At 34.7% G+C, this 267,500-nt stretch overlaps 3 protein-coding genes and 1 long non-coding RNA gene across 4 annotated transcripts; 3 read left to right on the plus strand and 1 right to left on the minus strand.

Moving 5' to 3' along the window:
* Positions 1-9,443: 9,443 nt before the first annotated feature.
* LOC111046958 (mitogen-activated protein kinase-binding protein 1) lies at positions 9,444-151,761 on the plus strand (the record flags this gene model as incomplete). Its single annotated transcript, XM_039443242.1, is given in 25 exon segments — positions 9,444-9,657; positions 12,172-12,387; positions 28,105-28,287; positions 39,736-39,896; positions 41,586-41,721; positions 42,454-42,651; positions 43,243-43,418; positions 48,907-49,084; positions 49,767-49,901; positions 54,776-54,961; positions 56,243-56,502; positions 58,223-58,330; positions 78,560-78,753; positions 79,980-80,095; positions 84,367-84,480; positions 86,263-86,384; positions 87,059-87,256; positions 89,611-89,711; positions 108,798-108,958; positions 109,143-109,299; positions 112,139-112,252; positions 116,374-116,474; positions 121,309-121,477; positions 138,020-138,125; positions 148,355-151,761. Coding segments are annotated over 25 exon segments (3,835 nt in total), but the record flags the coding sequence as incomplete, so codon positions are not given.
* Positions 151,762-161,320: 9,559 nt separating this feature from the next.
* On the plus strand, positions 161,321-165,902 carry LOC120355011. Its single transcript, XM_039443243.1, has 2 exons — positions 161,321-164,104; positions 165,230-165,902. Exons 1-2 carry the CDS (start codon positions 163,766-163,768, stop codon positions 165,608-165,610), a joined length of 720 nt encoding a protein of 239 aa, XP_039299177.1. The 5' UTR covers positions 161,321-163,765; the 3' UTR covers positions 165,611-165,902.
* Positions 165,903-176,798: 10,896 nt separating this feature from the next.
* On the plus strand, positions 176,799-187,257 carry LOC120355015. The gene is made up of 3 exons (XR_005573368.1): positions 176,799-177,224; positions 185,224-185,394; positions 186,929-187,257. It is a non-coding gene; the product is annotated as an uncharacterized LOC120355015 (long non-coding RNA).
* A 15,597-nt stretch (positions 187,258-202,854) lies between these two features.
* Positions 202,855-222,980, minus strand: LOC120354571. Its single transcript, XM_039441918.1, has 3 exons — positions 222,588-222,980; positions 221,600-221,828; positions 202,855-203,057 (listed from the first exon to the last, which is right to left on the minus strand). Exons 1-3 carry the CDS (start codon positions 222,978-222,980, stop codon positions 202,855-202,857), a joined length of 825 nt encoding a protein of 274 aa, XP_039297852.1.
* Between the last annotated feature and the right edge of the window lie 44,520 nt (positions 222,981-267,500).

Here is a 267,500-nt window from a genome sequence, read left to right on the forward strand (position 1 = left end):
AGAAAAATCATCCTAATTTGCAATGGATGAAAATCGCAAACTATGTGAACATAAGATACACAAATCAATATTTAAAATACCTTTATACAATCGAAACTGATAGTTCACATTTTGCAAACAGAAAGAATAGAAAAATCATCCTAATTTGCAATGGATGAAAATCGCTAACTATGTGAACATAAGATACACAAATCAATATTTAAAATACCTTTATACAATCGAAACTGATAGTTCACATTTTGCAAATGAAAGAATAGAAAAATCATCCTTATTTGCAATGGATGAAAATTGCAAACTATCTGAACATATGATACACAAATTAATATCTGATTACCTTTATACAATCGAAACTAATCGTTCATATTTTGCAAACAGAAAGAATAGAAAAATCATCCTAATTTGCAATGGATGAAAATCGCAAACTATCTGAACATATGATACACAAATTAATATCTGATTACCTTTATACAATCGAAACTAATAGTTCACATTTTGCAAACAGAAAGAATAGAAAAATCATCCTAATTTGCAATGGATGAAAATCGCAAACTATCTGAACATATGATACACAAATTAATATTTAAAATACCTTTATACAATCGAAACTGATAGTTCACATTTTGCAAACAGAAAGAATAGAAAAATCATCCTTATTTGCAATGGATGAAAATCGCAAACTATCTGAACATATGATACACAAATTAATATTTAAAATACCTTCATACAATCGAAACTGATAGTTCACATTTTGCAAACAGAAAGAATAGAAAAATCATCCTAATTTGCAATGGATGAAAATTTCAAACTATCTGATCATTGGAGCGTTTTGTGTTTCTACTTTGATTGTAGCACCGAAATTCCACTTCAGAGGTAGAATTATTTGATACTTTTATTTTCCAAGAAGGATTTTGCCTCTTGTCTAAAAAAAATATTCATCATTCTACTCTGGATCCTAAACTAACAAATTTACTATTTTCATTAAGTTGATAATGCGTTAGTTATAAATAAAATACATTGCATCTGATTACATTTATTGAAAACTGTTCAAGGTTACAAAATAAAAGAATGTTACACAATAAAATAGAAACTTATTTCTACCAAACCTATTTTCTGAATTATGTTTTTCTCTCAACAAGACCTTATTTCTAAAATAATAATCAAATTTTACTGATCCTCTCAAATAGATGAAATTAACTAAAATTTCTACTCATGTGAATTTACCCAAGATTCCACATTCAATTTTCATCATCTCAAAAATTTAAATTGACACTTTCAATACTTACATTTCAATAAACAAATTTTCTACTTTACATTTAATCAAACAAATAAATGAAATAAATAAATAAATAAATAAATGTTTATTTCCCAAAAAAAAAAACTAAAACTACAACATCAATTACACAAAATATTAGATAAATTACAATATTACATACAATAGTTAGTTACAAAAAATTCTTATAATGTGTCCTCTACTTGTTTAGTTTTTTCTGTGTGGAAATTGACCTACTCCACTATGGCGTACCATGTTCTAGAGTAGGTATTGTTTTTTTTTTGTGCGTATTATTAATTAGTTTGTGTTTAGTAAGTCATTAGGTGGTTAGTTGTTGTTTGAAATAATGTTTTCTATGTTCTGTCTTCCTTTGCTCATCAACCAATTGTGTGCTATTGTTTTGAACTTTCTAGGATGATTAATCTGTTTAAAGTTTGCAGGAAGTAGATTATATAATTTTGGTGCTAAATGATTGAAATGTCTCTGGTATAGTGCCTTCCTTGCAACACTAGTGATGAGAAGATTCCTGTATCTGGTGTTGTGGTTGTGGTTTCTGGTTTGAAATGTTGTTGGGTTCCTGTGTAATCTGCATAGTATCTCCTTGGAGTAAAGCTGTCTTGGATCCATCACGTCAAACTCATTGAATAGCTGGTCTGATGAATAGCGTGGAGGCTTCTGGTTGATGACCCTCATGATCAGCTTCTGTACCCTGAGGAGCGGTTCGATGTGCAAGAAGCTTGCACCTCCCCATCCCACAATCCCATACAGCATGAGGGACTGAGCTAGAGAGAAGTAGATAACTCTTAGACATCCCTTGTCGACCAGTGTCCTCAGAATCCTGAATCTGCAGATAGTCTTCCTCAGTCTCCCGCATAATTCATTGAGATGATGATCCCAGCGCAGAAAAATAACAAGTTATTAATTAAAATTTTACAAATAAATGTAGAGCAACCAAATTTTTGTTCTTTATCGTGGATCTCTTGGGTGAAAAGGGTACCAGATCAAACAGGATATTTCATGAACTTCCTCTACCTAGAGCAACTAAATCTCAATGCTACCGAAATCTGAGTTATATAATTCAATGTATCAATCAAATAAAAGTTAAATTTTAAGTTATAATCTGGTTATTTAATTTGTACAATGTCAAAACTTTATAAAAAATTAAATAAACTACAGTTACAATTCAATCGAGTTCATCTAGTCAACCTGATTTATCAACATTAATAGGAGGCAAGTTTAAAATTTTGTTTTGGCGGTACAAGATCGACAAGTTTGAATTACAAAATCAATTCTCTCTCAAGTTAACTTGATAATATTTATCGTAACATTTTTCATTATTTTTCCTAACATTACAAATGCCCGCCTTCAACAACAAAAAAAAAATTTATTTTTTAATTTTGAAAAAATTTAAAATTAAATTTTTTTTATATAAAGCAATTACATTAAATTCTCATAGCAAAATTTTAAGTATGTCAAAAAATATTCAAATGATTATTAATTCATATAAGAAAATTACAAAATTATTTCCGTTACATTATTATGCATAACAATCTAGAATGTATCTTGTCGAAATTTTCATCAAAATGAATACCTTATAGATATAAACAGATTTGTCAAATTGTAAGAATAAAATTCCATAAGTTGATAATAAATGAATATAGATTATTAGAATACAAAACAAATATAGAATAGAAACAGATATAAACAGATTTGTCAAATTGTAAGAATAAAATTCCATAAGTTGATAATAAATGAATATAGATTATTAGAATACAAAACAAATATGGAATAAATCAATGATGTATAGTGGATATATTCATGTTATAAAAAACATTCTCAAATACTCATACTCAATTATAGTCTATTTACGAAGAATAGTTCAATATATGTAGACACTTTCAATATTTACGTCGATGAATGTTTTTTGCGATGAAATGTTTTATGTGGTGATGAATGATGATGAAGAATGTTTTCATTCCAATGAATGCGAAGATGGTAGCAGTATAGAACTCTAGAAGTTCTTGTAGACCAACTCGTTCTTGAAGTACCATGGAATTGTAGTCATCAGTATCATTGAAGAATTATAGTCACAAATTGTAGACATCACAAACATCTTGTTTCATTTTTCTCTTAGTGCTTCTAAAATTTTTTAAGAGTGATTTTTTCTTTTTTTTTTATTCCTTTTTTTATTCTCAAAGATAACATAACATCATACAGATTTCATACACATCTTATGCAGTAATAACTTGTAGATACATCGTGAATAGCTTGAAGATATTATTGCCACATCAGCATAAGAAAAGTGAGGGAAAATCAATGTTTTCACCAGCATGAGCTTTATATTCAGTGGGATACCGTCGTCAACCCTCTTCAGAGTATGAACGCCAGCAAAAACCTTCCTACAAACTGACTGCACCTGCTCATTCCACTTTAATGATCTATCAATGATGAGACCCAAATTACGCACAGAGCTACTGTATGGAAGCTGGTGATGATTCACAAGGACTTTAGGGATAGCAGAAACATCAAGTTGTCGCCAAATCTGTGGATGACAAATCAATATTGATTTTGTCTTAGCCACATTCAGACACAATCCATGCTTCCTGATGTGATCACTGACCGCAGCCACATCCCTGTTGATATTCTCCACAGCCACATCAATATTATTTGGCTTAAAGCTGTAATATACCTGAAGATCATCCGCAAACAGGTGGAAGCTACAATGAGTGAATACTTTACTGAGATCGTTAAATAATGAGAACAGAAGAGGACCTAAGATAGATCCTTGTGGTACTCCTCTAGAAATAGGTTTCCAGGCAGAAAAACTGTTATTGTATCTGATACATTGCTGTCTAGAGACCAAGTAAGATTTAAGCCAGGACACATAATGATCAGAGAAGCCTATTTCCTTTAGTTTAAGCAGCAGTTGTGGATGATGAACACAATCAAAGGCTTTGGAGAGGTCAAACATAACTAATATGGTTGCCTTGGAATCATTCATAGCCAGACGGATGGAGTCGGTGACGTGAACCAGAGCAGTAGTAGTGCTGTGATTTGAGCGGAAGCCAGATTGGAACCTATTTAAAATATTGTTAGAACTCAAATATTGATTGATTTGTTCCAGTGCCAAACGCTCCTGGCCCTTAGATGATGCAGAAACTATTGAGATTGGTCTAAAGTCAGAGGCAGATGTGGGACGAGGAGATCTCCTAAGAGGTGTAATCAGAGAAGATTTCCATGGTGAAGGAAAAGAAGAATTGATGAAAGATTGATTGTAAATATAGGTTATAACAGGAAGAGTAACAAACAATGTATCCTTGATAAAACGGATTGGTATGAAATCAGACCCAGTGGCATTAGAAGTGACACAACGGAGAACCTTCAATACCTGCAAATAATCAACTGGTGAAAAATTAAATTGATGTGCTGGAGGAGTACCTTGAAGTGTATTATTGAGTGCATCAGTATATTGAGCTGCAAGATCAACATCACCAGGAGGTGATACAAAGAAATCATTTAAATCATTCAAGTCGAAAGCAATAGGCTCATAAGTTCTAGTCTTGCCAATACCCAACGATTTGACCATTCTCCACCTTTCCCGTGGTGTGTTTTGTTGCAGTAAGGTGTTATAAGTAAAGCGATTTCGAGAGTTCCGCAGGTCCTGTTTAACTTTGTTCCTCAACCTCCTGAAGAGGTTGAAATCGTTGGGATCATTAGATCTTCTAAACTTGCGTTTGGCTGCATCCCGCCTAGACATCAATTGATGAATTGCAGGAGTAAGCCATGGTGATGGCTTCCTCCTTACTCTCTGAGTGATAAACATGCTTATCAGGAGCATGCTTATTGTATAGAGCCAAAATCAATTCATCGAACCTCTCCACAATGTCGTCGACATGAATCAGATTGTAGACGCTATACCAAGGGAGATTACGTGCATCAGCAATAAATTCCAACAGATTAATTCTATTAAGATCCCTGTAATGCATTGTTCTAGCATCAGGTCTTGGAGACTGAAGAGAAAGCACAGAGAAAATCAAGTCGTGTGAAGAGAGTCCTGAGGCTGGTAACTGACCATAATGAACAACAAATGACTCATCATTAACTATTATCAAATCAAGAGTTGTGTGTGATGAATTGGTGTGATGAGTGGGATCATGACATGAAATGAAAATGTTTGTGAGCTGTGAATATTCGAAAGAATCAGTTTTCTGTAGATCTGTGTTAAAATCTGCCATTATTACAACATGCTTGTAGGATGGCAACAGGTTAATTAGAGCATTTTCGAATTCATTTATGAATCCGGTTCTTGGTGGTCTATAACAAACACACAACAGCAATTTGGCGTTATTTATTTTGACTTCAATAAAAAGATACTCTGGTTTTCTAGAATACTGGGATGGTGTAGAGGAAAGAACTCTATATTGGAAATGTGATTTAAGGTAGATGGCAACTCCTCCTCCCCTCTTGCCTGTTCGATCGTTCCGAATCAAATTGTATCCAGTTACCTTCACCTCAGAATCCAAAATATTCGGTGTCAGCCATGATTCACTAACAAGGATTGCGTCAAAAAGAAGGGAAGAGAACAGTTCACGAAAATCGCAGATATGTGCACACAGGGATTGAGCGTTCACATGTGAGACCTTGAAAAATCCGTCATAGCCAGAAACTGCATCTGTCAGCAATTAAGGAGTATTAAGGAGTGATAAGGAGTATTGAAGACTGATGTCATCCTTTCTATCGGCTTTATCTCCCGCTCGTTGGTGTTTTCTTCGAAGGAGTGAATTGGCTGCTTGGTGACTAGTTGGCCTAATCTGCACTTTTAGTGCTTGATACTGAGATCTGAGATGATAATGATTACCTATTGAGCTTGACGACTGTTATCATGTTTTTCTCATTTCTCACTTTCTTTTAATGCTGATAGCAGGTTTACCTTATTCTTCATTTGTTTACTTAACTCTCATCCTGATAATAGCATAGTTTTCTGGTTGAACAGTTGTAAATACATAACAGTGCTCTTTTAATTCTGCATAATATAATATTTCCTTTTCATTAGTAAAATGTGTTCGTAACTATATGTGAAAAGAAAATTGTTTGATGACCATTTATTTATGCCTATAGTATAGTTTCATAGTACTTAGATCATAGTATAGTATATTGTCAGTCGTTATATTTGATTCTTTCTAGTTTCTATTTTTATTATAATTGCTATCATTCAAGTGTAGGGATGAATAAGTTTTCTCTTGATGTTACTAGTCGCGGAAATCCAAAACTGGTGTTCAGGAGGTACTCTTTTAGAAAATCAGCAGATACTGCATTGGGTGATATTAGATGGCGTTGTCTTAATAATACAAGTAGTGCATCTCTCAAAACAGATAAGTCTGTATCTTGAATAAATGAGCTTCCTCTCTTACATAATCTTTCAACTCCGGATATTAGTAACAATGAGTTAGATAACTCTGTCGCATACTCCACACCAAATATTGACAAAGAAGAAAGAGTTTTGCCATTTGACTCCGATGCGGACTCTAGTAGTAAGAGGATCATGAGTAAGGGAGCTTCCAGTAGTAATTGCACCCCCAGGGTTGAGCGGAGCTCTGTGAGCGTTTCTGGTAATTTCTCCTCATCCTTCATAAAGAACATAAGTTTAAATATTAACAGTACTCAATGCTCCTCACCAAAGGAATGTGAATGCATTAAAAACTCTAGTCACTCTTGCTCCTTAAATACAAATGGGTGTGTTTCTCCGATAATCGATAATAGGCAAGAGGGTTGTAAAGGTCAGTCAGCGGCGGAGCGTGATAATGTCGCACTTGGACGCCAACTTGAAAAGTTGCGAACTGAATGGGACGCGGCAATACATAGATCAATTGAGAATGAGTTGAAATTGATGAGCCTAACTGATAAATCTGTTGTTGACTGTGAAACTCAAACTCAAATTGAAGATCTGATTGGGGTATATTGTCGAATTGTCGTATATTGATGAAATCCAATCCATTATAGGGAATGGGGTTAAAAATCACGTTAATGATAATGGAACACAAACTGAGCTTGACCTGGAAAATGTTCCGAATACTGATAAGCGGGAACTTGATTTGAGAAGCATAGATACACAAACTGAATCAAGTTATAGACTATCGACAAAGAAATGCAAGCCTGACTGTGGTGGGCTGGATATTATTAATCTCCGAGAAAATACAATTAAACATCTAAATGAAAATATAATAACCTTCTCCATAGAGAAATAGAAGACTTGAGTAGTGAATTGAGAACGAGCTTTGATAAGATTAACTCACTGTTGCAAGAGATTGATCAAATGAAAGAAGAATTGATGAATAAAAATGAAATAATTAGAATAATTCAAACTGAAAACGATAATGTACCTACGAATGAAAGTATTGTCATCGACAAAGTAGGCTCTCAGTATGATGATTTTATTAAGCCAAGATACTCGATAAAGGCTGGAACCAATCTTAATGAAACAGGGGCTGCTATAATGGTAAAAAACAGATTTGATTCGTTCTCTGAGTTTTCGTTATCTACGACAAAGAATAGGCATATTTCTCATAAACTACAGGTGAAAGCTAAAGTTCATATACCTGCTGCTGAAAACAGGGTCCAAAAGACTCATTGCTTGAAATCTAGTGATTCAACCTACAATAAAAAGAAAAAGAGGATGACAATATTAGCTGATAGGGTAAACAATTGAGTAAATACCTTGATCAACTGTATGAGGACTTTGATATTTTCGTTTATACCAAGCCAGGGGCTAAATTAAAACACGTCATCCTGGATGGGCTACAGTTTGTCAAGGATTTCACTAAGGATGATGTCATCGTAATACTGGCAGGAACAAATGATTTTTATAAAGATGAACCCCATCAACTAACAATTTGCCAAGGAATAAGTAGTCTTCTAGAACTTAAGTTGGAGTCCAATATTGTGATTTACAGCGTCTCTTGCCGCTATGATGACACCAGCCTAAACGAAAACATAATCTACTCAACTCCTACATATCAAGAGTGGTGCACGGCTATGTTGGTGTGCTGCAGCTTTCCTTCCTGGACATCAATGACTTCCTCCAGAGATCCAGCATCACAAAGCACGGTCTTCATCTAAATAGGCACGGTAAACAAATTACTCTTGGGAAGATTCGTAAAGCAGACTGTGATGAGAGGTGCTGATCGAACGGTGACTGCTGGAGGTGAGGCTGCTATAAATAAAATAACCGATTGCCTGAATCTCCCGACATAGGGTCTTACCCCATCACAACCAATTCATCTAGTTCTCAGACTCCTGTCACTGCAGATGTCTCTTATGGCAGTAAGCTCCCTCTATGAATCCTCTTCTCTTGCACCCTTTTCATCGCTGTCTCCTGTACCTTGTAATGCATCTCCCAATAGGACAATGTTTTCAGTTATTCCGGTGATGATGAATGATTCAAGCATCGAAGCATCGGATGATTTATCTGTTATTCAAATACATGATAATGGTAAAAATGTGGTATTTGAACATAATTATGCATCATCTTCATGTAGCCCGGATTTAAACGTATAGATTATGACAAGGCTAATGTGATGGCTACTACTCCTTCTTCTTCCTCTATCAATCATGTAAATAACATTGTAGATAACTGTGAATTCAAGACAAATAGACATAAGCAGGTGACTAATAATTTGAAAGTAATTCTTCAGAACATAGATGGTCTATTTCACAAGATAAATCTGCTAGAGATTTTAATTGAACATATGTTCAATGGGCGACATTGAGATATGCGGTATTAGGTTAGAATTTGGGAAAGATGTGGACTTTGTAATCTGTGGGGTATATCGAAAAAAATCTCTTCAAGATACTTTTCCATTTGACTCTTAATTTATAACACTTTAAGTTTGATGTAACAAATATTATGAGTTCAAACACCGATATTCATTCATAAACACTGTGTATTTATAAAGTGATATTGCAGTAATGTTTATTCTCTTGTTCAGGGCTACTCGTATTAGCATAAAATTGAAATATTCATTTACAAAATATATATTGAAAAGGGCACTTTGATTTTTAATTTCAATGTTGATATTACATAATTTCCTTAGTTCCTTTAGAATGTTTGAGATTCGACAATGTGTTTGTCATCATTGATCAACTTATATTTAATGGTTGAAATTTTGTGTTTCAGTTGTACGATAGTGATTTTCAATATCTTGAAAGCTCGCCAGTATCATTTACTGAATAGCTGTCGAAAGACCGTTACGTGTGTAGCATTCTCTCCCGATGGCCATTACCTGGTCACTGGTGAATGTGGACATGTGCCGAGTGTGCGAGTGTGGGATCTCACTGACAATTCACTCGAGTCCGAATTCGCAGGCCACAAGTATGGCATCAACTGTGTTGTAAGTGCAATCACATTAACTCACATTAGTATTCTAATTCCAGTTTGAATAGTATCGTATTACAATTATTGAACCCTCTTCCTGGAACACAGCTTCGATTCAATCTATGATTGTAATGAATCATTACTAGGGAGAGTGACAACGTCTCACAGCACGAGTTGAAAGCGAGTGAAAGAGACTCGACTCTAATCGAGAGCATGTGTTTTCAAATGGTGGAGACTAGAATCGACTGGTCTGAGTGTCACCATTTGGAAACACATGCTCTCCACTAGAGTCGAGTCTCTTCTCGACCTGAGTCGCGTAGGTGTGAGTTGAGCCTAATAGATTTTTAGCATTGCATACACCATTGCATGTCGCAGCTAATATTAGATTGTACACCTACGTTCCTACGTTCACTTGTAACTGACCCGTGTGGTATGCCATATTTAACTAACCCCAAGTCGCTCAATTCACTATTTAGCCTTACTTTTTGGTTCTATCTCTAAGGTAACTCCGAAATCATTCATTTGTCACTCCTCTTATCCCTATTTTCTCTAGCTTCTCCAAAAGCAAATCGTGTTCTATAGAATCATATATGTTTTCGAAATATCCAGGAATATTGCCGAGCATTTCAAGCTTTGATTGAAACTGTTATTCACCTCGAATAGTGAAGTTTATAAAAACGGTATCTGGATTTTATTTTTATTTCAGTGAAAGAGCATCAGTGTTAGCCCTATGTATAACAAATTGAATATGACTTTTATTATATGCAATATACAATACAATATTAGTCTGTCTGTACTCTAGAAGAGGCAATGCAGTAAAACTGCAGTTATATTTCTAGGTGAGATATAAAAAAAACTACATTTTCCATGCTCTAGATGTATTAACTAGTCAATGTTCCAAACAGTTGTAACTGTGTACCCAAAAGTGTACTCAGTTTATTATCATCATTGTTCTGTTTGCTCGCATGTCGTTCTTAATAGGTCACACTTGCCGAGTAGCACTTATTTGAATCCTGTGCATAGATTTTTTTTGAAACAATATGATTTGTTATTTATAGAAAGATATGTTTTGTATTTTAAAAAAATGTACTTTTTGAAAAATTTTCGATGTGAGTGGATAGAGCTTGATAGTTTTTGATAATTTTCTAGATTGTTTTTACTGTAGAACTTTTGACTCGATAATGGTTTGTTGAAAATCAGTTCATTTTTTACTAATTTAAAATCTATTGTGTCATATTAATTTAATTTCATTTTATTCTTGTCTATCAGTACAAAAGTATTCTCAAGCTATAATACGAGTATGTGGTGGGATGGGCTGGTATATGATATTGGTGGCTCTGTTATCGTTATTGCCATAGTGTTCATATATGTTTTTTGTTTGTGTTTAATTTGCCCAAGTATTATTTGCCATGTATACTAATAATATAAAATAATGTTTTCATACATGATGTATCTAATATAATGTGTGTGTGTGTAATCAAATCATTTGTATGGATGGCTAAACTATTTACATACAGGGTGTTTACGAACTGCCTACAATTACTCTACTGCATTGTTCCTGGGTGAAAAACATATCTAAATTGTCCGCAAGTCTTCAGTTACTCACACAGCAACCATTTAGCTTTTTTCACTTATTATTTTTTTCAAAATAATGGTTAAACATACGAAATTGAAACTTTGCACAATCATGTATAATAACTAGACAAGAATACAAAGAAATTATGATATTTTTTCAAATTCATAAAACGAAATGGTGGCCATTTTAAATTTTGTTTCTTAAATAACTCAGAAACCGTCGGTTTTACAAAAAAATCACAACAATAACTTGTTTTAGTAAATTTAATTACCTGTCGATTAGTACCTGATTTTTTAAGACTGGACCAATATCAACTGAAATATGGCAGCTTTAGTGATACTTATGCCAAGATCAAGAGCAATTAATGTAACATTAATTATTGTTTGAAATAATCTAAAATAGCTTAAAGATGACATTCAAAGTCATGCAAAGTGGAGACTGTTGAATTGTTGTGGCAGACTATAGCCTTGGCATGCACTGAAACTAACCCCCAACGGTGTCCTATCACTAAAGCTGCCATTACTCAATTGGTCCAATCTTAAAAAATCAGGTACTAAACGATAGGTAAAACCTATTTGAGAAACAAAATTTAAAATGGCCGTCATTTTGTTTTATGAATTTGAAAAATTATCATAATTTTTGTAGCTTTGTCCAGTTGTTATAAATGATTGTGCAATGTTTCAATTTTGTATGTTCAACCATAATTTAGAAAAAAATGAGTGAAAAAAGGAAAATGGCCGCTGTGTGAGTTACTGAAGACTTCCAAACAATTTAAATATGATACGTAGATATGTTTCTTATGCAGGAACAATGCCCTAGAATATTGGTAGGGAGTTCGTTGACACTCTGTACTGTATAAAATGATTTTTTTACTAATTCCATGATTTTCATTTCCATGCAAATCGAAAACATCGCTCGATGAAATTTAATTGTTGATGTTTTGATTGATTTCAGGCGTTCTCACCCAGCCAAAAATATGTTGTATCAGTGGGATCGCAACATGACATGATAGTCAATGTTTGGGATTGGAGATCGCGAGTAAAAGTAGCATCAAATAAAGTTTCAACGAAAGTGAAAGCAGTTGCGTTTTCTGAGAGTGGCAACTATTTTGTCACTGTGGGCAATCGACATGTCAAGTTCTGGTACCTCGAATACACTCGCTCTGCCAAGGTAATACATTTGCACATTTCTATAGTACCTGTACTATGTACCTCAACAGAATAAGCTATCTTAAAAAGGCTGCTTGACATGGTACCATATACAAAAACATGTAAATTTTAATATATATCTACAAGTTTATTATAATTTTTTTTATAAAATAATATAAAACATTTTAATATATCTACAAAAAAAAAGTAGAACGAAAGGGCTTACAACAAAACAATACATTTGACATGAATTTCATTATGCTACATCTAAAGTGTAATAATTATTCAACCAAATTTTTTTATTATTCTTTTCAGTATGCACATATTAAAAAACTCAGCACAATTATCCAACATATCTCTCATTCCTTAAATCATACTGATTTACTTTCATAACTAAATATTTCTTACTGGTGTAGTAATAATAGTTGTTAGGTTAGGTTAAATAATTAGGTTAGTTAATAAAAACTAAACTTGTTCAGATTGAAACATCAATCATTGTAGATCAATGGAATAAATTATTTTTCCTACAGTTACCCGAAAAAGTGCTCATCCCCGCATCAATTAAAGTACGCAAAATACCTTATTCCCACACCCAGTGCGGGAATGTAGATTTAAGTGTGGCAAACACTTTGTCGCACTCCAAATTTGCAACATAACAACACAATAGTTATTTGTGCAACTAGTGCGCAAAGTGACAGTTTGCTGCACCGAAAGAAACGTTTTCGCCCCACTTGGATGTAATGAGCTGGTTTTCGTGCGTCATATGGAGGCCGAAAATGATTGTTTTCTGACCAGGCCGGTAAAAGTTTTACGGCCCTAGGGCTGTAAAATAACCTTGAAGTCAGCTGATTCTGATTTGATGTGAACATGTTTACAAAATGGTTTATGAAACGGAATCCGTTTATGCTTCTAGAATTGAATAAAGTATTTTGCAATAAGATACTATCATTCTATTTGGATAAATGAAATACAAATAAGATATTATAAACTATTCAAATTCAATTTTCAGAGTATAATAGAATCTAACCTCAAACCTGCTTTTAATCGTACTGCCACAGAATATACAGAATGGAAACTTGTAATCAATCGCCTATCTAACCGATGCTTTTTACATGACCCCAATACTAAACACGTCACGTGACCTTGGGAAGTTCCAATCTTGGTCTTCTGATTGGCTCGTGGCAGTGAACGAGATCAATTGATCCGGATCATTGAAGTGATCCGAACCTACCATCAATACTATTACAATGCGGCGCTTCCTAACAAGATGGCGGATTTTGGCGTCAGGGTAAAGCCAAGTTTCCGTACTGTATGTATACTGTGGTACTGCGTTTAATCGTTTATCACGAGACCTGGTGGATAATTTTCGAACTACTTGGGCAATATCCATGGTGCTAAACGTTTTTACAAATAGTTTATGTAACGGAATCAGTTTATGCTTCTAGAATTGAATAAAGTATTCTGAACGGAATCAGTTTATGCTTCTAGAATTGAATAAAGTATTCTGCAAAATAATACTATCATTTTATTTGAATGAATGAAATACAGATAAGATATAAATATTATAAATTATTCAAATTCGATTTTCAGAGTAGGATAGAACTTCTAACCTAAACTTCCGAAGTCAATGACAACAAGCATTGTTGACGTTGACATTCAGATTGGCCAAATTTCAAGTGTGCTAAAACAGCTGATCAAAAAACTTTTCATTATTTGTGTTTATTATTCAAGAATCAAAACATTCATAATAATATCATCTTATTGTCATTTGGAAGAATAAAAAGTATAAACTCAACCTCTTACATAATTGAACATAATCTTTTAGGTTATTTATACAAATCAGAATAAAAAATAAAAATACTTGGACAATTTCCTGATATTCAGATTACCTCAGATTTGCTAGAGCTATGACCTTCCTGTTTTGCTTTCGGAAGTGCCTAATAAACAATAAATTATTCTCATATTTATATTGTTTAATTTTCTGTGTGGCGAAAAATAACGTTCTCACCATGGGTAAAAATGTTTTTCGGGGTCTCAATCTTTTCTAGTCCTCGGCCTACGGCCTCGGACTTCAAAAACCGATTTCGAGCCGGAAAAGTCTCATTTTCGGCCCTAGGTGCGAAATATACTATTACGCCCGAGCCGTAGGCGAGGGCGGAATGATTTCTTGAGTGCAGCAGAGGAACTTTGCGCACGTATTTCACATTAAGTTTTTCCTACAGTTACCATTGAATATGAAAAGTGGGTAATTATGGGTAAAATTGCCTGAAATGCATCAAATGTTTTTCTGTGTAATTTTATTATTGATAAAAACCTTAATTTATTGTCAAATTGAATAAAAATGTGTCCTTGGTTATAATATATAATGTATTAATTTGCGCGTTGTGCTTCGTTGCACCTCTGCTTACTATAGCAGCCCAGTCACTCTTACCAACTTCATTTTGATTTTGCTGCACTGGTGCTCCATATAACCTACTAAGTATTTTACGTTGCCATGTTGCAAATCTGGAGTGCAGAAAAATTTTTCCCGCACTAGAGCAGAAAAGTGATTCTTTGCGTTCTGTAATCAGTGCAGCAATGGCCACTTTTCAACGTAACTAGGATGTTGGTAAACCTGAATATGTTGCTGGCTGGAAATTTTTGTAAAATAGCTGATTATTAAAGCGAGATATTGAATAACAAACAGTAAATAAACAAGAAGTTTTGATAGTATTCAATATCAGTATTTTATTTCTTTTCACGTTATCATGAACGATTTTTTATGTGTGAGATGCCTATATTTTTAACTGGAAGACATTGGAAACATTTATCGACCATTTTTATGATTAAGGAATCAAGTATTTCTTAGGGATGGGTATCGAAAGACAAAACCTCGATGTTTTGAACATCGATGTTTTTTTCATCCTAACATCGATAAGTGAAAAACATCGAACAGTCATCGATGTTTTTGAACATCGATGTTTTTAAACATCGTTTATCGCCCTACGTTTTTATGGATGATACTATTAGTCCAGTCAATATAGACATAAAAAAGGGGGTGTGCTTGCAATTTATATTGTAGTTCTGATTTTTTAATATATTATTTGGGTACATAAGAGAAGTCCAGAACCAATTTCTACATGCAAGATTTCCTTGTGCTAGATACAAGATAGCCCGAAAAACTCGTATTTTCGGCTCATTTTCCAGTTTTCAGCTATTTCTGCCAAATCTCTCCCAGATTATATAATTCTGAAAAAAATGAGATCACTCGGAACTCTCTATCTCCAATCAGTACTTTGTTATAATTTTTCAAAAATGAGTAAAATTTGAAGAAAAAATCAATTTTGATGAATTTTAGTTTTTCAATAATATCTTCCGATTGTTACAATTTAGATGTATATTTCAAAATCCCTCTAGGCGTATTTTTCTGCTATACAATCTGAGATCAGGTAGAGCGCTCTATGTAATATAGATTTCCAGGTACACCTGGCAACAATGCTCCTTTTATTGTGGAAAACACCTAATTTTCAGCTTCAACCATCATCACCATCTACTTTGTCCTCACATTTATATTTCGCACAATGACATAAGTTCATGGGTAAGAATCACCAGTTAGATGCACTTAATTTCAGTATTTCCTAGTAGAGGCACGCTTAAGGACACCTCAAGGATCAACATTTCAAACACTTACAATTTACTTTTAACACAATGCTCAGATTTCATCGTACTACACTTCATTCTTCTCGGCTCGCCAAGGCGGTTCAAAATCATGCATCAACAGTCAAATTCGGTCAAAAAATAGAAAATTTATTGTTGAGTGTAGGTACTTATTCATATTCAATACATAAGAAATGGTCAATTTCTATATTCAAAGCTATGTATCTCGGTAACCCCTTATTATAAAAATTATTACATGATCTTGAAATGTATACAATAGAATTTTCTATTTCATCTGCTGTAAACAATTCATGAAAAATATGTTCGTAAAGTGAGATTTGGTTGTTGAAAAAAATCCGGAAATTGTAGATATTTTTCTCATATTAACGGTTTTGGCAGTTCTATGATAGCGAAAAGTGATTCAAGATGGATTTTAGGCAACTGAGCTCTTTAGATGATGAATTTATCTACAATTTGTAATCAATCATAAGTTTCTATGATGTATCATACTCGTTTTAGAAACTTTTGATCAACAGTAAAATTACGAAAAAAATGTAAAAACTGAAATCTTCATTTTTAAAATCTTAATTTCCAAATTGTTTTGGAATCGAAAGTATTATTTATTGGAGTGGGTAGAGGGGGACAATTTTCACATTCTCACTAGATTTGGAAATTTTATCAGAAGTATTTCACAAGACATGCAACTTTGAATATAGAAATTGTTCATTTTCTGTGTATTGGAATATGGGCTTAAGTACACTCAACAATAAATTTTCCATTTTTCGACCGAATTTGACTCATTAATTATGCATGATTTTGAACCGCCGTGACGAACCGAGAAGGATGAATGTAGTACGATGAAATCTGAGCATTGTGTCAAAAGTTATGTGTTTGAAATTTTGATCCTTGAGGTGTCCTTAAGTGCGCCTCTCCACTAGGAAATACTGAAATGAAGTGTATCTTAATGTACACTCAACAATAAATTTTCCATTTTTCGACCGAATTTGACTCATTAATTATGCATGATTTTGAACCGCCGTGACGAACCGAGAAGGATGAATGTAGTATGATGAAATCTGAGCATTGTGTCAAAAGTTATGTGTTTGAAATTTTGATCCTTGAGGTGTCCTTAAGTGCGCCTCTCCACTAGGAAATACTGAAATGAAGTGTATCTTACGGGTGATTCTCATAGAACATAATCTCAAGAACTTATGTCGTTGTGCGAAATATCAATGTGAGGACAATGTAGTTGGTGATGATGCTTGAAGCTGAAAATTAGGTGTTTTTCACAATACAAGGAGCATTGTTGTCAGGTGTACCTGGAATATGAGATAGATTGCTATACCTGATCTCAGATTGTAGAGCACAAAAAGAGCTTCTAAAGTGACTACAATTTTATCTGGAGCTATTATTCCAATATTTTAACAGTTACTAACTGGAATCACAGCAATTTTGGACTTGTGGTATTCAAGTAAAAGTCTTTCGAATAATTGAAGTCAGGTTGTGACTAGAAAGATACATCAACTCTAGTTCACAAGATTTGTCATCTTCATAGCTTAGTCTGAAACCTCTCGGGATATCCTTGAGGATTCGGTCTTGAAATTTCACCCTAAGCTAATTTTAGCAATCATTGATACTCATATCGTATTCATTCAATACCTGATAGATTTTTGGAAATGAAAATGGATTAAGTTTTTCTATATGGATATCTGCACTCCTTACAATACGAGGACCTCTTTTCCAGAGCTAGATCAATTAGTGTTAAATACATGATGAGGAAATAATTGTAGTAAGAAAAAACTCTTTCTTCCTAAGAAACGAAGAATCCGACCTCTTATTCAATTCTAAATAACTAACTATCTAACCTTGACACGGGCCACAGAAGTAATGTAAATCTTCAAGAGTATCCAACAGTCTCACATAAAAATACAGAGAGCCTGATTGAAAAATAAAAATAGCAATCTGCAGGAAATCATAACTTATGCGAGATCTTTCACAAGAGTGATCTATATTCACAAAAAACACTAAACATAATACTACACTAAATATGATAGAGATAATGATTGTAATTCTGTTACTATTGCTTATTGCTCTCAAGATAATCCTCTTCAAACAAAAAAAAATTTTCATTCACACTATAGAACAAAAACACATCCTACACAACCATGATCCCAAATCACACATCCAATCCAATAGAATACTCACTTGGTTCCGATATGTAGATGACATATTAATACTATACAGGGGGAACAAACGACAACTTGAAACACTACACACCCACCTCAACCGCATACACCCAAACTTGACGTTCACACTTTAATTAGAAACCAACAACAGCATAAATTTCCTGGATATCACCATCACAAAACAGAATCAATCATTCATAGACACCACAATCCATTGCACTTCAAATCACCCTATCCAATACAAACTCGCAGCCTACAACCACATGCTATACAGATTAATAAATATCCCAATGACAATCACAGATTACAACACTGAACTGCACACAATAGAATATATTGCACAACAAAATGGATACAAACCCTCAATGATTGACAAACTACTACAAAAATTAAAAACAACAAGAACAATCCGCAAAACTCTGACAAATACAACACTGATAATCATAGAGCATTCGTCACCCTCACATACCACAACAATAAAACTTACAAAATAGCAGCATCATTCAAGAAAATGAAATACAAGGTTGCATACAGAACAAAGGACTCACTAAAAAAACTCTTGTCCCCACACAACACCTCTCAAAATCAATGCAATAGACCAGGAATTTATAAGCTAAATTGTAGAGATTGCAGCAAATTCTACATAGGTAAAACAGCTAGAAATTTCAATATAAGATTCAAAGAACACACAAGAGCCATTACCCATCCGTCCTCCCATTCCACCTTTGCAGAACACATTATCTCCACTGACCACACACACACCCTGACATAAGTTAAATATCTATAGTAATAGTATCACAACCCTATTGTTACAGAATATAGCTGACTATGCATTGTCTTCTTTATGTCTCAATTAATTATTTTCAGTTAGTTCTACTCAAACTCTTGACGAGAGCACTCGGCTCCCGAAATTCTTTAATTCGGTATTTTCTGTAGTTGTAGTGTTAATAAAGTTTCAATTTTTAAAAACTCAGTCGTGTCGTCCAATCACTTAACTGGCGCCCGAACTTACGTCGCGGAAAGTATTATCGTTGTATCCATCCACGTTCATTAAACTCGGATACAAGACCTTTTATCTTGTGCAACGAAAAAACTTTGAGTTTCACCTCTTCATCCGTGAACCAACCCATATATTTTTCTCCAACGAGAAACTCATAGTGAAAGTGGCTCGACTTCAAAATCTACCACTCAACTACAAAATTATTCTCCAACGAGAAAACAAAGTCAAGTGTTATCAGAGTAAACTCAAACTTTCAAAAATTTCTTCAACAAGAACTTAACTTTCACCAGTGTTAATAAGTGTAAATCAAATCAAACTACAAAAACGAAAACGACTTCAAGTACTTCTCAATGGAAAACCACCATCAAGCTGTTATCACCATCACGCTGTAACCGTATCCAGCCTAGCAGTTAGTTCAACCCCACGCTGGCCACCGCAGGAGACGAGAGGACTCTACAGAGGGACCGAGATCTCGCCACCTTCAGGAGGATTCCTGCTGTCCTTATATCATCCGAAGGAGAAGACGACACCGACGCCGACGCTGACGACAACCGGAACATCGCCCACCAACCTCAATCGACTGTGAGTAATTTCGTTATATCTCTTCCTCAACCAAACCCTACAATGCCTAATATCTCGAAACAAATTCTTCATGACATTCTCAAATTCATACCCCATTATGATGGTACTTGCTATAAGCTACCACATTTTATTAGTACTTGTAATGAATTATTAGTGTCCTATTGTAGTGAAAACATTGTCGAAAAATCAGAAAATCACTGGCTCCTTTTCAGGGCAGCCGTAAGCCGTCTTTCCGGACCCGCAGAATCAGTTGTTTTTAATAACAATTGTACAACTGTAACCGAGCTGATAGCCGCTCTAAAAACAAACTTCGCTGACAACAGGTCCGTTCCAGACCTAATTGCGGAAATTACTTTCATGAAATCCTATTCAAATGAACACCCGATCAAATTCATTAATCGCCTGGATGAAAAACGCACAACTGTGTTGACTAAATATAAACTAGATGGTATCCAAGGTGAACTTTTGACTAATCTAATGCAGCAGTTGAACGCAACTCTCACTTTTACATTGATTCACGGAGTTCATCCAACTTTGGGCTCTCTTGCAAATCCTCCAAATTCACGATCTTGACGATGCTAGACATAAGATTATTAATGACTGTAGTATTGTTCTAAGGAGCTTGAACTTCAAATCAACTATCAGTACTATCAATAAAATTGATTCAAGAGCTTTTAATCAAACGCCAATGCGATCAAACACATTCACTCATGCTTATCAAGCAAGCAACAGAGCTTTTTCTAACAACTTCTCGCAACCTCGAGTACCGAATTTCTTCCAACAGAATAATGCATCACAGCAAACATTCCCCCAGAACAGAAACTTTCAACAAAATTTTCCTCAAAATCAATTTGCTCAATTTCCTCACCAACCGAGGCCTGTGCAAAACAATCCTCAATTCAGACAACCACATAATAGTAAGTGGGATTCACAAAACACTGTCAGCATGCGCACAGTTCAAACTAATCCTTCTAATCGTTTCAAACTGAACTCAAAATCTCCGTTTGAAGTGCATCATTTGCAAGATGACTTGACAGATAACTCATCTAATCTTTTCGGAAACGGAATCCAAAACATGCACGATGACTTGACAGACAACTCATCTCATCCTTTCGGAAACGAAATCCAAAGCATGCAAAACCAGCTAACTTCACTTACTGAAGCATTCAACAACATGCAGGCTCATTTTTTAGGGGTAGGCCCAACACACTCAGCGGAAACACCCCCAAAAAATTTGAATTGAATATCATAAATAAGTCGCTCCCATATTTTGTCGACCACGCTAACCGTAAATGGATGGTTGACACTGGGTCGTCAAAGAACTATGTGAACCCCTCTATCATACCACCCAATGTGACCAGATATAAAGAAAAGTTCGTAGTAAAAACACCAGCCGGTGAAAGTGGTGGAAATGAATACATCTATATGAACTCAAATACTGTGTTTCCAGGAAGTTCACAAATCAAAATGTACGTGTATGACTTTTCGACAAGATATGATATCCTATTAGGTCACGAAACTTTGAAAGAACTCAAAGCCAATGTAAATTATACAAACAACACGTTAGATTATCGTACTATTTCGAAACCGTTGTTATCAGTGATTAACTCTAATGAACAAATTCAATTGAAACCAGGATTTAATGTTGTTACTGTACCAGTTAGGTCGATTCCTAATCTCAAGACAGGACTACTTAAAGCTGTTTCTCATGAAAGTTATTACGTTGAAGAAAGTATTGTTAGTATAGAAGAAAATAGATGTAAGTGCGTAGTGTATTCCAATGAGCTCATGACCATAAGCCCCGAGCCAATGGAGATAGAAGAATTAGAAACTATTTTTGACAATGATGAAATTGATAACTCAGATGTATCAAACAAATCGGATATTATAAAAGAAATTCCCAAACTTCTTCGGACGGACCATATGAATGTCGAAGAGCGGAAACATATCATAAATTTAATACGGAATTTTCCTGAAATCATCAAACGTGAACATGATGAATTGACAAGTAGTACTAATTGTTGAAATTTTAAAATCAACACTACTGACGAAATCCCTGTATATTCTAAAAATTATAGATACCCTCAAGTGTTCAGGAAGGACGTTGAATTAGAAATTGACAAACTTCTTCAGAATAAAATAATTCAAAACTGCCTTTTCAACTGAGAACGGACATTATGAATTTTTGAGAATGCCGTTTGGATTAAAGAACGCTCCAGCTACTTTCCAACGTGCAATGAACATTTTGTTTTCCAGAATGCCCAATGTGTTAGTCTACATGGACGACATAATTGTGTTTTCCGATAATCTCGAGGAACACTTGAAACATCTAAAATCAGTTTTCAAACAACTTAGAGATCATAATCTAAAAATCCAACTGGACAAAACAGAGTTTTTTAAACGAGAATTACTGTACTTAGGACATATCATATCTGAACGCGGAATTCAACCCAATCCTTCAAAGCTAGAAGCTATTAAGAACTTTCCAATCCCAAAAACTGAAAAAGAAATTAAACAATTTCTAGGATTGACAGGCTATTATCGAAAAATGATAAAAGATTACGCTAAGATTGCAAAACCTCTCACACACGCCTTGAAAAAAGATGTTAAAATCAATCCAAACAATCCAGACTATCAAAAGTCATTTGAAACATTAAAACTTCTATTACAAAACGATCCAATTTACAGCTACCTGACTTCACAAAAACATTTATTCTGACTTGTGATGCTAGCAATTATGCTATAGGTTCAGTGTTATCACAAAAATTCAATGGTAAAACCTTACCCATTGCATATGCTTCTCGTACACTTAATCGTCATGAAGAAAATCTTTCTACGATTGAGAAAGAATTATTAGCTATAGTCTGGTCATGCAAACATTTTCGACCATACCTCTATGGTAGAAAATTCATAATCGAAACCGATCACAAACCTCTTCAATGGCTCCACAGCATTAAAGAACCGAATTCAAAATTAATTCGTATGAAACTCTTTCTAGAAGAATTTGATTTTTCAATCCAGTATGTGGAAGGTAAATCAAACCAAGTAGCCGAAGCTCTTTCAAGAATACGCCCACTTGACGTTAACATGATGGAAAATGATGAAGACGAACCTTTCCAAGGTTTCGAAAGTGGTTTTCGTGGTTTCAATCATGACTTTCACGATCTCGAGAATAACAATGATCTCGATGACCCCGACGAATTTGACATGGACGAACTGCTTAGATTTAACACTAACACAGACATTCCCTCAGTAGACACCGTCACACTTGACGATTTTCTTCTACATGTAGGCAAATCTGCCGAACAAACTAACAATTCCGATCGAGACAATATTGTAAATAATGATAATGATGCTAATGATAATGATGCTAATGATAATGATGCTAATGATAATAATGCTAATGATAATGATGCTAATGATAATGATGCTAATGAACAAGAAATTGATAATCGTAGTCTAGTTACAATACATTCACAGGAGAGCTCGAACGAACAAGTAGTCATTGCGGAAGATGACAAAATAATCAATGTTCAACAGAATCAAATCATTTTAGAACGTGGCAACAAAGAACCTGTTATCAGAAAAGTTTTTACAAAAAACAGATTGACTCTATATTTTCATAGTTCATCCACTCCTGAAGAAATAAATGATGTGTGTATACAATACTTGAAACCCAACACACTTTATGGGATACTTTGCTCCAGGACAGGTGTATTGGAAAAAGAATATGAAATGATTTTTGAAAATTTTAAGAATGTTATCATTGCTAATTTTAATTCTGTGAAACTTAGGAGATATAAGAAACTGAATTTGGATATAACTGATTCAGAGGAACAAAAAGAAGTTGTAACCAATTATCATGTAGGAAAAACGTATCACCGTGGAATTAATGAAAGCTATAACCACATTCGAAGAGAATACTATTGGCCTACCATGCTTAAAGACATTACAGAATATATAAATAAATGTTCAGTATGTGCTAAAGTGAAATATGATAGAAGACCTGTTCAAGTTGAATACAAAATTACCCCAACTCCTGACAAACCTTTCGAAAAATTACAGATTGACACGTTTCAATACAGTAGAATAAAATTCCTCACGATAATAGATTGCTTTTCGAAAAAAACTCATGGCATTTCCACTAACAAGTTTGAACCAACTTGAAATACAGTCTTGTTTGAATGATTACTTTTCTCTATTCCCATGCCCTAAGACAATCCAAATGGATAATGGTCGTGAATTCGATAATGCTGGACTTCGAGATTTTTTGCGTTTATATAAGATAGAACCTTATTATATAACACCGGGACATCCAGATTCCCAGGGTTTATTGGAACGAACACACTCGACACTCATTGAACTCCTTAATGCTATACAAATGGAAAATAAAGACAACAAACCCGAAGATAATATGAAACTTGCAATTATCGCATTCAATAACACAATAAATTCAACCTTGAAACTAACTCCTATGGAAATGACTTTTGGTATATCGAAAAATCCATATGTTGATGAAATAACGGAAGCCCTTATTGCTGAAGAAAGAACAAACGCCTATCTAGAGAAACTGAAAACTATTCACAAACTAGTAAAAGATAAAGTAGGACAAGAAAAACAAAACAGAACTGATCGATTAAATCAAACTAGAGAAAAAGATTTTGAAATGCCTAACGAACCCTTCATAAAGACAACGTTTAATAAAAAGGACAAACCCAAATTTTTCAAAGTGAACTACAATAAGGAAACTCAATTGGCTACTAATCCAAGAGCGATTCAGAAACGACCCTTCAAACTTCACCCGAATCGAGTGAAGCGAGCTCGAAAGAAAAAGAAATCAACTAATTTATCTGTTTCAGGTAACAATGTTTCTTCTTCTGATGATGTTCCTAACACCAGCAAACCTGTATAGATTGACTGATCTAAGTAAAACATCAGGCATCACTCCTATCAAAATTCAGGACTCGTTCATAATAAATGAAACCTCCACATACATGCATAATATTAATGTAAACATGTTGCGTATCGAATTAAATACAATCAAAAGAACAATATTCACTTTGCGTGAACACAATATCGATCAAGGCCGTCTAGACATCATAACAATGCATTTAAAGTACACAGAAACAAAACTAGATCACATCAATATCAGCAAAAATAGAAATAAGCGTGGACTTTTCAATGGACTTGGCTCAGCTATTTCATGGGTAACCTTAACATGGATGCGAACGACAAAGAAAAATACGACAAAATATTATTTCAAGTTCAGTCAAATGAATACCGCTTACAGCATAATATTGAGAATCAATTTTCAGTAAACAAAAGGCTCATTGATGATTTTAATGCTGATGTGAAAAAGATTCATGGGAATAATTTGAAGATTATTAATTATTTCAAAACTCTCTCAAATGAAACTACGACTGTACAGCTGAACCAGCAATTTTCCCTTTTATTTAGCTCATTAAGTTTGCTCTTTAATAAAATAAGCGATTTAGATACTAGTTTGGAGTTTTGTAGATTGAATATTCTACATTCTAGTATATTATCCCATAAAGAAATAAATAATATTATTTCTGAATCGAATGTAAAATTGATTTCTGAAGAACCAGAAGTATTATGGCAATTAGCAAAAGTACACTGCTCAATATATAAAGAATATATATCCTACTTCATTGAATTCCCTTTAAAATCACCTACTTATGAAACCTTCTTCTTATTATCCTATCCTGTTTATCGTAATACTGAAGTTACCACCATTCATTAATATCCTTCCCTTATCCTGAGATATGACGAAATTTTATCTGGTAAATGTGAATATTTGTGTGACAACAACTACTGCAGAAATGTGACAGTGATAAAAAATAAGTGTATAAGTGAAGTGTTAGAAGATAAGAAATTAGAACACTGTAAACAATTAGTAAATATCAATCCCATCTGAAGTTCCATTTCGTAAATTTAAAACAAACTTTTCATTTGATATTATACATGAAGCAAATATTAAGATTGAACCGCTACTAGCAATAGAAGAACTTAGCATTGCAAAAGACGATACTTATTATATTTGGATTTTTATTATATGTTTTATTGTTATTCTTAGTATATTTATTGTATTTAAATTATATAACTTTATTAAATATGTAACTTATTTACGAAATAATTGTAGAAATGTTAATGTAGCAGCAAATTCGCAAGCCCCAACATTTGTTCTTGGGCCTTGCCTCCAAACCCAAAATTCAGATCGCTGAGGACAGCTTCAGTCTAGGGGTGGAGGAGTTAAATATCTATAGTAATAGTATTACAACCCTATTGTTACAGAATATAGCTGACTATGCATTGTCTTCTTTATGTCTCAATTAATTATTTTCAGTTAGTTCTACTCAAACTCTTGACGAGAGCACTCGGCTCCCGAAATTCTTTAATTCGGTATTTTCTGTAGTTGTAGTGTTAATAAAGTTTCAATTTTTAAAACCTCAGTCGTGTCGTCCAATCACTTAACTACACATTATCTCCACTGACCACACACACCCTGACATAGACAACAACCTCGAAATACAAATACAAACACACCAAACAACAGTCAAACAATATTCTAAATGACCAAATCAACTTTTCCTCCCACACCCTGTTTGACAAACTCATTTAAATAATCCTCCCTTAACCACCAAAACTCCCCTCCACCCCAACCAAATTTCACCCTCATAACCTTAAACACTTCAGTTCCTATTTGGCTTGAAAATGTGCAATACCAGCACGAAACGGACGTCGCCACATCAAATAATGTGAGTGCTTTTTCACTTTAAAGTTTTATATAATTTAATAGTGATAAAAAAAAACTTGTATCAATTTAAAAAAATAGAATTGTTTTTACTTTTTAGTTGGGAAAAACATCGGATGACCGATGTCTAGGTAAAACCATCGATAAGAGAAAAACATCAAACAGTAAACATCGATGTATCGATACCATCCCTAATTTTTTATATTTATTCACTTTTGTGGTTAGGTTACTCTTGTTACTGATACTAAGGTTGTAATTGTAATATATTCAAAACAATAATGTATCCATTAGGTTTGAAACATAAATATTTACACTTCAAAAAAAAGTTATTCAGTTCTTCAACTCCCCTATTCAACATCTCTACTCACATTTACGTAGAACAACTTCAATGAATGCCGTTGATGAATTAGAAACAGAATACAGAATAGATGTTATTGAATATTGTAATCAAAAACACTGGATTTACAATATCCTGTTTACTCAACAGTGACTTGAATGATTGAAGTTCAGCATTTCAGGTAAATGTAATGTCTATATGATATAATTTATCACGTTTTAAATAATGCAGTATAACCTTAATTATAAGTTTCATGCGGCTACTGGGCGCTTATCCAGAGAAGCAGAAAGGCCAAATTGACACGTTTACCAATGTATTTACAAGAAAAAACAAGCTGAAACTATATTTTTACACTAATTGTGTATTGAATTCCGTAATCAAAAACACTGGATTATAAGTGACAAATTATAAGACACAAACTTGATGATATTTGGGACTGGAATAAATAGTACACATGAAAATTTCATAGAATGGTCAGGTTAGACTTAATTCTGTCCTGAGGGCTGATCACTAGCCTAATCCTTGATCAGTCCTGGGCCTATAAACTTATTTATTTATTTGCATTAATAGAAAAAATAAAACATAAGCTTACAGCTTTGAAAGCATAGACAAATTAATCAATAAAACAAATTAATGGACACCGTATAAGTATAAGCAAAGTTTTGCTGCATAACTTTTGTGTTTTCGTATAGGAGAATATTAAACTGTTAGTCACGGGTGAAGTATAACGTTAGTGAGGCTCATTGATGGCTCAAAATACATATCCAGACAAGTGATATGGCCATTTCTACACTTGCTGATGACTTCTTGTAGATGAAGTATTATAATTGAATCTCATATAACTTTATAATATTCATTCTATTGTCATTTAGACTGAATTTGAAATAATTCTGTTGTGGAATGGTTGCAATATTTATTATCAGCATTAAAAATACTAAAGATTTGCACAAACAAACATTTTATTTGGTATAGGACATGTTCACCGTCTATTAGCTGTAGGAAAAATTTAATGTGCAATACGTGCGCAAAGTTTCTTTGCTGCTGTCAAGAAACCATCATTTTGCACTCGCCTACGGCTCGTGCGTAAACGTTTCTTTCGGTGCAGCAAAGTGGCACTTTGTACACTAGTTGCACAAATAACTATTGAAACCTAACTTGTATTTATCATGAAAATTTCTCATAAAATTGAGATTTAAAATGATGCTATTTTGTTTTTGCTTCAGTATAAGGAGCCGGTTCCATTGGTGGGTAGATCGGCGATTCTTGGTGAACAGAGGAACAATGATTTCTGCGATGTGGCATGCGGCAAGGGAGAGATGGGCGACTCCACTTATGCCATCACCAAATCTGGATTATTGTGCGAATTCAATAATCGCAGGCTGCTCGATAAATGGGTCGAGCTGCGAGTAAGTAAATTGGTTCTATCAAACCATAAGAATAGAATAGGATAGAACCTATTGAATCACAATAAACACTACATTATGGAGCATTGCTCAGCAGTATGTGACATGTCGAAAAGTTTTATATAAAAACAAAGTCTCTATATGAGAAAACAAAGTCCATGATTGAAAAGTGGAATTACTCATCCAAACAACTGGAAACACTCCTCCATGGTATAGGGTGCAGCTTGAACCAATATCTCCTTCAACCTCCACCTGAACCGTCTCACGTCAGCGATGATTCTGAGCTCAGCCGGCAATGTATTGTAGAATCTCAATCCACTGTAGAGCGGTCCCCTCTCCAGAGCGCTGATTCTGTGATGTGGATATTGCAGAGCTCCTCGATGTCGTGTATTGTAACCATGCTGCAACTGATTATCGTGTAGTTTTTCCACATGCTTCTTCGTAAACAAGGCCAGTTCCACGAAATAGAGAATGTTGTGCTTCTTGAAAGAACTCCTACATGAATCCCACGACTTCAAACCATCAATAATCCTTACAGCTTTCTTCTGCTTTCTGAAAATCGTAGTTGAATTAATTTTTCCACTGCCCCAAAACAATATATTATATTGTATAATTGACATTAAGTAGCCATGGAAAACCTTCAACAAAGTCTGGGAACTAAATACCTTCCTTAAAACATTCAGTGAGTAAGTTACAGTGGATATTTTATTATGAATGAGTCAACTTGGTCTGTCCATCCAAGATTGCTCATCACTTTAATTCCTAAAAAGGAAGCTTCTTTATTTATGAGGCCTTCAAACCTTTGATTGACTAACATTTCCATTTCTCTTGTTCTCTCTTAATCTGTAATTTAATAACTTCGTCTTCCGTGCATTCAACTTAAGGCCGTTTGCTTGGAACCAGACATGCATTTCATTCATTGTAATTTTTGTTTTATCAACATGATTTCTGCATGAAAGGCAGACACTACCTCTACGCTATTCAGTTCCGGCGGTACGTGGCCGGTTAAGACTCGGACGTATCCTTTAACTTGCCTACAAGTATGAAAAATACTAGTAGTCCCCAATTGTATACATCTCCAAGGTAGGCCATTTCAAAAGCCCAACCAAAATTCAATGTAATCCACTTTAGCATCCAGACCTATCTAGACATATCTCATTCAGAAAAGGGGTGACCAATCACATTGGCTCAGATAGGCTGAAAACTTCTAATCGGATCAATAATGTCTAACCAGAAATAATTAATAATTTTCCGATTGAAACCTCTCAATTTTCCTTCGATTTTATAGTTTCAAAGGAATGAAAACAGTACCCAATGAAGTTTGCATATTATTCGATTAAAACATAATTTTTTTTGAACTGTCTTGTCTGAAAATCAAGATTTGTATTGATTCATCTTGTTCAGACACAGTACACTGTACATTACTTGAGTAACAATTTGATATCATCAGGTACATCCGATCGAGTGTACAACTAATTAAGTGTGATTTTCTCATGATTTATATCTTGCTCTTGCAAGACTGACAAATATTTCTTCCTCATCTTGAAGACAGTTACCTACTATACTATATTTTTTTGCGAAAGTCTTCCTAATTGCCTTATTGAGAACAGTGTTGTATGGAACACAAATATATTCCTTATTTTCTGAATTTCTATCATTTTGTGGATTAATTTGTTTATATTTTTGCTTATATATCATCTTATCAAAAAAATTGTTATCATATCCATTTGTTACTGCCAAATGTTTTATAATTTTCACTTCTTTTTCATAATTTTCTTTTGACATAGGAATATTTATCAATCTATACATCATTGATCTGAATGCTGCTGTTTTTTGCTGCCATGGATGGTTAGAGTCTTTTGGAATTAGAGAATTTGTATGCGTGGGTTTCCTAAAGATATTAAAATTATGTTTCTCTCACTTATTTCCAAGTCTAAAAATTAATTTTCTCTTTTTGAACTTCCATAGTAAATTTTATAGATGGTGAAATTTAGTTTAAATATTTTTTCAAATCTTCATGTGTTTCATCATTATTATTGTATAAGCATATTATATCACCAACATATCTATACCAATAAATGATATTTTCTCTCAAAGGATTATTATTATTATTCATAATTTTAGATTTTTCCAAATTGTTCATATATATGTTAGCAAGGTATCCTGATAATGGTGACCCCATAGCTAAACCTTCCTTTTGCTTATAAATTGTGTCATTGAAAGTGAAATAATTTTGATCTATACATGTTTTTGTTAATGCTATTAAATCATCTATTCCATTACTGTTCACATCATTTGCAATCAAGTTTTGCTTTAAAATGCTAATAGTATCATTAGTTGGGATAGAAGTATACATGTTGACTACATCAAATGATAGAAAAATTGGGTGATTTGGAATAGTTATTATTCCCTTGATTTTGTGAACTAGTTGGTAAGAATTTTTTACATTATAATTTCCATTTATTATTATTTTTTGAGGCAGTACTTTATTCAAATATTTACGAGCTTTATAAGTTGGAGCATTTCGATAGTTTACCACAGGTCTTATAGGTATACCTACTTTGTGAATTTTAGGTTGACCTCTAAAAATTGGTGAGGCAGGATTAATCATTTACATTTTAAATTGATCTATTTTAGAAAAAGTTCCACATTTTGATATAATATTATTTATATTTTTGCAATACTCTTTAGTTGGTCCTAAAGTTTGAAATTTATTTTCTCTAATAAATTGCTCTACTTTATCATTATAATCTATTTCTTTAATTATAATTGTGGTGTTTCCTTTATCTGCTTTTGTTATCATAGCTTTTTCATTAATTAGTTTATTTGAAATTTAATTAATAATTTTCATATCTTCTTTTGATTTTACCAAAATTTCCTTTTTCTTAAGATTGTTATCTTTTCGAGTTCTTGCACAAAATTGTTCCTCAAAGTACCTTGGATCTCTCTCTTCTTGAATCTAATTGAGGTTTCAATATCAAAAAGTTGTTCTTCAATTACATTCGTTTTATTATCCAAATTGATGTTCTATTTTGAAGCCTTCGAAAGTAATTCATTCTCTTTCTCATTAAACTCAATATCTGTTGAATTCTTCACTTTTTCATATGATTCATATTCATTAATTTCATAATATTGATTTGAGTTAATATTTTTCTTTTGTTTAAAGGCTAGCATTTTTATTTTTTCAAATGTATGAATTTCTTCTTTTCAATGAATGAAATCCAAGATTTAATTTGTAATTCAAATTCTTCAATCGATTCCTCATGGAATAGTTCATTCATTTGTGTATGCACAGCAGCATTCAGATCAATGATTTATAGATTGATAAATATTCCTATGTCAAAAGAAAATTATGAAAAAGAAGTGAAAATTATAAAATAGTTTGCAGTAACAAATGGATATGATACCAAATTTTGTGATAAGATGATATATAAGCAAAAATATAAACAAATTAACCCACAAAATGATAGAAATTCAGAAAATGGGGAATATATTTGTGTTCCAAACAACACTGTTCTCAATAAGGCAATTAGGAAGACTTTCGCAAAAAAATGTATTTAGGATACAAAACAACAAATAATGCTTTTGATTTAATAAAGAAGATATCTAATAAAAAAATACAACAGGATCAATTTAAAAAATCAGGCGTTTATATACTGGAATATGAAAGTAATTGTGAAAAATTTTACATTGGTCAAACATGTACATGTTTTCAAAAAAGGTTCAATGAATATATTCAGGCTTTAAAATAAAAAAATACTACTCAAAAATCAGCGTTTGCTGAGCATTTAATTGATAATAATCATAATTATATCAATATAAATTCTAATATGAAAATATTAAGCATTGGTAATGAAAGTAATAAATTGAATGTAAAAGAGGAATTTTATATCTATAAAACTGCAAAATTGAATAGGAATAAGAATAGAATAGAATAGAATAATGATTTATTGACAAAAATTGAATACAAGCATAAAATTATCAAACAAAATCACAAGCTTGGCTTTCAAGCCGTCAGCTGAAGAAGGAGTTTCATAAGGAGTTTTATACAGTAATATTTCAGCATTGTATTCGCTTATACTAACAACAGTAGTAACTTAAAATTCAGTAACTTCGACTATTTCAACAATGAAACTTCATGAATTGGAAATATCATCTAAGAAAGAAGAGTAAATAGGCAAACAACAAAGATTCGATCAAAATGGCAAAAACTCGAGCTCTGGAACTATCAGTATACGAAATAAAAATTTATACCTCACAACTTTTTCTAACTTATGTACATTTTATAGTAATAAATTGAAACTTAATAATTGAAGTTATTTATCAGAAACCATCGGTATTTCCACGCATCTCTACAGTATAACGCGAGGCTTCTCCAATCACTACCGTTCATAATTACTGTAAACTCTTGTGTCCCCAAAATAGATTTACCCAGCCACTTAACTCTCCATTCCTTGAGTACTGGACATCTTGCAATAAAGTGGTACACATCTTCCTCTTCTTTTCTATTGCACAGAGAACACAGAAAATTTCTATCCATCATCCAGGGCTTATAATTCAGGTCTATTGCTTCTCCTCTAGCCTTCATGATCCATTTGACCTGAGAGTAGGCAATATCGCTTTTAAGGTAACTGTCATTCCCTAAATTTAGATTTAAACTTTTATAAATTTTGTGGTATCTTGCTTCTGCCGCCTTACTTTGAAATAGTTCTATCTCACACTTATTCACGCCTTCTCTCAATTTTTGCAGTTCTCCTTTCCAATTGGCAAAGCCTTGTCTATTCAAGTTTATCTCTATTCCTAAATCTCTGGCCATATCATTCCAATGTTTATACCATGACAATCTCTGACTGATTATTTGCAACGCTAATTTTTTCGGATACCTATCATTTGTATAAGACAAAACTTTTACAATATACGAGGACTGCAAACTGAGAGTGAAATAATATATTGACGACTCCATAGTTTCCAGAAAAATGACATAGTTGGGCGTATTATAGGGTAAACCAAACAATCTTTTGATGAAATATCGTTTGAGCTTCTCTGCTTCTTCGAATTTTCTATATCCCCATATCTGAGCTCCATAACACATTATCGCTCTTGCTACCGCTCTAAACAATACCCACTTGGAAGCTAACGGCACCTTTCCATTATTTATCACCTGATTCCATGCAGCATTCAAACCTCTCTTTGCGCATTTCAATCTATCGGCTAGGTGCGGGGTGAAACTCAAGTTTGGCGTGAGTGTTACTCCTAGGTATTTATACCTGTTAACAATTTCTATAGTTTCTCCTTTAAAAACCCACTTTTCATCACCTCTCCTTCTTCCACCTTTTCTAAAAATCATAATTTTCGATTTCTCCAGGTTTACCTCTAGTCTCCACCTCTCACAATACTGGTCTAACCTCTCTATCATGCCTTGTAATTCTCTTGGAGTATCTGCCAGCACCACAATATCATCCGCATACATGAGTACACCGAGCTTAACACCATCCGTAGTGGCACCTCCTCTCAATTCCTCCTCAATATCATTCAAAAACAATGCAAACAGCAAAGGACTGAGTAAGCAGCCTTGTCTGAGACCTGTATCTGTACCAAACGACTCCGTTACGCCACCCTTATACCACACACTCGAGTTTGTGCCACTGTACAAGCTCTTAATTATTGAAAGAAACCTAGTGGACAGTCCCATAGATGATAATTTATATAACAAAGCTCCTCTATTCACTGTATCGAATGCAGCCCGGTAGTCCACGAAGAAGGCATATAATTTACCACCTTTTTTTGCTGTTTTCAATTCCGCCAATGAAATAAGATTAAATAAATTATCTACTGTCGAGTACCCTTTTCGGAAACCTGCCTGATTTTCCTTCAAAATTTTATTACTGTGTACCCAGGACTCCAGTCGAAGAAGAAGAAGACCAGTAAACAGTTTAGCTATTGCGTCAATAAACGAAATACCTCTATAGTTGGACACTGAATTTATATTTAAACTGAACACTGAAAACACTGAATAGGAATAATTTAATAAATATAATCCAATTTGAATCAAATAATCCTATTTTTGATAAAATTAAAAGTGAGTAAATATTATTTAAAATTTAAATTTAATAACTTCAACCAGAAATAAATTAATCATATGAAATTAAGCATATGTTCATTTTGTATCAATTAGTAAACATTTATTGAATTTTATTTCATTTTATCTTACACCTGACGATGGTGTAATATCACCGAAACTACTCGTTAAACTATTTTAAAGTTTTTTTTTAAATAAAGGGTGCTATAAGATTTTATATTGTTTTATTAAAAGAAATCAATTATAATATATTATTTTATCGTCGGCATTTTTTCTCATGGCGAAGTGCCGTCTGGAGGAGTAGATGGAGTTAATATGTTAAGATTTCGAAGAAATTGTTTTAATCTTTCATTCTCTTTTCCTAACTTCTCAATTTTTCTATCTTGCTCAGCTATAATTGATGTTAAATTGAGAGCAGATATCTCTTCTTTAATAGTTATCTTGATGTTTTCATTTATTTCAGATTTGAATTTTTCTAGCATCTTTTCCATAGTCTTGATATCCTGAGCCATTCTCAATTCCTATTGTAGTTATGTGAAGCAAATAATATTGATTTTTAACTGTAAGTTTATTCTATCTCAAACTATGCAGTACAGCACCGGCTATCAAAATCCTGCAGATATCAATTCGGCCTAGCAGTATATATCAGTATATAATATTTTGCTTCAATGGCAATCAATATTCATAAGTAATCATTTGCATCTATGGCAATCAACATAATTAATGATTATTCTGCATCTATGGAAATCAACATAAGTAATCAACACAAAACATATTACCGTATCTCATTACTGCCTCTCTAAGTCATAACCTTTTGGTCATTCCTTCTTTAGGCAATAATGGTTTTCCATCTCAAAAAACAATCATATACCAGCAAAATTCTAATAATCAAACCCCACTAAAAATTCTACATACACTCCAGCATCCATTTCAAACGATAATTAATCATATCAAAGTTCATAAAAAAACCGTTTTTAAATTTAGAAAAAAGACATCAATTTTATACTCAAATTTAGAAGAAATTCAAACTTCAACTCATTTCAATTAATAATACGACAAAACTTTTACATTCAATGAAATCATTATTATTCAAATCAATTTTTTATTTATCTTGAACATTTCTTATTTATGACAACACAATTCATTATTACTTTCAAATTTTGAAGTTTTTATTATAACAAAAGAATTTATACATCAGATTAAATTTCAACATTTTATAAATTGAACCATTTATTTTTCAAATAATTTCTGAATTTGAAGACTGTATAATAACTACAACCCATTTCAAGATTACAATACAAAGAAGATCAAGATAGATAATGGGTAAATAAGTTCCCTAAAAAATACAAATATGAGAAAAGGAAAAATGAGTAAATAAATCCCCTAAGTTATACAAGGAAGAGAAAGATTAATTAGAGCCTATCCTACATGTCAGTTGAAAACTTTCATAAGGTAGTATAGTATAATAAAATATACTACTGGGTGGAGAGTTCCTAGATGTCTGTAAGGTAATGTGATAGCAGACTCTAGTATCGGACCACAAAATCAAAAGTATGCAAAAATTTAACAAACATTTGATGTTGCAGTCTTAAGGTTTTTATATCGCAAACAAATACGTCAGATAATCGAGTCCAGCCATATGTGGTTCACGCCCACACCTCTAAAAGAATCACACCTACTTGTCTACCAAAGATCCAAAGTATTGGACAGCAAAAATAAAAAAATGCAAAATGGGTTAAAAGCCCAGAAGAAAACTATAACCTAATTACATATGGCTTATGGCACGATATGCAATGAAAGATGAGGAATGGGGACATAATTTGCTCTGAAAATGCTAGTTACCTAATATTTTATAACAAAATAGACATAATTAAAATAAGTAATATATGATGAAAAAAAATATATCGCAAGCACACAATTATTTACACTACAGTAGATAGTTTCTAGAAAAGTTGAGTTTATCAACAATTCAAAGATTACGAAAAATAAGCTACAATTTCAACTTCCAAAATTATTTCAGAAGAATACTTAGAATTCACAAATTTGAATGACTATGGACAAGATTGGTTAAGATATGCATCATAGAAGAAATTTACTGAATACTACACAGAGACAGGAAAGAATCGAAATTTGAAAAGATTTAGGGCCAAGAAAATAGGCTACAGGAAAGAAAAAAGATAGATATGGACTTCTACCATATGTAGTATTGACGGTCATTGCTATTCTGAATCCCGGCATGACACAGGATTCCTAATCATAACATAGTGCTGGGGAATACCCTTTCATCATGTGATTCATTCTCATCATATCAGTAAACAACTTGAAACAACCTTTGAATACCAACACATCAATGGTGACTTTGTGCTTTGTTTTCTTCAGAAACATGATTTTATTCATGTGTTCATTTGGTTCAACAAAGCCATTTTGCTCACAAAAGTCAGTCAAGTTCATTAGAGATTGCATTGCCTACACCTTTTCAATTTTCAGTTGAAAGTTGAAGTCATCATCTTCACTCAAAGCAGAATTCATTTTGTTTACATTGTTCCTAACCTCTGCAGAAACTTGTCTCATGTAAACATTCACTTTGTTTAGAATCTTCCTAACCTTCAATGTAGCAATAATACTTTCTTGATAGTTAACTTTCAATGAAGACAACTCCCTACCTACTTCTTTACTCAATTCTACACTTTCAATAGGCTTGACATTCTCAACAACAGTAACTAGGCCTACATTATCAGAAACTTGAATGAATTGATCTTGTACACTACTATTATCCTGCTTCAATTTGCTTTCATCTTCATGATTATCAATCAATGATTCATGTGTATCTTTCAATAGAAGGTTTATACTAACCTTTTCTAATCTGATGTTAGCAAATTCTTGTTTCATATCATTAAACCTAGCATTTTGATCTTGTTTCAGATTGTCAATCTTAGCATCTTGTTCATCAAACCTATCATTTTGCTCATCAAACATTTGCTTTGTGATAGCTATTAACTCATCATCAATTTTAATATTGTGCATATTGTATGCCATTTTGCTAATATGCACAAATATCTATTAATTAGGATTTGATTGCTCTTGAATCGACCCCACACTCAGTCTGCATTTCACCATTCATAAACCATCAAGATATCAGCCTACACATAATTTCTATAACCAGGGATATATATATTTTGTAATTCGGTCCCACCACAGGGGTAACATTTGACGTGCTACCAATTTTATCCAAAAGGTTTGATAGTATTTCACCTATCACCTAAGGAAAGTCATCGGTTCCAAATATGCTAACATCTTGATAAATCATGAATGGATTTAATTCCTATGAATAAGAAGTCCAGTTCAGAGCAAATCAAATTATAATTTTCAAATGATTCAAAAATGTACAGTTTACACCAGAATAAATAATCATACATGGATTGAACATAGATTGAAAATGGATTGAACATAAATTGAAGATGATTCAGGTTACAAATATGTTTGATATGTTCATCAAAATAGATTCAAAAACTTTCTCAAAGCTCAGAAATTATTGTTTCAAATCAAGATCAAAAAATATAAAACTTACAAACTAAGATTACTTATTTTTTATTTACGGGTTTTAAGGCAGGCTTATGGCTTTCAAAATTAAACGAAATATTTAACACAAATTGAAAAGAAAAATTGAAATCTACATTTCACGTATGTTAAATAACATCAATAGATTTTATAAAAACATTCAGATCTCACACAAAACATTTTAAATTACAATTATTTAGAAAATTTTCAGCAGGAGAGAAACGTCTTAGAGAAACACCATACATAGATACACCATACACCGATACATAGACACGTCATCCATTGCCAACTAATAAAGAATACAAATTTACAATTATTATATCTATTATTCTCAATAAAACTTTATTTTAAAACTGTTTTGAACTTTTTATTTAACCTTTATATTGTTTAGAATTATGTGTTTATCCAGAAAAAGAACTTTATCACAGTGATTTATTCAACATTAGTGTAGCTGATAAATTCCCGGTAAAACGTTAAGTTCTCATATCGATTACACCGATATTTGCTATCAAGTTTTATTGATATTGAATTTAAGATTCGATTTTAATCGAGAAAAATGTAATATTACACCAACTATAGCAGAGACCGTATATGGGTCCGGGGATTGAAGTTGATCTATCGTCAGCTCTCTTAAGTAGGATTCTGCAGGTGTTTGGTTATCAGTCTCTACTTCCCTAACATTTGGTCTTAGTCCTTGCTTACTTATATGAAAAATGACCAACCACATTGCATTCAAAACAATGACTCGCTGAGGCTGGACATTTACCATTCTGATCATGTCAAAATCCACATTTGTAACATTTCCACTTCTTAGTATTTGTAAATCTAAGAGACTGACTAGTTGGTTTGGCGTTCTGACTGTTTGCTACTACATTGACATCCTTCAAATCATGGTCCCGCACAACTTCCTGCTGTTTCTTGATACTTTCTGCCTGTCTAACCCTGCTTATTTCTCTTTCCAATGTCAGAGAATCATCCAACTGTAATCTTTCTGACACTTTGTTGTCCAAAACCCCAATAACAATCATGTCTCTAATTCATTCCTCTCACAAGTTTCCAAACTGGCATCCTCCAGCCAATCTATGCAAATCATTCACTAATGAGTCCACTAGTTCTCCTGTTGACTGTATCCGTTTAAAAAATATTGCTCTTTCATACACTACGTTCTTTTTAGAACCAAAATATGCCTCGAATTTCCCTTTAACTATCCCGTAACAACCTGCGTCCTCCTCAGTCAGTCTAAACGATTTCAATAAATCTTCTCCCTCCTCACCAAGACTATATAAAAGTAAATCCACCTGGCATCGTTCAGACTTACTTGACAAGTTTGAAGCACTTCTGAATCGTTCAAATCTTGTGATCCATCTGGACCATCCTTGAGGCTCCCAAAACTATAAAGTCTCTGGAGTGGCAACTTGAAACTGAGCTACCGACCCTTGAAACTCTTCTTTCTCTCTTTTCTCAACTTCTATATTTCTTGATCCCATTTTTCTACCACTTTTGACACCATGAAGAAATGCTTCAATACTTGAGAGCCATAAACACAAAACTGAAATTTATTCATCTTGGATACAAAAACGTATTGACAAGTGTCAATACAATAAACTAAATTAAATGCCAGCTGACAGCTGTCACTACAAACACATTTATTTATCGATCGTAACGAGAGCGGTCACACGCACAACTGTCCTGTTTGAACATTTCAACTCTCTCTCTCTCTCTCTCTCTCTCTCTCTCTCTCTCTCTCGAATTGATAATCAATTTTCAAATAAAATGACTGGATTGTAATGTGAAATGTTGTTTTATTATTGCAGACAAGTAGCGCAAATTGTATGGCAGTCGGCGAACGTAATATTTTCATTGGCTGTGCAGAAGGGATTGTGCGATGTTTCAATCCAGCCACCCTTCAGTTCATCACTACTCTTCCCAGAACCCATTACCTTGGAGTAGATGTAGCTGAAGGTCTTTCCATTAGGTAACATTTACAAAAATAGCAATTTAAATGTTCTATATCAGATTCAATTGCAAACTTATCTATTCAACTTTTTCTGATGAAATCATTAGAGATGTTCAATTTAAAGATTCGTAAAATAGCTTTATATTGATTTGCGTAACTGCTGAAACCTGTTCAACAAAAATTTATACGATGTGGAAGTGAAGAGTGAAAAATCTCCATTCTCCAATATTATGACTAGTTAATATAGAAATAATATTTATGGCATTATTGTGTAATTCTTTTGTACAGTGTTGGGCAATGAAGTGTGATTTGAAATACCAGTTACACACTCATTTTTAAACGAATCTCAAAATTTCACCTTAACATTCATCTATTGCACTTTGAAATCAAAAGTAAGGCTATTCTAATCCATTTCATTCAAATTTCTATGAAATATGGTTACCTTAGTGTAAATTTATTTATAATAAAAATGACACTCATGTAATAACATTGGTAGATAGAATAATAAGGTAGTCCTTGTGCTATTTTTCTTCCAAATTAATAGGTGACAAAGTCCAAGATAAGGTTAGAATTTCACGTGTTGGCTACAATTTTTATAAAATTTTAGTCCAAAATAAACATGAAAACTATAAATTTTAAATTTAGATGGGTGAATTAATAAATTTATCAGTAATATTCCACTCAATTACCTATTGTAAAAAATAAAATTGAGTTTTTAAAAAAAAATTTGGAATCATTGAAGAAACACAAACTTTTAAACTTTGTAATTAATTTCTAATTATAAGTCTTTCTTCAGCAGATATTGGATTCCTCCAATAATTGAAATTAAAATTCTAATTATTAGTGACTTGATTTTCCAAATCAGGCTTCACTCTCGTGAAAATAAATCAAAGGTTGAAGTTGACATTCGCATGTAGTCTACTCAAAAAATCGGGACTGATGCTTTCTTAAAACATTAAACAGATGCTGGTATCCACCAAAAAGTCTATTTTTCAAGTTAATTTCATTAACCCACTCTGTCCTAACAGGCTTAGCTGAAATCCAATACTTTAAGTAATTGTTTTCATAAAGTAATGTCCGTGCAAACTTGGACAATGCCATTTTCTAGGCCCTTGATGCTTGACGCTCAGACGCTTCCTGTGTGTATCATGAACGCTCTGACCATGTCACGCCACGCTCCGCTTTCAGTGTGGTTGTACCCTTAGATAGCGATCTAGATAATTTATTACAATAGTGTTCTCTTGAAAAAAGTGAAGGCCTATGAAGTTTCGACTAATGACACATCAAACAGTAAATTATTCACCATCGCTAGAAAAGCAGCAATCACAAACAGAATATCCCAATCGTTATCCACCAACGTTTCCTCAACGGCAGATATGTCCTTAATAAGATTATCTCTTGCTCATCTCGACGTATACATGAGTGTTTGGACAAATACAGAAGCCAATTTACAGTTGTTATTTTTGCACTTTATTAATGTTACAATTTCTTCCTCTCTAATTATCAAAATGTCAACATTGAAAATGAACACACTGGAAGAAAAAATTGAGTTTCATTTGAAAATGAGTGTGTAACAGATGTTTCAAATTATCCATACTTAATTTTCCAACCCTGTATAAAAATGTTATTCAAATATGTTTCAAGAATTGCAATTTTTTAAATGAAAATTGAAGCAATGTAACTGATATGTATCATTTGTTTTTTCAGTCATATGGCACATCATCCTACCAATGCAAAGTACCCTGATGCCATAGCTTTAGCTTACGATGAACGTAATCACAAATTAAGTTGTATTTATAATGATCATAGTCTATATGTATGGGATGTGAAGGATATTAAAAGGGTAAGTTTTTGCAATAAATTTTCAAGTATGGATGAAATTGAAGAGTTGATAATAAAATTGCATTATTTTGTGCTGTATGTGTACGAAATCATAATCTGTCATTGCCGAATATCCTATTGGTTTATATGTATATGTAGCAATTATTCATTTTTTGCCACAAACTGTCTCAATTAGCACGAATGTAATAGGTGTAGGAGACAAAATAATAAGATTTTGAAGTACTTTTGTATAGTCTGTGGCTGTTGAGTACCTATATCATGGTTAAGGGGATGTGATTACACAATACAATAATACTTACATTATTCTTGTACAGTATATTACACCAGTTGAATCTCAACTAATATTTATATTATTGTGTACAATAATGTGTATTTTTTAGTTCTAATGGGTGCTATTCCATTCAAACCAGAATTAATTCAACCAATTTTCAATATAATTGAAACTCAAGTTCTGTTTTTGTAATAAAAAATTATCTGTGGAATAGACACTTTCTGTTTTATCAATATTTATTTGAATACAAGAGTCTCTAGATTGATTGGTTCAGGAAGTAGAATTCGGCTTTAAATCTTCAATGACAATTGAGCATATTGTCTAATGTTTTAAAGTGATCAAAACAATCATCCTATCAACCATGCATATAGTGGAATCAACCATCAGTGCACAGCCAGCTGTGAATTTGACAAAAATTTACTGAATTTATATATGAAATTGACTTGTACTTTTTATTCTCAGGTGGGCAAATCATATTCGTTTTTGTATCATTCGGCATGTATCTGGGCTGTAGAAATGTATCCCGCTATCAACGACGAAGCTATGCCTCCAGGTTCCTTTGTTACTTGCTCTAGCGACGATACAATACGGTTTTGGAATCTAGATAATTCAAACGAATCAAATAATAAAACTATGTACAGAAGGAATATATATAGCAATGTGAGTATTGCATATTTTTCAAGTAGTGTTGATTAATACTTGGTGGAGTTTCACTCGAAGCTCCCGCTGTTTTTAAGAAATCGATTATGAAAAAAAATTCGAAAGAGTCACCAGGATGGATATTTGCCTTTAAAATTTGAGTGCTTTCCTTTACTAGATGTTCCAAAAATCTGTAAAAATTATAATTAATTAACTCAGGCTATTCAATAGAAAATACAATAAAAAATCGTGCATTATTGAAACTCTTTCAGTTTAAGCTGTAAGATGTTGAGTAAAGTATATTCAAATTTGCGACTCGCCTTCAAAATGGTCTCTTGCTTTCAGGGGGAAGTTTGATCTACAGAAACATTTCATGGATAAGAAAGATTCAGCTATTTAGACATCGTTCTTCTTTGAGAACTATTTTTTGTGTTTTCTAAATCAACCTGTCCATCACCTTCGTTTTAGATATAAAAACAACATATTTCTCCCGCAACTTCAAATAACTTGACTTTTTTACAAGCAAACCTATGAAGCTGGAAACGTCTCCATAACCTAGTATAAAATAAAAAACAATATTTCCGGTATTTCAATCGTAATGCTTTCTTGTAGGAACTGCTGAAAGTGATGTACATAGACCCAGAACTGAACTATTTGAAAAATATGGATTTATCGGGTGCTGAAAAAGGTGATAATATGTCTTATGATGGAAGAAATGGAGTCAGATCTGTTCGAATCAGTCCCAATGGTAAACATTTGGCATCGGGCGACAGAGCTGGCAATATTCGGTAAGGCTCAACTTCACTAAAACTAATTTTGCTCTGCTATAATTATTTTTATAATCATGCATTGTTTCTAATAAAGCTGTGTTCTCTGATCATTTTTAATGAAAGTGTAGACTATTGATTTAGTAGAATCACTCCATCTATTAGATCCCAACTCTATTAGATGCATTGAGAGCCGAGCAGGCTTTATCTTGTCTTTGAAAAAATATCTTATAGAGAAAATGACTGAGTCTGTCCAACCCTAGAGCACTGCATGACAAATATTCTAATCTCTCTTCCTTTCCATTCTTAATTCCATTCATTCATCCATCCTACATAATACATATTCATCAACTCATCTCAACATTTTCTGTTCTTTAGTATTATATATCGTAATTATTACTCAATCAATTTTTAAAATCTTGATTAAATCACACCCTATAACGTTTGTTCCATTAATCTATTTTGAATCATTAATGCAATATTGTGTTCACTATTACTCATTCTAATATCATCCATCTTATCCATTCATCCCATTTCTAAGATTCAAATCACAAATTCACATGTTATAATATTCCTAACACCTCTATTCCATCACAATCCGGTCGTGTGTTGATGGGAAGGATATTATTTGATATCCTTCTTGAAGAATCGACAATTATTTGTTGAAACACCGCCGATTTATGAAGTTACATTACAATTTAATATTATCGTTATACTAATTGTATTTAATCTTTATTCTCATTGATTAATTATCTATACTTTGTAAAATTCGTTGAATAATCAGCATTACCGTCATTTAATGTAAATTGGTGTATAAGCCAGTAAATATTGTAACATAATATATAAATAAAGAAATCTAATGTAATCCATAATATTGATGTAGGCTAGCCCTACATGGATACTTATCATGTGAGCACGGTTGTCAAGGTGACTGTTTTGGCAACGAATTTTATAAAAAGATAACTAATTAGAGTTTTATGAGAAGCTTTATGAGAGATGTTCAAATATGGTGTTTTATTTTATTTTATCTTGTTCATAGATGTAAATTTTTAATGAATAAAGTGTTAATTACAGAAGCACATTTACAACATTGGTGTCGAAAGTGAGATAGATCATTAAAAAAATAATTGTGCTAAAAGTTTTTTATACAAAAAAAGTTTTGCATTAAAACGAGAGCAAGATCAAAAATGGAGTTGGAAGCATTCAATGAGTTGGTAAATTGGCTCTGTTAGATTTCGTCTGCCGTCCATTCTTCACTTAAGTTTCTTTGTAGTAGTTTCTTTGCAGTGTTTGAATCTTGGCGCGCTTCCGCTGCCTACTTTATTTTAATCAGCTGACTTTTCGGTCGCTCTTGTTTTTCGTCATTCTTTCCTCATTTATAGCTTTAGAATACATTGCATATTTTTTAAAGATTTTCGTCGATTGTCCTAATTAGGTTGTTTTCAGGTCTAAACTTTTTTAGCTTGCTTTTTTTGGTTCTGCGTCGTACAACACAGCGTTACCCCCTGCTTCGTCTCTCATAAACTTACTTCGTTCATTCGCTCCAATTCGCTTTTGTTCAGAGATCATATAGCTCTGCATTCTTCAAGTTTTGAAACTGTTCTTTTGCACTCAATCTCAATCTTCAGATCACTTCTCAAATGTTATAAAGTGTCTACTATCAAGTCATCAATCAATCATAAGTTTTTAACTTTGAAGTCTTAAATTTTCACAATCTTCAATTCAGTGCATCGCAACCACACGTTTCATGTATACTCAAGTGTTTTTCCAAGTTACTTTGGACCCAGGTTTTAATGAATTTCAATCAAATTGCATCTCTCAAACATTCGTTCTGCAATTCTAACTCACTTTTTACAAATTTGAGTTGTGCTCCAAGTTCTTTACATAAGATTGTCTCGCTGTTGCATCACGTTGCACTGTGACTTTGCTGCGTCGTAGCTGTTAACCACTAATAGCCACATTGTTGCCGCTTTTCTTCCCTTGGAACGACTTCATCATTTTGGATCCTCGCTCAACTCCATGTTTCTCTTGATTTGTGAGAATATTTGCTCCTCCAGTAGTCCTGCTTCTGCTGCAGCTTCCCATCGACATGTCCTGGCCTGGATATGTCCTATCTCTTGGCACTTTGAAGCTGCTAACCTTACATTGAGCTAAGTATTTTGTATTAATTTACCTTTTCTTTTACATATACGTACTATCTACTGTTTTTGATTTTCAAAATAGTTAACCAAAAAAACAGATTTTATTGACCATTTATTCATTAGGCCATCTTCATTGTCATTTTGAAATTTAGCAACTTGTTTCACATTGCCATTCACTGGCTCTAGCCTGAATTAACATGTATTTTGTACACCAAATTTTTGTGAATCTTTTCAATTATCTTTCATTCTAGTCAAAGTTATTACAATTTGACTTTTGATTACAATTATCAGCTTCAATTATTTTGGTTCTTAGTTCCATTCCCTTGCTTGGATTTGTAAGAATCTTTTTTAGAATTTTCAGCTTCAATTATTTTGGTTCTTAGTTCCATTCCCTTGCTTGGATTTGTAAGAATCTTTTTTACAATTTTCAGCTTCAATTATTGTGATTCTTAGTTCCATTCCCTTGCTTGGTTTTGTAAGAATTTTTATCATGAATGTTAACGTTTGGCAATTCCAAGCCTTTTTTACAAACTCTAGTTAATCAATTCAATTTTAACAGCCTCAATCAATTTGTTCTTTAGTTTATTCTCCAATCTAGGGTCACAAGAATCTTTGTAACATTATATATTATCTTTAGTATCTCAGTATTCAAATATTACATTTAATTTTGAAGATTAATTCATGTTTTACAATTAAATTTGATTTAATTATACTTTCATTAACTGCATTATAAGTCATAACTGCATTAGAAGTCACTTTCTAGATTGTATTATCAGTATTGTATTTCTCGTTGAAATTGCATTCCAGTAACATCACTTATATCAATTTTTATTAGAAGGTTTTCACACTCAATCCTTTTAATATTTTCTAATACTATAGTTTTCATCTATTTTATTTGAAATTTTGCTTACCTGTAACTACAACTCAGAAGTAATAAGAAACTTTAGCATCACATTGATTGTTGATTGCTCACATGTAAAAAAACATCACATTTTAAAGTGTAGTTATTAATTTTTTGGAATTTCATCAATTGAATTATTATTGTCATTCATTCTTGACTCAATATATGTTTACTTGCACTTCTAGAACTTTTGTATGTTCAAGTTTTATCTTGCACCAATCTTTGATTTATCAAAATATAACCTTGTATGATTATAAACCTATTGTTCTCATTTGGCATTGACCTTTCCTAATATTCATTAATTAGATTTCCCTAAGCTATCTAGCTACCAGTAACCAATCTTTGATTTATCAAAATATAATCTTGTATGATTATAAACCTATTGTTCTCATTTGGCATTGACCTTTCCTAATATTCATTAATTAGATTTCCCTAAGCTATCTAGCTACCAGTAACTTTAATGATCGTTTTGCATTCAATTTCTGATCAATTTTGAATGTACAACAATCATTTGAAACTTTATGTAGGATTGGGTTAGATTCAGAAATAACACTCTTAGTTGTTTCATTTATTTATTACCAAAGTCCACTGCTCTTTTCATCCAGATCATACAGGCTCAAAGAAGGTATGCTAGAATCTGTATCTAATATAAGACAAAACTTGCAACAGGTTATCGAGGAAAATTTGCAAATTGTTTGAGATTGTTTATGTTAGTGTTGATGGGGAAAAGAAAAAATGCTGGATGACTTTTAGAAGAATCATGGCCATTGGTTTGCTCTGGACTTTGTTGAGCCTTTTAGGTTGGCTCTGAGATATATGTATAACATTGTTAGTGTGCCACAAGTTATAGTGATTTACTCACAGGGGAATCTGATCATGAGGAGAGGCTTACAAGGATACAAGCGATTGGAGTCAATGTTCTTGTAACCTGGTTTGACTGATTTTAAACATTTTATAAATTTTAAAACAAGATTTTATCAATTTGAATTTCTTTGTCTGATTAATGAAGAATGATTTTAATCAAATAGATGAATTGAGAATGATCTGACTGCTTGTGAAATGGTTTTAAATAATAAAGTTATTCAAAAACAATGCCAAGATACGAGGGATATTTCTATCTCTCGACCTAGAGTATCAGAGATGAATAGTCGGAAGCAACATTGTTTTGTGCCTCAAACAAGTCACACATAGCGTGTGGGCACAGGTAAACTACCTAGGATGTGCAGGTTACGACATGTATTAGGTTATGCATAAGTGAGAAAATCAGGAGCAAGTAAGTGTGTTACTAGCTCGAATGGGACTCCTCAGTCCTCAGCATGTAGCTGTGAGGGAGCAGAGTTGTCCGGAACTGCAGAAGCATGGCTGTCTGGCAGGGAGGAAGCGTGACTTGTTTGGAGCTGCAGGGAAGAAGCACGGTTGTCTGGGACTGCAGAATCATGGCTATCTGGCAGGGAGGAAGTGTGTCTGTCCTGAGGTTTGGCTGAGCAGAGTATTTTTCGATTTAGAGGTTTGAGACATCGTTGGTGGGGACGCGATGAAGCCCCCAAGGTGGATGATCAAATGCTGCTATATCTGATTGTTCAAGTTTGTTATTTGCAATAATTGAATTTGGCATTTAAAAAAAATGCTTAAAATTAGAAAGAGCAAGGAAAGGCCCGTACTACATTGTGAAGCGGATATTGTGTACAGGATCAAGAAACTGAATGAATAATCAAACCAAAGGTTGTACACATTAATCTCGTCTAGCACCTTATCAGGGAAATCTGGATATTGAAGACCAACATCCCTAAGGATCCCCCCTTAGGGATGTTGGTCTTCAATGTGATGTAGGCTAGCTAGGCATGGATACTTATCATGTGATCACGGTTGTCAAGGTGACAATCTTTTAGTTATGTTTTTATTTTATAAAAAGATAACTAGTTAGAGTTTTATGAGAGATGTTCAAAGATGGTGTTTTATTTTATTTTAGCTTGTTCATAGATGTAAACTTTTAATGAATAAAGTGTTAATTACAAAAGCACATTTACGACAATATTAATAAATTGAGAAGAATCATGGCCCTTTGATTCAAATTGTGAGTTTCCAACTTGTTGTTACTCAATTTGGGTTGAAACAATTCAAATAAAAACTATTAAAACATATTATGAGTATGAAATGTTGATACATCGATGTTCAAGAATCATATTTTTTGCCGTGAACGAATTCTTAGCAATTATCTTGCGGGAAAAGATTTAATTAGTGTGATTTAAAATTCCACTTGAGAAAGTATATTGGCATTCTCTTTCAAGTGCAATAGAATAAGATCAACAATGTTGGTTTTATTTCTAAAATAAGAGATACAATGAAGACTTACCGAAAACGAATTTGTCCATCTAGAATACAATTTGAACTAAATTAGTGTATCTACAGCGTTTAGAACTTTAGTTTTGCTTCCTTTCTTTACATTGCAAACGTTTTTTTTTTTTAGAATCCATGATTTGAACTCACTGCAACAGTTGTGTCTGATTGAAGCACATGATGCTGAAGTTCTGTGTTTGGAGTATTCACAATCCTGTTCCATCCATGAGACATCTGATAATACTTCCTGTAATTTTCTGGCGTCGGCATCAAGAGATCGTCTCATTCATGTATTCGATGTAGACCAGGTAACAGAAAACGTTACTTGAATTAATAATGATTACTGGCCATCTATAGCAATATACTAGCTTGAAAGAATAACTAGTTTCTTGTATTGTTTGTTGAGGATAACCTAACTGTGATTTTGTAGTAACCATAATTTTTTACATTTGGAAAAATATTTATTTTTCTATTAATATTGTAAAACCCGTGTTTTTTGTGGTTGAAAGCTGAAACCGATTATGTCTATTCTAGTATTGTTGACCTCGAATTTAAAATTCATCATGCAATACAAAGACACTAATAAAAACATGAAAAAGAAGATTAATATGTTGTGTTTTTACCAAGCCTGTCAATGAGCATATGATCATCAATATTCAATAAATTCAACCAGGCTAGGATAACAGTTCTTGATAAAAAAATGTATTCCCGTCTATATTCAGTCTATTCTTATCTATCCTATAAAATATTGGCCGTGAAACGTGGTTCTATTGAATTGGAAAACACATCATCCATTGGAGCGATTGTTCTTGTTGATTCAATTTAGTTTTTATTCATTAATATTTAATACTGAATAGTCATCATGTAGAAAGCCAATAGTGTAAGAAAATATCAATTCGATCAAATTATCCAATTCAGCATGTTTTAAAAATGATCTGATTTATGTTTTTCTTTACTGTTTTTACAATTAATACAAGTAATGTTTCACAGGATTATAATTTTGTACAAACGTTGGATGATCATTCGTCTTCAATTACTGCTGTACGGTTCTTGAATACTCAAAATCAACTGCAAATGGTGTCATGTGGGGCTGATAAATCTATTATATTCAGACAACTTCAAGGGGTGAGTCATATCACATCTATGATTTTTGATTATCTTCTATTCAAAATCTATCAACTTTAGTTGTTCAAAGTGTTGAAGATGTGAGGAAATGTTACTAATGTAAATAAGTATTTATTAACATTGGGAAAAATGAAATTTTATAGTTCAGATTTAAAATGTATCTTGGAAACGGTTTGATATATCTATGGGCGGTTTCCACCAATAAATATTTTCCTAATTGCATACCGGTAACCACCTTCCCATTTAAAAAATGAACTTTCATTCATAATGTTGGACGAAAATGTTTAAATCACAGAAAACTAGTATTCCAGTAAGAAAGTAAATTCGTACTAGTATTTCAAATACACCGTGTCCCACGAAGAGGTTTACACATTTAATTTTATATTTTGTGCCCATTCATACACCGAACTCTTTTAAATTTTACACAGTTTACAAAGTAGGTTCTGAAAATATTCTGTGAACATTTTAGCTTCCTAACCTTCGTAGAAACAAAATAGCGGCATATTGAAAATTTTACCAATTCGCTTCCTATAAAAACTACTTTCATGAGTTATTATCTGATTTGCTTACTATGTTGTGGTAGTCATGCCTCATTCGATGGTACCAGAAATGGATCAAGCAATCTTCCAACAAGACGTTGCTCCATCTCATTCCGCAAATCATGTCAAGCAATCACTAAATGACTAATCTACCTAATCATGGAGTTCTCAAAGAATCCAGTAGTACTACTCGCCTACGTACTGTATTTGAAACCAGTGCCAAAACCACAACTGGTATTTCCTTAAACCAGATTCTGCTTACTGGAAGGAAAATGCAGACCAACATTTGTGATTTGTTGCTTATCTTCCGACTGCACAAGATTTGTTTCTCTTGTGATATACGCCAATGTACAGGCAGATCAAAGTTCATCCTGATGATCAGTGCTATCAGTTTATTTTATGGCATATATTATAGATCCTACTCAATCTGCTTCAGTCTTCAAGTTGACTACAGTAACATATGGAATGAGCTGCTCTCCGTATCTTGCTATTAGAACTCTTCACCAACTTGCCACTGAGGAAGGTGACTCCTATTCAGAAGCTGCTGAAATTCTGCGCTCTCAAACCTTTGTTGATGATGTCATTGCCGGTGCAGACTCTGAAGAAGAGGCTTCAAGACTACAACAACAACTGATCTCACTCCTCAAATATGGTGGATTTGAACTACGAAAATGGACTTCAAATTCCAACTCAACTCTTTCCAGCCTGCCTGATGGTCACCTTGAGACTCCTGCATTTCTTCAAGATGATCATCAACAACCTCACTTCACAATCCTGGGCATCCAGTGGTCAGCATCAAATGATTGTTTTACATATAACCTCAACCTACCTCATGATGCTACAACTAAACGCACGGTATTCAGCGTGATTGCCAAGATCTATGACCCCTGTGGCTTTCTCTCTCCAGTGGTATTGTGGGCTAAATGCTTCATGCAACTACTCTGGACCAAGCGTCTAGATTGGGATCAACATTTGCCTCCTGAATTGCTGGCAATGTGGCGAGATTTCGTTGACACATCAGCCACACTCCGCGACATTTCAATACCACGAGCTCTAAAATCATTTCAGTCTAGCAATACTGAATTACATGGCTTTGCTGATGCTTCTGAACGTGGATTTGCTGCAGTGATATACCTCAGATCATCACAGAATGATACTTCTGCCAATGTTCAGTTACTTGTTTCTAAAACTCGAGTAGCCCCTTTGAAAAAACTCACTCTACCACGTTTGGAATTGTGTGCTGCTCACTTACTTGCTCAGTTGAGGTCATATGTCATCTCAACCTTTCATAAAAAACTAGAGTTCTCTTCTATCACATTATGGTGTGATTCTGCTGTAACCTTGACTTGGCTGCAGACTCCTCCTCATCGGCTCAAAACTTTTGTGGCAAACCGTGTTGCTCAAACGCAAGAACTGGTACCCTCTGACAGCTGGAGACATATTTCTGGTGAACAGAACCCTGCCGATTGTGCCTCACGTGGAATACTTCCTGCTGAATTACCTTCTCACAACTCGTGGTGGACAGGCCCATCCTGGCTACAGGAACCTCCTGACCTCTGGCCAATTCCTGCATTCACTCCTGTGGAACTGGCTGAGACTGATGAAAGCAAACCTCTATCGCCCGTCACTCTTATTGCTACAGCGCCTCAAGAATGGGATCTACTTCACAAATTCTCTTCATTCAGCCAACTTCAGCATGTTATGGTCTACATCCTACGCTTCATTTATAATACTCGTCATCCACAGAAAAGACTTGGATCTCTCACCTCCCAGGAATTGATTGACACAAAATCTGCAATTTTCAAGCAAGTTCAAGACTCAGCATTTCGACAAGACATTGACATGCTCAAAAAGGAAAAATCTTAACAGTATCAACCTCACTTCGCCGTCTTTCTCCATTTGTCGATGATGATGGTCTCCTGCGAGTTGGAGGTCGCTTAAATCAATCTCATCTATCAGTGGATTTTCAACATCCTGTCATCCTTCCAAAACGTCATCATGTGGTCAACCTCCTGATTGATTCCTACCACAAACAATATCTACACTCTGAAGCTCAATTAACTCAATCTCTTCTTGCACATGTCTGGATCCTCTCTGCACGCAGTATAATCCGCTCTCGAATTTCCAAATGTCATGTCTGTTTTCGACATAAACCTCGCCATGACATTCCACCAATGGGACAACTACCTCAGCCTTGAGTGACACCCTCTCGTCCTTTCCACAATACTGGAATTGATTACGGTGGTCCATTTAACATCAAGGTGCATAATCTATGCTCCACTTCTATCACCAAGACCTACATCTGTGCTTTTGTATGCATGGTGATGAAAGCAATCCAAATTGAAGTAGTAACTGACTTGTCCTCTGAAGCATTCATTGCTGCTTTGAAGAGATTTGTTTCTCGGCGTGGCCTCTGTAAAAACCTCTATTCTGACTGTGGGACAAATTTTGTTGGTGCTAACAATATTTTCCAGGCTCTTCTCAAGTCAAAACGAATCCTACTTTCTGAGTCTGCTGCTAATCAAGGCATCGTTTTCCACTTCAACCCACCTGCCGCTCCTCATCAGGGTGGCCTCTGGGAAGCAGCCATCAAGAGTATCAAACACCACCTCCGCCGTGTCATTGGTGAACAAATACTGACACTTGTTGAATTCACTACGCTCATCACTCAAATAGAGGCAATACTAAATTCTCGACCTTTACTCCTCTGTCAAATGATCCAACTGATATATCCGCCCTAACACCAGGTCATTTCTTGACTGGATCACCATTGGTTGCCATTCCTGAAGAAGATTATCAAGATGTCAACCTCAATCGCCTCAAACACTGGAAACTTATTGAAGCATTCCATCAACACATCTGGAAGAATTGGCTTTTGGAATACATCCACACCCTTCAACAGAAAACCAAATGGAACAAGGCTAATCACAATCTACAGGTTGGAGATCTTGTCATGGTCCATCAACCTACTCCACCTCTCACATGGCCACTAGCCCGCATTATTGATGTCTATCCAGGAAAGGATGGAGTTGTATGAGTGGTTCACTTGAAGACTCAACAAGGAACTCTGACTCGTCCATCACACAAATTGTTTCCGCTACCCTCGAACTTCGAGTGATTTTAATGCCAAGTTTGGCATACTTGTAAATAGTATCATGAACTCTATTATTATTCTCCAGTTGTAGTTTTATTTTGTTATTGTTGAATCCTAGGAGGATTCAAGGCCCCCGCTATGTTTCGTATTTAGTATTACCATTTTATTGTAGCTTGAGAGTCCTAAGCTCATTTGTAATTTGCCGCCAGCCCTCAGTTAGTTACTTGTGGTTGCGCAGTTACCCTTTCTTTGTAATCTAGCACATGCGTTCAGTGGAAGCGTCCCTGTTTTTGCATTCGTAGTAAGTGACCGTCAGGAGAAACTTCTAAACCGCTCTCGTTCTTATTATTACCAGTATTGTGGAAAACCTCATTTAATTCTTATTATGATAAATTATTATACCGGCCGTGACAAACCGTAATTCATACCTCAATCCTTCCCGCAATATTGTTCCACCTCATTTCCGACCTTTTACCGCAAATAGTGAAATACCTAAAAGTGCTTCAAGACATTTATCATCGACGCTACGTGTGGCCACACCAACGAACCAACGCTTCAACTACTTATGGTGAAAAGGAACAATATCAATGTATTTAGATTCATTTATAAATTTCATTATTTTTATCCTCGCATCGCGTTTTGTGGTATCCTCACCCTTTCCTCTGGTCCTCCATTTTAATACAGTCTTATTCTCTACTCCTTTTATTTCTTCAATATCCTCAATCCCGAACAAGTGTGTTGCTGTGTTTGGGTTTCAATTTGAATAATTTTTGACTTTGAGGATTTTCATAAGGCTATGTTCTAGGTTTTTATTTAAAAGTCATATTGCCCTAAAGTGCAGCAATAGAAATATTTTATAAAACCAAAAACACCTTTTTAATGTTTTTAAAGGTTCGTTTTTCAATATTCCGCCATTTTGTTTCTACGAAGGTTAGGGTGTTGAAATTTTCCCAGAATATTTTTAGAACCTACTTTGTAAACTGTGTGAAATTTAAAAAAGTTCGGTGCATGAATGGGCATGTAATATAAAATGAAACGTGTGAACCTCTTCGTGGGACACAGTGTATATGTAGGATTCCCAATTACACTTGCCCTCAAATTATCATCTTATACTAAATATGAAGCCATTCCCAAACTATTCACCCTGTATTTATAAGAAAACCTCAATCAATGTGATGTGAATGAAATATAGCATTCATTTCATGAAATGAATAGTTTTTTATTTTTACTTTTGTTTTCAGGGGCAATTTTCAAGAGGCCATAATGCAGCAGGAAAAACAACCCTGTATGATATGGAAGTAGATTGTATGCAAAAGCATATTTTAACTGCTTGTCAAGATCGCAACATTCGTGTTTATAGTATAAATAGTGGTAAACATACGAAAACATTCAAGGGCTCTGTTGGTGAAGATGGTTCCTTAATTAAGGTTGGTTTCATTCTCTTATTCTATTTCAAATTTCAAAAATATTCAATTCGCTTAATATTCTGTGATAAGTATATTTTTGTTTGCAGTATTGCTATTTCACGTTAATGATAATTTGTATATTTGTGTTTATAACTGTACAATTTCAGTTTCATCAACACTGCCGTTTATGATGACCACTTTTCATTTGTACCCAATAAGATCATCGTTCAGTGATCCGTGCTTTGTGATCGGAAAGTGTATCAGGGGCTAAAACTAATTTGTAGACACTCCGCTGTGGCAAAATCGGGGAGTTGGATCTCACTAGGCATCAAACCTGCATCATTGTAGAAATCAATCTGAAAAATACTCTTCCCATATTGTAAAGAAAATTGTCTGTGAATTTTGACCTCTGATACATTTACCGACCATAAAGCACGTATCACTGAACGATGCTTTTTGGTGCAAATGAAATAAATGAAAAGTGGAGCTGTCATGAATAACAGCATGGAACTAAACTAGCAGCTAGAAACTTGCACAGTTATAAACACGAACATTCAAAGCATGCATGATTAACGTGGAACATTACATTATTTCCATTATTAACTAACATATATCTATACTTTTGATAATTTTATCAATAATATTTTGTTTTCTGAGGATGACGCCCTCATGAGCTTTAGGCTTGTGCATTGGTTATATAATGGATGATGATGATGATGATGAGATATGATGGATCCACAGCTTGTAGTGTATTGATTTAGTTGTTTCGTTAGAATTGTTAATTATCATTTAGTTTTGAATTGTAAAGTATATTTACTATTTTTATGTTTAACTTATAATCGTGGGTTAAATGGAAGAGGGGTTTTATTGCCTCAATTTCGCCCACATCACTTTTATTGTAAAGTGTTGATTAAAGTCACAACTTGATAAACTTGATTTGAAGTCATTTATCTATCTATTTATGTATCTTATTTGAAGTGGGCTCCGAACCACTCAGATAAGTGGTTCTATTTAGAGGAGTTGGCTTTTCAAGTGGTAACTCTTACAACCAGAATATCAATCGCATGGAGCTTATCTTATGTTATCGATAGCTTATCAGCGCGACCACGACACCAATCCCTTCCCAGCTATTATTATTATTATTACTATACTTGTGACCTATGTACGCATCAGAATAAATGAATAAATAATTGTGGATAATATTTTTCTTACTCTCGTAAATACATTCAATGATAGCTTAAAAGTTGATGGCTGGTCTGTAAATTACAGGTTAGTAGTTGATGGTTGGTTTGTAAATTACAGGTTAGTTTGGATCCAAGTGGAATAATTGTAGCGAGCAGTTGCACGGACAAAACATTGTGCATATACGACTATTACTCGGGAGAATGCCTGGCGACAATGTTGGGCCATTCAGAGCTGGCCACAGGTCTGCGTTTCACTAATGACTGCAGGCGACTCATCTCTGCGTCGGGTGATGGCTGCATATTCGTCTGGAAGGTTCCTCATGATCTGGTCGTCACTATGCATGCACGGCTGTCTCAGCAAGCTGCAAGAGCTGGCAAGTAAGTAATTTCGCATTTCGACTAATTGCAAACTTAAAATTTACGCTTTATTCTCGCACCGTAACTACAATAAACGAATAACTAGAGTTCGGGAGCCAAGTGCTCTCGTAGAGTAATTGTGTAGAACAGTAGAAGTAACTAAAAGGGTAAAACCTATCTCAATGGGGGCATGGGACGGTAAAGCGAGAACAATACAACTACGAGACCCTTTGGCAGGTAGACTTAGCACATTCTCGACCCTTGTGCAATGAAGCGTATACCCCCATCTTGTTAAGTTTAGTGACGTTATTCCACACTTTGACTTTTACTCGTGGATTCCCATTTCCGTGGTCTGTACAGTTTCATCGAAGTTATAATTTCAACTATTAGACAGTCTATATTCTGTAGCTCTTGGTGCAACATGGAGCTCCTGCAAAGCTTATCAAGATGCAACAGATATCTGAACCGTGAAGGCATTACCACTTCTTATTAATGTACAATCTAATTTCGAGTCAAAGGATATGCCCGTCGTGTGGTAAAAACCAAATGGTGAGTTTCACGCAAATATGATTCTAGTATAATGATATAACGATTCTATAACTCGTATCAGGTCAGGTTATCAAAGATGTACACAAATTGTTTCAAAAAGAATTTTTAAGTCATTCTTATTAAATTTAGAAAAATAGAGCTCATTTATAAGAACAGTTGAATTTCATCATTATGGGACAACATTTTGATCCAATTCTAATATTATGAAAGAACAATTATAATAGAATAGCTATACCAAACTTTATTCAACAGATGAACTTATACATTTCTATATAAAACTAATTATTTAGTGCAACTTGATATTTTTCTAACAATACATAATATGTCGAGTTGTAAGTTGCGGACCAGAGTGTTGGATTTTGGAGTAGGTTTTGAAAATATATTTTATGCTGCCAAACCTATCTGGATGGGGGCATAAAGAGATCTATTATTCAATATTGGTTAAGCATTGACTTGGGTTGACAGTTATTGTTTCCCATTCCACCGGCGTTGAAGGAGGGGTATTGTTCTCTCTTGACCATTCCATGCCCCCATCCAGATAGGTTTCACCCACTAAAACTATTAATTGATTCATAAGGAAATTAATGCGCAGTCAGCTCCAACAATGGGGTTGAGTATTGTTTTTACATATATATGTTTTATATGTAAATAGTGACATTTGCGTGACTTGCGGTAGCCACACAACGAATATAAAAACCCCACTTTTTACATACATGTTTATTTGGATGTGCGTGACATAATGAATGCACTGACACGTTGTGATTTGTATATTTCTATTTTTGAAAATTCCAAAGAGTCAGTATTGATATTGTAGAACCGTTCAATAATGAAATTAAAATATGTGACCATGAAACCATGGTTTAGATCAATGTTGAATTGACAGAATCTGTGTATTTCTATTTATATTTTCAATGTCAGATTGTATTATGACTGTGAAGGATAACATAATAATAAACACTGGCTTTTATAAAACTGACTCTACTTTTCCTATCCACAAGCCGCTTTATTTAACTCAGGCTAGCCTTAACTATTGTGATGTGTAATGAGAATGATAAACGTCCGTATTAGTTTTCAGAAGGTAACATCATTCCACTTGTAGTATGTGACTTCATATTGCATATAAGCTATGGACTATTTACTGAAAAAAAATCTGCTTATAGAAAATATAATTATTTTTGTTTGTTTTGTGCAGGAAGTTGAATGGCATCGGTATAATTTCTGAAGCTGAAAACTTTGGATCAGGGTCACTTGAAATGTTGGATCCAAATGCAAATACTGTTCCAACTGATAATGATTATAGGTAAAGTATCCTGAATTCAATATCATTCACATTTTCAGCAAGTTATGGGAGTGTACTGTAAACATTTCATTGAAGTGTAGAACTCTTGTTTGTGAAAACCATTGTTCTACGTTATTTATACATTGAAAAAAACTTCATCACTTATGCAGTCCTGATTCCATAACAGAGGATTTGAAGAGACAAGGCTACAAGGTCCTGGACGTTGACAACAAACTCAAGTAAAAGATAAAAGAGCCACTTGACGTGTTCCTCCGATCCTTCAACTGCATGGAAGATGTTAGGGAAATTTCCGAATCGAAGACTGACCAAGACTGTGGAAGTTAAAGCCATCAAGAAGGCAAAGCTGTTAGCTCAGTGTAAGCAATTCCAAGTCTATGGACAAAAAAATTACTGCAATATGGAACCAATACGTGTAAAGTATGCGGGAAAGCATTCTACAAAGTAATTGCAAAAAGTCCAATGCTTCACAAAAACGTGTTCATTGTGGATAGGCTCATCCAGCAAGTTACAGAGGGTACACTGTGGCAATTGAACTAAAGAAAATCCGAAGCGAGGCACACAAAAATAAAACTAATCCTCATAAGAGCACAGGTGGTCAAAATCCAATTTCCAAACCCACTGAAAAAAATACGAATTTGACTGGGACTAAAACTAATAAAACATATGCACAAAATGTCATAGGCAATCCAATAGTATACACACACACACACACACACACACACACACACCACACACACACACACACACATATATATATATATATATATATATTATATATATATATATATATATATATAGCACTTAACAGAAAACACTTTAAAGTCTTATAATATAATATAAACAGGATAGACACGACACGGATAGATTAAAAACACTTAAAATCTTACATTTAAACGAGAATTTTCGGGAGCTGGGCCCCCTTTGTCAATCAACCAGGAAGTCTGGTTGATTGAAAATCGACTTCCTGGGGCCCAGGAAGATTGACAAAGGGGGCCCAGCTCCCGAAAATTCTCGTTTAAATGTAAGTTTTTAAGTGTTTTTAATCTATCCGTGTCGTGTCTATCCTGTTTATATTTATATTATAATATAAAAACACTTAAAATATATATAAACACTTAAAAGTGTTTTCTGTTAAGTGCTATATATAGAAAACACTTCTAAGTTTGTAATATAAATTAAAACAGGTGACACAAGACATAAATAGATTGAAAACACTTGAAAACTTACATTAGAAACGGAAATTTTCGGGAACTGAGTTCCCTTCCTAAACCGAGCAGACTGCAGTTTGAAATCCAATGGTGTAGCTTATGAATTGATAGAAAAGAGGAGATTTAAAATTAGAAATCAAAAAAGAATTAGACTAAAATTGGAAAAAGGAATTGTAGAATTGAACTTGAATGAAATTTATTTTTCATTTTTATTGAACATTTAATATATATTTGATAGCTGTGAAATTTATTATATGATGAAATTCATTTCAATTTAATTGAATAGCTGGTGTAGAGTTGATAGCTATGGTACTATTGCTGTCTTTTGAGACCAGGACTGGAAGCAGCTCCAAACACTCAAATAAAATCCAATTCTTTCGTCTTGACATCTATGGAGGGGGCTGTGGGAGGGAGGGTGGCAAGGACTTTGACTTTAAAGCATTGGTCAAAGTTCTTGTTGTGCTCAGAGCCATGGGTAGGGTTGGGTAGGGAAGTATTATTTCCAAAGGAAGCCCTGTGATTGTTGATCCGGAGGTTTAGGGCAGTGGTGGTTTCACCTATGTAGAAGGCAGGACAGAAGTTGCACGAAAGGAGGTAGATGCAATTTTTGGAGATGCAATTACTGGATTGATGGATTTGGTGGGTGTAGTTGGTGATAGGACTGGTAAAGGAGATGGAAGAATCAGTGATAGGACAGGTTTTACAGCGGGGGCGTTTGCAAGGTAGGGTACCAGGTGGAGTTGGGATTTCATCAGAGGTGAGTGATTTGTTTCTTGAGGTTGGGAGGCTGCTTATAAATGAGGGTGGGTGGTTGCTGGAAAAGTAGTTTGGTAGAGGGATTGGAGGAGACGACATGGAACAGATCTTTAAGGACATATATATTAATATTATACATATAGATATATACATAAAATATATATCTCAACTGCAGGTAACAAATTCAAGGATTCATGTTTACAGAATTCTAATGAATCGTTTTTCATAAATCCCACAAATGAAAATGAAGTCTCTACCACTTTTAAATCGTTGAAAACTAACGCAGCTCCAGGTGTTGACAGAATTAACAATAAATGCTTAACAATTATTTGGTCATTTATTTTCAGACCATTGCCAATAATAATAAATCGATGCTTTTCAGAGGGTCATTTTCCAGATAGTTTAAAATAAGCAAATATTATTCCCTTACATAAAACGGGTGACCCTTCAAATCCTGCAAATTACCGTCCTTGTTGAAAAGACAACAAACAACATGTTAAATATCTTGGCATAATGGTTGACCAACATTTAAGATGGAATGTCCACATAAACACTACTTGTAATAAACTTAAACATTGGATAAGTAAGTTTCGTAATATTAGCCAAGTTAGTGACAAAGAGGTTTCAAAGCTTATATATTTTGCCTATATACGGTATCTGGGTATCCCGTATCTGGGATACGGGATTAGAACTTGGGGTGGATCTTATTCTAATCATACAGATCAAATTTTTGTCATTCAAAAAACCCTAATCAAAGCCATACTAGGAAAGCCTAGACGCTATCCGAGTGAAAATATTTTTTTTTGAATTCAAGGTTCTAACTGTAAGGCAGTTGTATATTAAAATTCTCATAACTTATATGAACAAACATAAAGATCTATTCAATTTGCGTGAATCTACATACAATCTCCGTCCCTCATCCATTACTTTTCAGGTTGCTGACACTAATTTATCTATTTGCAGAAGACAGTTATCATACATTGTATCAAAACTCATAATTGAAATCCCTCGTCATTTCATCACCAATAAGTTAAGTAAAAAGCTGGTAAGAGATATAAATGAGTGGTTGGCTTCGAATGACATAATAATTTAAATAGTGGCTGCCAAAGCAGTCACTATTAAGCAAATTTTCTCTTATTCTCTCCAATATTAATCTTGAGAAACAAAACTTAATTCTATTAGGTCTCCCTCTGCCTTCTCCCCTATCCTTTCTTACTCCCCTTTTCCTTCTTACTCTTTCTTCTTGTTTTTTAGTTTCTTTTTAAGTTTAGTAAGTTTCTTTTCAAATTCAGTGATTTTTCTTTCAGTTTTTTTATTCTTTCCTTTCACTGAATTAATTTATTTCATCTTTTTTTCCTGAAAATTAAAAATATCTAGATTTTTCAAACACTCTGCCTCTGCGCACAGGTTTTTTAACCTTGTGGGGACCTTCCTTATTTTTATTGTATTATTTAGTTCAATACTGTGTATTATTATTATTATGTATTACTAATTTCTAAGTTTTTATCTTTTGTTATTATTATTAAATATTATTAAAGATAAATAAACGATTTTGATTTGATTTGATATCATAAGGACATTTATATTATATAATATAGTATAATATATATAATATATATTAACTTTTAAAAATTCGCGGATGGATGAACATGCTAATATATCAACCGGGTACATCCGATAAGCAGTTTCACTACTTGCTGACGTTTCGCCATTATAACAAATGACATCCTCGGAGCGCAGTTTTAGCTACACTGACTCCTGCGTGTGTTTGGAAGTTCTTCCACGTGGTCGAAGGGAGTACCTCCTCCCCTCTCCTTCCACGTGTTCCTGGCGCTGCTGAGTGAATGAAATTCCCGGAGAAGTGTCTGGCTTTTGTGCTGTGTTGAGAATGATTTTCCAAAGGGAAGAGATATTTGTACTGTCATCTCTTTTGTTAAGGCTCCCTTGTTTCTCTATTTCTAGGGCCTCTCGTACAATCCTAACCTGAAAATCTTGAATGTTGGCTATTTGTTTTGAATTCTTAAAATTCATTTTGTGACCTGTGTTTTTTCTTGGTTGTAAGGGCTGAAGTGGATTGTTTGTTTTTTATGTTCAATTTGTGTTCCTCTATCCTGGCTGATATTCTTCTATTTGTTTGACCTACATACATCTTGCCACAATTCAGGCAGGGAATACTATAGAGGCTCTGATTTTCTAGTTCTAATCTCTGAAAGGGTTTCTTTAGAAATTTCGAAATAGTTTGGAGAGGTTTGTAGACTGGTTTGATTTTATGTTTTTTTAGTATTCTTCCAATACGGTCGGTAGTACCCCTGATGTATGGAAGAAGGACGGTTTTTTCGAATGCTTTCTCTTCCTTGAGTTTTTCTTTGGGGATTGGAGGTGTCAGTTGTTTTTTCAATGATTTTTCGATTATTCTATTATTGTAGCCATTACACTTCAGTATGGATTTGATTGTCTTGATCTCCTCTTCTTTGCTTTTTTTCGTCCGTGAGATGAAGAGATCGAAAGATTAAACTATTCTAGTGTATCTGGTTCAGCTGATTAAGGAATTCGAAAAGTTCTTCTTTACTATGAGGCCAAATGATAAAGACATCGTCGATATATCTCTTCCAAGGGGTTGGTTTCAGTTTTGTTCTACTGAGAGCTTCTTCTTCAAAATGAGTCATGAAGAGATTGGCTATGGCTGGAGAGAGGGATGATCCCATGGGGGCTCCTTCAATTTGTCTATAGTATTGGTTATTGTGAGTGAAATATGTATTTTTCAGGCAGTGGCTTGTCAGGTCAATAATTGATTCAGAAAATTGTGCATTTTGATTCATGATGATTAGGGCTCCATCAACAGGAATGTTGGGGTACATGGAAATGATGTCTAAACTTGCTAGTATATCCCCCGAATTTAGGGTTATGTCTTTGATTTGATTGATAAAATCATAGGAGTTTTTCACATATTATTGTGATTCTTCTATAACTGGTTGAATGAGGTTGGCTATGAATCGTTCAAGTTTGTGGGTAGGTGAGTTAATAGCATTCACAATTAGTCTGAGTGGTGTATCCAGCTTGTGTATTTTTGGAAGACCATAAATTTTCGGGTATCTACTAGATTTCTCTCTCGGAATTAATTTGAGTTGGGTATCTGGGTTGATATCGGATTGTTTGATTTTTGACTTCGTAATTTTCTCAAGGTAGGTTATTGGGTCTCGTTAAACCGGCTTGTAGGCTGCATCTTTGAGAATATTTTCTAGTTTTTCGTTATATACTGTTCTGTCCATAACTACTGTAGAATTCCCTTTGTCAACTGGTAAGATTACTATGGAGGGATTTCTAGAAAGGTTTTCCAATGCTGTGATTTCTTCTTTCGGTAAATTGGACTTGGGAGAATTTGATTTTTTCAAAATATGAAAGATTTCTTGTCTGATCTCTTCTGCTTCAATGTGTTCGAATTCTTTAAGACTTGGTTCAATAGTTGATATTATTTCTTCATGTGGTAAGTTTTTGGGGGTGATTGCAAAATTAGGGAGGAGGTACTCCCTTCGACCACGTGGAAGAACTCCCAAACACACGCATGAGTCAGTGTAGCTAAAACTGCGCTCCGAGGATGCCATTTGTTATAATGGCGAAACGTCAAAACAAATGATAATAATATTATGCTACAAGTAATCTAAAAGATTGTTTAAGACCAATTTTGCACTTGCTAGAGCTTCTTGGTATAACAGAAGGATAGGAGAGGCCAGTAATAAATCGTAAGAGTCCTGGAAAGTAGTAAATGAGTTTTACAGGGAAAGGGACAGAAAAAAGTTGAGAGTTTGGAGAATGAGGGGGGAGACTGTTCAAAATCCTAAAAAGATAGCAGATTTTATTAATATTCATTTTGTGAATATAGAAATGATCAATTAGTGATATAGTTGGAAAAGAGTTTGTTGTGGATACAGAAAACATGGCTTAGATATACTTAAAAGCACTTGGAAACTTACATAATAAGAATATTTCGGTGTCCAAGTCACCTTCTTCAACTGGTGAGACTACGACAGTTTTACATTAACGCAGTCGAAAGCCTTGGAGATGTCGACAAAACAAGTGATACCGCCTCACCAGACTAGACTCAATCGCATCAATACAGTAATTGAGGAAATCTACAAGTAACAATGTGGTATCTGCTTGAAAAGGTGCAAAGGTTGAAATTTTCAATAAGGAGTAATTCATTCGAAAAACTAGAAGCAATGTTACACAACAGTCCAATATTGCAACTTCTAGATTTTTATAAGCAGTTTTATAGTTATTACTGACGCTTGCAATTTTACTATTGGAGGAGTGCTTTCACGGATTTTCAATGGTAGAGATCCACCTTTTTCTTATGCTTCAAGGACATTGAACAAAAATGAGATCAATCTTTCAATTATAGAAAATGAACTATTGGCTATTGTGTGGTGTAGTAAATATTTTCGGCCCTACTTATATGACGTAAATTTCCAATTCCAACTGATCATAAACCTCTCCAGTGGCTCCATAGTATTAAAGAACCGAATTGATAAGATAAAAACTATTGTTAGAATAATTTGTTTTGACATTACCTACACAAAAAGTATATTATTTCCTGGTCAGTTTCTGCTTCAATATGGTATTATGGGTTTGGGTTGCTGCATATACAAATGTTCTAAGACGATTAAAAACAATACAGAACTCACTATTGAAAATCATCCTAAGAAAAAATGAAATGCACCAATCAAAATCGGGTTTTCTAGAATTCTCAGTTTTGCTCATGTGACAGTTATATTTGAAGCATAGTATATCATAAGAAGTTTTCTCTTTTATAATTCATAATTAGACCCGACAGTTTAATTAACAAGACGGAAGGAGTCACATCTGGTTACTGTGCTGTTCTCAACATTTGCTGATGACTCAGCTATACTAAACTCTTAGCAAGTAAGGTCAGGAATCTATGAGGAAACTTCAAGATGCTGCTGATGAAATCTCCAGTTGTGCCAAACTGTGGAAAATCAAAATAAATGAGACTAAGTCTGTCCATATCAACTTCAACAACAGAAAATGTGGACAAATTCCGTTATCCATCAATGGGAAGCTCAATCAATCATCTTTATTCAAATATACATAAAAATGTAATAAATAAAAAATAATTATGTAAAATAATATGTATACATAAAAAATAATTTTTTAACAATATAACATGTCAGTTATAACAAATATATAAAAATTTACATTACTTATCTAGTAGTCTTCAAGGATGGTTTCCCAGAAACTCATCCACCGAGTAATAGGCTTTTTCTATTAAGAATTTACGAAGGTTTGCTTTGAATTTTCTCAATCCACTGTTAGTGGATAATAGTTTCAAAAAGCTTGGAAGTCTATTATAGAATTTGCACCCTGCATAGCTAGGCTTCCTCTCAAATAATTTCCTCCTATGAGGCTGAGTTACAAAGTTTTCTCTCCCTCTAGTGTTATACGAATGCGTATCGGCTCTAATTCGGAAATTCGTTCTATTTTGGACAGAATGCACAATCAGCCTGAAAATGTAAATAGAGGATACTGTTAGTAGGGATAGTGATCGGAATGCTTCTCTACAAGGGTGGTTGTATCCGATCCCCGCCATATACCTTATCGCTTTCTTTTGTTGTACAAATACTCTTTAAATATTTTCCTTTGAAGTAACCCCAAAGCTCTATACCGTACACAACATAACAATAAAATGTAGCAAAGTACGCCACTTTAACAGTGTTTTGTGGAACATGCTTCACCAGATCTCTGATAAGGAAGAGACTTTTACTTATTTTCCTGATCATGTTATCAACATGCCTTTCATCAAAATTTACCCCTAGCATATTAACAGAGTCAGCGCTCTCAATTTAATCATCACCAATATATAATTGGGGAAGTATAGGAACATTTAAATGTTACATTACTAACTGCTCGTTCCATTTGCTAACGAGGCCATAAACGTAGGCATGACTCAGGATGCAAAGTTGCGTCGAAAAGCACACGAGGAGAAAAATAGAGAAGAATTAGGATTAAAGTATAGAAAAATCTACTGATTGATGGGCCGAAATTCAGTTATTTCTATCTACAACACGATTCTCATCTACAAGCAGATCCTGAAACTCATATGGATGTATGGAATACAGCTCTGGGGCATTGAAAAAATTGATAATTGACTTTTTAATGTAATGTGTGAGGTAACTTTGATCATAACTTCAATTTTGCAATAGGAATACGAGTTTTGGGCTAATGATTGTTTTTCATACCACTTTATATTTTTCACTTCATTTTTTGTCATTGATTCTTTTTCTTCTGTAAATATTCACCTATTGTTATTATTATAGCAATCAATAATATAATATGTTATAATTTGACTGCTGTATTCAAGTAGCCGTAGATAAAATAGTGTATGTAACAGTTGTTGTATTTCGTCTTAAAAGTACTCGTGAGATATTAAGACACGCGCTTGCTCGCTGTGCTTTTGTCTCAATTCTTGCGTCAAAGAATCTCAAATACAAACTTCACAGTTTAATCATTATTATTATAATTTTATTACTCATCTGAAAGAACATGACAATTAGATATAATCTTGAATAATTATGAATAACAATGGCTACGGTACTTATAATAATAGAAATAAAATGATAAGAGTACGTTTTATAGAAACACCTCTTACTTCTAAAAAAACATTGATTATTTTAAATCACAAAACCATTAAACATTAATTGAAACAACTATGCATTTCGGGATTTAACACATCTTCAGGTGCAAATTTAAGATAAAATCTCGTAGTGCTCACTCATTATTTTTAGAGCTTCTGAAAGTAGCTTCAGTTCTTATCGGGCAGCCGATGGAGTCACACCGTTTATCGCTCAGCAAAGCTACAGTTCAGTAACTTGTTTTTGCCGGCCTCCTGGTGTTACTTAACCAAGAAATTCTAAAACTCTAATATTTTTTCTACTTTTCATATTTTTAATATCTCTGAGTAGTTACCGCTAGTGAAACACCATGAGTGAACAGTGTTTCAGCTGTAACAAGTTAATAAATATTAATGACTCGAAAAAGAGTGTTTCATGCCCAGCCTTTAAAATTAAATATCATTCTTTTTGTGTTATCATAAAGAATAAAAAGTGGAACTGTGTGAAATGTTCAAGTGAAACGTGGTCTGCGCCAGCCGATCCCAACGATGAAAATAACGTAATCCTGAAAGCGATTGAAGATTTCAAGAAGGAGAACAAGGTAAGGTGGGACAATAACGACGCCAAGTTAGAGAAAATCCAGGTAGATATAGAAAAAAGTACACAAGAAATTAAGGACATCAAAGATAGCGTTGAGAAAGTGACCGAGAAGTGTGAAAAAAAACTGTCAATCAGTCGAAGATCTTCGCTGTGAAAACCAACTGCTGAAAGATAACTTAGAAGTGGTTAATCGTAAATTGATCGAATTGCAGCAACACACTAGAAAAAACAACATAATAGTGTCGGGTGTACCTTTAACTTATAAGGACATGTTTGTAGTTACTCAGGCAATTGCAAATGTTTTGCGCGTGAACTTCCATTACGCCGACATAAATGCAGCTCACAGACTCCAGAAAACGAAAGGTGACACTAGGCCCCTTCTATAGTAATTTCATTCACGTCTCGGTGCACTAAATCTCTATGGTTAGCAGCTAGAAGACAGATAGGTTCACTATCTGCCAGGGACCTGAATAGTTCGTTTCCAAATACACCAGTCTATATAAACGACCACTTGACGCCCGAAACAAAAGAAATATTTAACGCATCGAGGCAACTGATGAAAGAAAGAATACTGACTTCGGTGTGGACAACGGACTGCAAGGTGATGGCGAAGAGTGGTGCGGCCCAGCATCCGTTCAGGTTCCATGATATGAGCCAGGTGAAAAGTCTACGAGAGAAGAAAGCGGGAGAAGCCCGCTCAAAGGGCAATTATAAAAACAATTCTAAAAAAAGATTACAGATATCCAACAATTCTTTTATTCACAGAGTTTCCAGTTCTAAATGTCAGACAGTTTTTTATTAAATCTTTGTTAATTCACATAAAAAAATACAAAACAGCTCTTAGGAGAAGCTATCAATAATATCTATTCAACACGCTTCAGATCCAATTATAACTTTGAAATTCCCCAGCTGACACATGGCTCGGAACTGACAAATCCTGCTTACCTGGCGCACGTCCTTTATAGGAATGTGCCTGACGAGATTGAAGAAGCAGAGATATGCAGTTTGGCGGTGTACAGGAGGAGGGTGGACAGGTGGCTATACCATATTGGCTGGGAGATGTCCGAGCAGTTACTTCGATCCCGCTATGCACGATAATCAATCCAATCTAACCCAAAGTTTGATAAACCAACTTACACTTCCTTCATATTGTTATCTTTTTTCTAGTCTGGATTGTTAAGATATTGTATTTTTCCTTGTCCCACTCTCCCATTTACTTCAATCTTTTAACTTTTCATTCTATTAAATTTTGTTTTTCTTTTTGATTATCTGGGAATTCATCAGGGACCCACGCACTGCGGTTCATGCATCTCTTGAAATCTGTTAATACATATGAATAAATGAATAATCAATCAAATTTTATGTCAAATGATGTGAAATTATAATTAAATCCTTAGAATTATCTAGAATTTAGGTGCATGATAAATATGTAGGAATTATTATTGTTTTAAACTGATGTGTGAAAGACTGTTACCGTACTGAACTCCCCCCTACACACAGACGGATAGTCTTGTAGGGGGGTTTCCTTGCATATTTTATAATACGTTTGTGTTATGTAACACTTCTGTAATTATTTGGGAAATAAATAATTTTTGAATTTTAATTTGAGTACTAGCAGAAACCCGTGCTCCGCAAGGATCTATTTTAAAACTTGACAAACTGAAAACTTGACGTAATAAAATTTTGAAGAATTGAAAATAGGCCTATAACCATCCTTGGTTAATTGAGAATCTATATGCAAAATTTCAAGTTAATTAGTCCAGTAGTTCAGACGTGATGATGCGTCTATAGTTATTTGTATATCTAGAGTGAAAAGTGCTGTTTTTTCTCCCTGAGGGAAAAGTTTGAAGCCCGAGGCGAAGCCGAGGGCAACAATTTTCCTGAGGGGAAAAAACATTTTTCATTCGTGATATACACAACATTTTTCCTCCACCTATATTTTTATAAAAACTGCAAATAAAATAATTTTTAAAAACGTACGTGACCAAAACAATGTGTTACAACATAATCTAAAAAGTAAATAGAAACAGCTGGCTTGTAATCACAGTTCTCTGCCGACAGCGCTATCTGTCGGCAAAAGTTGTAACAACAATGGCCGCCACAACTACAGCTATGATGAAGTTCCCGTTTCAAATTTGATTAGTTAATAAGGAATATTCGTTGGCTGGTATTTTGAATAGCATGGAATATAAAAAATATACATTTTTTTAGTATAGTGATACGAAGTTTGTAATAATTTTAGCATACAAACATATATTTCATATGTTGATCAAATCTGGTTGAGGTATTGAATTTAGTTGGCTCAATGACTGACTATTCTATATGCTTCCTCATCTGAGCTTAGACCTTCTTGCCTATTAAAATGTAAGTTTTTAAAATAGAGATGCTTCCCATGTTATTTAAATGGAGTCACTTTTCCACCCTAGGTAGTTTTTCTGTTTTTTACTACCGAGAGCGAAAACGTGACACTTTAGTATTATGTTTCAGGGAGTAAAGTAAGTACTTTAGACAGTAGGTGGAGGAAAACATAATTTTCCTATCCCGTACGTGTATAAGCCAGCTCTTTACTTTATTATAAAAAGTAAATATCAGCAACAATACCTATTTATATCATTTATCAGCAAAACATAAACCGTGATCACTTCAGACTCCATAAAATTATTACTCAACGAGACAGCAATTCATTGCGATGGCCCTGATATATCATAATAATTGGCATCGCGGCTAGAATGCACTGCAAGAGATAGGACTGTGGAATAGAATAGTGGTGAAACTATGATAGCGCCAGAAGTGTTTCAAACACAATAGTAGGTACTACATGAACTTTTTGAAAGTGATTTGAAAAAAAATGTTGAAACAACAGAACTAAAAGTTTTCAACCTTATCATTCTACATCCATTTAGAGAGGCTTTTGTTTAAGCCGAATGTAAATGTATATACAGTATATAAAAATGAATGTCTGTTTGTTTGTTCCCTATAGACTTGAAACCTACTTGACATAACGGCATGAAACTTTGGGAATATGTTGTGTGAATATTTGGGATGGTTTCTGAACAGAAATTTTGAAAGGGGGGCTAATAATAATATTATTTATTAATTCATTTTACATACATATGTTTTCGAAATTGTCGGCCAAGCGGCTACCGAAGAACGGAAATATGATCATGATTCAAGATCATGTTGTGATAATATGATTTAGCATCTAAAGTTACCTGATGTAGAATAAACACGTCACCCTGTAATAAATTGTGTACTGGTATTAAAACGGTAGTTTGGAGTTGAAGTGTAGTTGATTGGTACCAGCTGTAGATAATGGTTCCTTAGAAGACCTATACAGATAATTATCACTCCCTATCATTGAAAAATTGGAAAATGTTGAAAAAAAATTATTCACCTCATGAGAGTTGTTCATAAAACATTCATTAATTACTGAAGAATGACAGAATAATTTACATTTTTTTTAATTTAGCTTAGCTTATATTCATCCTAAAATGGATGATGGAAAGAATATGGAATTCTGTGTGATTCATCGTACATCGCATATTTCCTAGACCATCTATTGACAATCAACAACTATGAAAACATTGAATTCATCTTTGAAACACTGATTTAACCTATTTTTTTTTATTCCAACACTTTACTGATAGATATTACTATAGTGAGGTCCAAGTTATAATGGCAGTAGATAACGATAGGAGAACGGCGATGCCGATTCTCTGTCTTAATTATATTTCTAAATTGTTAAAAACATATTTGGCAACGTTGTGGAGCTAGAAAAGCATAGTGCTACCTCCTTTGTTGAATGATAGACAAGGATAGCAACACCAATGTTAATCAAATACTGCCATTATAACGTTGACCTCACTATACCAATTGATTGAGAAGAATATGTTTTCGGAATAATGAATGCTGCATGACTAAGCACATAGGAAGTCCGTTTTGAGATGTAAATGAAAATATTGATTGTCGGATAAATTTCATGATTCACCAAATAAAGTCAAGTGTGACATGAGATGCATTGACTTTTTGGCGGTACGAAGTTCGCCGGGTAAGCTAGTTAAATTGTAAATAAAGCTTTTTTATTAATAGTCAACGCTGAAAAAAGACAGGCACAATCACCAGGAATACTATAAATTCTATGAGGGACCAGTAAGCCCCTCTTAATTAATTTTGAGTAGTTCAATCACTTCCATTATGGACACTGGTTACATTATGGACAATCAATACGTATGAAATTTATTAGCTACAGAATAAAAAAGCTTTTGATTGCAGTAACCCCGACTACTACAATATGAATAACCATTTGGATCAAATATAAGGAATTACTCACATCTCTCATCAACTCAAACTTTTTATTCACAAAATATCAACAAAAAATATATATAAGTTATAGGTATTGAATGAACTCACGGATATAGTACTCAAGTTTGTCTTTTTCTGGCCGTGCTGCCAATAAATGTAGGTATATGCTTGCCTTTTTGTTTTTGTAATTTTGTTGTCTAATAAAAACGTTTTCAATGTGATTTTTGATGGTAATAAAAATTGAATTTGAAAAAATAATTATCAACAAACTCCTAACCAAAGAAAATGTGCTCTGTTCTAATCGGAATGTATGAGACACTATATATACAGCTAATAGAAGGCGCAACTCGCCTTCGGAACAAACACGTGGCAAGCTCGCGCTCTCGATAAACGCAAAATAAATTCGATCAGCTGATTGATAAGACTATTTTAAGCTTCCCAATGATTACAACATATGTTAGAATACCATGTGTCAATTATCTCAGTTCCATATGGAGTTCACCCTACCATGTTCATAACCTTACTTAATAGGATCCTTTTTCATCCTTTGAAACCCTTAAGAGGCAAAATATCTCAAAATCCGTTCTTAGTGCGCGTCTAGCATGTTTGAAGAATATTTTTGCAAAGTTTCAAGTCTTTGGCCAATTAGTTTGAGCTGTAGTGTGATTTTACACCAACATTTTCGAAAAATGCCCTCTCCTGAACCCCCCTGTGCTCCCGATCGGAATTTTTCTGCATAGATCTAATTTTTTTCGTAGCTGAACAAAAAAGTTCCTCATGAGCGGTTAAGAAGTACAACATTTTTGGGTGGGCCCAGCTACCTCAGGGGTGCAAATTTCTGAAAATCCTTTCTTAGTGGATGTTTTGAGGCTACCATAAACAATTGTGCAAAATTTCAAGATTTCAGGCTCAGTAGTTTGGGCTGTGGTTTGATTTCAGTCTGTCGGGGCTTAGCCTTTTATAGATATAGAGATTGAAACACAATAGAATGCATAAAGTACCCTTTTATTTTATCACAAGACTAGTTTCAAGAGCCATTTTCAAATGTAAATCATGGAAAGATTTACACTTTAAAGTGGCTCTTGAAGAGTTGAAACTAGTCGTGTTCTGATAAAATAAAAGGGGACTTGATACATCCTACTGTGCTTCAATTCTTCTAGTATCATCTATAATTCTATACAGAGTGGGTAAAAAGTCCGAAAACGGCTTGATATCAAATACACAAAGGTAATTTGATGGTGGGTGTGATTGGGGATGATCCTACTCAAATTGAAAATACTACTTTACTATGACTTCAAAAATCTGGTCTGCCATTTTGGATCCGCCATATTGAATGCAACTTTATTTTTTTAAATGGGAAGGTTGTCATGCGATTCATGATTTCGATACGAAATTTCAAGAAAAAATGAATGGTGAAAACCGCACATCGATATCTCAAACCGTTCAGAAGATTTTCACATTATTAATCAATATTAGTCCAGTCAAGGAAAGGATATAGAGGGAAAAGTTGGAAAGACAATTTTTGACCCCACCGTTCTGTTTAGGTTAGTAAGGAAGTAGACATATCAAAAGTCCCCACCCCTACCCCATGTGTTAAGGGTGTGGGGGTGGTTTTAAGGTACCATTTTTTGGTTTTTCGCATAAAACTCAGAAACTATGTACCCTAAGGACTTGACTGTCATATAACAAATTGAAGCTTACATAATTTCCTACAATATTAAGCTTATAATTTTTTCTATATCTCCTCTAGTTTTCGAGATATCCGCTCTTGAAGGTGTGACATTTTTGAAAAAAACACACGTTTGCCACCAATTTATTTTTATTTTTGCTCTTATAACTTTTTAAAAATCGATGGAAAAAATCCATGTTGACTATAAGCTTATAGAACATTTAATTCTCTTCAATTTGATGTATAATTTCATCCTTTAACGAGTTCCCCTACACCTTCTGCAGCAGCTTTAGTGAAATCTCTATTTTTGCAACAATATAGCAATAGACAAAGAAATTTGGAGGGAATGTTTGAAAACAAAATTTTTGACTTTGTAGTTTTGTTGGGTCTAGTTAGGAGAACATATCAAAAGTCCCCATTCCTAACACAAGTGCTAAGGGGATGAGGGTAGTTTAAAAGTTGCATATTTCAGCGTTTTGCTTTAAAAGTTGCATTTTTCAGCGTTTTGCTTCTACGATCATATCTTGAGAACAATGCGTTCAACCGACATAAATAACTATTCAAAAATCAAGCTTGATTAATTCTCTACACTTTTTGTTGATTAATTTTTTTGATATTCCCTACACTTCCCGAGATATTCGCTCTTGAAGGTGTGTAATTTTTAAAATAACAGAATTTTATCCAATGCTTTGCTCTCTAATAATGTTCTAATAATGTTGCATTGCTGCAACAATTGATCGTTTGACAATGACATTTGAAGGGGGTGTCTGTGACATAATATTTGACTTTGCAGCTTGATTTAGACTAGTTAGTAGGTGAACATAGCAAAAGTGCGCATCTTTTTCCCCACTGTTGAAGGTGTGGATCCGCTGAGTTGACACTTGTTGCAGCAATGAAAATTCCACCCTCTACATTGAAGCTGCTATAACAATGAAAGGAAACCTTGGAATAGTGAAATAATACATCATTCCAAAGAGAATCCAATGCTCCTCATACCTACTACGATAAGCATTAGTTTTTAAGATACATTGTTGGATAGTTATAAGCCCTGAAAGAGCAAAGCATTGGATGAAATCCTGTTGTCTTAACAATAACACACCTTCAAGAACGAATGTCTCGGGAAGTGTTGGGAATATCAAAAAAATTACTAAACAAAAAGTGTAGAGAATTTATCAAGCTTGATTTTTGAATAGTTATTTATGTCGGTTGAACGCATTGTTCTCTAGATATGATCGTAGAAGCAAAACGCTGAAAAATGCAACTTTTAAACCGCCCTCATCCCATTAGCACTTGTGTTAGGAATGGGGACTTTTGATATGTTCTCCTCCTAACTAGTCTCAACAAAGCTGCAAATTCAAAAATTTAGTTTCAAACATCCCCTCCAAATTCCTTTGTCAATTGTTGCAAAAATAGAGATTTCACACTCAACACTAAAGCTGCTGCAGAAGGTGTAGGGGAACTCGTTAAAGGATGAAATTATACATCAAATTGAAGAGAATCAAATGTTCTATAAGCTTATAGTCAACATGGATTTTTTCCATCGATTTTTAAAAAGTTATAAGAGCAAAAATAAAAATAAATTGGTGGCAAACGTGTTTTTTTTCAAAAATGTCACCTTCAAGAGCGGATATCTCGAAAACTAGAAGAGATATAGAAAAATTATTATTGTAGGAAATTATGTAAGCTTCAATTTGTTATATGACAGTCAAGTCCTTAGGGTACATAGTTTCTGAGTTTTATGCGAAAAACCAAAAAATGGTACTATTAAACCAACCCCACACCCTTAGCACAGGGGGTAGGGGTGGGGACTTTTGATATGTTTACCTCCTTACTACCCTAAACAGAACTGCGAGGTCAAAAATTGTCTTTCCAACTTTTCCCTCTATACCCTTTTTCAAGCATTCATTGCCTGGACTATTATATAGTGATATTATTGCATAAATGGGATTTTGGGGCGAAGGGCAAGAGATGACTCTGACCACTCTATCTTACGTGAGTTTGATGGCTTGTTTTCTAAGGAAAATATCTGTGATGAATTTGCGGAATCATTCAGGAGGAACGTAAACAATATTGTACACAAATGCCCCCATATTCTATTGCAAAATATACATACTCCTACAAATCAAAGTCTTTATAATAAAGACTTTATATATTGAAAATATTATATATTGAAAATAATCAATAACTTGAATAAGAACAAATCTCCTGGTATTGATAATATAAGGGTTCTCGATGTGCAGATGATAAAAGAAAAAATATGTAATTCCACTTCCAATCTGATCAATTTAAGTATAAGAAAAAGCATTTTTCCAGAGCCATTAAAGAAAGCCATAGTCAAACCAATACACAAATGTGGACCTCGCAGCTGTCTAGCAAATTACAGGCCTATTGCTAAACTCCCAATCTTTGAAAAAATATTTGAAAAATATGTATCTGCATCTTTGAACCAATACCTCAAAGCCAATGAAATAATTACGAATTCTCAATATGGTTTTCAAAAAGGAAAAGGCACTGAACAGCTTTTGTCGAATTTACAAATGTAATTAACTGTCATCTTAATAATAGACTACATGTAATGGCTATATTCATTGACTATTCAAAGGCTTTTGATACCCTAGATCACCAGTTTCTTTTAAATGAATTGAATAAAATTGGTATTTCTGGTCACAATTATGATTGGTTCAAGAGTTATTTACATAACCGCTCATTTCTTGTAAAATTAGATAAATACACAAGTCAATCTTATGGATGCGATGTAGGAGTACCACAGGGAAGTATACTAGCTCCTATTTTATATAACATTTACGTTAATGGATTGCCATCTGTGATAAAAAATGGAGAGCTATTTATGTATGCAGACGACACTGCTTTGATAGTAGCCCATAAAAATTTCGAAATAGCCGAAAAATTGATTCAAGATGACTATAATAATATTATTCGATGGTCACATGATAGGAACTTGATTATTAATAAATCTAAGACAGTGGTCCTACACTTCAAAACACCCCATACTAAACTTCTTAATCCTCCAGTTATAAAAACTCATGATTGTAAGTGTCTTTATTTGAATAATGGTGATCCCTGCACATGTACCCCTTTGAAAGTTACAAATAACACCCGTTACCTTGGTGTAATCTTGGATGATAAACTAAAATGGGAATTACATATAGATCATATTTCGAAAAAGTTACGTGCAATCAGTGCTCAAATCTTCTTTTTACATAGAAATATACCACCAGATTGTCTTTATCTAATTTATAAATCATTATCAGAATATCCTTAATTAGGTATGGCATCGAGGCTCGGGGATGTGCTGCAAACTACCTATTAGACAGGGTAGAGCGTATCCAATTCAGAACCCTCAGATGTATAATGTCCGTATCTAACCGATTAAATTTCACAATTCATGATAAACAATCCGTTCAACGATTTTTTCACACACTCACTCCAAACAATTCTATCTATATAAGTTAGTATTAATGTACAGAAATAATTATTCTTACCGACAATTTGCACCTATACCTCAATATAATCTTAGAGCATTCAGTGTATATTCAATTCCTAGATATAATAATTTGTACGGAAAAAGATCATTGAAATACACTATTCCAAAACTGTTTAATTTGCTCCCTATCATCATCCGAGATTATTCCAAGGAAGATATTTTCCAACTTATCATTGTGAATGATTTTAATTTGTGACACTACTACTCCAACACTTTAATGTACACTAGATAGTGAAAAATCATCAATTTTTTGCTTTTTTTTATTTTTATAATTACAAAATATTAGTTTGCTGGTAAAATGAATTTTAGTATCTGTGAAACACCGCCGCCTTAGAGTGACTATCTAATTTTTCATAATATCAAAAATCAAAATCGTTCATTTATATATTATATTAATATATCATTTAATTTTCATATACTATATGGATGGTTAATTAACGTTTGAGACTCCCGATCACTTATTGTATTTTTTATTTAGTATTATCCTTAATTCTGAATAAGATTAATATCTTTTGATGCTTACTTACTATAGAGTATCAAGTTTATTTTATTTTAAATTTAATTTAGTATTATAATTTGAAGTTTTTGAGTTTTCCATTTTTTCCAATTTCCTTTAACCCTGCACCACCCTATTAATCATCCTTAGTTCATCTAATACCCCATACTCCTTTTTAAATTCCTAAACTCCCAGTTTCATGAAAAAAATTTTTTCCTTAGTTTATTTTTAAGTTAGCATTCATTCTATTTATGTATTTTATTATTTGTAGGCACCTGCTGTTAAATCTTTTAGGTTTAGCGGGACCAATTTTGTAATGCATTTTACTGAATAAAATGATTGATTGATTGATTGATTGATATTATGCATATCAGAAATGAAATACACAAGTGGTATTGATTAATAATGTGAATATCTTCTGAACGGTTTGAGATATCAATATGTGGTTTCCGCCATTCATTTTTTCTTGAAATTTCGTACCAAAATCATGTATCGCATGACCACCTTCCTATTTAAAAAAATAAAGTTGCATTCAATATGGCGGATCCAAGATGGTGGAACATATTTTTAAAGTCATAGTAAAGTAGTATTTTCAATTTGAGTAGGATCCTCGATCACACCCACCATCAAATTACCTTTGTTTATGAGATATTAAGCCGTTCTCAGACTTTTTCTCTACTTTCTGCTTTGAATAGTATTGATTAATAATGTGAATACCTTCTAAACGGTTTGAGATTTTCGATATGCGGTTTTCGTCATTATTTTTTTCTTGAAATTTCGTATCGAAATCATGTATCGCATGACCATTTGAATGGTTATGGTAAATATCGCATGACTTCCTATTTAAAAAAATAAAGTTGCATTCAATATGGCGGACCAGATTTTTGAAGTCATAGTAAAGTAGTATTTTCAATTTGAGTAGGATCCCCAATCACACCCACCGTCAAATAGCCTTTGTGTATGAGATATTAAGCCGTACTTGGACTTTTCACTTACTCTGTATAATAGAAATGCTTGATGATATTAATGTTACTTAATGATAGTGTGATTGGTGTGATGCTGTGCAGGTTCAGTGTGGGTCAATTGCCGTTATGGGCTAAAAAGCAGATGTCTGTTCCTTTGAGTGGAGCCAATCCTCGAATAGTGGAAGTGCCAAAAGGCAGATGGGCCCAGCGTATTCGCCCCACTGGTATAACTGTCAAATCTGTCTTTGATAGTGACAGTATCATTCCATTTCCGTTGACTTCAGGTAATGACAGTGGTCAGTATTCCTATTCATTACACATTAACATTATCCTTAGAAGATGACACTATGCAATCTTGACAAATCGATATTAATTCATTAATTTCTTCGCCCCAGAATTTTATCATTTCTATACGTTTTGATAATAACTGTTATAAGGCAAAAAATCTAAAATAAAAATGTGATCATAATACAATATAAAGTTGATAATAATACATATTATATAATTGATAATAATACAATGGCCGACCCAATGTTAAGGAATATGGTGTAACAAACCATTCTAGTTATAGACCTTATAATAGCTATTAGCCTGGTGTTCCAGACCGTTATAGTTCTTGGTAAAAAGCTATTATAAGGCGTATAACTATAATAGTTTGTTACACTTAATTCCTCAACATTGGGTTCGTTCTCGGAATGCGGTAAGTGGTAAATTGTTCCAGTTCCAGTGTAAATTGTTCTATGCCACGTGACTGGTGCAAAACTACTTGATCCCATGGAACGCCACTTCAAAATCGTTGGTTCAAGCTTTTGGTGTGCCCTTTTGAAGTTGATTTCTACCAATGTGTGTCGTTTACTATCTGCTTAAATGAACAAAGGCTGCTTTACAAACTTACCTTCTAGAGAAATGTGCACTTCTTCCACTTCATCACTAACGAATATTCTATAAATAAGAAATCATTTAACGAATGTTTATCAAACATAATTTAGTTGGTTATGTATTCTGCGTCTTTGCTATGATAGACAACAAGCTATCTGCGCATGTGCAGACGGTTTATCTTATCGACCAATGACAGCTCTCCGATTGTGGTACATTCTGAATGCACCGCGGTCAGAGTGCGAGGCAGGATTTATTTACCGGTAGCTGGATTTTGGAACACTCACTATTGAAATGGTTCCCGTGAGACGCGGAACTTCCTACCACTAGTCACAATTCACCACTTGGAACAATTCACCGTGTTCCCTGAACGTACACATTGAGAAACGTCTGGTCGGCACAAATCATACCTAGGTTATTGCCAAAAAGAATTCCGTGTAGAATAAATACTCTTGGGATATGAGCATTTCCATTAGTTTATCGTCGTAAAAAAGTGGAACTGGTTAGATTTCGATCAAATTATTTTATATTCAGAATGATGGTAGTAGTGTTTAAAAATATTCTACTTTTATTGAACGTGAATTATATTGAAGCCTGTCACTAGAATTACTTAAATTAATACTATACTTTTATTGTATGTTCACAGAGAAAAGATTAGATTCTGACGGGTCAAAAGAAGACAGTTCTATTGACAGTGGCACTGAAACTAGCAGGTCATTGTTTACTGAAGTTAAAAGAGAAACGATCAGCACTCAAAAAAAGGTACCAATAAATAAATAAATAAAATTTTATTGTCGAAAAGCCTTTACAGCATAGACAACGTCAATATATAACATAACAACGATAAGTTCTAGTCACACACTTCTACAGTAGTATATACACAATGCTCATGTAATGATGGTTAATATTAACAAATAGAATAACAACCACAATAAATACATTTGGAAGTTTCTACTATAGTATCACAGTTGAGTGATGAAGAGAAGTTGAATTTAGATAACAAGATAATCAGACTAACCAACACTTACTGACAGGTACTAATTATTTACTAACATATATTTACTAGGCACTCATCAAATTCAGTCAATTTATAAAACGGATTTAATACTAGCCAATTATATATTGCCACACCCGTCTTTTTTAATATTTTTATTAAATATAAAATTTAAATAAAATTCTTCAATTTTTACCACTGTCAGAAGCACAATCCAAAACAAAACAATTCCTTACATAGAGCTTAAGGGAGTTTTTAAATTTTATCATGAAAATGATAACCTAATGGAATTGGTAGTAAAAATAAGAACATATTTAATTTAGTAATATGCTGATTTTAATTTTATATTCATGTTCTTGGACACAGTCCTTAAATAAGTTTAATTTCAATTAATACATAGGTTATACTTATACAAAATAATAATAATGACAATGATAATGACTCACCCTTTTTAGAAAACATACAATTAATAATAGAAGTTAATAATTTAAATACATTTTATGCAATTTTTCTGCCAATTCATAATAAAAAGAATAATATTATCCCACAAAGTGTGTCAAGTTTGATTTCCACTTTAATAACATTCAACCGTTTCAAAACTACATTTCATCTCCACATTAATACTACATTTTCTCTTTTCCGTCATATCACTTTACATTTTAATTCAAGATAAACCTTTAATGATAAAACTGCGCTAGCTAAATCTTTTTACACACAACAAAGACATTGGTTGTACATCTACCATCACGAAAAATACCAAACAGAACAAGACTTCGCTTCTTTCCCTCCAGTTTTTAACTGCCATAACGTTTTATACCACTCAACTTCCCTCCAAATATTAGGCTAGAATAATTCTTTTTGTTATTTATTTACTGTTCAAATTTAATCAAAATGCTATTTATTTGATTTAAATTTATATTTGGCTTTTTGTTTATTGTTTTATTGAAATCCTGTAATATGATATTATTTTGTAAAAGTTGTGTTAATGTAATTGGTACAATTCTTTTGATTTATTTAATTAAATAAATTAAATCAATTTATTTATTTTTTTTTTATCTTTTAAAGTGTTTTATTATTTTTTATTTAAAAATTTTAGTATTGGAAACTTTATATTTAATAACTTTGTTGTGTTGGCATCTAACCTACAACACAGAGAAGAGGATTTTCAGGACACCTCAAGGATAGAAATTTCATTCATAACTTTTGATACAATGTTCGGATCTTCCCGTACGCTCTTTCTTTTCGGCTTGTCAAGGTAGTTGGAAATCGTATATCATGAGTGAAGTTCCTAAGAGAAATGGGAAATTTTTTGTTGAGTGACAACTGTACTTCAACCCATATTCCATACACAAAATAATGACAATTTATTTATTCAATGCTGCATATCTTATGAAATAATTCAGATATAAAATCAAAATCTAGTCAAGGATGTGAGGAATTTCCTCCTCTTCTCACTCCAATCAACTATACTTTCGATTTCAATACCATTAGAAAGTTACAACCGATTGAAAAAGTACGATTGAAGTTTTACCATTTTTTCGCAATTCCACTGTTAATCAAGAGTCTCTTAAACGAGGATCATACATCATAGAAACTCATGATTGGTTCTAAATTTTATCCTATAGGAGCTCAGTTACCATAAATATTTATCTTCAACTACTGTTTTCCATCTTAGAACTACCGAGATCGTGAATATGAGGAGAATATCTTCAATCTCTTGATATTTTCAAGTGAAAATAAACCGTGCGTCCAAGTGAACTATGAATAAAAATGATAAAATCAACAGCATTTTTTGCGTTTCAAGTTTATCAACATGGTCGGAATTGATTAGCAGATTCAGCCACAAAGTTTCTTCTAAAAGGTCATGAAGATTATTTCAAAATCGATTTACGATTTTAGTTTTGCTCTTTATTGCTCTACTTATAATTTTGTATTATATCAAGCAAAGGAAATACATTTACGACAAAAATACACATACATAACAGGGGTAGGTAAATCTTTTTAAAGAGTATCAATCAATTTCCTCCTTATAATATACAATGAAACTGGATGTTATTTTACTGAATGCTAAGAAGATAGTGGCTCTTATAAGTTTATAATGAGAGAAATTCATTGAATTTTCAAATTACTCCCTCTTCCCCAATCTCCCGCTAGACGGCTAGCATAACAGCATTTAGTTCATATGCAAAATTAGAACTTTCCACTATGGGTACAGTCCATGAAAAAGGTTGACAACCATTGGCTATTCAATGAAAACAAAAAGCAACTGAAATAATATTATTAAGATTAACAATCTTTGGCTATTCAATGAAAAAAAAGTAACTGAAACAATATTATTGTTAATGAGCAGTTTCGACATCATTTATTGAAATCATTTTAGAACAATAATAGAGAAATATAATGCTGCATTGCACAGCACCTCAAGAACATGTCATGATTAAAATTATTCCATGCTCTTTCTCAATTTTTAAGTTCAAAATCGCAATATTGTGGATTAAATTAGATTGATTTAATTTTTTTCAATTATTGAATTGAAGTACATAATGTAATAAAGTTTGGATTATATTACATTTTTATAATGGACAATAGTTTATCTGGCCACTCATTCACTTATTGTTTTCTAGTTCTTGTTGATTAGAAATGAAAATTAATCCTCTTTGTCACTGGAGACGCAGCGTTTATGCGATCTGGAGAGTTGAGAGTAGCAAGTGATTAGAATAAGAAAAATGAATGTCTAGTCTATGTATTATTAGCAAAACAATGACATGCATGCCTCAAGCCACAAATGCTGTCAGCAGTTGTTTTGCTGGGGGGAGAGAGTGGTGTGAACTGGTTTGTTGGAGAGGGAAGTGTAGGATGCCAATGACTCCCCACTACGTCCCCCTACTATAGTACTAATCCAGCTCAGACAGAAATCGTCATTTGCGTATACAAGCGCTTTCTACTGGTATAAGTGATACTACACATTAGGCGAAACAATAGTCGGTAAGAATCCCTCTGATCCCTTCTTCTTTGTGCCTACAAACATTATTTTGAAATTATCAACGATACATCGACAAATGAACTTTCGACTATCGATATTTCTCTATTTGATTATACAGTATCGATGTTTTGTTCAGCGCTAAATTCAAATTATTTATCTTTTTTAAAAATTAATATTACACCTATGCTTCTCTTCCAAGCAATGCTGACAATTTGAAGGTCTTAATTCAAATCTCTCAAACCTACTTAGTCAAACGCAGCTCTAGGTATCTGACGCGTCTGACTATAGGTATACTACCAACACTGGGTCCAACTATATAGGTTAAAACATCCTGCTTCCGAACTTTCTGCTTTAGAGAATTGGAGAGAGAAACACAATATTGTTGTAGCCTCTGAGATGGATAGCGGACAATAAGGCCGGCCACGCAGGACAAGTGTATCGAACATGATTGTGTGAACGGACATGACTTCGAACAAAAAAGTCATTCACGCGAAAGGCTTCAAACGGAAAACAGTTATTTGACGGCAGCTTCCAACATAAAATGAACAACCAAGAACAATTATTAAACTACTGGAAAATTACAAATTATAATAACAGCGAACAAAAATTCGAATATACAAAACCCCAACCTCAAAAAAATTTTGTTTGAAGCCTTTCGCTGGTAACATCACATGTATGACGAACATGTGTGTTCACACAAAATTGTGTTACTTGTCCTGTAGTCATGTTTATTCAATATTAACTTTTTTTAATTGTAATTCTTCTTATATAATAATTGTTGTTTAAGTTTTCTTCATTTTTCAATTCTATTTTGAGGTGATTTGTTAATTTCAAAGAGTGAATTGTGCTGTTATTATTGTTAGCATTTCATGTGTCAATGATACATATAAGGAAAAACCTATTTTTCTCCATTGCTGTAAATAGATTAATAAATAAAATATATTTGTTACTTCCAAAATAAGGTAAAATTAATTTTTAACAAAATAATATAATCAACTAAGTAGATATAAACGAGTAGAACGTTTTTTCAATCTCATTAATTTATTTTCTTTTCAGCTGATCAGCAGTAAAATTTCTGTTACTAGAGGTAGTGATATGACTGAAATAAACAGTTTTCAACGGAATAGGCATCATACAGATGACAGCTCTTTGGGTAGTTTCAAGTTCGAGGTAAGTTTGTAATTCATTTACTCATTGAACATGTTAAGTGATATGACAACAGAACAACAGATTGATATGAAATGAGAAATCTACCTACCTACAAATCTATATCCATCCTTATTTTTCTTGTCAATGTAATTAAATAATAAACTTCATGAAAGATGGGCATGAAAATTCTTATCTAGATAGACATTGCTGATAGATAAGATAAGCGGTGTGCTTTCTCTTCTTCCGTTGTAAATGTCTGTTGTTGAACTCAAAATTACATCTCAGTGTTTTGGAACCAACCTAAAGTTGTAAGTTCATACATCTCTTATCATCCGTACAACTACTCACGCTCAAGTCTAGAACACTTATGAGTATCCTCTACAAAACAAAATTACCGCAAAACTCTATAAAAGTTGTTTAAAATTTAGTATTTTCTAAAGTGAAAGTAATAGTATATTTCGCACCTAGAGTAGAAAATGAGATTTTTCCGGCTCGAAATTAGTTTTCACTAGAAAAGATTGAGAGGCAGAAAAACATTTTTGCCCGTGGTGCGAACGATATTTTTCGCCACACTACAGCTATTGCTGACAAAATAAATAAAGAATAGAAAATAAAGAATACTCGTTAAGTTATCGTACCTATCTCTTGATTTTAGTGGTAGAAGATTTGCAGTCAGGATTTCAGATTCTTTTAAAATTTCCCTTGGAATATCACGGGCGTCGTCATCTTCAAGCATTTTTGAAAATTCGGAATGCGCTAATCAACAATAAATAATTGAATAAAAATGGTTGCGAAGCGAATGCTGAATTAGTTTGATTCGAAACTCGAACTGAAATAATTGCAAGTTCAGATGAAGAATGTTGACACTCGCCCGATCTAGCGGATGACTTATTAACTACGGACTTCCATGTTAGCGGCTAGAAAGAGTACGTTTTCCGGTCTAGGCCGGAAAGAAACCCTTTTCTGACGTCAGACGAGAGTCGTCTGCAAACAAGGTCTTTCAGATCTACGTAGGGACTGGAAAACAGCTGATTTCTGTGCAGTGTGGCGAAAACATTCATTTATTCCTCAACCCATATTTTCTCGAATAAACCATGCTGCAGCTTTTTATGTGTCAATAATATGAGGGAGGCCGAGAGCAGCAGCAACGTGATGAGAGGCTGATTCACTCACCTTACACCTAAGAAGAGTAAATGCATTGGGCAATAACCTTATACATTAATATTTCGAGAAGCTAAATTTATTTATACATCCATACCTCACGTTCATATATTTAGAATTTCAAAATATAATACAGGCTTATAAAACAATGAATTATCGCCGGTTTTTGGGTCCTCTTGCTCTCCCACTCGGAATATCAAGTTATACACCCAACACTATATTATGTTATCACTTATAATTCATCTACTGTTATCTGAATCTTATTTTGTAATTATAATTACACATATTGTAATTTATAGTAATTAGAATACTATATGACTACTTATCGTATAATACTGCTTGCTGGAACTGTTCCCCAAACTCAGACGCTTAGTCTTACTGGGAGAATTTCATTTTATCATTATGTTATATATGTAGATATTTAAATCTTTCTCAGTTTCTGCTCCTATTGGACACAACTGGAATTTAAAATTAAAAGGAAAACTCTGACTCCTTGATGGGATACAAACGTCTTGAGCCTGAAGATTTGTTGAGTAATCCAATGAAGCCAATCTGATAGATTTTATTTAATGTATGATAAACCATTGGTATATTGAACAAGAAGTATGCTATTGTGATGCAGATGAGTTTTTTTCTGCACAGGATATTGAAAGCACAGAACATGATGGAGATGTAGAAGACTATTCAGAAGGTGACTCTACTGAACCTGAGCCTAGGAGTCAGCTGCTCATCTATTATCCTGCAGCTCATGAGGAAACTAACAGGTATTAATTTTACAAACTACTATAATTCATGTATTGAAGGAAATATTGAAGGAAACTTCTCTTCAGTTTTACCATAATTCGCCAGTTTCTTGTTTCATATCCTGTCATATTTGACCAATACTTTTAAGAATGTTACATTTTTGGAAGTTGGAACTCAAATTCATAGAGTTCTGATCCGTTTTATTGACACATGTACTAAACTCCTAAACAAATTCCAAAGTCATCTTTATCACGAGTACAAGTTTCTGCTATATTCCGTAGCCCGTAATATGTCACCTAACGACCTAAGATGACTGATTTGTGACTGAAATGATATGCTATCATTCAGCTGACATCGTTTCTATGTTTCTATTATTTTGTGTCATCAATATGAAAAGATATTGATAATTTCATTCCATCGAGATTTATAGATTTTGAGAGTGTCATTCTTTCTAGGGATACTCTGTGTACATATGAGTGAAATCAAATTGAATTTTTATGTATCGCAAATATGATTACATATCACTGTGATAATCACACTTACTAACAAAAAACAAATGTTGCTTGTGCAGTTGAAGTATGGAAGTTTTCTCCTCTATAACGTAATACAACAGATTTTGAATTATGTGTTAGAGAAATGTCGATGCTTGCTATTATCAACTAAATTAATGCTCGATTTTTATTTTATTTTGCAGCGACTACACGGTGAATGCGATGGATGTGGAAGAATTGCGGAGATCTCAGAGAAGGTCAAAAATGAAGAAGCATGGAGGCACTGTTACTAGTGACTTGTTGCTTGTGGGAGGAGAAACGTCGCAGTCTCAATCGGTGTCAGGCAGTCAGGAGAGCGAGGATGACGATGTAACGACGCCCGCTACACCAAATCCAAATTGGTATTCAACAACATTATTCATTTATATTGAATTTTGAATTATATTCATTGCATTAAAGCAATTACATTTAAAAAAGATTCAGATTCCAGACTTCTATTTTTTGTACTTTTGAAAAATTTTTCAAACAGTTGTTATTCAACTACCATCATTTCTTCTATGAAAAAATTGTAAATTCCCAATTTCTTGTTCATGTTGGGTACAAGCGTAAAAACAATAAAACATTTAAACTTTACATTCACTTGTAACAATAGTGGTTATTATGATACTTTCTTACCTGCGTTAGGCTACTTCAAATTCAGAGTCTCAGTCAAATGACCTATTTCACTATGCGTCTGTGAGCTTCTACATGAAGAGAATAATAAAATTAACCAAAATAGTGATAAGAATAAAAATAGTAAGTCAATATGGATATTTCTAGAATGCTAAATGATAATGACTGCAAGTCCTACAGACTATTACATCATATCAATGCTTAAATTGTAACTTTGTAAATTACATTATTGAATAAAGCTACAAATAAAGCATAATTGTCCTTTCCTTTTTTCAATCAATCAATAAAATTATCTCCACGTTAGATAAAAGAGCATATACAACAAAGTTATAATACGAACTAAATAGTTATTTGTGCAACTAGTGCGCAAAGTGACAGTTTGCTGCACCGAGCCGTAGGCGAGGGCGGAATGGTTTGTTGAGTGCAGCAGAGGAACTTTGCGCACGTATTTCACATTAAGTTTTTCCTACAGTTACCATTGAATATGAAAAGTGGGTAATTATGGGTAAAATTGCCTGAAATGCATCAAATGTATATCTGTGTAATTTTATTATTAATAAATAAAATAGAATGTAGTATGTGTGTTTGAATGGCTGTGTGCTGTCAACTGCTGTCATCCACCACACTCCACCCCATTAAGATTCTTTTAACGTGCAGCACCACGCTATACCACAGTTACCAACTTAATTTTGATTTTGCTGCACTGGTGCTCCATATAACCTACTAACTATTTTGCGTTGCCATGTTGCAAATCTGGAGTGCAGGAAAAATTTTTCCCGCACTAGAGCGGAAAAGTGATTCTGTAATCAGTGCAGCAATGGCTACTTTTCAACGTAACTGTAGGAAAAATAAATTTCTCACCCAAGCAGGTTCTGTAACCTTTAGGTCACAAAATGTTAATTATCGAAATTATTACACTGTAGACTAAGATTCTTTCGAGCTTTTTCAAGTGAGTGTTGGAATGTATATGCTTATGCTAAGGGTAGATTAAATCAATGTAATAATTTCTAATGTATGTATTATGTCTTATGATGGATAATAAACTTGATTTGATTTGAATTTCAGTAGTTTTTTACCTTGTAGTGCAGGATATTGAAGAAGTGGAATCCCCCCCAGTGGACTATGCTTCTGTGAGCTCTTACATGAAGAGTATAATAAAATTAAGTAAAATAGTGATAAGAAGTAAAATAGGACTTGACTGAAAGTCCTACAGACTATTACACATTAATTTAATGCTATGTTTGTTACTATTTGGCAGAGAGTGCACAATGAAAAAAATCTGAAGACGAGCAGGAGGACCCAAGATCGTGACAACGTAATTATTATATTTCAGAAATCCCGGCATTGCTTTATCAAGCATAATTTGAATCGAGCAGGATTTAAGCCTAACATTTCATATTATATTAAATTCATTGTTTATATGTGGTACCAGATTACAGTTCGATATTTCATTCTTTCTCCAATTCTTCGTCTAGCCTACAGCCTATTTTTTGTTGGTGGATTTGATCTGAATAGTATAATTTTTCCCATTGGAAACTTGAAATTAGTCCTATTTAGTCATGCATTGTGGTTTTGGGTTGAAGAGATTTATCCTTTGTCATGTGTATTGCTGAACAAACTGCTAATTCTAAAAGATCACAATAAATATAACTTACTGAGATATTGCAATTATTCAGATGCTTATGAATCAATTATTAATATTAAACGAAAATCCAAATTAAATGCTGTAATTCACCCCGAAGACTTCTGCTACTGCAACTATTGACAACAGGATAAACAGCTACATGGAAATTCGATGAGCGCTACTATTCAAAAAATTTTGTCAGCCCCGGAATCGAACCCAGTACGTCCTAATTGCCGATCAGGAATGCTTACCCTTACACAAAAAAAATTTGAATAGTAGCGCTCATCGAATTTCCATCTAGCTGTTTACCCTGTTGTCAATATTTGCAGTAGCAGAAGTCTTCGGGGTGAATTACAGTATTTAATTTGGATTTTCGTTTAATAATAATGAATATAACTTATGTGTCCATTGTTTACTACTCGAGAATAAGATAGTAATCAACGAAATATTCAATTCCAGCTCAGAGGCGATAGATTTGCTGAGTCATAGAGAAAAGTTCCTGAAAAATACATTTGAATCGCTTAGTGGTCCAGAAATGGATAAGGAGCAATCTCCACCAGGTAAATGACACTTTTCATCTATTTATTTCTATAAATCAATTATCATTTCACTATAATCAGATAGTATTATTTGTGCTCGACAATTGCTGGCTTGAATTTCAACAAAATGGTAATGAATCATTATTATTAAACGAAAATCCAAATTAAATGATGTAATTCACCCCGAAGACTTCTGCTACTGCAAATATTGACAACAGGGTAAACAGCTAGATGGAAATTCGAATTTGTCAATATTTGCAGTAGCAGCAGTCTTCGGGGTGAATTACAGCATTTAATTTGGATTTTCGTTTAATAATAATTATTCATTAATTAGCATTTGAACAAATGCAACTTCCAATTTATTTCCATCTGTAAAATGGTAATGAATTTATGTACCTCGGAAGTCAGAATTTAAGTTTACTTTTAGATTTTTTTCAAAATTGATTAAAAATCTCCTTATCTCATAGTCAAATATTCAGAACGAAATTATGAAATACATAAATAATAAATAATAAATAAATGAATAAATAAAGCCTTTATTCAGACTCCAGAATCACTTTACATAAAAATAAATGTACAATTTTTAAAGAGTTCTTCTTCAAATAAAATCAAAGTTCATATGATACAGTACTGTAGTTAATCTTCTTGTTATATTTACATATTTATAACACTTTAATTTTATTGACTGGAAACTAGGCCCTCTAGCGGGCATAGGCCTCCCCCAGGATTCTCCATCTCTGTCTGTTTCTCGCCATCTCCATCCAGTTACTTCCTGTTGTCCTCACGATGTCATCCTTCCATCTGGCTTTCTGTCGTCCAACTCTTCTTGTTCTCCACGATGGTTCCCAGCTGGTAACTTCTCTCGTCGTTCTGCCATTCTCCAGTCTTGCTATATGTCCAGCCCATTTCCATTTCAGCAACTTCATTGTTTTCATCACATCCTCAAGGTTTGTCCTACTTCTTATAAAAGAGTTTCTGATTCTTTGTTGTCTCCTAATGTTCAATATACTCCTCTCCATGACTAGTATTATACATGACTTTAGAACTTTTGCCTTTGTTGTGACATTAAGATCTTTACTCTTCATAATACACTTCAAAGCCCAGTATTTCTTCCATGCTATGTTGCATCTTCTCTTCACCTCTGTTTCTTCTCTTGCTGCAAATAAAAAGTTCTGACCAAGATGAATAACTTCATTTGTCGGATTCAACCTTTTACCGTTGTTTTCTATTCCACAAGTTTCTCTGTTGGACATTATGAAGGTCTTATCTGGATTAATGATGAGTCCGGCTTGGTCACTGGCGTTTGCGAGATCCTCCAACATAGCTTGCAGTTCCAGATTCGATTTCGCAATAATGACAATATCATCCGCAAAACGAAGATGATTGAGATATTCTCCAATGATCTAAATTCCTTATCTCTCTCATCTTAACAGTTTAAAAACCTCTTTGAGAGCTGCATTGACTAGTGTCGGTGATGCCGGATCACCCTGCTTTACTCTTCTTACTAGCCTGGCTTTTCAAGAATTACCCTTGCGGTACTGTTTTCGTAATACTGTTCCAGTATGTTAATATGGATCTCTGGAACACCTTGATTTCGAAGAGCCGTGCACACGAATGCATGACTAACACTATCGAACGCTTTCCGGTAGTCGACAAATGCCATAAGAAGACCAATTTGATACTCTGAACATTTTTCAATTAGTTTATTGACGACTTGATATTATCGAGAGTTGAAAAGCCTTTCCTGAATCCGGCTTGCTCGACGTGTTGCTGAGATTCGAGGATCGGTTGAATGCGGTATGTCAATAGTCTCATGAATAATTTTCCGATGGATGACGTAATACTGATGGGGCGGAAGTTATTTATATCGTAAATGTCTACTTTTTGGTACAGAAGTATAATATCGGCTGATTTCCACTGATAAGGTACCTGCTGCTCTCTCAATACTCTATTGAATACATTCGTCATCAGGGTTATAATTACTGGAGCAAGAGTCTGAATCATTTCATTTGTGATTTTATCGTTACCAGCCATTTTGTTTTTTTTCAATGATTGTACACAATTCATTACTTCTTGATCTTGGAAAACTGTAATATCTGTATCTGTAATAGCATTTGAAATTACAAATGTTGTATTCTCAGAGCATTTGAATAATTTTTTGTAGAATAGTGTAGATCAGTAGTATAGTTTTGTATGTTCTGGCGCACCATGTTCCTGACTTCCCATATGTTCTGGCGCACCTGTCCTAGACTTCCCATAGGGTCCAAGGTCAAGGTCAAAACTTCGGAAAAAATAATATTTTAAAAACAAAACAAAAAATAATAAAAATAAATAGAATTAAATCGAAAATAAATCAGAAGATTCCCCACCAACTCTGGTGTGTATATATAGTGTGCACAACAGTGGGGGACCATCAGTGTTCAGTCAAGAGCCATAGAAGACACATCTCCTGTTCGGTTCTAGAACCCAGCGTTTCAGCACATTGCAGCACAGCCACACACTTCTCTCTGTGAAGAAGTATCCTAGGACACACCGCCGCCGTTTTGATTTTCAATAAAAAAGTATATGTTCAATAAAAGTAGCAATGAATTGCTGATTTTCATTCTTCAAATCCTCTTTACCCATTTAGTAATGTAAGAAGAAGTGATCATTCTATAGAATATACAAGGAGCTTGAATATCCAAACAGTAATGAGATATCCTCTGCAGTGTAATGGGTAGCATGTATGCTTTCAAGAGTCTGATATATTAATCCTAGAATGTGAATAAACCATTGTATCACAAGGGATATATTCTCCAGTTATATTTATCAGAAAAGCATCCAATAGTATTCAGTCAGTGTTCAGTCAGTTTTCAGTGTCCAGTCACTGTTCAGTCAGTGTTCAGTCATTGTTCAGTCAGTGTTCACTTACAGCTCACTAGAAGCTGCAATGAACTTGGATATAGTTGTTAAAGCATACATAATAAACAACAAGTAAATAGATATCCATCGTGGTGTAGTGGTTAGCGCTTCTGCTTTCCATTCTAGAGTCCTGGGTTCGAATCTCTATTGTATATATAGGTACCGGTAGGTTAAGGGAATGTAGGTAGGTAGAGGGTAGGTGTAATTGTTTGTAAATGTAAACCGTTACACCACGATGGATATCTTTTGTTGAAATAACTCTTTTCAATAGATCAACTGTGACTCAACAGGTAAGTTTTCATGTTTCAACTGGTCTGTATGACATCTTAATGTACCTTATAGCCAAGTGATAAGGAAGTTGTTGAATAATAACGAAAATGTGCAAGTATATAGTATTTATTAACAAATCTCAATTATTGAAAAGAATATACAAATGAAACAGCTTCTCTCCTCTTGTATAATCATCGGCCCTATGATACCTCTCAGCTGAAGGCTCCTCATGCTCACGAACTTTGCAGGGTCCATCAGGTACATCACAAGAAAGATCATCATCTTCGTCATAGTATTTGTAAGGTGTGCACATAATTCTGGAAGCAACTGCCTTGTAAATGATTTTTTCAAAAGCCGGATCACGTGACTCTCCATCCTCAATCCTGAATCTCTTAACCCGATCAGTGCCTTCAACCAGTGAAAAACCTGCAAATATAATCTTCCCCTTGCCCAATCCTAGCAGAGCCAGTTCTTGGAGACCGCATTTGAATTCACACCAATAGCGTTCTTGTGTATCAAACAAGTTCAGTACAATTTTCACATCCTTGTTCTTCCAGTCAGGCATCTTTTGGAGATCCACAATGGCGACCATGCTGTGTCCTAGCTTTAAGAATGTCTTCAACAACACTTGTGTGTCATCAAACAGCACACTAAACTTGATCGGAAGTCCAGGCGAGCAATGTTGCATTATAACTTTGTTGATTCCATCCTTGATATTCTTCATAGTGTGGGTGAAGACATCAGTTAGGAACTGATGCACACATCCATTGCTGACAGCTGTATTTCCCAATGGATTGTGAATATCACCTCTTCTATAAAGAACACTGTCCACACTTACTGCATTGACAACTGCCTGTCGTTTATCTCGAAGTCTGGAGCAAGTGCAAATGTAAGACTCATGATCTGGACATGATTCCAAATGTCCTGCATCGTTGAAAAAGTTTGTCAATGAGATAATACCATGATTATGTAGTTCCTCCTCAAGCTCAATCACTGCATCCTGCAGACGTAGCTCACTGTTTGACAACATTTTGCAGTAGACTGAATACCTCTCAGTGCTGACAAGCCTTCTTGTACCAAACAGAGAAAAGTGGTGGTGGGGTAACTTTTCCTGTTTCAACAGGTCCATGATGATGTCACCCCATCATAACTCACTTCTCAATTCATCTTTATCATTAGTAATGTTAGAAGTATCTTATTCTATATAATTGGACTCTTTAAACATAAATCCTCTATGGTGTAGTGGTTAGCATGTCAGCTTTCCGAGTCAGAGGTTCCAGGTTCGAATCCAAGGCGGTAAAGGTAAGTATTAAAGGTCAGTATCAACAGAACCAGAGGATTTTTTTTTTTATTTGTAGAAGTCTGAACTCTCAGTGTACGCTCAACTATACTTATCACTAGTGGGTAGAGAAGAGAAAACGATATATATATATATATATATATATATATATATATATATATATTCTGTTTTATAATGGAAAATAAAAGTATATGGGAAGAATAAAAATATCGTTTTCTCTTCTCTACCCACTAGTGATAAGTATAGTTGAGCGTACACTGAGAGTTCAGACTTCTAAAAATAAAAAAAATATCCTCTGGTTCTGTTGATACTTTTATTTTCCATTATAAAACAGAATATATATATATATCGTTTTCTCTTCTCTACCCACTAGTGATAAGTATAGTTGAGCGTACACTGAGAGTTCAGACTTCTAAAAATAAAAAAAATATCCTCTGGTTCTGTTGATACTTTTATTTTCCATTATAAAACAGAATATATATATATATCGTTTTCTCTTCTCTACCCACTAGTGATAAGTATAGTTGAGCGTACACTGAGAGTTCAGACTTCTACAAATAAAAAAATATCCTCTGGTTCTGTTGATACTTTTATTTTCCATTATAAAACAGAATATATATATATTGTTTTCTCTTCTCTACCCACTAGTGATAAGTATAGTTGAGCGTACACTGAGAGTTCAGACTTCTACAAATAAAAAAAATATCCTCTGGTTCTGTTGATACTTTTATTTTCCATTATAAAACAGAATATATATATATATCGTTTTCTCTTCTCTACCCACTAGTGATAAGTATAGTTGAGCGTACACTGAGAGTTCAGACTTCTACAAATAAAAAAAATATCCTCTGGTTCTGTTGATACTTTTATTTTCCATTATAAAACAGATATATATATATATAATATATATATATATATATATTATATATATATATATCGTTTTCTCTTCTCTACCCACTAGTGATAAGTATAGTTGATCGTACACTGAGAGTTCAGACTTCTACAAATAAAAAAAAATATCCTATGGTTCTGTTGATACTGACATTTAATATATATATATATATGTAAAAGAATTAACCGGGTGCATCCGTTTGTTTTGACTTACTTGAGTCTGACGTTTCGTCGCCATCGCAGACGACATCTTCTGAGGGTGGCGTCGAAATCCACACTGAGTCCTAGGTATTCTTTCGGGGTCGAAGAGCATACCTCCTACCCCCTCCCTCCACTTGCTTGGACTGGCGCTGTTGGGTGAGTGAAATTCCAGGAATGTTGTCTTGTTTTTGTGACAATGGTGCTGTAGCGGGTTTCATTGTACCAGGTACTGGGCGTTTGGTATTCAAAATTAACTTCCTTAAGGGAGACACGTTGAGGCTGTCGTCTCTTTTATTTAGAGAGCCTTGCTTTTCGATTTCCAACGCCCCTCTCACAATCCTGACTTGAAAAGCTCGAATGCTGGCTATTTGTTTGGAATTCACGAAATTTATTGTATGACCAGTATTTTTCACATGGTTATATAGGGCTGAGGTTGATTGTTGATTTTTTATGCTTAATTTATGTTCATCTATTCTAGCAGAGATTCTCGTATTTGTTTGGCCTACATATTGCTTGTCACAGTTCAGGCAGGGGATAATGTAGACTCCTTGGTTTTCTAGCTCCAGTCTGTTGATGGATTTTTTTAAGATTTGAGAAATGAGTAGGTGGGGTTTGAATAATGGTTTGATTTTGTGGATTTTTGATACTCTTCCAATTCTTTCTGTGGTGCCCTTGATGTATGGGAGGAGTACTGTTTTTTCAAAAGATTCTTCTTTTTCTTGATTCCCTTTTTTAAGTGGAGACAGATTATTTACTATTGATTTTTGAATGATTGTAGTTGGGTAGCCATTGGATTTGAGAATGTTAGTCACTGTCTTTATTTCTTCTTCTCTCCTTTTTTCATTGGTGAGATGAAGAGATCTGAGCACCAATGGGATCATCTCTCTCTCCAGCCATAGCAAACTTATTCATGACACATTTTGAAGAAGAAGCCTTGAACAAAGCTATTTTCAAACCGAGCATCTGGAAAAGATATGTTTATGATATTTTCATAATTTGGCCTCATGGTGAAGAAAAACTATTGGAATTTCTACAGCAGCTAAATGAAATACACCCTAAAATCAAGTTCACATTAGAAATAGAAAAAGAGTCATCTTTACCCTTTTTAGACGTTCTATTGATGAGACAAACCGATGGAAGTTTGAACTATTCAGTATACAGAAAGCCCACCCACACTAACAGGTACATTTCCAATCACATCATCTCTGCAGTACGAGAATCCTGCAAAGGTTACCTTCCTGTTGTTGATAAGAGTTAGACTCTTGTCACCGCATTCAGATTCACACCAATACTTTTGGGATGAATAATCGTTGAAGATCAATTCAATCTTGATATCCTCATTTTGCCATTTATAGACTTTATCCAAATTCACAACAGCTACTTTACTATACTTGAGACTGTAGATAGTATACAAAGGTACTCGTTGGCTATCACCAAACAGAACATAAACTTCAAAGTGCTACATTGTCAACAGCTAGCAATTGACTGATGTCCAAGAGACAAAAGTCTCCACTTATATATAGCCTAGAATGATGGTGGTGGGGGTGAAAGTGAATAATAAAACAGTAAATTAGATCAAATGTTTATTTATTGACATGGAAAGGTTACAACAAAGATCTTCAAACATTGTCTTCATAATCCAATCATGGGTTGAGTTCAAAATATTGAGTGCGCAGAGTAGTGCTGCATCCATAGGCTCCTTCCTTGATCCAGCCAGCTTCTTCCGCACAGACTCTATATAGTTGAGTAGGTAATGCTCCGGGCAGTAGCTTCCATGTCCAGTGCTGGTCCTTATCATTTCCTCCAGGCTGGGTATCTTGTAGTAGAGATAGGGTGATGTCAAGTCGATGTACTCTTCATTCTCCTTATCATCCAGCTGCAACAGCTTGTCCAATAGAGCGATTGTGTCATATCCATAGACAAAGATCTTGATTGACTGTCCCAAGTTGCTGTCAGCCAGCCATCGTCCAATCATATCGCAAACAATTGGTTTCAGAGCTGTGTAGGGAAGATGTTGTTGACCGGCTCCTTTGACCGACCATCTTAGTCCTTGTTTAGCTTGATGTAAACAATTGTTGTCAAGCACCGCACTAGCTTTCAACAGCATATCTGGGTCGGGTGACTTGAAAAAGTGGTGATGAGTTGTTACATGATGATTATCATCACGTTCCAGTACTGCCATCTCCTTCACAATGAAATCATGGCCCAGTCCTTCAAATCCTTGGAAGTTTATCAGGTAGAGTGGTAGTGGACCGAAAATGTTGCTAGCTCTTCTTGGTGTAAATGTTGCAAAGTTGTCCCGGTTGTTGTCTTCAGCATTGCTACAGTTAATTATTCAATTATTTAATTATATTTTATTATTTATCTATTATAATTATTCAATTATTTAATAATTATTTTTTATTATTATTATTTAATTATTAGACCTGTTCAAACATGTTTGTGGAACTGGATAAAATTAATATAAATACCGGGCTCATTCCAACAGAGAATTCAGTCGGGGCGGGGTGGTGGTTGAGATAACATCTCTTGACTGGAGAATATCCAGTAGTTGTTTATTCTCCCACTACCCTTGCACTAGGTAGACTCAATTTATTAGTTTTAGATTGGTTTCACATTAAACTAGATTAGATTTGATTGCAATAGATGGATTTAATACCTCTTGACTGGAGAATATCCAGTAGGTATGAGATCTCTTATTGCATTGGGAAGAGTGTGAACTTCTCTTGCTGGAGAATATCCAGCGGTCGTTTACTCTCTCCCTTAGTTTTAGATTACTTTTACATTAGAATTACTTGCAGTAGATATTTTATCCAAGTGAGGATCATCATTGACCTTGGATGACCTTGGATGAACAGAGAATTCAGTCGAGGCGGGGTGGTGAATGAGATAACATCTCTCAACCTTGACCTGACCTTGACCTTGAATTTGGTGTTAAATGGAGGCTCAATCGGTACAAAACCCCTACTCTTACCACACCCTGAAGGTCCACATATAATGCATCTTATATGGTTGGGGAACAAAGGACCATGCCACTTTCTCTTATTGTCCATTTCCAGACCACAACCTATTACCAACCGATCAAAATTGATAACTTTGAACAAGTTTTGCAGTTATACAACCTCTCTCATCCTAGATCAAGTCACTTTTGTCAATCCATGAGTCGAGACTAGAACTGTATCCTTTCCAATGCACTTGCAGCTTATCCCCTCTTTTCCTCAAAACCTTTTCAATCTCAAAGACACTTGGCACTTTTGTCTTTACAATTTCTTCAGAGTAAAACCCTCCTTGAATAGGCTCACCTCTATAGTCTTCCAATTCATATGTTACAGGTACTGTGGGATGGACTCATGTTACTGTGATAGGTTCTTCGCTCAGTGAACTTGATCCACATCAACTGTTTAAGTGTTCTGTTGAAGCGTCCACTATAGATGCCTTCTTATCTGATCTAGTTGAGTAATGATTCACATTATACTGTTTCACAAGTTTTTGGAATTTTGTATTGAACCACTCTTTACCATCATCGGTCTGTCGATTTTTCATTGGATGTTTTTCGAATATAGGACGCATAGCCCCAACAATGTCATTAGCCGACTTGTTCCTAATTGGTATAGCAAATGCAACCTTACTAAGACAAATTATAATTGTAATAATCAACTTGTAACCTTTGTTCTGTCGAGCATATGGTATCATCTCAACAAGGTCAGCCTGATAGAGGTCATCAAGACCTTTGACTGTAACCTTTCTTGTCAGGAAATTCCGACGAGCTTGTCTGTACAGCTCTCATGCTATCACTGTTTTATCCATACTGGAGATATGAATTTGTAAATTAGCATTTATATAGGCATCAAGTTGAACAGAGCATGATGATAGGAAGTTGTTGACCTCAACCATCTTGAAAGTCATGATTAACCAACTTCCTGCATAAAGATAAGTTTATCAGAGTAGGTTTATCCATTATATTGAACCTATCTTAAATGTCTAACAGTACAGGATGTAATATGAAGCTAGCTTCATCTCACACCTTGTGCTTACTGTGCACCTTGTGCTAGGTTTATCCATTATATTGAACCTATCTCAAATGTCTAACAGTACAGGATGTAATATGAAGCTAGCTTCATCTCACACCTTGTGCTTACTGTAGAAGTTGAAGGTTGTATGGAATAAATTGTACAACAATTGTGGTATTACTTGATGTTAATTTACACTGTATGCATAAAAATATATATAGTGCACAAAGATAATTTCAGTCCAATATATCGACAACTATCCAGTGATACAAATCTCCTAGTCGATCGGTTATTTCACAAAATCCTCTGCTGAACACGAATTTTAAGATGACTGCTCCCTCGCATAGATCGGTGCAGCTTGACACTTCAGCGTCGTGGAAGATGTATGTCAATGTCTCCAAGAAGTTTTGAGCCGTTCCAAACGGTTCAGGTAGATCCTTATCCCCAAGGTTCAGGAATGGTTGTATGACCCATTGGTTGCTGGTTACCGATAGTCAGTCTCCGCACTCACACATGTCTGCTTGCTCCACTGCAGGTGGAGTGATCCGTGGTCTAGTGGATAGAGTGCTTGCGTAGCAACATAGAGATCCCGGGTTCAAACCCTCTCAATACCAAACGTTTTTTAACCCTGGAATGATATCTATTCGTATTTTTTCTGCACCAAATTTGTATTTTTGTTCTACAATAATGAATATTACCCCGACTGCATCCAGCATATCCAAACAACCGGTTTTCGAAGCTATTGCACTAGTCACAGTAGCTAGTTGACAATTACTCATCTACTTATGAGCATTGTTGCAGATATTTTAGGAATAGATACCAGTAGTGTTATTTTTTGTGTGGTGTATTTTTTTTAGTCAATTTTTTATAAGATGTACACTATTGTTTAGTGCGTTATTTGACCTATCTTCAGTGTAGTGTGTCCTAAGGATTATTTTGAATTGAAAAATAGCACTCAGTAACTCTGAAATTGACAGAATTTTGAACGAAAGTAGAAGTGACACATCTGACAATGATAGTGTAAGTGGATTAGAAGATATACTTGAAATCTCTGCAGGTATGAGAACTATGAACATTTCATATTTTTTCTCATAAATTCATTTATTTCTATATCAATTGAACCTATAATCTTCAATGAGAAACTTTCTATTGTTCTATATTATTTTTTTTCAATTTTCATTGTTTTTTAAATTACATGACATAAGATTTGATTTTTTTCTATTGCTTAAAAACGCTTTTCAATTATCATTCTCTTAATTATAGCTTGTCAACATGTATCTGAAATGATATCTTGGGTGAATAGATTTTGTTGAGTGCATGAACATTGTTTTTTTAATTGATAAATCAACAATCGTGAAAAATACGAATCGATACCATTAAAGTTTCTCCAAGATAGTATACCATTCCAGGGTTAACCAGATCACTCCTGTGTTATCGGATGGACACGTTAAATTGTCGGTCCCGGCTGAAGTATGACAGTCGTAAGGTCCATTGACGGCTTAAATTATATATTCAGGCGGTGGGACCTTCCCGCAAGGGACTCCCCACCAACAAAAGCCATACGAATTTACTTTTACTGCAGGCTGATGTTGGTACTGGGTCTGCCACAGTGGTAGTGGCAGGAGTAGGCTAGCGATTGCTGTACTAGTTGGAGTAGTTGTGGTGCTAGCTGGTGTAGCAGCAAGAGTTGTTGTAGCAGTTGCAGTACTCTCTGGAGTAGTATTAACAAAGGATGCTTGTTCTTTACAGCACAGTTCACAGACCTCAACTAACCTTGCGACAATCACATCCAGAAAGTCTAGAGATGTGAATGTTGGGTGGAGACAGACTCGCAGATCGTATGCACAGTGGACTTATTTACAGAGAGTCCCCTCCACAGCTCGTTCCCTCACCATATTTATGTACCAGTCTCTGACATCGTTGTACATTTGATTGATCGCCGACTGATTACCACATAGAGTGGGAATCCCGGATGTTAGCAGGCACTGTTGCATATGATAGATGTTCAACGTATCCAGACCATGTTCCCTTGATGTGAGAAATTCCTCCGTCCTGTACTTTGGATCCAATGCGCTGACACTGAGTGGACACAAGGTAGAGCGTTGCTTGGCAGATGCTTGCCATGATTGTCTAATGATGATTGATAGCTGTTGTCTCATCATTTTATTCTCCCTTTTAGATGATGCATCTTTTTCGGTATTCCCCTCCGCTTTTTCCTGTTCACACCATTCAGGGCAGAAGTCCATGTGACAAGGTTTTCTGCTGACATGGTCTAGAATCATTCTGCAGAACGCACATTGTACAAATCTATGTATGTAGCATTGACTCTCATGAGTTCAATAACATTGATAGCATTGACATCAATGTCCATTATTTATAACAATGATTAATTTTGTATCAGTATCCTAAAGTACAATGTTCAGTTCTCCAATGATGGCTATTACTCATTATCACTCTGGCATAACCTTTTTGCAGATGGTTCATCAACTTCTTCAACATCATCATTGCTCCTTTTACAAGAAAGAGAATGATGTCCAAATGCCAAAGTATGAACTCCATCATTCAATATATGTATCTTTTTCTCAGCATTGCTTAGTGCTTTTTTCTTCTGAACTAGTGTCACAAAGTGAATTTTGTGACGAATGGAGAACCGTCATTCAGTATATAATTTAGTGAATTTCCTCTATTTTAGTAGAAGAATAGGGTGGGCAGTCAGATGTATTTTGCTAAGCTTAGAGTCGAGTGTGTAAGTCATCATCATTGGCGACAACCCTGTGAATTATCAGCAGCAGATTCGTCTGAACCAGAAATTTCCAGATCTTGTTTTCTAGTTAGAGCGTTCTAGTAGCTAGTATTGCAGCAGCAGCAGCAGCAGCCATATCATCAAAGCGATAAGCAACTACCGGGTTGAGTCGGTATCGTTCTTCATGAAATTTCTGGTGAGAAGGATTGTTCACCGGCCTAATTTATTATAGAAATTAGCAGTGTGGTCATCATTAATCTACCCTTAGCATCAGCATTAGTGGAATCATACCCTGTCACATGGCCGGTGGCGTGATCGTCTCCTGAGACTCCTATTGGTCGGTAATCTCTTTTCCCCTGGCCTCCTAATTTTCCACAGACCCTACTCCGCGAGGAGCAGACCTGGGTGAGAAGCAGTTGCTCAGCGATTGAGTTTGTGGATGGCCGCGTTATGTGCAGCGTTCCGGATAGTGGTTTACTAGAGGGATAATATTCTATTCTGTATTTCATTGAATGGAATATTGTGAGTTGAATTACCGACTATTAAAATAGGTAAATTAGCCATATAAATCAATACAGCTTCATCTTTAAAACAAAAATCTCTTTTCAAAACATACAATAAAAAACACTAGTGTACTAACCTTTTTTATACAATTGAAGATCAAAACGGCGGCGGTGTGTCCTAGGATACTTCTTCACAGAGAGAAGTGTGTGGCTGTGCTGCAATGTGCTAAAATGCTGGGTTCTAGAACTGAACAGGTGATGTGTCTTGTATGGCTCTTGACTGAACACTGATGGTCCCCCACTGTTGTGCACACTATATATACACTCCAGAGTGGGTGGGGAGTCTTTTGATTTATTTTCTATTTATTTCTATTTATTTTTTTCCGAAGTCTTGACCTTTGACTTTGACCTTGAACTTTGACCTTGACCTTGGACCCTATGGGAAGTCTAGGACAGGTGCGCCAGAACATATGGGAAGTCTGGGACATGGTGTGCCAGAACATATGGGAAGTCTGAGACATGGTGCGCCAGAACATACAAAACTATACTACTTAGCTCTCTCAATTATTCCGTGTCTATTCCTATCTATTCTTCCACGTTTATCTTTCGGTCCTGTGTTCCATTGAAGACCATGTGATAGATCCTTCTTCATTTGTTCTATTGAACCAGTTGATTCTAAGGCTTCTGAAATGATTCGGTCCTCATGAATTTTCAGGTCTTTTCTAATATGAAATCTCGTCATTCTACATAGAAGGTTGTATTCAATTTTTTCTTCTGAAGTTTTTGGATTCTTCCTCTTCAAAGCCTCTCTAATACATATTAAATCTTTCGTGTTCTGTGAGATTTTTGTTGGTTTGCTTGAAGCTGATTGTTTGAATGATATTACAACAAGAAATTCCATCAGATCGTAAATCTCCTGCAATGACAGGTGCGATTCATTTTCAATGATGTGTTGTACATTGGTCGCTAACTTCTGTGTCTCTCTTTCATCCAATTCCCCAATTCCAGCGTTCTAATAACATTTCCATTCCAAACACGCCTCGGTCTCATTGAAGCCCATTCTTCAGACAATGTGATAGTTATCAGTCTATGGTCTGTGAAGAATTTGATTTTCCAGTTACCTCGAACTGGCTAATGAGGCCTTTCCATGTTGTTAGAACATAGTCGATTTCAGTTCTTGTTTGCTGATTCGGTGAGATCCATGTCCACTTTTTCCCCATTCTTTTCTTGAAAAATGTATTTATCACCTTCATGCCCTGTTGAAAACAGAAATCCACTAGCATTTGGCCTGCCTCGTTTCTCCTCCCGTATCCATATTTTCCCACAACATTCGCCTCGTTGTCTTCCTGTACACCAACCTGCGAAACCTCTAAGTTCGAGTATTTTTCCTTTTAAATGTTTCCTGATTAAAAATCCAACTCCTCTTTGACCCTGAGTCTCGCCGAAATGATAGAAAAAGAAGTCGCTCTTTCTGAAAATAATTTTTTCAGAGTTTCTTCTTACTTCTGCTAAACCAAGAATGTATATATTTGTGTCTAGTAATGCCTCTTCCAATTCACAAACTCGATCTTCTGTACGAAGTGTTCTTACATTCAGTGTACCAATCATCAAACCCGGGGGGTTTCGGTCACACTTCCCCTCGGTGACCAGCCTTTCTGGGGAAAACAAATTTTTATTTATATTTCTTTTGTTTTTCTTCTCATAATCGTCTCCGTTGGTTGGTAGCCTAGTTTCCGGTAAGTCCTATTCTCTATTTTCTGCAGATGTGTCAGTAGATCGCCCGATTACTTGTGAGTCCTTGTTCCTATTTTTGAGGTATCCATCCAAAGAGCCTTTTCCAAGATGAAAACTGCCTTGCTTACCATCTCGTTTCTTCGCTGGCTTGGTATTTTACTCTTCTTTTTGCGGTGAAATACTCAATTCTCTTTTCTTCTTTGTTTTTCCATTCTCACTGCTTATAAATAACTTTTCATATTTCAATACGGCGTACTTTCCTTGTTTTCTTGCTTCAAACATATCTTCTTTTAGCTCTTTCCTCTTCTGTAACACATCCCGAGGAAAATCTTCTGTGATGAACACCGTAAATAAAAAAGTAGGCTATAAATTATGGAATATTGGAAAATTGGCGTGTTATTGAGATGTAGCCGAATAGACGAGTAAACCTTACGGGTTTCAATATTATTTTGATAACTATTTACATTTCCATTAATAATATTGTATTAACCTTTTTTATGTAAGTTTAATAATATACTAGCCGAAAAATAAAATTAAAAAGAGACTTTTTATAAAAAAACGACAATTAAAAATTCATACATCTTGTTTCAATTCTTCTACATGTAAAAAATTCCTTAAACACCAAATTTAATAACATAATATCTTTTAATTATGCTTGACATCGAGAAGAAGGAGTTCATAAATACTCTTTTCAGGCGAGTTCTAATTGGTGGTTTCAATTCCAGTTTGGAATTAATAGAATAGAATTATCTTATTTGATGATGAGATGAAGTTTGTGCATTAATTCCCACTTTACTACTTGAGCTAGTCGCCAGCAAAAATACATATATGCTATACAAAGAATACAGAATAAAATAAGAAAATAAAAGTAAATTAACAATAACATGTAATAAATATGATAGTTCAATACTGAAAAATAAAAAATAGCTTATAGAACCTTTCTATCAACTAAATCACTTCACTCCTGAAAGAGATGGCAAAAATAAATTTGTTTTTAAATTATGACAGTGACAGAACTATAGAGAGAAATAAATTATAATTTTTTAAGGACAAGCATTTGCACACATTCAACATTCACACTCGTGAGCATCCCTTGAGGATACTGAAAAATAACCCCCGTCTACTGACTCAAACAATCCTACCGCCACTCAACAGACAATCATAAACTGCACGTATAAACCGGACCCTACCCCAAACAACCTCATATCATCTGGCAATGATATCCAAAATTTAACTATCTTCACCAAGAATGATCTATTGTAAACTGCTGTCTTGTTTAGTGTTGTAACCAGAGAAGTAATTGAAATGGAGTGCTCATGTCATATATACTAGGAGCAAGTTGAGGAAACTTCTATAATTATGTATTCAATTTCTTGAGTAAAGATATGTTGAAGAGCGTATATTACGCATACGTCCAATCCATTTTATAATATGGCATATTAGGGTGAGGTGGAGCTTTTTAAAACTATTATCAAACCTTTGGAAATCATGCAAAAATCCATCATAAAAACCGCATTGCAGAAAAATCGTAGATACCCAACTGAAACGCTTTTCAATGACTTTGAGGTATTCAATATCTCTCAGCTATATGCTAGAGCGTTGATCATGTATATCTACAGGAACAATCAGGACTTTTTTATTCGAATTAATCATAATTACTCCACTAGAAACTCTGCCCATGTTGGTTTAGTCATCCCTAGAATATCAACATCGATCAATCCAATAGATTCCTTGTACAAAGCAAGCATATTATACTCCAGATTGCCTTTTTATTTAAAAAAATTTGGAAACACATTCTTATGATGTATTCAAACGTCATGTTAATAAATGGTTAATCGCGGTGGGGAGGTTAGTTATTAATGATCTTTTGAAATCGAACTATATTTTCTGAAAGTTTAGGTTTGAGTCCTAACCATTTGCACCAAATAAATTCCATATATTTGAAATTTCATGTAAGTGGGATTTATTATTATTGTACATTATTTAATGTATATATTTCACCATTTTTATGAAAACAGCAAATAATTCCTTTTAAGTATAATGTACTATATTGCTCTTATGCTTGCATTTTCTCAATTTTTTGAATCATGTCCAACATTCTTTTGTTTAGATTATTTTTTTCATGTTTTGCCTCTTCTTGGGTTGTAAACATTAAATGTTTCTTCTTTCTTTGCTTGACAGCTTTTCTCAATCCCTCCCATCCCCTCTTCTTCAAACCCTTTTCTATAATTTTTTCATCCTTATCATAATTAACACCTTACACTTCCTTCAATCATCTTTCTACTTTTTCATCAATTCATTTTCCTCATCATCATCATTCTTGATTCGCTTTCAATTATATATTGAATCACAAGAAGTATTTTTATTCTGAGTTTAGTTATGATTCTTACATCTTTCAATAGCTACTTACGTATCAAATATTATGTACTATATGCTTTACTTTTGTTGGCTACAGTCAAGTGATGATGCAACTCATTCCTGTACACAGGCTTCGGCCCATGCATGGAAATGTTATGTATTTTGTTTTGTTTATAAATTTACTGTATCTGTGAAATAAATAAATAATAACTGGCATGATTCCGGGCTGGATGATAAAGGAAATTTGAGATAGGCTGCAATGTAAGATGGCAACTTGTTTTTTAGAAACATAAATTTGTAAACATGATCACATAGAAATCTCTTGAAACACACAACGTCAAGAGTGAAGCTTGATCATGGAAATGAGAAGCATGATTATAGTTTTGAGCTCTTTGCACTTAAGTGGCGAGATCTACTGTTGAATCACAGATGCCACATCTGCGTTTATATTTTATATTTGTTTGCTTTTTAAATGTAAATTTGTGTTTAAAAATGAGTTTTATTGATTTTTAACTTTATAAAATAAAAACTCAGGAAGTCAAAGTGCAAATTTTTGGTGAGAAAACATAAAGAACCTAATACATAACCTATAAACTTGAGTGTTGATTGGAAATGACATTGGGTAATAAGTGTAATATTACATTTTCTCGATTAAAATCGAATCTTCAATTCTATATTCAAAATATTAATAAAACTTGATAGCAAATATCGGTGTAATCGATATGTGGACTTGACTTTTCACCGGAAATTGATCAGCTACTCAAATGTTGAACAACTCACTTTGACAAAGTTCTATTTCTGAATTAACAGATAATTCTAAACAACATAAAGGTTAAATAAATTTAAAATAACTTTAAAAATAAAGTTTTATTGAAAACAATAGATATAATGTTTGTAAACTTGTATTCTTTATTAGTTGGCAATCGATGACGTGTCTTGCTTTGAAGCTTTAGGCATTTACTTCAGGTACTTCGCTCAGGCGTTTCTATCAAAATGGTTAAAGGCTGGCTAATGTTAGGAGTGTTTGTCTGCTGTTGAAAGTTTTTCTAAATAATTGAAATTTAAGATGTTTTATTTGGGATCTAAATGTTTTTATAAAGTTTATTATTGATGTTATTGAACATATTTGAAATGTAGATTTCAATTTTTCTTTTCATTTTATGTTGAAATTTTCGTTTAATGTTGAAAGCCTTTAGCCTGCCTTGAAACCTGTAAACTAAGGATAAGTACAATTAATTTATAAGTTGTGTATTTTGATCTTGATTTGAAACAATAATTTCTGAGTTTTTGTGAAAGCTTTTGTATCTATTTTTTATACAATTATTTTTATACTGCCCGATCTGTGACAGTATAACTGTATTATTAAACGAACCGAAATCTAGCCTTTTTCACTGGATCAGCCGGACTTAACTCACAGTCCATCGAACGAGCTCTCTCTGACCAAAAGTTAAATTTTGGGTATTAAATATAAACTCAGTCAATGCCAAACATGAAAGCCATTTCAAGTACATATTTTTATCTGTCGCACAAGCGGCACGTTTGTTATTAAAAACAAAAGAGAAGCTACGTTAATTTTGACAACAAATGAAATAAACAATCTTTCTGTCAATGACAAAGATTGTTCAAAGACAAAAACACTGTTCATTAAACTTTTTTTAATTTAAAACTCTATAATCCTGATCAATATGAGATAAATATATGATTCATATATATGTCCCATATGACCAGGTGACAATATGCATTAGATCCGTTCATGATTTATCAAGATATTAACATATTTGGAACCGATAACTTTCCTTAGGTGATGGGTGAAAGCTATCAAACCAATTGGATAAATTTGGTAGCACGGCATAAGGCAAGGCAGAACATCCAGAAGGATCCCTCTGCCAATAAAAGCCATATGAATATATAAATACATCTGCGTTAGAAAAATGAGGGGAAAATCAATGTTTTTATTCACCAGAATGAGCTTTATATTAAGTGGAATGTCATCGCCAAACTGAAGTGGTCATTCCACTTTGAGATCATGAGACCTAAATTACGCACAGCGGTGCTGTACGGAAACTAGAACTGATCCACAGTCACTCTAGGGATGGCTGAAATATCAAATTTCTTATTTTCAGTTGTTTTTATTATTTTTGTAAAAAATTAATAATGGCAAAATTACAATGATGAATTGAATGCTGATTGTTGTAGGAAAGCGAAGTATTTCTTCTCAGCATGTTGTTGGCAGTGGACCACCGCGTAACAGTAATGTTATTCAAGCTGCCAGGCATGCAAAGAATGATGCTGACACAACAAGGAAGCGGGAAGAACTTTCACGTAGAATAGAAGAAACGCGTAGGAAACTTCAAAGTGTAAGTTCATATACAACATTTCATCATTTGTATTCCTTCACGTTAGATTGAATTCTGAATGATATTGATACAAGCTCAATCTTGCACATTTTCTGTCAAGTGAAACATTAAACAACGTTAGTGAATGATTTATAGAATTCTGCTTGGTGGAGTACATTATGAAATGTGTTTCATTTGTTTTCAGGTTGGTTACAGATCAAATTTGAAATCGAGCCAGAGCATACAAGACTTGAGCCCGAGAGGAAATTCCTATCACGATAATTCTTGGAAAATGCAGCAGATGCATCAACAATCAGTGCCTATGCCTTCATCAAAAGTTCATAATAAGTCGGCCAACTTAGGTAAAATATTCCATTCAATTGTTGAGTCGAATTCAATGGACATGCGTTGCCATCCTAAAGCAACCACTAACATTTCTAACATTTGTAACAACCGACCCGCCAGTTTGAATTTATCCACTGAGTTTTTCATTGGTGACGCTAATCACCCCAAACCAGCTAAAGCATCTTATCTTTCTTTGCCTCAATCACCAGTCTTTGAAGAAGTAAATCCTTCTTCAACTACTTGTTTGACAGACTCTGAAGCAAATCCTAGACTTAATCCACAGAAGATATATTCTTGTAGTTTCTTCGTTGATCTGGAATCTAGTTATAATAATGAGGAATGTAAAAACAATTATTCCAAATCGAATGAATCTTTAAGCGAAGTGGGTAAAAGTATGGACTTTTCAATGGATGAAAAGTCTGAAGATAATCTGAGTGAATTCAGTTCAGATTCTTTAGAAAGTTGTGGTGAGTTTTGCGGTACGAAGCTCGCTCGCCGGTGTGTCAGTGAGTATCAGATATTCTCCAAGTCGGCCAATTGTCAATCACAAGTAACTAAAACTAAATTCCATAGTGAAGAAAATATTTTAAGTGACGATGACAATAGTGCTCACGCGCAACTCTTGAACCGCCATAGTAGTGCCAGCTTCTTCCTTAGAAGCAAAGACAATTGTCCAAGCACTGAAAGTATCTTGACCGATGAAAGTGAGTATCAATACCTGTTCAATAATAGGGATAAAGATGAGTTTCAGAGTACCGAGAGCATTCTCACTGATATCTCAGATTCTGTGTCTAGAGATTTTCCTGAAAAGGTATCAGTTTTTAGGACAAGAAGCTTGCAGAATACTTCTGAGAATGTGTTGAATTGTGATGAAAGCATTTCAAAGAGTCGTCCTGAAACTCCATTCTTCGCTACGCAAAAAGACAAAGATGGATCTAAACCTAGAAACGAATGTTTCTTTATTCTATTAGAAGGTAAAGCTAGTGGTAAAATTCCAGAAGTATTGACGAAGCGTTTACAAAGTAGAGAGAAAAAATGCAGTCTTCCATCCGAAGTGCACCCAATCGTAACTCACAAACCCCCAAAGCCCCAAACTCCCAAACTCAAATCATCAGCCACAAATCACAGAAAAAGCTGGCAAAAGCCGTTAACGAAATCTTCCGGTATTCACTTGCACAACGAAATTCCGGTTAGAGATGTTGGAATGGACGTGACTGAACCAAAAAGGCCATTTGAAGCGGCGAATAGTAGGCGCATGCCTGCAAGTAATTCACAACTCACCAAACTCAACCAATACATGGCTAAACAAGAAAATGATGCTGCAGTACATGTTAAGACTGAAAATAGTTTGAGAATGCCAAGTGTCAAACAACTGTCTCAGACATTTGAACGATTTTCGTGTGGAGGCAGTGGTTATGATCACTGCATGATGGGAGCAGGTGACTCTGAGTCCTCATCAACTCCAGCCACCTCGTCTTCTGCTAACTCGCCCAAGAGAATCAATCAGCTGTTGGCAAAACAGCGTCTTCCTCCTACCGTCAAATGTTCTAGTTCAGCAGGTAGCTCATTCTCATTCCAGTTTGCCGCATTTGTCTCGTTTTATTTCAGTTTACTTTTATCACTATTGTTGTCTTTTTTCTGTTTATTTATCTCAGTTTTGATGCGTATTTTGTCTTAGTTTTTGTCTCACTTTTGATGCCTCATTTGTGTTTTCTTTCAATGTCAATGAATTATTGGTGTTTCATCTGCTGTAGTTTCCGCTTTTTGGCATGTTGAAGAATCTAGTCAGATTTGTATATTGTTTCTCAGACGAACTGCGCAGACAGAGCAACAAAAATTTGATGTAATGTGTAGCAAAGGACTTCTCCCAGTTTGAGCCAGTAGCCTAAATATCATAGCCAGTATGATTATTCATGTCATTTTCAACTTTATTCCTGGTTCAAAACCAGTGATCTTGATGAACCAAGTGATGTATCTTTCAAATACACAGTCGAATTCTGTATATCTCAAATTATTTTTCACAATCGACAGAAGGGTTTCAGAATATATGCTAATTAATTGAAGATTCCCTATTTCATAACCTTTACGGTAAATGTATGTTTAGTTGAAAGATGTGGATAGCGCATATTCAAAAAAACTATCACTATCATATTCAAGGTTGAAGGCTAACTTCCTGTTGGAAACTCGGTTCTATTGCAAACAAAGCTTGAATACTGTTGTTAACAGTCTATTCAACATTACAGAGATCAGAAAACAGTGCTTCATTCCCTAGCTCTCCATGCATTAATATTCACTTTCATTTCAAGGTGTATGAAACCTGGATTTATTTACTATTTCAAACTAGTTTACCATTTCGAAACCCTGCTTATCATGATTAACCTTATAGAGCTGCGAGATTCTCTCCTCTCCACAACAGTAGTAATCGTTTGTGTATTACTTATATCTTAATCAGAGTGTAGATTGCATGCTAATTAATTTTTTTCGTGCTATTGAAAAATATTTCTTTCTCGTTCTTGCTTAAATTATCTATTGTTTAATATTTTCAAATATTTTGTGCAGTTTGAAATAATTACAATCAGTAGAATTGTGCAGTTTGTTGTTCATTACTCACTTTCTATTTTCCATTCATTCCATTGTTAATGATTTTTTATTCGAATTTTGACTTGCACATTTCAGCTATTGAAAAATCTTAATTGCATCAAAACAATTTTTTTTATTGTTTCAGCTTTTCTCTCGAACCATATCCATCCACAGTAGTTCAGTCTATTTATGATATTTAAAGAAAAACATTGATCACATTGCTTCGCCTTCATTTTTCATTTTATTTTGCATGGTGTTATTTTACTTTGTGTTCAGCTGAAGAAGACACAAAATCATCTGGTGGGATCCGACGTGCTTGTTCGTTGAGTGATTTAGCCAATCCTATCCCAGGAAGACAGCGAATCATGCATGCTGGCTCTAACCAACAAGGTATTATTAATTTTCAAATTTCATTTTACTCGTATATCGCTTTTAGTAAATTTTTCATACTTATACATCCTTATTTTCATTCCATTATTTATTATTGCTAACATTTTATGAATCTATTCTTCTTGTAACTTGAAATTGTAATTCGCTAGCTAAAGTAGTTGAGTCAATATAGATATGACAATGGGAGTGTGCTTGCAATATATATTGTAGTTCTGATTCTTAATATATTATTTATATACATAAGAGAAGTCCACAACTAATTTTTTCATGCAAAATTACCTTGTGCTAGATACAGAGAGGCCCAAAAACCTCGTATTTCCGGTTCATTTTCCAGTTTTCAGTTATTTTCGCCAAATGCAGTCATAGGACGGAAAAATTTGCGCTCGCCTATCGTTTGAAATGTGAAATGTGAATTATGAAATTTTGAATAAAATTAAATCATACGGAGTTCTCCATTTTCAATGAGTACCAAGTTACTATTTTCCAATAATGAGTAAAATTTCAAGAAAAGATAAATTCTAACGAATTTCAGTTTTTAATCAACAATATCTTCCTATTGTCTCCATTTAAATGTATTATTCAAAATCCCTCTGGGCCTAATTTTGTGCTCTAAAATCACAGACCAGATAGAGGGCTCTATCTCATATAGATTTCCAGGTACACCTGATAACAATGCTCCTTTTATTTTAAAAAACATCCAATTTTCAGCTTCAATCATAATCAGTCACCAACTTCATTGTCCTCACATTGAGATTTCGCTCAATATATTATCTATATTTTTATTGTGGATGATTCCCACATGAGCTTTTTGCTTGTGCGTGGGTGAAGGGAAGTGCGAGGGTGAATTATGAGATGATCAAACGTCCAAGCCTATTCGATGGGACTCGGCGGGATTCGAACCCACGACCAGTGGCCTATTTCACAAAGGTACAAGCATTGTTACCAACTTGTGTGGACAAGTACTTGTAGTTACAAGTTTACATTACTCACGTTTCACATAAATGTATGATCTACAAGTTTACAATTTTACAAGTCTACAAGTGCTACAATAGTAAAAATAACCTATTTTGATTATAATTTCCTTTTTTCATGCTTAAAAATCTTACTTGTACTTTTTAATAATTACTTTGAAATTATGAAAGCAATACAATGTTTTTTGTACAGTCTACTTCATTGATTGCTGAATTTGTAACCTACACAGTATGTACTGTGTATGCAGGGTGTCGCACCAAGGTTGTAACAGCCGTTGACCATAGATTCTACTCGACATTTCTTAAAAAAAATTGTTCAGTAAACTTTTTTCCTATCGATCTTAGTTTTCGAGATATATAGATTTTTCGATATTTTCAGAATATGCCTACTTCCGGTCATTAAATACTCAATAACTCGAAAACTACTGGTCAACTTTTAGTTTCAAGGGTATTGTTGGAAAGAGAAAGAAAAACATTTTTAACAAGATTAATATAATTTTATTTGTTGTTAGATATTTTGTAGTTTTTTATTAGGGCTTAAATTTGAAAAAAATGCTATTCTTCAAATTCAAATTTCAAACCGTTTTTTTTCTCTCCGGGTAATAATAGTAGTTTCAATATTATTTTCAAAAACTTCTCCATTTCATAAGCTTCCGAATGAGTATAAATTCGGAAAGGTAAGTTCCATGATAAAGTGTTCAAAACTGCTAATTTCTGCAATGAACACCTTCAAAATGAGGAAATTCATAAACAGCATGCACCAAGTGGTGATCCTAATGGTGAAATCACCTGATTATTACATTTTTTTCTGTAGCATATAGCCTAAATCCTATATAAAATATTAATCATACACTTTTACAAGATCCAACAAAATTTATTCATAGAATAATAGTTCATAGTAGATGAATGACAGAATTGAAGAAACTGATGGCAATCATTCAGATGGTAATCAAGTTAAATATTATGCCCACTGCTTACAGGAATTCAAAATAGCCTCCATTTCTGTTTATGCAACTTCTGCTGCCGTTTATCAAGCTTCGAGTTGCCCGTCTCACTTCGTTGGGCCGTGTCTTCATTACTTTAATCGTCAATCGAATTCTGAGAATCAGTTCCTCTCTGTTATCTGCAGGTTCTCTGTAAACTTCACTTTTTACAACCCCACAAAAGTAGAAATCCATTTGAGTAAGATCAGGTGAGCGTGGTGACCAACTTACGGGTCCACCTCGGCCAATCCATCGCCCAGCATAATTGTTATCAAGCCACCCAAGGACGTTTCTAGCATAATTAGGGAGGCAGCCATCCAACTGGATCCACATATTCTGCCTCAAATTGAGAGGCCAATTAACTGGAAAGCACACTGAAAACTATACTGAAAATCGGCTGAAACATACACTTATTGTTATTTTATTCAGGATTTATGGTACAGGAAATAATTCAAGTCATTGAAAAAGTCATATCATTGTAAAAATGTTAAAATGTTGATTAAAACTTGTGAATATTGTCAGAGAGAAATCAGGTGATTTCACCCTTAGGATCACCACTTGATGCATGCTGTTTGTGAATTTCCTCATTTTGAAGGTGTTCATTCCAGATATTAGCAGTTTTGAACACTTTATCATGGAACTTACCTTTCAAAATTTATACTCATTCGAAAGCTTATGAAATGGAGAAGTTTTTGCAATATTAAAACTACTATTATTACCCGGAGAAAAATTAAGAAAAAACGGTTTGAAATGTGATTTTGAATTTGAAGAATAGCATTTTTCAAGTTTAAGCCCTAATAAAAAACTACAAAATATCTAACAAATAAAATTACATTAATCTTGTTAAAAACGTTTTTCTTTCTCTTTCCAACAATACCCTTGAAATTTAAATTCGACCAGTAGTTTTCGAGTTATTGAATATTTAATTTAATGACCGGAAGTAGGCATGTTCTGAAAATATCGAAAAATCGATATATCTCGAAATTTAAGATCGATAGGAAAAACGATTACTAAACATTTTTTGTCAGAAATGTCGAGTAGAATCTATGGTCAACTACTTTTACAACCTTGGTGGGACACTCTGTATATGTAGTATATGTACTACATATAATATATATATATACATTACTGTGTATATATACTATAGTACAGTAATCCTCATTAATGTGTACCTATACCTCATAGGTTATGTGTACTATACAGTATATACTATGGTACACTTAACCTATGAGGTATAGGTTATGTAGGAGGTATAGGTACACATTAATGAGGATGAATGATAGGTAATGATAGGATAATGAGTATTTTGGAGATTTATTAAATTAAATTTTCCAATGCATATATTTCCAAAATAATGAATTATAGAGGGATATAGGGCATTTTTGAATATTAGAAATAATAATTGGATATTTTAAATGATCACTTGTAAAACCTTTAAATAGCTTTCCACTTCGGTAAAAATGTTAGGGTTACGAACAAGTAATTTTGACAAGAATTGTTGGCTGCAATAAAAATCTTTGTGAAACAGACAAAATCACTTGTTCGTAACAAGAAAATCACTTGTAAACTTGTAGATATTCATTGTAACTACAAGTTTACAATTATGCTTTTGCGAAACGCAAGTAATCAGCTGTTCTCGAAAACCATGGTTGGCAACAAGACTTGTAACCATTGTAATCTTGTAACCTTACCTTTGTGAAACAGGCCCCAGGTAGCAGACTGAAGGCTACAACGCCTTAGTCAACTCGGCTATCTGGCCAGCAATCATTGTCATTGTGCGAAATCTCAATGTGAGGACAATGAAGTTGGCGATGAAGGTTGAACCTAAAATTTGGGTGTTTTTCAATTTACAGGGATCATTATTATCAGGTTTGCTTGAAAATCTATATGAGATAGAGCTGCCCACCTGGCATCAGGTTTTAAAGCACAAAATCACGCCCAGAGGGATTTTGAATTGTGCATTTAAATGGTGACAATAAGAAGATATTTTTCAATGCTGTTTTACATCACGAACTGCTTATTATAAAATCACTTTTTCCTATTAAAAAGAACGACTAGCAGTAAGATTTTTTCCAATAAATGAATTAATCACTCACTGTGACAACGAGATTCTTGACAATTCCGACAGTGTGATTGATATTTGAACTAGCCTACTTTGATTTTACAGGGAAAGGTCCTGTGAGAAACACTCGCGTCACAACCCGTCATACTTTCAACAAACCATCAAGCAACATGACACGTAGCTGTTCAGTCGGGGTTCTCAACCAGGTATACTTGTTGACAGTATCAAGTGAATTTATCACCAATCTTAATCTCCTCCATGAACGCTAAACCTTCAACTGTTATTACTACATGATCTATATCAATATAAGTTATTTTTCACTTTTTAATACGGCTTATTTATTTCGAGTAGGCTATCAATATTCAGGATCCAATATATATATATATATGTATGTATAGGTCACTCGAGAGTCTGCTCAGTTGAGGAAGGGAACTCAGTTCCCGAAAATTTCCCCCATTTCTAATGTAAGTTTTTAAGTGTTTTCAATCTATTTATGTCTTATGTCTCCTGTTTTAATTCATATATTATTATTATTTATTATTTATTATTTATTCCTTGAAAAAGCATTACAATAATTCACAATTTAGAAATATAACAACAAAATGAATCAATAGGAAATACAAATAAACATAAGGAACTACTTCCCCAAAAGAGCAAGCTCGAGCTTGGGGAAGAGCAGCCGTACTTTGACTACTTACTTATTATTAATTAACATTACAGTATATAATTAACAACTAAAATCAAATCCTTTCAATAAACAAGATAAATCAGTGATGCTATAATAGATCAATATATTTACATACAATATGTGTTAGAATGCAACAAAATTTGTAAATTATAATAAATTATAATAATGACCTGATATTGCCTAGCCCAGTGTATAACATGATATAAGATGTGGTACAAAATGAAATCTATTCAATTGGAATAATTACTATACTAATGTAATCCAGAAATTCTCGGCACTATCCCAGCCATGAGAGCTAACCAGATACTTTTTCAAATGTAGTCCAAAGTTTTTTTGGGCGAGTAAACCTCTCAAATTACTTGGAAGAATATTAAAAAATAATGGAGATAAATATATGAAGCTACGCTGACCAGCAGTAGTCAATAATCTAGGAACAGTAACCAATCTTGTTGAATACATTCTATTCTTTTTCAGAATAATTTTTAATATTAAATTTTGTATTGTTTTTACTGGTTTTAGAACATTTGTATATGCACCACCCCAACCCACAATACCATATTGGAGCAATGACTGTGCCAGTGCATAATACACTATCTCATGACTTTCATAGGCAAAACAGAACGTAATTTCACAAATAAATAAATAAGTTTTCTAGATCGTGTAGTAAGCTGCGACAAATGTACATCCCACTTTAAATGCTGATCAACCATTACTCCAAGATATCTGATACTGCTAACCTTCTCTATTTTATTACAATTAACTGAACACCCTAAATCTACATGACTGAGACAATTTGGAGAATGCAAAACAAGTGACATATTAACTGGCTGATTCTGTATATTCAAGGAAAAAGAGATGTATTTTGTTTTGGACAAATTCAGAGTCAGTTTTCTTCTATCAAGCCATTTTTTTACTTCTCCCAGTCCCCTAGCAGCTGAGTCATATGTGCTAGCCCAGTTTTCTTCATGAAAAATTAAAACTGCATCGTCTGCAAATGACAATATTTTCCCATTGATTAAATTAAGGTTACAAAAGTCATTAATATAGATCAGGAAGAGGCAAGGTCCAATCACTGTTCCCTGCGGGATTCCCATTTTAACATATATATATAAACATAACACATGACACGGATAGATTAAACACACTTAAAAACTTACATTTGAACGAGAATTTTCGCGAGCTGGGCCCCCTTTGTCAATCAAACAGGAAGTGAAGTGGTGCAGATTTGAACATTCTAACGGTCGTGACCACAGAGACGCGGTAGAGGTGTTGTGTAGACCATAGAGAACAGACGAACGGAGGCGCAATTTAAACGAGAATTTCCGGGAGCTGGGCCGCTTTCCAACTCCAATACCTTATCCACCAATACTTTCACCAAATCCACCCACACTCAACAATTCCTACACTTTGAGAGTTGCCATCCCTACCACATCAAAAGATCCCTCTCACGTTCCCTCTCAATCCGAGGCCAAAAAATTTGCAGTGATCCCCACCATCTTGACCAGTACCTCAAAAATCTCCACCAAACCCTCCTGAAATTTAACAAACTCGTTTAAATTGCGCCTCCGTTCGTCTGTGCTCTATGGTCTACACAACATCTCTACCGCGTCTCTGTGGTCACGACCGTTAGAATGTTCAAACAGGATACAGACTACACAGATACACATGACACGATGTGTGTCGTGTGTATCCTGTTTAAATTTATATATTATATATATATAGCCCCCACCATAGATGTCAAGACAAAAGAATTGGCTTTTATTTGGGTGCTTGGAGCAGCTTCCAGTCCTGGTCTCAACAGACAGCAAAAGTACCATAGCTATCAACTCTACACCAACTGTTTAATCAAATTGAAATAAATTCCATCATATCATAATAAATTTCATAGCTATCAAATATATATTAAATGTTCAATAAAAATGAAAAATAAATTTCATTCAAGTTCAATTGTACAATTCCTTTTTCCAATTTTAGTCTAATTCTTTTTTGATTTCTAATTATAAATCTCCTCTTTTCTATCAATTCATAAGCTACACCTTTTCTTATTCATAACCCAAATCTTAAATATCCCGTTTGTAACCGCCCCGTAAATACCCCATAATGTCCCCTGAATCTGTACCTTTTTTCTCTCCATCCGTCTGCACCGCGTAATCTGTGGTCTCTGTTGCTACAATTGACTCTCCGTGCGTTCTCTGTGGTCACGACCGTTTGATTTCAAACTGTACCCACTCACTGCTCGGTTGAGGAAGGAAACTCAGTTTCCGAAAATTTCCGTTTCTAATGTAAGTTTCTAAGTGTTTTCAATCTATTTTTGTCTTGTATCTCCTGTTTTAATTTATATTACAAACTTTAAAGTGTCTTCTGTTATGTGCTATATATATCGTATACCCTATCAGCTAGACAAATAAAAAAACAATAGAGCAAAAAATAGTGCTCACGTCAATATTTTAAAAACACAGAGATGGTTGAAAAGTATAAATAGTTTAGAAAGTAAGCTATAAAGATGAAGTTAAGCTGATACCCGAAGCTACAAAACCAAATCCAGCTCGCCCAGCCAGTTCAATGCCTCGTTGCCGCCGCCGTGAAGGCCCACCATTCCGCACGGGAAATGACGCAGGGGGCATTCCTCAATAAGATGACTCGTAGACTGGACCTCAGCTCGAGTGGACCTCAGTCGCATGACCCATCATTTGCTAGGCCCCAGTTGGTCCGCCAGTAGCCGCATCTTCCCACACCCGTGCGGAAACGATTAGTGAGAGCCCATTCTCTCCTTGGCAAACTCATACCACCCTCAGGTAAAATTAGATCGCTCACCAATGTATTATTCTGGCCATGAAAGCTCTGCCAAGCTTCATTCCAAACTCCACTCACCGAAAAGCCATCTGCTATCAGCTTGGAAGCTGTTCGCATTGGAGGGTGACGCGACTTCAGCCGAGGCAGAAGACCAGGCAGAAGATCCTGCATGATTGGCAGTTGAGGCCCTTTCGTGATTTTCTGATATTCTCTTATCAGAGCCCGTCTGCGTCGTATTTCAGGAGGAGCAACATTGCAAAGCACCGGAAGCCCTGGTGTTGACGTTGCCATGAGTGTGCCACTAACTGTCCTCATGGTCCTGTTGAGTTCAACATCAACATTTATAACATGCGCACTATTAAGCCATACTGGGGCACAATACTCTGCATCTGAATAGACCAGTGACAGTGCAGAAGTTCGCAGAGCTCTTGCATCTGCCCCCCAGGAGGAGCCAGCGAGGTGCTTTACAATGTTGACTCTGTTTCTCACCTTGGCTGTAGTCTTAAATAGGTGACTCTTGAATGTTAATGAGCGATCCAATGTGACTCCCAGGTACTGGGGCTGTTCGGTGTATTTGAGCTGAACATCATTGAAAAAATCCTCAAGTTTTGCATTAGCAAGCTTGTTGTTCAGATGGAAGCAGGACTCTTCAGTCTTGTTTGGATTTGGCTGGAGCTTCCAGGTCCTAAAATAGTCTTTGAGGGAGGAGAGGTCATTGGTGAGCGTCACCTCGGTTTCCTCCAGTTCCTTGTGCTGTGTGACCAGAGCAATGTTGTGTGCATATATGAATTTCCTAGACTTTGTTTCAGGATCCAATTAAAGCTGTAGGTACACTCATCTCTCATCATCATCATCATCCGTCTCATTACTCACGCAATAGCCTGGAGCTCATTGGCATCACCCACAGCAAAAAAATCGAATGCAAATGTGTAGAACGTCTTTTGTAAATTGAAATTTTGGACTATACCTCTCTGTCTGGATTTTAGAGATACATGAATCCATTAATTTTGTGTAAAGTATATATTTTGTTTCACACATATTTAGTTTTGTAATGACCTGTTTCCTTATAGATTTCTCCTTTCTATTATGTTTATTGAACTCTGTTATCAGAGTTGTAGAAATTTTCAAAATTAAATAAAAACACGTTTTATTAAATAAAAGTACGAAATAAAAATACAAAGTTTTCTTGAACTGACAACTTATAAGTTATCTACTTGGATACTTTTATTCATACAGAACTTGGCTTTCAGCAATGATTCTATGAGCATTAAAGACAACAAACTTTTACAAGTGTATTTCCAAACTACGGTTCTTGATAAAAAAGTCAATCGGAAATTATGTACATTAATCCACCATATTTTCTGCACTTTAAACTTTATATTTATGTACTTTTATTTTGTTTTCAATTGAGTAAAACGTCTTAGGTTCAAATATTTTAATATTCACTCAATATTGATGTAGCTTTTTGTCTTGTGAGCTAATATTGTTCATAGTGAAATGCATTATGTTTATGGAATAGATTGGTTTTGACTTGAAAGATGTTTTCATTTTGTTACCAGAGTGATTCTGAAAGTGATTTGCATCATCCAATAAGAAATGTATCAACTATGCGAGTGATGCGACCGACCATCTCTTCGCAGAATAAAGTAAATAGCGGTGGCTTGACATCGAAAGCCTCGGCTGCTGCTGCCAATAGAAGGCGAGGCATATCGGGCGCATATTCAAGTTGTGAGTTGGCCAAATTTATTTCAAAATCTCAATAAAGACCAACACTTGTTTCCAGAAGTACTTGGCAACCTTTATATGTTTGTTCAAATTCTTCTTGTTCTTCTTCTTCTTCTTCTTCTTCTTCTTCTTCTTCTTCTTCTTCTTCTTCTTCTCTTCTTCTCTTCTTCTTCTTCTTCTTCTTCTTTTCTCTTCTTCTTCTTCTTCTTCTTCTTCTTCTTCTTCTTCTTCTTCTTCTTCTTCTTCTTCTTCTTCTTCTTCTTCTTCTTCTTCTTCTTCTTCTTCTTCTTCTTCTTCTTCTTCTTCTTCTTCTTCTTCTTCTTCTTCTTCTTCTTCTTTCTTCTCTTTTCTTCTCTTCTTCTTCTTCTTCTTCTTCTTCTTCTTCTTCTTCTTCTTCTTCTTCTTCTTCTTCTTCTTCTTCTTCTTCTTCTTCTTCTTCTTCTTCTTCTTTCTTCTTCTTCTTCTCTTCTTTCTTCTTCTTCTTCTTCTTCTTCTTCTTCTTCTTCTTCTTCTTCTTCTTCCTTCTTCTTCTTCTTCTTCTTCTTCTTCTTCTTCTTCTTCTTCTTCTTCTTCTTCTTTTCTTCTTCTTCTTCTTTCTTCTTCTTCTTCTTCTTCTTCTTCTTCTTCTTTTTCTTCTTCTTCTTCTTCTTTCTTCTTCTTCTTCTTCTTCTTCTTCTTCTTCGTCTTCTCTTCTTCTTCTTCTTCTTTATCTACCCAATGTGCCGTTTTCACAGCGTTGGGTGAATAATAATAACAAAAGATTATAATAATACACAGTATTGAACTAAATAATACAATAAAAATAAGGTTAAAAAACCTGTGCGCAGAGGCCGAGTGTTTGAAAAAACTAGATATTTTTAATTTTCAGGGAAAAAAGATGAAATAAATTAATTCAGTGAAAGGAAACAATAAAAAACTGAAAGAAAAATTACTGAATTTGAAAAGAAACTTACTAAACTTAAAAAAAAAAACTAAAAAATATATAAGCTTTGAAACCTCTTTGTCACTAACTTGGCTAATATTACAAAACTTACTTATCCAATGTTTAAGTTTATTACAAGTAGTGTTTATGTGGACATTCCATCTTAAATTTTGGTCAACAATTATGCCAAGATATTTAACATGTTTTTGTCTTTTCAACAAGGACGGTAATTTGCTGGATTTGAAGGGTCGCCCGGTTTATGTAAGGGAATAATATTTGCTAATTTTAAACTATCTGGAAAATGACCCTCCAAAAAACATCGATTTATTATTATTGTCAATGGTCTAACAATAAATCCCCAAATAATTGTTGAGCATTTATTGTTAATTCTTTTAACACCTGGAGCTGCGTTAGTTTTCAAGGATTTCAAAGTGGTAGAGACTTCATTTCCATTTGTAGGAGTTATGAAAAAACGATTCATTAGAATTCTGTAAACATGAATCCTTGAATTTGTTACCTGCAGTTGTGATATATATTTTATGTATATATCTATTTGTATAATATAAATATATATGTCCCTTAAAGATCTTGTAATAAATAGAGACCATTGAAGAGCTAGAATAATGGATTTTATTGACTAATATAAACTGAGATAAAATAACTTTCTGATGATTTAGAATAATTCAAACAACTGATTCATGACATATGATTATCATATCATTCTTCCCTCCCAGTAGTGGAACCTACCGGGGCCAATCTACGAATGTTGACAGAAACTTCTCTTCCATCAGAAAGTCTTACCTGAGCGACATGAGGGTTCAAATGAATAATTTCTACCTTTTCAACTTCAGGATCATGCTTACTGCGTCTTACAAAGGTCTTCATCCATGCCTCCTTGGCGTTGATCAGCCAGGATGGCAAGTTTGTCATAGATGTGGGATTACGAGGATGAATGAACATTCGCTCGTGAGGTGTGCAATTGATGGTCGTGCAGAGAAGCGAGCGAATGCTGCTTAGTGATTCTAAGAGTGCCTTTCCCAGTGAGAAGTATCCATGTTCCTGGACCGTAGGGCTAAACGGATTGTCTTCCAAATATTCCATTGTAGCGTTCCACCTGTCCATTACCTTGAGGGTTGTAAGGTGTTGTGGAACTGGTAGCTACACCTTGGACATTAAGTAATCTTTGACATCTTTTGATAGAAAACTGGTCCCTCTATCAGTGTGTATGTATGAAGGATAGCCGTATGTGGTGAATAAGTCATTGAGATTTTGAATTACTGTTTCTGATGACATGTCTCGACAGGGATAGGCAAAGGGAAATCTCGAATATTCATCCACAATAGTGAGGATGTACTTGTTTCTAGTTGATGATGGCAGGGGTCCTTTGAAGTCAATGTTGATCCTTTCAAAAGGCCGAGTTGCTTTTATCAATTTTCCTTTGAAACAGTTGAATCTTGGCTTCAGCTCTGAGCAGATCTTGCATTCCATGCAGACTTCTCTGATGTCATCTACCGAGTATGGTAGGTTATGAGCTTTATCCAGTGAAAAAATCTTGTGATGCCGGGGTGGCAGAGGTCTTGATGATATTTTATCAAGTCTTGTTTTGATGTGATACATCCCATTATCACACATGCTCGAGAAAGAGCGTCAGCAGTTATGTTCTTTTTTCCAGGTCGGTAAATGATCTCATAGGTGTATTGAGATAGCTCAAGGCGCCACCTCATGATTTTTTCGTTCTTCACTTTGCCTCTTGCCGCGCTACTGAACATGAATGAAACAGATTTTTGATCAGTAATAAGTTGAAAGAAACGACCAGATAAGTAATGATGCCACATCCTAATAGATTCTACAATGGCATATGCATCTTTTTCAACTGATGAGTGTCGTTTTTCACTTTCGTTTAGCATTCGTGAAAAGTATGCAACAGGACGTTCATTGTAAGGTAGTGTTGCTGCTATGCAGAAATCTGAGGCATCAGTCTCTACAGTGAGAATGCCTCCTTCATCAAAAACATGAATTACAGCTGCAGCTACTTCTTTTTTAAGATCTTCAAAAGCTGCAAGGGCCTTTCCTTAAAGAGGGAAGAGCAAACAGTGTGCCAAGGCATGAATTTTACTTGAAAAATTTTGTATCCATTGAGAGTAATGTGCGAAGAGGCCCACAGTTCTCTGAAGAGTTTTGAGATTAGGAGGTGGGGGCATATTAAGTAGAGGCTCAAGGCGTTCGGGATCTGGACGTAATGATTTGTTTCCAACTAAAAATCCTAGGAAACGTATCTCCTTTTGACAGAATTTACTCTTCTCCTTGTTTATAGTAAGTGAGTTATTTGAAGCTGCTGCAAGAAACCGTTCAAGATTAGTGTCATGTTCTTCTTTTGAATTTCCACAAATTATTATGTCATCTGAATAAGCATAGGTATCGAATAATTTCTATTTTTGTATGAGTGAATCAATTTACTCTTTGAAAAGCTGAAACACCATTAGTGACACCAAAAGGAATATGACAGAACTGATAAAGTTTCCCACATGCTTCAAATCCTGTGTATTGCCTTTCTACAAGTAAGATTGGTACTTGGTGATATGCGGATTTCAGATCAACAGTACTATACCAGGAATACTGAGCTACTTTGCGAACTAAATCTTCCATATTTGGAATGGGATAGGCGTCCAATTCAGTGAATTTGTTTATAGTTCTAGAATAATCTATAACCATCCTTTTTTTCGGTTATCGGGTTTAACAACAAATGCTTGGGCACGCCAAGGTGTGTGGCTTTCTTCTATGATGCCATCTTCCAGTAATTGTTGAATTCATTGGAAATAAAATCTTCATCATCTTTTGATAATTTGCGAGATTGGTTGTAATTGGTTGACAATTGGGTTTTAGATGTTGAAAAAGGGAGCAAGGAGGAATTTTTGCTTGAGTTACTCCGCAAATAGTAAGAGGTGGCTTATTACCTCCAAATGGTATTTCTATATTGGAGAAATTATTCATAAATTCGTGCCCAAGAACAATATTTTCACAGAGGTCTTGCATAAGCATTAAGGTTGTGTTTGTATAACTTTCTCCCTGAACTGTTAAATTCACGTTAACTTTGCCTCGGATTTGTGGTGTGAAGCGTTTTGAGCCTAAAGTTACTTTTCCTATCTCTGGTATAACTTCTAAATTCAGTTTTTTTTGCATAGGTATCGTCAATAAAGTTGCCAGTTGCTACAGTATCGATCAGTGCTTGACTTTCAGTTTCGTTTATGGTAATAGGAATAATAATAACCTTTGAAAGACATTTTTCGGCTGGCACTGAAGGTGTTAGTAATATCGAATTACTGAACTCTCTTTTTTTCTCTAATACGGAAGATTTTGAGTTACATACCCGAGCAAAGTGTCTCTTCTTACCACACTTCTTGCAGAGTTCGTTTTTAGCTGGGCAAAATAGTCGAGAATGTTTTTTGTTACCACAAAAATAGCATGCTTGTCCACTAATACTAACAGCTGATAATGAGGAGTCTGAAGTGTCTTTTTGATTAGGAATTAGATTTGATGCATTTTCTGTATCTTTGCAAGCATTAAGCTCAAATGGAGGATTAGATTTATTGTAGCATTGTGATTGATCTTTTGCAGACTCAAAAGCTCTTGCACGATTAAGAGTTTCATGCAAAGACATATCTGGGCTTTCTAAAATTCGTTGGCGGATTTCGGATGTATATAAACCTGCAATCAATGCTTTTTTTATGTGCTCCTCTCGATTCTCTGTAGCAGAGATCGCTGTAAAATTACATTCTAGGCTGAGTTCTTTCAGTTTTAGGAAAAATTTATCGATGGACTTACCTTGTTTTTGTTTTCTTATAGAGAGAAGGTACCTTGTAAAGATTTCGCTTTTCTTCTTGATAAATATGCCTTCAAGGATGGAGATACTTTCCTCGAATGTAGTACAATCTATTATCAATTTGTAATTTTCAGCTGACAGCAAGGTAACTAAGATATCCAATTTCGTATCTTCAGTGTAATAGTTTCCTTTCAAGTGGGCATCCAGCATTCTTTTCCAGTGTCTCCATTCCATTGGTGCACTAGGAGAATCTGGATCCACACTTGGACATTTTGGTTTGATAATTTTCCCAATTGATTCCGAGTTGAAAGATGTATCAACGGGTCCATTTCGAGATAATTCGGTAGGCTTATCTGATTCCGTGATGGAGATTCAACATTATTTCGATCCCGGGTTTTCCTCTTTGGCATTTTGATTACCGGTACTTATTTTAGTCGATAAAATTGTAATAAATAGATACCATTGAAGAGCTAGAATAATGGCTTTTATTGACTAAAATAAACTGAGATAAAATAACAAACTTTCTGATGATTTAGAATAATTCAAACAACTGATTTATGACATATGATTATCATATCAGATCTGTTCCATGTCGTCTCCTCCAATCCCTCTACCAAACACCTTTTCCAGCAACCACCCACCCTCATTTATAAGCAGCCTCCCAACCTCAAGAAAATTTTCAGTAAAAACAAATCACTCACCTCTGATGAAATCCCAACTCCACCTGGTACCCTACCTTGCAAACGCCCCCGCTGTAAAACCTGTCCTATCACTTCCATCTCCTTTACCAGTCCTATCACCAACTACACCCACCAAATCCATCAATCCAGTAATTGCATCTCCAAAAATTGCATTCACCTCCTCGGATAGCGTCTAGGCTTTCCTAGTATGGCTTTGATTAGGTTTTTTTGAATGACAAAAATTTTATCTATGATTAGAATAAGATCCACCCCAAATTCTAATCCCATATCCCAGATAAGATTGTAGATAGGCAAAATATATAAGCTTTGAAACCTCTTTGCCACTAACTTGGCTAATATTACGAAACTTACTTATCCAATGTTTAAGTTTATTATAAGCAGTGTTTATGTGGACATTCCATCTTGAATGTTGGTCAACCATTATGCCAAGATATTTAACATGTTGTTGTCTTTTCAACTTGGAACATGAGCAATTAGTCAAATCTAAATTTGGGCAATCTGATTTATGCATAATTATGTTGTCTAGAGCATGTGGCAGACCAGCAGTTGGTGAAAATGTCATGAAGTTACTTTTATTTATAATCAAGGTCAAAATATGTTTATCAAGCCAGGATTTTATAATTTTAAGACCAGTTTCTGATTTATTCTTGGCTTCCTTCCATGTAGCTCCAGTGAATATCAATGACGTGTCTTCCGCGAAAGAGATTGTCACACAATTCTCTACCTCTAGTTTGATAAGATCATTGATGTATAAAAGAAAAAGAATCGGTGACAATACTGTACCTTGTGGAAGGCCGTAATCAGAGAGTTTTTTGCAGCTAGTTTTATTGTCAAATTTGAGGAATTGATATCTATTATTTAGATAGCTGGTGAGAAGTTTGAGGGGTACTCCACGAATGCCTAGCTTTTCCATTTTTATTAGAAGTTTAGAATGTGGGATAGTGTCAAAAGCTTTGATAAGGTCTAAGAATATAGCTATTGTTTTCAAATTATTATTAAAATTATTAGAAATTTTTTGGGTTAGAAGAGCAATGGCATCTATTGTACATTTATTTGATTGAAAATCAAATTTATGTTTATGAATGATATTATGCTTTAGTAAATAGGTAACTAGACTGGATTTAATTAATCTTTCAAATATTTTGGAGAAACTGCTCAACATACTGATAGGACGGTAATTTGCTGGATTTGAAGGGTCACCCGTTTTATGTAAGGGAATAATATTTGCTAATTTTAAACTATCTGGAAAATGACCCTCCAAAAAACATCGATTTAATTATTATTGTCAATGGTCTGACAATAAATGGCCAAATAATTGTTAAGCATTTATTGTTAATTCTGTCAACACCTGGAGCTGCGTTAGTTTTCAACGATTTAAAAGTGGTAGAGACTTCATTTTCATTTGTGGGAGTTATGAAAAACGATTCATTAGAATTCTGTAAACATGAATCCTTGAATTTGTTACCTGCAGTTGAGATAGGATTATTCTTTTTTAATTCTTCAGCATAAATTTTTCCAACCTGCACAAAATGTTGATTTAGTACATCGGCATCCAGTTCAAGAAATTGTGTACTTCTTTTCCTTCCCAACATTTCATTCAATGTTTCCCAAATTTTTTTAGTATTATTTTTATTTTGATTAATTTTGTTTTTATAGTAACTACATTACTTTGTTTTAGTAATTAATTGAGAAAATTTCTATAAGCAATATATTCCTCTTTCAAAATTGTATTAAAAGGCTGTTTTGTCAGTGTTTTAAACATTTTGTCACGTCTTCTAATTTAATTTATAAGGCCACGTGTGATCCAAGGTTTGAGAGGTTTGGAGTCTATGAGGAATGTTTACTCTGACAGTAGCGTGTTCAATGTGATTAGATATCTTGTCTGTGAACATGCTCATTTGATCGTTAACGTGGAGATTTGCTTCTAATAAGTCATCCCACTTTTCTGTTTCTATTGAGAGTAACAATTTATTATAGTCTATTTTTGTAAATGAAGGATTAGGTTTTACAGAATTTGACAGGTCTGTGTTTAGATCTATGTGGATGCTGGCACAAAAGTGATCTGTAATATTTGTTTTTATTATTGAACTTGAAATTGAAATTGAAATTGAAATTGAAATTTATTCTTCCAAAAAATACATTAAATTACAATATATTACAATGTATAACTGAAAATAGTGGAAAAATATTGCTTTTAACAACCCCTGAGTTACTACAGTGTGGGGTCGTTCATGTTCCATATGCATTTTTTATTCTCTTTGAATAGTATGGTTACAGTGTTAAACAAATATAAGAATTAAACAAAAATAAAACAGCAGAGCTCTGCATGAATAGAAACGTAGATATAAACTATAAATATAATGCCTTCAATATGAATAGTAAATATGAACAGATCTAGTACTAGAAACTATCAAGTTAAAATCTGAACAATAATGAGAGAGAATGTAAAATAAAACTGTAATTAGATAAAGCTATGAAATATAAGAAATAAATTTAGCTGAATTGAACTCTTGAGCTTAAATAATGCAATCTGGTAATTTGAGCGTGTTGAAATGCCATACATACATAATAAAATTACTAAAATAATCTACTGAGATAAAATTTATTGAAACAATGTTTCCACTTCATTCCTCTCCAATAGCCAACTCTTGGTCAAGTGTCTGAATCTATTCAAGCGTAATGCATCCTTTATTTCACTAGGCAAAAGGTTGAAAATACGAGGAGCGACATATAGAAAGAATCTCCTGAATTTTTCCTTTCTTGGACGAGGCGGAATAAAGTACCCTCCTGTACGTAGCATTGGGTGACGTACTTCATAGATGAATTCATTGAGATCTTGGCCGCTTTTTTTGTAAAATAGTTCTAGCACTTTGTGAAAATATAAATACCTTAATGGTAAGATATTTCTATCTCTGAATAGAATGAGGGAATGATGTCGAGCTGGTTTCCTACTTATCACTCTCATTATGAATTTCTGGCCTACTACTAAGGGATTGAGTGTTGTTATGTAAGCCCCTCCCCACATTGCAATGCCATACTGTAGCCTGCTCTCTACTAGTGCATGATACAACATGGTTAAAACATGGTCAGGACAAAGATTTCTCAAAAAGTAAAATTTCCTGCATGCTATGACTAATTGTTTTTTTAGATTCTGTATATGTTCGTTCCAGTTCAATTGCGAGTCCAATGTTAATCCTAAGTATTTAAGGGATTTTGCTTCAGTGATTAGTCTGCAGTCACAGTTATCCCTATTATCACAATCTGGGCTATGGAATGGTAGACATAGAGGAATTGGTTGCGGCCGCAGATCAATCCTGAGTATTTTTGATTTATCGATATTTAGTTGTAAATAGTTGTAACGGAGCCAAATATTGATTAGTTTTAGGTCTTCAAGTATATTTGTTTGTAGTTGTGGTTCTGAATCTGTGGTGTAGCATAGAGCAGTATCATCGGCATAAGAAGTGAGAGTGCCTTTGAAGTTACCATTGCAGAGGTCATTGATATAAACAAGAAAAAGTTCACTTGAAAGAGCTGACCCTTGAGGCACGCCATTTTTTATGATAGCTGAATTACTCAAGGAACCCCCCACATTAACTCGCTGAGAACGTCCCGATAGAAAGCTCTCAAACCAGCTATTACATACACCCCTTACGCCAGCATCATACAGTTTTCTCAGTAACTTTCCGTGATTGACACAGTCGAGAGCTTTCCTGATGTCCAGGAATAAACCTGCGACTTTTTTACTCTCGTTCACACCAATAAAAAATTTAGAAATCACCCTTTTCATAGCATCTTCCGTTTTAAACCCAGCCCTGAACCCAAATTGGTTGTTGCTATAAAATTTAATAGATTTAAGATAATTCTGTAATCTGTTCTTGACTATTTTTTCTAAAATTTTTGAAAAGACAGATAATAAAGCTATGGGTCTGTAATTATTCATTAATTTTGTGTCTCCTCCTTTAAATATGGTTATTACAACACTCTCTTTGAGTTGACATGGATATGTCCCTGTTAAAAAACTCAAATTGTATATATAAGATAGAATTTTTGAGAGAGGTTCTTTTGCAGCTTTAATTATTGATGTTGTAATCCCATCTTTACCCGGCGATTTTCTACTTTTAAATCCATTAATTATTTTCTGTATCTCAGATGGAGATGTCGGCGTAAAGAATAGGGAAGATCTGGGTCGATTTTCAGTGAATGTATTGTTATATATGATGTAATCAGCTTCGGATGTCGTAGAATTATGATCTGAGACTAAATTTGTGAAAAAGTTATTGAATTCATTAGCTATCTCTGCTTTATCTGTAATAGTTTCACCTCTAGCATTTGTTATTTGCTTAATATCGGTGGTCTTCTTCCTCATACCGATAAGAGAGTCGACGATACGCCAGCTCTCCTTCGTATTGTTTTTCAGTTTGTGATAGGTATCGAGATAAAATTTCTCTTTCGTTTCAATGATCTCTTTCTTTAAGATGTTACGCAAAGTATTGTATTCTAATTTTAAATTTTCATTTCTGGGATCCTTGAAAAATTTTTTAGCTAGAGCATTTTTGTTTTGAATTTTCCTGAATAAATTGTGATTCATCCAAGCCTTTCGAAATTTAACCCTATTAGATAATCTTGTTTCGTCTTTCGAAGATTTATCCATACATTCTTTTAATTTGTTAATGAAATAATTAAAAGCTATATCCACGCTGGTGCATCTATAAATATCAGACCAGTCACAGTTCATAACTAACTTCGCAAATTCATTTTCATCAATTTTTTTATAATGTATGGTGTTCGAAGTAGTATTTTCTAAAATATCAGTGAATAATTCCACCATAGAGTGATCTGATATGTCATTATGACAGACTACGCCTTTAAAATTCATTATGTTTTGTATTCTGGAGCTTGCACGAATGAATAAATGATCCAAACAAGATGATGACCTGTCTGTTATTCTTGTGGGTTCGTTTATGTATGAATCAAAACCTTGACTATTCAAAATGTATTTATATCTATCCACTATAGCAGCGGGACTTGTTAAATCTATGTTCATATCTCCAGTGATGATAACGAATTCGTTTTCTGTTTTGACTAAAGTGTCGCTCAGTTCGTTTAAAAAAGAGTCTATTTCAACTCCCGTAAATCTATAGAATGCCAAAAGACATATATCAAAATTGTTTATATTACAATGCAATTTAATTCCATCAGCCGAATTTAAGTTGAGCTTCTCAAAATCTACTCTTAACTCTTTCTTGACATAAACAGCAACTCCCCCTGCTCTATAAGAATTGTTGCAGTTTGCATAACATATATAGCCATCTATTTTAAAAAAAATCTATTTCATGATCATAAATCCAAATTTCGCTCAATACAACAACATATGGAAGAGAATCCAATAGGCTCAGTTCTAGTAGTAATGAATCAAAATTTTCCCTCATACTCCTGATATTCAAGTGCAAACATAGAAAAGATTTATCACCGTCTTCCATTAAAAACCATCAAAATAGGTGGTAATTAAATTTAAAAAATCTAAGATAAATGCACAAAAACACATGTAGTATAAATAAATAAATGTAGTCTATAGCGTTGAAAGCATGTAACTGAGATTTGAAAAATTAAGAATATCATAGTCTTAAAGTACAGTAAGTTCATGGAAAAATAAAAGAATAATAATAATAGAATGAAAAAAAGAAATAGGGAAAAACCATTATCATCATTATTAACAATATTTGTACTACTTGGACGTGTCAACTAACTTGTTCAAGTCCTGGACGGTCTCTATGACAATTACAGGTTGTCCATCCATGCGCCTAGCTAGCACCTTGCCATTTCGCACCCACAAGTACTTGAAATTTCCCTCACCTTTAGCCTTTTTCGCCAACGCTAGGAGACGTCTTCTTTCGGGACATAAGCTCTCGTTCAGGTAGATTGGAGAGATCTGCTGATGTCCACTTATTACATTATTAGAATTAAAGGTGGAGTTTTTGAAAAATATGATCTATACATGACTCTGATCCATTATTTATTCTAATCTTTCTTTATCCGGCGCTACAGCCCTAGGTGAGCTCTGGCCTCCTTCACAACACGCCTCCATTCTTCCCTGTTCATGGCTCTTTCCTTCCATCCTCTCACCCCCATCTTTCTCAGGTCATCCATCACTTGGTCCACCCACCTGTTTCTTGGCCTACCTTTCTTTCGTCTGCTGTGCAACTTGCTATTAAAAACTATATTAGGCATTCTAGCCTCACTGATCCTCATCACATGCCCCAACCACCTTATTCTTTGGGCCTTAATGAAGCGTACTATATTTTCTCCTCTTATTAATGCTTCTATTTCTTCATTTTTTCTTATTCGCCATTGCTGATCATTAACCTGAACGGGACCGTAAATTCTTCTTAGTATGGATCTTTCAAAGATTTTTAACGCATTTTCGTCAGCCATATTCATCACCCAAGTTTCTGCCGCATATGTTGCCACTGGACGCACCAATGTTAGGCCCTATTAGCTGCTTGAATCCTTTATTTTATATAAGCATTATTACCTGTGGCATTTATTGGGCATCCTAGATACTTGAAGTTCTCTACACCTGCAAACTTTTTGTTATTCACGTAGATATTTCTTGGTACTCTGGACTTGACTGCTGACACACACAGATATTTACTCTTGTTCTCATTTACAACCAGTCCAACTTTTTGTGCTTCAATTTCCAGGATTTTATAAACTTCTTTCAAGCATGCCACACTTCTAGCCATTATTACCACGTCATCCGCATATGCACATACTTGATGCATCTTGTTGAATATGGTACCTCTCTGATCCACCCTTTCAATAGCTTTCTGGAGAGCAATGTCGAACAGTACTGCTGAGAGCCCATCACCCTGCTTTACACCAGCATTAAAATGAAAGCTTCTGCTCAGCCTATTTCCCATCTTCACTTTGGCTGTAGTAGCAGCCATTATCATTGTGATGAGGTTAACAAGCTTACTCGGAATACCAAAACCCTTGAGTATCTGACACAGCTTAGGCCTGATGAGACTATCAAAGGCTTGCTTAAAATCAATGAAAAGGCAGTGCACATCTATTACATGCTCATAGAATTTTCTATTATTTGTTTTATTACAAAAATCTGGTCAGTTGTACCCCTATCTCTGCGAAAGCCACACTGGTATTCACCAAGTATATTTTCTGAATATGGCTCCAGTCTATTTCTTATGATTGCAGAGAAAATCTTATATACAACATTCAATAGGGTAATCCCTCTATAATTCTGGCACTCCATTTTGTCTCCTCCCTTGAGAATCGGATGAATAATACCCCCTCTCCATTCTTCAGGCATCACTTCCTCTCTCCATATTAGACCTATCAGGTAATGCAAACTTTCGAAAAGAGTTTGTCCTCCTTCTTTGATCATTTCTGCCATGATAGCATCCTCTCCTGGTGCCTTACCATTTTTCATTTGTTTTGCCACCTGCATTATCTCTTGGATTGTTGGAGGATTAGTAACATCGTTTTCTATTTGTACTTGTATTTCATCAATATCTTCAATATGTGCACGGTTCAGAGTCTCCTCAAAATATTCTGCCCATCTATCCATCATGCTTTCCTCACTAACCACTTTCCCATCCTTTCCACGGTATACCATCATTCTTGGTTGGAATCCTTTCCTCATTTTATTTAACGCCAAGTAGAACTTCTTGGTTTCACTCACTCTACTCATTTCCTCAATATATTCCAAATCGCGCTTCATTTTCTCTCTTTTTTCTTCTACAGATTTTATCAGCCATTCTCCTTTCGTTCTTGTAATTTTTAAAGTTCATTCTGGTTTCTTTTTGTATCATCTTCATACGAGCAGCGTTCTTTCTTTCTATAGCTACTCTGCACTCATCATCAAACCATTCTGTTCTACCCGCTCTATTCACCTGCCCTAGAATTTCCTTTGCCACTTCATTTACCGATTCACTTATTTTCTCTCTGAGGACTGCCTTCACTAAATAGTGATCCGAGTCACAATTTGGCCCTCTACAGCTTCTAGTGTCTATTATGGAGGATGCGAATATTTTCCTTATTACCACATGATCAATTTGATTAATCGTTCTACCATCTGGCGATTTCCATGTACCAAGATGTATTCTCTTATGAGGGAAGTGTGTGCTCTTAATATACATATTTGTCCTGGCTGCGAAATTTGCTAATAGCCATCCATTCTTACTTGTTATCTCATGGATGCTATTTTTCCCTGCAATGCCTTTCAATTCATCTTCTTTTCCTATCTTAGCATTAAAATCTCCTAGGACCACCAGTATATCATACCTAGGAATTCCATCGCACACTTTTTCAAGCCCATCATAAAATTGTTGTTTTTCTTCTTCACCCTTATCTTCTGTAGGAGCATGTACCGATATTAATGAAATATTCCGGAATTTACCTTTAATTCTCAATCTACATATTCTCTCATTTACAGGCTCGACTTCTAATAAACTCCTTTTCACGCTCTTGCTTATCAAGAATCCGGTGCCTAAAATTCATTTTCTTTCATCTGAACCACTGTACACAATTGAGCATTTCCTTTTATCAATCCTTCCTTGTCCCTGCCATCTCATTTCCTGGAGCGCAACAATATCTATTTTTGCATTCTCTATCTCATTCATTATCTCTTTCATTTTCCCAGGCTTCATCATTGTCCGTACATTCCATGTACCTATCTTAATATCACTAGATCTATCCGTTTCCGAATCCAAGTCAGTTTCCTTTCCATAAATTCCTTTTTTCCGTTTACCGATCCGAGGACGTTGTGTTGGTTTCATAACTATTTATTCTAGTAGGTTTATTTATGAATGATATCAAAATATCGAGAGTAACGAGTAGGAAAGGTATTACTGTATTAAGTAATGAGATCTTACTGTATTGAGTACGACCTGCTTAGAAAAGTTTCTTAGATCAGTATCCTGACTTTACCCTACAAGCGAATTCAAAGTACTAACTGTTCGACAGCTGTACATAAAAAACTTGATAATATACATTAAAATGAATAAAAATAAATTCCTTCTTCGTGAAAGCCACTTGAATTTAAATTTACGTTCTACTAGAGTAACCATCAAGAGAGGATGGATTTGAATGTATGTAGAAGACAATTCATTTACTTATCGCAGAGGCTGATAAATCTTGTTCCTACTCATTTTGTTTCCAATATGAGCCGGAGCAAAAACCTTAATTGCGAGATTGAGGAATGGATAAGATCAAATAAAATTGAAGAAAAAATCTTCTAGGTACCTACTGTTTCTTGTTTTTCTTTTTTTCAATTATAGAATAATAAATTATTGTGTGTCATTAACTTTTATCAAATTTTATCATTTACTAATCTACAAAATTATATTTTGTGTGTAATTTCCACGAATCCTTGTTCTTAATTTGGTTGTAAGTTCTTAGTTTATATTGAATAAATATTTTTTGCAACTTAGGTCTACGCACAGGTTTTACCTTGTAGGCTACTCCTTTAACATAGATAGACTCCTCCTTAAACATAGATGATGTTTGCATGTATTCTTTTGTTAATATGTATCAAACTTGTATTGTGTGTGGAATAAATAAATTTAAAATTGAAATTGAAAAAGTAAGCTCAGACTTAAACATGCTATTCTTCCACCTTGAAAATGTATTTTCTGCCTCCAAAACATCTATTAATGTCTTCAAATTGAATAACAGTGGAATTAAGTTCATTCTTCTCATGTCCCCATTCCCATTGCTCACTTTCACGTATTTTCCTCTCAAGTTTGTCAATTCGAGATTGAAGGGAAGTTATAAATGGGTCCTTATCCTACTACACATGAACTGACAGGTCTGTTCCAACTTGTGGTTTATGATGTCATCCCTCTATTGTTAGAGCTGAAACTCTATGAGAGTTTCACACGTAGCCAGCAAAAAAATTTCACGGGATGAACGAGTGGTAAGCTGGATTGCCACATATCAGTATTAGAGTCCTTGTCCAGTTCAGTGAAAATATTTTTCCCTCACGTTCCAATTGGAATATTCCTACTCAGTCAGGTCAAGCGATTATGAACAGTTTCATTAGAACTCATGGGAAGAATATTTTTACTGAACTGGACACAGTCTATGATACAGATATGCAAGCTGGATTGCCAAGCTTCAACCTCCGCGTTTTTCGTTTGACTCAATAAAAAAACATTGACGTATCCGTCCCCTATGTAGTATCAACTTTTTACTATCATAAATATATGGTGGAGAAAATATAACGAAGGAATTGAAATTGAATTGAATTGGAATTATCTTTATTCTTCTTCTTAGAAAGTACAAACAATATACATATACAAAACTTGAAGAAGGTTCCTCACATGGGCAAAGCCTGTGTGCGAGGATCGAGTTCTCTACTATTCCATAAACTTAAATATACAATAATAGATATGACAATGATAAAACATCATTGAAGAACAAAACAATTTCAACCAAAAATAAGCACTAAACCATAACATATTACCAAAACAAAGAAAAAGAGCAATAATAATCATTAGTCACAAGAAATATTACTTACAGACGTAAAATGATAATTAATGGTAGTAGGACACTACAATAGGAATGGTATTAGGAATAGTCTTTTATAATTGGTATTAAACAGAAATATATAGGCTAATAAAAAATGAAGAAATCTGAAATTTCAAATGTCATGATCTCATCGAATAAAAGTCAGAAAACAAACACTACAGATGGTAATAGACCACTGAATTCAGTGCTGCTACTCCCGGGGGTTTTACAACCCAAAACCCTCTCTCTGATCTCCCAGTTCATCCGTGTGTATCGGAGGGTCAATGTTACCTGTTTTTTCTATCAATATAAACATGAAATTCAGTTCCTTTTCAACATTCTTGCTTTTTCAAATAAAATAACCCTTTCATAAAGTCCTGACAGATAGACTGGTCAATGTGGTAACTATATAGAACGCACACAGCAGGTATTTTTCACTTAATTGTTTTCCTATATATCTAAAAAGTCTTCTCAGTCAACTCAACAACACACTGTTCAACACATAAAGTCTTTCCATGATCTTCTTGAAGATATCAATATATTGTTATTTGAAGATATTGTTCTAATGTTTGTAGTGAATCTTAGTCAAGCAGTTGAAAATGAGGACACTAGTTCTGAGGAGGGAAAAGGCGGTGCTCCTGTCGCCACGAGGACTCGAAGCTCAAGTCAAGACAGAATCAAGTGAGTATGCATTTTAATCTATTGTTTATGAATTTAAAAATGATAGCACATTGTCGTGTAATCATCTTCCAGCTTAAGTTAAACCTGCTTCCAACTTGTTCTTGTGACAATTTTGGTCAAGTAAAATTCGATACCAACAGTAGAAATAGACATAAATAGAATATTCATTTTTTGCCAATCATAATCACGACAGAAACTTGAAGATTTTAAACGTTTCCCTCCGATTCAAGTCTTATGATTCGTCAGCAGTGGTATGATTATTTTTCTAGCCTCATAATCTAATTATTTGAAATAATAAGATTGGTTGCATTGAAGAGTTTATTTCAGAGATTAAGACTGTAGATGTTATTGTATCATACATTTTTTTTAAATGATTGAACTTTGAAGAGCCCTTAATGAATATTGCAACATTTTTCGTGGCTCTTGATATGTTGACATTTCTAAGTGCATCTCACTGAAGTAAATTTTGACTTGACATTTTATTATTTTTTCATTTATGTATCTGAACTCATGATGTATGTAGAAAATACAACTATTGATTACGAAAGGCAATTTACAGGGTTATTATAGATGATGGACCCATTTTTAAGAATTCATAAAGTATCAGTCCAAAATAACAATCTTTACACCAACAGGAAGAGGAGATTCCAACTTTTTATTTTAAAATAATTACCTATTGGAGTAGACAGCCAGGTCATGCTTTATGTACCGGTGTGGTCGCCGGGTTTGGCAGCCAACTGGAAAAACTGACAAATGACGTGACTAGAAAGAGCACAAGTGACTGCGTGACCTGCTGGCTGCTCGTTCTGGCTGCCTAGTCGAATAGGAAGCAACCCTAAATATAAAAACCGTTTTATATTCCCATCGGTATAAAGATTATTAGTTTGTGATGAGTACTTTAATAAATATGTATTTTAAAAAAATGGGTCCATCAATTAGAATAGTCCTGTATTTTTCAAATTATACAAATTTATAATTGACGAATGAAAATTATGTAAGTTAATCCATGTTAAATACAGACTATTTGAGAGGATTGAAAAAGTTTTATTTTAGTCAATTCTTATTTTAGCAACCAAGCAACTTGGGAACCTTTCCCACATATAAAACGAGAAACAAAAAAAACTAACCACTAAACTTATTGAAGTTCCCTTCAATAAGGCCTAATCTTCATCAATAGGGAGGAGACATACCCTATTGACAGCCCTAGTGAGACTTCCTTTTGCAGTCTGTACCTCCACCACTCTCACAATTCCATCCTGTCCAGGGAATATCTTCGTTATTCGACCAAGCCTCCAGTGAAGAGGGAGTAGGTTACTTTCCTTTAAGAGAGCCATACGTCTAATGTTAACATTACTATGTTTTCTGTACAATTTTGTTCGGGTTTGCAAGCTAGATACATACTCCAATTTCCAACGTTACCAGAATGAGGATACAATTCTTTTGAGTAAACTCCATCGATTTCTCAAGTTCACCGATTGGATAGATTCCTCTGAGTCTTTACTCTGTGTTGCTAGAGTTATTTTTCTTGCTTCCAATTCAATCTGTTTGGAATTTTCATCATCATTACCGTGGGTTTGGTGTTGCCAGCAGTCCAGTGGTTTGTCTAACCAATCAGAACCATTCCACCACAGAGAATTATCAATTAATTCATTGAGCAATAGTCCTCGACTAGCACAATCAGCTGGATTACATTCGGTTGACACATATCTGAATTGCTCTGTAGACAGGTGTTCCTGTACTTGACTTACACGATTTGCCACAAACATAGCCCAACGATGAGGTGAAGACCGAATCCAACTCACTGCCACAGTTGAATAAGTCCAAGCTGCAATATAATCTATGTTTATAATTTTTGAAAGCACTTCTTGAACTTCATGTAATAATCTAGCTACTAGGACAACCACACAAAGCTCCCATTTCTTCACTACCTCCACGGATGCTATATCATCCCAGTCACATCTCGATTGCCATAGATATTGAATTATACTCTTGAAGGTAAGCATGAAAGGTGTCAAATATCCTAATGGATCAAAAATTTGTGCTAAAGTTGATAAAACATTTCGTTTTGTAGCTAGACTGGATGGAACCTTCACCCTGTAGAAGAGGTAGTAACCAATTGGATTCGATTGGAAGCCGAGAATTTTAATGGTTTTATCAGACTCCAAAGTGAAATCTTTTGCATCAATAGCGCAATGCTCTGGAGGGAGATTTGATAGAATGGTAGAATGATTGCTGGCCCACTTTAGCAATTCAAATTTCCCTTTGCTTAACAATTCAGTAAGCTGCAGTTGCTTGGTTGCTTCCATTGATGAGACTGATGTAACTATATCATCCATGTAAGTAGAAAACCGTAAGGCTTCAGAAGCTGCAGGGAACATTTTTTCTTCATCTTCAATAAACTGATGCGTAGTACAAATGGCAAGAAATGGCGATGATGATACACCATACGACTTAGTTGTTAGAGTACTCTTTCATTTCTTCTCCCTTTTCGGATTTTGTCCATTTTATTTCAACATTATTCTGTCTATCATCATCTAACTCTTCCAAATTTCGTTTCTCCCTTTCAAAAACATCTTCTCCAATTTTCTTTTTCGGTATGGGTCTTCCCATTGGTTTGATTTCATGTGGACTATGAATCACTTTTAACTCTTTCCTTAAATTACCGATGATCGGTAAATAACTGTTGAAGGCTATATCTTGTTTACCTGGAACTTCTTCTAAATTATCTCCCAATTCTTCTTCTCGAATCATGGAAACATTTTCTCCGAAATTAGTTACCTTCAAGATATCCCGATATCTCACTCGTATTTGTTTCCTTGGATGGTAATTCTACAATGTATCTACCAGTATTCAAACGACAAACAGTTGATTTGTATATCTCCTCACAAGCCATTCCACTTTCCAATAATTTTTTTGTCCTAGGTGGCTTTTCTACGACCCAAAATCGCTTCACCAACTCTTCTGAATTAGCATTGGAATACATGTACAGATTATTTGAGATAGTAGAACTCTCCTCTGATACCTTACCCATCAGGCAGTAGCCCCATACAGTTTCTAGGGCAGATGGTGTACCCGCTGGACCAATCACCTTTCTTCCAGTCAGAATGAAGGGGAAGTATTCAGCACCCAATAAAATATCAACCTCCTCTGAAAGGAAAAATTCAGAATCTGCTAGCTCCAGTCCTTCAATATGTGCCCAGTACGCATTTTTTATCTGATTTGTAGCTGCTATTTTGTTGACTCCCGACGCGGTAATTTTTAATGAAGGGGAGTTCGGTGTTTCAAATTCACAGTTAGCAATTTCATCTGTCACTTCCAGTTTAGTATCAGATAATCCATAGATTGGCAAACTGTGTGTTTTCTGTACCACTAAACCCAGTTTTTTCATGCATCGCCTTGTAATAAATGACTCGGTGCTTGCACTATCTAATAACACTTTGACCTTATGATAATTGCCTTGATTACATCGAACTCCCAATTTAACAGTTGGTAACAATACTAAGGAACTATTTACATTCGAAAATACTTTCTTAGCTGAGTCAGTAACAAATGTTTGATGGCTTTGATCAGCGACGTCGTGCACGTCTACCCTGCTCATTTGTTTATTACTGACCAATGTGTTGGTGTTTTCAACAGGCGGCTGTCTCGGCTCTAAATGGAGGAGCGAATGATGACGCAAATTACAGTGACTGCACGGCTTCCTTCTTCTACAATCTCTAATAAAGTGCCCTGCCAATAAACAGCATATACATAGTTTTCATTCTTTTACACGTTTTAATCTATCAGACAGTTTGAGATTCAAGAACACTTCACAATTTTCCAGTTCATGAGAATTATTACATTCAATACATTTCAGCTCGTCCGATTTCAATTTAACAATCATAGCTGAAGCTTTGTAATTTCCCATAGTGGGTTTCAATTTCCCAAACTGCTTACGTGAGGAGGCTTCTGACGATGTAGATGACCCCAATAAATCAGTGGATTTGGTAGCCTTCAAAATAACAGCTTCATCATTCAAAAATATTTGGAAGTTTTTCAAATCAGATACTGTTCCATTTCTTAGCAGTCTCTGCCACTTCTCTCTCAATTCTTCAGTCAGTTTTTTACGTAAGACAAATAATAACGGAATCGACCAGTCATTAACTGAATGACCAATTGGTTTTAGTGCTGCAATATACTCAGCTAAATGAGTGATGAATTTTCGTAGCAAGTCTGGTTGCTTATTAACTGCTGGCATATCAAAAATTGCTTGCAAGTATGCGTCAGTCAGCTTGTAAGAGTCATTGTAGCAATTCAATAATATTTTCCATGCCTCAGCATAATGATCACTTGTCAATGGGACTACAGAAATGACTGAAAGTGCATCGCCTCTCAGTACAGACCTAAGATACATATGTTTTTGTATGTCAGCAATTTGACCATTATTATGAACCGTGGCTTCGAATAAATCTTTAAATTGACTCTAAATTTTCAAATTGCCATCAAAAGTCATTAAAGGAAGCTTAGGTAGGGCAAGTGACGAGATATTTCCAGTTGTAGGTGAAGAAGCTACATTGGAAGAACCAATATTCAAATTTGTTTGAGTGGATGGTAAGGTTTCGAGAATAGCCTTGACATTGAAATACATCTCATCAAATTGGCTCATCAGTATTTCAAGTTCAGTTGTTTCCAATCGAGGATTTTGTTTGTTATAGTAGCTCTGCATCTTATCTATTATATCATTGAACTCCACCTGGTGGTGATCGATATGCTCACCCATAACTTTCAATAAATTTTTCATTTTTTTATTCTTTGGATCCTTTTCGACAGCTTCGGCAATTTCATTAATCCGTTTTATTTTACGAATTAATGCATCTCTTTGAAACGTCAAGTCTTTGATAACACCCATAGTGAGGCGATAACAGTGAGCTCTTGTGGAGAGAGAGAGTGAGACAAAGAACCAAACAAGAATAAGAGGGAAAACACGAGAGCAGGCGACACAATTGAACGAACAATGGCTGGCTTATCTAATCATACAAGCCTAGCCAGCACTTCAACTTATGCTCGGTAGAGAATGATCGGTTACGAGGCTAATAATACTGTATCAATACTCATTGGAACAAACAATAACTGCTCTTAATAACGAAGTAATGACAATAATCAATGCAAATAACTGCAAGTATCCTTTGAAAAAAATAACAGTTCCAGTTACTGTTACAGCTAGATGACATATAAGTCTTTCTCCACTTATTGACACGAACTTGCCAGTCCAGCCTTGTGGCGCCAATACAACAATCTTATGCAATAATACTACGACACAATTATTTATATTACTTACGAAAATATTACTTGTTCTACTTAAATTTCCAACTTAAATTGAGCCCAAATTTCTTAAGAATACCACAAATAAAGCATATATTCATCTATGACGACAAAAACAAGCCATATACACAGAAAAACCAAGAATAAAATAGGCATAAAAAACAACAAACCTATTAGACGATATTTCAAAACTTATGTCCTATTCAAATTCGATTAACAAATCAATCCGGATGGTTGGACCATGTTTATTCGACAGAGGCTGGCTCAAACAGCACTCTGGTTTGTGGACTGTATCAATTACATCGAGAACTTTTTGGGGTTTCTGGCATTGGGTAGCAAGTTGAACAATTTAAATGGCTAAGTGCACAATAACATAGGCCTACCTTCATGTCCAAATCCTCCTTGCTTCTAGGATCCCGGGTCCAGATCACGATATGTGATGAGATGACACTTGTAATAAATCACAATAAATAATCAATAGATCACTTTGCAAAAATCGACATTACGAGAAGTGAGCTGTTCGATTGGCTGTCAATCGGCAACTGGCGGCGATTATGCTATGCGCATCACCCTTCAATTGCCCCCTCTACCACACAACGACAGACAACAAAGCAACATTGATATAACGTCCGAACAATTTTGTATACATATTCCAGTTCAGAAAGTATCAAACTAGACTGAAATTGACTTTTTCCACAGTTACCTTGAAAAGTGACCATTCCTGCACTGATTACAGAACGCAAAGAATCACTTTTCCACTCTAGTGTGCAAAGTATTACTTTGTGTACTCTTAATACTTTGCGTATTATCTTGCAGCCATCCCAATCAGCTGTTGACATTGTTGGCGTGTATTTTGAGTACTAATTTGTATTCTCGTATTGTTATTTCATCGTATAAAACCGCATTTGATGAGCACAGCAGATAAAGCAGATTGAGACTAAAATCAGCTAATTTGGTTTGTAATCCACGTACATTCTGATAGTATATATTAAGTTCATTCATTGTCGCTATGAAGATGGAACTATACACAACGTCTAATTAAGTCTTCTTAATTAATGAAGAATTAGTAAAAATTGAAATATATTATATAAGACAAAATTAACCTTCAATAGAAGGTAGAGTGAAGGGAGGAACACCAGACAGATCAATTCAAAAGAGAGCTGATTTGGATAAAGTCGTGAGAGAGTTCAATAACGCAATTCACAATATTTATGACAAAGGAAGGATTCAAAACATGAAAATAAACAGTGAAATAGATATAAAGGAGCTAGAGTACATGATAAACCCACTCCGCACTCATCATTTAAATATTAATCAAATGTGACCCTTCTTCTTTTTCTTCTATTGTGAGCTTGAAAAAATAAATAATTAATTAACTATGAGTGAACAATGGAATTGTGCAATGAGATTACTAATATTAGGAGCCTGCCAAGAAATCATGAATAATATGTCACCCATAAAAACTCTCACCAGCCTCAATGATAAATATAAGATCAAATTATAAACTAAAACTATTGCTTCTTTTTGTAATAGGAGTATTTCATTCAAGTTTGAAAGGCTTGTTCCTCCATATATATCAATTCCATATGACATGTGGGAATGGATCGTTGAAAAATACACTGCTTTTAACGTTTCTAAGTTGGAAATTTTTGCTAGTCGTCTCAGCGCGAAAATTCCTGAGCTTAATTTTTTACATATTTTTTGCGTGCGAACGGACCAGCTGTGTTTTCAAGATATAGACCTAAAAATTTAATTTCTTCTTTATTATTTCCGGAATTAAGTTGCTTCACCTCTGAATTTCTACAAGTAAAATGGAGGAACCTGGTTTTGTCATCATTAAGTAGCAGATGTCTATAGTTATTTATTTATTTATTTATTCTTACAAAAATCTAGGAGTGCATCAGGCATAACAGCCCAAACGCACTCATGAATACATGAAATACATTATTAAAAATTATTACAAAAAAAAAAAAAATAAATACTAGAAAAGTAATAAAAGAGAATGATTAAAATGGTACATGTGAAAAACAGACAAGAAAAAATAGTATTATAGCTACTTTGAGAAAGAAAAGATTAATGTTAATGGTAAATTATAAAACTGAATTTTGATTATTCAATAAGATCAATCATAACCACATAAAATAACAACATATAACCTACGTATTACATATGGTTAATTCTAAGAGAAGTGATAAAAGAACTAGAGAAAAAAATGGAGCAAAAGGGAAGTGGAAAAAATATTTAAAGTTGGTTAGTGGAAAAAGGGTGACCATGGAGAGAACAAAGAAAAGGCCATTGTGAACCAGAGTAAATTAAGAACAACAGGTCTATATTACTCTTCAATTGAAGAATGGTGACATTTTTCTCTTGAAGCTCCATTTAGACAAGGAGAAGAGATCCACCTGACTATCACAGCAGAGGAATATACGAGGAATACGATTCATTGGTGAGTAATAATGACCAACCGTGTTACATCTACAGATTGAAAACTCTTGCCGATTACGATGATTGAAGACAGGAACCTTAAAATTCAGCCTTGCCAACAGATTAGGACTGCTCACAGAACCGTTCACAAGACCATAGAGGAATAAACAAGAAAGTACCTTCCGTCTGGATGCCAAAGTCTGAAAGCCGAACTTGCTGCGCAACACACCAGTTGGAAACCCCAAAGGACAAGGACGATTCTGTTTTCTACAAAATAACAATCTCAAAAATTTATTCTGGAAAATTTCAATCTCATGTATCAGACCCACCTGATGGGGATCCCAAACCACCGCGCAATATTCAAGCAAGCTCCGAACAAGGCTAGGAAAGAGAGCCATCAAGCCTTCAACATCTCTAAACCCAGCTGTAGATCTCATGATGAAACCTAGCATCCTATTAGCCCTACCAACCAAAGAATGGACATGGGGAGCAAAACTCAGAGAAGAATCAAACAATACACCCAGATCCTTGAAACTATCGACTCCAGAGAGTTGAAAGCCATTAATTCTGTAATTGAAAATAGGATAATTCAGCTTACGAGTGAAGACGTTATACCGATTGTTATCGTGTAGTAGCTGATACAGCACTTGGAATAGTATATAAGCTCTAGTAATTAAGATTCTTTGTCTCATTTGTGTATTTTGGGCAGTCACTATGCCAGTTATACCCATTGTTATGGTATAGTAGCTGATACAGCACTTGGAATAGTATATAAGCTCTAGTAATTAAGATTCTTTGTCTCATTTGTGTATTTTGGACAGTCACTATGCCCGTTTGTTTCAACAATAAATCTTTTTAAAAAGGATATCACGTGTTCCGTTTACTTAACTTATGACTTGACAGACTTATATCGTCAGCGTACAAACATAATTTACTATTTTCAACTAAATCGCACATATATTTAGGCAACCCCCCCTAAGTAGCACAGGAACAAAAAATGACTCAAAATTGATCCTTGTGGTACAGAATAGTTATTATATTTATATATTTTTTATTTATTCACAATGGAGACAACGGGCTTCCCCAAATATGTCTCCTTTACAATAAAAATCTTACAAATACAAATGAAAAAATGATAAAAAATAATACAAATGAAAGAAATAATACTTATGCAAAAAGAAATAATACAGATATCAAAAATAGTACCTAACTCATGAAATACAAAGATTTCAGATACTCATGGAAAAAAGTAAAAATAAAAAATATGAAGAATTCAAAAATTCCAAAACTTATTTTGCTAAAATAAAAATTGAAGAATATATTAACAAATAATAAACAAAAATTCAAAATTTTAAGTTTGATTATTATTTTTACATTATTATTTTACTGGTTGTTATTGCTTGTATACTTTATATTTACATAGCCTACTGCTGCTGTCCTTCAAGATATGACCTTATCCAGCTAAGCTCCTTACCTCTAATTCCGTAATTTTGAAGTTTATTTACTAATAATTTATGATTCACACTGTCAAATGCTTTGGTTAAATCCAGGAATGCTCTTACAGTATTTAATCCGTCATCTAAGTTTTCTAGAATGTTTTCTATGTACTCTATCAAAGCAGTAATGTTATACCATTAGTTTCAAAATAATCAATTAACTAGCAGGCATGTGAAATCCCCGGGAGTCCAGACCTCTGGTCCCAGACTGTGGGAATCGAGTACGCCTCCGTCTCTGGAAGTAGCATCATAGCATGTCGAGAAATCCTCTCACTGGTCCTTCTTTCCGAAACGCTCGCGCCCCCCTTTGGTCGCCTGTGTGGTGGACGTGCAAACGCCCGCCACGGAGACGTATACAATTGGGAGTCACGAGTATTTTTCCTAGGCTGTAGACAAGATAGAGGATACGTCCAGGCTTGCACAGACCACGTGCCACCGGAACTGTAAAGAGGTGGTTCCACTCAATGCAGGCTAAACTTCTCCGTGATTGCAGGCTAAACTTCTTCTTTTACCGACTTGGCAGTGCCGCTGGGTGGTAAATCGCGTTTCACACCTCACGGGATATGCTAAACGCAGGTGCTCATTTGGAGGTGCGACGTTAACGTGTGGTGTCGCGGCCAGAAACATGTTCTACAATTGAAATTGATTTCGCTTGATCAATTGATTTTTGTAATCATTTGAACTATAGTAGATTAGAATGAATAATCTGCATCAGAGTATTATTAATGGTGTTTATGAAATCTGACCACTCATTGTAGATTTTCACCAGAAAATGCATTTATAGTCGGTATAGGTAATCAAGAGCCATTATTTAGAGAAGATAGTAAGTGAAAAAAATAATGGCGGTTGTGTGAGTAACTAAGGACATTCAGACAGTAAGAATCTGACCATTTAAATTGTGATTTCAATAGCTGATAATATAGATGTGTTTAGCTCGTGCAGGATAGTCTGTAGTAATTAGATATATTGTAGTACATAGTCTGTAGTAATTGTTGTGTTTGTTAACAGTATCTCAACAGCTGATCAGCTCGATCACTGAGCAACTGCAGCGGGCAGCAGACAGCGTGGTGCAATTGCACAAAAGACTCGAGCAAGAGTCGGCATTGGATGATGGCGAACGCCAAAACCTGCTTGGAGGGCTGAAAGCAGCTGTTAGTGAGGCTAACAACACATTACGCTTGCGTATGATGGAACCCAGTGCCTCTGCCTCTGATGTCACCAAGCTACAAGAAGCTCTACTTCTAAGTAGCAATGGATGCTTACCATCATCCTCTTCGACAGAAAATAATAGTGATGTTGTGTCAATGATGCAACAGTATTCCGACATTTTAGTGTCACTTGTGCAACAGCGTATGACAAAAGAAGCTAAAAAGTAACGTTTTCGATTTGTTCAATGTTGGTCCAGTTTGATGTGGTGTGAGAGTAGCTTATGTGTGTAACTCTTCAACAATTTTGCTGATATTATTATGTGATTGTGTTGTGTATTTCTCAAATAAAGAACATGTCCCTTTAAAGTCGTTGATCTTCATACCCCAGTATTGAGTAGTTGCTATGAGGATCCCTCCTGATCTATCACTCCCGTTTCAAAAACTATTCTTCAATGTATTAGTTTAATAAATTATAATTGAAAATTCACTTTATAACTAACTGGATTTTAGTCTAAAGGTTGTATCAATCCGAATTTTTATAGGATAATGTTAAATTTAATTTGTACTTGGAAAATAAAAAATGATTACTGGATTTTAGTCTAAAGGTTGTATTAATCCGAATTTTTATAGGATAATGTTAAATTTAATTTGTACTTGGAAGATTAAAAATGATAATTGTGTGTGCAATGACTGTGTGATGCATATTAATAGAGCATGCAAATATTAAGTATCCGTGGTTCACTTCAAAAAATACTTTTAGAATATTATATTACTTTATTCTGTTGGGATATTCATTAAACTATTGTCAGTCAATATGATGAAGAAAAATACTAGTGAATGTGGAGTTCTTTGCATGATGATTTACGATACGTCATAGTATTATTATTATTGAATAAAAGGCTATGTTTTCCAGTTATTGACAAGTTGTACTTGTAGTTTTAAATCGTATAAAGATTTAGCTTGTTAAGTATTGTACAATGGACCAGAAGCAGATGATTCAATCTCAAGAAAAAGGTCGGCTGTGCATACTGTCCACTGCTGCAATTCAACCTTTTCTTTGTGTAAAGAAATCTTTATAAATCGGTTTTAGAGGTTTAATTGAGTAATAGTGATACAAAAACTACTGAAGATCACATTAGAATTTCTGACATCATCCCATCGTGGCACCATTAACTACCCTCACCAATTAACTGGCTCCAGGAGTTCGCTCGCGATATTCCTGTTGTTGTTGTTCTATGGCTAAGCAGAAAACTGAAGGCTCAACGTGAGAAAATGAAAACACCCACCAACATTATCTAACAAATTATGAAATCTCTTAAGAACCTTATGAAAAGCCCAATCACAAAGCTACATGTTCAGCCTGGCACTGTACAACATGTTTGATGTAGATTTTGATGTATAACAGTAGAAAACCTCTACATTTTCAACTCTTATTGCTTAAACTAATAGAGTTTCATGTATTTTGTTCAATTTATCTTAAATTGAACTTTTTTAATTTAATTGAACTTTTTCACTTTTACTCTTGTCTTTTCCATGCTTTGAGATCAAATTTTTAACATTAGAAAAATTGTACACGTTACAATACCATAAAGTTTTTTCGCTCAAGTATTGAATTTTACGGTAATCAGCTACAGATAACTTGACACAATTCATATGAAAATACAAACTACTGTTACGTTTAACCATTTATAACAGAAACCTTCTCATTTCAAAGCATTATAATGTATTCTCAACTATTTTCGAACACACACGGCATACAAACAAATGCCATTAATATCAAATTAAAAAAAAATCAATGCCATCTTTATAAAAATCCAAAAAATATCAGAAAAAGGTCGTCTGCCCCAACAGTTTATAGGTGTCAATAGTTACTATTTGTCAGTATTATAAATCATTATAATCGTATAATTTATAGTTAGCAATATTATTCAACTTATTTTCCATCCATCATCTTGAATAAATTAAGATTTGAAAGTTGTATTTAAACCAATGGAAAATTTATGCTCAGATGTTTATTATTATCTTGAATTTTTAAAAGTATAATTTTTGTGATAATTATAGTCTTTTCTAACATCCTATCGATATCAATACTTTTGTGGTTGGGATATTTCTCAATCTGCCATCTTGTGTTATTCTATTATGAGATTCACTATGAACTGTCAGCATTCCTTATAAATAACATCAATGCTCCCCATTCAATCAATGCTGACAGTTTGAAGTGAATCTCACTACAGCTCACTTCATTCTATCATTTTGTCTTCTTCATGATTTATTGTAGAATGATAAGTAGCCTACATAACTGCATAACTACCATTTCACAACAATGCTTTTCAAATTCCTTAGAGAGAGTCCATTTTCATATTCCTCACTTGATACTACTGAAATATGAGATAAAATATGTAAGTGAATTTGTTGAATTCAATTTAAACTTCGCTCTGGTGATGCATGTTTTGAGTTATATGGTTTATAACTTGAGTGGACCCCGAAATAAGAAATTTATTTAATTAAAAAAATTAAGAAATATTAAAGATAAGATTATAATAATAATAATTATAATAAAGATAATATAACAATCTATATAATATTGCTGGTTGTGAGGACAAGGCTTGAGCTAGGAGAGGAAGGGGGTAGTGTAAGTAGGTCCCCTCTTCAAGTGGCGCTGTGGGAAAATCACCAATTATCCCCAAAGATAAAAAAAATCATCCAACTTGATAAATAACTGAAATATAATGTAATTTAATGGAATCACAGTTACTTTAAAAACTATGTTTAAAATATCATTGTACTTAATTTTAATATAATGTTTTTTGTTATAATTTACTGTAAAAATGTTGTGTAACATATTTCTGTATTTTGTTGTTATTTTCATTGCTACCTATTATAAAAATTGTGTAAAAATAACAATGTAGATAACTTTGTAAAATGTTGGTCAATTTTATATTTGCACTCAAAATATTACTCACGATTCACCACCATTATTCTTTAATTTTGTCGATGCTCATAACAATTTTGAAGTCTGTTCTTGTACAGGAATATTAATTGTAAGTGAATCTCATTTTGTGAAAATGAGGTTGTCAGTAGTCAAATATTAATTGGCATAGAGGTAATTTGTCCTATTTGCTGCATAGATACGTATTTAACTCGAATAAATGCTCTTCAAAGAATAATATAAAACTATTGTTGATTAGATTAAACATCACATTCACTTCCAGTTGTTTTCATTTTAATCTTTCATAATATGGAAATTAAAAGTTGATATTAATTTTATATGTAAGTCAAGTATTTTGGTAGGGCTACTGTTACCCATACTGAAAATCATATTCCAATTTTTGAATGGATTTTAAAACTAAGGATTTTGAAATAAGCCAGCTGCTAAAATCATTAATACCTACCGTTAACCTATGAAAATCATAACCCAACATATTATACAGAATTGAAAATTAAAGTATGATATATTTATATTTATAATATGTAGGTACTGTCCAAATAAATATTTTTTATTAATATAGATATTAATATAAGTTACAGAGTCTGTCCGAATAGTAATGAAAATTATTTTTTCCCGATGCCATTGTACATTGCAGAATGCTGCGGCACTGGGATACTAGTATTTTGGGGTCTTGTGAACAAAGCCGACTTCACGCCAGTTGTCTCCGCCCTGCCGGAGGTTTTTACAGGCATTTCAGTTACTCCATGAGAGACGTTTTCGTGATACCTCAGCTTTCACAATGCAGCAGTCCCTCCCTCATGAACAAAGTGTTTTAGGAAATGTTGAAAAATGAAAATGGGTCGTACTCGAACGCCCAAGACTCATCTTCAGTGATTTCCTAGGTCCTCATCAGTAATAGCTTGCGCTGCTCGAGGGACTACTGCATTTTGAACTCTGGCGCTGTCATGAAAACGGCTTTGAAAACTATCCGGGTGGAAACAATTGATGCGAAGTCGGCTTTGCTCACAACACAACTTCACATGACCCTAAACTACTAGTCTGCCAGTGCCGCAGCACTCTGAATTCTGGAATGTACAATGGCAATGGGGAAAAAATACTGCAGTTGGCATTACTTTCTGGACAGAGCATGTATATGATTATGCATTTCAAGGCCATGTCGTTAAAACAGTTGATAAAAGTCAAAATAATGTAAAAAGAAACATAACAATCAAAATAATGTAAAAACAAACTTAAAAGTCAAACAATATGAAAAATAAAATCTGGTGTGGTACACTCACACAACTTTCCTTGCTCATTGATCTATAAGCCTCATTAACAAGGATAATTTAGGGGAATAACAATATGCCGATTGGCGGCTAAATAATTAAAACGACGATTACACTATTGTTATTGTGTTCAGAGTACATTTTCCTCTTTTTGAATTATGAAATTTGAGGATTTTTAAAATTTGTCAAAACAGCTGTTCTACAAATAAAATATTGACATCTGTTCTTTTGAATAAACTGCTCTACCTACCTACCTCACGCACGAGAAGGAAGTTACAAAGTAAATTTCTCAAGGATGGGGTGGACCCCCTGTTAATTTCTCAGGGAGGAGACTCATGCCAGTTAATAGAGCTGATATATAACTATACAGAGTATGAATTTGAAAAAAATCGGTCAAGTCATTTTTGAGAAAATCGTGGTAAAAATTTAAAAAAAATTCATTCTCAGGAATATTACGAGAGTAGATACAAACTGGGAGAACTGACAGACTTTTTTGCTCGAAATCCCCTCCCCCCTCGTCCATCCCACCTCCCCTTCCCCCCTCCCGCAGGGTGGGGGGTGTTCTAAAAATAGATTTCCCCTTCCCCTTGCCCAGTGGAGATGAGGGGGATGAAAAGAGAGAGATATATCGTTCTCTCTCTCTCTCCCCTTCCCCTTGCCTGAGGGAAAAAATAATTTCCCTTTGAGAGGGAAAAATTCCCTTACTGACAGATTGAAGTGAATCCTTCACTCTACATCTATACTGTCAGATTGAAGTGAATCCTTCACTCTACATCTAATGCTATACTGACAGATTAAAGCGAATCCTTTTCTCTATTGCTATGCTGACAGATTAAAGTGAATCTTTCACTCTACATCTAATGCTATGCTGACAGATTGAAGTGAATCCTTCACTCTACATCTATACTGACAGATTGAAGTGAATGGTAGATGAGGGAAATATAATTTCCCTTTGAGAGGGAAAAATTCCCTTACTGACAGATTGAAGTGAATCCTAGATGAGGGAAAAAATAATTTCCCTTTGAGTGGGAAAAATTCCCTTGCTGACAGATTGAAGTGAATCCTTTTCTCTAATGCTATACTGACAGATTAAAGTGAATCCTTTTCTCTAATGCTATACTGACAGATTGAAGTGAATCCTTCACTCTAATGCTATACTAGTGAATGCTTTTCTCTATTGCTTAATAATCTATTGCTATATACTGTACTAGTGAATCTGTACAATAATCTAAGTTCTATAATGGGTCATATTATGCTTGGTTTCCAACTGACAGTCAAGAGTTCAATCAAACTGTTTATGAATGTGTAAAAAATTGAGCTCTTTTGCTGTACAAACATGCCAGTCGCTAATTTTTAAGTGTTTTCTCCGAGAATATGTAAGTATAATTGGAATGAGCTAGCATATCTAAAAATACTTATACATTCTCAGACCTATTTCACTCGGGGGGAACTCAACGTCTATAGTTACCATGAAACTGCCTTAAGAAGATACGATTTCCGCTCACATTTAATTCCCATGAACGAGAATTAAAACTTCTGATGTTATTCTCATTCAAAACCACTGAATATTCTTTCGGCAACTTGATAGTATGTTTAAAGTTGCCTTCACTATCAACATCGATAATTTTAAGGTGAATTTCACCATTATCGGCAAATGTTACCTTTGTTAGCACAAACCAATCATAAGAATAGAATTCAAAACCCAAATCAAGTAGAGGATTTGCTTCTACAGAGTACTCGTTGAAACTCTGCCAATCGAAATAGTTAGACAGCATGTTGACAGTTTGAGCGATTAGTCTAAAGTGAAGCGTGCGCGCCTGCTCGTGTGCATGTCCCTTGTCTAGACAAATGGCACGTGCGCTCTGATCCCTGTGAGGTCGGCTTCTAAGCCCAATAACTCCTGCACCGAAAACCGTTACATTCAATCATAGACACATGAAAAAATGTGTAGAGTGATTTATCATCTGTGACATGTGTTTAAATTCATTATACTTTTAATTTCACTCTCTCTCACAAGTGTTTACAAGTTTTATGCAAAAACCGATACAATCAATCATAGTCAAAAATGTCTAGACTGATTTATCATCTGTGACATGTGTTTAAATTCATTATGCTCCACTCTCTCACACAAGTGTTTACAAGATTTTATGTTTTCGGAGTCAATACGACCCCTTTGTACTGTGCTAACCCCATTTTAGTTGTAATAATTTCAGCTACCTGATTTTCTGTAAGGTTCTGTTGCTTAGCCTCTATCCAGTTCATATGAAAACTAACCCGGGCATATGAGGACACGATATCATGCGCTATCCTGTGAATGAATAAATTAAGATAATCTATGAATGGAGCCGAACACTGAAGTCTCATAACAGTGCCCTCTTCCGAATTTTTAATTGCCTCAGCTATTTCATCACGAACGCTTTTCACAACGACTTCAATCTCGTTTTTCTTAATAAAATCTCCAATATCATTTTTAGTTGCATACTTTTCTGCAATTTGATTAATCAGAATAGCAATGGCATCTTTTGTAATGAATTGTTCAATACTGTCCATAATATTAGCTTTTATTGCACTCGCCATTTCAGATAATCGTTTTTCAAACTCTTCCTTTGTTAATGAAGAACTAGTCAATTTCTGCAAAGTAGATTCTAAATATTGCTTATCAATTGCCGATGGGTGTGTTTCATTTACTTTAGTAAAAATTTCTGTACTAAGCTGTTTTAATTTAGTATTGAGATAGTTTCTGTCCAGCACCTCCAAATTCTTAATTTTATCCGATATGGCTTTTAATTTCTCATCTAAATAAGCTTTATCAACTTTATCGTTGTTAATACTCACCAACTGGGATGAAAAGCTGTCTGTTAAAGTTTTCACTTCTCCTAGAGCAGATTCTAAAGTTAGAGTTCTCTCTCCAATAGCTTTATCAATATTGGCACTAAAATTTTGTAATGTACTTAGAATATGTTCTCTTTCAATTATGCTCACTCCGATATTCTTTGTATTTTCCGAAATGAGTTTGGTTATTTGCGAATCTAAATAAAATTTCACAGCTTCACTGATTCCTTGTTGATTTATCGATTCAATTATTTTCTGCGCTATCGAGTCAATATCACACATAAGATTAGCAACAGCACCGCCAGCACTAGGTGTATCAATTAGACCGAATCGATGCAGAGTCATCGTAACACTAAACAATTAGTTTTGCTTCTTTTAGCTCTTCAATTATAGAGGCGATCTCAACATCATGTCCAGTGTTGCCAGAAGCTTTTGAGGAATAGAGTAAATTTAATCTTTCCACTAATTCGTCAAAATTATCAAAGTATTGATAAATTCTATCATGAGAATTATTTTTTGCAAATTTCAATAAACCCCATCCCTTCTTTTTACTAATTTTTTTACTGGGAAATAACTTCTGAATCATTTGCGATTTAATTCCCTGATTTCGTTTAACATAGCCTCTTCGATCTAAATGTATGCCTGTAAGTATTAAGATTTTTTTATACTTATCCAGATCTCTCTGATTATAAAGATTCGAATTCGGTCTTGAACTGAATAATAACTCAAGTAGACCGTGTGTTAAACGAAATCTTTCATTATTAATATCTATATAACCGTCATCGAATATTACTTGCTGATTTCCAATATAATACACGTCATCTTTAGAATTGTATGAAATTCCATAACTAATTGAATTATTCAATTTTTCCGCATGAAACGTTTTTAGATATTGCGACAGCACATCATCGTTTTTACTAGAACCAAGTAAACTGTTTTCAAATTTAGTCGAGCTTAAAAGATTGTCTGTTGAACTCTCATAGCTTTTATCATAAGTCAACTGTACATCACCAATCTCCATGCTCTCCTCTTTTGCCTCTTCCTTTTTTACACCATGATTAGAGTGAAAACTAGATTTGTTTTTTCCTAGTTCAATTATGGGCTCTATCAACGGCAAGAGCGTTTTCCTATTGTATTCCTCTGATCATTTTTCAAAATTAACTAAGCTTTTATGCTTGTCGCTGATTACTTTTCTCAATTTCTTAATCTTTTCGATTAAACCAACGTTCTTTCTATTCAGCTTCCTGCTGCATGTTTTAGACAACATGACTGCACAAAGAATTAATCTCTACTGAACGGTAAGAAACGTATCGAGCAAATCTTGGTACTTGCCGCTATTAATTCCACACTCGCTCATAATAGTTACAAAATTATGAGGTTTACGATTCTAAACTTTATGACAAAGTTTAACGAAATCTTTATAAGAAATATCTCCTCCAACATGATCTCTGTGAATTAATTTCAGACTCAATAAATCTATCTTGAAGATTATAATCATATTGGCATTGTCCCTAGTGAAATGTTTCTGTGTAGCTTCATAACTCTGAATTAAATATGCAGTGTCAATATTACGATGTCATCCCATAGTAAAATATTCTCTTATTTGAGGTACATGATTAAGTTGGAAGTCATCAAATATTACTAAAGAATATTCTGATATTTTGTTTGGGTGAGGTATAGATTCGGAATTGCTGTTTATATGAAATTCAACATCTTTCATTTTTGAAAAGACTTTTCTCAAAAACAAGTACTTATCTTGATACTCGCTCTTTGTATGCAAGTATATAGTTTTAAATCTCAACCCATTCTTTGAAAAAATTAAATTAAATAGCAAATTGGTCTTGCCACACCCTGAAGAGCCTATTATAAGGATCCTCGCATTATGAGGTAACAACTTACCATTTTTACACCATGTTGGCATTTCTTTCTCTCTTATAACATTGTCGAAATTTACTATCGGGATCATGTTAGACACGTGTGCAGCATGTGATCTGATAAGGAACTAATCATTTTTCGTAAGTTATCAGTGAGGGGGAGGAGGAGGCGGCTTATCACAGCGGCAGGCGTTCGCTCGCTCCCCCACTGATAGAAGTTTCTCACTTCAACATATCGTTCCCTCTCTTTCCCGCACCCCCTTTACTAGAATGCATCTGTTCCCTAAGCCTTAGCAAATTACGAATCTTTGGATTAAAATGAGAAGTGTTTTTTGATAAAGAGCTATTATATTTACACCAAATCTTTGTCATATTTACACTGAATGTATTACAATAGATTATTTTTCATCTAATAGTTGACTTCTACTAATATAACTAGGCATTGAAAATCCAATCCACTTAACAAACAATCCTTTTTTGTCACGCTTTAATATTTTTTCAATCAGATATACTTGTCTCTCCGATTCGTTTAATTCTGTTTTTTTAATTTCTTCTCCGTAAAACCTACCACTAATTACTTATCCGTTTAGATCTTGCAAGCTATATGTTACAGGTTGAGAAGGAAATATAGAATGAATTACAAAATACTCTGCACTCCAATTTATGTTATAAGATTTATCGAAAAGAACCCTTTTCTTTGAGATTCGTACAACATCTCCTAGCTTAAATTTTGGTTTTGAATTTTTCAATTTATATCGTCTATTGAATGCAGAATTCAAAGACATTAAAACATGATTACGATCTTTTTTCCTCACATCTTTAGGTTTCATTCTAATTGAAGTGTGCATTGTTGCATTATAATCACGAACCAAACTGTCTAGCTCTGATATCCAGTTTATGGTTCCACGTTCAGTTAAATATCTATAAATTTTTGCTTTAATTGTTCTATTAAACCTTTCAACTATGGAGGCTTTCTTATCGGTAAAAACATGATAATGTTTAATACTGTATCTATCTAATAACGCTTTAACTTTTGAATTAAAGAATTCTGTTCCCTGATCTGATTGAAACAACTTAACTCCCTTATTTTTAGAAATAATTGGCTCGAGCGCATCAAATACAGATTGACTTGACTTGTCTTTTAATGGTACACAATATGCGAATTTTGAAAAACAATTAATAACAGCTAAGATATACCTATAACCTTTATTAAAACGTGATAAACTGGTCATCTCAATGAGATCGGCTTGAAGCAAGTCTTTTTCACTTTTCAACTCATATTTGCGAGTGGGATAGTTAACGTGTGGTACACTATGAAGTTCTAATGCTATCTTAGATCTAATAATATTCATATTTACAACACGAAATCAGTGGTGTTGGATGCTTGTCATAGCACATACTGAGCAATCAGTTCACAGTTGGCACTCTATAATGTCCAAAAGGTAAAGTGTCTACACCGTTCTCAGCAATATATCTCTTATCGTCATAAGGACTCAAACAGATTTTTGCACATTCAATCTGATAGAAGGTGTGATTATAGGACCTCATCATATTAGATTTTTCAATGTGTTCACAACGTTCAATCAGCGATTTCTTATATAAATTAGAATTAAGTTTTCTACATTTCACTCCGGTCTGTACACCCTTTGCCACAAATTTATTTACAGGTTCTTCATTCTTGTTACATACTAAATATGAGTAAACTTTGGATCGAAGCCCTACAAATTTATGAACGGGTCTCGAGCCTGTCTCATCCTTGAACTTTCCTACAACTTTATTTCTCTCCATGGAAAAGCATGGGTGGTAAGGAGGGTAATTACTAGTGTCGAAAAGGCTCAAATTTTCTTTAATCAACTGATACACGTCTTCGACTTTTACGTTTAAAAGAAAACTATCTGTATCGGTCATACAGAGTTCTATATGATCCCACAGTATAATTTTTTGTAATTTGCAATAGAAAAAATCATATATATGGAATTTACTCAACTCCAGTACGGAAAAGCTGGAATAGACAGGCTTGTTCATTTTTAGTTCCAACTTGCGAGAGAAAACTGTGATCACGTTCGGACTAATTATTTGCCAGCGTTTACATAACGGATTTGAAATGTACTTATCTAACCGTTTTTCATCCGTGATAATTTTAACATTGATTTGCTTACGACTAGATTGAATCGTCTTCCCGAAGATCAGATTGCAACAGGCCTTAAAGAAGGATATTTCAAATTTATTTTTTGCGTTCTGTCTATTCCGGATATTGAAGTCGATGTAGCTTTTCAGCCAGGGAGATTGGGAAAAGCTAATGATGCAATGCACTTTCAATAATTGCAAGCTGAGCTGAAGGTAGAGCTTTAAATTGATGTAGTGAACAATGTACTTTTCACGGTCAAAAAGTGTGTTCATGAGCTTTTTGGTTCCAGTTTGACCGTTCTCATTTGTTTGGTAGTTTGACAGCAATTCGCGCGGCGGTGTCTGGTGGAGAGGTGCGAGTGGGAAGCTGGCATGCTTATCATGTAACTCTTGAGGGTACTTGAGATCACATTCTATTATATATCCGGTTTCTGAATTGCTGTCCAAATTCGCGAAATCAAGCTTGGAAATTTCTTCCTCTGAGAGGAATTTGAAATTTCCAACAGGTAAGCTTCGGCTCATAGCTTCCGAGTATAAACTGTTTGCATCGATATAAAGGAGATAATTACTCGGTTTTGAAGGGTCGTATGTTTCGGGTAGATGTTTGTTATTCGCTTCACAATAACATTTACCAATGAATGACACCCCACCCCTCATCCCTGCCTCAAACATAAGATGCATGTCAGGATGAGTAATCAATTCTAGTTCGACTTTAGTGTGTTTCAACATACAATTCCAGGTACAGTGAGCGAGGGAAAGAAAATGGGTGACATCAAGGCCGTATGAGCTAAAAAGCGTAGACCTCATGGATTCAAAAACTTCCGCTAATAGCATCACGTCCAAACATAAATAGAAATCGTGATATTCACTGAGTGATTTCAGCTTGAATGTTGAGAACACTCTTTGCGCATGCTCATATTCTTCGTGAGACAGAGGTGTATCAGTTAAATCATTATGAAAACATTCGATGGGAGGAAGTGATGTTTCCGCGAATTTTTCGGGACAACTCATGTATGAGTAAGGATATATTCCTTTTTTCAACAAGAGTTGTCTGTGTTCGCGTGGGGGGACATGAAATACTGAAAATAAACGTTCAAATTTATTTTCCATGTCTCTACTTTGCACCAAATTACGCACCAATACTTCCAAGGATTCGGACATAAACTTGTAGGAATCTAAAAATTTAATTTTGCCTACTGAAAGTGTCAAAAATCTCTCTGACGTATTTGTGATGCAGGAAATTTCTTTTTTACATTTACCGAGCGCATTCAGAATAAAATGCGAATCAAACCCGGAGAAATTGTGAAAATAACACAAAATGTACTCCGGAGTACAAGCCGATAAATTACATGTGGTACAATTGCGCGTGGTGACGACATTTAATATCGGTGTCTAAAAATGGTTCAGCACAAAGCCTGCAGTTTACCGAATTTTGAAATTCGCGCTCTTGACTTTCGGATAAAGCTTGCATTGGAATTTCTCATTTCATATCCTCATACAAAATGTTGCCGAGATCTGTAATTTCCTGAAGAAATTTCTCCATGATTTTTTCATCTAAACTACTCGATCTATGGAGTACAGGTCCGTAGGCGATTTCCCTGTTCACATCGATAACAACAAAACAATAACCGCAGGGAATATGTCGTGCTGTTTTCTTTGTATAGCTATGGTTGATTTCATCCCAATCGGATTCATCATCATCATCATCATCTCTGATATTAACAACATAAGTTTCTAAATCTGCGTAAATGGTGTACTTTTTCTTCAACGTTGCACTCAGTTTCTTGAATTTAATTGTCTCTCCGCGTTTAGGATATGAAACTTGCTGTGATTGAAACTTGGAACAAAGCTGTTCATGTTTCATCAAATTTGCTTTACCATCATAATTTTTAGAATTGACCGATGTAAATCTATGGAAACAGAAATTACAAATGTGTACTTGTCCATGGTGTTTTGAAAGGTGGGAGAGAAGACGCAATAGCCCGTTTTTCCCGTTCGCGGTATTTACTAAACAGAAATGAGTTTTTCCTGCATCACCTTTTAGCATTTAAAGGTTAATTTGGTGCTTACGAGTGCAGAAAATGCTTGTGCAGTAGGGGAAAAACTTTTTGTTGTCATACGCGATGACGTGAATTGCAATATCCGGATTTAGCATTTCAAATTTCTTAATATCGCGTGTCATCACCAGGAAATTAACTCCTCGCGTATTAAGTGTGTGAGCAAACTTGCTCAAATATTTTACATTCAAGTCCAAGTTCCTTGGTTTCTGATGGAAATACGTGAGCACAGACCATAAAAAGCATTTTTCGTCAGACAGATTTTTGACATTTATAATACATTTTTTGTTTTTAAGAAATTGCGGTGTTTGAATGAAACTGGATGTTAAGATTGGATTAAATTTAATCACGTTCACATCCAGTGACTCAATTTTCTTCAAAACCCAACCGCTGCCATGTCGAACAAAGTTGTCAAATGATGACATGATTTTTCTCACAGCCAACATGAAATGATCGTTAAAATCTTCATAGTTCTCAAGCATGTTTAGCGCTATGTTGGAGTAACTATGAAGATTTATTAGAGATGAGACAGTCTCACCAACTTCATCATCCATCACCACTAATTTATACAACAAAACATTCAGCATGATGAACCACTTCACGTTTGCGTCATGGCGTGCTGCGTGCTCCCTAATTATATCGAAAACACGCCGTTTCGATCTCTCGAGCACGTTTTCGATATTGATTTCCTCAGGATTGTTGATGGTTATGCGATGACGCACCGCTGCGGAATTGACACCGTGTAGTCTGCGTTCCCTCGGCATGATGTTAGATTCTGAAAAACAAAAGAATAACGATCAGGATGACATAGAGTTTCATGCATGTTTTTAAATCAGTTGTGAATTGGCATTGGTAGAAGAAGGCTGTGTGTGTGTGTGTGAGAATGATATCTCAAGATCACATAATGTTGTATGAAAGATTAAGATTATTATCTTTTGATAAAAGATGGTCGAAATCTTCTCCGCGGAAAACATGGCGGAAGAGGGATTTATATTCTCATCTGCACCAGACATTGTGCAATGTGTATTTTGTTCAATTTGTTTGGGAAAATGGGAAGAAAGTGACATACCAGCAATAGAGCATGCAAGCTGCAGCCCGAACTGTAGAAGGAAAGATAATATAACAATTGAAGAGGAGAATTTCGATAATAATATTCTACGAGAATATGAAGAAAGATATTTAACTTTTAATCGTGTAGAAGATTCATCTGTTCAAGGAGAGTATTTTGAAAAGCATCATCTACATTGTGACTTTTGTAAATCATTATCCAATAAAGCAGAGTATTTTGCGAGAAATGGTTATTTCTTACATAAAAATCCATTCTATCTGCAATGTGTCTATTGCAAATATATTATCAAAAATCCATTTGAAAAAGTAATGCATTTACCGTTTTGTTTATATGAAGAGTGTGAGAAAGAAGAGCGGGGGTTGGATGTTCCGGATATACCGTATCGTAAAGATGAGGTAAAATCGCATGCATGCAGTATATGAAGGTTTTTTATCCTCTGAGGACAAAAACTGTCCTCCGAGGACAAAAATTGTCCTCCGAGGACAATTTTCCTCTCCTCCACACAGGATAAAATCAAAGTAAAATGTACTTACATGTGATGGCTGTGTGCTCGACTGTGTAGGTGGCTATGATTCCTCTCAGCTGTAGCTTCCTCTCAGGTGTGTTGCCTCAACGAGACCTCAACTGTTTATGAGGTGTGGAACTCAAGTTGAGAAGTGAGAAAATGCTGTGAAAACAATGAAATGAACTGAAATCAATCGAGAATGCTATTCAAAAAATGTTTGAGTGAGCTCTATGTTGTGAAAGAACTGAACTCAATCGAGAATGCTAATATGTTTGAGTGAGTTGACATGGGGGAGATTTTTTTCAACTTCTAGCAGGTGTTTTCACCGTCCCATGCTGAGTTCTAGACGAGATTTTTTTTTTCGTCTACTGACAGATGGATGCTATTTGAAAAATGATTGAGTGTCAGTTTTTTGTAATAGGAGAGAGAATACTTACATGTGGGAGCACGTGCTGTAGAGGGGAATTTTTTTTTCGACTTGTAGCACGCTCTCGCTCGCATGAGCCTGGAACAGAGAGAGAAACGTATGCTATATAAACAGAAGTGATGAGAGGAAAATTATCATTTACATCTGACCCTACTTTGAGTAAGCATGAGTTCTCCATCATACATCCTCCCGGATAGCCCGCCGAAGCGCATGCTCAACTATTGGCAGCGCAAAGCTGCCGAGACGTCCGCTGCTGCTGCTGCTGCTGCTGCTGCTGCTGCACCCGCCCCGCTGGATCCAGCATCACCAGGCGGGGAGATTATCATCCCAGACAGCCCTATTCATCGCCTGGCTCCACCTACCACCTGGGCTCTGCGGCGTGTGGTGCTAACAACAGTGAGCAACAAGCAGAAGCAGGCGAAGAGGAGGCTGCTGTTTGAGGAGGCTGAAGTTAGCGGGGATGAGGAGGAGGAGGAGGAGCAGTCAATCTGCTCACAAACAAAGGTTAGTTCCAACAAATATTATTAACTTGTGTATGCACAGATTTTTTTCCCGTGATTGATTGTTAAAAAAATCTGTACACATACAAGTCTTTGATTATTTGATACGAATATTATTTGAACTGATTAGAATGCAAGGAAATATTATTTGAATTATGAGATATTATTGTTTAAAGTAACCGATCATGCAACAATGTTAGTTTCCTTGAACTGATTAGAATGCTAAGGAAATATTATTTGAACTGATTAGAATGCAAGGAAATATTATTTGAATTATGAGATATTATTGTTTAAAGTAACCGATCATGCAACAATGTTAGTTTCCTTGAACTGATTAGAATGCTAAGGAAATATTATTTGAACTGATTAGAATGCAAGGAAATATTATTTGAATTATGAGATATTATTGTTTAAAGCAATCAATCATGCATAAATGTTAGTTTCCTTGAACTGATTAGAAATTGATGCTAGGGAAATATTATTTGAACCGAATAGAAATTGATGCTTAGGAAATATTATTTGAACCAAATAGAAATTGAATTATGAGATATTATTGTTTAAAGCAATTGATCATGCATAAATGTTAGTTTCCTTGAACTGATTAGAAATTGATGCTAAGGAAATATTATTTGAACCGAATAGAAATTGAATTATGAGATATTATTGTTTAAAGTAATTGATCATGCATGAATGTTAGTTTCCTTGAACTGATTAGAATGCTAAGGAAATATTATTTGAAATGATTAGAAATTGATGCTGAGGAATTATTATTTGAACCGAATAGAAATTGAATTATGAGATATTATTGTTTAAAGTAATCGATCATGCATAAATGTTAGTTTCCTTGAACTGATTAGAAATTGATGCTAAGGAAATATTATTTGAAATGATTAGAATGCTAAGGAAATATTATTTGAAATGCTTAGAAATTGAATTATGAGATATTATTGTTTAAAGTAACCGATCATGCAACAATGTTAGCAATATTATTTCAATAACTGATATTACTCACTTTATGCAGAGAATGCCAATTCAATGATGGCAAGTTGAGACAATAATCGATCAATAATCTATCAATCTCTAGTATGATCTGAAACAAATAAGACACTAATCAAATATTTTTCAACAGAAACGAGCTGGAATGGAGCATGACTCCTCACTTGCCCCACTAATAAAGGAGGTGGAGGGCGCGGGAGAGTTGGACTTTGTCCAACTCATAAACAATCCTCAGCCAAAACCATGGATCCCGCTGAGGGAGTTAAAGGAGCACACTCCCTACCCCATAGTTGGTGCGAGGGAACAGACGAACATCCATGGGCGTCTCATAATTTTAAAAATTACCAATGTAGTAGGAAGCAAATCTACGAGTGAGGTGTATTTACCTCAAAGATTCGCTTCCTGCATTGACACAGGAAAAATTCAGCATTTTAACATTAAATGTAAAAATTATGTGTTGCTGGTAACACATAAGTCGCCAAATTGGTCGGATATAAAAATTGTTAAGCAATAACAATTTTTATATCTGTATACAATTCGTCAACCTATGTGTTACGAATTGTATAGATGAATGTATGTGTAAAAGTAGTGAATAAATTGTAATATTGTTTTTATAAAAATTGTTTTCAATTCTTACCTGTTGTTGATAAGTTCACAATGAATAGTAGAAACACACAGAAGAAATGGTTCACCTGCTTACACTCTGTTGTGAATGATATTTAAATAAGGTGAGCGCACCTTTTATAGTTTGTTGCGAGCATGCTCAGTAGTCTTTACTGCTACACAGACACAGACTCACACACACACACACACACACACACACACACACACACACACACACACACCACACACACACACACACACACAGCCGTACAGTCAAGCGGCTTCGCTCCCTCCCACATCTGTTTTGGCACATGTTCCTGCAGATGTGGGTGGGCGCGCAGCACCTCCCCCTTTTCAAATTGCATTCACCTTTTCAGATTATTTGCTATTTGAAATAATATTCTTATCATTCAAGCAATGTATCATAGCAATCTGATACATGGTGTGAATTCATTTCCAACTCAATTGAAAATTAAACCAATTCAATTTTCTTTTGATTAAGTTGGTGTAATGATTAATTAACCTTAGTTAATGTTCAACCATTGAGTTGAAAGGTAAGAAAATGGTATGTAGGAGAAAGCAGAGTTCGAGGAAACGAGGTAAAGGAATCTTGACTTCAGCGGCAAAAGTTTTTAAAGGTGTGTCAGGTTTGGCAGGTAATGTGACATCAACTATTTTAAATAAGGTAATTGATAACCTGCAGCAGGAAATTCATATTCCGAGATACGAGTGGTGTGGGCCAGGAACAAAGGTTAATGAAAGGTTAAAGAGGGGTGATCAAAGTATAAATTAATTAGATAGAGCTTGTAAGGTACATGATATAGCGTATATGCAAAATAGCGATAATAAAACTCGAGCGGTAGCTGACAGAGCTCTAGCAAATGCTGCATGGGACATTTTCAAAAATCCTCAAACACCTCCTGCCGAGAAAGCACTTAGCTATCTTGTTACAAACGTCATGAAAGCTAAAGCAGCGTTTGGTGGGTCTTTGAGAAAGAAGAAGAAGAAGAATGAGAGGAGAAGTTATAGTAATGATATTAGACGCAAAGCTATAGCTCAGTTGAAAAAGCATATTGCAGGAAAAGGGTATTTTTTGAAGCCTTTTCCTAGTATTTGTGGGGGGAGAGTTTTACCCCCTCCAGCACCACCCCCATCATCATATGGAGTGAGTTTATTCCCTCAAGTTAAGAAACGTAGAACAACAAAGAAGAGTAGGAAGAAGAAGAAGAAGAAGACATGAATATTGAAGGAGAATTGAGTAATTATGATTTGATTGATTGGTCGAAATTATTACAGATTCAGCTAAGAGGTATATATATGCTAGATGCATTACCCAAAAAAATTCTAAAAAACGAGAATGCGATTGTGAATTTAGCAAGGGAAAGCGAGGATGGTACACATTGGGTTGCATATAAAAAAGTCGGTTCCAATGTTTGGTATTTTGTTCCAATTGGAAATTTACAACCGCCATACGAATTGGACAAATACAGTATTGGAAAAAAGAAATTGGAGTAAATATATTTTATAATGTAGAGCACATGCAACCATTAAATAGCGATTTTTGCGGTCATCTTACATTATTGTTTCTTGCAAATCAGTTGTAATTAAGTGTTTGTGCTGAACGCACACACATTACAAGATGGTTGTTATTACATTGAGATCTAACACAAGTAACCTCTATGAACATTTACAAGAAATTATAGAATTGGATAAAAATTGTGAATGGGAAATTGGATTGATTAATTTTTGTAGTTACAATAGTATTGCCAACATTAACAAAGGAACAAATTCCAGCTTCAAATATGGCGATAGATTAATTGAGCTGGATACGGGTGCATATGAAGTTGAGGATATTATAAAATCTTCAAAGAATAAATTGAATATTGATGAGAAGAAGAATAAACTTATTACACACCCAAACGTAAATACTATGAATATTGAAATTCATTCTGATAAAGCCATTGATTTAACACGTACTGATTCGATTGGAAAGATACTTGGTTTTAATAATGTTGTTTTGCAGCCGAATAAATGGCATTATTCTCAGCATATGGTTAACATAACAAGCATTGGTAGTATTGTACTCGAGTGTAATTTAGCATGTGGTAGTTACTCTGACGGAAAACAAAAACATATAATCTATGAATTTTTACCAAAGGTTCCCAGCGGCTATTTAATAAACGAAGTACCATCACCAATTATTTATGTACCTTTGAATACGCATCGAATTCAAACTATTAATGTAAAGGTAACAGACCAGTACGGATTGTTTATTGATTTCCGTGGAGATACAATTACAATTAGGTTACACATACGTGAAAAACAAAAGTAATGGGTTAACTTGTTTTCAATCCACGTTCAAATAAGACGTGTACACATGATGTCATTAGAGAGACGAACATGAGAGTGTCAACACCTAAAAACAAACATGCTTTGTCGCCTTAAAGCGCGAGAATATTAGGAAAGTTGGGTTTTATAGTTGATTGGCGGAATGTTAGGAGGGGGAGCGGCAGCAATTAGTGAAATCCTGGACGTGGAGACAGACCTTCAGTTTTATAATGATATATGGAGGATATAGCAGGATATGAGCTAACGGATAATAAATTCACTTTCTGTGTACCGCTGAAATTAATCCTCCCGTTTTTTGAAGATTTTCAAAGAATAATTTTAAATTTGAAACAGGAACTCATCTTATTGAGGTCGCCGACAGATCTAACTTATGTTGAGTCGGCAAGTGGAACAAACGTTAGTGTGAAAATTACAAAACTGCAATGGAGAATGCCCTACATAACTTTAGAAGATCATGTAAGACTGAAATTTTTAAGACTGCTCGATGCTGACACTCCACTGAAATTAGGTTTCCGACATTGGGAAATTTGTGAATTACCAAATTTGCAAAATTCACTTAACCATTCTTGGGCAGTTCGCACCACATCGAGTTTTGATAGTCCAAAATACGTTATAATTGCATTTCAAAATGATCGTAAGAATAAAATTAAAAAATCAATATCTAATTTCGATAGCTGCGGTATTTACAATGTTAAAGTATATTTGAACAGCGAGTATTATCCATATGAAAATCTGCTAAAAAGGAGGTATTATACCGCATGTTCCTGGATTTTGCACCCTCGTATTATAATCATTCAATCAATAGCGAACTCAGAACAGAAATTGACTTTAAAACGTTTTGTGAACAACACCGCTGATTGTTGTAGATTGTTCACACCAAGCAAGTCATTTGAAATCATCGACAGATGTTCATATTGAAATGGAATTTAATAGTGCGGTACCTGCAAATACTTCTGCCTATTGCGTTTTAATTAGCAATCGTGTGATGGAGTACACACCTCTGACGAGCATGGTGAAAGAAGTTCAGTAATTTTATTCATAGAGCGCACCGGCTATATAAGGTGTGCACTCTGACAAATTTGGTTCATTATCAGTTTCACCTTCGAACAGGTAACATCTAAAATGTCCTATTCTTTGTGTTCTGATATTTTGGACAAGCCGCAAACTCGCTCTATTGGTATTCAGTGCGATCTTGATTCTGATAGTTTCTATTATGAAGCAAGGTGCAGTACACCGAAGCCACTGCAGGTGGAGGAGGAGGAGAAACGAGAAGAGGAGGGGAAAGATGAAGGATTCAACGAGCCCGCCAAAGAGAAAGAAGTGGACAAGCAAGCGAGTGTGAAAATTGCTACAGTTGATCTTCACTGGTTTAAACAAGATTGTAATCAAATTATTGTGAAAGAACTTGCCATAATTGATCAGTTTAATAATTATATTGTATTCCATTTCAAATCACCATTTGCAAAGACAGAATTGAGTGCAAAATTGTATAACGATGTAACATGGTTAGAACGTCACTATCATAAAATAAAATGGGAAGATGGAGATTTAGAATACAGTGACTCATTAATACGTGATTACCTTGTAGGTTATGAGAAAATTTTCACAAAAGGAACTGAGAAAGCAAAGTTTTTAAGAAGATTACATACTAACGTTCAATGTATACCTGAGGATTTTCCAAAACCCGATTTCAGCTTTTTCACTAGTTCATGGTGTTATGCTGTTTGTAACATTCATAAAAATAGACCAGATGCTCGGTGTGCTTTGTTCTCTGCCCAACATTATAATTCTTTGTTGTTTAAAAATATGTATCAAACAAATAATTTCTTGTGAGAAAACAATCGAATGCAAAGTATGAAAATGGCCGCGATGTACACAAATTCACAGAAAAGAAACTTTGCTCATTATGGATTCTTCCACAACGGAAAAGAGATTCAGTGTGTTTATTGCATGCATGCATTGAGACTGCATAAAGCACATACATGTTGTCTGTCAACAATTAATGAAGAAAGACCACTTAATTACTCTATAATAGTTCCTGCATACACTTAGTTTTGTTCATTCGCTTATCATGGATCTGAGAAAGTGGTTGGCTGCTGACAACGAGTTGGAAGTGAGGTTAAAAAACTGTATTGATTGGTATGATGAGTGTGAAAGTGCAATTAGGAAATCAACTCGTGAAAATTATAGTTTGGCGAAACAATTGAAAGACATTTTTCTAAGCACGGTTAATTTAAATGACATAAGAGACTATCTATGTTATTATCATCCTCATAATTTGTGTATAGATAAGCTAATTAAAATTGAAGATGAAATTATGAATAGTTGTGCTGGTGAAATGTGTAAATGAACGTTTTCTGCCTTCAAATGATTTTTCATTCCAATATCCTACTCACTTTTAGTTTAGTAGCTGCTTAGAGCTAGAGCTGACAACAACGTGTGTGGTGCGATCTTTTTATCGAGGCACGAGCCCCTACAACACGTGCATCTCATCAATTTCAGAGACACAAACATGTGGGAAGCCGTTAACATGCAGTGTTATGGTTTTTCAAAATTCAAAAAATTAACTCATCTCTTGATGGGAATTTCATTTAACAAATTTGATTCAATTGCTAAGAATATTAAATTTTCAACAGGATGTCAAGATGTTGATTTACCGTTAACAAAAACAGAAAATGTACACTTTCCAATTTTATCTGAAATATTCGAACTGCTCGATATACTAGACAGCGGACATCTACATTATGATTGTACAAATGATTCGACATTATCTGTTGTTAAAAATTCCGATGAACTTTGGAAATGCTTGTACGATATTGCAGATAAAAAATGTAAAAGAACTTAGATCATTGACCTCTCTCTCTGGATTCACTAGTATAGCATTAGAGTGAAGGATTCACTTCAATCTGTCAGTATAGCATTAGAGAAAAGGATTCACTTTAATCTGTCAGTATAGATGTAGAGTGAAGGATTCACTTCAATCTGTCTGTAAGGGAATTTTTCCCTCTCAAAGGGAAATTATTTTTTCCCTCGGGCAAGGGGAAGGGGAGAGAGAGAGAGAGATATCTCTTTTCATCCCCCTCATCTCCACTGGGCAAGGGGAAGGGGAGAGAGAGAGAGAGATATCTCTTTTCATCTCCCTCATCTCCACTGGGCAGGGGGAAGGGGAGAGAGAGAGATATCTCTTTTCATCCCCCTCATCACCACTGGGCAAGAGGAAGGGGAGAGAGAGAGAGAGAGATATCTCTTTTCATCCCCCTCATCAACACTGGGCAGGGGGAAGGGGAGAGAGAGAGAGAGATATATCTTTTCATCCCCTTCATCACCACTGGGCAAGGGGAAGGGGAGAGAGAGAGACCAATATATCTCTCTCTTTTCATCCCCCTCACCTCCACTGGGCAGGGGGGAGGGGAAATCTATTTTTAGAACATGGCAGGGGGAAGGGGAGGCGGGATGGACAAGGGGTGAGAGGGGGAGGGGATTTCGAGCAAAAAAGTCTGTCAGTTCTCCCAGTTTGTATCTACTACGGAGCTCCTGCAATTTTCCCAGAAATGAGACTCATGTCAGTTGATAGGGCTTATAAATAGCTATCTAGGGTATAAATTTGAAGAAAATCGTTAGAGCCGTTTTCGATAAAACCGTGAAAAACATGGTTTTTTAGCCATTATCCGCCATTTTTTCCGCCATTTTGAATTGAATTTCTAATTGTCGGATCCTCATGGTATAAGGACCTTAAGTTTGAAATTTCAAGTCAATCGGTTAATTAGGAATGGAGTTTTCGTGTTCACAGACACACACACACACATACGGTACTTAATCTACTGTGCTGCACTCTATAGTGAGGTCCACGTTATAATGGCAGTATTTGATTGACAATAGTGTTGCTATTCTTTTATATCATTTGAAAAAGCAGATAGCACTATTTCTTCCTAGTTTTGCAATGTTGTCAGTTTGCCTGAAATATATTATTTCTACTTTTGACAGTGACTGTACCGATGTAAACAAACATTCTTCAGCCGCCATGTATTTTCTTCATTCTAACAAAATAATTGAGTAGACAAGTCATATAATTGATTTAAAAACGTATTTTTAGGTTCCCGAGCTCGGGATTTAGCTAAGCTCTAGACTTTAAACTCTGAAGTCAGAAAATTGGCTTTCCGAGTCAGGGCGTTAACGAGTCGAGGACTTGAATATACCCTGGAGTTTAGAGATCACATTAGACTCAGGAGTTAATAATTTCGCTTTCTGAGTGAAGGACTTATAATTCCAGGACTTGAATAAAATTCTCGCCTCTTTCCAAGTCAAGGATTTATCAAAAATCGTCAAGTCCTGAACTTGAAACACCGTGATTTTAAACCCTCGACTAATATAGGGTAGAATTTAAAATTGAGCTATAGACTTAACTACGCAAACACAACTCAGTTATTGTTTTGGAGTAGATGAATAGTCAAATGAATGTCATTTATGAACATGGTAAGGTGAACGCCATATGGAACTGAGATAATTGACAAATGATATTCTAACATATGTTATAATTATTGGAAAGCTTAAAATAGTCTTATCAATCAGCTGATCGAATTAATTCTGCGTTTATCGAGAGCGCGAGCTTGCCACGTGTTTGTTCCATTGTTGTATGCTTGGCCAGTTCGAGCTGCGCCTTCTATCAGCTGTAGCCTATATAGTATTTCATACATTCCGATTAGAACAGAGCACAGAGATTTGGTTAGGAGTTTGTTGATAATTATTTTTTCAAATTCAAATTTTATTGCCTTAAAAAATCACATTGAAAACTTTCTTAATAGACAACAAGATTACAAAAACAAAATGTCAAACATATACCTACATTTATTTGTAGCACGGCCTGAAAAAGACAAACTTGAGTATGGTACTAGCCGTAAGTTCATTCAATATAACTTATTTATATTTTTTGTTAATATTTTGTGAATAAATAGTACAAGTTGATGAGATAAGTGAGTAATTCCTTATATTTGATCCAAATGGTTATTCATATTGTAGTAGTCGGGGTCACTGCAATCAAAAGTTTTTTATTCTGTAGCTAATCAATTTCATACGTATTGATTGTCCATAATGTATCCAGTGTCCATAATGGAAATTATTAAACTAGGTAGGTACTCAAAATAATGGCTAACTGGTCCCTCATAGAGTTTATAGTATTCCTGGTAATTGAGCCTGTCTTTTTTCAGCGTTGACTATTAATAATAAAGCTTCATTTACAACTAGCTTACTTGGCGAACTTCGTACCGCCAAAAAGTTAATGTATCCCATGTCACACTTGACTTTATTTGGTGAATCATGAAATTTATCTGACAGTCAATATTTTAATTTTCATCTCAAAACGGACTTCCTATGTGCCTAGTCATGCAGCATTCATTATTCCGAAAACATATTCTTCTCAATCAATTGGTAGTAATATCTATCAGTAGTGTTGAATTAAAAAAAATAGGTTAAATCAGTGTTTCAACGATTAATTCAATGTTTTCATAGTTGTTGACTGTCAATAGATGGTCCAGGAAATATGCGATGTACGATGAATCACACAGAATTCCATATTCTTTCCATCTTCCATCTTAGGATGAATATAAAATAAGCTAAATTAAAAAAGTAAATTATTCTGTCATTCTTCAGTAATTAATAAATGCAATATAAACAAATCTCTTCCATGAGGTGGATTATGAACAACTCTCTTTTGCAGGTAAATAATTTTTTTTTTTCAACATTTTCCAGTTTCCCAATGATAGGGGAGTGATAATTATCTGTATAGGTCTTCTAAGGTACCATTACCTACAGCTGGTACCAATCAATTACACTTCAACTCCAAACTACCGTTTTAATACCAGTACACAATTTATCACAGGGTGACGTGTTCATTACAGCTGGTAACTTTAGATGCTAAATCATATTATCACAAATTTTAAAATAATTAATTTAATTTTTTGAAATAAATTCAAATTTTGGTATGAATTCACCTGATAAGAGTGTTCAAGGGAATTTTTAACACCTAGGTAAGTGCAACATTCCTTCTAAAATAAATTATTAACTGGAACTGGAAAATTCTCAGATTTGTAATCCAATTCATTTTCAAATTAATAAAAAACTTGTAATAAAAGGTACTGATCTTAATTAGTCATAGTAGTTTACAAAATTATAATACAATTATAAAACAAACATTTTTCCCTACTGAAATCTAAGGTAATAAAGATCAACTTTTAGTTCTTTCTTACCAAGAAAATCAATAAGTTCAATTTGAATTTTGATGAATAGTTTTGTTCAACTGTTCAACGAAATTCAGAAGTTGTTTCAAAGAGTCAAAAAACTATTTATACTGTGGGGACTCGAACCTGGGGCTTCAGATTGATAAGCTGCATCAGACCAAAAAAACTTGCTTGAGAACATGTTGATCAAAATGAACTCATAAGTTTGCTATCACTAAATCCATCACTTTAAATCATTTTATAAATAATTGGATTGAACTTACAATGAAAATATTATTCAATAACTGCAAATTATTAATAACAAGCAATGCAATAACAAGCAATTAGTTGGGCCAAGAATGAAGATTAAAAATAATGAAAACAATATCAAATTCACAATGCCTTATTAGGAGATTCATTTAAAATATCTACATTACTCAAAGTAGCTCTTAGTAATCTATCACAACATAATAATAATTACTAATTTTAGTGAAGTTGTAACTTATTATCTATTCTTGTGAAGCAAATTTATGAGTTCGTTTTGATCAACATTTCCCCAAGCAAATATAGTGATGTAGTTGATAGCATTGCAAACTCTAATCTGGAGTCTTGTGTTCATATCCCAGTGATTAGAGAAATTTTTCTGTAACTTGAAAATCCAATATTACACAAATATAATAAATTATGATAAACATAATTATTATTAAATAATTGAATAGAATACTGATGTAAATAATTGTTAAATAATTAAATTATAAATAAATCAATTGGTTTAAATTATATTATTATATAAAGTGGAACAATTGAATTAGGCCACACCCCCTGGGGGGGATTGAATTAGACCACACCTCTTATTGGTGTGGGGGAGGGAATTTAATTAGGCCACACCCCCTAATAAAAATATTTTCCTCAGTGTTTAATAATTTCTTGCTGTAAACATCTCCTCCCTGGCTTATAAATACAGGGCTCATCCCAACAGAGAATTCAGTTGGGGCGGGGTGGTGATTGAGATAACATCTCTCAACCTTGACCTTGACCTTGACCTTGGTGTTAAATTGATGCTCAATTGGTACAAAACCCCTACTCATCCATTTTTATATATATATAGATTTACATTCAACTCAAACAAAAGCCTCTCTAAATTGAGGTGGAATAATAAGGTTGACAACTATCAGTTCTGTTGTTTTAACATTTCATTTTTGTTTTCAAATCACTTTCAAAGAGTTCATGTAGTACCTACTATTGTGTTTGAGACTCATCTGGCGCTATCATAGTTTCACCACTATTCTGTTCCACAGTCCTATCTCTTACAGTCATTAACTATATATATATATATTATATATATATATATATATATATATATATAATATATATATATATATATAATAAAATAAAGAGGTGCTTATACACGTACGGGATAGGAAAATTATGTTTGACCCATCATCACGTCTGAACTACTGGACTAATTAACTTGAAATTTTGCATATAGATTCTTAATTAACCAAGGATGGTTATAGGCCTATTTTAAATTCTTCAAAATTATATTACCGTACGTCAAGTTTTCAGTTTGTCAACTTTAAAAATTGATCCTTGTAGATCACGGGTTTCTGCTAGTTCTAACATATATATATATATATATATATATATATATATATATATATAATCTTTCTTATTACCTACTATTTCACTCTCTATTTACTTTCATTTTGTTATTAGCTTGAGGAACTTTCCTCCATTCACAGTCTTCTTGGGGGATTCCACTTTTCAATATTGTTACAATTTTAAAACAAAATAGTAATGTAATTTATCTTTATATTTTATTGTACAAATTTGTTATTTCATTATTTCATGTGGAAAATAAATTGAATTGAATTAGCAAGAAATGTTCAAATTTGGTACACAGGCTGCACTTATGTATAAAAATGTTGTTGGTTTTTGAAATAACGCCCAAGATAGGATGTTTTACTGCGTTTTCCTATATATTTTCATCATCCCAAAGACACAAATTGTTCAAATTTGGTACAGGCCCACCTAATATTTTTTAGGTTTTGAGTAAGTTTTTCCAAGGTTTTCAGGAACAAATTTACTTGAAAATGTGAACACTAAATTGTACACAGGTTTAGCTTATGTAATGGCAGTGCTAAATTAGAGGGTATTATTACAGTGCTAAATTACAGGAAAAGAATCAATAAAGCTAAATCGCTCGCTTGCTGATCCTACTCCTACTCCTTGCTGATCCAGCTGGGAGTCCAGGGGACAGAGCCCCCTGGCTAGACGAATAATGCTGGTTGGTAACCAAAAATTATTATTTAAATTAATTAAAAAAAGAGTACTATTATCACATTCATAATATCAGTAATATTCATATAGGGTAATCTATAATGTATGACATATCATATCATACAAAATTACAATTAATACATAATTATAAAATCCAATATTGATGCTTTCTGAATATTTTTATATTAATTGTGTAAATTCCTATTCCTATTTTTTAATGTTTGCTATTTTAAGTAATTTTAATATTATGGCAAACCTGCAAGCTGCAGATGGCTGTGCGTAATCACATTACATTACAGTATAAACACTTCTAAAAAAAAGAATTATAAATTCGAAAAAATGATGTATTCATGAAATAATGCCTGTAACACACTTTTATTATATACTGAAATAAATGAATATATATTTATTGGAATTTTAAGTAATAAATAGTGTTCAGACGTTATATGAATGTTCCCCTTTATTGTCTGGCATTGTGTGGTGGAGGGGGCAATCATACGGTGATGCACATAGCATAATCGCCAGTTGCCGTTTGCCAGCCAACCGAACAGCTCACTTCTCGTAATGTGCGATTTTTGCAAAGTGATTTATTGATTTATTGTGATTTATTACAAGTGTTGTCTCGTCTCGTGTCATGATCTGGACCCGGTATCCTGGAAGCAAGGAGGATTTTTGGACATGAAGGTAGGCCTATGTTATTGTGCACTTAGCCATTTTAATTGTTCAACTTGCTACCTGATGCCAGACAACCCAAAAGTTCTTGATGTAATTGATACAGTCCACAAACCAGAGTGCTGTTTGAGCCAGCCTCTGTCGAATTTAAACATTGTCCAACCGTCCGGGATTGATTTGTTAATCGAATTTGAATAGGACATAAGTTTGAAATATCGTCTAATAGGTTTGTCGTTTTTTATGCCTATTTTATTCTTGGTTTTTCTGTGTATATGGCTTGTTTTTGTCATCATAGATGAATATACGCTTTATTTGTAGTATTCTTAAGAAATTTGGGCTCAATTTAAGTTGGAAATTGAGTAGAACAAGTAATATTTTCGTAAATAATTGTGTTGTAGCTATATTGCGTGAGATTGTTGCATTGGCGCCACAAGGCTGGGCTGGCAAGTTCGTGTCAATAAGTAGAGAAAGACTTATACATCGTCTAGCTGTAACAGTAACTGGAACTGTTACTTTTTTCAAAGGATACTTGCAGTTATTTGCATTGATTATTGTCGTTACTTCGTTATTAATAGCAGATATTGTTTGTTCCAAGAGTATCGATACGGTATTATTAGCTTTGTAACCGATCATTTCTACCGAGCATAAGTTGAAATGCTGGCTTGGCTTGTATGATTAGATAAGCTAGCCATTGTTCATTACACTACTTCATTGTGTCGCCTGCTCTCGTGTTTTCCCTCTTATTCTTGTTTAGCTCTTTGTCTTACTCTCTCTCTCGACGAGCACTCACTGTTATCGCCTCACTATGGGTGGTATCGAAGACATGACGTTTCAAAGAGATGCATTAATTCGTAAAATAAAACGGATTAATGAAATTGCCGAAGCTGTCGAAAAGGATCCGAAAAATAAAAAAATGAAGAATTTATTGAAAGTTATGGGTGAGCATATCGATCACCACCAGGTGGAGTTCAATGATATAATAGATAAGATGCAGAGCTACTATAACAAACAAAATCCTTGATTGGAAACAAGTGAGCTTGAAAATTTGATGAGCCAATTTGATGAGACTTTTTTTAATGTCAAGGCTATTCTCGAAACCTTACCATCCACTCAAACAAATTTGAATATTAGTTCTTCCAATGTAGCTTCTTCACCTTCAACTGGAAATATCTCGCCAGTTGCCCTACCTAAGCTTCCTTTAATGACTTTTGAGCGCTGTCGAGTCGAATGCAACCCGAATCAGGTTGGTCCGGATCAAAGACAGTCGAGTTGAAGGCACCAGTGTGGACGTGTCGATCTTGTCACTGCCGTTTTAAAAAATAGAATAGTGCTATACTGTTGTTCAAGTGCTTACATTTTTATTGAAAATGAATTGGAGTGATACCCAAACGTCAAATTTTATTGAAATGTACCGTGATCGTTCTTACTTATGGGATTCAAGTGATGTTGACTATAAAAACAGAAACAAACGGCATGATGGTTTGGTGGAAATTGCGGTGTCAAACATTTTATATGAAAACTCGATTTATATTTAAAATAAAACACTCAATTAAATATAAAACACTCAGTTATGTATGAAAATTTATGATGGTTGTCGGTCGACTCGTCTACATGTACTGAGGCAATTTTGTCGAGTTGACACAGTCGAAGGTGTCGAGCGACTTTATCGATCGACCGGGTCGACAGAGTCGATCGACATAGTGTGGACATGGCTTTACTTCTTCTCTATGGCTTCAGTCACAGCGCTCGGTAACCGTCATCACAAATAACGTTACATTCAAAGAACTGACTGAATTTAATGGGGATAAAAACTTTCTTACGGAGCCGCGGAATTGGAAATATCTGGAACTCAAAATATCAATGTTTAATGTCCTATGCTTGAAAACTGTTGCTGGGTGGAACTCCGAATATTTGTCAGACAGCGGAATTGGAAATATCCGGAGCTCGAAATATGTTGCTAGGCGGAATTGGGATTATCTGGAACTCAAATTATTTGTTTGTCAGATGGCGGAATTGGAAATATCTGGAACTCAAAATATCAGGTCCAAAGTGGGAGTACTGGTAATGTGTTTGTTATTGAGAAATGGTTCAAGTCTGACTTATTTTCTGGAATGATATGGACTAATTAGCCCACTTAGGGTAATTCATAGCTCATTATATATTAATTTTGGACGGAAATATTGGACTTTAACTTTAAACAGTAGAAACAACTTGGCTGATCATTTGGACTTGTTTTTCATTATCAAAATTTGGGAATGGAATACTTTTGGACCTGGTCTGTCATTCTTTTTCAATTATATTCATATGATTTGCGATTGCACCAAAAAATACATGGAAGTAATATAATATTTCCCAGATAACATAATATTTTCTAATAATATATAATACGTACATATTTATTATTTTTTTAGAAAATTTAATATGTTATCAATATAATAGCATTACGTTTATAGGCTATGTTATGAATAATAATAATGTAAGTGTAACGTACATTTGCATTTTGCAACCAAAACAGCTTCTTATGGAGTATTGTTTTACAGGCTACTATTTTTTCATGTAATGTATTAAAATGTAATTATAATTAGGATTGGGATAATTCAAAAATATACTTTTTGGTTAGTGATATCTATTACATTGTGACAGAATTTGGTTTCTCAATAATTCTCATTGTGAACTAAGTGGACTTTAATGTGGACTAAGTTACTAAAGTTGAAAATATTATTTTAAAATAGCAAATTCAATTTATTAACAATAGGCTAGCAACTTTCATTAATTTCTTTGTTCTATCATTAGAATACTTGAATAATATTAGAAGTATGGGTTCTAAATATATTTAGACCTTATTCCCTATTGTGAGATATTTATGAATTTCATCTTCTTTTAAATACTGTAGTTAGGTTACTGCATCATTTATTCAATAAATTAAAAAAAAGGATTCGCTAACATAAGTGATTTACATGTAGGCCTACTGCAGTCTGGCTACTTGTTGGAAAATCCATTTAGAGAAATGATTCAAGATTAAGCTTAGAGTGGTTTAGCCAAATGTGGATTGTTTTAAAAAATAAAGTTTTTCAGTGTTTTATAAAAAGTTTTCCACTAACCAAATTATAAACTGAATGAAATTCAACCAGACTCACTGAAGCCCTAGAGCTGATTGGATTGGTTGTTTGAAGATAATTTATATACGGTACTCAGACTACTGTAATTTGTAACATCATAGAGAAACAATAGCATAAAAAAACACCTCATGGTGTTTAATTTAATGGTTAAGTATAGAGCTTTTATGTTTTAAATTTCACTGTTAACTCAAGCCGCTGATATTCCTATGGTATTTTTGCTTTATGGTAACTCAATATAAATATAATAACTCTGGTACTATGAGGTCCACCTAATGGCAGCATTTGATTAACATTGGTGTTGCTATTCTTGTCTATCATTAGACAAATCAAATAGCTTTGGAAATTGAAATAAGTTTAGCGCTATCCTCATGTTGCTTCACATGATTGTTTTTTTACAATATAAAAATATAATTAATTATACCTTACAAAAAGATTTAATTTAAATCATAAAAATTTATGAATTACTAATTGAATAATATATTTTCTTGACAAATAAAATATTATTTATTATTATTATTAAATAGAATGTACATTTAATATTAGGTTACATCAGATATGTTATTCCAAATCAGCTATTCACTATTATAGGAGCCAGTGGCAATACAAGAAATCTGCAACGCCGTTGTCCTATCTTTTCTACTGGCATTATAGCATTGACCTAACTATAAGCCTACTTAAATGAATGAATTTATTTGCCAAAAACAAGATACAAACATAAAAATCAAGGAAATGTTAATCTATTTTATTAGAAATTATAACAAAATGATATCCTTATTCATGATAATAGTATTAATAAATTAAGATTAAATTTATGCTCACATGCTTGAGTACAGTAGGTGAGGCAAAAACACCGGCAGAAGGAAGATTCATTGTTTGCCAGTGTGACTCAGTATGGGCTGGGACACACAGAGAACAATCTGCGGGAAGTGGTCAGAGTGGCCTTCATCTATATTTTAGATATTCATATCTATAACCTGCTAAGACCTCTCTGATTCCTGTCCGCAGATCGCTGTGTGTGTCCAAGCCACAAAGTTTTACCTTATTTATAAATACTGTGCACCACCCACTTGGAAAACTTTTTACAGGTGACATTTTTGTACTGTTTCGATTTGGATACTATCAAAAACAACTTGAATATGGTAATTTGAAAAAATCGATTTAATTTACTTAGAATTGATATTCTGAGAAATCAAATATGTAATGAGACAGGCAATACTTTCTTAATCACTTTATACTTGTTTTCATCCCTCTGGAAACGCTGCTGCATTGTGGTCGTCAGTCTAGTTACACACTCATTCGGTTCGTTTCGTTTTCGGAAAATTCCGATAAGTGTGAAACGGTAATTCGGTTTGAATTCGGTACCGAATAGAAACCGCATAGAACCGAACGCCTATTTGACACTTGACTTTAATGAATTCCAACAGGTTTCAATTCGTTGCTAGCGAGAGGCTACTTTCACACACTTTCGGTTCGTTTCGTTTTTGGCAAATTCTGATAAGTGTGAAACGATGATTCGGTTTGAATTCGGTACCAAATAGCAACCGCATAGCACCAAACTCCCCCTCGACACGAATAGGTTTTATCATAAACAGGAAAAAACAAAGTCTTCTACCCATGCTGGCCTTTTTTGTTTTTATTTCAACCTGATATCGTGAATATCTGTTTCAAAAGTTTCCAAGTCAAAATCATATGGTCAATTTAATTCTGTTAGTTCACAGGAACATTCTTTTCTCGATGAATAGTTTGCCAAGAAATATGAAAGATTTAAATTAAAACTCAGGGCGAATTTTTTTTCCATGAATATTACATGATTTCATCAATGGAGAGGAGAGATGAAGTTTATATACCATGTGTCAAAACAAGGAACAAATTTTCAATTTAAAAAAATAATCTCTCTAAACATCCAAAATTAACATAATCAAAAAGAAACTACCTATTCAAATAATTCACAATTTTAATTAACTTTTAGGGTCGGTTTCCGAGCTTGGGATTTAGCTAAGTTCTAGACTTCAACTGGCTTTAAACTCTGGAGTCAGAAAATTGGCTTTCTGGGTCAGAGCGTTGACGTAGTCGAGGACTTAAATAGACTGTGGAGTTTAGAGATCACGTTAGACCCTGGAGTTTGTAATTTCGCTTTCTGAGTGAAGGGCTTTTAAGTCCAGGACTTAAAACAGCGTGATTTTAAACCCTCAACTGGGGTAGGGTTTAAATTCAAGTTCTAGACTTAACTGAGCAAACACAATTCAGTTATTGTTTTGGAGTAGATAAAAAGCCAAATAAATATCATGGAATACAGTTTTTTTTCAAAACAAATACATTTACAAACTAAGTAGCCTAATGAAACTTTTATTCATAATCACTGGTTAGGATCAATGATCAACGTAAAATGAAATGTTTATTCATTCACCTTTCAAAGGTTTTGCTTTGAATAGGCCTACAAAGAAATCGAAACGTATTTTTACAAAATAGGAGAGCATGCTCATTTGAATTGTCCCGCTGCAATCAGCTGTTTCCGTTTTGCTATAATGCCAACAATACAACAGCAAAATATTGTGAATTTCCCTCATGTTTACTGCGTTAAAGTCCTGGACTCAAATAAGTCGAGAACTTGATAGACTCCGGAGTTTAGAAGATAAGATCGTGACTCAGAAAGTCAATTTAGACCCGAGAGCTTATTTTAGTCTTGGACTCTGTAAGTCCAGAACTTATAGATCCTGAGCTCGGAAACCGGCCCTAAGTCTAGAACTTGAATTTAAACCCTACCCCAGTTGAGGGTTTAAAATCACGCTGTTTTAAGTCCTGGACGATTTTTGATAAATCCTTGACTTGGAAAGAGGCGAGAATCTAATTCAAGTCCTGGACTTATAAGCCCTTCACTCAGAAAGCGAAATTATAAACTCCAGGGTAACGTGATGTCTAAACTCCAGGGTCTATTTGAGTCCTCGACTACGTTAACGCTCTGACTCGGAAAACCAATTGACTACATCTGATTTTCAATCTGACTCCAGAGTTTAAAGCCAGTTAAAGTCTAGAACTTGGCTAAATCCCGAGCTCGGAAACCGGCCCTAAATTTTTGTTGTTCAAGAAATAACATCTTACAATTTAACACCAGCTGTTATATTTAAATATACCAGCATGAACTGTGAAAATCCAAACACAGCTGTTTTTGAGAAGAAAATACCTAATTGGAACCGTACGAATCAAAACCAGACATGTATGAAAGCCTCATTCGTTTTCGGTAACGAACCGAACCGAATGCGTGTGAAGCGTGTGTAGCCTCACTGTGCAGAGTAACTCTCGTTGACAGAGTGGTGGTCATGGTGTGTGGGTCTGTCTACCCGGTCACTTTTCAGGGTTTTCTCAACTTTTCCTCTTTCTATGCTTCGTACAGTAGCTGCAACCTTGTTCAATATTCTTTTGCTCAATAATTCAGGCCCATTCCTGGCCAAGGTTGAAGTCACGTCCACTACATGGATCAATTTTGCTTGTAGATCTTTTTATAGTGATGAGTTTCTTCATTTATTGTGAACATTTGTGGTTTCCATTCCACTGTTTTTGAGAAGAAAATACCTAATTGGAACCGTACGAATCAAAACCTGACATGTATGAAAGCCTCATTCGTTTTCGGTAACGAACCGAACCAAATGCGTGTGAAGCGTCTAAGCCTCACTGTGCAGAGTAACTCTCGTTGACAGAGTGGTGGTCATGGTGTGTGGGTCTGTCTACCCGGTCACTTTTCAGAGTTTTCTCAACTTTTCCTCTTTCTATGCTTCGTACAGTAGCTGCAACCTTGTTCAATATTCTTTTGCTCAATAATTCAGGCCCATTCCTGGCCAAGGTTGAAGTCACGTCCACTACATGGATCAATTTTGCTTGTAGATCTTTTTATAGTGATGAGTTTCTTCATTTATTGTGAACATTTGTGGTTTCCATTCCACCATTAAGGCTTATTCCAGGATAAACATTGCAGGCAGAGTCAAAATAAGGCTACAAAGGTTGAAATAGTGGTCTACAATGAGCAACTATCTTGAATAATGAATCCTCAAAGTTTCATGAATTTATTTGCTCCCAATTCAGCAATGGATCAGATCTCTCCCAAGATTTAAACTATATATCGCAAAAAGTAAAAATTATGAATTGAGTTTTCCCTTGTGATGTGCTTCATTTAGTGAGACCGATGGTATCCAAATCGGAATAGCCTTCTTTGAAAAATGTTACCATAAAAAGTTTTGAAAAGCGTGATGCACAACCTTAAGTTATCATTCTCATCAAACATGCACCTGCCACTCCCACTAAACTGTTGACGTCTTGCTCAGGTGAGTCCACTAAATATATTTATGAATGCCGACTAGCATAAACTAACTTATTGCCTAAGCACAAAGCAGGTTCAAAAACATCACATTCATATTAGGTGTACTTCGTCTACTTGGGCCTACGTTTATTTATTATAATTTTGTACCAATTTTCACTTAGATAAGACTAAAACTACCATAATTTTATCTTTGATAGATTAACAATAAAAATTTTAACATGTCTAGCTATTATGCTTATCAACACATAAAATATTTTGTAGGCAACATGAAAATAATTAAATATTTTATTTTCTCAAGTTTAATATTGATATTTAATGTGTTTTTAAGAGCATTCTAAAAGAGATATATAGATAAATTGATGTTTTTCCAGCTCAAAAATGTAAACTTGAATTGTGAAATGTGAAGAAAATCATACATTGACAGCCTATCATTTGCATATGAGCTTGTTCCCACTGCTGGCAGCAAATAATAGGATAATAATATATATTTTTTAAAATATTGAATGCTGGAATTATAATATTAATCATAATTTTATTATTACAGATTGAATCCACAAAATAATTGAAGAAATGGTTTCAGATGATTACGAACAAGTGCAGCTATCTCTGGAGAGGTAATGCACCTACTGATATCCCGTGATAAGAACTTGGGAGAGATTTAGTGAAAACCTGGAGAACGGCCACTTAGCTCACAAATCTAAGCTGTTCACATCAAGCTGATATTTGTGACAGCCATTATAGCTTTAATCATGTAAGTAAACACGTGATCAGACTATAATTTTCAATTGTTTGTATCAATTATCTGCGCCCGGTTCTACTCAGAATAACAGAGGCACAGGTTTCTTTCTTTAAACTACAACAGTACTATCACCGACAGGAGTCGAGTCGGAGCAGTGGTAGCGGACGGTCGTGTTTCGAGGTGCGCAGATAAGATAAACCGTTTCTTGTTTATGCCTTTAGAAATCTTTTTTCATCGTAGATCTTGTCCATAACCTAATAACTTACTTTATTAATTTATTCTTTCAATTAATACGTAATAATCTTTCTAATAATAACTCATCATTAATAACATCCGTAATAAAATCGGTATTGCACCTCTTAAAGTCTACTAAAGTATTTAGTACTTGTCTCTCTACTTGAACTTATTAGTTGCGAATTCATTCATCAGTAACCATAATCAACCAACTTAGCTGTATTAAACTGTATTGAATCGTAAATTATCTCTTTATAAATTGTAGGTTTGAATTACTCTTTGAATCAGTCATATTTTGATGAATAAAGCAAGTAAACAGCAAAACAAAAAAAACTTAAATTAGCCAACAGATTATCATGCAAGCAAGCTAACACAGATTTATATTTTTAATACTAATATACTAATCTTGCATCCTATAAGCCTATATCAATTCTTACAGCTCATCATGAAAAATTAATTCAGTAAGATTATTGTTATAGTTGAGCGTTAAATATTCCACTAGGTAATTGGTATTAGAGCATGTCACACTTAACTTTATTTTTTGAATCATCAAATTTATCTGACAATCAATATTTTCATTTATATCTCAATACAGACTTCCTATGTGCTTAGTCATGCAGCATTTATTATTCCGAAAACATATTCCTTCTCAATCAATTAGTAGTAATATCTATCATTAAAGTGTTGGATTAAATAAAATAGATAGGTAAATCAGTGTTCCAAAGATGAATTTAATGCGTTCATAGTTGTTGATTGTCAGTAGATGGTCCAGGATATACGCGATATACCATATCACACAGAATTCCATATTCTTTCCATCTTCCATTTTAGGATGAATATAAGCTGAGCTAAATTCAAAAAATTGTAAATTATTCTGTCATTCTTCAGTAATTAATGAATGCAATATGAACAACTCTCTTTCATGAGGTGAATCATTTTTTCCAACATTTTCCAGTTTCTCAAGTCCAATTCATAAGTCTATTACAGCTGTTAACTTTAGATGCTAAATCATATTATCACAACATGATCTTCAATTATGATCATCTTCCCGTTCATCGGTAGCCCCTTGGCAGACAATTTCGAAAACATAGGTCTGTAGAATGGATTAATAAATAATTGTTATTAGTCCCCCTATCAAAATTTCTATTCAGAAACCATCCCCAATATTCACACAACATATTCCTAAAGTTTCATGCCGTTCTGTCAAGTAGTTTTTAAGTCTATAGGGAACAAAGTAACAAATTAACACAAAGTCATTTTCTTATATATACATAGATTATTTCTTTCTTACATAATTCTCTTTCTGTTACAGTTTCTCGATTGATCAAAGCACCACAGGCTGCATCGTTCGTCACCTCTGCCTTTAAGCACTTTATCACTTACTCCAATAAGCCAACCAAATATCCTTAATAAGTTCTTATTGACTGTGTATGACTGATTAATATCCATGTTTTGTATTTAGCCATACTTTTGAACCGGTACCTTACCTTATCAATTACATGGTAATATATTTTCTAAAATCATTTGAAAAGAGATGAAAATACGAAATCATATTTCCATCTATTTACATATGATTTCATGTAACAGAAATATTACCGTGCAATGCGGTACATTAGTAAGTTGACATTAAAAACACACAATAAAAACCATATTCATCTCTTTTCTGTATAGGGCTACTTTTTATAGGAATTGGAAGAAAAATAAAAATCTCAGTACCCTTTTTGAATTATTTAATCACTATTATTAATCATTATTTAAATGATTCAAAAAAGGGTACTGAGATTTTTATTTTTCTTTCTATTTCCATATTACTTCAATTTTGATCCACAAAAATAGTATTGTTTAAAAAACTGAGATGGCTACAACCAAATTACCATGGTAATTTAATATACTCTGCCAAGCTCAAAAACATTTTATGTCTGTAAGAAACATAAATTAAAACTATTATTTCAAGAATTCAGCAGTTGTTTAAAAATCTTGAATTTTTAGTATGATAATTTTATCTCTGGTGAGCAAAAATAGCTCAATTCTTTCTAGCAAATAATATAGATCATCTAAATTTTTACTTGACATTCATTCTAGGTTTAAACTATGCCAATTGTCAAAACAATAATAATTATTGTCAATTAGTTTTTATTTAGCTATGCCTAGATGATGGTTTTAGAATTAAAAGATTCAATTGATACTTTACACCAGCTGTAAATTTCAGAAGACAATATTATTGTCTTGTCAATTGGCATCGTATAAACTCGCCTACATTTTAGTTTTCAGGTATGATGATAGTTTGTGATTCATGCAATAGACAAACAAATATTTTATTACAGTGTTTCAATAGAAAGGAACTTTCAAAATAACTTCCCACTTTCATTTCATAATACTTTTTAATTACTGATGAAATTAGATTGTTATTTTCTCCACTGAAAATACTCTGACTGTCGCATATTTTAGCCAATCCTTAATAGTGTCTTCAATTTGGGTCTCAATGCCCACAGTCGACCCACAAGATTTTTTGATAGAATCTGAAACATAATGTAATATAAATTTTAATAAGAAATTCTATAAATATGAAGGCAGATGAAATTTTGCCACCACATAGGAGCTATTATTTGATAAGATGTTGCATGGTTAAAAGGGATTGCTTTTAACAACAAGTACAGAAATTTTTCTCAAGTGCACATCTAATATTTTGTTCTACACATTGATATTTTGAATCACAAGGCGAGGTGATGACTGTTTTTTAGATAAAAATAGTCCATTACTATACAATAGTCAGACGAGAAAGTCACGCCAGCTATTCGTGCAAACATTCAAATGGACTAAGAATAAAGTAAGAATATTGGGTTTCCAAGTTTTATAGCATAGACAAATTTTAACTTGAAATAGGTACTCCTCTTTCATTAGGTCTATAGAAGTAAACAAATAAGGCTCTATATAAAAACGGTAAAAAATTTATTTTTTAGATTTATGAGTAAAATTTAATAGTTACTGTAGGTACATACTTAGTTTTATGAAAAAAAAAACTATGCCGATATTCCAACCATTTTTTATTGGCCTACTAAATTTTGTAAACCTAGACCAAAAGTTCAAAATCACAATGAGATTAATCAGAAATATCCTTGACATATGGGTTGTAAACATGCATAAATTAATTGAAGATTTAATTTTAAAATGAACAAGTTTAAGCTAAATATTGTCACCATGGAATGAAAATATTTGGAAAATGTTAATATTTATGAGCTGAACTCCGGACACCCGTTTTCAATTTCTTGGATCACCGAGTTAATTACTGAGAACTTGTTAAAAGCAATCACTTTGATGTTAGCCTACATAGACTATTTTTACTAAAAAATTCAACCTAACCTAATCTAACCTCAAGGTTGAAGGTCAAGGTCGAGGTCAAGGTCAAGGTCGAGGTCAAGGTCAAAGTCAAGGTCAAATTAAAAAAAAAGGAAAATTTTTAAAAAAAACTTGGAAAAAAAAATAAATAATGAGAAATCAAAAATTAATAAAAATAAATCAGAAGAATACATTCAGCTTTCTAGAACCTGGTGTTTCAGCAAGACTGTGAAAAAGTATCCTAGGACACAGACCACCATTTTGATCTTCAATAAAATAGCATATGTTCAATGAAAGTAGCAATGAATTGCTGATTTTCATTCCTCAAATCCTCTTCACCCACATTTAGTAATGTAAGAAGAAGTGATCATTCTATAGAATATACAAAGAGCTTGAATATCCAAACAGTAATGAGATATCATCTAGGTAGCATGTATGCTTTCAGATATGAATCCTAGAATGTGAACAAACCATTGTATCACAAGGATATTTTTTCCTAGTTATATTTAACATTATAGAATTCCATAGTATTCAGTCAGTGTTCATATAGGTAAGAAATCACCTTACTATACTTTCTAGGAAGGCTGTTTCAATGACCCCCACTCCACCTCCCCTGTCACATGACTAATGGTTCCAACAAGTCTGTATGACGTCATCCCTCAACTATGCCTCAACATCTCAAAATGATCCCACTGTAGGGCTGAGAGAGAGAGGGAGAGAGAAAGAGTGATAGAGAGTGAACAGTAACTGAACACTGACTGATCACTCACTGTTCAGTCACTGTTCAGTTACTGTTCAGTCACTGTTCACTCTCTATCACTCTTTCTCCTTCCCTCTCTCTCTCAGCCCTACAGTGGGAACATTTTGAGATGCTGAGGCATAGTTCAGGGATGACATCATACAAACGTGTTGGAACCATTAGTCATGTGACAGGGGAGGTGGAGTGGGGGTCGTTGAAACAGCCTTCATTGAAAGTATAGTAAGGTGATTTCTTACCTATATGAAGAGTCACCAACATTTGAATCATATGGAACTGGAGAAGTTTGAAGTCCAATAGAAGGCACCTCAGGAGTTGGATGACAACTATGGAAAGCAGGCATTTGAAGAGGATGAGGAGTATAATATGAGTAGAGGATATGATAGCAGTGATGAGGAGCTGTCTGGAGATGGACAGGAGGATGATAAGAATGTTGAACAATTATTGAATGAAAGTCACGGTACAACAGTTCAGAATATTCTTGATCAAACTGATCTAGCTGGAAAACAGGTAGCTTATTATATTAGAGGATTATTGAGCAAGGACAATGACAATTTTGATGACACTTTCCGGCCAAGAGTGAGAGACAATACTTCCTACCTGGGCAATAAGTATTTAACTTTTGGAGAGAATGGTGATGAAATTGTGCTGACTGACCCTGTAGATGAGGAAGAAAAGACCTTCACAGCTACATTGGGACTTTGTGAGTTGATTTTCAAGAAGAATCCAAATCGTGCATTAGTTGAATCCATTGACAGACAGACCTATGGAGAAATATTGAACTGGACCAGTATGCACAGACAGAACAATGATCCAAGAGGTGAGATTGTTAACTACAACAAAGCCAAGTATAAGAATACAATCAAATGCCTTTTGGATGATGGCAGTCAAAGACATTCTGAAAGACAAGTGACTGGGAGAGGATCTATTGCTCCAAGGCATGATTTTCATAAGGAGAAAAGTCAGAAGATCTATAGAGGAAGAGGTGTTCTGTCAGGTGCTGCTGGTACAATAGTTAATAAGGCAATCAACATTCTACCAGTTTAACTTTATATTCCTGGCTATCAGTACTGTGGACCAGGAACAAAACTTGAGAAGAGATTAGCACAAGGTGATCCAGGAATCAATAAACTTGATCAGGATTGCAAGGAGCATGATATTGCCTATTCCAAGAGTGGTGATACAGCAAGCAGAGCAGTAGCAGACAGTATCTTGGCAGAGAGAGCCTGGGACAGATTGATTGATTGATTGAGTACTTTATTTATGTAGATTACAATATATACTGGCTTATACACTTATATACAATAGCTTACAATACAGCAAAATTATAGATGAATTTACATAATATAGACTAAGAAAATAATTATTGAACTGTATATGATATGAAAAAGCAGTTTGTAATATAATAACTATAGATAATAATCATATTGTTATGCATCTACATAATTGGCGGAGCTTTGGACATATCAATGTCCATTCTTGGAAAGAATATTAAAAATATCCTCCCCACTAACTCTCTACCAAAACGTTAATTTCGTTATTTAAACTAAGGATTTATTTATTAATGGAAATATTGTAAAAGTTTTAATCAATATGAATATTAAAGAGAAAAAAACAGAAAATTGATAGAGTAAAATAATTATATAGGTAGATAAGATCAAATAATTGATTAATAAAATGAAGTAGGCTGAAAGTAGATCAGGGTTATCAACTTTCAGTAATATACAGCATTATGCAGTGGATAATTGAAATAACATGAGTTTATATAATATATATATATATATATATACAATTCGTTCTATAACATGGTTTAAAGGTTTGTATTTGTGGGATGGGTGGGGGATGGATGTCATGTGATCGTTCTAGGGCCGGACAGTTTCAGTCATTTGTTCCAAAAGATGTTTTTTTAAAGTTAGGATGAAGCTCGCTCGGCTCTCGATGGACCTGATAGAAACAGGAAGTGCATTCCATGCACGACAGGCACTGACTAAGAAGGATTTTGTGAAAATAGTAGTTCGATGATTGGGTATCCTTAAAGTACTTTCTCCGGTTCTAGTATGTGAAGCATCTATCCTCCTACCTTCAGAGACAAATTTGAAATCATCTTTAAAATAGTTCGGATTACCGTATATCAAGATATCTCTAACAAGCTTGACTATTCGAAAAAGCCTCTGATCGGGAAGCTTTAATGTTGAACTAGCAATGTGGGCTGGGGTGATATGATCATGGCGTTGGAGAGAGTAGACGAAACGTAGACAATAATTTTGGCAACGCTGTAGTTTATCATTCAGAGTGACTTGCATATCGTTAAGAACAGAATTACAATACATTAAATGTGGGAAGATGAGAGATTGAACCAATAATAATTTAATGTTTCTAGGGAGGATATCGTGCATTTTCTTCAATGCATGCATGGCTGAGAATACCTTTTTACAAGTTTTGTTCACTTGTTCTGACCAGTCAAGAGTATTATTCATAATAATGCCTAAATTTTTAACTGAGCTACAGTAAGGAATGTCATTACCGTCTACACTAATTTTGTGAATCGATTCAAGGTCAATATTGTTTATAAGACGAGAATATCCAATTATAATGGGTTGTGTTTTGATGGGATTAAGCTTAAGGCCATTTTTCTTTGTCCATTCCACTATCGAATTGATATCCTGATTCATTATTCCAACTGTTTCATTAATTTTTGTTATGGGACAGCTTAAATAGATTTGAAGGTCGTCTGCATAAGTATGGAAACTGGAGAATTTGATAATGGAAGAAAGGTCATTAGCATACAAAGTGAAGAGGAGAGGGCCTAAAATTGAACCTTGTGGTACTCCATGCATAACGTTTTTCCAAGTTGACTTTTTGTCACCGACAGATACACATTGTTTCCTACCTAATAGATAGGATTTAAACCAAACTAACGAGTTGTGACTGAAACCAAGAATAGCCAACTTATTCAGAAGGACTGTATGATCAACAGTATCGAATGCTTTAGAAAAATCAAATAGGGTGAGGATGGTGCATTTTCTTTGGTCCATAGCTAACCTTATATCATCAGTGACACGAAGCAGAGCTGTCTCAGTTGAATGGAATTTTCTAAAGCCTGATTGAAAGTTATGAAGCTTACTATTGTTGTCTAGAAATTTTACAACTTGAGCATGAATGAGTCTTTCTAGCACTTTGGACAATGCAGGTAAAATACTGATTGGTCTAAAATCCTCAACTTTATTGGGTGATGGAACTTTATTTAGAGGGCGAACCAGAGCAAACTTCCAGTTTTCAGGGAAAATGCCTTCTTCAAGTGACTTGTTGAAAATGTATGTAATGGTTGGTAAAACAGCAAATAACATCTTCTTGATAAATTAATAGGAATTTTGTCTACACCCATAGCATTACTATGAATACGTTGAATTGCTCTGAAAGTGTCTTCTTCTGAGATTGGATGGAAATGAAATTGATCAGTGATTGGTAAATCTAAGTTTGTAACCTGCTCTTCAAGATCATCAATGTGATTAGCAATGACAACTTCGTCGCGTTGGTTAGAGTGTGAAACGAAATGGTCATTTATATTATTCAATGGTAAGTCAATTTGTGGATTCGATTTCTCTTTGCCAAGCCCGAATTCTTTTATTCCCTGCCAAAGTGATTTAGAGTCTTGTCTATTGTTTGTCATAAACGAATTCAAGTACCTAATCTTTGAGTTCCGTAATTCCTGTTTAACCCTATTTCTAAGGCTCCTATACTCTATCAAACTGTCCAAGTCAAATGTCTTTTTAAATTTTCTATGTGCTTTGTCTCTATGTCCCATCATCTTAAGTATGTCTTCAGTCATCCATGGTACTCGTCGTTTTCTATTAATCCTCCTTGTCACATAAGGTGCATGTTTGTCATACAAAGTCAAAGTCCAATTCTCGAAAGTCTTGACCATGTCATCAACTGAGGGTAATGCTTCAATTTGATGCCATGGAGTCTGAGCCACATCAGTCAGGAAGGCGGCTTCATCAAAGTTTTTGAAGTCTCTATAAGTGATAATTTTCTGTTCTGGCTTGGGTATCTTATGGGAAAGTACACAGTAGATCAAATCATGTCTAGAAATAGCTGGGACTGAGATTTGGCCTGCTTGAACAACCTCATTGGGATCACTAACAATGAGAAGGTCAATGAGTGTGTCTGATTCATTAGTATGATGAGTTGGATCGAGAGGTAAAATAGTCATGTTTAGGCATTGGAAAATTGTAGTCAGTTGAAAGTAGTCAAAGTTACGATTTGTCATGTTCAAGTCGGTGTTCATATCCCCCATAACTAGTATACGGTTATAACAAGGCATAAGTGAAAGCAAGGCACTTTCGAAATCTGTGAAATGACCTATTTTTGGTGGGCGATAACAGATACCAACGAGTAATTTATCAGTACTAGATAAGGATAATTCAAGTAGCATAAACTCTGGTCTGGAACAATACTCTTGTTTAGATGTGATTAAAACTTTTGTTTTGATACCTTCTTTCACATAAATTGCTACACCCCCACAAGCTTTATTTAATCTATCATTCCGGAAAAGATTATATCCAGGCAATGCAACAAAATTTGATGAAATACTAGGCTTCAAAAATGATTCGGAAATTCCGATTATATTGAAGTCCTGAAAACGGAAGATTGCTCTGAGTTCATCAATGTGGCAACTGAGGGATTGTACGTTAAGGTGAGCAGCCTTGAAAAGTTTTTTGAAAGAGTGGAGCTTATTTGCTAGAAACATACCTGCGTCATTATTACTATTATTGAAATAATCATACCTACTTGAGGGCGAGCGAGCTGACGTGTCAGTGAGAGGCATCATGGAAGCAGCAGACCAATCGTGAACCGACCTCAGAACAACACATGACGGGGAAAATGGGGATGAAACTGATAAAACTTAACCTAAATGAAAAAGTCTCTTGATTCGAGTGCATTCAGCATGCCTTGACAGTTCGGCTCCCTTCACTATTTAAAGCACTAGTTCAAAACAAAATTCACTAAACACAATAAGATGTAGATGTGTGGAGTTCCGGTGATGAATAATCCTAATGGTGAATAAGACGAAGATTGAGGAAGAACTGGTAGTGGGAGTTCTGGTCCAAGTGGAGATAGAGCGAGTAGGTATCCAGTAGTGGAAGAATCGGGTCCAAGTGGAGGTAAGTGAGAAGGAATCCAGTAGTGGAAGATCGAGTCCAAGTGGAGACAGAGAGAGATGGAATCCAGTGGTGGAAAATCGAGTCCAAGTGGAGATAGAGAGAGATGGAATCCAGTAGTGGAAGATCGTGTTCATGGTGGAGATAGAGCGAAATGGGATCCAGTAAAAACTGAAAAAGAGAAGAAAAAGCCAGCAGAAAAACGAAAAATCTTTGAAGAAAGTTATCAATTGAGAAAAGATACATAATACAACTGATAATGAATAATATCCCCATAAAATTGAAGAGGAATAGTATGATTCAATGTGGAAAGAATCGAATATTATATGGATAAATATATGGATATTATAATATAATATATGGATACTAGTAGAAGGTAATCAGATAGAAAGAGAAAAGGTAGGAAGATAAATAGATATAGAAAGAGAAATAAACATTTGAACATGCTGGATAGCTAGTGAAAAAATCACAGGGAAAATAATGATAACAATGGGGAAGAAAAGAAGAGAAAGAAGGAATGTGCACAATTGAGAAGAACTTATGAAACTGAACTATAGAATAAGAAATAGAACATCGTATTGTGATCTTGAATTGATCAAGGAGAGAAGAAGAAGAAGAGAAGAAGAAGAAGAAGAAGAAGAAGAGAAGAAGAAGAAGAGAAGAAGAAGAAGAAGAAGAAGAAGAAGAATAGAAAAGAATAATAATCATCATCGCAAACAACAATATTCAAGTAATCATTATAAATATAAGATCAAGAAGAGAAATTAGAAAGAAAAATAAGAAGTAGAGGAGACGATGGAGAAAGTGCTAGATTGAACGGTGAAGTGTGAAAAATATTATATAGTATTAGAAGTATAATTAACTATTGGGAGTTGCAATAACAATAAAAGTAGTAAATTGAGAACTGTAATATTTTAGTGATGAATGTCTAAGATAACATTAAATGAAACACAGCCCCTATATAAGCATAATGAACAGACTACCCACCCCTCCGTTCTATCAATAATTCTTCACACATTTGCTTCTATTGCTCGAGCTGTGGCAACAGAAGGAGATATCATTATGTACACCTAATATAGAAGAGATTACTATCTTTACCTATAGATTACATCCATATCTATAACGTATGTTAATCATCCAATTTATTTGAAATTCAGCATTTCGAAAATTATTAATTATGGAAATAATTTTGGTAAGAGATGTAATAATTATTAGTAAGAATAGAGATAATGATTCTCTAAGTACCCTCTGGAGTATAGTAGTTGATGCATTAAACGTAGTTTTAGGAATTAATATCAAGATAAATTATTAATCAGTATTAACAAATGTGGATCTCCTTAGTTTGAAATAATTGCCTCATACATAATCATAAATAGCAGTGGAAAGATTCATTTATAGAACAGAAAGCCAGCTCATGAAAAATGCCAAGGTATATCTATTGTGAAATGTTTTAATACGAATTTCCTATTTTTGAAGTGAAGGGCACCTTAGTAATCGAATCCTGAAATGATTTAATTTACCTTTATTTTTTGAAGGTCGGTCATCCTCTCGACTGTGTGGACCCTCTTGGATCCTCCCTCGCCGATAGAGATCTTGATCCTCCCGTCCGATGACCAGACATTCCTATGCCCATGACGGTCGGCCGCAGCGTTGAGGATCTTGAGGCGCTCCGCAGTCAGATCCTCGCGAATGGTGACGCCGGAACCCTTCAGCTTCCTCTTAGCGTCGAAGATCATCTTCCTGGTCCGGTAGCTGCAGAGTCGAACTATGATGGGTCGGTCCTTGGGTTTAGCTTGCCCTTGTTGAGGTGGTTGACGCCTTCCAACGCGATGCGAGCGGTTGACATCCGCCAAAGTCACGGGCACGTTCAGCTTCTTGTTAAAGACATCGAGCGCCAGCAGGTCCGTGTCTTCTTTGTCACTCTCCGGGATCCCAAAAATACGTATAGAATGTCGGCGCCCATATTGCTCGAGGTCGTCGACCTTCAGGTGACAAGACACCTCCAGCTCACGAATTCTATCGTGCAGCTGTTTGTTCTCCTCCTTCAATGCCTGAAGTTCCTCGAAAATAGATTTCACAGCCATTGATACAGCACTGTGGACAGACTCTTCGATTTGCTGTCGAATAATGAGGAGGGTCTCTTCGGACAATGCTCCAGAAATAGCTGGCTTCGGAGCATTGACCTCATTCTTCGGTGTGCCTCTATTCGGTCGAACCATCGTGTACCGTTAGGTGGATTTACACTTTTATAGGCGAGAAGGTGAACTGAAGATTTAGGAATGTTTTTTCAAGATAAATAAAAAGAGTGTGAGTTAATCAAAAATATAATTTCACTATTGAATTAAGCTCGAGAAACTGAATAACTAGATGTATAATTTGAAGTGAATTGAACTGTATAACCCTACGAAATATCTGTTAGAAGACGGAGCCGAACTGACACACGTTTACTCACTCGACATAACCTTCACCAGAGAGCGAGATCTGAAGATGCAGGGGAGTTGGAAAAAGCTGCAGCACTAGCAGTCACCAACATCATGAAGGCTAAGGCAAAGTTTGGGGGAGGTATGAAAAGATCACTGAAGAAAGTCAGCAGGGTGGCTAAGAAGGGGAAGAAACAAAATATTCAACCATCAAAGAAAAAATCAATGAAAGGAGTTCGAGGTTTCTACTTGAGACATCAGAAACCAAAGGTTGGTACAGGTCTTTACTTGAGACAGCAGAGATCGAAGGTCAGTGAAGGTCTTTACTTGAGAAAGCAGAGAACAGCAACACCTTAGACACTAGGTAATACATTGAGGTATCAAAATCATAATGCTGTACAAATATGGATATATATTGGATACATAGCAGATTAGATTCATTGTGCTGGAATCATCTGTGGAGAACAGACACTTTGTGGATCAACTGTGTATCTGGAACAATAGAGAAGATGGTACTCCTATCCTCAAAGTGGGGTGACTATGGTGAGACAAATTTACCATCAATCTTCCCATTTGATCTGAAGAAGGATGAGGATCATGTAGAAGATGAGGAAGAGGAATCTGATATGGAGGAGAATGATGAGGTAGAGGTGGAAGAGGATAAGGAGGAGGAGGATGATGTAGTGGTGAGAAATACTACTACACCTATACTTTTGACTCGAAGGAGCATCAGTTAACTGAAGGAAAGAGGTTGTGAGGTGATTCAACAATAATGACAGGGTATTGTCTCTGTCTGAAACAGTGTTCTAGAGGTATCACTGAATATCATCCGAAGACTATCAGACATCAACATGGAGGACTTGCCAAGCACTAGTGCTGGAAAAGGAGTCTACTACCTGGGACATCACCTGCTTGACATGGACCAAGGAGAAACATCATGGATACATCACTTTTCTGCACACTCAATATAATAAACAACTTGGATTATGGAACAGAGATATATCTGATGGAAGTAAACTTTTCAATGAAATAGATGATGAATTGATCAATAAAGAGCCAATTGTATCCCAAACTGTTTAATTATTACCTACCATTTCCTTAGATATAGTTTAGCTATAAGTACATTAGGATGCAGAGTGCCACTGACTGAACAGTAACTGAACAGTGACTGAACAGTGACTGAACAGTGACTGAACAGTAACTGAACAGTAACTGAACAGTGACTGAACAGTGACTGATCAGTAATTGAACTGACTGACTGACCACTGAGTGGACGACCCAAACATGCCATACAGACATGTTGAATACTGACAGAAAGACTGGTGAGCATGGTCCATGTGACAGGAGGAGTGAGGGTCATTGAGAATGCCCATGTTAAATAAGTAATGTCTAAACACAGAGGAGGTGGAGTGGGAGTCGTTGAAAATATCTATCTGCAATGTAATTTTGATCTAGAGCAGCATGGCCATGTTGATCTAGAGTGAGGGGTATCCCTTCAATGCCATTTTGATCTAGAGCAACTGGTCTCCATGGCCATGTTGATCTAGAGTGACAGGTCTCCCATGGACATCTTTATCCAGTAGGTCTACCATGGACATATTAATCTGATGTGATAGAGGTCTCCATGACCATGTAGAGTGACAGGTCCTGCATGACCAGCTCAATAGATCCCCCCCCCCCATTGATGCCCCTAATGCTGGTGGGCATGGCCATTAGTCATGTGACTGAACGGTGACTGAACAGTAACTGAACAGTGACTGAACAGTAACTGAACACTGACTGAATACTATGGAATGCTATTATGTTAAATATAACTAGGAAAAAATATCCTTGTGATACAATGGTTTGTTCACATTCTAGGATTCATATCTGAGACTCTTGAAAGCATACATGCTACCTAGAGGATATCTCATTACTGTTTGGATATTCAAGCTCCTTGTATATTCTATAGAATGATCACTTCTTCTTACATTACTAAATGTGAGTGAAGAGGATTTGAGGAATAAAAATCAGCAATTCATTGCTACTTTTATTGAACATATGCTATTTTATTGAAAATCAAGTTTTTTGTTTCTAAGGTTTTTTTTTCTAAGTTTTGACCTTGACCTTGACTTTGATCTTGACCTTGACCTTGAGGTTAGGTTAGGTTAGGTTGGGTTTGTTAGGTTAGGTTAGGTTAGGTTGAATTTTTTAGTTAGGTTAGGTTAGGTGGAGAAGTTTGGCACATGTTGTGCCAGACTCCCCAATTTTATAACTGATATACTGTAATGTTTTTTGCTCATGTATAATTGATAATAATACATTAAAAATAAATAAAATGTTTAATTATTATTGTTGGTTTTTATTGAATGAGCATTAGCCAGTTCTCACTTTTGACTTACTGAGGGCCAAAGTCATTGTCCATCTGTTTGTATGCTCTGCAATAACTTTAGAAATAATTGATCAATCAGTTTCAAATTTTAAACACGTATTCTTCAAACCTTTTTACAGGTCAAGTTTGTGGAACAACAAAATTTACTTACTCCACCATCCTTTTTCAGGATGAAATTAAAAGTGACAAATGACATTAAAAGTGCATAAGAAAAAAAGTAGTTATGATTTATCATTTAGTCAGCTGAAGAATTCATTGCATGCAGTTACAACAGTTTCTCCATTCATTCATTCATTCATAAAATAAGTTGAAACTATTTGGAAGCTATCACACAGACATGAGTCTGCATGCGTTGACACCAAATGTGTGATGATTAAGGGCTGGTTTCCGAGCTTGGGATTTAGGTAAGTTCTAGACTTTAAACAGCTGGAGTTGGCTTTCCAGAACGGGGCATAGTTGCAGTCCACATTTGGAAAGCCAATTTTCTGACTTCAGCTGTTTAAAGTCTAGAACTCAGCTAAATCCCGAGCTCGGAAACCGGCCCAAAATGATCATTTCATGATATCAACAGGTTAATGTACAACATAATATTTAATAATTCTATTACATCAACAACTGATACTAGTTGAGATATCAATGTACGGCTTTTGCAATTCATTTTTTCTTGGAACTCTGTATCGAAATCATGTATCACATGAACACCTTCTCATTAAAACAAATGAATTTGAATTATATGAGGACAAAGATGTTGAAGCGAAAGAGTTATTTTTGAAGAGTAATTTTCCATTTCAAATAGGATCCCCAATGAAACCCACCGTCAAATTATTCTTGTAAAATAAATATTTAGCTGTTTCCATAATTTTCAACAACTCTGTATAATTGAAAGCTGCGAGTTTTTAAGATTACAATACAACAGTTCTTGAGCGAGTTCTTCAACCCAGGGGGTCACTAGTTATTTATCAATAGCAGATCTTTTTAATTAAAACTGATTTGCTCATTGCATTATTAAATAAAAAGCATAGTTGTTTTTTTCCAAGCAAAAATTTATCTACTTCATGCTACATCGATAAAGGCGAACGCACACAGCAGCAAATGCGGAAAAATCGCTCCTCAGACTTCTGTCTGTCTGAATATTGGCCGGGACACACATAGCCGCACCGAGCCGCGCCGAAGTACAGCCGAGTGTCAGATATACTACAGCGAGTAAGAATACAAAGGATTTCAAACGTGTAGGGACACATACTACCGCACCGCGCCAGCACCATCACCGTGTTTGTTGCCCACGCCGTTACTGACTACGTTCAGATTACTTTTCAAAGGTGAAGGTGCGGCCTCGTTTAAGGCTGTTCGGTACACTTTTTATTATTTAAATTGGATAATATTTTTCAATATAATTGTTAAGATCATTATAAGAGTGAGAAAAAGTGGCAACTGAAATTTTTAAGTGATCTAATAAGGGAGTTATGGGTTGTTGAAGTGCTAATAACTTTCCAGATTCCGCTTTCTTTCCAGATCATAAACGGTTTCGACTATATTATTAGAACTTCTCTTGAAATTAAAAAAAATATCTTTCCAAACTGAAACATTTTATTCCCCATTTCGTTCATAAATAAAAAAGTATCATTTTTTGCAAATTCGATAACTTGTTTATTTTGGCATTAATCGCGAAAAGTGCATATTAGAACAAAGCCAATGATATACTGAATGTATAAAAATCTCCAATGGAAAATTCGAAACCGTTTATGATCTGGAGAGAAAACAGAGTTTAGCAATTCAACAACCCATAACTCGCTCATTAGACCACTCAAAAATTTCAGTTGCCACTTTTTCTCACTCTTATAATGATCTTAACAATTATATTGGAAAAGATTATCCAATTTAAATAAAAATAAAAAGGTTTACAGAACAGCCTTAATATAGAGAGTGAAAAACTTATTGAAGAGATTTAGAATTTTCAGTTTTGTACGATCAAAGTGATGAGAAATATGGTTGAATGGAAAAATAAGTTGAAGTCAAAGTAGAACTAAATAAGTTAAGCCAAAGGTATAACAGACATAATATAATAAATAATTAAATAAACAACAAAAAGTGTAAAATAAGGAACCCGTGACTGTTTCTTGAATTTTAAATGTAATAGTATATTTCGCACCTAGGGCTGAAAAAAATGAGACTTTTCCGGCTTGAAATCGGTTTTCAAGTCCGAGGCCGTAGGCCGAGGACTAGAAAAGATTGAAACCCCGAAAAACATTTTTACCCATGGTGAGAACGTTATTTTTCGCCACACAGAAAATTAAACAATATAAATATGAGAATAATTTATTGTTTATTAGGCACTTCCGAAAGCAAAACAGGAAGGTCATAGCTCTAGCAAATCTGAGGTAATCTGAATATCAGGAAATTGTCCAAGTATTTTTATTTTTTATTCTGATTTGCCTAAATAACCTAAAAGATTATGTTCAATTATGTAAGACATTGAGTTTATACTTTTTATTCTTGCAAATTACAATAAGATGATTAGATATCATTATAAATGTTTTGATTCTTGAATAATAAACAGAAATAATAAAAAGTTTTTTGATCAGCTGTTTTAGCACACTTGAAATTTGGCCAATCTGAATGTCAACGTCAACAATGCTTGTTGTCGTTGACTTCGGAAGTTTAGGTTAGAAGTTCTATCCTACTCTGAAGATCAAATTTGAATAGTTTATAATATATATCTTATCTGTATTTTATTCATCCAAATAGAATGATAGTATATTATTGCAGAATACTTATTCAATTCTAGAAGCATGAACTGATTCCGTTTCATAAACCATTTTGTAAACACGTTCACATCAAATCAGAATCAGCTGACTTCAAGGTTATTTTACAGCCCTAGGGCTGTAAAACTTTTACCGGCCTGGTCAGAAAACAACCATTTTCGGCCTCCATATGACGCACGAAAACCAGCTCAATACATCCAAGTGGGGCGAAAAACAAATTACGTGTAGATGCAGAAGGTAGAAGATAACAATTTTATTGCTGATATATATTTCCCATACATGTATTGTTAGGCACTGAAATATTTATACCAGCACTATGATTCTCATTTTCTGAGTCTACAGGTAATTAGTTAAAAATTGAAATTATAAATTCAATTCAGATGTAACAAGATTTTAATAGTGTTATACTATCAACATTAGTTTAACACATTCAGATATCAGACCGCAGTAGCACTACAGAACTGAGACACTGCTGTCGCCCGGATATGTGTGCTCTCCCACCGCCATTACCGTGTTGTGGGCTTAGCTCAGCTGTACATTGGCGTGGGCTCGATGTGGTTATATGTCCCAGCCTTGAGTCTGCACACAGGCGTTTGATTTTTTCTATGACTGTCTGCTGCTCCATGCGTTTGCCTTAACACATGGCAAGATGAAATACAAAAGGTTGCAAACAAATTTGGTTATCAGTGTACTATAAATATCAGGGACCGAGCTTCGCTCTGGAGTACAAAAGCATAAAAATTTATCACAAAAGAAGAAATTAAAATAACATTCATACAGAAATGTTCTATCTAATCACAGTAAATTGAGATTAATTCCCAGAGGAATGCAAAAATTTCCCTTGCAAAGGCCCAGTTGCGCAAAAGCCGGTTAAATTTTAATCCTGATTAACTTCACGTGAACCCAATCAGAGAAGACCATTTCAAAAAGATGGATCTACTGGAATTAATCAGGATTGAAAATAGCCCGGCTTTTTTGCAACCGGCACTAAGTACCTGATTGAATGTTTACAAAAGTTCAACAGCTGAGTCATAGTTTTGACACAGTCCCACACACATGAACTAGCTCACTCACTAACTTCCATCACCAACAGATGATGAAATAATTATTGTCAGCTGTTTTCCAAGGATAAATAATAATTATCCTTTCAATGTCCTTCAGCGAGTTTTCCCAGGGATGAGACCTAGTGCAATCGAATCTTTATATTATAAACCTACTACCTTCTGAATTTCGTGAGAATCGTTGAAGCTGTTTTCGAGATCCGGTGAAATACAAACATATAAACATCTAAACATCCAAACATCTAAACATATGAACAGAAGTTGCTGTATAGGATTATTATATCTGGGCATGAAATTTACATTATGTACCATACTCTGAATAAAACAAGTTGAGACTTGACTAAATATCTTTATTGCCAATTTGTGCAAAATATTTCAATATTCTTGCGTAAGTTCTTAGGACTGAATATAATTGATTTAGAAAACTGCACTGGTGATGTGAAATTAGAAAATATATCAAGTCATATGGGCTTTCATGAAAGAATAGAATAGAATAGACTTTATTTGCCATAAAAACAAATACAGACATACTGTTGGAAACACAATATTGATTGTAAATAAAACAATAATACAATAAAAATTTAAAACTAAATCATAATAATTATGGCAAATTTACTGAGCGCAAAGAAAATAAATTTTCCGTCCGCGCACAGGAGTATCATATCAACAACAATATAATGAATATTAGAATATTGACAAAAATAAAAAGAATATAAGAAGCAAATAATATATGAAACGAGAGCATAACTAATTATACTAGGCTAAGATGAAACATTTTGTAAATATACTGTATAGGCTACAAAAAAGTATAAAATGAGATGGAGCTACACAATTAAAATTGAAAAATTTGAGGATATTCAAAATGATTAGACCTATTGAATTTCTACAACAGTAGAACATTAGCAGGGAACCTCACTGAATACATACTAAAAGGCATGATAACTCAGTATGACTTACATGCTAATTTTAAAACATTTTATCAAGGGTTTTTCACATAAATGAATAATCTTATCTCTGAATATGATACCAGCTTTCAATGACATTGATATTGAGAGCAAAAATTACCTTCTTTATTTTTCTCTTGAAAACAGGAAGAGGATAATTAGCATAAACTATATCCTGTGGCACATGATTGAAAAACCTGCCTTGCAAAAAACAAAAAGATTTTTGAAAGAAAGTGCTATTGGGTCTAGGGATTGGGAACCTATCAGTGAACCTTGTTCTCATTATTCCAGTTTCATGTCCCAAAGTTGCCCCTTGATTTCCACTAGACCAATAGAATTCAGACAGGACCTTGAAAACGTACAGGTGCCTCAGAGGCATGATTTTCATAACCTGGCATGACGATAGAAAATCAAAATTCTCTTGATTAGCAATTGCTCTAACTAGAGACTTCTGCAGAGACATTACTGGCCTTAAGTGAGTTATATAAGTACTTCCCCAACAGACCAGCCCATAAGAAAGGCGAGATTGAGCAAGAGCAAAGTAAAGATCTCTCAAAACAAATGTTGGACACATATTTTTCAAACTGAAAATTCTATGCAGTAAGCAACGCAGGTACTTCTTCATGACGTCTATCTGTCCTTTCCACATCAAATTGTCATCAACAGTAATGCCAAGATACTTTACACTTTTTGACTGATTGATGATACCACAGTCACAGTCACGACTGGTACATCCCACATGATGGAACTTTAAAGGTTGGGTTAGCAAGAAAGAAGAGGCTATTCCAAAATTCAAATAAATGGTTTTATCAAGATTCAGGCTTAATTTATTGTACCCGAACCACATGGAAATCAAGTGCAGGTCGTTTGACATCTGATCATACAAATCCTCATCAGAACATGCACCATAAGAAAGTACCGTGTCATCAGCAAACACTGTAAAACTTCCTCTGAAGGGGCCCAGATACAGGTCATTGATGTAAACCAAGAATAAAATTGGTCCCAACACAGAGCCTTGTGGAACTCCACAGTCCATCATCAGAAGCGGGCTGGAACTCAAGCCAATGCTTACAGCCTGGGAACGCCCAGTAAGATATGAACGGAACCAAGCAAGTGGCAGACCACGAACTCCAGATGCTTCCAACTTTCTGACAAGTGTAGAATGGTCCACAGTATCAAAGGCTTTTCGAATGTCCAGAAACAAACCTGATACTCTTCTAATCTCTTTATTATTGATATTTGAACATATTTCTGAGACAAATTTCCTCAGAGCCAACTCAGTTCCCAAGCCCTCCCTAAAGCCATATTGACTACTAGAGAAAAAATTGGATGAATTTAGAAAGTTCAATAGACGAATTTTAATCAGCTTCTCAAAAATAATTGAAAACACAGAAAGAAGTGAAATTGATCTATAGTTCTCCACCAATTTTCAGTTACCTTTTTTGGGAATTGGAATCACTTTTGCAATTTTGAGTTTGCTAGGAAAAGCGCCCTCAGAAATGCTCAAGTTGAAAATAAAAGCTAACACTGGACTAATGAAAGAGCTCATCCATTTAACTAGGACAGAGGAATATCCATCAATTCCTGGGGCCTTGGATTTTTTCAAGGATGAAATCACTTTCTCTATCTCAAAAGGAGAAATTGGATGCAGGAAAAAGGATCTCTCACAACGTGGCTCTCTGAAAGAATTGTGATAGTCATGTAAAGCTATTGAAGGGAAAGGAGGAGGAACAGCTGACTTGGGTGCGGAAACAAAATATTCATTAAACATATCAGCCACTTTTGAATCCTCACTAACAATCCCATTTTCAGTAATCAAATTGAATTTGCTTTTCTTTGTACCTCTTCCAATCAATTCATTAATCAATTTCCACTGTTTTTTGGAATTTCCTCTAACCATCTGGAATCGACCATAGTAGTATCTTTCTTTTGATTTCTTGATCCACTTTTTTATTTTGTTTCTCAAAGTTACAAATTCGAGCTTCAACCTACGATTGTCAGGCTCATTCATAGATCGTTTGTATAACTTGTCTCTTGATACAATCGCTTCACAAAGTCCACTGCTCATCCAAGGTTTTAACAATCTCTGTCTATGGTTATTTTGCCTAAGCTTAGTGGATGTAGATGACTGAATGGACAAATTCAAAATATTACAAAAACAATTGTAAGCCTGATCAGCGTTTCGAGCTCTGTACACAGTAGACCAATCCTCTTCACTGAGTAAACGAGTAAGTTCTTCATAATTAATTTCCTGAAATTCATGTGAAACCACCTCAGATCGAGACCTATCAGCATGCATAGATATACATACAGCTCTGTGATCAGTTATAGAGACCTCGACAACAGCAGAGCGTGCAAGAGATGGAGCTAGACCTCTAACCAGTATGTGATCAATACATGTTGAAGTGGTGTCAGTCACACGTGTGTCAATATCAATTACATTTTCAAAACCACATGAAGCTATTATCTCAAAGTATTGGTCACTAATTCGATCAGATTTATTGACATTAATATTGAAATCACCTAAACATACTACAATAGAGCTCTGCAAGCCCTCCAACAAACCACAGAAATCAGTAAGGAAACAATCGACAGGAACTCCATGCCACCTATATATCCCTACCAATGTGAAACAAGAACTACCACACACGCAATCAATGACAATGGAATCGGATCCATTAATTTCACTAGTCACTGTGCAGCATAAAAATTCCTCCTTGTGATAAAGGACAACACCACCACATCTGTTATCATTACATGAGAATAAAGTAGTGTAGCCTTCAATACTATATAAATTAATATTCACATCTGGTTGGATCCATGCTTCAGACAATATGATAAAATCCGGTTTAGTATCCAAATTATTCAGATATAACAGAAATTCATCAAAATTTCTATTGATGCTTTTAATATTCATGTGAAAAAAAGTTATACTCTCATTATTTTTAAAGTGAAAATTAAAGTCCTCAATTGAGGATAAATATATACATTCAAAATCACTATCCATAAAATTATTTGCAATAAGAGAAAGGGAGAAGGGGGAAAAATAAAAGAAAAGTACTGAGAAGAAAAATAAGAATTAAAGATAAAAAATATATATAATTCTTGCCCGACCGTATAAGACTGAAAGACTCATAGAGTAGACTCATAGAAAATATAGGAAAACTTATAGGCTACAATTTCTCATTAAAATGAGATCGATTTGCTAGAAAAAATAAACGAACAACACTAAAACAAAATTAGGAATAATTCAAAGGATCATCATAATCAATAAGATTCAGAAGTTATTCAGAGATAAGATTCAAGGCATCATTGATTCAAACAGAATAACAACCTGCCAAAAGTGATAACAACCTGCCAGCAAGTTGAACGGAATTCAGATAAGAATGAAATTATTTATGTGTTCAGTTTCTCTACAGTTGAAAACTAAGAGCCATAACTTGAATGGTACTGGTACTGTGAAAGAGCATTCATTTGCATAGCTCTTCATAATATTCTCATTTTATGTGTAGAATATTCTATATCAGAGACTTGTAATAATAAAACAATAAATTTTAATACTAGAGAAACTATATATTATAGGAATCATTCATCTTTCAATACATAATTATTATAATATGAATTATAATATTATGAATCATGTTTTATATTCAGCACAGTTTAGCTGTAGCGGAATAACTCACTGATCAACAGTAAGATCAATACAGTACAATAACAGTTCCAGGACAAAAGTTTTCAGAATATTATTAAAGATAATTGATCATCAAAATAACTATAATTACATAAACACACCGCAGTACAAAGTTTTCGATGAGAAGATAACAAAAACTTGAATAATAGATTAAAACCATGGTTTCAACTGACATATCTGTCCTACGTATTATGGTACATATCAATATAATATTTATAAATATTTTGCAATATCAATATGTTTTAAATTGACTATTATTTAAATTGCAATAAAATTATTTATATATTCCGAGTCGATGTACTGTATATATTATTTATGTTACAATTTAAACCCTTGTTACTAGGTATCGTACCTTTATTGAACACAAACTATCCCGTGTAACATGATACACATTATTTATAAACCTTTCGCAATTATCAATATTGTTTGGCTATTATTTTAATACAATATGATTATTTATATATTCCATGTAGATGTATATATTATTTATGTTGCTATTCAAATACTTGTTACCAGGTTTATAATAATTTTCCAGGTTTAAAACAACTTAAATAAATTATTAATTTTCTGGCAAATAATTTACAAGGTCTCAAATAACTCAAATAAATCATTAATCAATTTACCAGGCTTTAAATAATTTGCTAATTACCATATTTGTTACCATATAGTAACTTTATTGGGCACAAACTAGCATGTAAGTTAGAATATAAATCCGGTATTATTCATTGAGTTTGTGAACTTATCAGAATACTATATGGGTGAAAATGGAGGCAGACATGATAAGAAAAAAAAATAACGCACATAACAAGTAACTTATGTTATTAGAAACCAAGAAAACCGTACCAAATTAATTTGAGTCAGATTTTGAATAAATCAATCGTGATAAAAAGAAATCATTTACTCACGGAACTGCAAAAGATCTTCCTCTGATTTAATAATAAAAATTTTACCGAGGTCAACCTTTCTCACTTTTACTCGACCAGCTCGATCACACCACACATGCCGCACCAATCCGTCCTTTTTCAGCTTCCTCGCAGCATTGAAAAGCATTCTCTGTCCCCTGGTAAGCGATAGATTGATGAAGATTCGCCCCTCCCCGTCCAGGTTGATTGACTTGGGTGAAATCTTCTTCTTTTTATTTCTATCAAGAAGAAGATGTGCATCAATCCGACGAACGAATTTGACAAGTATTGCAGGGGGGCGGTCGCCTCTCGGTTTTCCCAGCCTATGAGCGCAGTCATTGCTTCACTGTTTAAATTAATGTCCAATGCACGACCCAGCGAGGTAGCAATTTGAACGACATCTTCATCGACACTTTCCGGAATACCATGAATTTCAACGGTATTTCGACGAGAGTACTGTTCATGTTCGTCAAGCAACGCCAACATTTTGATGTGAGCCGCTTTCAATTCCGAGTTTTCCTTCTTCAACGAATCAATGGACTCCTGCTGCAGCTTAATTGTCTCATGGAGTAGATTGTTGCTAGCGATATTTTCATCCAGTTTCCTCTCCAACTCTTTATGAGAATTTTAAATGTCCTCCTTGAACTTTTCAAACAGCAAAACAAAGTTACTCATGTCGATCACTTCCGAAGTCGGGTTCATTGTATGAATCGGTTTAACTGGAGTTGAGTCCGATTTAGAACGTTGTAGTCTCACATTAGCAATACACGTATCACACGACCATGACTTCGACAACAAAACTTCAACTTCAGAGTCTTCAAAATTTAAACACTATGGAAATCAATCTGACATCGAGAGCACTGAAGCAAAACTCCCTTATTCTTGTCACTTCTCTTGACTGGTAACGAACACTTTCCACATGTAGACATAGCAATAGTAATAAATTATGTAATTAATTCAAATTTAGTTTATTTAATCAACTGAGAAGAAATTCAATGCTCGAACAATATAACCTATAAACTTTCCTATTCAACAACTTTCAGCGAGTCAATTTCAGTCTATAGATAAGAAACGGTCAGATACGGAGCATTGAAGAAAACAACCGTTCACTACGACTGCCTAGTCGATACTGAATTTTACACAATTCAACAACATGGATAATTTGTTGAAGAATCAATTTTATTCAGAGTAGATGTGCGCAGGAATCAATTCTGCCAATAATTGAGCAGAAGAAAGCTTGTGTTGAAAATCGATATCAGGCATCTTAGAAAACAATTTTTTAAATGTTCGATATATCACACAAAATGATATTGATGTGGCTTTTTAGGACCTGGTATTCTCAAACTATTATTTTCTTATAATAGTCCTACAGTATTGTATTATTTTTTTAGCACAGGCATTCATATGCAGACCATTTTCAAAAAAGATTATTTAAGCTTGGTGTACCAGTACTTTTTATTACCATACTTGATACTGGTGCATTTTAGTACATTAGGTTCTTTTTTGTAATTTTCATTTTGTTTTGGAAATAAATTGATTTATCTAAAAAAATGACAGCAAATAATAGAATACCATGATATATAATAGACTGAACCCAAAATTGTCTCTCTCAAGTTTTAATAGATCAAATGTTTTTAAATAAATAAGGTTATGATTTCACATTGCTAAAATTTAGTCCAACTCTATAAACTAAGAATTTTAAATTTCCAAAGTTCCATGGAAGCTTATATTGGAAATGAAATAATAAAAATTACAAATTAAGTTTAGTTTACATTGAATCCAAATTATCTTTGTAATTGAAACATTTTAGTACATTAGGTTCTTTTTTGTAATATTCATTTTGTTTTGGAAATAAATTGATTTATTTAAAAAAAATGACAGCAAATAATAGAATACCATGATATATAATAGACTGAACCCAAAATTGTCTCTCTCAAGTTTTAATAGATCAAATGTTTTTAAATAAATAAGGTTGATTTCACATTGCTAAAATTTAGTCCAACTCTATAAACTAAGAATTTTAAATTTCCAAAGTTCCATGGAAACTTATATTGGAAATGGAATAATAAAAATTACAAATTAAGTTTAGTTTACATTGAATCCAAATTATCTTTGTAATTGAAAGATTCATGTTGAAAGTAAGCTTACCAGTACTGTAAAAACTCAGTCATACAGACTTTAGTCTTTGTATTTTGGCATCAAGCTCCTTTAGTTCGTAAGTTGTCCGCTCTGACGCTAGTTGTTTATTAGTGCTAATTGTCATTTACACACTTTGTCTACTTCTAATTTTGTATATTTTTAGATGTGATTTTCTGATGTATTTTATTCATTTCATTGTTCTAGTAATTTATATTGCAGTTTTCGTCATATCCTGCAATTATTATTTGAGCCATTTTGCATTGGTTCTGTGTCATTTTTATTTTCATTACTTCCAACTCCCATCATTGGCTTTGATCGATAGACACTTCCACTCTACCTTTTCTCCAAGCAAGTTGCCTGGTCAAGGCTTCTTTTTTCATTTCTTCAAATATGTAGCAATTTTATCTTTTCGCCTAAAATTAATGTTTTAAAGTGTTCTCCAAGTTCTCCTATTCATTATGTGCAAATAAGTTTCTCTGTGGGATTTTTTCTGTTCAGAATATTCATTCATCTCTTGTACAACATAGAAAATCAAATTGACAATGTACATACAAAAATTATTACATAAATTATTATATTATCTTCATTGTTCCAAAAGCTAACCTATTAGTGCTATGTCACCTCGTTCTGCTTCAAACTCGTGTTCAACTTTAAAAATGCAGAACTAATTTTCCACAGACTCTATCATTGAAATTCAAATGTTTTCTGCTGTCATAAATTATTATGAACACTAAAAAATTGTATTTGTGAGTATTTAAATGTAAGTTAGTAGCCTATATTAGACAGTTCAAGGAAGAATTTTTGCGCAATCCGCGAGAAATAAGGAAAAATTTTTGCGCAAATCCCCCTCCCCCTCCCCCCTCCCCCTCTGCGCATGCGCCCCCCTCTCCTCACCCCTCTCCCCCCCTCTCCTCCCCCTCTCCTCCCCCTCTCCCTCTCCTTCTCCTCTCCCTCTCCCTCTCCCTCTCCCTCTCCTCTCCCTCTCCCTCTCCCTCTCCCTCTCCCTCTCCCTCTCCCTCTCCCTCTCCCTCTCACTCTCCTTCTCCCTCTCCCTCTCCCTCTCCCTCTCCTTCTCCCTCTCCCTCTCCCAGTGAGGACGAGGGGGAGGGAAAAAATAATTTCCCTTTTTCCCTTTTCTACTGTCAAATTAAAGTGAATCCATCTTTATACTGTCAAATTAAAGTGAATCCATATTTCTACTGACAAATTAAAGTGAATCCATATTTCTACTGTCAAATTAAAGTGAATCCATCTAATGCAAGTGTAGTGAGAGTCAACCTTGGAAGATATGCTCAAATTATTCTCTCAGTCAGATCTTACTTCAGCATCATGAATCTCTAAGATATAAGAACCCAATTCAACTTATACTGACAGATTAAAGTGAATCAATCCCAGTCTAGTATAGATAAGAAACTCTTTTGTAGATGTGCTAAATACTGACAGTGAGAGTCAACCTTGGAAGATATGCTCAAATTATTCTCTCAGTCAGATCTTACTTCAGCATCATGAATCTCTAAGAACCCAATTCAACTTATACTGACAGATTAAAGTGAATCAATCCCAGTCTAGTATAGATAAGAAACTCTTTTGTAGATGTGCTAAAACCCTATTACTCTTTAAGTTTCTCGTTCTAGAGTTAGTTGCAAGGATCTTTAAATGCAAGGATATTACTTTAAATGCAACCCTAAAATCTTTAAATGCAAAGTGAATCCATATTTCTACTGTCAAATTAAAGTGAATCCATATTTATACTGAGTGAATCCATCTAATGCTCTACTGACAGATTAAAGTGAATCCATCTAATGCAAGTGTAGTGAGAGTCAACCTTGGAAGATATGCTCAAATTATTCTCTCAGTCAGATCTTACTTCAGCATCATGAAGCTCTAAGAACCCAATTCAACTTATACTGACAGATTAAAGTGAATCAATCCCAGTCTAGTATAGATAAGAAACTCTTTTGTAGATGTGCTAAAACCCTATTACTCTTTAAGTTTCTCGTTCTAGAGTTAGTTGCAAGGATCTTTTCAAATATTCTTTCCAAATTCATGTTAATGCATAACAATATTAGCTACAACTATTGACAACTGCTTTTTTCATATCATATGCACTTCAAAAAATATTTTCTCAGTCTATATTATGTAAATTCATTTATAATTGTATATAAGTGTAAAAAACCAGTATATATTGTAATCTACACGAATAAAGCATTCTCTCATTAGCTTTATTTATTTATTAGATAGAGCGAACAATACAATAGTTGGAAAAGAAAAAAACAGGCTATTACCCAAAACTTCTTCAATTTCCTGATTTTGTCACAAATCGTTCAAATATTATGTTCACTTCAATTTCAACATCAAATCTTCAATCTGAAACTATGAATCAGAATAAAACAAAGAGTTTCAAATTTAGATAAATTGATAATGAAACTTGCGTTAAAACAAAAACTTCAAATATTCATACTGTTTTTGTTAAGAAGTTTGATGAAACTTCTATAGCAATGATTAAACCTTTCCTTGTCTGTATGACATCTCAAGTAATTGAAGCATTTAATTTGTTACAAAATTTGGTTCTCAAGCACTATCACGGATCTATCTAGTGACTATCTATCTATCTATCTATGAGCTTGAATTTTTCTTTTTTTCATCATGTTAAAGTCCATATAGGTAAATAAGTAAATGTGCTTAAATTTTAAACCATTTTCAGCAAATACTAAATTAAATAAGAGATTTGTTTTTCCCCCAGCACTGGGAGATATAATTAACATTCTTGCATTTTCTTTATTTGTAATTAATTTATCAAAGTATTCCAAAAATGGCTATAGATATCCTCAGACCTATATCACTTGGGGTATCAGCTCTATTGATGTCTTAACAGTGAGAGGTCAATGATCTTTTACATTTTTTATCTGCAATGTCATACAAGCATTTCCAAAGTTCATCGGTATTTGTAACAATAGTTGAGAAATCATTTGCACTACAATAATGTAGATGACCTGTATCTAGTATGTCCAATAATTCGAAAATCTCAGATAAAATTGGAAAATGTACATTTTCTGTTTTTGTTAACGGTAAATCATCGCCTTGGAATCCTGTTGAAAATTTAATATTTTTTGCAATAGAATCAAATTCATTGAATGAAATTGACATCAAGAGGCGAGTTAATTTTTTGAATTTAGCAAAGCTAAAACACTGCATGACCTAGATCAAGCTATGAACTATAATTGATAAGGTAGATTCCTTAGCTATAACAGTTGTGTCTGAGGGGGCGTATCTCTTGATAAAAATGGTCATAGATATCCTCAGACCTATATCACTGGGGGTATCAGCTCTATTGATGTCTTAACAGAGAGAGGTCAATGATCTTTTACATTTTTTATCTGCAATGTCATACAAGCATTTCCAAAGTTCATCGGAATTTGTAACAATAGTTGAGAAATCATTTGCACTACAATAATGTAGATGTGCTGTATCTAGTATGTCCAATAATTCGAAAATCTCAGATAAAATTGGAAAATGTGAGGGAAAAACTAATTTCCCTGAGGAAAAAATTCTCTACTATCAGATTAAAGTGAATGCTAGATGAGTGAATCCATCTTTATACTGTAAAAAGTGATTGGTTTGCTTTCCACCTGACAGTTAAGAAAAATTTCACAAATTCTAAAATTTTCTATGTGCTGTACAAACCGCAGGCGTTGCTTTTTAAGTGTGCTCTCCGAGAATATCTATAGTAAATTTAGTATGAACAAGCATTCCAAAAATGGCTATAGATATCCTCAGACCTATATCACTTGGAGGGAACAGCTCTATTGATGTCTTAACAGAGAGAGGGCAATGATCTTTTACATTTTTTATCTGCAATGTCATACAAGCATTTCCAAAGTTCATCCAGAGGCGAGTTAATTTTTGCAAAGCTAAAACACTGCATGACCTCGATTAAGTTATGAACAATAAGGTAGGAATGTGCACTTAGCTGTAACACAGTTGTCTCTGAGGGGGGCATATCTAATTGTAGACAGACAACATGTACGAGCTTTATGCAGTCTCAGTGCATGCAAGCAATAAACACACTGTAATTCCTTTCCGTTGTAGAAGAATCCATAACGTGCAAAGTTTCTTTTCTGCGCATTCGTATACATCGGTGCCAATTTCATACTTTTCATTCGATTGTTTTCGCACAAGAAATTATTTGTTTGATACATATTTTTAAACAGCAGAGAATTATAATGTTGTGCACTGTACAACGCACACCTTCCATCGGGTCTATACTTATGTATCTTACATGCATCATAACACCACAAAGTGGTGAAAAAGCTGAAATCGGGCTTGAGAAAGTCCTCCGGTATGCATTGTACGTTAGAATGCAATCTTCTCAAAAACTTTGCTTTCTCAGTTCCTTTTGTGAAAATTTTCTCATAACTTGCAAGGTAATCACGTATTAATGAGTCACTGTATTCTAAATCTCCATCTTCCCATTTTATTTTATGATAGTTACGTTCCAGCCATGTTACGTCGTTAAACAATTTTGTAGTCAATTCCATCTTTGGAAATGGTGATTTGAAATGAAATACAGCATAATTATTGCACTCGTCAATGATAGCAAGTTCTTTCACAATAATTTGATTACAAGTTTGTTTAAACCAGTGAAGATCAACCGTAACAATTTTCGTAGGTGTCTGCTTTTGCACTCCTTTCTGTTCCTCTTCATGTATCTGTTCCTCCTCACGTTTCTGCTCCTCCACCTCCTCTTCCCCCTCCTCTCCCAACTTCTGGATTGGTGTACTACTCCTCCTTGGTTCATAATGGAAATTTGTTGATTCAATATCGTAAAGTAGCGACGACTGAGCTTTGTCCAAAATATCAGAATCAAGATCACACTGGATAGAGCGAGTTTGTGGCTTGTCCACCAAAATATCAGAACACAAAGAATAGGACATGATTCCTGTTCAAAGGTAAAACTGATAATGGCTTACATTTGGCGCAGTACACACCTTATATAACCTGCAGTGATGCACTCTATCAACAAATTACTGAACTTCTCAATTTAACAGCACGTACTCCGGAGTACATATCATGTTATTTTCATAATTTCTCCAGTTTTGATTCGCATTTTATTCTAAAATCGCTCGGTAAATGTAAAAAAGAAATTTCCTGCATCGCGAATACGTCAGAGAGATTTTTGACACTTTCGGTAGCCAAAATTAAATTTTTAGATTCCTACAAGTTTATGTCTGAATCCTTGGAAGTATTGCTGCGTAATTTGGTAGAAAGTACAGACATGGAAAAGAAGTTGGGGAAAGAAAGTACATTGGAAAGAACTTCCTCCAATAGAATGATTTAATGGACACACGAAGAATATCAACATGCACAAAGAGTGTTCTCAACATTCAATATTTTCATTACCTTTCAACTCAATGCTCGAACATTAACTCTGTGGGTAGATGACACAAGCTGATAAGTCATGATTTGTAAACTTTTCAGGAGAGCAATTTGAAAGTTTGGCATAGCTGCAAACATTATCTATAATATTTTTTCTCACCCATTTTACACTAAATAATCAGATGATCCTCGACTATTTAAATAGTCTTACCCATTTTACACTAATATAATCAGCTGATCCTCAACTATTTAAATAGAAAATATCAAGGGATAAAACAATTTATTTAAATTAACTATTGAGAATTTTTGCAAGTGATGTCAGAGATATCATGTTTTGGCATCTGCCAAATGTTTCAAATCACAATGTAACAGTATAGGGAATATCTTAAAAATCGATTTTATAGAAATTTGAATATATTTTTTAAAAATTAATTGATATTATTTACAAGTATTGATCAAGTTAACCAAACTTGAACTGTTTGCAAAGTTGTATGGGTTATGTAGTTCTCAATATGGGTTATTGATTTTCAGATTTTATAATAGCCTACCAGTACATACACTTATCAAATTTTGTCATCTTTTGATAATTGGATTATAATACAAACCGGTAGAAGAGTGTTGAGATATATGTACTTATCAATATTTGTCAACTTGGGGTTTGGAAGAAACGTATCTGTTCCTCCTCACGTTTCTGCTCCTCCACCTCCTCTTCCCCCTCCTCTCCCGACTTCTGGATTGGTGTACTGCTTCTCCTTGATTCATAATAGAAATTTGTTGATTCAATATCGTAAAGTACCGACGACTGAGCTTTGTCCAAAATATCAGAATCAAGATCACACTGGATAGAGCGAGTTTGTGGCTTGTCCACCAAAATATCAGAACACAAAGAATAGGACATGATTCCTGTTCAAAGGTAAAACTGATAATGGCTTACATTTGGCGCAGTACACACCTTATATAACCTGCAGTGATGCACTCTATCAACAAATTACTGAACTTCTCAATTTAACAGCACGTACTCCGGAGTACATATCATGTTATTTTCATAATTTCTCCGGTTTTGATTCGCATTTTATTCTAAAATCGCTCGGTAAATGTAAAAAAGAAATTTCCTGCATCGTGAATACGTCAGAGAGATTTTTGACACTTTCGGTAGCCAAAATTAAATTTTTAGATTCCTACAAGTTTATGTCTGAATCCTTGGAAGTATTGCTGCGTAATTTGGTAGAAAGTACAGACATGGAAAAGAAGTTGGGGAAAGAAAGTACATTGGAAAGAACTTCCTCCAATAGAATGATTTAATGGACACACGAAGAATATCAACATGCACAAAGAGTGTTCTCAACATTCAATATTTTCATTACCTTTCAACTCAATGCTCGAACATTAACTCTGTGGGTAGATGACACAAGCTGATAAGTCATGATTTGTAAACTTTTCAGGAGAGCAATTTGAAAGTTTGGCATAGCTGCAAACATTATCTATAATATTTTTTCTCACCCATTTTACACTAATATAATCAGATGATCCTCGACTATTTAAATAGTCTTACCCATTTTACACTAATATAATCAGCTGATCCTCGACTATTTAAATAGAAAATATCAAGGGATAAAACAATTTATTTAAATTAACTATTGAGAATTTTTGCAAGTGATGTCAGAGATATCATGTTTTGGCATCTGCCAAATGTTTCAAATCACAATGTAACAGTATAGGGAATATCTTAAAAATCGATTTTATAGAAATTTGAATATATTTTTTAAAAATTAATTGATATTATTTACAAGTATTGATCAAGTTAACCAAACTTGAACTGTTTGCAAAGTTGTATGGGTTATGTAGTTCTCAATATGGGTTATTGATTTTCAGATTTTATAATAGCCTACCAGTACATACACTTATCAAATTTTGTCATCTTTTGATAATTGGATTATAATACAAACCGGTAGAAGAGTGTTGAGATATATGTACTTATCAATATTTGTCAACTTGGGGTTTGGAAGAAACGTATCTGTTCCTCCTCACGTTTCTGCTCCTCCACCTCCTCTTCCCCCTCCTCTCCCGACTTCTGGATTGGTGTACTGCTTCTCCTTGATTCATAATAGAAATTTGTTGATTCAATATCGTAAAGTACCGACGACTGAGCTTTGTCCAAAATATCAGAATCAAGATCACACTGGATAGAGCGAGTTTGTGGCTTGTCCACCAAAATATCAGAACACAAAGAATAGGACATGATTCCTGTTCAAAGGTAAAACTGATAATGGCTTACATTTGGTGCAGTACACACCTTATATAACCTGCAGTGATGCACTCTATCAACAAATTACTGAACTTCTCAATTTAACAGCACGTACTCCGGAGTACATATCATGTTATTTTCATAATTTCTCCGGTTTTGATTCGCATTTTATTCTGAAATCGCTCGGTAAATGTAAAAAAGAAATTTCCTGCATTGCGAATACGTCAGAGAGATTTTTGACACTTTCGGTAGCCAAAATTAAATTTTTAGATTCCTACAAGTTTATGTCTGAATCCTTGGAAGTATTGCTGCGTAATTTGGTAGAAAGTACAGACATGGAAAAGAAGTTGGGGAAAGAAAGTACATTGGAAAGAACTTCCTCCAATAGAATGATTTAACGGACACACGAAGAATATCAACATGCACAAAGAGTGTTCTCAACATTCAATATTTTCATTACCTTTCAACTCAATGCTCGAACATTAACTCTGTGGGTAGATGACACAAGCTGATAAGTCATGATTTGTAAACTTTTCAGGAGAGCAATTTGAAAGTTTGGCATAGCTGCAAACATTATCTATAATATTTTTTCTCACCCATTTTACACTAATATAATCAGATGATCCTCGACTATTTAAATAGTCTTACCCATTTTACACTAATATAATCAGCTGATCCTCGACTATTTAAATAGAAAATATCAAGGGATAAAACAATTTATTTAAATTAACTATTGAGAATTTTTGCAAGTGATGTCAGAGATATCATGTTTTGGCATCTGCCAAATGTTTCAAATCACAATGTAACAGTATAGGGAATATCTTAAAAATCGATTTTATAGAAATTTGAATATATTTTTTAAAAATTAATTGATATTATTTACAAGTATTGATCAAGTTAACCAAACTTGAACTGTTTGCAAAGTTGTATGGGTTATGTAGTTCTCAATATGGGTTATTGATTTTCAGATTTTATAATAGCCTACCAGTACATACACTTATCAAATTTTGTCATCTTTTGATAATTGGATTATAATACAAACCGGTAGAAGAGTGTTGAGATATATGTACTTATCAATATTTGTCAACTTGGGGTTTGGAAGAAAATGCAGTATCAGGCTTAAGCAAGGTCTATATCTCAGCTATTTAAAAAGGTACAACATATTTAGTTATACCATCTTATAGATCTAATTTTTCTGAACACAACCATATGCATAACTCAATATGGTCAAAAATGTGACTTATCAACTTGTGTCATCTACCCACAGAACTAAAGTTAATTAATTAATCATTACACTATCTAAAAGAAAAAATGGAATTTTCTATTAATTTGGAATAATACTTTGAATTCGCCTATTCAGATCATCTATTTGAAATGAATTTTCAAAATGCATTTCAAATAGTTGATGTGAAAAAGTCAAACACAATAAAAGAATGAATGGAATACCAATCCAGCCATGTGTACGATGTACACAAGACCTTGCAAGGTCGTGAATGAATGAAATGCATCACACCAGATGTGTAAGGGCCAACGCCCTCACTTCGCAACAAGGAAGGCAGAGCGTTGAGCCGACCTTGACACAGTGAGCGATCGCCCGATGTTGTCAGCTCATGCGTATGCTTGCGCGTGCGTACACACTTCATTCTATAAAACACATTTTAATTTTTCTTATCACTCAATGCAACTTGGAGAGTGTGGAGAGTTCTCTACACGTATACTAGTGTGATAGGTGAGTGAAAACTTTTTATAGAATAACAAACTATTTTTTATTGATATATAACAAGTAAATTATGCGGTTAACAAAGTAGGTTATGTATATGCTGATAGGTGATGCAATTGTCACCTTAACACAAAACTTGTAAATTATAGATTCATACAACCTCAGCTGAGTGAAGTGGAGGAAACACAATACTTGAAAATTATAGATTATAATGAAAATATATGTAATGGCTTGTGCCAAAACTAAATACTTGAAAATTGTGATTTACAAGATATAGGTTATATTGCCGAAAGACGATGTAATGTCAAGTCCGAAAATTTGTTACAAGATTATTAACAAAATAACTTATAAGTAATATAATTATCATGATTTAAATTTTATGCATTTTAACAATGTTTATGTCAGTCATGCACTGATTAATATGTTTCACAAACAGTAACAATGATTTGCATTATCAAATTGCATTATTTGCATTAATAAATGATTTTCATTTTAAAAGTAATAATATCGTAAATTCATAAAATGTTAACTGAAACCCTAAAAGTAAATCCGAAAATTTGTTACAAGATTATTAACAAAATAAGTAATAATAAAATTCATAAAATGTTAACTGGTAATATAATTATCATGATTTAAATTTTATGCATTTTAACAATGTTTATGTCAGTCATGTACTGATTAATATGTTTGACAAACAGTAACAATGATTTACATTTACTTTTAAAATTTTGGTTGTCTTTGGAGGTCAAGATCTGCGTGAAACGTTCAGGTATGTAAACATCTGTTGTTCTCTGACCTGACAGCCGGATAACAAAATAACTTATAAGTAATAATAAAATTCATAAAATGTTAACTGAAACCCTAAAAGTAAATCTGAAAATTTGTTACAAGATTATTAACAAAATAAGTAATAAGTAATATAATTATCATGATTTAAATTTTATGCATTTTAACAATGTTTATGTCAGTCATGTACTGATTAATATGTTTCACAAACAGTAACAATGATTTGCATTTACTTTTAGAATTTTGGATGTCTTTGGAGGTCAAGATCTGCGTGAAACGTTCAGGTATGTAAACATCTGTTGTTCTCTGACCTGACAGCCGGATCTTGAGCACGCGATGTCCATGTTGATTGCAGACCTCCCTCACGTCCTCAATAGGGTAAGGTGTACCCTCCATCAACTCTCTTAGAGGAGTCCAGGGTTTCGGGGCGTACCTATTGATGACGGTGAGGAAGTGCTCCTCGGGGAGAATTTCATCCTCCTCCTGCTGTAACAACGTCATTATGGAGCTGTCCTCCTCATCCTCTTCCACCGCACGTTTCTGTTGAAAAATATTTCATTAGACTCTTATTTGTTTCAGGTTATAAAATCATACAAGAGAGAGATCTTGCGCTCAACAGATTCACTACTCAAAACTGTGACTAATAACTCGCAAATTCTCTGACATGAGAGAGTGATCTTGCGCTCAACAGATTCACTACTCAAAAAATGTGAGTAATAACTTGGAAATTCTCTGACATAACTCTCAATTATCGGAAAAAATTTTTCACTTCATTACAATCAACATAAATGATTGCAGAAAACATAAATTAATCATTAATCATGCAAATTTTTGTTTCACACTCAAACAACAACTATTTTTCATATAAGTAATAAGTAATTTGTCATCAAAGTTATTGCAGAATAATATGATTGGATTTATAATAACAATATTATTCGAATTTCACGTTTCATTACTCATGCAAATTTTTGTTTCACACAAACAGTTTATGCATTATTCGAATCAGTAATTTGATATAGTAAGTAATATATATAAGTAATAACTCGGAAATTCTCCGATTACTTGAACTCAATTCAAATTGGTAGATAATTGAATTGTTTCATGCGTCATATTTAGTAAACATGTATATCAACCATCGTGAGAATTTATCTGTGTTCGGATTGTTTTGATAGCACAATTAGATAGCTCAGTCTTCGCTCACAGTATAAGAATCAGTAAATGCACACAAAAGATTTATAAATTCACATTTTATAAAGATTTTGTGTACATTACAATAATAATAATTTTTTGTATGCTAACCTTTGATTGAGTGAGGACGCCAGGCTCCTCATCGTCGTCGTCGACAAACAGCCTCCTCTTGACAGACTGCTTGGGGGCGGGTACCGATGTGAGCGCTGCTCGGCGTGGTGCCCAAGTAGCTTGCGGGAGAGGGCTGCTGTCTCCCACGATGATGCTGGAATCCTCATCTTGAACAAAGATCCCTTGTTTCTTCAAGGGATCTGAGGCTGAGGAGGAGGAGGGGGCGCCAGAGGTGGAGGCAACAGCTGTAGCAGCAGAGGTGGCAGCTGAGCTGAGGCTTTTCTGCTGCTTCTTCTGCTGCTTCTGCTGCTCCCAGAAGTTGAGTTCCCTCTCCGGAGGCGGGCTGTCTGGCAATAAGAATGAGGATGAGGATGCACGGTGTGACTTGTCCATGGTGTCGAGAAGCGCATACTAATAGCTCTCTAACGTGAATGATGATTTTCCACTGAGAAAAGCGATTATATAGCAAGTCGTTTCTCTGTCTGTTGCATGCTTGTACGAGTGAGATAGAAACACAAAGGAGGCGTGTATCACAATTGGCGAACACTGCCGATACTCCCCAGAGCTTTAGCTCGAGGTCATTATTGATTGTAAGTGAAAATTTTTGTTATATTCTCATATTTTTGTGAAATAACACTAAATTGATTTATAATATATATTTAGTGTTACAGTTTGGTTACATTGTTTTTCCACAGCATTTTCTCACCTCACTACTCATAAGCAATTGTGCTCTCGTGAAGGAACCTTACCTGCATCTAGAAAATCATAGCCGAGGACCTACCTGAACCGAGTCGAGGAGCATATCCGATTATTTCATTTCGTCAAATCAACACATGTAAGTTCATTTTTACTTAAATTTTTCTCCTCCTCCTCTCCTCGGAGGACAATTGTTCTCCTCCTCCTCCCCTCCGAGGACAAAAATTGTCCTTTGTCCTCCTCCTCCTCCTCCACTCGTTTAGCAGGAAAGAAAAAATGAGAGAGGAATCAGGAGAAGGGGTGAGAGCTCAATGTCATGAGGATTGTCACAATAATTTTCTTTATTTTAAATTATTATACATACATCAAAGCATATCTATGCCCAAATCAAATACAGAAAGTAACTCTTTCCTTATTCCTACTGGGAATAAAACATCTAGCTTGATTCTAATTTTATAATTCAAATCTATGTTCGGCTTTTCAAATTCTTCCTCTAACCAATAGTTTGAAAATGCTTCCACATTTTCAAACTGTAGGATATACCGAGTATTGTTTCTATTGTACACTTCTTTTATTGCAATAATGACTAACTCTATACCTTGTGGTAACTCTTCCAATCTTTTACACTGTCCTACTTTTACTTTCCCTTTAATTTCCAGCACTGTGATGTTATTATACTGCTCCACTTTTTTTTTTTTTTTTGTGTGAAGGGAGTGTCTTCCAAGTTTTTCCAAACATCTGGGAGAAACTTAACTGATTCTATTCTAGGAAATGTATGCCCATTATAGCTTGACATACCATTGACTGTAATTACACAAATTTTCTCTTCCCTTGGTAGACAAATAATTTCTTTTTTGTCAGTGTAAGGGATTACAAAATAACCCTCTTTCTTGAGAGTTTCGATAGCTTTGTATGCATTAATGAAAACATTTTTATGGCAGCCCTTTACAAAGTAAACGTTTTTCAAACCATCTTTCTCCCCTAGTACACCTACATATGGGAATTTCCCAGTATTATTCACAGTAAATGCAGTCACATTATAAACTCCACTAGGCTCAAAATTTCGCCAATGTGAATGGTCCAAGTTCCTCTCTCAAATTTTCTATTTTAAAATTCTTCTAGCTGCTTATGCCGTTCCCTAAATGACTGTGTGGCTTCAAAAAACTCAATTTTCCTCCGTTTCAGATCAATTTCATCCAGTTCTAGCTTACGCTTCTTGGCTGATAGCACTGAGATAGGAGACAAGGGTATGGAGGAAGCTTACAAGTTATGTTTGCCCGTTTTCTTAAGACTTGTGGTATTAAGTTACCTGTTGCTACAAGACCCAACTCATCTAGGTCAACAACTTTGGATATGGTAGAGAAAACTGTGGTTGACTTGGAGAAAAAAGTCTCTCCACTCTCCACACTTTTGTGAGAAACTGATATTATTTTTGTTTGATGGATCCTCGAAAATTTCCACATAATTAATAGGTAGCAGATTAAAGCTAAATGCAGAGATTACATAGGATATTATTTTATTTCTATGTTGTGGGTCAGTGGGAAGCTTTACTTGTACTCCACTCAATTTGCTGGTATTGCTATTACCCCAGTAAACATACTGTAGAAGATCATTATAGATCAAACAACAACTATTTTTCAAATTATCTGTCAGTTTTCTCCACATTTTAGCCAAGGACACAGAATAAATTGGAGCATTTTGGAAATAATTTCTACTATCATTCAAGAGTGACAAGCTATCTTGAATAGGCTCAAAGGTTTTGCTATTGGCCCAACTCAAACAATCAATCCCAACAGTTTTATTGTTATCTGCTATCACATTATAGTCTTCTTTATATTCTCCTTGGAAACAAAAATGATGATTTGTAGTTAGAAAATCACACTTTAGTGAACCGTCTTGGATAGATAAGAGTCAATTACTAACTAAGTAAATATTTTACAATTGATTATATACGCTGATCATTCCAACTTATAGTTTAATATGTTTTCAGATATGTGCTCTCGAACGGAAATCATTTGATGAATATATAAGCTCAGTATATTATAAATAGGCATTTTAATGAATTACGTAAATATGATTCTGTTTCTTTAGAAAAAATGGCGAGAATACAAAGTTATCGTTGTGAACTAACTGTACTATTGGAGACGCATCACCAATTATTGGACCAGTTAGCAGAAAAAGGATGGACAAATCTACAATATTTAACATTTGTGAGAGATTATGAAAAATTAGGAGTTTGGCATAGTGATAACTATAATCATATTTCAGTTTGTGAATTATATGGTACATCATATGATAAATTCTGGGAGAATGGCAATATCCCAGGCTCATACAGATGTGATTGTGCACATCTTAAAGAGTCTATCGATAAAATTAAGAAGGTTATAACAGAAAAAAATAAACATTTAACAAAAGAACAATTAAATAAACTTATCTGGAATTTTTTACGAGATTCTTCAGATGAGACAGGCTTAGAACAAGATTGATAGCATATTCTGTTTAATTTCAGATTGGAGATGGATTCAATTTCATTTGATAAGAACTATTTTTCGAATAAAATCGATAAAAAATATAGATGTTGTTATTTCGAACTTATTGACAAAACAATATTAGAATTGAATAATTTCGGAAAAGAAGGACTAACGTTTGAGGAATATTTAACATTTATAAAACCTGGTAAAAGTGAAGAACAGAAGTCAGAACATATAAGCGTATGTTATATTATAAATAAGAATATAGTTGATAGACATCGAAGATGCGAATTAAAGGAAATTCCTGAATTTTGCTATTGTAATTCATTAGGTTGGTTGAATATTCGAATGTATTATTTCATTGATGATAGGTTAACAGATAAAAACATTGATAGTGTAAGATTTACATTTGAAATTATGAAAGTGTGTGGTGAATTAGCGATGTTGTACAAACTTTAACTTTTTTACAAAGATTATGATGAACTCGTTAATTGAGGAGAGAATAAAACTATTAAATACTAAAAGCTTTGAATGTGAAAATTAATTGTAATACTTGTAGAGGTTTAAGGAATAAATGTATTAGTTGTAAGTTAGAATAATATATGAAGGCGGTTTAGTCTGATTACACTCTATATTTCCTTCTCAACGTGTAACGTATAGCTTGCAAGATCTAAACGGAGAAGTAATTAGTGGGCGGTTTTATGCAGAAGAAATTAAAAAAACGCAATTAAACGAAACGGAGAGACAAGTGTATTTGATTGAAAAAATATTAAAACGTGATAAAAAAGGATTGTTAGTGAAATGGATTGGATTTTCTAAACCTAGCTATATTAGTAAAGATCAATTATTAGATGAAAAATAGTTTTGTAATCAATTGTAAATAATCTATTGTAAATATCATGATGTACATTTGTTGAAAATATATTAGCTCATCATAAAAAATTGGTTCTCATTTCGTTCTTCTTTTGAACATCTGTCTGATGATGTGGAGAGGAGGTGGTCTGCATTCCAATCTCTGGGAAACGCCTCTCTATACATCATCATGACCTCGGTCATTGTTCTAACTATTCAGTGGCTTATCAGATCATGTTCTGTACGTTTGAGCCAATTACCAATTGTTAACTCATGATTACAAATAAAGAAAAGCCTGCATTTTGTAAAAATGGAGAGCTACTACCTCACAATGCAAGAATGTTAATTATATCTCCCAGTGCTGGGGGGAAAAACAAATCTCTTATTTAATTTAGTATTTGCTGAAAATGGTTTAAAATTTAAGCACATTTACTTATTTACCTATATGGACTTTGACATGATGAAAAACTGGACTGAAATGGAACAATCCAAGTCTCTATCTGGAAAATAACTGAATTTTTTATAAAAATAGAGACTTTTGCGCTACATAGTTGAAATCAATCGAGATTGAATCAAGCCTGAGATTTTCAGTTTCTTTTAGAAGGAAGAAAGCAAGTTCAAGTGAAAAATTCATCTTTGCTTATCTGATATTTATTTTTAGATAATAATTTATCTTTCTCTAGATCTTAGTTTATGGATGATCTAGCCGGGTGTTCAGGGTAAAAAGAGGATAAGGCGAGTGACGCGAGCCTGCTGGCTTGTATATCATAAGATGACAATATGCTTACTACTAATAAGTTCCCTAAAAGCACTTACGTATACGAGGAAAACATAAAATGAATGTCGAGTGTTGATGAAAAATTGTGAGACAACAAAAGAAAGCAGACAATAAAACAATAAGAGGATCTGAAAGGGTTGCGCTCAGTAGAATACTGCGTAAGTAGAAAGTTATGAACTGACTGTCTGAGAATAGAATCACTGAGCAAAACCTTCTTATGGACTCTACAGTGTCTGCAGAAGAGGGAAACAATAGAAAAATAATATAATAATGATTTCTTGGAGAATGAAATTGTGCAGTATCAGGATAATAGGAATGCATGATAATTCAAGATTCTCAGAAATGAGGGGAGTTTTCTCTGACGAGAAAATCTCAAATAGAATAGCTCACAATTGAAGGATATGATGCTAAGAACAAGATATTAAGCTTGTCTGCGTCTGCTTGAGAGTGATATAAATTTTATACTATCTCGAAAAACACTGTGAATAGAAGCACGTTTTTTCTCAACATTCAAATGAACACAGATTCAATTGTTTTAGGAGAATGAAAAATTCTTCTAGTCGGTGACTAACTCCTCTTAGATTTTATATTCTTGAATTCAACTTTGATCAAGTTTCAACTGTTTAATTGTTTCCAGTCACCAAGATTATGTAGAGTTATAAGCTTATAATCAGTTAATGATCAAGGTTAATTGAAATAGTTCAATTCAATAACAAAGAGAACCTAATTATCAATTGAAATTTGAAATGCCTCCGAAACTACAGAGCTTTGAGTATGACGCAGGCAGCACAGTTGCGATACTTACTATCTAGACACTACATCCACACTACATCTTGCTATAATAGTTGGTTGACAATCAGAGTTGGCCTTTTCAGCGAGTGGGCGAGGTAAAGTGATTTTGTCACTTCAATAACTTCGAAGAGACCGCACATTCTGCGTAGCTGTGGTCTAGATTCCATCATAATAGGTGAGCTCCAATCAAACTTTGGTACGAAGATTAGCATGCACGAGCTTAGCAAGGTCGTGGAAATTCACTAATTACTACCTACTTATATATTACGCTCTAAAATACCACGTGCATTCATTCCTCATAGCCTAGAATATTTTTAAATTTCACTAAAATAGACTATTGGTGGATATCTTGTATTACAAAGCCACGCGTCTCTATATCAGAAGTTTCAGTTTTATTGAGTTTCGAACTAATTCATTTTTGTTTTATTAACTTCGTTTTTGATAGAGCACGAACAGACTTTCTACTTCTACATTAAAATTTCTTTATTACATTAAAAACTCTTAATGCATTCAGATTCAACTTGCGCTTCAACCTTTGAGAGAGCTATTTGAAGTAGTTGAAAATGGATTTTGTCCGAACTAATTAAAATCATCAATGAGGAGCCAAAGTTAAATTAATACCTTCACGTATTAGTTCTCAAACTTAGGGGTGAACTGGAAAGTTGAGTCTCCATGACTAATTTCATCCATAAAAATAGCTTTGAATGATTCTTGCTTCTATAGTGAGGTCCACGTTATAATGGCAGTGGAGAGAGATAGGAGAAAAACGTTACCGAACCTCTCTGTCTTGTCAATGCCTTCTAAAGACAGTAGCTGATACAGGTTTATTGATGTAATAGCAACTGTTTATTCTCGTTTAAAATAATCAATAATATTTTATTAAGAAAGAAATTATATTTTTCAATTATTTCATAATTAAGATGAAATATTTTGTTAATTAATTGACTTGAAAGTAATGCATTGAACTCGATGTTGAAAAAATGCATCGGTCTCTTGAGAGTTTGATGCATTAATGTAGTTACGATAAATATTTTCTTGAACGAATTTATGTAGCGTTGACACAGGGTTTGAAAACTAGATAGAACCAGCTAAAACTCTGTTGTTAAAAAATCTTGTCATCTACATTATAATTAATGGTTGTTGAGAAGTAAAATCGTAACTCGTTTATTTCTGTTCAAGTAATTTCTGGATTGAGCCTACTCAGTAAAATAAAATACAGAACATGTCATAACAGGAATGCTGTAGGGATCGAAAGTAATGCATTGAACTCGATGTTGAAAAAATGCATCGGTCTCTTGAGAGTTTGATGCATTAATGAAGTTACGATAAATATTTTCTTGAACGAATTTATGTAGCGTTGACACAGGGTTTGAAAACTAGATAGAACCAGCTAAAACTCTGTTGTTAAAAAATCTTGTCATCTACATTATAATTAATGGTTGTTGAGAAGTAAAATCGTAACTCGTTTATTTCTGTTCAAGTAATTTCTGGATTGAGCCTACTCAGTAAAATAAAATACAGAACATGTCATAACAGGGAATGCTGTAGGGATCGAAAGTAATGCATTGAACTCGATGTTGAAAAAATGCATCGGTCTCTTGAGAGTTTGATGCATTAATGAAGTTACGATAAATATTTTCTTGAACGAATTTATGTAGCGTTGACACAGGGTTTGAAAACTAGATAGAACCAGCTAAAACTCTGTTGTTAAAAAATCTTGTCATCTACATTATAATTAATGGTTGTTGAGAAGTAAAATCGTAACTCGTTTATTTCTGTTCAAGTAATTTCTGGATTGAGCCTACTCAGTAAAATAAAATACAGAACATGTCATAACAGGGAATGCTGTAGGAATCGAAAGTAATGCATTGAACTCGATGTTGAAAAAATGCATCGGTCTCTTGAGAGTTTGATGCATTAATGTAGTTACGATAAATATTTTCTTGAACGAATTTATGTAGCGTTGACACAGGGTTTGAAAACTAGATAGAACCAGCTAAAACTCTGTTGTTAAAAAATCTTGTCATCTACATTATAATTAATGGTTGTTGAGAAGTAAAATCGTAACTCGTTTATTTCTGTTCAAGTAATTTCTGGATTGAGCCTACTCAGTAAAATAAAATACAGAACATGTCATAACAGGGAATGCTGTAGGAATCTTCAATCTACAGCAATTGTATTTATTATCGTAGTTATCTCAATCATAGAAAAGCCAGCAGTATTAAAGATTGGTGACAGTGGAATAATTATAATTGATATTGCAGGAATGTGAAGAGTTGTAGCAAAATCTCATTGCTAGGTGTGTGAACCGGGAACATTGGATTTTCAGTGATAAGAGATGGTTCAAAATAGCTTATTTCGTTGTTGATAATAGCAAAAAAGGAATTTAGAAATATGGTGATTTGAGAATAGGAGATAACGCATGGGGCCATCTGGCAATCTCAAACTGCTACTTGTGAGAAGCGATGTACTAAGGCATAGCTGCTGAGGTGGATTCACTTAAACTGGCAGTAGCGTATGACCGATCAAGGAGAGACCGACATGATCCTTTACTCGGCATTCGTAATGCAGAGATCGCTGCGTGGAGAGAAGCATAAATGGTTTCACTAGTATACGAATGACGGATTAAAAAGGAACTTTGGATTTCTCTTTCGTAATAGAGGAAAAAGCGGCAACGTGCCAGGGGGCTCGAGTTGGGTGCAAGCCACATATAAAGTGAATAATATGGATTCACTTCAACTGGCAGTATAGGAAGGCAGGATTAAAAAGGAACTCACGATTGATTTCTCTTTCGTAATAGAGGAAAAAGCAGTAGCGAGAATAGAAGATAACGCATGGAGCCATCTGTTTTTTCTTTTCCAACTATTGTATTGTTCGCTCTATCTAATAATAAATAAAGCTAATGAGAGAATGCTTTATTCGTGTAGATTACAATATATACTGGTTTTTTACACTTATATACAATTATAAATGAATTTACATAATATAGACTGAGAAAATATTTTTTGAAGTGCATATGATATGAAAAAAGCAGTTGTCAATAGTTGTAGCTAATATTGTTATGCATTAACATGAATTTGGAAAGAATATTTGAAAAGATCCTTGCAACTAACTCTAGAACGAGAAACTTAAAGAGTAATAGGGTTTTAGCACATCTACAAAAGAGTTTCTTATCTATACTAGACTGGGATTGATTCACTTTAATCTGTCAGTATAAGTTGAATTGGGTTCTTATAGATTCATGATGCTGAAGTAAGATCTGACTGAGAGAATAATTTGAGCATATCTTCCAAGGTTGGCTCTCACTGTCAGTATAGCATTAGATGGATTCACTTTAATTTGACAGTAGAAATACAGATTCACTCATTTAGCATTCACTTTAATTTGACAGTAGAAATATGGATTCACTTTAATTTGACAGTAGAAATATGGATTCACTTTAATTTGACAGTAGAAAGATGGATTCACTTTAATCTGTCAGTAGGGAATTTTTCCTCCAAAAAGGGAAATTAATTTTTCCCTCACTGTCTCTCTCTCTCTTCCTCCCCCTCGTCCTCACTGGGAGAGGGGTGAGGGTGAGGGAGAAGGAGAGGGAGAGGGAGAGGGAGAAGGAGAGGGAGAAGGAGAGGGAGAGGGAGAGGGAGAAGGAGAAGGAGAGGGAGAGGGAGAGGGAGATTGATTGATTGATTGATTGAGTACTTTATTTATGTAGATTACAATATATACTGTCTTATACACTTATATACAATAGCTTACAATAGAGCAAAATTATAGATGAATTTACATGATATAGACTAAGAAAATAATTATTGAACTGAATATGATATGAAAACACAATTCGTAATATAATAACTATAGATAATAATTATAATTATATTGTTATGCATCTACATAAATTGGCGGAGCTTTGGACATATCAATGTCCATTCTTCGGAAAGAATATTAAAAATATCCTCCCCACTAACTCTCTACCAGAACGTTAATTTCATTATTTAAACTAAGGATTTATTTATTAATGGAAATATTGTAAAAGTTTTAATCAATATGAATATTTAAGAGAAAAAAAACAGAAAATTTATAAAGTAAAATAATTATATAGGTAGATAAGATCAAATAATTGATTAATAGAATGAAGTAGGCTGAAAGTAGATCAGGGTAATCAACTTTCAGTAATATACAGCAGTATGCAGTGGATAAGTGAAATAACATGAGCTTATATAATATATATATATATACAATTCGTTCTTTAACAGGTTTGAAGGTTTGTATTTGTGGGATGGGTGGGGGATGGTTGTCATGTGATCGTTCTAGGGCCGGACAGTTTCAGTCATTTCTTCCAAAAGATGTTTTTTTAAAGTCAGGATGAAGCTTGCTCGGCTCTCGATGGACCTGATAGAAACAGGAAGTGCATTCCATGCACAACAGGCACTGACTAAGAAGGATTTTGTGAAAATAGTAGTTCGATGATTGGGTATCCTTAAAGTACTTTCTCCGGTTCTAGTATGTGAAGCATCTATCCTCCTACCTTCAGAGACAAATTTGAAATCATCTTTAAAATAGTTCGGATTACCGTATTTCAAGATATCTCTAACAAGCTTGACTATTCGAAAAAGCCTCTGATCGGGAAGCTTCAATGTTGAACTAGCAATGTGGGCTGGGGTGATATGATCATGGCGTTGGAGAGAGTAGACGAAACGTAGACAATAATTTTGGCAACGCTGTAGTTTATCATTCAGAGTGACTTGCATATCGTTAAGAACAGAATTACAATACATTAAATGTGGGAAGATGAGAGATTGAACCAATAATAATTTAATGTTTCTAGGGAGGATATCGTGCATTTTCTTCAATGCATGCATGGCTGAGAATACCTTTTTACAAGTTTTGTTCACTTGTTCTGACCAGTCAAGAGTATTATTCATAAGAATGCCTAAATTTTTAACTGAGCTACAGTAAGGAATGTCATTACCGTCTACACTAATTTTGTGAATCGATTCAAGGTCAATATTGTTTATAAGACGAGAATATCCAATTATAATGGGTTGTGTTTTGATGGGATTAAGCTTAAGGCCATTTTTCTTTGTCCATTCCACTATCGAATTGATATCCTGATTCATTATTCCAACTGTTTCATTAATTTTTGTTATGGGACAGCTTAAATAGATTTGAAGGTCGTCTGCATAAGTATGGAAACTGGAGAATTTGATAATGGAAGAAAGGTCATTAGCATACAAAGTGAAGAGGTGAAGAGGAGAGGGCCTAAAATTGAACCTTGTGGTACTCCATGCATAACGTTTTTCCAAGTTGACTTTTTGTCACCGACAGATACACATTGTTTCCTACCTAATAGATAGGATTTAAACCAAACTAACGAGTTGCGACTGAAACCAAGAATAGCCAACTTATTCAGAAGGACTGTATGATCAACCGTATCGAATGCTTTAGAAAAATCAAATAGGGTGAGGATGGTGCATTTTCTTTGGTCCATAGCTAACCTTATATCATCAGTGACACGAAGCAGAGCTGTCTCAGTTGAATGGAATTTTCTAAAGCCTGATTGAAAGTTATGAAGCTTACTATTGTTGTCTAGAAATTTTACAACTTGAGCATGAATGAGTCTTTCTAGCACTTTGGACAATGCAGGTAAAATACTGATTGGTCTAAAATCCTCAACTTTATTGGGTGATGGAACTTTATTTAGAGGGCGAACCAGAGCAAACTTCCAGTTTTCAGGGAAAATGCCTTCTTCAAGTGACTTGTTGAAAATGTATGTAATGGTTGGTAAAACAGCAAATAACATCTTCTTGATAAATTTAATAGGAACTTTGTCTACACCCGTAGCATTACTATGAATACGTTGAATTGCTCGGAAAGTGTCTTCTTCTGAGATTGGATGGAAATGAAATTGATCAGTGATTGGTAAATCTAAGTTTGTAACCTGCTCTTCAAGATCATCTATATGATTAGCAATGACAACTTCGTCGCGTTGGTTAGAGTGTGAAACGAAATGGTCATTTATATTATTCAATGGTAAGTCAATTTGTGGATTCGATTTCTGTTTGCCAAGCCCGAATTCTTTTATTCCCTGCCAAAGTGATTTAGAGTCTTGTCTATTGTTTGTCATAAACGAATTCAAGTACCTAATCTTTGAGTTCCGTAATTCCTGTTTAACCCTATTTCTAAGGCTCCTGTACTCTATCAAACTGTCCAAGTCAAATGTCTTTTTAAATTTTCTATGTGCTTTGTCTCTACGTCCCATCATCTTAAGTATGTCTTCAGTCATCCACGGTACTCGTCGTTTTCTATTAATCCTCCTTGTCACATAAGGTGCATGTTTGTCATACAAAGTCAAAGTCCAATTTTCGAAAGTCTTGACCATGTCATCAACTGAGGGTAATGCTTCAATTTGATGCCATGGAGTCTGAGCCACATCAGTCAGGAAGGCGGCTTCATCAAAGTTTTTGAAGTCTCTATAAGTGATAATTTTCTGTTCTGGCTTGGGTATCTTATGGGAAAGTACACAGTAGATCAAATCATGTCTAGAAATAGCTGGGACTGAGATTTGGCCTGCTTGAACAACCTCATTGGGATCACTAACAATGAGAAGGTCAATGAGTGTGTCTGATTCATTAGTATGATGAGTTGGATCGAGGGGTAAAATAGTCATGTTTAGGCATTGGAAAATTGTAGTCAGTTGAAAGTAGTCAAAGTTACGATTTGTCATGTTCAAGTCGGTGTTCATATCCCCCATGACTAGTATACGGTTATAACAAGGCATAAGAAAAAAGCAAGGCATTTTCGAAATCTGTGAAATGACCTATTTTTGGTGGGCGATAACAGATACCAACAAGTAATTTATCATTACTAGATAAGGATAATTCAAGTAGCATAAACTCTGGTCTGGAAAAATACTCTTGTTTAGATGTGATTAAAACTTTTGTTTTGATACCATCTTTCACATAAATTCCTACACCCCCACAAGCTTTATTTAATCTATCATTCCGGAAAAGATTGTATCCAGGCAATGCAACAAAATTTGATGAAATACTAGGCTTCAAAAATGATTCGGAAATTCCGATTATATTGAAGTCCTGAAAACGGAAGATTGCTCTGAGTTCATCAATGTGGCAACTGAGGGATTGTACGTTAAGGTGAGCAGCCTTGAAAAGTTTTTTGAAAGAGTGGAGCTTATTTGCTAGAAACATACCTGCGTCATTATTACTATTATTGAAATAATCATACCTACTTGAGGGCGAGCGAGCTGACGTGTCAGTAAGAGGCATCATGGAAGCAGCAGACCAATCGTGAACCGACCTCAGAACGACACATGACGGGGAAATGGGGATGAAACTGATAAAACTTAACCTAAATGAAAAAGTCTCTTGATTCGAGTGCATTCAGTATGCCTTGACAGTTCGGCTCCCTTCACTATTTAAAGCACTAGTTCAGAAATTCACTAAACACAATAAGATGTAGATGTGTGGAGTTTCGGTGATGAATAATCCTAATGGTGAATAAGATGAAGATTGAGGAAGAACTGGTAGTGGGAGATCTGGTCCAAGTGGAGATAGAGCGAGTAGGTATCCAGTAGTGGAAGAATCGGGTCCAAGTGGAGGTAGAGCGAGAAGGAATCCAGTAGTGGAAGATCGAGTCCAAGTGGAGACAGAGAGAGATGGAATCCAGCGGTGGAAAATCGAGTCCAAGTGGAGATAGAGAGAGATGAAATCCGGTAAAAACTGAAAAAGAGAAGAAGAAGCCAGCAGAAAAACGAAAAATCTTTGAAGAAAGTTATCAATAGAGGAAAGATACATAATACAACTGATAATGAATAATATTCGCATAAAATTGAAGAGGAATAGTATGATTTGATGTGGGAAAGAATCGAATATTATATGGATAAATATATGGATGGGGAGGGGTGAGGGGGAGGGGGATTTGCGCAAAAATTTTTCCTTATTTCTCGCGGATTGCACAAAAATTCTTCCTTGAACTGTCTAATATAGGCTACTTAAGTTCAATTTTTTCTCTCTTGGCACTTTGTCTGATTGGTTCGGTTATAAGTCACAGTGACTTGTAGGCCACAATACTACTATCTCTCTGCATCAGGACACCGTGTCCACTGCACTCAGCATCAGGATTGAAGATCTGCCACTCTACTATTTTCAAGATTCTAGTTCTTGTGGGTGTACTAACCCAGTTCAATTCTCAACCAATCAGAAAAGTAGCCTTGCTGCCAAACTCAAGTTTCATAGACTCTGTTCTCGCCCGTGTGCATCCAATGATCTGGCTTATCAAAAATGTGCTCAGAACTTTCTGTTTTCAAATTGTTTTCAACTGTATCAAATCAATTCAAATTATTTTCACCATCGTGATGGACAATTCTAGTTTGTGATAACTGCAACCACAACCTCACATTTTGCATATGTTCTGAACTCTGGCACCGTGCCATTTCAACTAACAATTACAAATTTTGTGTGTCGGTCCACCCTGGAAACTGTATATCCACTCTGAGGTCATTCATCAGTGTTCGGCGCTCTTCTCTTCGGTCGACGGAGCTCATCTCACCGGAGTTCTGCTTCATTGGTGTTTGGTGTCCTTCTCATTGGTCTCCCCTTCTCTCATTGATTGCATCCAAGGTGCCCTGCTGCCTGTCCAGGTCCAAGTGTCTCATGCGCCCTCCCAGGAACAAGTTAGATGGCCTGACTTGCAACAATTAGATGAGTTTTTGTCACTTTCAATATTTTTAGACTTTCATTGGCCCATTTCACACAGATGTATTTGTAATATTCATATTTAAATTCTGTTTTAAATTGCTACTTATTTGTTACATTGAGACTTCTACTTACCTTCTTTATGAGTCTCTTTCTCCTTTTATCACAACATTGGAAGTCTGTTGTGCAACAATTTTGCCACTTCAAGTATTTGAAGTCACATTTAGTATTTCTGTATATGTATGATTCTAGGAATTTTCAATGTTTTCACTTCAATCATCAATCATTTTAAATCAGACAGTACAGCTGTCTTTGCTCTGTTCTACACATTAGCCAAGTTGCTTCTGGTGTACTCTCACATCATAAAAAGTATTGTTATGATTTGTTGGGACTTTATGAATTTATTGATGATCCATGGTTGATTCTAATCATCAATACTGTGTAATATTTCTTGCCTTTTTGTCACTCATTTTTTTTCAGGAACAATAATTTCAAGAATCAGTGAAAGTGAATTCACAGACAATTGCTTACCTATTGAATTATTGACTTCATAAATATGTTAATTCAGGACTATTAAATTTCACAATTCAGTTATTGGTAGAAACCAAACTATTCAAGTTACATTTATCTATATTTAAATTATATATTAATCTACATTGAAAACTTACCCATTCATTATTGTATCCTTACATTTCTTATATTCAGATTTTCACAAATGTTTTGTAATATCTATTGACTTATTGACATCTTTTCACATATTTTTCTGCAAGTTTTTGTATTATTGTATTAGCCCTTTTTTATATCTCCATCATCAGTAAACATTTTGTCATTTTAGTCCAGGCACTGGCTTACATTGAGCATACATGAGAGAGGCAGAGAATTTGACTTCGGATTATTGTTAGGAGGTCTTTAGTGTGTATGAAACTCGATGTCATCACGTCCCAGGGTGGTCGACAGCTTGGTGTGGAGGGGGGTAAGTTGTAAAAAACGTGCTTATAAAATCACCTGTCCTGCAGTTACTATTCATAGTACAGCTTTTAATTTTTTCTCAATATTATGTACACATAACTGGCTTTCAATGTGGTCCTATACATTTTTGCGATAAACCACATAGTTTTTCCTTAAAAATATAAAATATCTTGATAAATGTATTTTTTCATTATGAACTTTTCGTTATTTCTTGAATATTCAAGTAATTAGCCGACTTAGAGGAAAAGGCTCCCAATAAACGTTGTAGGCCGTTTCTTTCTGAATCCAATGATAAATTAAGTTTGGGGGTTACGATCATAGATGCGGCGGTGGGAGGGGGATAAGTAGCACTGTTACGCTGCGGCACAGTTCTCCCCCATGATTTATGCGCATAATGGCCTGTCTATCGCATAGCTCCTACTAGTCTATGCATTCAAATTATGTATTTCTGGAACGCTATCTTATGTATTTTCGGTCGCTGAACACGATTTTTCAACTCTCAAGTCTCAATAATTGATAATTCTCATCATAATATACTAATTATGGTCAAAATTACAAACTTCATCTCATTCTGCAAGGAAACTAAGAAATGACTGTTTGAAATAAACGAAACTTGGGTTTCAAGAAATATATTTGATAAGAATAATGATAATATTTACATGTGTTTATGTTCTATTGTTTTTATCACAAATTAATTTATTTTGATGCACTGCAGGCTAAATTATATTATTAATTGCACACTGGCCACATTTACTTGATGTAGTGGTCAGTTAATTTCCAAGAAATAATTGTGGAATTTCTCAGTTCTTCATGGTGGGAATGGAATTCATCATTCATCCATTATCATAATGATTGTGTTTAGTATTGTAATGGAAGCAATTGAAAGTAGTGTTATTGAAATTAGTAAAAATTGAACGTAATATTTTATTTGCTGGCTGCCTGGCATAGGCTACAGAAAGCTTGCATTTTTTCAACCAATGGACGAGGTGAGGATCTTTCTCAGGGTTGGGAACTGCCTAGCTTGCATCCCAGCCTGGGAAAGATAGTTTCCATCCACTCGTCCCATCAACAGTTTCCGGCTCTTCTTCCCCCCTGCCGTAGTATAGTTTTCCACATGTAGGCCTAGGAAGAGTCGGACCTGAGATAAAAATTGCATTCTTTCCGTGCACTCTTGTTTTAACCGTTGAAGCAAAAACAGCGCGCTCAGACATCAATTCTTTTCGGGAGTGTGGATCACCAAAATCATCATTTAATGGATTCCTTCAGCATCTTCATTATGGGTGAGTCCCGAATATTAATCCTACTCAAATGACAAGGGGCGATCAAACTTTATTTGCAGAACAATAGGCTTTTCTTGTTTATTTGTACCATTCCAAATCTCTTTCAATGTTTATTTTTTGTATTAGGCTAGGCAGCCAGAGTAGAGTCAATATTGTTGTAAACAATGGTAGAGAAAATGTTTAAATACAACAAATTTTCATAGAGTAAGAAGTAGCTTTCTTTAACCACGTCTACCCTTTGGTAAAAACAGTTCATTAATATCTAATCTACCCAAGATATTACAATGGTGGCAGCGGTGGGATTTGGCTGCAAGAATGCCAAAAATATAGAATACAGTAGAAATCAGTAGAATAATATTTATCAGTGGATTGAAAATAAAAAGAAAAAAAAAATGTTGGGTAGCACTGATTATAAAATTAGAAAACGTAACTTTTTAACGCTAGTACAGGAAATAGTGGAAGTTTTATTGGAGCTGCTTCCAATGTACGAATATAACGATCTGTTGATAGAAGCTTCATTACTAGTCATTGATCTTGTTAGTCCACTACTTGACAAATAACTTGATGATTAATAAATTATTATTAGTTGGCTGCCTACGCAAAATTAAATACTGTGAATTGTTTGAGTGTAACAAAATATTAAGTAATCATAAAATATTTTAACAAGTTATTACAATTAAATTGAAACCAAATTGCGTAGCTTTTGACCAAAATTTTTTAAATACTAGAATTATTGAAAAGTTGATTTTGATTGTTTTTTTCATGGAATGTAAGAACTTAATCATTGATGTAAGAATATTTAATGTGGGATCATTTTGCTTCTAATACTAAATTGTGAAAAAAAAAATTACGAAGGGCTTTCTTGAAATTTGTTACACAAACGGAAGAATTTGAAATTTAATCCAAATTATCAAACCTTAAAATTAACCATTTCAATTTTTTTTTCTCATTCTTTCTTCGAGTTATTAATTGCTGAGTATAAGGATAATTATTGCATTCCAAAATTATCACCTTAGACTGAAATAAAGAGTAGGAAGAGAGTCTTTAGTGACAATCTGTTCAATTATTATTGTACAATTTATCTGATTTCAAATTCTATCATTCATTAATAAGAATAGTACTGATTTTGGCGGAGTAGTTCATAAGATATAACAACTTCATTCTACTGAGCTCTACGGACATGATGGTCATGGGGCACGACAATGTTAACCCTCCTCCAAAACCTCCGTCACACGTGCTAAATCCGGGAAGTTCGGGAGACTCAGAAAACGCATCTGAAATGGACAAATTAAGGAGACAGTTAGCGGAACTTAGAGCTCAGAATGAACGTAACGAAGCGGAGAAAAACCAACTTGGGTCAGAATTATTAATGCAAGATTCAAGAAGCCACATCAGTCACCAAATCACTTCATCTGTAAGGAAGGATTTTGGAGTACAATCTCTTGTGAAGTCATTTCCGGGTGAAGAAGGAAGTCAGAGTGTACGCGAATTCATCCAAAATTTAAAACTCATTGCTCAACTCGGAAATTGGGAGGACAATGATTTGAAGTTTATTTGTAGAATGAAAACGATGGGTGCAGCTGCAACTTGCTTAGACACTCACCCCGAGTTACTCTCTGTCGTTTCCAAATTTGAAGATTACGAACGTATACTCAAACAAAGATTTGAGAAAAGTCTCGACCTGGAACGATGGCTCTTCGCACTCAGCGCCATAAAGCAAAATCAAGGTGAGACCGCCTTTGTGTTTGCAGACCGTTGTTGCGAAATCGGGTTAAAAGCAATGCCTATTCCTGCTGACCCCAAACAGGCAATATGGGCTCGCACGCAGCTCAACAGGACACTATTGACTGCTTTTGTACGAGGACTTCAAGGGTCAGCAGCCATAACCCTACAGGTCCATCCACCAAAAGACCTAGAAGAGGCAATAGTTGTAGCGGAGCGTGTTGAACAAGTTACAGAAAGCCGTCCCAATAGTATTTTTGCGGTTCAAGGTAGTGAGCAGAAAAAGGTAACATCCAAGTTCGTGGATAGAAAAGGAAGTAATGAGAGGAATTCTGGTTGTTTCGAATGTGGCGGAAAAGGACATTTCGCTCGGGATTGTGAGAACCAAAGAGAAGCAAGTAATAAGAACAAAAGATCAAAATCAACCGATAAGAAGAAATTCGAGAATAACAGCAGAGAGGATCGTAGGGCGAGGCCAAAATTTTGTTTTGTTTGCAGTAACACTAACCACCTTTCCTATCAGTGTTCGAAACAGTCATCTACCATGACTAGGAGTAGCTCAAACTCTCCAGTCAGATGTAATAATTCGGAAAACTAGAGTCGGCTAGGGGTAAGAATTGCCCAATCACCTGGCCTACGGAAATGAAAGGGCATTATGTCATTCCCAACGTGTCCTCTAGTGGACAAGGACTAGTTGCGAAAATTTGGGTAGAAGGAGATCGAGAAATTTTTGGTAGACATGGGAGCCGAGATTTCTATTCTAAAGGAAAGCATACCTGGGGTATGGCTCGAAAAAGAAAATACATTGGCGAGGGGTGTGACCGGAGATTCGTTATCAGCGGCAGGAACTCAGATTGTGACCTTGAAAGTAGCACAATTAGAAGTTCTACATAAATTCGTTATATCACCCATTCAAGTCAAATATGACAGGCTTTTAGGTTGGGACTTGTTGACCAAACTAGGCTCTAGAATTGATGTTGTAGGACGCAAAATAACGTTTGGAGAAGCGAATGAGGAAAGAGGAATGACAAGAACGCATAACGTAGTAGATAAGTGTAAGCCAGTGAATGTAGTTGATAGTAGTCATGAAGTTCCAGAGAAACAGCGAGAACAGCCGCTTACAGACTCTAGTATCTTGGAAAAGAACGTGAAGATCCAAACAAAGCAGAGAGTAGAAGAACAAGTTGACGATTTATCTCCGAGAAATAGCACCGAATATGAAGCTACGGATGGATGTACCATGCGAGAAGCCAATAAGATAAAGAAGAAGAAGAAGAGCAGAAAGAAACAACCGATAACCAACAAAGAAGCATGTGAAGGGAAAAACAAGAGAAGATCACTCAGTGCGCCGGCTGGCTGCGCGGAAGATTTTCCCTCTGCGGCTGAAAAATTCTCTCAGGCCAGCGCTCAGGGAATTCCCTCCACAGCTGAAAAAGTCCCTCCGTCCAGCAACGGGGGATTTCCCTCCAACGTTCAAAATATCCCTTCTCATCACATAGATCTATTGTCGGGAAAAAACCAAGGGACAGCGTCATCGGCAGCCGAGTACGTAAATACAACACAAGGCAGCGACTGGTTGGAGCAGCATGCTGCAACGCCTGCCAGCGACATTGTCGCTACGTCCGTCGATGATAAGAAGATCTTCCACATGTGTGCGATACAAAGTCTGACTGTACCGGCATATTCCGAGAAACTGGCTGATGTTTATACCAATACTCCCATTAGTGAAGTGATGCTCATTGAACCAACGTTGGAACCTCTAGCAGGCTTGTGTGTGGCAAGATGTATACAACATTTACAAGATGGGAAGACGTTTGTCAAGGTTATAAACCTCACTCAGTCACCTATAAGGATTGATAAGAAACAATGTTTAGCGGTGGCAGAATCTCTGAGTGTGAGAGAACCAACTATTCCATAAAATTCTATCACAACTTTGGAAGAGAACAAAAACATTGAGAACAAGATTGATGAAAAACTGGGTCACCTTCCACACAGTGAGTCCAGCCTACTGAAAAAGGTGCTGAAAAGATATGCATCCACTTTTGAAGAACCAGGTTTAGAAGGATGCCAAGCAAATGTAGAACATTGTATCCCCACCACCAGTGATAGACCAATAGCAAAACGCCCATACCAAGTCCCCTATCACCTCAGACCTGTTGTGGAGGAGCACATTGCCGAGATGTTAGATAAAGGGGTCATTGTTCCATCTACTAGCCCATGGAGTGCACCAGTAGTTCTTGTAAAGAAGAAGTCCACGGATGGTAACATCAAATATCGTTTTTGGACAGACTTTCATGCACTAAATGAGGTTACAAAGGCTGATGCTTATCCTCTGCCCCTAATAAATGAGACCATAGAAAATTTAGGCTGTAGTAAATATTTCTCCACCCTTGACCTACACAGTGGATACCATCAGATCAGGATAGCTGATGAAGACCAGGAGAAAACAGCTTTTACCACAGTGGGAGGCCACTTTCAATATAAACGAATGGCCTTTGGCTTGACAGGTGCTCGTGCAACTTTCCAATGCTTGATGGACAACCTCCTGACCGAGCTTTTGGGAATGGAATGCTTTGTCTATCTAGATGATGTAATTGTATTTAGCTCATCAATACCTCAGCATGCTGAACGACTAGATCATGTCCTCAGTATTTTTTAAAATGCAAATTTGACGGTGAATTTGGAGAAATGCAATTTTGTCAAGAGCTCTGTTCAATACCTGGGACACCTGGTAACATCTGACGGGGTGAAACCAGATCCAGCAAAGATTCAAGCGGTGAAGGATTATCCAGTACCTAAAAACATCAGGGAAATTCGTGGTTGGCTTGGGTTAGCTGGTTACTACCGACGATTTGTGGAAGATTTTGCTGAGATTGCTCAACCCCTCTCTCAACTCACCAAGAAGGGCATACCATTTGTGTGGGGCTCCAAAGAAATGCAATATTTTGAAAAATTGAAGGAAGTGTTGTGTTCAAACCAGGTTTTGATTTTTCCTGACTTTCATAAAGAGTTCATAGTTTCAACAGATGCATCAGGAACAGCTGTGGGTGCAATCTTATCTCAGAATACAGAGGATGGAGAACGACCTGTGGCATACGCTAGCCGTCAGCTAAATGCTGCCAAAAGGAACTATAGCACAACTGAGAGAGAGCTGTTGGCAGTGATCTTTGCCACCAAGCAGTTCCGAATGCTATCTTCTGGGGAAGAAATTCCAACTCATCACTGATCATGCTGCCCTCAAGTGGATGTTGAGCCTGCGTGACCCATCATCATGTCTGACAAGATGGGCACTCAGATTATCCGAGTTTGACTATGAAGTGGTGCACAAACCAGGCAGGAAACACACAAATGCTGATGCCCTAAGCCGAGCAGTGATGCTGGTGGAAGCAGAGGAGATAAATGAAGACACCCTCATCCACCATCAAAAGGATTACCCTTGGTGTCAGAAGATCTTATCATCATGCACAGGCAGAAAGGAGAGAGGAATCATTCTTTGGACTGGCAGTGAGGAAGACCAAAACAGATGGAAAATTGCCATGCCAAGCAGACTTGCAGAGAAGGCAATTGCCTGGAATCACTGTGCTCCTTGGGCAGGCCATCCAGGACAAGAAAGAACAGCTAGTTTAGTGAAGAAACGTTACTATTGGCCGAAACTGGGAGAAGCGGTAAAGAAGTTTGTGTTGGAGTGTCACGAATGTGCACAGAGAAAAACACCAATTTTGTTGCAAGCACACTTGCAAGCAGCTGATGAGCCCCAATATCCATTTGATCTAGTTTCTGTAGATGTGGTAGGCCCTCTACCAACCACCAAGAGAGTAAACAAATATTACATCAGTTTTATTGATCATTCCACCCGCTATGCAGAAGCAGTTCCAGTAGTAGATCAGACAGCTGAAGCAGTGGCACATGCCTTCGTAACCCACATCTTAACAAGACATGGGGTGCCTGGCCGACTATTAAGTGATCAAGGGCTCAACTTTTTGTCAAACCTGTTTAAAGCAGTGTGCAAACAACTGGGCACACAGAAATTGAGAACAACAGCCTATCATCCAGAAGGGAATGGCCGAGTGGAAAGGTTACACAGAACCTTGAATGAATCCATGGCCCATTTTGTTCAGTGGGATGGAACAGATTGGGACCGATGGCTGCCTTATGCCCTGTCAGCCTATAGGTCGACACCACACTCTTCTACTGTATACTCCCCACACTACCTACTCCATGGCCGTGAGATCATCCTTCCAGCAAGCTGTCCCCTTCCAGAAGAGGTAAAAGGAATCACTGTGGAAGAACATCTGATTGACTTGAAAAGGAGGCTAGCAACTGCATACAAGGATGCTCACAAGAGATCTACCAGGATGGCAGAACAGCAAACCAAAATTGCCAATAAAGGAAGAAGGTTGAGGAAATTTGTGGCCGGAGACCTTGTATATCTCCATGACCCAGCAACAAAACCAGGCGATTCAACTAAATTTCATTTGCCATGGAAAGGTCCATTTGCCATTGCTGGGAAGCTGTCAACTGTGAACTATTTGATCAAGTTGCCTGATGGACAGATCATATGAACAGGCTGAAGCTTTGCTATAAGAGAGGGGAGGCTGAAGCAGATCCCCTGGATAATGTTAATGAGGACTCACAGAGGACATTGGAGATTGAAGAGAGAGCTAAGGGTACACCCAGCTCCCATAAATCTTCTGAGGAAGAGGAAGAGGTGGAATATAGAGCCCCAGATCCTGAGGATGAAAGGTGGGAGCAAGTATACTCACCAGCTGAAATTCCTGGGGAGGATGAGCGAGAGAGGGAGAATCTTTGAGAAGAAAAGGTGGAATTTTGAGAAGAAGAGGAAGAACCACCCAGCCCTGTATTAGATGAGAATCAGGACCCTCCCTACAGCACAGATGAGAGAGTGAGGGAAGTACCCCGATCCCCAATTGTGACAAGGAGTCGAGCAAGGTCAGCAACCTAACCAGACAAGGTCGGGTAGAGAATTTCTGGTTTGAGTAGGAAATTCTTTGCTGCAGGCTGCGTTTGGTCCTGGGACAGCTGATTGTAACAAGAAGTGTGTATATATACATGAAGAGAAATAGAGTAGAACCGAAACTTGATTTATTGTATATTGTATTTGTAATGTGTCGATTTTGATTATTTATATTGAATTGAACAAAAGTATTCAAGTGTAGCTGTCATGTGACCCATATTGTAATAGATCTATCTTGTATGTTGTATGTCATTTGCAATGAGGTCTAATGAGTACAGAAGTTACCAAGTTAATGATAATGCCAAGATGAGAAGAATATTTCGATCTCTTGATCTAGCATATCAGAGATCAATAATCAACTATCTGAAGCAACATTGTTTGGTGCCTCAAGGGAGTCACACGTGGGGTGTGTGTGCAATGGTAACTGCCTAGGGTGTGCAGGTTACAACATGCATTAGGGTATGCATGGGAAATCAGGAGCAAGTGAAGAAGTCACTGGCTCAAATGAGACTCCTCAGTATGTGGCTGAGAGGAAGCACAGCTGCCTGGAACTGCAGGAGCATGGCTGCCTGGCAGGGAGGAAGTGTGTCTGTCCTGAAGCATAGCTGAGTGGAGCATTGTTTGATCAGAGGTTTAAGAAACCCTTGGTGAGAATGTGTAAGCCCACAAGGACTAGTAGAAGGATCACATGCAGTTACATCTAAGATGAATTTAATGTTGAAATGTTAGAAATCTATGTTAATTTTAAGGAACTTGAACTGTTGATGTATTTGTGTTTAATTGTGATGTGTATGGAGCCTTTTGTAATCGGCTACAATATCTAGTAATTGAGTTTCATGTGAGTTTAGGTTAAGAATTTATTGTTTAGTTAATGGAGAGCCATTGACAGATAGTGTATTTTGTTCTCTGGATGTTTTGATTATAAATCGTATTGGTTAATATTAGAAGGATAAGACTAATTGTGTTGGTATAGTATTAAGTTGCTGTAAATAACTGGGCTGAGGAAGGCAACTATTGAGTGGCAAGAAAAGGGTATCAGGGTCAGATATCTAACACTGCAAGGACACTGTACAGATGAGTTGACTAACAGAACATGAACCCGTTCCAAGACTGGACACAGCTGTTTCATCAGTTGCAGGTGCTATCGGCCTATCATGTGGAGAGATCATCAATCCACAAGGAGTATGGTTCCAGAAGAAAGCAGATGTCTTCATGACCGGTGACTATTGGAGGATCCTGGTAGTTATCAACATCACTGAAATCAGTCATGAACTCTCTCAACTACATGATCAGACCCAAGAAATGCAGAATGCCATCACCACTGCTTCAGAAAAAATGCCTGCACTACATATTCAAAAGCAAGCCTTCAGCAGTATCAGCGATATGCAGGATGACATCTCTGACTCTGTTTGAACCCCGATGGATCTTCTGTACCAAGGAAGGGGAAGAAGGGAGCTGATCAATGTGGGAGAAAAACGTCTTTGTGTAATCTTTGGAGTGGCAGAAGACGAGGATCTGCAGTCAGTGAAACACAGCGAGGGAGCACTCCAAAGTCAAACTGCAGGCCTCATTCATGTGGAGAAGGAACACTTGACCCTGACCCAACATTTAAGTCGCAGAGTGGCAGAAAACAGTAGAGAGCTGGTTGAAATTGCAAGGGAATGTTCAAAGAACACTAATGAGATAGTCTCTGCGATAAAGAAACTTAACCAAAAGGTGGTTAAGATTGAAGAACTTTTGAATGTCTATATTAACACATCCTCAGCCCTACAGAATTTAAGATTAGCAAGTAGTAATGCATTGTTGGATTCAAGAAAACTGATAACGATTATTAATGAAGTGTCATATGGTAGGTTAAGTATCAATTTATTGTCTCCTGTTGAGTTAAGTAATATTTTGGAAAAAGTTCGATCAAACCTGTCAGATGGGTTGGAGTTGCCATTTGGGACGAACCCCACCAGTGCTTATCTGTACTACAATATCATGCAAGTGTGTGCTGTATCTGTTGGTGGCTTGATAAAACTGATTGTGATGGTGCCATTAATGTCTCCTGGACAGAGATTTGAACTTTTCCAGGCTTTTGCATTGCCAGTTCGTGACAACCAGACCCAGCTGATGGTACAATACCAGCTGAAGGCTGCCCACCGCTTGCTGATGACTCCTGATCGGGCTCGGTTCGCAGTCATCCACCAACAACAACTGGAGCAGTGTGAAGCGGGGCCATTGACTGTATGCTCAGTGATGACTCCAGTTTACAGCCGACATCATCCATCCTGCCTGAGTGTACTGTTCCTGAACGACCTTGCTGCAGCTCAACAACAGTGTCAGCTGACTGTGCTTGCCACCGACCCAGCAGACACTTGGGTCTGGAATGATCAAGATGACACCTGGATTTACAGTGTAGCATCCAAGCGGCAGGTTGTCTCGCAATGTCAGCAGGGCAACCAGATCATTGTACATGAGTTGACACTCCATGGAACTGGACACATGAAGGCAACACCTGGCTGCACCTTGAGTACGTCCCACTACCAGATCCTACCATCAGCTCGTGCCAGAGGGCACCTCAATCTTCAGAAGCACTTGGCACTCCTTAGTGTGCCTCCTGCTCTCATGCTGATTATCCAAGGCATGACTAGAGAGCAGATACTGGAGGGCATCCACCATCATCAGACCGAGGGTCGCCTGCAACCTGGTCAACTTGGTGTAGATGAGGTGTCCATTGACCAGCTGCTACACCATCTGACATCCCTAGAAGATCAACCCAATGCTGAGGGATGGAGCTGGTGGCTCACCTCAGCACTTGCCTTTGGAGCCACCCTTGCTGCTGTCGCTGTGCTGGCTGCAGGGTTGGTCTGGGACCGCCACTGTCACTCAGCCCAGAGCAAGGATGCTTTGGTATCAGCAGAGCAGCCCTCTACAATGAATGTTGCAGAGGACTCTACACCACCCACCCAGAATCCTGAGGAGCCGCGGGAATCCTAGTGCGCCCTTTTTCTAGGGAGGGGGTGATGTAATAGAAGCAATTGAAAGTAGTGTTATTGAAATTAGTGAAAATTGAATGTAATATTTTATTTTCTGGCTGCCTAGCATAGGCTACGGAAAGCTTGCATTTTTTCAACCGATGGACGAGGTGATGATCTTTCTCAGGGTTGGGAACTGCCTAGCTTGCATCCCAGCCTGGGAAAGATAGTTTCCATCCACTCGTCCCATCAACAGTTTCCGGCTCTTCTTCCCCCCAGCCATAGTATAGTTTTCCACATGTAGGCCTAGGAAGAGTCGGACCTGAGACAAAAATTGCATTCTTTCCATGCACTCTTGTTTTAACCATTGAAGCGATCACAGCACGCTCAGACATCAATTCTTTTCGGGAGTGTGGATCACCAAAATCATCATTTAATGGATTCCTTCAGCGTCTTCATTATGGGTGAGTCCCGAATATTAATCCTACTCAAATGACAAGGGGCGATCGAACTTTATTTGCAGAACGATAGGCTTTTCTTGTTTATTTGTACCATTCCAAATCTCTTTCAATGTTTATTTTTTGTATTAGGCTTGGCAGCCAGAGTAGGGTCAATATTGTTGTAAACAATGATAGAGAAAATGTTTAAATACAACAAATTTTCATAGAGTAAAAATTAGCTTTCTTTAACCACGTCTACCCTTTGGTAAAAACAGTTCATTAATATCTAATCTACCCGAGATATTACAGTATGAAAATGTTAATCTTTTGTGAATCTTCAGTTTGTCGTGAACTTTTGAGAAACTATATCCAATATAATAATAGATATGTGTCAAATCAAAATGAGATGAAAATTTAAATATTCATTCATATTATTTCTAACAGTACTATTATAATGATATTTCACTAACTTTTGATTGATTCATCCATTATGGTATTCCCGTTCAGACTGTTTTGAAATGGTAACAAGTTATTCAGTACCAAAATTTGGGATTCGAATAGTTTTGGGCCATGCCTGTTATTCTTTCCCAAACATATTTATATGATTTGTATTTTTATCCACAAATGAATGAATGAATGTATGTATTCCTGCACATAGCTAACGTATGGATTATTCCTTTATAGATTCTTGCATGTCACATTAATAAATCTTTGTCACAGATTTAGAAATCAAGTCTCGATGGTTTGGAGAGCATATTATTGGAGTGATTCTTTTACTTTGCTGCTCCTAATATGTTCACTACCTTTGTTTGATTTTAGACCATAGACATGAAAAGCTATGTCCACCTGTATCACTCCATCTTTATTGAGAATTCTCATAAATCTTCTCATCACAAAGTTTCCATAATCTTGCAGCGTATTGAAGTTTTGAAAAGTGAAGTAGGAGTTGAATTCAGGAGAGCCATGTCATCATTATGTGAATTTGTCAACGATATTTAGGGATTCAGTCAAATCCACAACTAGTTTCACTTACAATTTCATGGGCCAAGTGAGATTAAAAGGTTTTTTTCCAAATATCCATCAGATGTTGACAGAGTTTGCGGTTATTGTAGAAATGCATGCTGCACTAAAACTTCAATGATGAATTATCTTTAAACAGCTACCTAGTAAAAATACAGAGATCAGATCTTTTTGTTCTAGAATTGACTAAGACTAGGATTTTTGTTTGATTGCTTCATGAAGAATGAATGAACTCTGTTTCTTTTTATAGGTGAGAATACACTTTTACAATTTGCCACAAGTATGTTCAGATAAAAATCGTTGGAGACCGAATAACTATTTCTTTCTATACGTTCAAAACAGAATCACACACTTCTTCACTTGCTTCCAGACCATTGATAACATTATGCAGATTCTGTTGTCCATCAGAGTCTTGAAGAAAAATGTTATGTTCTCTTGAGAAGGTTATGCTTCTGGAAATCATTCTCATCTCTCATTATTCTTGTTTTACTTCATTCGATGACTTTCTTCACAATCTCCAGTGATATCCATAATGATGTCAACATACTTGAACAGAATATCTTTGATGGAAGATTTATTTATATAGTAGCAGCCATTTTAGGAAAGCCTTTGAAGAACTAGCTATTGCAATCACTCAGTTTTGGATGATCGAATGAGGTTTTGCTCCAAAGCATGATCAATTGTCACATTATTAAAGTTTCAAGGTTTCATTTGACAGAGAGTCAATGTATTGACTGTATAGAGTTAATGTTTCCTTATTGGAAATTATTTTCTACTTCTATGGGTATTTTTTTTTATATTTTATAGATATAACACAGAGTCCATAACATAGCTTGTGTGATTGAATGAAAAAAGTATGGGATCTTTTCTCGTACAGTTTCTATGTGCAATACCAGAGTCCTTCCTTATGAGCATGAATACAATTCAAGATAATTTAAACTATGTTACAATAATCAGTCATGAATTTCAAGTAGTCATGGATTTTGCATTGTGATTCTAAAAAAACTCCACAAATAGCTCCTGACTTCTTCCAAATATACTTTGACAATCTCTCATATTTGAACCGTTCATGAGTCCTTGCTCTCAGACCTCAATTATATGCTGATCTCCCTTCAATAGATTTCCAACAGTATGCTCTCCAAATATTTCAAATTCAACAAAGATATCTCCCATCCCACTTTCATTCAAGTACCACCACAAGACAATCAGTCAAACTCAGCCAGATGAAAAGTATCTATTCGTAGATATAAGTTACAGAAATCAGTTGATAAAGCTGCGTTTACACCAAAGTTATTAACAAAATGTTAATAACTTGATTAACATTTTGTTAATAACTTGATCTTTATAGATTCTATTAGATTGAACGAAACTTGGCAAACACATATGTCCATCATGTGTATGATAAGTTATGTTCAATCTAATTAGAATCTATAAAGATTAAGTTATATTAACATATCGTTAATAACTTTGGTGTAAATGCAGCTTTAGAGTTGTATTTCCTTCGTAATCAAATATTTAGTCATATCACATGGGAGTGAGTGGCATTATTTGTGATTCAACTGTAAATTTATATTAAGAAAATATTTTACTCCTGTTACATGGTGCTCTATATGGGGTAGCCTATATTATTTGTTTAACTTACTCCATGACTTGAACTTACTCCATCATTGAACTAAATCGAATAATTATTCTCTCTTAATGGAGTATCAGTTTTTTATCGACTGAGAAACACATATAGGATTCGTAACAAGATGGTTTATCATTACAATGTAATCATAAATAATGATAATGAGATGAAGTTTTTAATTTTGACCATAATTTGTATATTATGATGAGTATTATCAATTATTAAGTCTTGACAGTTGAAAAATCGTGTTCAGCGACCAAAAATACATAAGATAGTGTTCCTGAAATACATAATTTGAATGCATAGACTAGTAGGAGCGATGTGATAGACAGACCATTACCCGCATTAATCATGGGGGAGGACCGCCCCTCCCACCGCCGCATCTATGATCGTAACCCCCAAACTAAATATATATCATTGGATTCAGGAAGAAACGGCCTACAACGTTTATTGGGAGCCTTTTCCTCTAAGTCGGCTAATGACTTGAATATTCGAGAAATAACAAAAAGTTCATAATGAAAAAATACATTTTTCGATATATTTTATTTTTTTACGGAAAAACTATGCAGTTTATAGCAAAAATGTATAGGACCACATTGAAAGCCAGTTATGTGTACATAATATTGAGAAATTAAAAGCTGTACTATGAATAGTAACTGCAGGACAGGCGATTTTATAAGCTTGCATTTTTTACAACTTACCCCCCTCCCCCCATGCTGTCGACCACCCTGGTACGTGATGACATCGAGTTTCATATACACTAAAGACCCCCTAACAATAATCTGAAGTCAAATTCTCATGTATGCTCAATGTAAGCCAGCGCCTGGACTAATTTATTTGTGAACTATTCTAAGCCTATGTCAAAAAGGCAAAATAAAATCAGTCATTGTTCCTGTACAACTTTGTCTTTATTTAGAAAAATCATTATCACAGGTATCAACTTAGAACTATTACATTTCTCAGGTTTACAATTACAATTCTTTTCAAACATTCTAGCTTCAATTTGTATACAGTTAGTATACTAGTATACAGTATACAGTTAGTATACAGTTTGTATACTAATTACAATTTGTATAACAGTTGTAATTTCAAATTGGCACTTTGTTGGGTCTGTGGTGCAAGAACTAGACAAGTGTTAGTTCTTTTATCAAATTCTGTTTCTCACACCATACAGTCCACTCAAATTAGGTTGGCTTCACGACCCAACCTGCCACAAGACTCATCATAAGTGTTTTGGTCCTCCAGGCCGGATCAAGGCCATTGACCTTTTGGAACATGGGCAAAACCCCTTTAATGTCAATTTTGAAAACCTCTGTCAGATCAATTTATTTTTGCCCACTCTAGGTAGGTTATCTTTGTAGTGTCCCAGTCTTACTATTATTAGCTAGCATAATCAGTCTAAGCACTATAATAATAAATGTACTTTGTCATTTTCAGAAACTAAAGTGTTCTCACTGATTCTCATGATTGACTGCTGTGCCAGTTTGAGACAGCTTCTTGTGCCGACCCTGTACTTCCGTGGATTCCACTCTGCTCAGAAAAGCATTGAGTCAGCTCATTGTCTGCACTAGTGTGTGCACCTTTCTCTTACCTGGATCCACTGGAAATTGGCGTAAATATATCTGTGTCATTCAATATTTTTTCTGTAATTATTGTCATTTACGTAGTATTATTGAATTTTACTATTTCTGTATTTTTTCATGATGGAGATTTAGAGTCATTTGCCAGTATTGTTACTCATATTCTAGTAATCTGAATGCCACCACAATTTTATTGATCTACTTGAGATCTTTTGCTATCAATAGTAATTTTATTGTATTTTTTGAATTTTGTAAAATCAACCATGAATGATCAAGCTGATCCTGTTGCCAATGTGGCAGACATTCAATCAATTGAATATCCTGCTCAACCAATTAAAGTGGCTCAAGCACCTCACCTTAGACCTTTCAATGTTATTGATGGTCAACTTGACCTCATCCTTAATGATTGCAATCTATGTGATGTACAAAATCAAGATGGCTATTTTGCTATTGAACATCAAAAAAATGAAGTAACTTTTCTCAAAGAGAGGTATCATGCATGTCTTGAAAGAGTAGAATCTTTGAATATTGAATTGGATTTCAATTTATCTCATACTATTCGTACTAAATTCACTCAACTTTTTTCTAGAATATCTTCTGTCATGCATAACTTTGAATGTGAGAATAACTTACTTTCTGATGCCCAGAATTCTAATGTGCAACCACAACCTGTGATGCACCAAGCCTTCAGCTCTCATCTTCCTGATATTCCACTTCCTACTTTTGATGGAAGCTTTGACCAATGGTTGAATTTCAAATCGACCTTCACTAGTTTGATCATTAATAATAAGTTGTTAGACAATACCCTCAGGTACCATTACCTCCGTCAAGTCCTGTCAGGTGAAGCTCTCAATCGAATTGCAAACTCTCCTTCTGGGAATTTTTCTGTAGCTTGGGATTTACTTACTCAATGGTATGATAATTCGTTGCTTATCGCTGAAACCCACATCTCTGCTATTTTGAACCCACCCAAATTATTGGTTAGCCGCTCAGGGCAATCCTGGCGTATTTTCATAGATAATCAAAAAACTAACATTTCTGCCCTCGAAAACTTGTCACTTGATATTCCTGTCAAAGATCTAATTTTCATATCAGTTACTGTCTCACGTTTTGACACCTCCACCATTAGGGATTGGGAGTGTTTTGTTTCTACTAAAATACAATTGAATATTTCTCATCTTTGGGATTTTCTTGAATCGCAACATAAGGTTTCTCATGCTGTCTCATTCACTAATAACAATGCCTCTCAAATCAATTCACGCAACAATGTCACTAATCAACCTTCTGCTGTCAAGCCCCCCATGCAATCTAAATTTGGAAATGCTAATTTCAATTCCAATTCAAACCCACCCATCATGTTCAATAGGTTTACCAGCTGTTTATTTTGTCAGAATACTACACATAATGTTTTCAACTGTAACATATTTAAGAATATTCCAACTTCAAAATGCGCTCAAGCTGTCCATCAGAAGCGACTTTGTTTCAACTGCTTACATCCATGGTCCACTTCACATTGTTGTACTGGTAGCTGCCATTCCTGCCTGAAATTTTGTCGCTACTGAAGAACCCATTTCAAACTTTGCCACTAATAGTGTCATCTCTAAACAACTTGAGAAATTTTGGAAAATTGAAGAAATTGATACTGAATCTAGCACCCCCACTGAACTTCATGTTGTCTTTGATGCCTCTGCAAAATCAAATACAGTAAAAAAGAAGAGATGGTCTAAGGAATATCTTGTCACTTTACAGAAAAAGAACAAATGGACTTCAGAATCTCGGAAAATCACTGTTGACACCATTGTACTATTGAAGGATATGAATACGCCCCCTGCCTCCTGGAAACTCGCTAGAGTTGTTGAAGTACACCCAGGTCATGATCAAAAGTTTAGAGTCGTTACTGTCCAGACTAGTCATGGTAGATTCAAACGTGCCATTTTGAACATTGCTCCCCTACCCGGATTTGAGGATTGATTTTGTTGGTCCTTTGTCCAGCACTCTGCATTCTCTTTTCTGTATTTACTTGTTATCATATTGTCTAATAGTTGTTGCTTGTCATTGCAATGCTCGCTTTGTATTGTTGTTTGTCTCATATTGTCTTTACAGTATTATCGTCTTCTGTGTTTCAGTTGTTTTTAACTGTATGACAAACGTTTTTACATAATTCTTTTTTCTTTTTTCTTGGGCCTCGCTTTGCTATCGCTGCACTTCCCCCAAGGCCAGGACATCATGTGGAAACTCAGTCATACAGACTTTGGTCTTTGTATTCTGATGTCAAGCTTTGGTTTGTAAGTTGTCCTTTCTGATGCTAGTTGTTTATTAGTGCTAGTTGTCATTTACACACTTTGTCTACTTCTAATTTTGTATATTTTTAGATGTGATTTTCAGATGTATTTTATTCATTTCATTGTTCTAGTAATTTATATTGCAGTTTTTGTCATATTCTTCAGTCATTTGAGCCATTTTGCATTGGTTCTGTGTCATTTTTATTTTCATTACTTCCAACTCCCATCATTGGCTTTGATCAATAGACACTTCCACTCTACCTTTTCTCCAAGCAAGTTGCCTGGTCAAGGCTTCTTTTTCATTTCTTTAAATATGTAGCAATTTTATCTTTTCACCTAAAATTAATGTTTTGAAGTGTTCTCCAAGTTCTCCTATTCATTATGTGCAAATAAGTTTCTCTGTGGGATTTTTCCTGTTCAAAATATCTTCATTGTTCCAAAAGCTAACCTATTAGTGCTATGTCACCTCATGTTCAACTTTAAAAATACAGAACTAATTTTCCACAGACTCTATCATCGAAATTCAAATGTTTTCTGCTGTCATAAATTATTATGAACACTAAAAAATTGTATTCGTGAGTATTTAAATGTAGGCTAAGTTCAATTTTTTCTCTCTTGGCACTTTGATTGGTTCGGTTACAAGTCACAGTGACTTGTAGGCCACAATACTACTATCTCTCTGCATCAGGACACCGTGTCTGCCGCACTCAGCATCAGGATTGAAGATCTGCCGCTATACTATTTCCAAGATTCTAGTTCTTGTGGTTGTACTAACCCAGTTCAATTCTCAACCAATCAGAAAAGTAGCCTTGCTGCCAAACTCAAGTTTCATAAACTCTGTTCTCGCCCGTGTGCATCCAGTGATCTGGCTTATCAAATGTGCTCAGAACTTTCTGTTTTCAAATTGTTTTCAACTGTATCAAATCAATTCAAATTATTTTCACCATCATGATGGACAATTCTAGTTTGTGATAACTGCAACCACAACCTCACATTCCGCATATGCTTTGAACTCTGGCACCGTGCCATTCCAACTTACAATTACAAATTTCGTGTCAGTCCACCCTGGATCCTGTATATCCGCTCTGAGGTCATTCATCAGTCTTTGGCGCTCTTCTCTTCGGTCGATGGAGCTCATCTCATCAGTCGTCGGAGTTCTGCTTCATCAGTCTTTGGTGTCCTTCTCATTGGTCTCCCCTTCTCTCATTGATTGCATCCAAGGTGCCCTGCCGCCTGTCCAGGTCTGAGTCACTGGTGTGTGTCTCACGCGCCCTCCCAGGAACAAGTTGGATGGCCTGACTTGCAATGATTAGATGAGTTTTTGTCACTTTCAATATTATTTTTAGACTTTCTTTGGCCCATTTTACACAGAGGTATTTCTAGTATTCATATTTTAATTCTGTTCTAAATTGCTACTTATTTGTTACATTGAAACTTCTACTTACCTTTTTTATGAGTCTCTTTCTCCTTTTATCACAACATTGGAAGTCTGTTGTGCAACAATTCTGCCACTTCAAGTATTTGAAGTCACATTTAGTAATTCTGTATATGTATGATTCTAGGAATTTTCAACGTTTTCACTTTAATTATCAATAATTTTAAATCAGACAGTACAGCTGTCTTTGCTCTGTTCTACACATTAGCCAAGTTGCTTCTGGTGTACTTTCACATCATACGAAGTATTGTTATGATTTGTTGGGACTTTATGAATTTATTGACGATCCATAGTTGATTCTAATCATCAAAACTGTGTAATATTTCTAGCCTATTGTCACTCATTTTTTTTCAGGAACAATAATTTTAAGAATCAGTGGAAGTGAATTCACAGACAATATTGCTTACCCACTGAATTATGGACTTCATAAATATGTTAATTCAGGACTATTAAATTTCTCAATTCAGTTATTGGTAGAAACCAAACTATTCAAGTTACATTTATCTATACTTAAATTATATATTAATTTACATTGAAAACTTACCCATAATCATTATTGTATCCTTACATTTCTTATATTCAGATTTCCACAAATGTTTTGTAATATCTATTGACTTATTGGCATCTTTTGACATATTTTTCTGCAAGTATTTGTATTATTGTATTAGCCCTTTTTTATATCTCCATCATCAGTGAACATTTTGTCATTTGTGAACTATTCTAAGCCTATGTCAAAAAGGCAAAATAAAATCAGTCATTGTTCCTGTACAACTTTGTCTTTATTTAGAAAAATCATTATCACAAGTATCAACTTAGAACTATTACATTTTTCAGGTTTACAATTACAATTCTTTTCAAACATTCTAGCTTCCAGAGTTAATTACAATTTGTATAACAGTTGTAATTTCAATTTGGCACTTTGTTGGGTCTGTGGTGCAAGAACTAGACAAGTGTTAGTTCTTTTATCAAATTCTGTTTCTCACACCATACAGTCCACTCAAGTTGGGTTGGCTTCACGACTCAACCTGCCACGAGACTCATCAGGTACATCAAATTTCCACCTAGAAAACAATATATTTTGAATTAATATAATGTGAAGTACCATATTGTTATGAAAACTGATAGCCTAAATAATGCACATGACTTTGCTGATATTTCATTAGTGTATAGAAAAATAGATTTTAAGATACCATTACAGTAACTTAGTTGAATGGTGAAATCAAACACAAAATTCAATTGTTTATTATCAGCATTCAACTAAGTTACTGTAGTGGTATCTTGAAATCTATTTTTCTATAATGACAATATTTGCTGAAATATCAGCAAAGTCATGTGAATTAGGCCATCATTTCATAACAATACGGTACTCCACTCTTTATTAATACAAAATATTGTTTATGATATTACTTCAGAGAAAATCAAGAGCCAGATACCATAATATGTGATCGAATTCTGCAGGATGAAGTTTCTGAATGATTGAACTGTCGGCACTATGAAAAATAGAATACGCTAAAGTGCGAGATAAATTACTTTTAACATGAAGAGGAGAAACCCATTTCTCCCTCCACAGTTTGTAGCATAGACAGAGACAGACATCCTGCGCGAAATTAGATGCGCCATGTCATTTTGCTTCATGTTCTTGTGATGAAAACATCTCTGTAACATACACAAACCAATATACCTGCTGACCAGTACACTATTTGGAACATTGCCAGCAATGGATGGAGGGGAGTGTTGTAGCATCCCTTTACAAAGCTCTCTCACTCAGACACAAAAGAAGGAGAATGCTGCTAGGTAGTGGGAGTGATTAGTGGAGGATAGAGCATCGGACCTCTCCGTCTTCGAGAAAGAGCTGTGTTAAAAGTAATTTATCTCGCACTTTAGTTTAAAACTTCCCGCTCATTCCAGTCCACCTAATAGTACTACTTCGCGCTAACTTTTTATCCAATGAAATTTCAAATGTGCAAATATGTAATAATGGTGTAGCCTACAATTCAAAACTTCCCATCATTTATGTTCCTGAATTATATATGGAGTTTCAAGTCCGCAGGCGAGCAGGAAAAAGATTTTATGGGTAATTCCACAAAAAATGATTACATGACAGTTTCTGTAAGTACGGTACCTACGATAATTGATGAAAAGGACCGCTCGACTGATTCCAAACCATTTTTGGTTTCAAATAATATGGTTAATTGCTCTTTCCAATCTAATATGTCGTTTTTGATCAACTTCACAGGAGATATAATAAATTTATCATCTCAAATAAAAAGGATCAACTTTAATCTTTCATTCTCAACAAAAAATGAGGTCTGGGCTTATGGAATACACCCCCCTTCCCCGACGTTGACCAGTGGCTGTTTTTGACCTGAACAATATGGTACAGTAACCCTATACTTAATAAACACAACTAAGGGACAAGCCACATGAGTAATATTTTCAGTCGGCAGGACAGACAGGAAGCTGCCCGATTGGCAGGTAGGGTTTGCGTTCGGGAATTGGCCTGATAATCAGCCAATCGGAGATATTTCTGCCTTGCCGACTTGTTTCAAACGCTTCGTTAGGCTTGGCCCTAACTCTAGTCAACTACGGTAAGCATAGGCAACTCGGTAACACATAAAAATTGTCAACTATCAACATTCTGATGTTGACTACATCACCTTTGTGTTTTCATTATGATAATCGATATTTGTACATCTCATCATACACTGTGTCAGAAGTAACTTTAAGATGCGTTTACACCAAAGATTCTATTAGATTGAGCATAACTTATCAACACATGATGAACATTATAAGTGTTTGTCAAGTTCCGTTCAATCTAATAGAATCTATACCGGTAAGGATTAAGTTATTAACTTTGGTGTGAACAGAGATTAAAGCATTCCTTATTTATCTTAATTATTTTACTTTCTATATTTCCTTACTATTTTATTCAACAATTAATTTATCCAGCTATAGAGGCTGAGAATGCTTTAATTTTGGTTGTAAACTAAAGTAACATCCAGTATCTTTAATTAACAAGGCTAATTTCGATCACGACCAACATATTCGTCACTATGGCCCAATAAAAATCGGAAATTTATGAATGGCCATATATCGAATATAGAATAAAATATACGTTCCAATTGGAGTCGCATTTTTCTATGTTTGTACGTGATTGTGGGTTGTACTGTATTTTATTGATTGAAATTTAGCTTGATGAGTACCGTACCTTAGTAGGAAATAACAATATTTTCTGTTCTATCTTCTATGGTAGTACAATAGAAAGAATGATGTAGGCCTGATAATAAATGTATTTCTTTTTACTATTATTAGTAAGTACGCGAGTATAGTAGTTCGTAGTGGAAGAAGTACCTTCAGTTGGACGTGCATGTCACTGGCCCGGCTATGATCGAATTTCAACATACTAACCATGTCAATATTTAGTACCTATTTCGTACTATTTAGTACCTCCAATGAAAAAATTTGTACCTCACCCCTAACTGAGTTATTGATTTTTCTAAAGTGCCGGGCCAGAGACATGGTTGCCCGGCTATCTTCAAATTTGAACTCAAGCTGTGCACCAATATTTAGTATCTATTTAGTACTATTTAGTACCTCCAATGAAAAAATTTGTACCTTAAAGGTGGCGGAAATACAGCATGAAAATAGTTAGAGTCAATGACCTCTCAGCCCGGCTATGTCTGAATTTCACCAATCTAACTATGCCAATATTTAGTTACAATTTAGTACTATTTAGTACCTACAATAAAAGATTTTTCATCTCAAAGGTTACAGAGCTATTGTATGAAAATAGTTAGGGTCAATGACCTCTCAGCCCGGCTATGTCTGAATTCCATCAATCCAATTATGGCAATATTTAGTACCTATTTCGTACTATTTAGTACCAGCAATAAAAATTTTCTTTTCTCAAAGGTTACAGAGTTATTGCATGTAATAGCAGGGGTCAATGACCTCTGCCCATGGGCATGTCACTGGCCCGGCTATGTCTGAATTTAAACAAAATAATTATGCCAATATTTAGCACCTATTTCGTACTATTTAGTACCACCATTAAAAACATTTGTACCTTCAAGTAGAGCTTGCACTACGTCGGTGGAGCGGCGCGACGCGGCGCGGCGCGGCGCGGCTATGTCTGAATTTCAACAAACTAATGATGCCAATATTTAGTATCCATTTTTTACCATTATTAAAAACATTTGCACCTTCAAGTAGAGCGTGCACTACAAAGGTGGAGCGGCGCGACGCGGCACGGCTATGTCTGAATTTCAACAAACTAATGATGCCAATATTTAGTATCCATTTTTTACCATTATTAAAAACATTTGCACCTTCAAGTAGAGCGTGCACTATAAAGGTGGAGTGGCGCGACGCGGCGCGGCTATGTCTGAATTTCAACAAACTAATTATGCCAATATCTAGTATCCATTTTTTACTATTTATAACCATTATTAAAAATATTTGTACCTTAAAGTAGAACGTGCACTAGGTCGGTGGAGTGGCACGAAGAATTTTTGATCTCGAATTAGATACATATGATCAAGTGTACCTCCATGCACTTGGACCGCGGCGCGGATCCCGAAGAGTCTCTGAACTTGACGAGGAACGGCGTCTTGCCGCGCTGCGATCGTAGTGCACGGACCTTCCATCCTCTCTCTTGCGCGCCCCACCTTGCTGCTCCACCGACCGAAATGGTATAGGTATTTCCACAAGTATAAAATTGGGCATACACAATACTAGATTGGAAAACTAAAAAATTGAAACTTTTTATTTTATTGACATCACACTTATATCTCAATAATTCACCACCTATTTTATTGCATCATGAACATTTTTCAAATGTAGAATTGTTGAAATGAGTACATTGACAAGAAAGATACGTTTTGGCACTTATAGGAACTATAATGAGGAATTCCTCAGTTACTATACATGAAATATAATAGTATTCACAATTTTTATAGGAGGATAATTTCTCATAATTGAAGATTTGAATTCATTCAGAGTTGTCTATAAACCATATATTTCTTAAAACAACTGATAAAGTATTTGACAGTGCGGTAGAAAACATATTTAAAAAAATTGATCATTACTCAGTTAGGTACTTTACATTAAGGAGTAATTTTAAACAAGTCAAAAAATCAACTATATAAACAATAACAATTAACTATAAAAAATTAAAAGATTTATTGAGTAATAAAATATGGGATAGTATTTATGAAAATCTATCCAATGATGTTAACGATTTGCTAAAAATATTCTTTTCGGTTTTGACTTAGTGTATAGAAAATTCTAGTCAGGAAATAAAAATACCACACAGATATAAACCTTTGAAGCCATGTAATACTTCTGGATTAATAAAATCAATGAGAACTACAGATAAATTATATAAGAGATCAATAGAAGAACCTTTCAACACAAAACTGAAACATGATCTTAAAACATATAAAAATTTATTAAAAAGATTGATTCATGAAATAAAAACAAACCATTATCAATCAAAAATAGAGGAATTTAGGAGTGATAAACGTAAACTATGGAATTACATAAATGAAATCATTCAATTAAAATGATGAACCAGGAATAGATTCAGCTGAATTAGATAGATATTTTTGCAAGTTGGTAAAAACTTGGCTGCTCAAATTGAACAAAATATCACTACAACAGATTTCACATATAAGAGAACCGATGAATTAAATGCATCTTTTCTCTCAGTCCCGTAAGTCCACTGGAGGTGGTAGAAACTATAAAAACTCTGAAAAATAACTCTTGTCCGGGTCCTGATAATATTCATAATAGCCCAATCAGCAAAATCAACTTGAATCGAAATCAAAACAAGCTCTTTTTGTCAAACGTGAGGGCTTGATTCAAGATTTCATTCGCATGCGTTTTGCTCGAAATGAGTTGAATTCAAGAGTCCGTTTATACATCGTTCAAGCCAGTTTCGAGCTCGAAATGCAGGCTCTAATCAGGCTGGTGCTGCGAGCTAAAATCAAGGTCACATTGCGAGCTCGATTCAGGCCCGAGATGCACGGTCGAATCAGGATTGAGATGCAGTCTTGACTCAGGCTTGAAACGCATGCTGGATGCAATCCCCCATTCAAGGCCACCTGGCACACCTTTCACGAAATGCAAGCTCGATTCTATTGTGATTCTAGATCAATCAGAGTCTGATTCAAGCTGTATGTTTGGAGTGAATCAATCCTGATTCAAGGCATACTGCCTTCTTGAAGTGAGCTTGTTTCAGCTTCGAATCATGAATCTGATTCAAGGCCAGTGCAATCCAATATCAATGCTTAATCATAATTCAAATTTCATCCAGAATATTTGAAATGAATCTGTTTCTTATTATTCATGATTCAATTATTCTTCCAAACTAATGCTCCAATCTTACTATTGCCTTAATAATCTATTTCTTTACTCAGTAGACATCCATACATTCTATATATAGATGAAATCTATATAATATATAGATTATATATAATATATATATATATATATATATATATATATATATATATATATATATATAGACTATATAATATATATATTTTGTATAGATTTCTTCTATATATAGAATGTATGGATGTCCACTGAGTATAGAAATAGAGTATTAAGGCAATAGTAAGATTGGAGCATTAGTTTGGAAGAATAATTGAATCATGAATAATAAGAATTACAGATTTATTTCAAATTCTGGATGAAATTTGAATTATGATTAAGCATTGATATTGGATTGCACTGGCCTTGAATCAGATTATTAATATATATTTTATATTTTCAATATTATTCAAATTGAAATATTCCTTAAAATTCTCCTGTGAATGGCAAATTACTTATTCATTCTCTCCTGTCAGGGCAGTCTATGAACTGTTTCTGTAGCTGTATCAATTGAGTCGAGATCGACCTCTGCTAACCAATAACAGCTTGCAGACTGTCCTGAGAGGGAGCAGTGCATGAGTCACTCGCCATTTGATGAATTAATTAAATCAAATCTGCTCCAGTTCAAACAGCCCTCTATGCTTGCAACACCTCAAATGGAATACAGTTCATATACATCTGAGTAACACATCAATATTATTACTTTGAATATCTATTAAAATATTAAATATTATATATTAATATCTATATTAGTTTATTTTCTTTAAAGCTTAATTCCAGAGTATATCATTATGAGTGAAAAATGTAAATAAGAAAACATTATTTTCAATAAAATGCAATGATTTTTATTAAATATTACAAAAATTGAACTTTTAATTTATAACTTATTATATATTTTTACTTTGAACTGCTATCGTCCTCGATTTGAGCTTCATGAGGTGTAGTCTCTCTGCTCTTGGTCCTGTAAAATATGAAATGTACAGTTTAGTGGGATAACTTAATAGGTTATTATGAGTAAAATATGAAATTTCTCGGTAATCTATTCTCAGAATGCTGATTATGTAGCTTATCAAATCATACAGAGTGTCCCAAAAATACATACATCAGTACTACCACAACCACGGTATTCTATTCTTCAAAGTATATTCTGAATCCTCCATAGTTTTCATGTAATCCGGCATTTAATTTTTTAAAAATAATCACAATATTTATTCAATGGATGAACATTTTCCTTGGAAATTTAGAATGGTATCATGTCTACATTACAGTTTTAAATTTAAGTTTACTGTCTGAATCATGGTTCAATGGAAATGTGTATGATGAGTAAAATTCAGAGCTTCCAATTCTCAAGAGAATTATGCCTGATTTTGTAAATTCCTATAATAAATTACTGAGATATAGTTATTTTTGTCTTCTAGCTTTGTCTACGTGTCCTCGAAAAAACTTAAGGGCAAGGTACCATATTATGGTTCTTGGAGTCATATCCATGCCATTTCAAAAATATCATGCAAAAAACTTTTATAAATTGGAGTCTGTTATACATACTGTAACTTTCAGGATAAGTTATTGGTCAAATACTCTACCTTTTGACATACATAAATGAACTTCAACCCCTCATAAGGGGTTGACTTAGGCCTTCAAAAGGACTTCTCATTTACATTTATGACAGTTTGGCACACTGTAAAACGAGAGAAGGGGAGCATTTCGAGCATCTTTTGAAATTAAATGTAACAGATTACTAAATAAATAATCAGTTTTTCAATGTGTTTCGTTATTCATTGAAAAAGTGTTGTTTTAAGTTTTATTACTTTTATCAATCATTTCTATAAAAACTAGAACTAAATCAGCCCCCATTTTTGATAAAAGTATCATAGAACATTTTCATTGATGTCATCATTCTTGTTTTAAAAAGGACTTTAAAATTATATACCACACAATGGGTGTTTACATTTAAATATTTGAGTTACAACCCCTCATCTCTTTAAAAACTAAAACTTCAATCAGCCGCCATTGTGGATACAAGTATCATAGAACATTCTTATTGATGCCACCTTTCTTGTTTTATTAATACCTTTACAATGATTAACCACACAATGGGTGTTTACATTTTAAATATTCCAGTTACAAACCCCAAGTAAACCCCTTATGAGGGGTTGGAACTCAGTTGTACATTAAAAGGTAGAGTATTCTATCAATAACTTATCCTGGAAGTTACAGTATTATATCTACAACAGTCTCCAAATAATTGAAGGGTTTCCATACATATGACTCACTCTGTATATGTGCATAAATGTATCGTTGAATTTCAAAGGTTGTTGAAAAACTGTGTTTGAAGGAGGTTCCGTCTTTGGATAGCAGTGATTAGATATTGGATACAAAAAAGCAAACATGTAGAAGAAATTGGAAAAGAGTATTGGGAGCAAGCGGTGAAGTGGACGAAATGATGGATTCTTCTTTGATTCAAGTAACTGATTTGGAATTTTTCCAGATGTATTGGGACCACTAATTCATGATTATTCCATACTTTTTCATCAATAACAAAAAAAATCATGGTTAGAAATGATCCCCTAAATAATTTACGTTGTAATTTCAAACAATAAAAAATTTTTCACTCACCTTCTCAACAACCTTGTTCTGGCTTGTTGAAACCATTTCGACGCCAACGATCCAATTGCAATGTTACCAAAAAACGTTTGAACAGCAACTGTAACAAAATTGGATAAGAAATAGTATAGCAATACATTGAATTTCATGGCCAGCTCATCAATCATTAATCTTCTCAAGATATTATTGACACATTGGCCAATATTAGCGCTCCCCACTGTCCTCATATGCTTTATCTAAAAAAATCAAAACAATTTTATTAGTACTGTGTAAAATGATCAGTCATAAATGGTTTGCGAAATGAAGGACATTCATTCCGCAAAAACGTTATTTTTGAGTGGAGCTCAGTTCTGTTTAACTTATAGTAAGATTATTCTAGGAAAGAAGCTGAAAGAAATCTACGATGTCTCTCAGATGACGTTCCAAAAATGATGCAGTAAAATGCGCGCGTGGGGGCCCTGCACTCTTAGACTCCCTATGTTCAATACAAATTAACAGAAAATTTCATAACTATACTCACTATAGGGGTTATCTTTCCTATTAGTTGAAGAGATCCAAACATACAGTTACAGTATTTGACAATTCAATGTTATGTCTTCATGTAATCACGATTTCCATGGTTTGAGTTAATTTTAAAGAATAATGGTCATTAAATTTTCTCAGCATTGAACTTTACACAAGTTCTATCCTTTCAAGATAAAAGGTTATTATTAAATATTCAGTTATATTCCTTCCAAAACCTTGCGAATTCTAATAAACATTGAAGTTGAAAATATTTTACTAGTTCTGTTGAATATCCAAACAAATTTTGCGTTGGAAATAATCGATTCATGTCATCATAATGTCTCTAAAAGAAAAAAGTTATAAATTTGATAAGAGATCCTTTTCTATTCATTGGAAATTGTATCGGTAAATGCGTTCCTTTTTTGAATTAAAAGTTTAAAATACTCCTCTGAAACACTTTGTATAACAGGGCATGAGCATAATGTACCTAGATTGTAAACCACATCGTCTTTGACTTTGGTGTAGGCTACTTATCGGATAATACACTAAATGGATAAATAACTAATTGAATGAATAAATCAAGACATACCTATATAATATTTTTTCGTTGGGGCTATTCTTAAATAGAAATAAAAATTAAAACTCCAAGTACCCTTTTTTTAAATTGTTTATTTACGAAATGTTTCGACCTTGATACCATTATCATGTAATTGAATAAAATAAAATGAATAAAAAATAACATTGAATAGATACTATTACAAGCTTCTTATTTCTGATCATAGCTAGTACATTCATATGATTTTTCAAACTGTTAATTTTGAATTTATATTTAATAATGAT

The sequence above is a fragment of the Nilaparvata lugens genome, chromosome X (genome assembly GCF_014356525.2).
Source record: "Nilaparvata lugens isolate BPH chromosome X, ASM1435652v1, whole genome shotgun sequence".
In the NCBI taxonomy this organism is placed as follows: Eukaryota; Metazoa; Arthropoda; class Insecta; order Hemiptera; family Delphacidae; genus Nilaparvata; species Nilaparvata lugens.

Coding starts and splice junctions, on each gene's coding strand:
- LOC120354571 (XM_039441918.1), bottom strand. CDS start 222,980: ATGGACAAGTCACACCGTGCATCCTCATCCTCATTCTTATTGCCAGAC. Junction 221,829..222,587: donor GCGTCCTCACTCAATCAAAG/GTTAGCATACAA, acceptor ATTTTTCAACAG/AAACGTGCGGTGGAAGAGGA. Junction 203,058..221,599: donor GCTCAAGATCCGGCTGTCAG/GTCAGAGAACAA, acceptor CCATGTGTTAAG/GCAAACGCATGGAGCAGCAG.
- LOC120355011 (XM_039443243.1), top strand. CDS start 163,766: ATGAGTTCTCCATCATACATCCTCCCGGATAGCCCGCCGAAGCGCATG. Junction 164,105..165,229: donor CAATCTGCTCACAAACAAAG/GTTAGTTCCAAC, acceptor ATTTTTCAACAG/AAACGAGCTGGAATGGAGCA.